At 42.0% G+C, this 288,358-nt stretch overlaps 3 protein-coding genes, 2 long non-coding RNA genes, 1 other non-coding gene and 3 pseudogenes across 7 annotated transcripts; 4 read left to right on the top strand and 5 right to left on the bottom strand.

The window, feature by feature from the left end:
* Positions 1-46,453: 46,453 nt before the first annotated feature.
* LOC105463570 (uncharacterized) lies at positions 46,454-57,600 on the bottom strand. Its single transcript, XR_976405.3, has 4 exons — positions 56,759-57,600; positions 52,469-52,564; positions 47,158-50,617; positions 46,454-46,677 (listed from the first exon to the last, which is right to left on the bottom strand). It is a non-coding gene; the product is annotated as an uncharacterized lncRNA (long non-coding RNA).
* Positions 57,601-71,361: 13,761 nt separating this feature from the next.
* LOC105463569 (uncharacterized) lies at positions 71,362-76,063 on the bottom strand. Its single transcript, XR_976402.2, has 3 exons — positions 75,873-76,063; positions 73,688-73,843; positions 71,362-71,448 (listed from the first exon to the last, which is right to left on the bottom strand). It is a non-coding gene; the product is annotated as an uncharacterized lncRNA (long non-coding RNA).
* Positions 76,064-103,200: 27,137 nt separating this feature from the next.
* LOC112423444 (small nucleolar RNA U3) lies at positions 103,201-103,309 on the top strand (annotated as a pseudogene).
* A 35,436-nt stretch (positions 103,310-138,745) lies between these two features.
* On the top strand, positions 138,746-216,195 carry LOC105463566 (insulin like growth factor binding protein 7). The gene is made up of 5 exons (XM_011710750.3): positions 138,746-139,255; positions 206,314-206,423; positions 213,963-214,079; positions 214,723-214,849; positions 215,937-216,195. Exons 1-5 carry the CDS (start codon positions 138,781-138,783, stop codon positions 215,954-215,956), a joined length of 849 nt encoding a protein of 282 aa, XP_011709052.2. The 5' UTR covers positions 138,746-138,780; the 3' UTR covers positions 215,957-216,195.
* LOC112423463 (small nucleolar RNA U13) lies at positions 143,309-143,411 on the top strand. Its single transcript, XR_003013942.1, has one exon. It is a non-coding gene; the product is annotated as a small nucleolar RNA U13 (small nucleolar RNA).
* LOC105463565 (ubiquitin-conjugating enzyme E2 C pseudogene) lies at positions 176,761-177,273 on the bottom strand (annotated as a pseudogene).
* LOC105463567 (RNA polymerase II subunit B) lies at positions 216,110-265,773 on the bottom strand. Of its 2 annotated transcripts, XM_011710751.3 has the most exons (25): positions 265,629-265,773; positions 257,882-257,954; positions 253,400-253,550; positions 249,764-249,876; positions 249,419-249,638; positions 248,876-249,034; positions 244,436-244,600; positions 241,630-241,826; positions 241,364-241,483; positions 239,992-240,178; positions 236,510-236,653; positions 236,126-236,265; positions 235,912-236,023; positions 231,679-231,833; positions 230,106-230,304; positions 229,617-229,785; positions 226,313-226,409; positions 225,079-225,173; positions 223,737-223,987; positions 223,557-223,646; positions 223,196-223,303; positions 222,286-222,399; positions 221,752-221,912; positions 216,873-217,068; positions 216,110-216,373 (listed from the first exon to the last, which is right to left on the bottom strand). In XM_011710751.3, exons 1-25 carry the CDS (start codon positions 265,645-265,647, stop codon positions 216,284-216,286), a joined length of 3,525 nt encoding a protein of 1,174 aa, XP_011709053.1. In that variant the 5' UTR covers positions 265,648-265,773; the 3' UTR covers positions 216,110-216,283. The 2 variants fall into 2 exon arrangements, with proteins under 2 accessions (XP_011709053.1, XP_070949518.1); XM_071093417.1 differs by lacking the exon at positions 257,882-257,954.
* Positions 250,112-250,205, bottom strand: LOC112423466 (small nucleolar RNA U13; annotated as a pseudogene).
* A 1,260-nt stretch (positions 265,774-267,033) lies between the features above and the next one.
* LOC105463563 (nitric oxide associated 1) lies at positions 267,034-280,839 on the top strand. Its single transcript, XM_011710746.2, has 7 exons — positions 267,034-268,230; positions 270,212-270,376; positions 270,876-271,081; positions 275,696-275,827; positions 277,455-277,571; positions 279,669-279,789; positions 280,528-280,839. Exons 1-7 carry the CDS (start codon positions 267,087-267,089, stop codon positions 280,737-280,739), a joined length of 2,097 nt encoding a protein of 698 aa, XP_011709048.2. The 5' UTR covers positions 267,034-267,086; the 3' UTR covers positions 280,740-280,839.
* The last annotated feature ends 7,519 nt before the right edge of the window (positions 280,840-288,358 follow it).

Raw genomic sequence — 288,358 nt, 5'->3', positions numbered from 1 at the left:
CTCTCAGAAGCCCAAGACCGTGAGCCAAAATAGGCTTTGGAAGGCTCAAAAGAGAGTGGCCAGACCAAGAGAAGGCTCAAATCCATGTGGAAGAAGTGGACAGGCTTGGACTGGAGAGAAGAAGGTTCCAGGGAAACATGTGCTAACAGAGTGTTTTCACAGCTCAGCTGTCTCATTTGAAGAAGTCGCTTCACCCAGAATCTGCAGACTCAGTACAATCAGCAATGCAGATTGATTTTTAAAATACAGAAAGAAACAGAAGGTGATCTGTAGCACAAAGTCAGGTTTTTAAGTTTAAAAAATTTTTTAAATCTATGACAGGCCAGGTGTGGTGTCTCAGGCCTGTAATCCCAGCACTTTGGGAGGCTGTGGCAGGCAGATCACCTGAGATCAAGAGTTTGAGACCAGCCTGGCCAACACGGTGAAACCCTGGCTTTACTAAAAATACCAAAATCAACAAAGCGTTGTGGCACATGTCTATAGTCCCAGCTACTTGGGAGGTTGAGGTAGGACAATCACTTGAACCCAGGAGGTGGAGATTGCAGCGAGCCGAGATTGCACCACTGCACTCCAGACTGGACAACAGAGTGAGACTCCATCTCAAAAAAAAAAGAAAAAAAAATATGTGACAAAAAAGTACATGTTTTACAAGAATTCATACAAATAGAAAAATACACATCATACGCATTAGGATTGTGGCTTATGTGGAACAAGTAAGAGGGCTGGGAAGAGTCAAAAGGAAGAAATAAGTGGCATTTGCCTTATTTTTACCCTGGTCCAATATATGCATGAGGACCACGTGTGTTAAGCCCCAGCAGACAATGCTAGGATCCACAGGTGAAACTCAAAGAGCACTATTCGAAATACATCCCGAGCCCACACACTTTGCACACCAAGACGGCACTGTCTCTGGCCCGAACTTCCACAGCATCCTCTGACTGCTCTCCTAAGCCCAGTCATTTTCCCAAACAGTCTATTTGCAGAGCAAATATTCTATAACTTAAGTCAAATCATACTAGAACCCTCCAATGACTCCTTATCTTATTCAGAGTAAAATGCTATCCTCACAAAGATTCCCAAGGCCCCATGGGTCTGGCTCCTATGGTCTGCCTCCCATTCCCTTTCTAACTTCATATCTCACCATGCTCCCCTTTGCCTTCCCCATTCCAACCACACTGACCTCTTCACTGCTCCATAAACCTGCCTCAGGGCCTTTGCACTCACTGTTTCTGCTTCTGGAATGCTCTTCCCCTTGATACTCACAAGGCTCTTTCAGGACTCCACTTGAAAGCCAGTTGTCCGTGAGGCCTTTCCTGACCACACTAGTTTGCAAGTGTCCGCCCCGGCATTCTCTTTCATTCTTACTGATCCCTGTCGTGCTCTTCATTTTACTTGCCTTTATTCTATCTCCCTTTTGTAGGAAGCAAACTCCAAAAGCACAGAGATTGCTTTCTATTTTGTTCAGTGTTAGATCCTCAGAGCTTAATGCCCGGAGCACAGGATGCACTCAATAAAACCATTTGAATTGATTTTTGTTCAATGTAAAAAAATTCCTATAGAGTTTTTCATAAATGAAATGAGATATTTCATAAGGTAGTGAGCTCCCCATCTCTGGATGTATTCAAGACTGTGAAATCATTCAAGATGTATTCAAAGCTGTGATCTTTTGGTAAAGACACAAAAGGGAGAATTCAAGCACTAGGTATTTGATTGGACTGGATATTAACCCAAGTGCCTGCCAACCCTGAAATGTCACAGTTCTGTGAATCACCACAAAGAAGCTAAGACTCTAAACTGAACCTAGTGAGGTCAGCAAATGCTTAAGAAACCAGGGTCACAGATTCTCCATTCTTCTCTGCCTAGTGAATTGAGCAACAGTAGCTTTTGGTTTAAAGGGACAGGGATTGTTTTTTTCATCTCTAATGTGAGTCTTTTAAGCCCCATGAATCTATTTGGAAACATTTTCTCTTGAATATGAAAAAAGCAGCACACATCTAATTGCAAATGAGAACTATCAAGACAAGCGAGTGTTATCAAATAACTGTATGATCTGAAAAAAAAGTCATCATCTCACGTAATTTAAATTCTTGCCCTTTGCTCCATTGTGTATATTTTTGCATTAAAAAGTCTGTTTAAAATTAGTTCGATTCTTCCCTTTTGGGTAGATTATAAAACAAAAACATGAGAGGATTATAAAGAGGATGGGAATGACTGATAGGTGAGATTTCTCCTAAAGAGCTTCTTGATTTGATGTGTGATAAGAAAGTTCTCTTCCTTTGGAAAGACCAAGAGGATGTATGGTCTAGGGTCTGTACAAATTAGTGATGTCACCCTCCTCCAGAGAAGAAAACACTTTGATTTTATACATATTTTCTTACAGTGATACGAAAATTGCAGGACCCAAGAGACAGAGACCCATGTTTTACATCCTGTAAAATGTGGGCTAAAGTATGATTCAGATATTTTCTGCCTTCCCCTTGTCTCTGCTAGAAAGTGGGATTCTTTAATTGTGTGACAATTCAGGGATCCTATGGGTAAGTGGATGATGGGCAAGAGGAGTGGTCCTGTGTTCTCTGAAGCCACAATTCTGAAGGCAACCTACATGCTATTAACAGCAGAAGAGGTGTTCCCTCCCTGTTACAACTTTCCTCAGCACAGAGAAAGGGGACCCATGGGAGCACCCAATTACATTTTTATTTCATTCAAGGCAGTGAGAGGCAGGTTTCTCCTGCTACTTTTCCAGTCCTTTCTAAACAAAGAAGGGGCTCTGAGTTTGAGATTCCTCAGGCATTACATTCTCCTCCTGTTGCCAATTTGTAGTTTGTTTCTGAAGAGAAGCCCACAGGTACACCATATCTGAGACAAGCAAGCACCAATAATTACTATTTGTTTAGCCCATCCCCTGCCAATGTACGGATACATCAGGGGAATCTTTTAACGGAATTCCCCAACACTGGACTGCATAATGGTCTATAGAGTCACTGTTCCTCTTCCTGAGATTTTCTCTTTTGTGTTCCCCACACCCATTCTCTCCCCTATGATAGAGCAGTTCTTTATTCTACAGAACATTTGCTTTATTATAGAAACTGAGCACACTAAAAGGAAAACTTTCAACAGTTATTCAACAGCAGATCCTGGGCAGCTATCCGTGCCTAGCACTGAAGTCAGTGCCCAGGTAAAGCTGTGGGTTGGTGGTGGGCTGGGGGCAGGCAGGCACTGCAAAGGGAGACACATTTGTACTCAAGTGGAGTTCACAGTCTATTGGGCAGACAGGATTATTTTTATAAAGGAAAATAATTAAAGAATAACATAATACAAAGAATGCATAGTATGAAAAAGCACAGCATATGGTGCTTCATGCCATAAAAACAATGAGTATGGGCTGGGTGTGGTGGCTCACACCTGTAATCCCAGCACTTTGGGAAGCAGAGGCGGGCGGATCACCTGACGTCAAGAGTTCGAGACCAGCCTGGTCAACATGGTGAAACTCCATCTCTACCAAAAATATGAAATTAGTCGAGTGTGGTGGTTGGCACCTGTAATCCCAGCTACTTGGGAGGCTGAGGCAGGATAGTCGCTTGAATCCTGGAGGCAGAGGTTGCAGTTAGCCAAGATTGCAACCTTGCACTCCAGCCTGGGTGACAAGAGCAAAACTCCGTCTCGGAAAGCAAAAAAGAAAAAGAAACAATGAGTATGTTTGGCACTAGAGAAGACAAGATTTCTGTGGTTTAACTCGGACTGGGCCTTGAATGACAGAAGAAAGAAACTGAAAAGCTCGCAAGATCAGTCTCTATATGAGTCCAGCCAAAGTCAGCTAGCCCACTTGCTCTGCCTTTCCTATTAGCTTCCTTTCTATGATGTAACCACAGCTGCAGGGGGCCCACAAATAACTTCCCAGGAATTAAACAGGCCAAATATTTTGGTCCCACTGGATTGTTCAACACTTAGAACCCAATTCTCAGAAAACACAAGATTAAAATGCTGTAACTCAGTCAACAAATTCTCCCTTTGCTACAGAGAGCTGGGTGGACTTCTATGCATACATTTGTGAGTACCTTTTCTCTAAAGGAAAAGTTTTAAGCAGGAAACAATTAGCAAGAAATTTTGGAAGCAGGTACAAGAGCAGAGCAAAAAGGCCCAGTCCCAGAAAAGTACAGAAGGAGTTGGTGCTCACATCCCAAGCAGAAGGAATCAAGTCTCCAAGCATGGGGCAGCTCCGTCCTGGGGATGGCTCTGACAGTGTCTTCTTATTAAAGGCCTTATATCCAGCAAGTGCAACCTTCAGGCCCCGGGGGACAGGCCCTGGCTATATGACCAAGGGTACCTTCTTTAACCTCATATGGAAAGCAGAACAATCCTACCTACCTTGAAGAGTCTAAATTTTGGATATAATAAAACAAAGGTTTAGTACAGAGCCTAGAACAGAAATTACTCTTGGAGTTCATTATTACCATTGTTAATTATAATAATTTTAATATCACCCTTCTCTATCAAAGCTTCTTATTTCTTTGTTTCCTGCCTTTTTTTTTTTCTATACTCCAATAACTAGAAATTGCATACTCAGATACCCATAGGGTTTTCTTCTCCTGTTAGTGCTTTGGGTCATCCTGTTTTAATCAGTCCTTTTAAAGGATCACCAGCCATTCTTCTGGCTGACGTTTTAATCAGGTTTTCCCAAGAATCCCAAAGGAGGGGGAAAATGGAATTGCAATGAAAAAAATCCACTTTCTCTACATGCCAGTAAATTATAACTCTGCAGCCGCCTCAGAAAAAGAACAAAAGACACATCGTGGAACATTTTTCTGGCTGAAAAAATTGACAAAGCCGTGGAACCAAATTCTTTGCGGTATTGATGGGAGTGGAGGGCAGGGACGGGGAACAAGTGCAATTCTGCAGAACCATGTTCTCACAATTACTCTAACTCGATACCTGAAGTGTTCACAGGACACCTTTGGGGAGGGAGGAAAACGTCTGCTTCTCTCCACACAACCTTACAAAGATAGAAAAGAGGAATGCCTTTACGTATCCCCAATAGAAGACAGTATTCAAATAATACACTCAGGGCTTTGTGCTCCAACCCAAAATATTCTGCTGCTCATAGTGTTTCTCCTTGAGGAACTCTTTCCAGCCCTGTGGTCAGGTGTCCCCTTCAAATCGTCCTGAAGATCACTCTAAAATGTCTGTTCTAGAGATGTGAGTCGGTATGACAGCTGCAATGGAGGAAGCGCAAAACAGAAGCTAGGCAGCCTGAGCTTGCATCTTAGCTCACCATTTCTCTGTTCTGTCCTTCGGCAAGTTACTCAACCTCTCCAAATCCACAGTCACCTTGTCTGCAAATCAGAGATACCAACGTTACCTTCTAGTTCAGGCTGTATGGGGGTTAAGCAGAGTAATGCACGCAAAGAGCTCAGCACACTGCCTGGCTCTGGCATGGAAAACATACTTATTCATTAGTGATTGGTGGTGAGGTGCAGAGGCAGAAGTGGGAGGAGGTAGCAATTAAGAAGCAAGACCAAGCATGACATCCTGACAGTGTCTGCCAGCTCCCATCGTCCCTCTACCCCTCCCTATACCACGTTTATTGCACCCCAGATTGGAGATAGTAACAACTAGTAACCAACTAGTAACAATTACCACTTGTATGAGCTTTCTAGAACTTCCATAACATAGTTCCATAGACTGGGTGGCTTCAACAACAGCATATATTGTCTCAGGGTTCTGGAGACTAGAAGTCTGAGATCAAGGTGTGGACAGGGTGGGTTCCTTCTGAGGGCTGTGAGGGAGAATCTGCTCCATGCCTCTCTCCTAGCTGCTGGGGTTCGCTGGCAGTCATCGGTGCCCTGGGCTTGTAGATGCACCACAGTGATCTCTGCCTTCATCTTCACATAGTGTTTTCCGAACGTGTGTGTGCCTGTGTCCAAATTTCCTCTTTTCCTAAGGACAACAGTCATACTGGATCCAGGCCTGCCGAAGTGACCTCATCTTAACTAATTACATCTTCACCAACGCTCCTTTCTAATAAGGTCACATTCCAAGGTGCTAGGGTTAGGTCTTCAACACATAAATTTGCAGAGGAGAGGGAGCCACAATTTAATTCATAGTGCCACTTTTAGCTCTGTGACCCAGAGCAAGTCACTTAGCCTCTGTGCCTCAGATTCCTCAGGGCTAGTGCAAGGATTTCTGCAGAGCTGGGGTCCACTCCTCACATCCTCGTGGGGCTTGTGAGGGTGGTGCTGGCAGCCTGAGTTTCCATGGCCTGAAGGCTTTCTCTGGGCAGCCAAAGTCATTCTCTCCATGTACACCAGGCTGAAAGTTCCAGAGAACTAATATTCATAGGGAAAATAATGTTATTATTATTTTATACATTTATATATTTGTGAGTCATACCGACTCACATCTCTATATATACATCTCAGTTTCCTCAAACTGACTTCAGGTTCCCACCTGCGTGATTGATCACTGGAGAGGCAGCAAAGTGTAGCGTTTAGGATCATGAGCTGTGAACGAAACACACCTGGATTCCCATCGTAGTTCCGCCACTTTCTAGCAGTGTGATCTTGGGCATGTTGCTTGATCTGGCTAAGCCACAGCTTCCACCTCTGGAAAATGGGCATAATGATAGCTGTTCTCTAAGGACTGGATAAGATAAAGCAGGTATAGCCAATACTATTAATAAGAGCTCATTAAAAGTTATTTATGACTCTTATTCACGTATTTATCTTTTTTTATTCTGCAAAGATGGGTCTGGGCATGCCTATGACATCTTTCTCTGCCCCATGGCTTTCTCATTGCTACCTCTACTTCCCTCCAACATGCCTGCCATGCAGTAGGCCCTCAATAAATGCTTCAAAGAGTGAATGAATAAATAAATGATGCAGGAATATTTAGGCTATTACTATTCACATTTTATATTCTGCTGTTTCCAGAAAGGATTTGAGCAGGTTGAGGAGTTATATGAGTCAGAGTTTATATATTCTGACACATAAACCCTGGAAGGTAAAACATACAAGCAAAGATTCCAGAAAGCCGAAGATTGGGAGCATTAATTAATTAATGCTGACTCTCCCTGCCTGAGTGAAAGCCTCAGGCTAATAACATTCTGAAATTGCTTGAAAGCAGTTATAGTCCCAAAACCAAGGTATACCAGGAGTCCACTGGGAGCTGTAATAACATTACACCTGAGCTCTTTATGTCAGGAGTGAGCTCCAGAGACCACTCATGGACTGAAACAAGATGGGGAAAAGCCTCACTCAGCAAATAGCACACCATTAACTTGGTGTGTGTGGACGGTACCCAGGGAGGCAGTAATTGAGTCAATAAAAAAATCAGAGTGGATAAACAGGCCAAAATGGGGGGAGGGGGCATGCAAAACTGCCAGCTCCTGAGGAAACTCAGAGTGAGACAAGCTGGAATATGTGGGTCACTACGGAAGCATTTTTAAGACAATACACATTGAATCAGTGGTAATAGTAGTATTCAAATAATGTGATAGAGTGGTAGTGATCTCATTAAAATAATGGCTGAAGTGCATGGTGTGCTTGCTATGTTCCCCGCGCTGTCTTGGGCACTTTTTTTTTTTTTTTTTTTTAATTATACTTTAAGTTGTAGGGTACATGTGCATAACGTGCAGGTTTGTTACATATGTATACTTGTGCCATGTTGGTGTGCTGCACCCATCAACTCGTCATTTACATCAGGTATAACTCCCAATGCAATCCCTCCCCCCTCCCCCCTCCCCATGATAGGCCCCGGTGTGTGATGTTCCCCTTCCCGAGTCCAAGTGATCTCATTGTTCAGTTCCCACCTATGAGTGAGAACATGCGGTGTTTGGTTTTCTGTTCTTGTGATAGTTTGCTAAGAATGATGGTTTCCAGCTGCATCCATGTCCCTACAAAGGACACAAACGCATCCTTTTTTATGGCTGCATAGTATTCCATGGTGTATATGTGCCACATTTTCTTAATCCAATCTGTCACTGATGGACATTTGGGTTGATTCCAAGTCTTTGCTATTGTGAATAGTGCTGCTATAAACATACATGTGCATGTGTCTTTATAGCAGCATAATTTATAATCCTTTGGGTATATACCCAGTAATGGGATGGCTGGGTCATATGGTACATCTAGTTCTAGATCTTGAGGAATCGCCATACTGTTTTCCATAATGGTTGAACTAGTTTACAATCCCACCAACAGTGTAAAAGTGTTCCTATTTCTCCACATCCTCTCCAGCACCTGTTGTTTCCTGATTTTTTAATGATCGCCATTCTAACTGGTGTGAGATGGTATCTCATTGTGGTTTTGATTTGCATTTCTCTGATGGTGAGTGGTGATGAGCATTTTTTCATGTGTCTGTTGGCTGTATGAATGTCTTCTTTTGAGAAATGTCTGTTCATATCCTTTGCCCACTTTTTGATGGGGTTGTTTGTTTTTTTCTTGTAAATTTGTTTGAGTTCTTTGTAGGTTCTGGATATTAGCCCTTTGTCAGATGAGTAGATTGCAAAAATTTTCTCCCATTCTGTAGGTTGCCTGTTCACTCTGATGGTAGTTTCTTTTGCTGTGCAGAAGCTCTTTAGTTTAATTAGATCCCATTTGTCAATTTTTGCTTTTGCTGCTCTTGCTTTTGGTGTTTTAGACATGAAGTCTTTGCCCATGCCTATGTCCTGAATGGTACTACCTAGGTATTCCTCTAGGATTTTTATGGTATTAGGTCTAACATTTAAGTCTCTAATCCATCTTGAATTAATTTTTGTATAAGGAGTAAGGAAAGGATCCAGTTTCAGGTTTCTACTTATGGCTAGCCAATTTTCCCAGCACCATTTATTAAATAGGGAATCCTTTCCCCATTTCTTGTTTTTGTCAGGTTTGTCAAAGATCAGATGGCTGTAGATGTGTGGTATTATTTCTGAGGACTCTGTTCTGTTCCATTGGTCTATATCTCTGTTTTGGTACCAGTACCATGCTGTTTTGGTTACTGTGGCCTTGTAGTATAGTTTGAAGTCAGGTAGTGTGATGCCTCCAGCTTTGTTCTTTTGACTTAGGATTGTCTTGGAGATGCGGGCTCTTTTTTGGTTCCATATGAACTTTAAAGCAGTTTTTTCCAATTCTGTGAAGAAACTCATTGGTAGCTTGATGGGGATGGCATTGAATCTATAAATTACCTTGGGCAGTATGGCCATTTTCACGATATTGATTCTTCCTATCCATGAGCATGGTATGTTCTTCCATTTGTTTGTGTCCTCTTTTATTTCACTGAGCAGTGGTTTGTAGTTCTCCTTGAAGAGGTCCTTTACATCCCTTGTAAGTTGGATTCCTAGGTATTTTATTCTCTTTGAAGCAATTGTGAATGGAAGTTCATTCCTGATTTGGCTCTCTGTTTGTCTGTTACTGGTGTATAAGAATGCTTGTGATTTTTGCACATTGATTTTGTATCCTGAGACTTTGCTGAAGTTGCTTATCAGCTTAAGGAGATTTTGGGCTGAGACAATGGGGTTTTCTAAATATACAATCATGTCATCTGCAAACAGGGACAGTTTGACTTCTTCTTTTCCTAACTGAATACCCTTGATTTCTTTCTCTTGCCTAATTGCCCTAGCCAGAACTTCCAACACTATGTTGAATAGGAGTGGTGAGAGAGGGCATCCCTGTCTTGTGCCAGTTTTCAAAGGGAATTTTTCCAGTTTTTGCCCATTCAGTATGATATTGGCTGTGGGTTTGTCATAAATAGCTCTTATGATTTTGAGGTACGTTCCATCAATACCGAATTTATTGAGCGTTTTTAGCATGAAGGGCTGTTGAATTTTGTCAAAAGCCTTTTCTGCATCTATTGAGATAATCATGTGGTTCTTGTCTTTTGTTCTGTTTATATGCTGGATTATGTTTATTGATTTGCGAATGTTGAACCAGCCTTGCATCCCAGGGATGAAGCCCACTTGATCATGGTGGATAAGCTTTTTGATGTGTTGCTGAATCCGGTTTGCCAGTATTTTACTGAGGATTTTTGCATCAATGTTCATCAGGGATATTGGTCTAAAATTCTCTTGTTTTGTTGTGTCTCTGCCAGGCTTTGGTATCAGGATGATGCTGGCCTCATAAAATGAGTTAGGGAGGATTCCCTCTTTTTCTATTGATTGAAATAGTTTCAGAAGGAATGGTACCAACTCCTCCTTGTACCTCTGGTAGAATTCAGCTGTGAATCCATCTGGTCCTGGACTTTTTTTGTTTGGTAGGCTATTAATTATTGCCTCAATTTCAGAGCCTGCTATTGGTCTATTCAGGGATTCAACTTCTTCCTGGTTTAGTCTTGGAAGAGTGTAAGTGTCCAGGAAATTATCCATTTCTTCTAGATTTTCCAGTTTATTTGCGTAGAGGTGTTTATAGTATTCTCTGATGGTAGTTTGTATTTCTGTGGGGTCGGTGGTGATATCCCCTTTATCATTTTTAATTGCGTCGATTTGATTCTTCTCTCTTTTCTTCTTTATTAGTCTTGGTAGTGGTCTGTCAATTTTGTTGATCTTTTCAAAAAACCAACTCCTGGATTCATTGATTTTTTGGAGGGTTTTTTGTGTCTCTATCTCCTTCAGTTCTGCTCTGATCTTAGTTATTTCTTGCCTTCTGCTAGCTTTCAAATGTGTTTGCTCTTGCTTCTCTAGTTCTTTTAATTGCGATGTTAGAGTGTCAATTTTAGATCTTTCCTGCTTTCTCTTGTGGGCATTTAGTGCTATAAATTTCCCTCTACACACTGCTTTAAATGTGTCCCAGAGATTCTGGCATGTTGTATCTTTGTTCTCATTGGTTTCAAAGTGTCTTGGGCACTTTAACTGTGTTTAGTGCTCATTTAAATCCCCACAACAGCCCTACAGGGTGGGTTGCATGATTATTCACGATTTACATTTGAGGGAACTGAGGCAGAGAGGTTGTATTTGTCTGTTCTCATGCTGCTAATAAAGACATACCTGAGACTGGATAATTTATTTAAAAAAGGAGGTTGAATGGACTTACAGTTCCACATGTCCAGGGAGGCCTCAGAATCATGGTGGAAGGCAAAGGAGCAGCAGAATCATGTCTTACATGGTGGCAGGCAAGAGAGCATGTGCAGGGGAACTAGCGTTTATAAAACCATCAGATTCATGAGACTTATTCACTGTCATGAGAACAGCAGAGGACAGATCCACCCCCATGATTCAGTTACCTCCCACCAGGCCCCTCCCAAAACATGTGGAAATTATGGGAGCTACAATTCAAGATGAGATTTGGGTGGGGACACAACAAAACCATATCAGAGGCTAAGTGATTTGTTATTCATGTGTCATCTCAGTCCTCACCACAATGCTTTGAAGAAGTTACCATTACTTGTCCTCATTTTATACATATAAAAATCAAAGACCAGGCTGGGCACTGTGGCTCACGCCTGTAATCCCAGCACTTTGGGAGGCCAAGGCAGGTGGATCACTTCAGGCCAAGAGTTCAAGATCATCCTGGCCAACATGAGGAAACCCCATCTCTACTAAAAATAGAAAAATTAGCCAAACATGGTGGCACATGCCTGTGGTTCCAGCTACTTGGGAGGCTGAGACAGGAGGATCACTTAAGCCTGAGAGGCAGAGGTTGCAGTGAGCCAAGATCACACCACTGCACTCCAGCCTGGGTGACAAAATGAAATCCTGTCTAAAAAACAAAAAATAAAAAATCCCTGAAGCACAAAGGTTAATAATTTGGCCAGGGTCACACAGCTAGTAAGTACTAAACGAGGGTTCATAGCCAACCAACTGACCCCAGAGCCAGTTGGTTGTTATGTGAAATATATTTAGAAATATATTTAGATTCACCTCAAAGAATACCTAGCTTGGAATTTTTGTTTTGTACTCAGTAATAATAGCAAACACTTAGACAGAGCTCACTATGGGCCAGGAACCATCTTCAGCACTTTTAATAAGTAATCCTTACAACAGCCCTCTGAGGAGGGTTATATATTATCCCCATTTTTACAGATGAGGAAACTGAGAAAGAGAACTGAAGGGCCTGGCCTAGAGTCACAGTAAATAGTAGAGCCAGAGCTTTTGGATCCAGGCTTCTGGGCCCAGAGTCTGTGTTTTTAACCACTTAGGCACTCTCTTGCCTAAGAATGACATGTTGGTCTATTGTGGACAATGTTGTGATCAGTAATGATGAAAAAGAAATCAGCAACAGCAGTGTTTCCTCAAAGCCTCATCTTATCACAGAGGAGTATTCACATCATCATTATGTTTCAATGCCAAGAATTTATCTTAAAATTGTTAGTCTAATCCAGGAGAAATGTTCTTGTGCCCAAGAAAGAGGAAACATATGAAGGGAAGCACAATGGTGTATTTCAGACCACAACAAGATGCAGAGACAAGGCCATGTTCATCCCGCACACCTGTCATTTCCATCCCAAACCGCAAAGCCCTATGCCGCCTGCAGGCATGTAGCAGCCGTCAGGACTGTTGATACCGCCTGTGAGGAACTGGAACTGCAGTTCCACTCCAGCGTCCCCCCGCCTTTGGAGAGCAGGCCATTGCTTTATTTTTTCTATACCCTGCTGTTTCTTTTCTGTACACGCTATTGTGCAAAGAGGCGCATAAGGAGATAAAGCTGGGCGACGCTGGCCTGTTGAGAATACCTTTTGTAGCTATCCACAAAATGCGAATATGAATATGCTTGCCCCTGCTGACAACTGTGCTGATGGGGGATCCTTCTGAGCGGTAAGCGCTGCCTCCTCTCCCTGCTGCTAAAACATCTCCATCTGCAGCGTGGGGATGGGAAGAGACAGTCACAAAACATCAAACAGAATGGCTGGAAAGGATTTGCCTCTTTTTGTATTAATGTTCAAAATGCCAGGAGTATTGGGTGGGCATAGAGACCTGTGTGCTCCAGTGGTGATATCTGTCCGATAGACAAGGCTTTTGACCCACGAGGTGGCCATACTCTTGAGACCATCCTATTTTCCTCAGTGATCTCCGCCTGCTAAACCTGGTAAGACGAAGTCCTGTATAGAGAGTGCCTCTATCTTCAAATCAAAGGAGGAACACCAGCATCCATGTCTGGGGGGGCCTTGACAGGACGCCCCCTCCTGGCTTCCCATATTATCGCAACACTCATCAGTAACACTGTATTGAAATTCCCACGGAACACAATGGCATGTCTCACCCAATAGGCAGTACTGTCTTCCATCAGAAAATACGTTTTGTTTACTTTTGCTTTTGCAGAACTCCGCTCCTAGCTAATGTAAAGCACTCAGTACATAGCTGATGATTCCGGGCAGTGACTCAGTCTGGAGTGGTAGCAGCAGTACCAACCAATGTTAAAAACAAAACAAATGGGGACTTGTTTTCATCATCATTCATTGAAAACTTGTTTACTGTACTGGACATGTTGACAAGGATTATCTCATTTTATACAAAAGCAATCCTCTTATGTAAGGAGCATAATTCTCCTTATTTTGCCAATGAGGGAATGTAGGATGGGAGAAGTTAAGTAACTTGCCCAAGATCACAGAATTATTTAGTTAGTTGTCTGAGCCAGGATTTGAAACAAGGAAATTTGATTCCAGCTTCTGTGAAATTAAACACACTTTTCTTGTAGCCCCTTAAGATGCAAGTTTCCTTTTGCCACTTTAGGATTTTTTTTCTTCTTTCTCCTACTTCACCCCTCTTTTTCCTTTGGTGTTCTTTTCAGTCAACTTGACCTAAAACTGGTTGGAAGGTGGAGTACAGAGCATCCTTAGTCCTGACCCTAAACCTGGTCCCAGATGCTGTATTCCAGACAAGTCCAGATGGGCCTAGGTTGAAAAATCTTGGTTCTGATTGGAATTCATCTCTGTACTTCAGGGAGCATCCCCCTGATTGAAGCATATGCTTCAGACTCTGAAGAGTGGCCCAGACTCTGCCACCAGCCCACGGTTGACCTTGGGCAAGTTTCTAACCTCTGAGACTTAACCTATATAAAACATGATCATAGGCCAGGCACGGTGGCTCACTCCTGTAATCCCAGCACTTTGGGAGACTGAGGTGGGTGGATCATTTGAGGTCAGAAGTTCAAGACCAGCCTGGCCAACATGAAGAAACTCTGTCTCTACTAAAAATACAAAATTAGCCAGGTGTGGTGGCGCATTCCTGCAATCTCAGATACTAGGGAGGCTGAGGCAGGAAAATTGCTTGAATCCAGAAGGCTTAGGTTGCAGTGAGTTGAGATCACACCACTGCACTCCAGCCTGGGCGACAGAGCAAGACTCCATCTCAAAATAATAAATAAACAAACAAACAAACATGAGAATAATAATTCCTGCCCTACATTTTCTGAATGTTAGTTTCCAGAAGACTGATAAAGGTCAATGCGTACAAGGGTGTTTCAGATGTCGTGAAATACTCTTTGCCAGTGTGAGAAGGTGGTGGTATCCATATTCCAGTGGTTCTTATTTAGATCATTGAGGTAGATTGCTTTTATTCACTTATTTTTATAATCTAATAAAGAGAAGTGAGAAAGAAAATCTCCTTCCTCTGAGAAAGGGAGAGGTACACAGAGGTGGAGAGGAAAAAACAAAGAGGGACTGAGAAACAGAAGAAAGAGGAAGGCAGGGGAGAAATGGGACATAGGCAAAGAGGGAGAGGAAAGACAGACTAAGGAAATCAGAGACAGAAGGTGAGAGGTAGAAACAAGGCTGGAGAGAGAGCCAGAGAGAACCCAAGGCTAAGTTTCACATCTATTTCATTAGATGCAACAAGTAAACTGCCTCCAAGATTAAGCACACACCTAATATTAATAACTTAATTATTTTTTCCTCCAACTGGTTGACCTTTAACTTCCTTCTCCTTAGCTGTTCCTCCCCACCGCACCGCATTAATCACCCACATCAACTAATCACTTAAGTGTGTACCAGACAGGAAGGGCTCTGTTTGCAAGAACCATATTGCCAGTGAAGAAGCCGCTTTAGTTACACACAGGACGTGCCACTTGCACCTAGTTTGTGACTGGCATTTTTCCATGCTAGGTCTACTGGAGTGTCCACCTGCTAAGCGTCTTACCCTCACTGCTACCCTTAACCCCTGGGCTGTCTTGTTGCGCACTGAATAGGCTTGATACTGAACTGGTCCAGGTAAATTGCAATGACAGCCCAAAAGCTCCAGCCAGTCCTCAGGTGTGGGTGAGGTCTAGTAAAAGAAAACTCTTTTTTTATACTTACACGATACTTCTGACACCAAATGTGTTGGTTTTCCACCAGGCAATTCTCTAGTTCTCTGCAGACACCAACTGGTGTCCTACAGTTTAATTCCTACACTAACTACCTACGGTTAATGTAGATCTCACAGGTTAAGGACTCAGTCCCACAAGACTGCCCCTACTTCAGATACCAATCCCCAGCCCAGGCCTCCCATAATTCTGGCCACTCTGCTATAAATCGGGGGTTTCCACGACCCCCTCCTGAGGTTTGATAATTTGCTAGAAAGCTGACAGAACTCAGGAAAACAGTTTACATTCCTTACTCTTACTGGTTTATTATAAAGAATACAACTCAGGAGCAGTGAATGGAAGAGATTAGTAGGGTAAGGTATGGGGAAAGGGTATAGAGTCTCCGTGCCCTCTCTGGATGCAAAACTCTCCCAGCACCTCCACGTGCTCACCATTCCAGAAGCTCTCCAAACCCCATTGTTGAGGCCTTTATGGAGACTTCATTATGTAGGCATGATTAACTAAATCTTTGGTTATAGTTGATTAAGCCAAGTTCCAGCCACTCTCCCCTCTCCCGTTTGGGGGTGAGGCTGTAAGTTTTAACCCTTTAATCATATGGTCAGTTCTCCTGGTTTGTGACTCCTCCCAGAGTCACTGCATTAGCACAAACTTGAGTGTGGTTGAAAGGAGCTTATTATAAATGGATGTTCCTGTCACCCCCAGTCTCCCAAGAAATTCCAAGGGCTTCAGAAGCTCTGTGCCAGAAACCAGGGGTGAAGACCAAACACATATTTCTTACTATATCACAATATCACAAATACCAACCTGCCAAAGGCCCAAGAATGATACACCCAATTCTGACAAATGACAGTGATGTTCCCTTCTGCTTTACAGATAAAGGGCAGGGCCCACATTTGTGGTGGGAACATTAGTCCTTAACCCCTAATTGCCAGATGACTTTTCCAACTGCCCAGCTCCTGCTGTTGTGCAAATCATCTTGAAGACTGCTTATTCAGGGCACCCTCTTCATAGCCTCCACTGATATTGTGAAAAGAAAATAAATCTCAGGACCCCAAAATCACTAAGCCAAGAGAAAAGTCAGGCTGGGAACTGCATCAGGCAAACCTGTCTCCCATTTTATTTCTAAATAAGATAGCTACAAAGATTTAAAAAAAAAAAAAAAAAAAACCGACTACATACCTCCCTCACAATTTGCCAAAAAGGAAATTCCGTGCAGACAAAGGACAGAACTCAGAGTCAACCCTCTGAGGCTCACCTGAGACAAATGCATGTCTGATTGCTTCCTCTGCCCTATTGTTTATGTAAAAATGTAGATTCAGTGAACCAGACTACATTGTGTATTTAGTGGAAGGCTGATCAAGGACTCAAAAGAATGCAACTGTTTGTCTCTTATCTACTTCTAACGGAAGCCCCCACTTCAAGTTGTCCCACCTTACCAAACGGAACCAATGTACATCTTACACATATTCATTGATATCTCATGTCTCCCTAAACTGTATAAAAGCAAGCTGTACCCTGACCACCTTGGGCACCTGTCATCAGGACTTCCTGAGGCTGTGTCACAGGTGCATCCTTAACCTTGGCAAAATAAACCTTCTAAATTGACTGAGACCTATCTCAGATGTTTTGGGTTCACAACATCCCTCTTAATCACTAGGTGGAAGTGAATAGCTACACACCTTATATTTGTCTCTTGCATTGCAGCTTTCCTGTCACACACATCTTGCTCCTCACAGCATTCCTGTCATGCTGATAAGAAAGGTAAGGCTCAGAGGAGTCCATAGGTTGCCAATTAGTACTCATGGAGCAGCTACTCTATGCCAGGTCCTGTCTGAGGCCATCCACAAGCCCCTTATGCAAGCCTCTGATCCCAGTGGCAGGTAGTTATGACTTATGCCCAATTTGCAGGTGTAGACTCTGAGATTCAATGGGTTTAGTGACTCAAGCATGGTCATGTGGTAGCTAGAAAGCCAAGGCTGTGACTGAGACTTTGAGTCTACAGTCAGGCATAGCAGACAGATCTTCCTACATTCATCCCTAAAGGATTTCACATGTAGATTTGTTTGTGAAGGGAAAAAAGCTCATAGTGGGTAAATCAGGTTTGTGCTGGCCAGTAAAAGTTTTAAAAACAAAATTCTAGTGCCCTCTATTTGTCTATGATGAACAATTTTTTTTATTTGCCACATCCCCTCTCTGTGCCTTCAATAAAATGGGAGTGCTGGCTACTTACAGAAGAGGTTTCTAAGAAATCCAAAGCCTACTTGTACCAGTATCCTTACTACAGGCATCCTGAACAATGAAAATTGCTTTCCTAAGTGAAACTAAACTCGAGTGGTTTGTTCTACCCTGTTATAGTCATCCAGACAGTAGAAGTGTTTGCGCAACTTTTTTCAAAGTTCCAAAAACAACCCAAGGAGATAATAAAATACCATCCTCTGTACTGAAGTCTGAGATTCACTAAAGCTGAAGACTGCAGATTGTGGTGTTTGATTGCCCTAAATGAAAATGTTGGAAGATAAAGAATCCCCTTGGCTCTAACCTTTAAGGAGCAAATCATGCCCAGAGGCAAGGAAATGCAGCCAGTCCAATATATTCTCCCTCTGCCAAATTCCACATTCTGCAAAAATTCTCTCTCCTTCCTAACTACATTAGTGAAGAAAACAATCAGTAAGAAAACGCCGGTTCCATCCTAAGGGACTGAGAGTGCAAAATAAAAACTCCACATAGTTCAGTTCCCAAGCTGAAATGACTGACCCCTTATTTTCTGTGTGATATTCATGCATCTTGATGTTCAAAGTAAAAGCTGGTTCTAATGAACCATGAATTGTGTTGTTAGTCTCATATAAGGCAAGGCCTTTCTAACCACTTCCAACTGCAGGGTCTTTGTGTTCGGAATCATCTGGAATATGTTTTTTGCATAAGAGCACCCTTTGATAGGATCACTACCTCCCTCTAACACCTAAATACAACAATGATCCTTCATGTCCTTCTTTCTCTTCTTACTGAATTGAATGACTACCCCATTTGACATCCATTATTTCCCATATGACTTAAACAGAATGATTATAGAGTGTTATTTCTGCAAAACATATGCAAAGGTTTCTTCAGTTTTCTCATGGGTCTCTATTAATCCTTTGATACTCCTATCATGCTCACTTGAGGTATTTTTCCAGTTATTGGAAAATAAATGTGTGACAAATTTCCCCAAAACTTACTGGCTTAGAATAGCACCTATTTTGCTCACAAATGAGCAGTTTGATCAGGGCACAGTGAGAATAGCTCACCTCTTCTCCACTTGTCCCCAGCTGATGAGGTCAGTCTGGGAACTGTGTCATCTGTTGGCTTGTTAACTCACGCATCTGGCATCTGGCCTGGGAAGACTCCAACAGCTGGGGAACAAAACAATAAGCACTCCTTAAGCATCTTTCTCCATTTCTCTCTGATCTCACCACATGGTCTTCCCAGCATGGCAGCTTCACGTGGGTCCCTGAAAGAGAAGGCAGAAGCCATTTCACTTTTATGACTCAACTTGTGAAGTCATACAGCATCACCTCTGCCACACTCTCATCTTTGGAAGCAAACTTCTAAAGTCCACCCATTTTCAACGAAAGATTAGGTTCTACCTTTTGTGGGAAGAATGTCAAAGCATTTGCAGACATGTTTTAAAACTAAAGCATCTATCACATCATGTTATTGATGATCTCTTCTGTTTGTTAACTGGTTCAACCTCATCAGATCCATTTGCCAGTGGTTGTATGGAAGTTTGGCATGTCAGATCCATGAAGGCTGGAATAGTCAACGTTAATCTCTAACACTTAGTACCTAGTAAATGGTACCCAATTTGGATACCCAAGTACGTATCCAATAAATATTTCTTAAATTAATGACTGATTCAACAGTTCCCCAATATCACTTTAACCACCTTCATGAAATCTCGCATCCTTTAAAAAATTTGCAGTTTTCCAAGGACAAACCAAACCCAAAGCTAGCAGAAGAAAAGAAATAACAAAAATAAGAACAGAACAAAATGAAATGAAAACCAAAAAAAAAAAAAAAAATCAGTGAAACAAAAAGTTGGGCAGGGTGTGGTGGCTTATGCCTATAATCCCAGCACTTTAGGAGGCTGAGGTGGATGGATCACTTGAAGTTAGGAGTTCGAAACCAGCCTGGCCAACATGGTGAAACCCCGTCTACACTAAAAATTCAAAAATTAGCTGGGCATGGTGGCACACACCTGTAATCCTAGCTACTCAGGAGGCTGAGGCACTAGAATGGCTTGAACCTGGGAGTCAGAGGTTGCAATGAGCTGAGATCATGCCACTGCATTCCAGCCTGGGCAACAGAGCCAGACTGTGACTCAAAAAAAAAAAAAAAAAAAAAAAAAAAGGCGGTTCTTTGAAAAAGTAAACAGAATCAGTAAATCACTAGCTAGATTAACCAAGAAGGAGAGAAGATTCAAATAAGCTCAATTAGAAATGAAAATAGGGCATTGCAACTGACGCCATGGAAATACAAAAGATCGCTCAAGACTACTATGAACAATTCTACACAAATAAAGTGGAAAAACTAGAGGAAATGGATGAATTACTGGAAATATACAACCCCCCTAGCTTGAATCAGGAAGAAATAAAAATCCTGAAAAGACCAATGACAAGCACTGAGATTGAATCAGTAATTTTAAAAATCTGTCAACAAATGAGAAGCGGACCAAATGGATTCACAGCCAAATTCTACCAGACATTCAAAGAAGAATTGGTATTAATCTTACTCCTTCTCAACAGTTGAAACTATTACAACCTATTCAGAAGGAAGGAATCCTCCTTAACTCATTCTATGAAGCCAGTATCAAAGCCAGGAAAGGACATAACAGAAAAAGGAAACTACAGACCAATATTCCTTATGAACATAGATGCAAAAATCCTCAACAAAATGCCAGCAAAGTGAATCTAACAACATATAAAAAAAATTAACCAGGATCAAGTGGGTTTCATCCCAGGGATGCAGTGATAGTTCAATATATGCAATTCAATAAATGTGATTCATCACATAAACAGAATTAAAAACAAAAGCCATATGATCATCTCAATAGATGCACAAAAAAATCAATAAAATCAACATCCCTTTATAATAAAAAGCCTCAATAAGCTAGGTATAGAAAGAACATACCACAAAATAAGAAAAGTCATATATAACAAACCCATAGCCAATATACTGAATGGGGAAAAGTTGAAAGCATTCCCCCTGAGAACTGGAACAAGACGAAGATGCCAGCTTACTTCTATTCAACATAGTACTGGAAGTTCTAGCTGGAGCAATCAGGCAAGAGACAGAAATAAATGTCATTCAAATTGGAAAAGAGGAAATGTAACCGTCGCTGCTCACTGATATATGATCATTTACATAGAAAACCCTAATGACGCCTTCAAAAGACTCCTAGATTTGATCAATGAATTCAGTAAAGTCTCAGGTTACAAAATCAATGCACACAAATCAGTAGCACTGCTACGCACCAATGAAGAGCAAGCTGAGAATCAAATAAAGGACTCAGTTCCTTTTACAATTGCTACTAAAAAAATTATAAAATACCTAAGAATATTCTTAAGCAAGGAGGTGAAAGATATTTACAAGGAAAACTACAAAACACTGCTGAAAGAAATCATAGATGATACAAACAAATGGAAATACACCTCATTGCTCATAGATTGGAAGAATCAATATTGTGAAAATTACCACACTGTCCAAAGCAATCTATAGATTCAGTGCAATTCCTATTAAAACACCAATATCATTTTTCACAGACTTAGAAAAAAAATCCTAAAATTGATATGAAGCCAAAAAAGAACCCGAATAGCCGAAGCAATCCTAAGCTTGAAAAATAAATCTGGAGGTATCATATTGCCTGATTTCAAATTATACTACAAGGTAATAGTAAGCAAAACAGCAAGGTACTGGTATAAAAGTGTATACATAGACCAGTGATACAGAACAAAGGACCTCAAGATAAAGCCAAATACTTATAACCAACTGACCTTTGACAAAGCATACACAAACATAAACTGGGGAAAGGACACCCTACTGAATAATCGGTGCTAAAAAATTGGCAAGCCACATGTAGAAGAATGAAACTGGATCCCTATCTCTCACCATATTAAAAAAATGAACTCAAGATGGATTAAAGACTTAAATCTAAGACCTGAAACCATCAAAATTATAGATGAAAACCTAGGAAAAACTCTTCTGGACATTGGCTTAGGCAAAAAATTTATGACTAGGACCCCAAAAGCAAATGCAGCAAAATGTTAAATAAATAAGTATATGGGACTTAATTGCACTAAAAAGCTTCTAAACAGCAAAAGAAATAATCATCAGAGTAAACAGACAATCTACGGACTGGGGGAAAATCTTTACATCAAACAAAGGACTGATATCCAAAATCTACAAGGAACTCAAATAAATCAGCAAGAAAAAAAAAATTAACATGGCACAAGTATACATATGTAACAAACCTGCACGTTATGCACATGTACCCTAGAACTTAAAGTATAATAATAATAAAAAAAAATTAACTTCAAAAGTGGGCAAGTGATATGAATAGACATTTCTCAAAAGAAGGTATACAAATGGCCAAAAAATACATGAAAAAAAAAGTTCAACATCATTAATCATCAGGGAAATGCAAATTAAAACCACAATGAGATACCACCTTACCCCAGCCAGAATGGCCATTTAAAAAGTCAAAAAATGATAGGCGTTGGCACAGATGGTTGTGGTAAAAAGGGAATGCTTATACACTGTTGGTGGGAATGTAAACTAGTACAACTTCTATGGAAAGCAGTATAGAGATTTTTTAAAGAACTAAAGGAACTACCATTTGATCCGGCAATCCCACTACTGAATATCTACCCAAAGAAAACAAAAGCCATTATATCAAAAGATACCTGCACATGTGTGTTTATCATAACACGATTCACAATTGCAAAGATATGGAATCAACTTAAGAGCCCAACAAGTAGATAAAGAAAATGTGGTATATATATACATCATGTGATACTACTCAATAGGAAAAAAGGGTTTTTTTAATGCTATGTCTTTTGCAGCAACTTGAATGGAACTGGGGACCATTTTCCTAAGTGACGTACTCAAATGGAAAACCAAATACTGCATGTTCTCACTCATATGTGGAGCTAAGCTATGAGTATCCAAAGGCATACACAGTGGTATAATGGACTTTGAAAACTCATAAGGGAGGAAGTTGGGAGGGAGGTGAGGAATGAAAAACTACCTTTTGGGTACCACGTATACTACTCAGGTGTCAAGTACATTAAAATCCCAGACTTCACCACTATACAATTCAACCATGTATCCAAAAAACACCTGTACCCCTAAAGCTGTTAAAAATAAAAAATAGAAAACATTTTTAAAAATTTTTGCAGTTTTTTTTTTTTGCAACCAGTTTTCTTTGTTTTTATTGCATCATCTGAAGTTAACAACTTTAGGGCAATCAATAAGAGACTAGTCAAAAAAGATGTTGATGAAATGAGCCAAGACAGTACCTAATATTACCCAAAGAGGGATATCGAAGTGGGGACTCATATTGTAAATGGTCACTTCATTTTGAAGCTCTATTCCCCACATGAAAGCTTATAGCTATAGGGTCCAGATCATGAAGACAGATAAAAAGGGCTCACAGAATACCTTTGAGCAAATCAAAATCCCTTCAGCTTCAAGTTTTCTGGCTTTGGAAAGGCATTTCCTCTCAAGTTCTTTTTGGTGATGTTAGAACTTAGAGTTTTAGATCAGGGTAATAGATCTAGATGGGCAGATATTTAGTATCCATGATAACAAACATAATTAATAATGATAATAAATACCAATGATGTTTCAAATAACTGCTGATGGGGCTAGGCATGGTGGCTCATGCCTGCAATCCCAGCACATTGGGAGGCCTAGGTGGGAGGATTTCTTGCAGTCAAGAGTTCAAGACCAGCCTAGGAAATAAAGTGAGATCCTGTCTCTACCAAAAAAAAAAAAAAAAAGTGTTTTGAACGATAAGCCACGTATAGTGGTGTACGCCCTGTAGTCCCAGCTACCTGGGAGGCAGTAGTGGGAGGATCCCTTGAGCCCAGGAGTTGGATGCTGCAGTGAATTATGATCACACCACTACACTCCAGCCTGGATTGCAGTCAAAGATGGTCAGGCACATCTAGTCAACTATTAAGATCTGTTTGAGGAAGTTAGTTTGAAAACTGGTCTAGACCACAGCCAATCACCTCACCTCCAACCTCCCCTCCACCAGCTCCCAGAGCAGGGATAACAGAGCAAATCTGTGCATGTCAAAGTCAGGTTATAATTTTCTTATTTCAGTTTCTCCATGAGCAAAATGGGGAAGATAATGCCAGCAAGACTCTGTCTCCAAAATATTAATAATAATGACAGCTGCTAAAGAACATTTACTATGTATCAGACACTGTACTAAGTGCTGTTCATGTATGATCTCGTAGTCTTTGCAACAAATCTTTGAGATAGGTGTTATTTCCATTTTTAACTAAATTACAGAATGTAATAGAAACAAGACCAAATTCAAGTCCAACAGCGTAGCCCATGCTATTAACGACCATGCCTTCTTAGCTCCTGTGATTGCTCTGCAGGGCAGACTGACTACATAAAGCCTGACTGTGAAACTAGTCATACAGGAACAGGAAACCCATAGTAAGGGCCTGTCTCAGGCCTCAGCAAAGGACATTTAGTTACAGGGAAGACCAGAAGTATCAGGTTATAACCCAGCTTCACAAACAGCTTTCTGTAGATATTGACACACATTCTTTCCTCTCCTCCTGGTCTCCTGACAGGCTTTCTGAATAACTCTAATTTTAAAACCTTTCTTCCCAGTTAATCAGAGCACATTTCTTCCATGATGATGAAGTCATTGCTTCCACCTTATCCCAAGATTAGATAAAATGACTGTTTGACCCATTTTTAAGTAGTGTGTTTAGGATATCATATTTTTAAAGTAAGCTAAAAATTAAAGATAGCAAAGGCCTTTGTCCCTAAAGCTGATCCCTAAAGACTCAAAACAGTTTATAGACATTAGCTAATTCACTGTTACAACAAAGCCGGCATTATCTTCCGCATTTTGCTCATGGAGAAACTGAGATAAGAAAATTATAGCCTGACTTTGACACACACAGGTTTGCTCTGTTAACCCTGCTATGGGAGCTGGTGGAGTGGAGGTTGAAGGTGAGGTGATTGGCTGTGGTCTAGACCAGTTTTCAAAGTAGCTTCCTCAAACAGATCTTAATACCCCAGAGATTAAAAGGTGGCTAGATGTCCCTGACCCTCTTTGACTAGAGGAGTTCAGCTTAATACAGATTTCATCAGCTTTCTAAATACGGATTTTGTGAAAGATTTCCTTTAACAAAGAATCAGCGCCTGAAAACTAAAAATCTGATACAACCACTGGCCTAAATATATTTAGGGCATGCCACCTTTAGAAAGTAAACATTTAGAAATAGTCAACAGCTTTTCTAAAATCCTAACGCAACCGTTAGTAGCAAACCCTGGTTGCTTCTGTGTGCCCAGCACCGTGCTAAGCACATTACAGACATTAGCTTATTTCATCATGATAAACTATCATTTTACTGAAGAGGAAACTGAGGTTCAGAGAGGTTAAGCAACTTGTCCAGGACCACCAAGCTAATAAGCTGTGAAACCAAGATTAACCCAAGCAGCCTGATCTCCAAACCCACACTGTTAACCATTCTGCTACCCTGACTCTAAACCAATTAATGACTTCAATTCAGTCTTGAAGTCTCTGTCAGAGAAAGAGAGAGATTTAACAATTTGCCAGTCATATTTCTTACAAAGGCTACAGAATAGACAAAAGCCAAAAGCAACATGTTATATAATAAAGAATTTGGTTGGTTATTTTCCCTGGTTCCTAGAAGGAAGACTCTCAATCCTTAGAGTTCCCAGAGTGACAGGAGTGTCTTTGTTATTCATGGTAGGCCCTGAGGCTTTGTGCTAACAAGGTGACTTCTGGCCCCTACAGTAGCTTAAGCTAATGAGATTACTCAGGATGGGGGGTTGGTCATGCCAGAAAGACCAACCATGTGATTAGAGAATGGACGCTTTGAGCCATGTGATATCAGCCTGACCTCTAAGGAGGAGGGCTGGAGATTGTGTTCAATATTTCGGCCAATAATTCAATCAATCATGCCTATGTAATGAAGGTCCAGTAAAAACTCTGGACACAGATGTTTAGGTGAGCTCCCTGGTTGGCAGTATCCTATGCGTATTGTTACACTTCCGCATACTAAGAGAGTGATGCACCCTGACTCCATGGATTCGGGTTTGGGTTTGGGACACTCTGTTTTAGGGGCACTCCCTGACCTCACACTATGCATCTCCTCTTTTGGCTAATTCTGACTTACAGCCTTTTGCTCTAATAAAACTGAAATCTGAGTTCTATGGGTCATTCTAGTGAATTATCGAACCTGAAGGGGTAATGAGAACCCCCACATTTGTAGCCAGTTGGCCAGAAATGATCATCTTGCCCTGGGAACCCCCCAGCTTGTGGCTGGTGTCTGCAGTGAGGGCAGTCTCCTGGAGGACTATGTCCTTCACCTGTGAGGTCTGGCCAGAGTCTAGGGAGTGAGCATCAGAAGTCACTGTACAAGGCTATGTGGAAAATCCTATACTCATCTCTATTTGATTAAAAGACATTTTCAGGATTCAGAGCTGATCATCACATGGCTTTATGAACAATAATTCTCTAAGGGCAATCCCCAGTTGGGGCTGCAATGACAGAATACCATCAACTGGTTGGCTTATTAACAACATAAGTTTATTCTTTAGAGTTCTGGTGGCTGGGAGGTTCAAGATCAAGGCACCAAGAGATTTGGAGTCTCGTGAAGGCCTGCTTCCTGGTTAATAGACTAATAGGTAGCTATCTTCTCTCTGTGTCCTCACATGGCAGAAAGAACAAGGGAACTCTCCGGGGTCTCTTATGTAGGGCACTAATCTCATTCATAGGGGCTCCATCTTCATGACCTAATCACTCCCAAAAGCCCTACCTCCAAATACCACCATATTGGAGATTAGATTTTAACATATGAACTTGGGGGGATATAAACATTCAGGCTTTAGCAGGGTTATTGCTTCCCCATCTATGTTTCATTGTTCCATTTAACCACAGAACCTTGCTTTAACCCACCAGACCCAGAGCTCATTCAGTAAAATGATAAACCACTACACCTGCTTTAAGACCCTCACCACGTGGGAATTTTTGTTCTTTGGCTTTGTCACCTTTCCTCCTTTGTATTTTTATTCTTTATTGCACCTCTGCTGTGTAACAATCTAAGATTTTGTTCCTCATTAAATTTTTTTTAAAAGAAGAGGAACAGTAACGAGGTATGCCTCACATTCTTTTGCACTGTTCTTCAGGCCTCTAACTGGCTTCAAGTCTGGACATAAGCTTTACAAACACCAAGAGCATTTATAAAATGAAAAGATAAAGCATAGATGAGATCAGTCCATGATTTAATGTAGGACTTGAATTAAGCAAAGGAAAGGGGATAGACTCAGAATTATAGGATTTATGTTACTCTTATTTAAAAATAAAAGAACTAAGAAGCAAGTTTGGGAGCTATAAAAGGACTCAGCGATTGTCTAGGTCAAAATCTTCATTTTATGAGTGAAGAAACTAAGGCCCAGAAAGATTGAAGTGAAAAATCTTCCCCTAAATTACAAACCAGAGAATATAATGACAGACTTTTCTTTGCATATATTTTATTGTTAGAAGTCAAATACATTAAAATTCCTTTTTTCCAAAGCAGAAAATTTGAACCATCAACATAAAAGCTTATCCACACATAGTTAGAAAATGCCGTCATTAATAGTTGAATGACCTTATGACTATGACGTGACTTAATGCAGGAATCTTCCAGGTTCTAGGAAGGAAGGGTCTCAGTTCATTTCCATGGAAGCTACTCTCTTTCTAGGAGAGTATGGGAGTGATCCTTAGCCCTGAATTACCTTCCTAGATCCACACAAAGTTTCTGTGACTTTTTTCTGAATTATTCTCAGTTCTTCAGTTATAAAATTGGATGACATAAAACATGGCTTGTTTTAAACAGTAGACATGTTTCTGAAAGAGAAATTCAGTCATATTTTAATCAAGTAAGGGACTTTGCTATTTAAAGAAAGCCTACCGTGAACACTTTTGTGAAACCAAAAAAAAACAATCTTTTTTAATATAAATAATCTCTCCACAATTTTTCTGGTTTGTAAATTCAGATTTCTGTATGTAGAAGTTTTTTTTTTTTTAATGAGGTTTCCCTGTATTACATATCTTCAGTTATTCTGGGATAGTGTGAGAAAAAGACAGATGAATGTGGCAAAATGTTTAAATATTCTCAGAAAAAGAGTCTCCTGACTTAGGTAGAGCAGCCAAAACCATAAAAGCATTATTTCTTCTATCCTGAAATAGCAAGGGTGTTTTTCAAGATCCAGTCAGAATATACAGCAGCAAACAGCTTGCAAAATGTTTAATACATGATCAAGTGCAACTCACAGTTTCACCCAAACACCTAATGTATTATTCCAGTAGGCTATGAGAGACAAGCATCAATCAGCATTCAAGTTACCTCATCCTTTCTCAAGGTGAAAGAACTAAAACAACTGTATTATCTGTATGACAATCACTCCTGTTTGATTTGGGGCTGCGTTCCACTCTGACCATCAGAGAAGCAATGACATAGTTTTACTGCTGCTCTTATTAAATATTATTACTGTGGTGCAAGCTTGACGGTCGAGAGAGGAGAAAAAGGAGGCAGCTTCATTGCCCAGAGGAGATCCAGTAATCAGATGGTCTGCAGCCTGAAGAGAACATCAATCTTCTGAATTCAATTCTGACTATAGACTTTAGCAGCAACTCTGTAGTCTCACCATAAAATGTTAACAGTATTAAGGCAATTGCTAACCTAAAAGGTATATATTTTGAGAAGAACAAAAGGGAGGGCCAGATTGAGAATAATGTTAAGCATACTAATTGAGATTTTTTTTTTTAAATACTGAGGAAAATTCATTGAACTAACCATTGCATTTTTTTATGGCAGTTTAGCAGTCAACCTGCCCCCTTTCTTGTTTGTTTGTTTGTTTGTTTGCTTGCTTGCTTGTTTGTTTTGAAATAGGGTCTGGCTCTGTCGCCCAGGCTGAAGGGCAGTGGCACAAGCACAGCTTACTGTGGCCCCGAACTCCCAGGTTCAAGCAATCTTCCACTTTCCCACGTATCTAGGACCACAGGCAAGCACTAATACACCTGACCAATTTTTTTTTTTTTTTTTTTTTTGACAGGGTCTCACTATGTTGCGCAGGCTGGCCTTGAGCTCCTGAACTCAAGTGAGCCAGGAGTTCCGCCTCAGCTTCCCAAAGTGCTGGGATTATAGATGCAAGCCACCACATCCAGCCTGGTTTTGAGGAACACAAACACCCCTGGGCATACAGACTTCCCACAGGCTCCCACAGAGGAAGCCAAAGAGTCTTGATCCGTCCTGTCCTCATGCCCTGATAGGCAAGGCTGACACATATTGAGGCCCACCTATCAGATGTTCTCACTCATCTGAATTTGAAGAAGGTGAAGCAAAGACAAAAGTTTGTTTAAATGCATTCATGGCATCGGCATGACCACAGCAGTGGTGTGGCCAGATTCTTGTGTTTCTTGACTCTCTGGTTCATGTTCATTTTCTAGACATAATCTCCCAGCCTCCACTCTACTGGCTTTAGAGTCAGAGTTGATCTCTGTTACTTGCAACATAAAGTATCATACCTGATACCCATATGTACGAGATGTCCATGAATGTGAGAGGCCCAGAACAGGGAACATCCTGTGGGAAAAAAGTATGTTTCCCCAAAAGCCCATTGTCATTCAAGGTTCTTATTTTATATCTTACAAAATAGGAGAAAGGCATACAGAAAATGAATGTTCTTTCTCTTGTATGTTCACTATTGCCACTGTATGTGTGAGGTATTTTTCTAGAGGTTTCTACTGGAGTAAGTCCCATAGAGTAACTAGGGAGGTGGAATGATTGGTAACAGGGCAGAATTCTTTTAAAACTCTGGTCCTATAAATGAGGACAAGAGATACCTTTTAAGGCTGAAGGAGGAAAGTAGTAAGAAATCTAACAGGCGATGCAAAGGCTCAAAACTAGAAGAAAAGTAGGTTTTTGCTGATCATGGCAGGAAGCTGGATTGGGGTGAGGAATCTCCCAGGATGAATTTGTCAACTGTTGGGACTCCAGAACCTCAAGAGAAAGCAAGCTCAGACACTCCTTATGCCAATGAGTGAAGAAGCTAAGTGTCATTCAGACCTCAAGTAGACCAGATAGCCCATATTCCAGAGAAGAGTCATGGAATGACAGTGATTAATGCTTTGTGCATTAAGGAAGACTTGCCCAGTAACCAGAGTGACTGTAAAGATGGAAGAGGGCCTAACCAGGGCGGAAGGAGGTGATCAGAGGAGCTAGAATTAGAAGCTCAGAAATAAGTCCCAGCAAGGCTAACAGAAACTAATAATCTACCTTGCTTCAAATAATCAATGTGTGCTCTGATAATACACCTCTAGCTATATTGCACATTTTCTTCACGTGCATGTATATGGGTGTTTGGGGATTGGTGTTGATTGTTTTCCCCTTTGTTTTCTTCTAAAACATTCCCTTTGTCTTTGTTGAATTACGAAGGAATCTCTGGGAGAAATACTGTACACAATTTGACCTCCAAATAAATAAAGACTAAGAAGTCTTCCTAAGAGAGATTAAGCAAACCCTGATCATCAGTAATTGCTGACTCTCCAAGCCAGAGAACACAGGCGTGCATACACACACACGCACACACTCACACACATATGCACACACAAACCACGAATTCTAGGGCCAGATCAATACTTACTGAAGCCAAATTGGGCTCATGAAAATTGAACTCACAGAAAACCTGAGACATTACCACCAATCCCTAGTGAGCAAAAACTGTCAGTGCCCATGGCTCTTCAAGGACCTGCCTTCAAGTGGTCCATCTTCAAGAACCAGAAAATACTCCTCTGGGGACAGGGCATAGCTAAACAAAAAGCAGCAGAAACCTCAGCAGAGGTAAATGCCCCTGTCTGACAGCTTTGAAGAGAGCAGTGGATCTACCAGCATGGAGGTTGAGATCTGAGAATGGACAGACTGCCTGCTCAGGTGGGTCCCTCAAGTACCCCTAAGTAGCCTAACTGGGAGACATCCCCCACTAGGTGCAGACCGACACCTCATACCTCACACCTCACACGGCAGGGTACACCCCTGAGACAAAGCTTACAGAGCAAGAATCAGACAGCAACACTCGCTGTTCAGCAATATTCTATCTTCTGCAGCCTCCGCTGCTGATACCCAGGCAAACAGTGTCTGGAGTGGACCTCAAGCAAACTCCAACAGACCTGCAGCTGAGGGTCCTGACTGTTAGAAGGAAAACTAACAAACAGAAAGGACACCCACACCAAAACCCCATCAGAACGTCACCATCATCAAAGACCAAAGGCAGATAAAACCACAAAGATGGGGAAAAAGCAGTGCAGAAAAGCTGGAAATTCAAAAAATCAGAGTGCATCTCCCCCTCCAAAGGAACACAGCTCATCGCCAGCAACAGAACAAAACTGGACGGAGAATTACTTTGACGAGTTGAGAGAAGAAGGCTTCAGTCCATCAAACTTCTCAGAGCTAAAGGAGGAACTATGTCACCAGCACAAAGAAACTAAAAACCTTGAAAAAAGAATGGATGAATGGATAACTAGAATAATCAATGCAGAGAAGACCTTAAAAGAATTGATAGAGATGAAAACCATAACATGAAAACTACGTGACAAACGCACAAGCTTCAGTAACCGACTCAATCAACTCTAGAAGAAAGAGTATCAGCAATTGAAGATCAAATGAATGAAATGAAGCGAGAAAAGAAGTGCAGAGAAAAACGAGTAAAAAGAAATGAACAAAGCCTCCAAGAAATATGAGATTATGTGAAAAGACCAAATCTACATCTGATTGGTGTGCCTGAAAGTGACACGGAAAATGGAACCAAGTTGGAAAACACTCTGCAGGATATCATCCAGGAGAACTTCCCCAACCTAGTAAGGCAGGCCAACATTCAGATTCAGGAAATACAGAGAACACCACAAAGATACTCCTTGAGAAGAGCAACTCCAAGACACATAATTGTCAGATTCACTAAAGTTGAAACGGAGGAAAAAATGTTAAGGGCAGCCAGAGAGAAAGGTCAGGTTACACAAAAAGGGAAGCCCATCAGACTAATAGCAGATCTCTTGGCAGAACTCTCCAAGTCAGAAGAGAGTGGGGGCTAATATTCAACATTCTTAAAGAAAAGAATTTTCAACCCAGAATTTCATATCCAGCCAAACTAAGTTTCGTAAGTGAAGGAGACATAAAATCCTTTATAGACAAGCAAATGCTTAGAGATTTTGTCATCACCAGACCTGCCCTACAAGAGATCCTGAAGGAAGCACTAAACATGGAAAGGAACAACAGGTACCAGCCATTGCAAAAACATGTCAAAATGTAAAGTCCATCAATGCTAGGCAGAAACTGCATCAACTAGCGAGCAAAATAACCAGCTAATACCATAATGACAGGATCAAATTCACACATAACAATATTAACCTTAAATGTAAATGGACTAAATGGTCCAATTAAAAGACACAGACTGGCAAATTGGATAAAGAGTCAAGACCCATCAGTTTGCTGTATTCAGGAGACCCATCTCACACACAGAGACCCACATAGGCTCAAAATAAAGTGATGGAGGAAGATCTACCAAGCAAATGGAAAACAAGAAAAAGCAGGGGTTGCAATCCTAGTCTCTGATAAAACAGACTTTAAACCATCAAATATCAAAAGAGACAAAGAAGGCCATTACATAACAGTAAAGGGATCAATTCAACAGGAAGAGCTAACTATCCTAAATATATATGCACCCAATACAGGAGCACCCAGATTCATAAAGCATGTCCTTAGAGACTTACAAAGAGACTTAGACTCCCATACAATAATAATGGGAGACTTTAACACCCCACTGTCAACATTAGACAGATCAACGAGACAGAAAGTTAACAAGGATATCCAGGAATTGAACCCAACTCTGCACCAAGCAGACCTAATAGACATCTACAGAACTCTCCACCCCAAATCACCAGAATATACAATCTTCTCAGCACCATGTTGCACTTATTCAAAATTGGCCACATAGTTGAAAGTAAAGCACACTTCAGCAAATGCAAAAGAACAGAAATTATAACAAACTGTCTCAGACCACAGTGCAGTCAAACTAGAACTCAGGACTAAGAAATTCAATCAAAACCACTCGACTACATGGAAACTGAACAATCTGCTCCTGAATGACTACTGGGTGCATAACAAAATGAAGGCAGAAATAAAGATGTTCTTTGAAACCAATGACATCAAAGATACAACAAACTAGAATCTCTGGGACACATTTAAAGCAGTATGTAGAGGGAAATTTATAGTACTAAATGCCCACAAGAGAAAGCAGGAAAGATCTAAAATTGACACCCTAAAATTACAATTAAAAGAACTAGAGAAGCAAGAGCAAACACATTCAAAAGCTAGCAGAAGGCAAGAAATAACTAAGATCAGAGCAGAACTGAAGGAGATAGAGATACAAAAAACCCTCCAAAAAATCAACGAATCTGGGAGCTGGTTTTTTGAAAAGATCAACAAAATTGATAGACCGCTAGCAAGACTAATAAAGAAGAAAACAGAGAAAAATCAAATAGATGCAATCAAAAATGATAAAGGGGATATCACCACCAACCCCATAGAAATACAAACTACCATCAGAGAATACTATAAACACCTCTACGCAAATAAACTAGAAAACCTAGAAGAAATGGATAATTTCCTGGACACTTACACTCTCCCAAGACTAAACCAGGAAGAAGTTGAATCCCTGAACAGACCAATAACAGGCTCTTAAATTGAGGCAATAATTAATAGCCTACCAACCAAAAAAGTCCAGGACCAGACAGATTCACAGCCGAATTCTACCAGAGGTACAAGGAGGAGTTGGTACCATTCCTTCTGAAACTATTCCAATCAATAGAAAAAGAGGGAATCCTCTCTAACACATTTTACAAGGCCAACATCATCCTGATACCAAAGCCTGACAGAGACACAACGAAACAAGAGAATTTTAGACCAATATCCCTGATGAACATCGATGCAAAAATCCTCAATAAAATACTGGCAAATCGAATTCAGCAGCACATCAAAAAGCTTATCCACCATGATCAAGTGGGCTTCATCCCTGGGATGCAAGGCTGGTTCAACATATGCAAATCAATAAACGTAATCCAGCATATAAACAGAACCAAAGACAAAAACCACATGATTATCTCAATACATGCAGAAAAGGCCTTTGACAAAATTCAACAGCCCTTCATGCTAAAAATGCTCAATAAATTCAGTATTGATGGAACATATCTCAAAATAATAAGAGCTATTTATGACAAACCCACAGCCAATATCATACTGAATGGGCAAAAACTGGAAAAATTCCCTTTGAAAACTGGCACAAGACAGGGATGCCCTCTCTCACCACTCCTATTCAACATAGTGTTGGAAGTTCTGGCTAGGGCTACCAGGCAAGAGAAAGAAATCAAGGGTATTCAGTTAGGAAAAGAAGAAGTCAAATTGTCCCTGTTTGTAGATGACATGATTGTATATTTAGAAAACCCCATCGTCTCAGACCAAAATCTCCTTAAGCTGATAAACAACCTCAGCAAAGTCTCAGGATACAAAATCAATGTGCAAAAATCACAAGCATTCTTATACACCAGTAACAGACAAACAGAGAGCCAAATCAGGAATGAACTCCCATTCACAATAGCTTCAAAGAGAATAAAATACCTAGGAATCCAACTTACAAGGGATGTAAAGGACCTCTTCAAGGAGAACTACAAACCACTGCTCAGTGAAATAAAAGAGGACACAAACAAATGGAAGAACATACCATGCTCATGGATAGGAAGAATCAATATTGTGAAAATGGTCATACTGCCCAAGGTAATTTATAGATTCAATGCCATCCCCATTAAGCTACCAATGACTTTCTTCACAGAATTGGAAAAAAATTGCTTTAAAGTTCATGTGGAACCAAAAAATATCCTGCATTGCCAAGACAATCCTAAGCCAAAAGAACAAAGCTGGAGGCATCACACTACCTGACTTCAAACTATACTACAAGGCTACAGTAACCAAAACAGCATGGTACTGGTACCAAAACAGAGATATAGACCAATGGAACAGAACAGAGCCCTCAGAAATAATACCACACATCTACAGCCATCTGATCTTTGACAAACCTGACAAAAACAAGAAATGGGGAAAGGATTCCCTATTTAATAAATGGTGCTGGGAAAATTGGCTAGCCATAAGTAGAAAGCTGAAACTGGATCCTTTCCTTACTCCTTATACAAAAATTAATTCAAGATGGATTAGAGACTTAAATGTTAGACCTGAAACCATAAAAACCCTAGAAGAAAACATAGGGAATACCATTCAGGACATAGGCATGGGTAAGGACTTCATGTCTAAAACACCAAAAGCAATGCAACAAAAGCCAAAATTGACAAATGGGATCTAATTAAACTAAAGAGCTTCTGCACAGCAAAGGAAACTACCATCAGAGTGAACAGGCAACCTACAGAATGGGAGAAAATTTTTGCAATCTACTCATCTGACAAAGGGCTAATACCCAGAACCTATAAAGAACTCAATCAATTTTACAAGAAAAAAACAAACAACCCCATCAAAAAGTGGGCAAAGGATATGAACAGACACTTCTCAAAAGAAGACATTCATACAGCCAACAGACACATGAAAAAATGCTCATCATCACTCGCCATCAAAGAAATGCAAATCAAAACCACAATGGGATACCATCTCACACCAGTTAGAATGGCAATCATTAAAAAATCAGGAAACAATAGGTGCTGGAGAGGATGTGGAGAAATAGGAACACTTTTACACTGTTGGTGGGACTGTAAACTAGTTCAACCATTGTGAAAACAGTGTGGCGATTCCTCAAGGATCTAGAACTAGAAATACCATTTGACCTAGCCATCTCATTACTGGGGATATACCCAAAGGATTATAAGTCATACTGCTATAAAGACACATGCGCACGTATGTTTATTGCAGCACTATTCACAATAGCAAAGACTTGGAATCAACCCAAATGTCCATCAGTGACAGACTGGATTAAGAAAATGTGGCACATATACACCATGGAATACTATGCAGCCATGAAAAAGGATGAGTTCGTGTCCTTTGTAGGGACATGGATGCAGCTGGAAACCATCATTCTCAGCAAACTATCGCAAGAACAGAAAACCAAACACCACATGTTCTCACTCATAGGTGGGAATTGAACAATGAGATCACTTGGACACAGGATCATCACACACCAGGTCCTATTGTGGGGAGGTGGAGGGGGAGGGATAGCATTAGGAGATATACCTAATGTAAATGACGAGTTAATGGGTGCAGCACACCAACAGAGCACATGTATACATATGTAACAAACCTGCACGTTGTGCACATGTACCCTAGAACTTAAAGTATAATAAAAAAATAATAATAATAATTGAAAGCAAGGACTCAAACAATTAGATACTTGTATTTCTGTGTTCATAGCAGGATTATTCACAACTCAAATGTCCATCAGCAGAAGAATGGATAAACAAAATGTAGTATGCATATAAATTGAACATTACTCAGTTTTTAAAAAGTGATGAAATTCTGACATACGCTACAACATGGATGAACCTTAAAAACATTATGCTAAGTGAATTGAGCCAGACACAAAAGGACAAATATTGTATGATTCCACTTATATTAAATACCTAGAACAGACAAATGCATAGAGATCGTAAAATAGTGTTTACCACCAACTGGAGAGAGTAGTGTATGGAGGTTATTTTTTAATGTGTACAGAGTTTCAGTTTGGGATGATAAAAATTAGTTCCAGAATTGATTAGTGGTGATAGTTGTACAATGCTGTGAATGTTGTAATGCCACTGAGCTGTATACTTAACAGTGCTTAAAATGGTTTTTTTAAAAAAAAGTATGTTTTATCACAATAAAAGTTACGCAAAAAAAAAAAAAAAAAAAAACCAGAAAATAGGTTTGACTCTGCAAGATCATAGACTATTTAGTGAAGTCCTCAGCTGGGGCCATGGAGTATCCTGGAATATACGTCCTGGAATCAGCCAAAGTAGACTATGACACCCTGCTGGGTGACCTTGATGAGTCACTTAAACCTGGTGTTGCCATATATGGGTGGTAACACCCACTTTGTAAGGCTGATTTGAGATTAAATGAGATATTGTCTGTAAAGCCTTTTGCACAGTACTTGGTGTATAGTAACTGTTCATAAAAATAAGAAAAACATAAATAAAAATGTAGGTAAATGAAAATTAATGAACGAAGCCATTGACTAGGCAAGTCTGGATTTCAATGAGGTTCAGAAAAGATTTCACTTACACTGCTAATCTAATTCCACCAGGAAAACAGCTGGGAAGATGAACTAAGATGGACACACTTTCTAAATATACTTATTTGCAGTTTTTATTTTGAAGAAGCGGAAGTAGCAGCCGCCGCCACCCCCACCACAAGCCAGGCGGTTGACAAGTATTGGCGGAGCCTGCAGAAGGCTCCTGTCAGGGGAACAGTGACTTTCCACGCCAGTTTCATGTGGGAAATCAGTAGGACAGATTTTCTTATGCGATTTTCTCATTCATTCTGGTTTCTGCTTGGCTTGAAAGAGTACATAAGCTGTTTATCTCAGATGAATGCTCCACTAGATAAAACACCAAAAGGGGCTTGGGGAAACATAATAAAGTAAGAATTGCCATACTGGCTTAGACCAACTGTCTGACAATAGTACCAAGAGGCATTTTGTAGGAAATAGTTGCAACTTCCTTCATAATCAAGGCCTCACAAGCTTAGAAACAACTCCTAAATGTCCTTAAGTTCCTATTAAGGTGCAATCAACCACAATTTTACTTAAACTTTCCTTGAGTTCTTTTATACTAGCAATTTCAGCTAAAACTGTTTGGGGCAATGAGTTTCTTTATTTAGCCAACTTTTATTTTTATGTTTTGTTCCTCTTGACTACAACCCAGACTGACTATATATATAGCCTGAAGCAAGTCCCTGAAGTTGGCTCTGCCTTAATATTTCCACTTATAAAATGGAAAAATAGCAGCGTCTTAGTAAGGTCACAAATAAAAGAAAAAGATTCCTGGAGCTACATTTTTCTCTTCCTTGGGCTCTGCAAAGAAAGAAAGAGGCTTAAATCTGGACACTTGAGTTCCATTTTCTGTGCTAATTCATATAAATCCCACAATAATAAAACAATGGAATAACAGAATAGCTAAATGCAGGAGGAGAGATGAATAGCGAAAGTCTTGGGATCGGGGTTGGATTGCAGGCCATTGAAGTAGCAAAAATGGGTGTCCCTATCCATAAGCAAAAGGTATTAGAACCAGATTGCTCACTTGGATTAAAATACTGCACAATCTATGTGACTTCTACCAAACGGTCACTTACACTTATAAATAAAAGCATTTAGTGAGAGTAAGAATAAAAACAACATTTTTTTCTTTTGGAGTTAGAGAAAACCTAAAAATAAGTAATGCTGTATTATCAAAGTAGGGAAAATCAATAACAGGCTGTGTATATGTCTAAACCACCCAGGTGACATTGGAATTTGACAAGAAGTTTTTATTGTTATATATGAAATTAGTTCTAGAGATGAGTTAACTTTAATCACTGTTTTATGTCAGATAAGAGTGATAATTACAGTGAAGATGTGAAGAGGAGATTTGATATTTTCTATTTATGAGGAACTATGGGAAGTACAATTATGAAGAAGTTACATGCTAAGCAGGACGGGATGAGAAGCTAGATGACATAATGGTCTCTCTCTTTCTCCCTTATTAAAGGTAAAAGAAATTTTTAATAAAGTAACATAGTCACTCCCAGAAAGCTGTAATGAGTCCAGTGTGAAACATTTGTATGTAACTAAGTCATCTTAGTTCCTTTTGTATTGAATTTTAGAATTTATTGAGAAAATAATCATTAAAAGTAAATATCATCTAAATAATTTATTATAATCTTATAATGCTCACATTTGTTGGCTGTGTAAAGAGGCAAAATTTTGCTGCAAGAAGAAAATATATTACAGCTAAGGTTGTTCTATTGTTACAATGCTGAAAAATGTTTTTAATTAAGTGATATTAATATGAGTACAAACAATTCTTTGGGGCTGCTTTCTTTTATAAAGAGGTTTTAAATATTAAATGAAGGAAAATGCAAGTTACCTTAGTTTGTCCATCTTAGAGATGAAAGTTATATGACCTTGTAGTGAAAGAATACAGTGCAGATTAACTAGCTAATTTGATCATTGTCATATCCAGTGTTATGAAAGACAAAGTATGCCTATGGTCCTGGCCCAAGTCAACCTTTTTTCCATTTTTTTTTAAATTTTAGATTTCTCTCTTTCTCTCTCTTCTTTTTTCTCTTTCCCTACTTCATTAAAGTATAACTGACAAATAAAAGATGTACGTATTCAAGGCACACAACACCATGTTTTGATATATGTATACACTGTACCACAATCAAGCTAATTAGCATATTCATCACCTCACATACTTACTATCTTTTTTGTAGTGATAATGTTTAAGATCTACTCCCTTAGCAATTTTCAAGGATACAATGCATTATTATTAACTGTAGTCACCATGTTGTACACTAGTCTCTAGAAAAGATTCATTTTCTAACTGCTGAATCTTCGCACCTTTTAACTAACATCTTCCTATTTCCACCCCAGCCCCTCAGCCCAGGCAATGACCATGCTATTCTCTGCTTCTGTGAGGTCGATTTTTTGAGATGTCACATATGAGTGAGGTCATGTAGTGTTTGTCTTTCTGTGCCTGGCTTATTTCATGTAGCATAATGTCCTCCAGATTCGTTCATGTTGTTGCAAATGACAGAACTTTCTTCTTTTTAAGGCTTAATAGTATTCCAGTTTGTGCAAATATCACATTTTCTTTATCCATTCATCCACTGATGGACATTTAGGGTGATCGCATATCTTGGCTATTGTGAATCATGCTGCAACAAACACTGGAGTGCAGATACCTCTTAAACACTGACGTCATTTCCTTCAGGTATAGACCCAGCAGAGAAATTGCTGGATCATACAGCAGTTCTATTTTTAATTTTTTGAGGAAACTCCATATTGTTTCCTATAGTGGCCACACCTTTTACATCTCCACCAACAGTGTGGAGGGGCTCCCTTTTCTCCACATCTTCATCAACATTCATCTCTTGTCTTTTCTCACGACATGCCTGTTAGAATGGCTATGATCAAAAACTTAAGCCAGGCTTTTTATCTGAAATACCAAGACATTCAAGACAACACAAGAGACTGTCACCAGATTGGGGTGAACAAATGAGTGAATCATAATTAAAGGTTGTGTTGGGGCCTGGCAAATCACTGTTGTTGTGGCCTTGTCAAGTCCGTTAACCCCTTTGGGACTCAGTATCCTAATCTGTGAAATGAGGGGGCTTGACTTTTAAAGATATTTCTAGCACTAAAATCCTATGACACACAACTTTTAATAACTAAAAGAAGCAAACACATCACTCTGCATCAGAGAAAGGTGCTGACTACTTGTAGAGACTGGAACCAGATCATGAGGTACACCAGAAAGGTCTAAGGGAGCAGTCCCCAACTTTTTGGCACCAGGGGCTGGTTTCATGGAAGACAATTTTTCCACAGGAAGGAGGTAAGGGGTATGGCAGGTTTGAGATGATTCAAGCACATTACATTTATTGTGCACTTTTTTTCAACTCACTTGCCACTATAAAGCCTGCCACCAGATGCAACTTGTCTTTTGCCACTCATTGATAGGGTTTTGATATGAGTCTGCAAGCAATGGATTTATTGTGGCCTCTGGGCAGTCAAATCTCTCTGCTAATGTTTATCTGTATTTGCAGCCACTCCCCAGTGCTAGCATCACCACCTCAGCCCACCTCAGATCATCAGGCATTAGATTCTCATAGGGAGCATACAACCTAGTTCACAATAGGGTTCATGCTCCTATGAGAATCTAATGCAACCACTGATCTGACAGGAGGCGGAGCTCAGGCAGTAATACAAGTGATGGGGAGTGGCTATAAACACGGATGAAGCTTCACTTGCTCACCCGCCACTCACCTCCTGCTGTGCCGCCCAGTTCCTAACAAGCCACTGACCAGTACCAGTCCACGGCCCAGGTGTTCGGGGACCCCTGGTCTAAGAAAAGGCCAGTGTTCTAGAAGTCCTCCCACCTCTCTCCACCGAACTGTCTTCCCCGGCCCTGGAAAATCCTTAGAGACAATTCCCTAGATCCTCCAGCAAACCAGGTCTCTACGCATAATTCCTTATCAATTCCTTCTTGACTACCTTGACTTCCTTTTCAATCTGTTCTTGAGAATAACTGAGTTGACTGTTTGGTTTAGAATACTCATGCTGCCTTCTCCTTTCTTCACTCACACAAACACCATGTTACTCTCATTCTTCCATTCATTGTTGATTCATTCATTCACTAGTCTAGCATTTATTGAGCACCTACTATGGGCAGCTGTCTTTGCTAGGCCTTGATCTTCTCTGACTAAAATGCTGTGTACTGTGAAGCCAGTGTGTTGGTTTACATTGGCCAGCAGCAGCATCTCTGGAGTTAGACTGAATGTGTTCAAATCCCAGCTTTCCCATTTGCTGTATTATCTTGAGCAAATGTCTTAACTTTTCTGTGTCTCAGTTTTCTCATTTGTAAAACGTGATTCATAGCAGTAACTATTTCGAAGACTTTTTTGGAGAGTCAAATAATTAAATCTTTGTTAAGTGCCTAGAACAGCACTTCATAAGACACAATAAGCTCTTGTTAAAGGTTAGTTCTTATGATTATCTCCAAGAATCTGAATCAGTCTGAGATCAGCAGCTCCAAGGCTGAGTTGCTGGTGGCATTTGACACAGTACCTTCTATTTAAAACATGGTATTTCATGGCTGTGGAATTGTTTGTCCACTTCAAATGGCTGTTGGGGAATAGATTTGAGGAGCATTTGTCACTGACAAGAATTAGTGAAGCAGGCAGAGTTGCTACCTCAGAGAGCTCGGGGCAATGACAGCCACTTTGCCCAAACCTGAGCCGTAGCAGAAGAATACCAACAGCCCAGAGAAAAGAATCAAACTGGGAACTATTGCCAGGCAATCCAGGATAACCTGAGGATGTGCTCTAGCCACCCTTGTTGAAGGTCCGGAAGTCGGTTGGCATATTTATTATAACGGAAGCACTTCCTATGCCTACAGATTGACATTAACAGTAATGGCAATAATTGTCATAGTAACGGTACAGTAGTAGTAATAGCAGCAGCAGTGGTAGCAGTTGAAATAATGTGATGGTAGCAAAGGTAGTCAACGGCAATAGAACGAGTAATTGTGATAGTGGTAGTAATCATGGCAGTGGCGATAATAACAGTGGCGCTGGTAGCAGCAGGAGTAGTTGCAGGGTGGGTGCAGTGGAGTAGAAGCTACACTTCTATAACACCATTCAAAGCACTCTGCATTTATTAACTCCATTGTCACAGCCACCCTATGAAGTAGGGAGCATTATATTTTACAATGGCACTTGTAATATTTTGAATTATTTCAGCTCTGATACCATACTTGTTTATGCTGATTCCAGCAGCATCTCATTAAGATTTTGGTCTTCTCATCTTACATCCTCCTGATCCCACCCACTCAACCCCCTTCTCACTTATGGCAGCTAAAGTAGCCCCACAGCCTCGGCATCCTTGTTGTTTCCGGCAGGAAAGACGCTCATCTTGCAGTGTGCAATTGTGTGCTTTCTTTCAAGAGAAGTGTCACACTTGGCAAGAAAGAGTGGGGAAAAGTGCTGCCTGCTGATGGTGGGTACTTTATAAAGTGGCTGGCTGGCATGGGTAGAAGAGAAAAGACAGAAAGGAGACAGTGTCCCTCACCTCTGTCGTGGCTGAGGCAGAGTCAATATACATCCCCAGTGCCACCGGAGGCCTGTCTCAACTTTCTGTCATCACCTGCTCATGTCCCTGCTTTCACACATGACTTGTTCTTTCCCATCAATGAATTAAGTATACAGTAAAACCATTTCAAGCTGTAGTCAAGAGTCAGATATGCTTGCGTGCAAATGCCAGCTCCACCACTAATCACATGGCTCTCTCAGACTCAATTTCCTCCTCTGTAAAATGAAGAAAATTATCTCATAGAACTGTTTTAGAAAATGAGAGGGAAGGAACATCCACACCCCTACCCAGCACTTGGCACACACAACCTTAATAACTATTACCCATTACTATTAATGTTGTTACCGCCACTGTATTTTTCCTTCAAGCCACTAAACCCATAATTGTTATTAATACATATCCAATTAGTTCTTGAAAAAAATCCTCTAAAATTGTGTTACCCAAATAACTCAAAAAATAAAATTTTAGGTTTGCAGTGCAGCCCCCCACTCCTCAAAGGTGCTGTATGAGTTTCCTGTGGCTGCTATAATGAATTACCACAAACTGAGTGGATTAAAACACCACAAAGTTATGGTCTTGCAGTTATAAGTCAGAAGTCTAAGACGGATTGTCAGGAAACTCTAGAGGAGAAGACGTAACGTTACCCTTTCCAGCTTTAGATGAAGAAGATGTTCCAGTGCCCTTCCCACATTCCTTGGCTCATGGCCCCACATCATTGCAATCCCTGTCCATCATCACATCTCCTTCTCTGACTCTCATGTCTCCCTCTCTCCCTTACATCTTTGTGATTACATTGGGCCAACCCAGATAACCCAGGAGAATTTTCCCCTCTCAGTAGTCTTAACTTATATATCTGCAAAGTCCTTTCCACCGTATTAGATAACATATCCACAGGTTCTATGAGTTAGGACGTGGATGTCTTTGGAGGACCATTATACTACCTACCACAGAAGCCATGAAGAAATAGCCAAAGAAAAGACTGAGTTGTCTCCATAGAGTTCCCCATTCCTTATTCAGTGTTCATACAGTCATCGCTGATCTTCCAGCCTCCCCTGATTCTCTCTGTTTCCTGACATCTCTGAGGGTCAGTGTCCACATGTGTCATACAGTAATGGCCACACTACATCTAGAGTCTTGTTTGGGGAATAACCAATGTACTTGAGTTGTAAAATCTTTAGCAAATTTTAGAATAAAATGCCACATAAAAACGAACGAATAATAATTTAAGTATCTCACAAGTAAATTAATACACTAAAACTGCTCTAAGATCTTTGGATAAAAGGCATTCTTCAGATGCCAAGTGTACGTTGGTGTTTTGCCTTTGTGCTCACTTCCAGTCATCTATCAAAAGCACACTTTAGTTCATTTTTCCTTTTTCAGATAAACTATCTAATTTTCTGCCCCTGTGGCTTTCCTAAATGTCTCCTCCCCTAAGCCTTCCAGTAGGAGAAATGTAACTCATTTTCTTCTCCGGGTTTTCTGTGGGTGGGTAGATATGGCCTCTTTGACTAGTCTTTTTCTTTCCCTTTGTTCTCAAGCTGCAGCTTTTGCTGCCTCTGACTTGGTTTCTGCTGTGTAGCTGTGAGTTTGCCACCTCTCTTTTGAGCTTCATCAAGGGCTGCTGTGGCCTGATATGTAGGTTTCTTTCTAATTTCAGTCTCCAGGGGGAATGAAGTCGATATGGTTGTTCACCTGCTGAGTTAGGAGTTTGCCCTTATACACACATCATAATATTTTATTCTAGTTACAGGGAGCATGCAGCATTTATACTTCCTTGGACTCCCACATGAAAACAGAAGCAGCTGCTGTGTGTCCTTCAGAATCCCTCATGCATTGCCTTTGCTGCCTGTGGGTGGGCAGGGATATACAGCCAAGCACACTAAAGAAAGAAGGTGCTGATGACTCTATCTTTTGAAGTTGACCTTCTCCCAAAAACCAAGACCTACGGAGAGGCAAACATTTATTCACTTGAAAAAAGGTGCATTTCACTTTCTTAAACATCTAAAAAGACATAACTGCATTTAGTATACGGCAATGCTCCCTTTACCTCCCTATCACGAAAAATAGTTGTGTGCATACGTTAGTCACTCTTCTGATATTATGGAGGAATTTAATATAGGAAAATAGTGACAAAGGTTTTGAAAACACAGGTTAAGTGGAAGAAGGCATTACCTAGAAATCGGCAACTGTATGATGCTGCTGCTATTGTCCCATAGCTGTAGAAGCAAAGAGGTGAATGTGGAGTGATACAGAGCCGGCAAGCACAAGCTTGCTACTGCTGTTGGAACAGAGCTCTGCCATCGTATTTGTTATCTATTGCTGTTGTGCAACAAATCATCTCAAACCTGGCTTAAAATAACACATGCTATCTCACAGTTTCTATGCATCAGAAATCTAGGTGTGAGCTAGCTGGGTCCTTCCTCTGCTTCAGGGCCTCTCATAGGCTTCAATTAAGTTGTCACTCAGGCTACACTCATCTGAAGGCTCAAATAGGGAAGGATACACTTTCAAGTTCACGTAGTTATTGGTAGGATTCAGCGCTTTGTAGGCTGTTGGACCTTGGTTTCTCACTGGCTGTGGACAGTCTGCCCTCAATTCCTTGGCATGTGGGTCTCCCGAACATGGCAGTTTGCCTCCTCAGAGCACACAAACCAAAAGGCAAATAGAGAGAGTCTGCCAACAAGACAGAAGTCACAATCGTTTGCAACCTAGTCAGAGAGGTGGCATCTCTCAACATTGCCATATTCTATTGGTTGGCAGCAAGTTACTCAAGCAAAGGGGATTACACAAGGCCATGAATACCAAGAGGTGAGGATCAGAGAAGGCCCTCTCAGAAGCTACTGACCATAGCTGCTGAGCAGGAACCCAGGAGCCCAAGCTCCCACTGATGATGCTGGAGCCACCACCAATGCTGTTGGAGCCCCAGTCACCCACGGTACTGCCCATTGCTGCCACTGTCACAGCCAGATGAATGGCCTTCCCTTTCTACCACTTTCCAATCTCCCATGAGTGCTCACCTTCATTGGCAAATGCTAACTGAAGCCCAGTAACCAAGGGAGCTAGGAATGCATTTCTCATGTTTCCAGCAACTTGCAATTCAGAGGAGAGGAAATAAGGATGGGAAAAGGACTAACCATAGACAATAGCTGGCCCAACAGGAAAGGGATGTTTCTACTCATTTCCACGTCTCTTTTTTAGACCCTTTCCATTCTGCTCATTTAAATCAACTGATGCGCCAATGTTATCTGCTCCATGTGTGAGGCCCCACTCATCACCCCTTCACTGGAACACCCCCCTCCGCCCTGAGCTTGCTTTCTCAGACTGTCCTCCATGGTCCCATCTTTGTTGCCTCTTTTTCTTTTCACTTCCTTCAAAGCTTAGCTAGCCTATGTTTCCTGCCTTTGATTCCTCAGGGCTCTGATCTTTGCCAAGTGATGCTAGGTCTCAAACATAATGCTGGATGCTAGAGTGCAAAACTGGAAAAGAAGCAATTCCTGCCCTTGAAGAGGATGCAGTTATGCCAGGGACACAGATGTCTATAATACCAGCGATAAATGCTACAATTCAGGGTCATTCTGACAGATTGATTGACAAACCATACAGATTTGTCCTTAATTGGCTGCATGTTATCTGCACTTTTGGTTCTTGCTGGGGGAAAAAAATGCAACCTTGAACTCTCAGCTGTACAATCCTTATCAAACATACTTACAATAAATAATTTATGGAGGTTCTAAAAGATAAGCAGCCCATCCACTTCTTTAGATATTCTACAATTTATTCTTCATGTACACAGATGCAAAATTCAGTTTAAAAAATCTAAAAAGAACTAAAACAACATGATCCGCAGCCTTGTTTTTTACAGCCTCTAGTTTTTAAAGGAACCGCTTTCACTCAGCTGTACTTTGGCACCTTATCATCTGTCTACAAGGAGTAACATTTAAAAACTACTGAGTGAAATTAGATCTAAACCCAATATAGGAATGTCGAGGGATTTCTCCCCTGTATCACAGCCTGCTCAAATTCTAAGGATGCCATAGAGAAGTTCCTTTTAGAGCTCAGATTCAGAAAGAGTTTTCTCAAAACAGTTCGTTTGTTTTTATTTTATGGATACACCAAAATTTTATAATTAGTAGTGTTTCTATTTTTGCTTTATCTTCCAGAAACTTAGAACCAAATGTGCAGTCCTCTTCTAGCAACTGTATGAGAGTAGGTGGTAAGGATCTATTTTATTGCCCTTGTTTTCCCTTGACTCCAAATCCTCTTTCATCCTTTTGTGGGTATATTGGTAGGATACTCAAATTCTCTGTAAAATGAGAAATTTTATGTTAATTAAAAATGGATTATACTAATATATATATGGTGTTATTTCTTTTTGGAAGGAAGGATCAAGAAAATCAGAGAAAGATGTGATATTTGATGTCAGCCTTGGAAAATAATATTTATCCAGTTTTAGAAGGCTTTTCCATAATATCAGCACTTAAAGGCATAAAACATTCACATTAGGTTATGGGACTAGATATAAGAGAAGCAGGATATAAGAACTTGTGTGTTAATTTTTCTGTCAATGCACTATTCATCCCAGTTAGAAGAGTACTTAACCTGTTAAAATGCATCCCGATATTGATGGGCACTTAAAGAGTTGCTCTAATAATTGCAGTTTCCACCAGGAGAAAAAATCTTTTTTGATCAAGTAAACTTTTTTCTGTTTATTCACATTATAAAGACTTCCCAATCTGCCATAGGTTGGCTAACCTAGAAACTTAGCCACCAATTATGGCAATACCTGTCAGGGTCCTCTTTCAGAGTGTGGACAGCCAGAATACAACCAGAGATCCTATCTCCCAAAGCCCAGTTTATAGTCTTCTGCTGCTACAAAACCATCTCCTGGCCCGACAAAGCCTGCAAAAAGAGGAATGAATGTGTGTAAGTAACAGTGCAAAATCTTGAGTATGGCAGGGGCAGATGCTGACTCTATTATTTGGTACCCACAAGACATTGAGCAATTCACTTCCCCCTTCTTCGTCTTCATTTTCCTCTTACAATTTGGATGTCTGAGAGCTGATGTCTTTAGCTGATCTCACTATTTTATAATCACACCAGCTATTTTGACAGTCTGTGATATTCATAGTCATTGATTTTTTTTTGGAGTGTACAAAACATCTATATACATCACCATAAACTCTCAGTGGCTAGAGATGACTTTAAAAATGAATAATTTACCACACTTCAGGCAGGAAATTAAGGCTTATAATGTTGAGATATGAATAATTGTAGGCACCTTTCATTACTTTGATTTTTTTCTGGCCAATATTACAATTATTCAGGCAGCTCAAAACATCATGTGAAAATGTCAGTAAATACACTAACAAATCTAGCCTTAAGTGAGTCCCCACCAAGGTGTTATGCAAACAGCAATTTGCTGGAATCACATGTGAAACATATTAGGCAATTTGAGGATTGGGGTGATTTCCAGTCTGCAAAGTGGCCTATTTGAGAAGAAAGAACTATCTCCAGGAAAGAACCGATCAATGGTTTTTTTATTGTTAGTTAATTTCAAGGTTTTTCAGTGTTGCTTTTTATAAATACCAAAGGAGAAAATTTGGGTTAACTCCAATGGCCATTAGCTTTCATGGGGAGCTTTAGGCCAGGATGGAACCCAAAATGAAAGAAAATGCCGTGGGGGGCCCAAACAGAGCACTGGAAAGAAAATTTGCTTCTCATCCCTAAGATAGTCTGGTAGGGCCCAAGCAAGCATCCTCTGAGCACAAGCAAAGCATTGGCCTGGAAAGGCACCGGCATCACAGGGGATTCGCAAGGCACCAAGTGCTCTATGCACGAGCGAGAAGCAGCAAGGCAGCATGGCATTCCTCGAAAGAGAATGAAAATAAATCCTGTCGTGGGCGTTCCAGCCCTCAGATGCCTAAATACACATCACTCTTACTGATCTCACCTAGGACTCAGCCCTGACTTCCTCACCCAGCACACACATCACCCCTCCAACTCCAATCAACATTACCTGTACCCTGGCATTGCATTAAACATGCAATTATTTAGCTCCATATAAGCCTAAGACTTCGTCTTTCTTAATCGATTTGCATGTGCAGGTTAGGTCTTTCCAGACTATCCTCTGTGCCTGAGATTCATGGAACTTTCACTGAGTAAAGAGCCTTTGGCTAGGCCTTCCGCAATTGTGTTTGGCTGAGACTACGAGTAGTTAGAACATGACCCAGTCATTTATTTTTTTTTAAACCAACTTTCAAAAGTTGGTTTAAAAAGTCTAAATTGGGCTGGGCACGGCGGCTCACATCTGTAATCCCAGCACTTTGGGAAGCCGTGGCGGGTAGATCATCTGAGGTCAGGAGTTCAAGACCAGCCTGGACAACATGGTGAAACCCCATCTCTACAAAAATACAAAAATTAGCCAGGCACGATGGTGGGTGCCTGCAATCCCAACTACTCAGGAGGCTGAGGCGGGAGAATTGCTTGAACCCAGGAGACAGGTTGCAGTGAGCCCAGATCGCACCAGTGCATTCCAGCCTGGGCAACAGAGCGAGACTCTGTCTCAAAAACAAAAACAAAAACAAAAGTCTAAATTGCTTAATATATAATGAGCTCTTCAGTCAATCAAAAAAAAATACCAAAAATACTTAGAAATTGAAATCAATAAAGAAACATTTACTGAAAAAAAAAAAAAAAGTTTTGTTTTGTATTGTTTTGTTTTGAGACAGGGTCTCACTCTGTTGTCCAGGCTGGAGTGAAGTGGTGCCATCACAGCTCGCTGCAGCCTCGACTTCCCAGGCTCAAGCAGTCCTCCCATCTTCAGCCTCCTGAGCAGCTAGCACCACAGGCACACACCACCACACCCAGTTAATGTTTTTATTTTTTCACAGAGACGAGGTCTCCCTTGTCTAGGTTGGTGGCCCAGGTTGGTGTCGAACTCCTGGGCTCAAGCAATCCTCTCACTTCCCAAAGTGCTGGAATTACAGGAGTGAGCCACCACACCTGGCCTACAAATGTTTTTGAAACACATGGAGGGGTGTTCAAAGTCTCTCTTTTAATGAAAAAAAAAATTAGAATAATAAAACATGTTCCTCCATATCAGATTGGGAAAGATTAGAAATATTATATAGTAAGGCAGAGTTCATGAATTACTGGTAGAAGTATAAATTGTTGTAATTACATTGTAGGGCAATTGACTACTGAAATTTTAATTCATTTATATTTTGACCCTTCATTTTCACATGAAGGAATTTATTCTTCAAAAATACTCTATATGTAAGCAAAAATAGGTTGCTAGGATATTTATTGCAACATTAGCATAATAACAAAAACAAGAATCACCATAAATGACAACCAATATTTGGAGACCTCTAAATGTCCAAGATTCTGCAGTTATTAAAAGGGATGAGATATACCTCTATGAAAACATGTCCAAGATAGGTGGCTAATTGAAGATGAGGCTTGACCATGTCATGGGCAACACCTTGTTATTTGCTCCCATCACAAAGTAAGCACCTCTAGTTCCCAAAATTCTTCAAACAATCAAAGAAACCCACCTTCAGACAGCAGATCAAGGCAATATAGGTAATATCTGTATATTTGGTAAGGATTAAAGGGAAAATAAAACTCCTCAGGCAAGCATCTGTCTCTCACTGTTCTCAAATTTTCATCTTCTGGTGGTGAAAACATACCAAGGTATAATCTTGCTCAGAAAAAAAAGGGGCTGCCAATGTTTGCCAGGCCCTAGAATAATGCCTTATATTTATAATAAAAAATAAAGTTCAGCTACAATTAATGAAATAAAAATAAAAGCCTTTCTTATTAATTGGTTGATATAAACACACAAAAACAAAACACTGATTACCAATAGCTCTACAATAAATTTAAGATACAATTTAAAACAACCAGTTCTCTTTCTACAAAACTCCAACTGTCTTCTCTCACTGCTTAATACAATCTTCCCCACACAACCCCACTCCCGCCCTGCTTTAAGAAAAAATTTAACTTTCCTTCACTAAAATTCAGGTATCAAATAGCTTGTCCACAGTTCCCTGGATGCTAGCTTAGGGCAGCAGCTATCAGAGTTCATTGATTTGCTGCTAGCAAACTGGAAGATTTAATGGTGTGACTTCCGCATGTTGCTAGTTGATCAGGTCTCACTGGGGTCTCTCCAAATGGGAAAAGAATTGCTTCCTGCTAATCTCAGGCAGCAGCACTGCGTCCACATCCATTTCCACACCGATCTTAAACAGAAAGAAGACAGAGAAAGATTATGTTTCATTCTCCCACTGCGTCTACATAAAACCCAATTGTCGCCCCTTTCTGATCAGCAAGATGTTACCTTGGCAACTACTTTGTACAGCTCTTATTCGTCTCTCTTTTGAAGCTCATCATTTGTGTAAAAGTTATTTTGCCTCCTAATGAGTGAGAGGAGACATTAGCCAGCCTGACTGCTTCCCTGGTACTTCCAGACAAAGGTTGTAAAACTGGCAACCCAGGGGCCAAATTAAACACTCAGGCATGTTCGACCCACACAAAATTTTTGGTTTTGTTTATTGGATTTTTTTAATGCGAGTTAACATTTACAAACCAGAAGATGTAAAATGAAAATGCAAATCTGCAGTTTTCTTTAATAATGTTTAGACCTGAAGTCACTGGTCCCACATTCTTAACAACAAGCTGTTGCTTCACACGGGTAGCTGCCCTCCACTCAGCCCACTCCCCTGGATTAGATTACCTGGGGGGCATCTGGGTTGTGACCCCTGTTCTAGGTAGGATATATGCCCTTTTATAAAAAGTGCTAATGTTTAGAACTGAACAAAAGTTGTTTTTAAGCTCTCTTAAGCTTTTAGGATGTTTCTTTTTCTCAAAATTCAGCAGAACTTCAAACTCACCAAATGTCTTCCCACATGCACAAGATTTTTCAACATTATCCTTAACTTTTGGCACCATTGCTAATGAAGCTCAGAAACTTAAGGCACTTTGAGATTTTAATCAGGAAAAGGCAAAGCTGAGGAGAGAAACAACCCATGTCTACTGATCAGTTAGAGCGGCGATGAAGTTGGTAGGGACGGCACAAGGCAGTGGTCCTCAAACTTGAGTGTGCATTAGGACCATCTGGAGGGCTTGTCAGATACACACATCTCTGGATCCGAGATTCTGATTCAGGAGGTCAAGAGTGGGGCCTGAGAATCTGCATATCTAACAAGTCTCCAGTGAGGCTGATGTTCCTGGTCTGGAAACCACACTTTGAGAATCACTGAGATATTTTTGTATTAAATATATCTGTAAATGCACACTGGCTGATATTGTTTGGATATTTGTCCCTGCCCAAATCTCATGTTGAAATGTAATCCCCAGTGCTAGCGGTGGGGCCTGGTGGGAGGTGTTTGGATCACGGGGGTGGATCCCTTATGGCTTAGTGCTCTCTGCGTGATAGTGAGTTCTCAAGAGACCTGGTTGTTTAAAAGTGTGTGGCATCTTCCCCTGCCTCTCTCTTTCTGGCTTGCTCCTGCTTTCTCTATGTGAAGTGCCTACTCCTGCTTTGCCTTTTGCCACAAGTAAAAGCTTCCTGAGGCCTCCCCAGAAGCAGATGCCAGTGTTATGCTTCCTGTACAGCCTGCAGAACCTTGAGCCAATTAAATCTCTTTTCTTATAAATTACCCAGTCTTGGGTATTCCTTTATGGCAATGGAAGAACAGCCTAATACAGTGGCCAAACACAATAGAACTTTATTTCCCTTTCATGAAATAGTCCAGTCTGGGTGTGACGGCTCATGCCTGTAATCCTAGCACCTTTAGGAGGCCTAGGCAGAAGGATCACTTGAGCCCAGGAGTACGAGGCTGCAGTAAGCTATGGTCACCCCACTTGCATTCCAATCTCGGTGACAGACAAAGACCCTGTCTCTTGAAAAAAAAAAAAATCAAAACAAGTTTTCTCTCATTTAGTGATTCAGGAAGCCAAGCTTCTTCGAGTTTATGCCCCTACTAACCACTAGAAGGACGATGTAGGGATGAAAGGAGGAAATGTACCAGAAAAGTAGGCTACTTTTTAAAAGCCTTGGCATAGAAGTAACATACATCACTTCCACTCACATTTCACTGGTGAGAACAAGTCACATGACCATATCTAGATGCAAAGAGTGTTGAAAATATAGTCCCTGGATGAACAGCCACCTCCCAACAGCAATTCTATAAAAAATGAAAGGGAGAACTCACTTTTATTTATTTATTTATTTATTTATTTATTTATTTATTTTTCGGACAACTAGCCGTCTCCACCTCAGCAGGTATGAATGTGCCTTACTCTCGACTCCACTGATTTTCTTCCCCATTCCCAGAAGGCCCTTCTCTCTTCTCATTGCCCATCCACACCTCAACACCCTCCTGGTTATATTCCACCTCCACCAGAATTCCCAGTAAAAAATTTCCAGTCCTTCAACCATTGTGGAAGACCGTGTGGCGATTCCTCAAAGATCTAGAACTAGAAATACCATTTGACCCAGCCATCCCATTACTGGGGATATACCCAAAGGATTATAAATCATGCTGCTATAAAGACACATGCACATGTATGTTTATTGCGGCACTATTCACAATAGCAAAGACTTGGAACCAACCCAAATGTCCATCAGTGACAGACTGGATTAAGAAAATGTGGCACATATACACCATGGAATACTATGCAGCCATGAAAAAGCATGAGTTCGTGTCCTTTGTAAGGACATGGATGCAGTTGGAAACCATCATTCTCAGCAAACTATCACAAGAACAGAAAACGAAACACCACATGTTCTCACTCATAGGTGGGAATTGAACAATGAGATCACTTGGACACAGGAAGGGGAACATCACACACCGGGGCCTGTTGTGGGGTGGGGAGAAGGGGGAGGAATAGCATTAGAAGATATATTTAATGTAAATGACGAGTTAATGGTTGCAGCACACCAACATGGCACATGTATACATATGTAACGAAGCTGCACGTTGTTCACATGTACCCTAGAACATAAAGTATAATAAAAAAAAAAAAATTTCAAGTCTTTTATGTTGGGATGTAACTAAAATAACTTTCCTCAAGAGTTTGTTGTTTCCTTAAGGATATTTATAATGATCATTATGACTTTAAAGAACAAGAGTTGCTCTTCTCCAGTTAATCAAAACGAAACAATAAAGTGATTGCATTGTTAAAGCTTGATTAAAGACTTACTGTAGTCAAGTACCCCATCAGAATCGTTTAGCCAAAAATAACAAATAAATAGGCAAAATAAATAGGTAATGAAAGGTGCCTAAAATAATAACATTTCAACATTAAAACCTAAGTATCTTCCTGCTATTAATTAACACTTTCTAAAATCATCTCTAGCACCTGGGATCTAACATGAGTAATTGAGGTGATCTGTGGTGATCTAAAATCAATTAAAACTAACAATGTGAAAATAATATAACGACTGATCTATTCACCATTGCAAGCAGTAGGAAACTGACCCAAACTAGCTTAAGCACAAAGGGAACTTATTGTTTCACTTAAGATGAAAAATCCAGGGGTAGAATGAGTTTCAGATGTGACTGAATCCTGAACTCAACCAATGGCATGATGAGCATTTTTCTACGTCTCTTGGCTTCGTATTGCAATGGGATGGCAGCAATGCCTCTAATCCCTACACCCTCCTTTAGGTCCAGCAGATAAAATTAAGAGTTCCTCAGTGAGAAAAACATCACTGTGATTCATTAGATCCGACTGGGCCCTATGTTCATCCTTAAACAAATCTTGTAGCCAAGGGGAACTAATTGTGGGTCTCATGTGTGGAGACAGTTTCGCTTAATTCAAACTTACTATGAGTTGGAGAAGGTGGTTCTCTAGAGGGAATTGAGATATGGGTGCTGTTGGGGTTTGAGGAAGCTCAATGCCCCACCCTAGTTTGGAGCCAGTTGAGAGAAAGACCCAGGAGCCAAGTAGAAAAGTCTTAAAATGTCAGCCTTACTACATGGCTTTAGGTCTGTTAACCAAATGAGCTTGCTAATTCCTAAATTAGATGGGCCTGCCCCCATCACAGACATGCAGTCTCCCATGGGGGCCTGCTCCTGTCATGTATGGCATGGAGGAGCATAGAAAGCTGTTTGTACATTTGTAGGTGACAAAGAGAAAATAGAAATGGGCTAAGAGTCACATGCTCAGCCACTGCACCCAAACTCACCCATCAGGTAGCTCACTCTTCCTCCCTTGAGGGGAAGGGAAGAGGGGGATACAGGGAACCAAGGAGCTAGGAGTGTTTTCTGAAAAAGTCCCTACACACAAAAATGGAAGATTAGGGAATGTATCCTTCCAGCACGTAACAGAATAGTAAATGATAACAACAGATGTCAACTACAAGTAGAAAATGAGACTTAACTTTTAAATACAGAGAGTAAAAAATATACATCCAAATGGTTAGAGTGCTCAACATTTTTAGTGATAAAAAGATATTTCTCTCATCTGCCATGGAGACCCCATAATACCCTTGAGATGCTATAGTTCACAGTGGTTGCCATTATCTGATTTAGCATTTTCCTACAGATAAAAGATAAGTGTCTTAATTCCAGCTGCTATAACAAAGTAGTATAGACTGGGTGACTTATAAATAACAGATTTCCCATAATTCTAGAGGCTAAAGTCAGAGATCAGGGTGCCAGCATGGTCAGGTGCTGGCGAGGACTCTCTTCCAGGTTGCAAACTGCCAACTTCGTGTTGTATCCTCCCAAGGTGGCAAGCACATGAGCTAGCTCTCCTGCCTCTTCCTATAAGGCACTAATCCCATTCATGAGGGTTCTTTCCTCATGACCTAATTACCTCCCAAAGGCCTCACCTCCAAATACCATCACATTAGGGATTCAATTTCAACATATGAATTTGAGAGGGACAAAAACGTTCAGCGCATAATACCAAGTATAAAAGTGGATTCATTTAAGTTTCTGCCCTAGGATGAAGTGGGAATGAGTGACCAGAAGAATATAGTTGAAAGTTTAAGAAAGAGACTAAAACAAAATGAAGAGGAAATTCCTACTGATCTGGATCTGATTCCAGAGTGTAAGCTCCATGAGAACAGGCTCCTTGTCTGCACCATTGTATTTTTCCCCAATGCCTAGAATGGGGCCTCTGGTATGTAGTAGAGGTTCAGTAAAATTTGCAGGATGATTTCAGAGGAGAAGTTTTGAAATCACAAGAAAAATAGCTTTTGGGGGGTTAGTGGTCACAAAAGAACAGTGTCACTTGGAATTTAAGGTTATAATTTGACCCTAACTAAAATGATCCTACTTCATGTTGGTGAAAGAGAATCTAGTGGACCTAGAAGAGCTCAAGAACTAGAGGAAGCTAGGCACAGTGACTCAGGCCTGTAATCCCAACACTTTGGGAGGCTGAGGTGGGAGGATCGCTTAAGCCCAGGAGTTTGAGACTAGCCTGGGCCACACAGGGAGGCCTCACCTCTACTAAAAATAAAAATTAAAAAATTAAAAATTTTAGAAAAACAATTAGGAAACTAAAAAATATCTGAAATGAGAAGAGTCTTCAAGGTGATTTAATGTAGTAATTCCCAACAAAAAACAGCTGCACATTAGAAACACCTGGGGAGTTATTTTTTTAAAGAAAAAACTGGAGTGAATTTTAAAAGAAAAAACTGGAGTTAGGCCCAGGTCTAATCCACTTTGTCTCCTAGGGCGCCTAACACAGGCCATGTTTTCTGACTAGAAGCAAGCAAAGAACAGAGAAAAAAGTTCTCAGATGGCTATCACAGGAGAAGCCACATCCTGGTCACTTGGGTGTCCCCCGAAGCCCTCTTGGGAAAGGGAGTGGAGTGACACCTTCCCGTTAGACCCTACCTATTTTATCACCATGTTCTCGAAAAAGAGTGTACCAGATGAGTGAGTCTGTCCGCCTCAAGCTAGACTCCCTCAAAAATATTCTACAAACCATCACCCAACGAGGATGGTGAAAATTTTTGATTTTGAAATTTCTATCGAACCCAACAGGCCCCCACAGCGTGGTCTTCACGGCGATGCACTCAACTGCACCTTCCCTTGGCAGGGACCGAAACCTCTCCCACTCCGCGCCGCGGCATGGTGGACAGATCCCGCCCAAGGAGCTTCTAACGGGACCTCCCAATGTCGCTGCAAGCAGAGTTGAGGCGGGGAGGGGGACGTCCAAGCAATCGGCCGCCCGGCCAGCTCTCCTAGAACCGTTTGGCCCCACAAGGAGCCATGCAATTCTCAGCAGCTCACTCGCCCGGGTGTTACGGGGCCCCGTGAAATGCCTCCGGAATGGGTCTTTCGCAACTCCCCTTAGGAGCTAACGCCGTGGACTAACAGACACTGCTGTCAGGAAGGCGTTGATGCGGCTGCGCGGCTTACATTTTCTTTTCCGCAGTGTCAGCTCGCGGTCCCCAATTACCTCCCCTTAGGCCGCCGGGCGTGCAGGATCACAGTCCAGCCTGCCTCAGCACCTCTCCGCCAGAGGTTCTTCTTCCAAACGGCCGCTTAAAAGACAGCCCCACGCCACCCGGCCTTCCTGGAACTGGAGCCACACAAGCGGGCCAGCTCCAACCCAGTGACGAGTCCTAGGAGCGCCCCGCTTCCCCACGACCCTCTCTCCGCCTAGCTTGGGTCTCCTACTGGCTGCGCCGGGGAGCTCCCGCAAGTCAAATCACGCCACCAGTTCCTTCCCGCTTCTCTGCCTGCCTGGGCTTTGAAATACCGTACGTGTTCCTGCTGCGTTTGGGGCACTGCTGATGACAGCAGGGCTCTAGCTACCACGCCAAGGAGTCACGACATTAATTATTCTCTCTTCTACGAGGGAAGGTGTGAGGGCTGAGCCCTGCAAAGCACATGGAATTGGAGTAGAGGCAGCTCTAACTCTCCAGGCTGAAAACCAGGGTGGGTAGGAAGGTTCTCATTCAATTCCCTCACTCCTCCTGTGCCTTTTAACTAACTTTGAAATTCCTCTGGTTGCTGCTGGTGCTGTTTCCAAGGGCTGGAGCCCCACACTGAGTTATTTGGTAGCCATCGCAGGAATTTCAGAAAATGAGAACTGGAGGAGGAAGCGAAGCCTGAAGTAATTAAGATGATTTGTTACACACGATTCAGGTAGGCACAAAGGGGTACCTGAACAGAGAGAATATAAGATCAAAGAAACGGCAGTCCGGAAAGTGGGAGCTCTTCGCAAAAGGAAAACAGGCCAGCGGAAGGCGCCCAGATCACTGCCAAATTAAAACACCTCGTATTTTTATCTTCTCCCAGAGATAAAACAGAGGGAGATAAATTTTTTTCACATTTGCTTTCAGCAGTTAGCTTTAAGAATAAAAAAAAAAAAAAGAAAAAAATTCAAATGTGTCTGCCATTAGTACAAGTTCACGAGATCTCCCTACCCGAAATCATTTGTCAGTGGGAAACAGTGTGATATTTAAGCCCCAGGAATGCAGCTGCAAGAGTGAATATTCCTTAGAAAGTACCTGTTCTTTACAAGCTTGTTAGTGACTCTTCAAACTCCTCTCTGTGATGGGATCTCATGCCCACCGGTATCCCACCAGGTCACGGGATGTGGAAGGTGAGGTTGAAGAGGAGAGGGGCAGAGTGAATGTGTATCTCCCGCCAAGGTCCAAAATCACAACGTGGTCTTTTGCTGTGCATTTCTCCTTCCCTGCAATGTTGATCCTCAAGAACCAACTGTCTTATTATTTTCCAACACTATTTATGCCTCAGACCTTCTGATATGTTGCCACAATACACTCATTCATCTGTCTTCCCCATTAACTAACTTTATGGCCCAAGTGACCTACAGCTGTCACGGTCCTACTCGTGGCTGATATTTCATCCAGAATTCCTCCTGGGCTCTGGAAGTTACACTTGTTTAGGACTATGGGGATGCAAAACAGACCTAGAACTGCAATCCACGACTCTGGCAAAATGAAAACAAGCCTTTTTCATCTTCTTTCTCATCCCCTTTCCATAAGGTGACATCAAGATTCCTTATACTCCTGAAATATCATTCTTACCTCCTATAGAGAAGACTTTAAGTATGGGTGATACCATTACAGGGTGTTTTTTTTTTTTTTTGAAACAGAGTCTTGCTGTGTCACCCAGGCTGAAGTGTAATGGTGGCATGGCACAATCATGGCTTACTGCAGCCTTGAGCTCCTGGGCTCAAGTGATTCTCCCACTTCACCCTCCTGAGTAGCTGGGACTACAAGCATGCACCATCACACTCGGCTAACTTTTTTCTATTTTTTGCTGGGAGTGGGTCTCACTATGTTGCCTAGACTGGTCTCAAACTCCTGGGCTCAAGCAGTCCCCTTGCCTGGGCCTCCCAATGTGCCGGCATTACAGGCATGAGCCATCATGAGTGAATATTAAGCTTAGCATTTACAACACACCCAGAGGATCAATACCTTCTGATAACCCATTTTAAAATGGAGAAGCTACTGGTTGGGGAAGGTAAGTAACTTGCCTTGGGTCACACAGCTAGCAAGTCGGGGACAGAGGGGTATCTACTGCCTCACTGAATACATACGAGATTTCCTCCCATGCCTGAGACTGTATTTATCTGTGACCTCAGAGTTGCTGTGGAGACTAAACTGACTAAGCAGTCAAGTACCCACTTGGTACTATTTTCATTGAATGAACTTTTGACAGAATTGATTGACCTGAATGAATGTTGCATTTTCTGGGAGTCCCCTGCACTTTGATAGGGTTTTTTCTTCTAAGAGGCCTCCACCTGGGTGCTGATCTTGCTCCAGGCCTTCTAGAGGCCTACACTGTTGTAGGAAGATGGCAGATGGCAGAGGTACTGACCACAATTATAGAAACAAGCAAAGTAACTTGTGCAGTGCTCTCCAACCCATGATGCGGTCTCATCGCTTTGCTCTGAGCAGAAGGTTCGTTACATTCCTTCTCCCTTCAAACATTCTCAGAAGTTCAAGCATCCCCAACAATTCTGCCATCCTCCAGAAAAACCCCACAGAGCCCATGTTAATTCCTCAGCTCCAAAGGACAGGGACATCACAGGGCTTTTCCTTGAACCAAGCTTTAATGCAGTTGTTTCTTGTGGTGGAGAGAGAGAGTGCATACAAAAGGTTTTCTCTCTGCTCTATCACCATCTCCCAAGCTGCAGCATGCACACAAACTATCTTGGCAGCTCATTAAAATGCAGATTCTGTTTCAGCAGGGCTGAGGGCCTGAGATTCTGCATTTCTATCAGGCCCCCAGGTGATACTTGTGCGGCTGGTCCTGACACCGTGAGCAGCCCGGGATTATGAACCCTTTGATGTTGCATTTTGACAAAGAAGTCCTGTAGAGACTAGAGGCTATGGCCTCACACTGCTGCTGTGGGTAGAAGTAGGGCTTTCCTGTGAGGGGGATAACTTCCCAAAGTCAATCACCAAGGAAAGAGACCTTGAGACCACCCAGGAAGAAAGTGCTTCACCCTCTGCTGAACCAGCACCTCCACAGATGAGGCTTAAGCGGTCTCTTGGCATCAGGAACCCTCCACCTGGCAACATTCCATGAGTCAGACAGGCCGACATATGGGACCATAAATTGAGGAAAAGTAAACTTTGCCTTGTAACCCTACCTGTGTGCAGTTCCTTTTGTGGCCAACCCGCCTCAGCTGTGAATCCAAGGAATTAAAAGAAGGTTCAAGTGTCCCCCACCCTGCTCACCTGCTTAGAACTGGAGAATTAATAATGAATCAGTGCCCTCTGAAGGCAGCTTTGTAGGACCTGCAGAAATTAGCTAGAGACCTCCAAGGGGAAGATAAATCTTGAGGAATAAGAGTTGGATCTTTAAGGTCCAGCTGCTCTTCTTACATGGAGACTTCCCTTCCATTGACACAAATGAAGGATCTAAGTTTGATTATTAAGGAAGAGAGAAGTTTCTTGTTCATGATGAGAGCATGAAGCTTTAAAAAAGAGAGAGATTTAAGTTTCAGAAACTTGGTTCCTCAATGCTGCAGGTGGACCTGAAGTCGTCAATGTCATAGCTAAAGACTGGGAAAACACAACTCAAGAAAGGATGACTGTAGGCAAAGCCAAGCAGCCTGGTTTAGCACCCTCTAGCGGAAGATGGGGGCAATGTTTATGGTCCCTGCTTCTGGTCAGCTAAGGAACTTACCACTGGAGTTCTGTGAAAGGTCATTTCTCTAAGCAGGAATTAACTCAAGCTCTGATCCTCCCTAATAGCATAACTATTTGGCACGTATCTAGCCAACAGTTAGTTAATGCTGCTTCCACAGGGAAAGAGGCCATGGTCAGACCAGCCTTTAATGAGCATCCCAGGGCCTGGCCAGACTTGGAGGGAAGGAGCATATTGAGATATTAGTCGCAGCTCAAAAACAATAGGTGCCTGCGCCCTCTAAGTAGCTCATGTGTTACAGATCTGACAAGTCTCATTGATTTAAATAGCTGGAGCACTGCTTGGATTTTAATCTCCTTCACCCTTATACCAAGGAGGTCACTGTTTAAATGCTTTTACTTAATAATGTAAACACCTGTCACATGCCAGGGGCAAAGCTATTAGGGAGAAGGATTATTTAAAGCAACACTCCTGAATACAACATTGCTATTATTGTCTTATCCTCAATTGCCAGGGTCTGGGCAGTACTTGCTTTTTTAAGACCAGAGACAGCAGCCAAGTCACCTAGTGCTGTCCCCTAACACCCAGACAGAATAGGCATCTGCTCACGTGCTGTCATCTGAATGCCCTCAAATAACTGATCTGCCAAGAGTATTGTACTCAGCGCATGTGTTTATCAAAGTCCCTTGTTAAAATGGAAAGCTGTTTCCATAGGGGGTTGTCTATTAGGTCTAATATCCTGGTAGCTACAAGGCACAGGAACTAAACTCTTTACAATTATTATCTCTTTTATATCTGCAACAACTCTGATTTAGTGCTTTGTTAACCCCATAATATGAAGAACAGAAGAACAGGGTAAGAACTTTCTCAGGGACACACAGTATTTAGCAGAAAAAAGATTCCAACGTAGGATTGGCTTCAGAGTATATGCTTTTAGGCACTATGTCATATTGTGTCTCACTACACACACACACACACACACACACACCAAGGAGATATATATGGATATATAAATTTTTTTTTGAGACAGGGTCTCACTTTGTCACCCAGGTCACGAACATGGCTCACTACAGCCTCGACCTCCTGGACTCAAGCAATCCTCCTGCCTCAGACTCCCAAGTAGCTGGGACTACATGTGAGCACTGCCATGCCTGGCTAATTTTTGTACTTTTTTGTAGAGACAGGGTTCCATCATGTTGCCCAGGCTGGTCTCAAACTCCTGAGCTCAAATAATCCACCCGCCTCGGCCTCACAAAGTGCTGGGATTACAGGTGAGAGCCATCGCACGCAGCCTTATGTATAGGCGTGTGTGTGTGCGTGTGTGTGTGTGCACGTGTGCATGTATGCATGTGTGTGTTTATGTGTGTGTGTGTGGGGGGGGGGGGCAGTCATTGGGACCCATTAGTTTCCTACATAAGCCTGTCACATGGCAAGGTAAAAGCCTAGAGGAATGGCACAGAAGAGAGTAGAAGGGGGAAAACAAACAGAACCTAGAGGGTTAGTGGGTAAGAGAGCCTGAGGGTATGCCCTAAAGCCTGGACTGGGGTCTTTGGAACAGAATATGGGCATCAGGTGGCCTGGAGTTAGGACCTGCCAATACCAGGGATATAAGAGCACTGCCTATAACCTAGCTTGGAGGAAGGATTCTTCCTGCTTGCTCTCTCTCCCTTCCTTTACCCAAGCTGCTTCATCCAAGAGGCACGCTTAAAGCCAAAGCACAAGCCCTTCCCCCACCCCACCTGCCATATATGTCTTCTGAATGCTCATCATAGCTACCAGTCTTGGCAAAACTCATGTCTGCTTGGGGCCTGCCAATAGCACCTAAAGCCCTGATGTCATCTAACCAACTGTTGGTTAATGACATTGACCCTAAGTAGGAAGGTGTGCTAATGGAAAGTGCAGGCCACAGCAGTCACTTGTCTTGATTCAAGTTACTGGTCAGATATTGGTGTGGTTTATTAAATTAAGACAACTCCTCTTCCACAAACGTATCTTAGTGATGAAAGCCAATCTCTATAACTTGGTTCCAGCACCTGAGTTCAACAGTAATTTGGTAAGCAAACCCTTTGTTACAATACAGAACAAAAAAAATAGAAAATGGTTCATTCATTCATTCATCAAATAATCATTAAACTTCGTTTATATAAGGCACTGTTCTTAGTACTGTAGATGAATCAGAGAATAGGAGCATCACTATCTCTGCTCGTGTGGAACTTTCAGCTATAATGGGAGACAGAAAGCAAATCAGCAAAGGGGGGAAGCAGAATGTCAGGTGTTGAAAGAAAACACTCAGAGCAGTGTTTCTCCAAGAGTGATGCCCATCCTGGCAGCATCAGCATCACCTGAGAACTTGTTAAAACACAGACCTTCATGCTGCTTCCGAACTTACTGAATCAAAAACTCTGGCCATGGGCCCCAGCAACCTGTGTTTTAACAAGCCTGCCAGGTGATTCTGATCTGTGCTAAGGCTGAGGAATCACTAGAATAGAAAGTGAGAGTGGAGAAGGGAGCATCTTTAGATAAGATAATCAGGAGAGGCTTTTCTGACATTCAAACTGGGACCTGACGGATGAAAAGAAACATGCCTCGCAAGAGCCAAGAGGAAAAAATATTCGAGGCACAGGGAACAACAGGTGCAAATTTCTTAAGGCAGGGAAAAACTTGTTATGGTTCAGGAACAGAAGGGAGAGAAGTAGGACCAGAGCACAGTTATCGAAAGGGAAGCTGATGGGTGCAGGGGTCAGATCATGCAAGGACTTAGAAACCTCAGTAAGGAGCATGAATTATAAACTCACATAAATGCCCTAATGAAGGAAACATGGTCCTGTATGTAAGAGCTTGTAGCACATGAACCCAACCTAGTTTGTGGGTCAGGGAGAGCTTTCCAGAGGTAAAGATGTTTGAAGATAATTTTTTTTTCTTAACTCTTATAAGTTCTTAGAACAGGCCCCTGTAACAAACAAACAAACAAAAAAAGGTTAATGAGAGAAAAACAAACAGATGTTTGTTCGATGTATGTATATTTCATACATACATGGGAAAAACCCAGAGAATAAAAAACTTTCGAAGAGGTGGCTTTGAGTACCAATTTATATAGTATCTTCAACAAGGAACAGTACGTTTTTAGATTTGTGACACAAAGGTAAAGAACTTTGAGTCTTTAGGGGTAGCAACTTGTGGAAAGGCAAATAATTGGCAGATAAAGGCTAGTTGGTGAAGCTTGTTAATGTAGGTTCCTCTGGTGCTTTCTCCAGGCACGTAAGGATCCAAAGTTGTCTTAAGTGGTTAACCTATGTTTGCCTGGGGAGTAAGAGGAGGTGGGATGTCTTTTGTCTTCATAAATGTATGTCCTGATGTTAGGCAAATAGGGAAAGAGCAGGGAGCTTTCCTGCATGTGTTTCTTCTCATTTGCCATCAGCTCACAATCCTCATGCCAAAGAGGCATATTTTGGGGTGGCATATTCTGATCTCCCACAGTCAAAGGTAAGTACAAGACAACTAAAAAAGTGGAGGAACCATCAAGTGCAAAGGCCCGAGATAGGAGGGAGCATAACATTGTCAAATGTTTCAATTGTAAAAGGCTTTGAAATAGGCAAAAATGATTCCTGGATGTTCTAACACACCCTTCCTGGTTATTCTGTAGTGGTCATTGTCTTTGGCCTATTTTACAACTACTGCAAGTTGTAGAAAACTGAGAATAATGCAAATGATTCTTGTCCATGGAAATGCAAATTAATTTTGCCCAGTGGAATGCAATTGATTATTGCCCTGGGAATTTGGCTACTTCTGCAACTATTAACAAATTCAGTTCAGCCTTTCTTGATTGTGTGTGTGTGTGTGTGTGTTCCGAATTCTTCTAACCAGTTGTGACATCTTACTGATTCACTCATCAATTCGTGAACTAAAAAAATCTTTGACACACGTTCATTTTATATTCATACAAGAGTTATAATTTTACCCTTTCAAAAAAATTATTCTTTAACAATGTATACAAGGAATTACAAAGGGGCAGTATGGTACCAGATTGCCAGACAAAAATATAGGACACTCAGTTTGAATTCAGATAAATAATAATTTTTTTCTATAAATATGTTCCAAAAATCATACATACTAAAAAAGTCTTCAGTGTTCATCAGAAATTCAAACTTCCCTGGGCACCCTGTATTTCTTCTTGCTAAATCTGACAATGCTGCAGCATGGTCACCGTGGTGCTGTGCTCCTTCTGTGGACCCTATTGGCTTCTGGGTTTGGGAACAGAAAGAATCACCTTTTATTGGTCTTTGACTCCTTCTCAGAGGCTACATCAGTGTATCTCCTCCTCAAATTTCAAACCAAATTTCATTTTGTGTTTTAAAAATAAATTAACTTCAATAGTCTCCTTTATAAAGGGGCAGGTGCAGCCAGGTTTTTCCCAATGGTACTCCTTCTACCTTGTGCTACTCCATCACACAGAGCTTGAAGAGTTTCCACCAATCCCACCGACACGGAAACTGGTAACTTAGTGCTGTAAATCAAGGGTCCCCAGCCCCTGGTCCACAGACCAGTATGGGTTAGGAACGGGGCCCCACAGCAGGAAGTGAGCAGCATTACCACCTGAGCTCCGCCTCCTCTCGGATCAGCAGCTGCATTAGATGCTCATAGGGGTGCAAACCCTATTGTGAACTGCGCATGCAAGGGATTTAGGTTGTGTGCTTCTTATGAGAATCTAATGCGCTAATAGCTGATGATCTGAGGTGGAACAGTTTCTTCCCAAAACCATCCCCCGCCCCTCCTGTGGAAAAAAAAATGTCTTCCATGAAACCAGTCCCTGGTGCCAAAAAGTTCAGGGATGGCTGCTTTGAATCAACAGTTTTACTGTACTGTACTGCAGTACTCCATTGCTTCTACAGAACTGATCAGCTGAACTCGATGAACAAGAACAACCAAACTGACCATTTTTTAACTCAACAGACCAGTAGACTTGTTGCATTTCAGTACTCTTGAAAAAACTGCTGTCTTATTTCCTATCTGCCTATGAAAGACTTTCTTTCTGGCCCACAAGAGTGTGTGAGGTACCATTTACCCTGAGGTCTGGGTACAAAGGAAAAAAAGAGAGAGAGAAAAGAAACGCAAGTTCCATGGACGACTCACAGGAAGATGTGAGAATGTCTCTGACCTCACATACGTTCCCCCTTGTCAGCCTCTCATCCCGCACTCTATCCAAAATTGCCTGTTTTTCCCCAGTGAGGCTTTGCAACCTTAGGACGAAGCTTTTCTATATTCAAGCCACCTATTAAAATGCAAATATCTTCCCATGAGAATACCCTAACATCAGCTAACATTTTAGTAGGAATTGACTGACAGGACATAATATACAAACCATGCATGTGAGGAGAGACAGAATAGGAGCATGTAAGGGATGTTGAGGGCAGGCCGGAAGGAAACCCCAAGAGAGAAGGAGGACATTATGAGTATGTAAGAGGACTGAAGACATGCTTTAGGCCTCAGACCAGTCTTGTAAAACAAAGTCTATAAAAATCTACGGAAAGATCATTTTAAATTTGGGGCCAAATGCTTTTGATATTTCCTCTGCCTTTCCCTATAATGTGATATAAGATACCCCAAAAGGAGATTTTCGTGGTAACATATTGCTGACTGGGGAGGCTTCCCCGCAGACTGGCAGTAGAGACATACCTGCAAAATGGAGACTTCCCTCCCCAAAGGCAGTCTGATTGCCAGCAGAAGTTTGATCGCACTCTCCCAAGCCCAGTTGGCTCTCAAAGGAATTATCATCACTTTCCAAATACACAAGACGATGAATGTGCCCAGCTCTTCCTGGGATGTAGGAGTGGGAGCCTGGCAGACAAATTCTCTCCAGATTGAATAAATGCTGGGGGGCCCGGGGGAAGATCATTGTCCCCAGGAAGCATCCATCCCTCTTTAAGCAATGGCTGTGCACACCAACTTTGGCTCCCAACTTCTGTAATATTTCTCTGTTATAAATTGGCAGGCACAGCATGTGGTCAAGGAGCCATTACAAGCCCTCTCAAACAATATTTTTTTCCCAGAGACTTAATTTCTTAAAACGTGAGAGTGATTTTTTCTGCGGAAAGTAGGACAGCGTCTTTTTGAGCCTGCCAGACAAAAACTAAACTAAACAAAACAAAAGGCAAAGTCTCTGAGAGGATAACAGGCGAGCAGGCTTCCTTGTGTGCACCTGGAGGCCCCTCCTTCGGCGCTGTGGCTGCCTTAATGAGAACAGATGGCACCGTCGGGATACGGGCTCGATATTATACGCCTCCCGTGTACTCCTTCTGAAACCAGCTTTGAGCAGATATTTTTTCACTGTGAATTGGCGCCGGTTGTTTAAGAGGTGGCCTAGCCATGTGCCAGAAAGCAGGATGTTCATACAGAAAGCAGGATGCGAATACATTCACGGCTGCCTCTTGCAGAACTCAAAGCCCTTTATAAGGGAGCGAGTGAAGTCTTTGGAAGGTCTGCTTCAAGGATGGAGGAAGAGGCTGCCATGAGCAGCCCGCAGAAGGTGACTCACCTACCCACTGTCAGAGAAGAAACTCACCCCCCAATCCCTACCCTGTGATTCTAGCTGCCCAACGCCGCCTCGTGGCCGCAGCCCGAGACCCTCCCCGTGCAGGGTCCAGAAGGTGGGAAGGCCAAGATTCCGTCTGGAGGTTAGGAAGGTCTGAAGGGGCTGAACCTGAACGTGGTAACCCTGGCTGACCACCCCCCATACCCCAAGAGGTAGAAATCACGGCCTCTGTGCAGAAGCGGTTTCGCATGGCCTCATGCTTGGCCTCCTTGCTGGGGCAGACTCAGACAAGCTCCCACAGCGGTATCCACAGAAGGGAGGCAGAGAGATCTCAACAGTAGGAAACTCTGGCGTTTTAAACTCTGCATTTCAACAAAAGTTGTTTTGTTGTCATCATAATTACCAAATTTAAATTACCTCTATTTTCAGGTCTCAGGAAGCCATAAAGAGAGAAAGGAGAGATTTTCACGGTGAGAAATGAGAAATGATGAGTGGAAGAGGCAGCCTGTGGAGCCGAGACTTAAAAAGGGAAAATGTTTCTGGAGTCAGCTGCAGCCCAGGTGTCTAAAAACGAAAGAGAAAGTGGCACTCGGTGAGTGAACAACGCAAATGGAAAAGGAGTGGAGTTTGGAAAACAATCTTCCAGTTCTACCCGAGGGAAGGCCCAAATGAAGTTATCCAGAGAAATTTTTGTGTGGTGGTCAGGTGCGGGATTCTAAAATGAGCATAGAAACTGGAATCATGTTGTGGGTTTTTTTTGTGTGGGTTTTTTTGTTTTTTGAGATGGAGTCTTGCTCTTGGCAGGCTCGAGTGCAGTGGCATGATCTCAGCTCACTGCAACCTCTGCTTCCCAGGTTCAAGCGATTCTCTTGCCTCAGACTCTCAAGTAGCTGGGACTACAGGTGCCCACCACCATGCCCGGCCCATGTTGTTTTTTGTGCCTGAGAATGGTGTTCACAAAAGATGGGGATAAACACTCAGAACTCAAGATTTCTTCTGCGTCTTTACAAAATAATAAAAGCCAAAACCAGGAGGCATAGGGGAAAAGACAACAATAACCAGTGTGCCCTTGCAAATCATTAATTGACTAACTCGATTATAATATATAACAGAATACCATAATCCATTGCATATCATGTAATACAGGAATATTCAAAGATTTGTGGAACGCTCCTAATGCAGTTTGAGTGACAAAGCAAGTCACGAAGGAGAATATGAAGTATGATTCCTAATTTTGCTTTTAAAATGTACCTACATATAAACGTGATAAAGAAATAAATACACGTACATTCCACAATGGTTGCATCTGGATGAGAGAGTTATAGGTGATCTTTAATTTTCCTTTACATTTTTCTAAATTATATATCCTGCACCTTTTCTAAGCACAGAAAAAGAAATTAACATGTAATTTTACGTTTCTAATATTTGTACAGGAAAGCCTCTCCAGTGAGCATTTCTGTGTGAAGGGACCCCAATAATCCCATGTGTACCCATCCCCCAAGTCTCATCCAGGGTGGAGCTCAGGCCCCACCTGCAGTATTATATCTTCACTCCCATTGTTCTTGAAAAATTAAGTCTCCTCAAGGGTTCTTAAAGTTTCTGTGGAGTTTTCAAAGGTTGAAATTACGCCTTAGTCCATAGTTCTGTACCCCCAGCATCAATAACCGTGTCTGACACAAAATAACTGCTCAATAAATGTTCAAGGATTGGATAAACAACCAACCCCAAATTTCCCAAGTGAGATTATCACATTTATTGCTTAGCCCCTCCTGTGTTAATAAGATCAAGCGAAATGTCATAGTAGCAATTCACAGTGCTGCTTTATTTCACTTCCTGTTTTGGGGGAGGTGCACTCGATCCCTGCGTCGTGTGAATCATCACATCCACACCTACCCTATATCACTCAGCAAAGACATGATCGTCAAGTTAAAAAGTGCCATGTCATGGAGCCCCTAGTGAACCTGCACTGATTCAAGGGTGAAACCATGTTGATTCTCTTGACCACTTATACCATCTCATCCTCAGCCTTATGCTGGGCATGTGGGTCTGATCAAGGTTCTTGGCCCTGGGCATCTCTCCACTGGGCACCATGCTTTATATAAAGTAGCAACTCAGAATCTCAATCAGGATCACCAGGAAGCCAAGCCATCCAGTCTAATGAAGGCTGACGAAGGGCCAGGCCCTGGGAAGACAAAGAGGAATGCTTACTGCCACACAGCTTTGCCAACCACTGGCCATGTGATGGATAGAACACTGGCAGGATGCCCAACAGCTGCTACTGGGTGAGCTGATATGAGTGAACCAAGAAAAGCATGGTCAAGCAGAGCCCACCAACTGATGTTACCCCTGAAAATCCGCACACCCTCAGGCCCACTAATGCTATTCCAAGAAATTTATTCTACAGAAACACTTCCACATGTGCACAAAGGGATATGTAAATGTGTATTGATCACAACAGTGTTTGTTTTAGCAAAAAAAAAAAGGAACCACAAACAACTTAGATGTCAAGTAATAGACTAGATATATTATGAAATAGTATCCAGGTGTGAAAAGAATAGCTAAACCTCATCTAGCACTCATATAGCATATGTTACAGGCTCTGTTCTAAACGTGTTACATGCATTAACTCATTTAGTCCTCCTAGCATCCTATGAGGTAGATTACCGATATTAACCCCACTTTACAGGTGAAGAAACTGAGGCACGGAGCCATTAAGTCAGTTTCCCAGTATCACGCAGCTAGTAAATGATGGATCCAGGAATCAGGATGGAGGTTGATGGGTCCAAAATCATAAAATACCAAATTGAGCAGGATCTGAAGTCAGATTCGTGCCTAGTGCAACACATGTCCACCAGCAATAATGAGATCAGTTTTAATATACTGGTATAGAAAGATAAACACAAGGTATTGTGAAGTGGAAAAAGTGAATTGCAAAACAGCACACACATTCCCATTTTTATTTTTTAAAAATCTTGACAAAAATAAATGCATAGACAAGAAACATCTGAAGGTGCTCCCCAGACTGCTGAAAGTGGGCTCCTCTAGAAAGGGACTGGAAAGGAGTTAGAGAGGCTAGGGAAGCATCCTAACTGATCTCTGACCCTTCTATGTTATTTAAATTTTATGAGCATACATTCCTTCAGTAATTTTAAAAAGAGAAGAAAATTAACAAAGAAAAAAGCATAGCCCAGAGATGGTAGATCAAGCAGAATGTATGGGTAAGGCCAACTTAAGGGATCCAACCTCTGATATAGGGGTTTCCTTCACACACAAAAAGAGTCACAAAGTACACAACCTAAGTACCTGGGCCCCAGGTAGACGTGTTACGGGTCATCCGTGTGACTGGAGACATATCCCATTTTAGTTCCGCCTCGCCCAGCAGTTACTTGGCATATAGAACAGTATGATTTTGTAGAAGGGCTTGCTTGGGGTTCACGGTCAGAAGGTCTAGGTTAGAATTCCAGCCCTACCTCTCACAAGCTATATAACTTTGGGGCGCTCAGCTCTTTGGGCCTCAGTTTTGTCTTCTATAAAATATACATAGTAACATCTACTTCATAATGTTGTTCTGAGATTAAATGAGAAGACATGCCAGTGTCAAGCTCAGCAGCTGTCACTTCACAGGCATGCAATTGATGTGAGCTAAAAATGACTCCATTGGTCATGGAACAAGACCAGAACCCCAATCCAATGTTCTTGGGGTCTCCTTACCCCAATCCAATGTTCTTTCCATTAATCCACATTGTCCTGCTCTCTGCTCATTGTCTGTGCTTGGACTGGAAGAGGCAAAGATGGGTTAACCAGATCACATCCATGTTCAAAATGTCCTTGAGTTTGTGCTCCTCAGACCTCTAACTCATGACTACCAGGAAGCTTTTTCTTGAAAGAAGCTACAAGCACTGGGAACTTCTGCTCCCAGGCTGAGGAATACGCTTTAGAAAACTCAGTGGTTAATACTGTGCCCAACCAGGGCACCTCCTGACCAAGTTTTTGCAGTTGTCCCACTATGCCATGTGGCTTCATTGTATGATATTGACAGAGTCCCTTCATCTTTCCACCTCAATTTTCTCATCTGCAAAAGCGAGGATGGTAAATAATCTGTGTCTGCTTTCTCACAAGGTTGTTGAGAGGATCAAATGATAGAGATAAACATCTATGACAGTTGACTAATTGTTCACCACTATCCATTCTCCCCTTCTTTCCCTTGGCAATAACACCCCAAACTCTAGCTAAAAACACCCTGTTCACATAGAGACTGCAGTTCCCAGCCTTTACTGCAGCTACCTGTGGCCAACCAACCAATTACCTGCCAGTGTGATGCAAAGAGAAGTGATAATCTTCCATTTTCAGGCCATGCCTTCATAAAGGTACTGTTGGTTCAACTTTCCCCTTTCCACTTTCCTTCAAATTGGAGGTTGGACATGGTGGTAGAGAGTCATCTTTGACCCTAGATGGTGGTTGAACAAGATAGAAGGTATCCGGGTCCTGTACAAACTCATAAAGCAGAGCTGCCTACCACCTACCACCTACCACCCTGGGACCACCTACCAGCTCAGACTTCTATGAGAGAAGAAATAATCCTCTTATTTTATTAAATTCGCTATTACTTTGTTTTTTATTGTAATATCTAACCAATATCTCAACTACTGCAACATTCTATGACTATGTAAACTGCCATGCCAAGACTTTATACTGTGCTTATTGTTAATTACATCTGCCAGCTTAATTTAACGAGCCGTGTTGTCACATAGCAGTCACCATCTTATTCAAAGGACCACAATTTCTGCTTCTGTAGGTCCCATAGGTTACAAAACTATTCATTCAGAGGTCTTACATTCATACAAGGCAAACTGTGAGGGTTTCTCCTAGCATCCCTCTGGCACAATCCCTTCTGTTTCTATGCTGAGAGTCCCTGGTAGCTTGCTTTCTTAAAAACTAAAACTTCTTCCAAACATTCGGAAGCTTGGCAAGGACCAGGTCACAGCCCCTGTGATAACTAGCCTCACATGTGATGTTTTCCCCAACCTGACCTACAGCAAGCACTTTACCTTCTAAATAGTTTTCAACCAAGCAAACTAAATATTTGAATTGAAACATTTGCTGAAGTTGTTTTTTAATGCAAACACACACACACATATGCACACACAGATGTACCAGCCATAACTGCTTTGGGGAAGGAGTGCAGGGAAAAATAAGTAAGGGGCAATGTAATCAAGGAAGTTTACCTCTTCTATCTCATTTCTCACCATATCATCTTGCACTGTCTGAGCAGCCAATCTTGAAATATGTGTAGTTTCAAATCTACATGCTGTCCCACGCCTTGGGACTTGTACAGTTTGCCATCCTCTTGCATTCACCTGTTAACTCTTATACATTCTCTGGGTCTCAGTTTGAACATCCACCTTCCAACAAGGCTTTTCTAACCCTCCAATATTGGGTCAAGAAGAAAAGGACTGCGTTTCCCTTGTCATCACTCTTACTGCTCTGTGTCTTGATTTGTCTGTGTCTCCACCTGGATTATAAGCACCTAAAAAGTAGGGACTGGGCCTTATCTCTCTCTGTATCTCTGATATCTAGTGTGGTGTCTGGCACAAAGTAGGTACTCAATAATATTTGCTGGATGATTGAAGACATCATGCCCCCATAAAAGCCCTAGTAGTTCTTGTTCCAGAGAGCAGAGAGCAAGCAGGCCCTGATAAATAAGCTGACCCACTGATAGGCCCACCCTATGTCTTCTAGGATGGCCAAACACAGTGTGTTTCAGGTACCAGTGGAGGTCTGGCTCCAGATCTTGAAGTTTTGGGAACAAAAACTTGCCCTGCTAAATGTGATGCTCAGAATCAGAAAAAATCTGCCCAACTGGATTGCGTGATCCTGGATCCCCATCTGTCTGTGAGCATATTGAGAAAGGAAGGTATCCCTTTAAAGCAAAGTGCATCCCACCTACTCCTCCAGGTGGTAGTGGCCCTGTTAGAGATTTACGCTGACATGTTTAAGCACCATGGAATAGTTCTTCCTGATTGCACTGCAATTGGATGCCAGAAGATCAGACTTTTCCAACAAGAATGGTCCCAGTGGGTAGTGGGTTTGCCAATGTGCTACTTTAATAACTATTCATATTAGCTGTACGCTCAGAGGTCCCAGATTATCTCTATCTACTCCAGTGTTTATTTCAGGCTCAGTGTTAAGATGAGTAATAAGCCCCTTAGCTTTGTGGCAGATTGTTCTTTAAACATGAGACCCATCAGTACTCTGCTCCTGAGCTCCTGCTAAGCAGAGAAGATTCCCAGGGAGTAACTCCTCAGCCCCATGGGAGTTTCTGAAATGTGAAACTGGAGGTCGGTGGCAGTGTAAACAAATCTAAAAACAGCTCTTGTGAAAAATCAGCTCTACCGTGTAGGACCCATTTCTGCTAGAGCTGACTGAGACCTTCCACGGGTCCTAGATCCCTCCTACTGAAGTTAGTGGGAGGTAGAAAGAGATGTGAATTTAGCACTTGCCTCTGACTCAAAAACACCAAATTTGGAAACAAGTAATTCTTCGATTTGGTTTTGTTTGGTTTTTAAATCCTAAGGTACTGCTTTCTCATGGCAGCCTTAAAAATGTTTTTAATTAAAATAAATAACTAAATAAATCCTAGGGTATGTTTTCCTACTCTAAAAGACAAAAAATAGATATACTCTTACCCTTGTATTAGTGGTGGAGAAAGTGAAGCATAGAGAAGTCGACAGCCTGAACTCCGTAGTAGGGGCTACCTGGTAAGTCAGGAACAGCAGTGAGGATTCTGGAGCCCAGAACAGGTCCTGACCACTTGCTGATGCACCTGATAAAGTGCCTGGCACCTAATAAATAGGCATACCATAAATGTTTATTGATGAATGAATGAATTTGTTAATGACAGAATGAAATTGACTAAATTTCTAAACCAATTTAGCTTATTGACTAAACCAATGTCTCTCATATTTGAGTAATATAAAAACCTCTTTTGGAGAAATAATAGTCTTTCAGTACCAGAAATTGTCTGTAAAACCCCTGAATAATATGGTCATAAAAAAAGTAAATTCACCACCCTAGGCAACATGGAAGAACCTCGTCTCTACAAAAATTACAAAAACTAGCTGGGCATGGTGGTGTGCGCCTGTATTCCCAGCTACTGGGGAGGTTGAGGTGGGAGAATCACTTGAGCCTGGGAGGTTGAGGTTGCAGTGAGCAGAGATCATGCCACTGCACTCCAGTCTGGGTGACAGAGCAAAACCCTGTCTCAAAAAAATTAAAATTAAAGTTATATAAATAAATAAATGCCCTCCATAGCAAATTATCATTATAAAAAATAATTTCTGTATTTATAACTGATAAAATGTTTTATTATTATTGACAGATAAACACAATTTTTAAAGTTCTCACAGAATTCATAGACCTCAAGTAACACCAGCAAACCCGTTTGAGAAAGACCAGCCCAGACTGTAAGCCCTCAGCTGAAGGCAGGGTGTAGTACTGGACTTCATCCTCAGCACCTTGATTTGGTCGCCCTTTTCCGACTATTTGAGGTTGATGATAGTGATATGACCATGGCCAGTCTCCCATCCTACACGGGAAAGGACAACCTGCAATGCCAGCCGGGGACCGGTAAGCACCACAGGAGTGCTCAGGCACTCAGGGTGATAGCACTGCTCGAGTCCAGCTGGGTGATGAGAAAAGCTTCCATAGTGGACGTGAAAGGTAAGCTGGGTCCAGGAACATAAAAACAACTTTGTGGCACAAAGAACAAAGAAGAGGGCTTTACCATTAAAAAAGGGAAGTATTTTCCTTTCCTGTTGATTTGCTGCCTCCTCTCAAATTGGATTTACCAACAAAGGCAGGCCCTAAGGACATGCATCAGAAGTCCGTTCAAGCCTCAGAGGACTGGATGGGTTTTGAGTAATGCCCAACCAGGCAGGACACACTAGAAAGATAATTGAAAATCTAAAGAAACTCTCATCCACAACAAAAAAGCATCCCAGGGAGCTAAAAGAAAATTACTCTTTTCTACCACCTTCTGTCTCCTTTCTCTCCACTTCTGAGTATGAAAACTACTTTAGGCCACCCAGATCCTGCTCTCAAAATCTGAAGTTTGTCATTAATGATCTGAAACTCTCCTTTCTATGTTTTCTCAGGTCTTAACCCAAGCCCCTACACTCCTGCATAGCAGGTCCTTGAGGTCCACTATTGTGTCTTTTTCATGTTTTTTTCAATATTATACTGCCGATCACATCTATGCATTCAATAAATATTTGCTTTAAAAGATATTGTTTGGTCAGGCGCGGTGGCCCATGCCTGTAATCCCAGCACTGTGGGAGGCCAAGGTGGGCGGAACACTTGAGCCCAGGAGTTCAAGATCAGCCTAGGCAACTTAATGTAACTCGGTCTCTACAAAAAATTTTAAAATTAGCCTAGCACGGTGACATGCACCTGTAGTCCCAGCCACTCAGGAGGCTGAGGCAGGGAAGATCGCTTGAGCCCAGGAGGTCAAGGCTGCAGTGAACCATGATCACACCACTGCACTCCAGCTTGGGTGACCCTGTCTCAAATATGTATATATATATATATAGTTTTATAGTTAAAGTTATAGTTATAGTTTAGCAAAAAAAAAAAAAAAAAAATTCAGAGTTATGTTGCCCAATCTCTTCTCAGTTGTCAAAATGTACTTCTAAGAAGCTGACAAACTCAGCCACATTAAGATTTAACTAATACCACTTAGTATGTTGCCCTACTCAGTGGCATTTTAAATCCCATGTAAGTAGGATTTTAGGTATATTAGGAAACAGAATTGGGACACAGGTCAAGGCTAAGGAGGAGGTGTTCTTTGTTTCTAAGCAAATAGGTATAACTCACTAAGCTGATGTTGAGGATGGTTCTTATCAAAAAGATGAAGCGAGATTCTGGCATACTCAGAGAAGGGCCGTAATGTTGGTCCTGTGATCACAGATAGGAGTGACAAAGAACAGCCTTTAAAAAAAGTAAAAGGAAAAACTACAATCTATAGCCCAGGAACACTTATTAAGATGAGATTTAACCAAAGACTATAAAATCTTAAATGGTAGATAATAAGGTCAAGGCAAGTTACTATTTTCAGCTTGGAACAGATGACGAGACAGGAGGACATAAATGGAAATTAAAAGAAAAGGGATTCAGAACAGATCAGAAGGTTACCAAAAATAATCAATGGCTGAAATGACTTTCTGGACTCATTCACTTGTGCTGAAAATATTGGGTCATTGAAAAAGGAATGAGATGATATTCTTGGGAAATGGAATAGTTAAAATGAATGAGTCCAGATGGATCTGAAGACTTTAATCATTCTAAAGAGAAATACTGGCTGGGACTCTCTTTCTCCCTAACCAAGTTAAAATTTCATTCTAGGGAGAAAGCTAGGTATAGGATAAGAGACCTTCGTTTTTTACATTCCGTGGGTGTTTGCAGCTCCTTGGAAGTTATAATGGTATTTAATATCAAGGGGTTTTTATGAGTGGTGCCTCCTACAGGATCTTAACAAGAAAAATGAGCAAGACGGCCACTACAGACAAAGGAGCCTTGGAGTTCATTCTCAGCCAGGCTCCCATCCAAAGCCAAAATCTTCCCACTAGTCTCACATCTTCTGATGCATAATTCCAGGAACAGGACAATTCAGAAGCAGCCTAATCTACTACTGGACAGCTCTAATTGTTAGATGGCTAGAATTGTTTCTGGCAGAATCTGGCCTCCTACTTTCCCCATTGAGTCTAATTATGTCCTTTGGAGCTATAACCCATGTGTCTATTTCCACTTCTACAGGGTGACCCAACAAATACTTAAAGGCAGTTCAATCTCAGCTTTCTCTTTTCCAAGCTAAACATTACCATTTCCCTCATATGACATGTTTTTCAGATTTTCTGTCTTTCTGACCACCATCCTTGGAAAGATCTAAATGTTTAATCATACATGCACATACACACACACACACACACACAGAGTGGAGGGCCCCAAATTGAATGTTTCCCCAGATAAAGCTAAGAAGTGTATCAACTACCTTACTTGATCTAAAAAACAGCTACTCTGTTGATACAGCCAAATAATATTAGCAATAACCATTATTTATTACAACCGACTACATGCTAGACACTGGACTAGCCACTTTGTATACATTATTTCCAATCCTAACCATGGCCCATTTTAATATTTCCATGATGCAGATGAAAATATTGAAACTTACAGAGAAAATAACTTGCTCAAGGTCACAGAGCTAGGAAATAGCTAAGCAGGGATTCAAATTCAGCTGTTTTTTTCAATATTATACTGCCAATCACATCTATGCATTCAATAAATATTTGCTTTAAAAGATATTGGACACCAAAGCTGTCACTCTTCCAGTAGACCATACTGTCTAATAGCTTCCTAATGACTACCTCCCTGTGTTTTCCATTTGTACTCATGGTCAACCAAAATCCCCAGACTTCTTTCACCTTTACAGGTATTAAGGATTTGTACCCAGCAGGGGAGAAAGGTACTTTGCAAGGTAGTGGCATTCATCCCAAAGTGTGCCAGTGTGTCCGGTGGGTTTTTGGTCTCACTGACTTGGAGAATGAAGCCGCGGACCCTCACGGTGAGGGTTACAGCTCTTAAAGATGGTGTGTCCAGAGTTTGTTCCTTCAGATGTTCAGATGTGTCCGGAGTTTCTTCCTTCTGGTGGGTTTGTGGTCTCGCTGACTTCAGGAGTGAAGCTGCAGACCCTCCTGGTGAGTGTTATAGCTCATAAAGCTAATGAGGACCCAAAGAGTGAGCAGCAGCAAGATTTATTGTGAAGAGCAAACGAACAAAGCTTCCACAGCGTGGAAGGGGACCTGGGCAGGTTGCCACTGGGGGCTCAGGTTGCCAGCTTTTAGTCCCTTATTTGGCCCTGCCCACATCCTGCTGATGGGTCCATTTTATAGAGTGCTGATTGGTCCATTTTACAGAGTGCTGATTGGTCTGTTTTTACAGACTGCTGATTGGTGCGTTTACAATCCTTTAGCTAGACAGAAAAGTTCTCCAAGTCCGCACTCCACCCAGAAGCCCAGCTGGCTTCACCTCTCACCAAGAGAAAGGGGCTGGGCACAGGCCAGGTGGGGTACAGGTCTGTGACCCCAGGATAGGCCACCCATGCTCCAAACCCTAATCTGAGCAGCCATACAGCCAATGCTGCCCCATCATCAAGGGGTCTCAGGAAGACCTCATAGGGAGAGTGGAGCAGGACCACAGCCTCAGAAGTAGAAAATATTGACTATAAAAATGCCAAGCTAATCCAAGTTTCTCCATAGATGTATTAGTCCATTCTCTTGGGTAATTTATCCAGAAAATAGGTTTAATTAACTCACAGTTCTGCATGGCTGGGGAGGTCTTGGGAAACTTACAATCATGGTGGAAGGAGAAGCAGGCACATCTTCCATGGGAGCGGGCGAAAAGAGCAGTGTGCGTAGAAGGACCTGTCAAACACTTAGGAAACCATCCAATCGCCTGAGAACTCACTCACTATCACGAGAACAGCATAGGGAAAACCACCCCCATGATCCAATCAGCTCCCACCAGGTCCCGCCCTTGACACGTGGGGATTATGGGGATTACAACCGGAGATGAGATTTGGATGAGGACAAACAGCCTAATGATATTAATGGAGTTCTGGCCTCCCGGCTCTACAAGTGTGTAAAGCCAGGAGGAGAATAAAACCAGTCTTTGCTTACCTGGCTGAGATCCTATGATGTAGAAAAGGATGAAAAACAGGAAAACTGTAAGTATGCAAAAGATATGGACAGGCCGGGCATGGTGGCTCACCGCCTGTAATCCCAGCACATTAGGCGGCAGAAGCAGGCAGATCACTGAGGTCAGGAGTTCAAGACCAGCCTGGCCAACATGATGGAACCACATCTCTACTAAAAATACAAAAATTAACTGGGTGTGGTGCCACGAGCCTTTCATCCCAGCTACTCGGGAGGCTGAGACACGAGAACCGCTTGAACCTGGGAAGCAGAGGTTGCAGTGAGCTGAGTTCACACAACTGCACTCCAGCCTGAGTGACACAGCAAGACTCCATCTCAAAAAAAAAAAAAAAGAAAGAAAGAAAGAAAAAGGAAAAGAAATAGAAAAAAATGATATAGACAGAAGGGAGCAAGGCCTGTGCTTGTAAGGCCTGACCTCTGGTGCGGAAAAGGATTAACTCAGGAGGCTTGGAGCGCCCAAACCCTGCACATTCCAAAAAAATGAACTGACCCTTGACCAGCTCCTGGGGGATAACCTGTCAGACTTTGGAATATCCTGCCTGGAAAAAAAAGAGTGTCTTTGTATATCTGGATCCCTAAGCCACAACAGATAGTTTATGCTAACAAGGTGATGTGTGGCAAATCCCTGGTTTGAGTCACCTGACCATGCTCGATGAGTTTGACCTCTGGGGAAGCTGGAGCCTTAGCAGCTAAGGTCAGTCACATGAGTGTTTTTTATCTATGTGACTTACCCCTCATAGAAACCCTGAACATCAAGGCTCAAACTGGCAATACTTTATGCATGTTGCCACACATCAGTGCTGAGGGGATTAAGTGGTATCCATGTGACCCCAGTGGGTGACAACATCTGGAAGCTCCTGCCTAATTTCTCCTTGACTCTACTCTGTATACCTTTTTTCTTTGTTGAATTTAATCTGTATCTTTTGGTCTATAAACCATAACTGTGAGTATAACAGCTTTTCTGAGTTCTCTGAATCCTTCTAGTGAATCATCAAACCTGAGGGTGGACTTGGGGACCCTACACACACTTCCCAATGGCAGCCTTCGGGAAGGGGTGGCTGTGAATGGCAGCCTTGTTGGAGGACTTAGAACTCAGAGAGAGTTACAGCCCAAAATGGAGGTTAACTCCAAACCTCCTTCTGTGTGGCTATACAAAACTCTTGTATTACAGACCCACTGGCCCCTCACTGGTACCATGGGAGAGCCGGATCTGCCTGAGAGGGATGGCATTGTCATTTGAAACAACTAGGATGGATCTAAGTAAACTTATTGGCAGGATCTATAGTTCTAATTGTAAAAGTAATACATGTTTGTTGTCAGAAATCTGAACAATAAAACAAAATAAAAAAGAAAACAGTCCACTGGAATCCCACCACTCAAAGGTAAGCATGGCTAATATTGTAGTATAGTTCTTACTAGTCAATTTTTTTTTCATGAATATGTAGCAGTATCCCCAATGAGACAGAATTTTAAAATTTTTCGTTAGCAAGAAAATCTGCAAGTTAAAAGTTGCCAGCCACTTCCATGTCTAACAAGTCATCCTGGGACACATTTTTTTTGTTCTGGAAACAATCACCCAGGCAGTTTCCTTTAGCTTTGCAAATTTAAGGCAGAGGCGATCATCGACCAAAAGCAGGAATGTTAGGTAATGTTTTTTGTCAGCTCCCCCTTTATTCCCCAGGATACCAAGGCCAAATGTCACTGGGAAATATTAAATACTTGAGCCCACTTGAGAGGGGGCCTAGAAGCCTCCTAGGAGAAAACAACTCAAGACTCCCAACTACTTCTCCTTAGGTTCACTCGTTTTCAAACATCTCTGATGAGCTCAGTGGGTCTTCTGCAGGAGCCTGGATTACTAAATTGTTGGTGTTAGTGGGGAGGTGTTTTAGGTATGTAGCACATTGCCAAGGCTGGAACCTTCTACCACAGCAGCCACTGCAGCCCCATGGGCATAGTTTGAGAATCGTGTGTATGAGGACAAACTAAGAAGCTGAAACACTGAGAACGCAGAGCATTGCTGGCATAGGAGAGTGAGAAGAGGTCCCTTCCCAGCACCACAGGAACTATCCCCTGACCAGCTGTGACAGCACAGACAGTGATAGCTCAAGGCTGTGTGGACAGCTGCCTTCACCAGACGCTGGTGTTAGGGAACAGCAAATGCAGCCCACGGTGGACCCATCATATTTTCCAGTGCTGTCTCTACAAGGGATTTGGGAGTATCACTGATCCTTTAGCCTGAATAAACTGGGACTATGGAACCTTAAATGTATCACAGAAAGGAGCCCACTGGGAAAGAGAGATGAGCACATTAATGCTGATAAATCTCTGCATGCTACCATGGTGCAAACTGGTGAAAGCTGTTGGCTACTCAACCTTGGGCCATTCCTGTCTGCGCTGTCACAGCTGGTCAGGGGATGGTTCTCATGGTGCTGGGAAGAGGAGATCAATGACTCAGTTCAATGGAGACATGTGAACATTTCTTTTTTTTTCTTTTTCTTTTTTTTTTTTTTTTTTTTTTTGAGATGGAGTCTCACTCTGTCACCAGGCTGGAGTGCAGGGGCGCAATCTCGGCTCACTGCAACCTCCGCCTCCCGGGTTCAAGTGATTCTCCTGCCTCAGCCTCCCGAGTAGCTGGGACTACAGGCGCGTGCCGCCATGCCCAGCTAATTTTTTGTATTTTTAGTAAAGACAGAATTTCACCATGTTGGCCAGAATGGCCTCGATCTCTTGACCTCATGATCCACCTGCCTCAGCCTCCCAAAGTGCTGGGGTTACAGGCGTGAGCCGACGCACCCGGCCACATGTGACTGTTTCTTACACCCCAAGTTGAAGCAAAAGACATAAGCAACACAAAAATACAAATACACACAATTTGCAACAAAATGGGATTAAACTGCCTAATGCTATATGGTTTTTCCCCACTTAATATTATCTACCAAGCATTTTCTAATGACATTAAACATATTTGTAAACATAATACTACTAGGTAATGACAATAGCTAAAACTGATGTAGCGGTTATTTAGTATCTACTATGTGAGGCAGTATTACTAACCCCATATGCTAGATAAGAAAACTAAGGCACAAAGAGGTTATGTAACTTGTCCAATGACCCACAGCTAGTAAAAGAAGCTAGCATTTGAACCCAAGTAACCTTCAGTGCTAATGCTCTCATTTTTTTTAACACATAGCATATTTAATCATTTTCCTACAGTTGCATATTTCTTCTTTCCCATGTTTTCACTGCTATAAATATGCAGTGATAAACATCCTTATACACAAAGCTTTGCAAGTCAATTAAAACTTTTAACATAAATGTAGAACTTTACATTTGTTTAATTCCATCACTTTTAATTTAGACCTGCAAGATTGCCTTGAATCTTGATTCTGCAATTCAAATTTTCCAGTTTTCCTCTCAGCTTTGCATCATTCAGATTTAACTGACCTATTCTGCTCAACAAATAGTTTATCTAAAGCTTGACCTGGAAAGGACAAGATCCAATGGCTTGGCTCCTGTCTTTCTCACTAGCTCATCTCAGTCTTTCTTTCGATGCCCCGTCACACAGTCTTCCAGTTCCTCAACCATACTATGCTCTTTCAGGCCACAGGGCCTTTGCACATTCTGCTCCTTCTCCTGCAACCCCCTCCTCTCACCTGGTAAATTCCCTGTAGTACTCTGCATCTTAGCCAAAGCTGAGGCTGCGGGGAGTTCTTTGTTATACACTTTCACAGAACTATATTATTTTCCTTCCAAATGGGAAATGTATGCACTAGGTCATGAAATCGTCTGATTAATAGCTGTCTCTCTCTCCCTCAACAATGGACTCTATGACAGCAGGGGCCATGTCTACTTCCTGCCCATGTTACCCTTAGCACCAGAGCTGTACAGTTGACCCTCCTATCTACCGGTTTTGCATCCATGGATTCAACCGGCTGCTGATAAAGACTCAGTGACACCAAGGGCCAGCTGTACGTACATATTTTCCATTCTTGGTTGGTGAATCTGCCAAATGGCCAACTGTACTATGCCATTTTATGTAAGGGACTTGAGCATTTGTGGATTTGGTATCCTGGGTATGGTGGAACCAATCCCTGATGCTGAAGAGGGTGGAATATACTGGGCCCTTAGAGACATTGAATGAATGTTTGCTGAATGAATGAAGGAAGGAAGGAAGGAAGCAATGAATGAATGCAGCGCCCTGTGGCTCGGCAGTAGAACCATGACCCTTCATGCTGATGGTGAGCATGCACGGATTCATCAGCTCTCCTTGAGGACAGTGATTCAATCAGTTAAAATGTACAGCCTGCCTGTTCTTCTCTTAGCCCCAGGATATTGCTAGAGAGTTTATCAGCTGCAGCTGAGTTCAGACGCTGTGACTGACCTCCTCTGCTCTCTCCTCTTTCCAGGCATCCTCTATTCAGTCTCCAGTTGTCCTTCCAAGGCAGCTAATATAAGACTCCCTGATTAAAAGCTTCTGTGACTTCACAGTGTCCTCAGGATCAAGTCCAAGCTCCTAATCTTGACATTCAAGGTCCTTCACATTCTGGCCCTTGCCTCCTTTTTCCCTGTCATCTGCTGCCACTGACACCCCCAACCCCAACCCCACATGCATACAACAAAAATACTCCGCAGTACTAAAAGTCTTCCCATACATCATGCACTTGCATTCTTTTGACCCTTTGCTCTCTCTCCCTAGAATGCAAATCTCTTTTCTCTGTCTGACAAACTCCTACTCATCCTTCAAGGTCCAGCTCAAAAGTCACCTCCGCTTTTGAAGATCTCCCTGCTCATTCCCACCTTCATCAAAGGCAGAATTAATTTTCCCTTCTCCTGTGTTCATGCAGCATTTTGAACTTAATTCTATGTTAGTGCCTGTGCTATGTTCAAGTGCCTGCGTTCCCTGAGGACGGCAGGCCTTTCCCATAAAATAAGCATTTCATAAATACTTGACGGGGCTTGTGTTTTGGTATTATCCCATGCCACAAGTCTAGTGACACTTGCAAAAAGCATTTGACTTTTGGAGTCATGGCTGACCAACCTGCTAAGATCCAGCAATAGGTGGGATGTGGGGATTTTCAGGAAGGGAAGTGGTAAGTTCCACACGGGAATGTGGGATTTAACCTCTCTGCTTCCCCGACCACCACAACAGTCACTAACCTCTCAACTCTGTCAGCCCAGCAGAGCTGCCTGCTGAACTCTGCTGACCCCGTCAGCGGCTCGTCTTCCCTTTCCTTCCTTTTCACGTCCTCTGCTTCTTCATGAATTAGCTACAGTTCTGCACTGGCTCAAAATGAAGGGGCTATCGACAGAATATAGAAAAACCTTCATAGGCCAAGCACAGTGGCTCACACCTGCAATCCCAGCGCTTTGGGAGGCCGAGGTGGGAGGATCACTTGAGGTCAGGAGTTCAAGATCAGCCTGGACAACACAGCAAGGCTGTCTCTACAAAATAATAATAAGAATAAGAATAAGAATTTAAAACGTTTAAAAAGAAAAACCTTCCAAAACTAAGAACAGTGAGGACTGTTGAGTTTCTTGAGGAATGAAACAGAGCTTTCTGGGGTGCTCTGGCCCTCTCCACTACCTCTGTCTGCTCTGTTCTCCTCCTACCTCAGCCTGCTCCCTCAGGCAACTCATCTTTTACACACTCCTTTGTCTACAGATTCTTCAGTGGAGCTCTCCATATTTTCTTTTCAACGTTCCAGTCCCAAAATCTCAAAAGACTCTGATTGGCCCATTGCCCACGCATTTTTGTTGCCTTAAGGTAGGTCTCCTGCCCAGGTCCAACCAGAGGGAGCTAGCAAAGGAGGTTTTGGTCCCGTGGCCTGGCGTGGTTTCCTCAGCAGAGGAGGAGAATGGGGAGAACGGTTAAGTTTGGTGACTGCATCTCTAGGTAAGCACTAAAGACTTTTTTTTTTTTAACCACCTTGAAGAAGGCTTCAGAGAGAAACACCAGCTGGCTAGAAGCAAAGCACTTGTTATTCAAAGTATTTCTAGACAGAAGACAACCTTGCCTACCATCCTCAATGGAATAGCAGCTCTTAGACTGGCTACTTTCTAAGCATTATTTCCAAGCAGTCCCTATTGGCCTGGAAAAATGAAGAAATGGGTCTGTAGCTCAAAAGATAATCTTAGACTGGAGATTAAAATGTGGTTGTCGTCAAGACAAGGCAGTGAAGAGGGCGGCGGTGGGTTTGCAGGGTGCGCAGAGTGAGTCTTAGAAGAACAAACAATCCTGGGACCAGGGACATTTAAAGGATTGGCAAAGGAAGAAAATTCCTGAAAAACAGAAAGGAACAGCCAGAGAGATAGAAGTCTCAGAACCAGAACCTAGCCAAGGTGGGACAGAGTTTGAAGGGAGAGAGCACCAGTTCTAGAAAGATCAAATAAGAAAAGGGTGAGCTTCAAGAAGTGAGGAGCCAGGCGTGGAAGAGGCCATCGGGAGCACCGTGCAGTGTCCTCCATAGTCGAGAAGAGGCAATGCCCCCGGCGCAGGCAGTTGCGGGTCCCAAGGTCACGCGTAGGACGTGGACCTGGAAGGACGGCCCGCCGCCTTCCCGCTCCGGCTCCAGCGCAGCGCGTGACGACGGTGCCCTCTGCCGGTGACAGTGGGCATCACACTGCAGGCGAAGCCCCTCTGCTCGGGGAACCCGAGTATGAGCCGCGGGCAGGCGCGGGAGTCTCTAAAAATAAAGCTCACTCCACGAAAGGAGTCGGGAAGAGGACACCACGGGTATGAGGACATTTATCCTCCTCTGCACTTCTCCTTGGTCAAGGGAACTGGACCAATTTTATCCAAAGCAACGGTTATGCCTGGAGCCTTAAAAACTCCTGAGTCCCAGTCGGCCCCATGCTGTGGATTCAGACTTGAAGTGACCCGCCAGGTGCGGACCATCTGGAGATGGTACGGCATAGTAGGCATCAAGGCGATGCCGGTACCTAAGCCTCACCGCTGAGCCCAGGAAAGGGGGAGACGGGAAAATGAGACGCAAGCTGGGAGAGGACGCATCGGCTGCACAATGCTGCCATCTACCGGACGCATCCGGGAATGCTCTGCCTGCCGCGCGCTCGCCGGGCTAGCCCCAGCCCTGGAATGCAGGGGCGCCGCGAGCAACTCAACAGCCCAAGGTGCTGTCGTTAGCGGTGGGTTTTCAGGCACAGCCACACTGGGAATCACCGACTCACGCGGCAGCTCAGGAAAATAAGCAGTTGTTTTGTGTTTTGAGGTTCTGGAAATTGGTCATGAATTTTTTCATCTGAAAACAATAAAGCAGCTTCTAGAAAGAGAAACACTACCATGGGCAAATGAAAGAATGTCTCCAATAAGTGTGAAAATAAAAAGCAGACCAGTCTTTGGGGTCTGGAATGGTGTGGGTGGCAGGCTTTGGGTAAAGGTCACTTTGGGTCTTAAATCTGTTGGCTCCTCTGGATTGTTTCCTCATCTGTAACATCACAGTAAAGTGGGCCTCACGGAATGCTTTGAGGATCAGATATGATGATCCTTGAAAAGAGCCTGGAAAAAAGATAAAAGTATATGTCATCACTGGATGTGATCAAATGCAAACTCTTGTTCCAAATTAGGGTTAACTAAGCAAGATCTCCCACATCTAGGAGTTTTTGGTGTTGAGAGAAGTATTAGTGTATGTCAATTCTATTTTCCCAGTTAGTGTTTTCAATAAAACCTGACTTTTTTTTAAGGCTTATCCCATACCACCCCCAACGATGTTGTGAAGAAGAATTAAATCAGTTTCATTAAAAGCTCACCTCTGTGCTTGGAGAACAGCTACTAGAAAATGATTAGGGTATTTGTGTTTTGGAGTTGTATTTGTTGATAAGTTGAAATAAAATGTCAATGTTATTTTTAGAAGCTAAATAAAATATATGCTAGACATTGTTGCAGTGAATACAATTCTTCCAATATTGCTGTTAGCAAAACAATTTTAGACAAATTAACAGTTTATTTGAGCAAAGGACCATTCATGAATTGGGCAGCACTCAGAACCAGAAGTTCAGAGAGCCCTGCCCAGTAGTGTGGGCAGAGAGATTTTAAAGGCTGAACAGGCAAGCAAAGCAGAGAAATCACCTGATTGGCTACAGGTAGGCATCTGCCTTATTTGGACATGGTGTGATGAGTTGGCTGCTGAGATTAGCTGAATCCTATTAATAGTTGCTTGTGATTGGCTGAAACGCAGCTGTTTGTTACACTAGGTATTTCATTTCTGGGTGAGGCAAATGAACCTAGGGTAATCCGGAAGGTGTTAGGCTAGATCAACCCCCAGACATTTCTACACTCCCTCACCACACACCACAACCACACCTCCAAGCAGTAGTTATATAATTATTCAGTATATAAATTGTTTACTTAATGTCTATGTTAGTCAGAGTTCTCAAAAGAAACAACTTATAGGAGATAGATGACAGATACATATGTACATAGATGAGAGGCAGAGAGAGGGGGAGAGATTTATTGTAAGGAGCTGGCTTACACAACTGTATTAGTCCATTCTCACACCACTATAAGGAAATACCGGAGACTGGGTAATTTATAAAGGAAAGAGGTTTAATTGACTCACAATTCCACATGGCTGGGAGGCCTTAGGAAACTTACAATCATGATGGAAGGGGAAGCAAGGACCTTCTTCGCAGGGCAGCAGGAGAGAGAAGTTCCAGCAGGTGAAATGCCAGACACTTGTAGAACCATCAGATCTCATGAGAATTCACTCACTATCACAAGAACAGCATGGGGCAACTGCCCCCCTGTCTAATCACATCCCTCCCTTGACATGTAGGGATTACGATTTGAGATGAGATTTGGGTGGGGACACAGAGCCAAATCATATCAATAACTATAGAGGCTGAGAAATCTCAAGATTTGCAGTTGCCATGTTGAGACCTAGGAGAGCTGCTGGAGTGATTCCAGTCTGAACCCAGTCCAAGGGTAGAAGACTGATGTTGCAACTCAAGCAGTCAGGCCAATGAAGTTCCCTCTTAGTCAGTGTTTTTGTTGTCTTCAGGTCTTCAACCAATTGGACAAGCACCACACACATTTAGGGAGGGGAATCTGCTTTGCTCAGTCTATCAATTCAAATTTTAATCTCAACCAAAATCACCCTCACAGACACACCCAGAAAAATGTTTGACCAAATGCCTGGGCACCCTGTAGCCAGTCAAGTAGACACACAAAATTAACCATCACAATGTCTACTGCCCCTGCCAGATTATAAGCTCCCCAATGCCTGTGACTATTTCTTGTTCCCAGACATAGTCCCAGAACCTGGCATAATCATCCATCATAAAGAAGCTGTTACATAAATATTTGTTGAATGAATGAGGCATCACCCCTAGAAGGCTTCTTCATTGACACTAAACTGCCAAGTCCCCTATGAGCACCCAATTATGACCATGCTCACCTGAGTGTGAAATAGCAGTCATTCTGTGAACTGCCTCTTAATTTCAAGGTCTAAAGCAGATGACCTACCCAGTCGCTACCAGTAACAGTGATGTAGAGTGAAGAAGTAGAAGCTAAAAATAGAGTAAAGACATTTAGGGATGCAGATGAATCTAGAGTAATCCAATAGAAATGTAATGCAAACCACATGGGTATTTTATATTTTCTAGTAGGCACAATTGTTAAAAGTAAGAAGGTAGGTAAAATAAATTTTTTCATATTTTTCATTTTTATAAATATAAGTTGTAGTTTTTAAATAGAAGCATTTCACCCAACATATCAAAAATATTATTTCAACATATAGTCAATACAAAATTATTAATGAGGTATCTACCTCCTTTTTTCTTTTCTTTTTTTTTTTTTTTTAATGTAGAGACAGGGTCCTGCTATGTTGCCCAGCCTGGTCTTAAATGTCTGGGCTCAAGCAATCCTCCCGCCTTGGCTTCCTAAAGTGTTGCGATTACAGGTGTGAGCCACCGCACCCAGCCCTACCTTCTTTTTTGAAGCCTTTGAAGTTCACACACACGTCTCAGTTTAGACTGGCCACATTTCAAGGGCTCACTAGCCAAGTGTGGCTAGTGGCCAATACAGTCTGGCGGGCAGCAGCATAATGCCTGACTACTTGCAAGCGAGGGCTAGTGGCATCCTCTGAAGCCCTGGTTACTTAGTGAGACTGACAAGAGGTTCCATGGGATTAAATGTCTTTGTCCCCTTGTCTTCTCTGATTTGAGAAAAAACAGAACCATGATAACCATGTACCAGAACCCCGTGGAGCCAGAAGAGGCCAGAACTCAGGACCTACCCTGCTCCTTACAATTAGCGAGACCTGGGGAAGTCACTCAATCTCTCCAAGTGCCATTGTCCTCGCAAATGAAACAGCATTGTTGAGAGAATGGAATAAGACAGTAAAACCCTGTGCAACTTTAGGATTTTAGGCTGAACTCCTCAGACATGGAACTAAATTGGGGTCTTGCTATTGGCCTCTTCTGCACAATGACCGAGTCTTGAAGTGGGATATGGAAGACAGTTTCCACTTCCCTAGGACTTCCTGGGCCCCCTGAAGGAAGTTAGTCCACAGTCCACAGGAGGCCACTGGATGGTGGATTTCATGGTTGCCACTCAAAGAGGGAGCTGGTGGTGTTTCCCAGTCCCTTGACGCAGGCTTCTAGGCCAGATATAAGAGATTTCACGTACAGCAAACAAATTGCCAGTACAGTGAATCAGTGGTGCCCTCTATGATGTGGTCAAATGATGCACATGCCCTCGCTCTCTGCCGTTTTGAAATTATCCCAGGAGTTGAGAGAGCTGTGGATGGGGACACCTACCTGGCGTCTGCGTGGAATGATGCCAGGATCCGTCATATGAGGAAGACATTTCCAAACTCATGTGAGGCCCTTACAGCTGCTTCGGATCCTCTGTCCACCGCCTGCTCACCTTCAAATTTTCTTTAAGAGCAGCTTCTAAATGATATTGGCATTTAGAAATCTGCTATGCTCTCCTATTCTGTAGATTGTACATTGGTTTCCATCAACCTCTTTCCAAATGTTATCAAATTCATGTCTCCATTCATGACCCATCAGCCTCTTTATCTCTCAGAAAGGCAACAGAGGAAAAAGAAACAAGCCCAAATGGCTTTTTTGGCTGCCCATAGCGTTCTTGGAAATCTGTTAGTGATGCAGCCAATGCCTCCTCTCCTATTGTTGGTCCCAGCTGGCAGGCATGGGCTGACAGTGCATTCACCAGCATCTGCGTTGTTTTATTCTGCAGAATAAAGCCTGGTTCTTTTCTTCCCTCTACCAAAGTAAAAGAGGAGTCATGGGTAACTTGTACATTATCTGCATGAGACAAAAATGTGTCAGATGCTTCCTGCTGCAGTGGGACTGGCAGAGAGAGTAGCAAAGGCACGCACCACTTCTAGGGCCCCTGCAGAGGAACCACAAGCTCCCTGGACTGTGGAGAGGATGGATGGATGGAAGAAGCAGGTGCAAGAGAAGAGGACAGATGGAGAACAGAAAGAAGGTGGAGAAATGTTAAAAAAAAAAAAAAAAAAAAAAAAAAGGATACTTCTGGCGGCTGGGAGGAGACATGTCTGTTGGATGCCTATGTGGTAAGCATGAAAATGAGCCACCCAGACCATCCTTCAGGAAGCACTTGCTGCGCAACTGCAGGAGGTGGCCAGAGCAGATAGCCTCTGACAGCAGCTCAGGGGCTGCCTCTGCAGCAGGAGCTGCCTCACCCAAGAACACCTCCTTCCCAGGGCAGCCAGGTCTGGTGATGGAGTGAGGCAGGGCTCTAGAGGCTGGCCATCTCAGCCCCTTGTGGGACGATGCAGACGGACAATACTCACTGCAGGGCTCCTCGGGTTGGCCGAGGCACTCCAGGGCCCACATTGCAGCTCAACCTGTCCCTCTGCCCAGTTCTTGCTTCCTCCCCTTTCTAAGCACAAGAGCTGATCCCTAATAAATGTCTTGCACCCCAAACTCCATCTCAGCATCAGCTTCCAAAAACCCACACTGCGATGGCCTAGATTTTATTGTGCCAGATACTTTACGTGTTACCCTCTTAATCTGTACTAATATATTTTATATGTATATGCATATATATGTGTGCATATGTGTGTGTGTACATATATATAAATTAGTCCCCTTTTGCACCTAAGGAAACCAAAGCTCTAAAAGGGTTAATAACTGGCCCTTGGGTCACACGGTGGCAGAACTGAGGTTGAACTGAGCTGATGCAGCACCAGCGTGTGATACGTCCTTTCTACCACATCCTACCACCCGCTTGCACATCAGAAGACCATCCAAATAACTGCTGATGAACCTGGAGGCCACCAGAAAATCAGGGTAGGAGTGAGCCCCATTAAGAGAACAGCAAAGATGGGAGGACACTGCAGTCACCTTTTGATCAGATTTCAGGGTTTCTTGGACGGTCCTTTGCACCAAAAATACTCCCCTCACCTGGCCGATCGCTGACTACAATTCCTTGCCTTCCAAAATTGAGGAGAAAAGCTAACACATAAATCCTGAGAAGTGTCTCACGTGCACTTGCTGTACTCCTGTGGGTGGGTCACAAGCCCCGGGCATCCCTGTCTGTGCTTCTGTCATCCTCTGCCTCACCTTCCTGCTCTCAGCCTGCTCTAGATCCCTCCTATCACCAAGGGAAGAAATCTGATGAACTAACTCCTTCAGAGTGACAATGTGTGTTTACATTTTGCAAGATAATTCAGGGAGCAGCCAGGCTACAGGTTGGGAGGGCATCTTGAGGCAGGAGCATTATGACACTAGCTGTCACTTCATAAATTTGAGTTTGCAAGCCCAGCATGCCCGAAGCCATTTATTTCTTCCTAGTTATGTTGCCTGTAATTGGGATAAAGTAGATAATAATCCCTTACTAATTTTCTAGTGGTAAAAATAACTATCCTTTACACAGGTATGGATAACACAGATATTTTCTAAAAGCCAAAATAGAGTTATTCATTAAGCAACATCACTAAATACTAAACTCTAAAATATAATACACAATTAAGGTACTTTTTTAAATAAAAATCTTTTGAAATTTAATTTTACTAGTCTCTTAAATAAGTCCGTTTAATCTAAGCATAGGTTCCCCTGGGCTGGATGAGCATGGCCCAGACTCCCTCACCCTGTGACACTGGGACGATGCTCTAGCATGCATCTACATTTCACCAGCCCTGATGTTGGCAAGTCTGTGAATCCTCCATCCAGTGAAGGGATCCAGAATATGCTGCTTCAAAACATGCCACTTTGGCATAAGGATTATTTTGAGCTGGAGGCAATTGAGATTCAACAGATGCAGGAAGAGTTCTCTACCCTCCTCTTGTTTGCCTAAAAGCAGGGTATAAATTTCCCTTTGTGAAGGTGTCCCAGCCTTCACCCCAATACCAGGGAGCAAAAGCACTCATCACCAGAGACAGAGGTGACACCAAGAGAAGTTTGCAAAAACAGACCCCGCTAAAATAAGCTTTTATCTTCCATTAGTTCTTCCATGTATTTTCCAGTCACTTCCCTACCATGTGTCATCCCTTGAAGCTTAAATCCCCTTTCGTTTGTTAAAATAGGATATTAGCCCTGGAGCCTAACTAACCACTTTTTTGAGTCTCACTTCTTTTCTGTGAACTCCCATGCACATAAAATATGAATAAAACTGTATGCTTTTCTTTTCCTCCTGTTAATCTGTCTTTTGTTAGTTTCATTTGTAGGCCCCCAGGTACTAAATATAAGAAAGTAGAAGAAATGCTTTTCCTCTCCCACAACAACTACAGGCATCTTTTTTTCCCCAAACCAGACAGCCTCTTTATTACTGCTGACAGCCTCCCTCTGTCATGTGGCTCAGGGACATCCTCCCTAATAATGCGGGCTCTCTTTGTTCTCACCTTCAAAGAAAAACACTTTCAGAATGATCCAGCTACTGAGAGCGAAACTCCATAATCTCCTTGTGCCTTGCTTCTCCAGAAGCAGGAAACTTGAGACATGTGGGGTAAGCACCACCTTGGAAGTCAAGAAGTTTGGGTTCTTTCCTGACTGTACTCTATAACCTTGACATTAACTAGACCAGGGCTCAGTTCCCTTACAGAAGGAAGGAAAGGGAAAGAGAGACAGGAGGGGAGGAAAATGGGGGAGAGAGGAGGAGGCAAGGGAAGGGGTGGGCAGGGAGAGGAAAGAGAAGAGGGGAGAAGGGGAGGGCAGGGAAGCAGCCAGGAGAGGTGATTCTAGCCCCAGCACCTCTGCTTTCTCCCAGAATCACTGTGAGCCAGCCCCTCACCTCTTCGAGTTTCCATTTTCCCATCTATAGACTGAGAGGAGTGGAAGGTGCCTAGATCAGTGCTTCTCAAGGTGTAGTTCCTCCACCAGTAGCATCAGCCACTGTTACCCAAACGCCAAGGGTCAGTCTAGGTCCTGCTGTTCACCACACAGAATGCCAATCACTGAGACAATGACTATTACCAAAGAAGAAGGCTTTCACCTGGCTCAGAGCCAAGGAGAACAGGAGACAAAGTCTCAAATCTGGCTCCCTGGCCAACTAAAATTGGGGGGTTTCTGTACTGGCAGAAGGAATGTAGCTACGGGCAGGGAGGAATTAGGGCAGGATAAGCAAGCAATCATGACAAATGAAGGGTCTGGCTGTCATTACCTGGTTGCAGTGATCTGGTGAGTTTTAATCTCTTGTTTAGTCTCTTCCCTGAGGGTCCATTTCCTGAGAAAGGAACTAAGATGAGGCAAAGTAAATTTCAAGTTTTAAGACCCCAGAGGGTCAACTTCTACGTTTGTTAAACACACACACACACACACACACACACACACACACACCTGTAAATATCAGTTCTATGGGAAAATGTGGCCAGTTTCACCGCCACAATATTGGCTTAAGGATGACTGGGCAATTTATCAGAAATGTAAATATTTGACCCTTTCCCAGACCAACTAAAGAAGAATCTCTAGGATGCACCCCAAAAATCTGTGTTTTAAGAAAATTTCCAGGTGATTCTCACTCAAATTTGAGAACCTAGGCCTAAACAATCTCACAGGTCTCTTCCAGATTAAAAAACCTCAAACTCTTTTTGCCCTAAAAACCTCAAACTCCTTTTGCCCCTAACCTTAAGAGTTTTGCCCCAACTTTAAGTCTTCTTCCTCTCCCTCCTCCTCCTTCTCTCTCTCAAAAAAAAAAAAAAAAAAAAAAAAAAAAATCCTGCTGCAAACTTCTTCTCTCCTCTCAATAGATTGCTAACTTCAAGGGATTTAAAGTGAAATTTGCATTCAGTCATTTCCATAGCAACCTTAACAAAACCATTAAGATGCTTTTGTTCTTTAATACATCTGTTCCTTCTTTTAAAGGGACTGTGTTTCTTTTTCAGCTATAAATCCAATCTTATCTAAGGATAACCCTTAAACACACTTCAGCAGTACATAATTATTGTCCCAATTAGCAGTGTAAGGAACGTCATTAAGTCATATCACCAAATTGATCCTCAGTGACAGCTTTCCCAAAGATCGACTCTCAAGATAAAACTGAATCTACACTCCTAAGTCACAGAAAATAATCTGTCTCTACGGTAGTCCATCCACCTTTATTGACTTCACACTCTACACACTGACCCTGCTTCCAGAATAGTAACAACTTTTATTGGTGAGCCGTCCTGCCCCACTCTCAGCCCATGTAGTTCTGGTGCAGCTGACTCTACACCAAGCTCCAGGCTGAGTCAACAAAAGCCTTCATGGCCCTGGACACTCTAAGTGGTTCGGAGATGGATACATGACCAATCAAAGCCAATGAGACACTGACTGGAGCTTCTGGGAAATAAACCTGTATTCACTGAGCTAAAACCTGAAATGATGAAGCCTAGAGTTCCACAGCTGTTTTATTTTTGCTTTTGTTTTGGTTTGGGTTTTGGAGGTTTTGGGGGTTTTTGTTTTTTGTTTGTTTGTTTATTTTTTGAGACAAGGTTCACTCTGTCTCCTGGGCTGGAATGCAGCGGCATAATCACGGCTCACTGCAGCCTTGAACTCCCAGGCTCAAGTGATCCTCTTGCCTCAACCTCCTGAGAAGCTGGGACTACAGGTAAACACCACCATGCCTGGCTAAATTTTTTTAAATTTTTTATAAAGACGGGGTCTCGCTATGTTGCCCAGGCTAGTCTCAAACTCCTGGGCACAGGCAATCTTCCTGCTTCAGCCTCCCAAAGTTCTGGGATTAGAGGCATGAGCCACAGTACCCAGCCAGAGAGGTTTTAAGACTATGAGGGAAACTTGTCTGAGATGAAGCCACCAAAGAGGAAGAAGAGCTGAGAGGCCAGGAGAGAGAACCTAGAGCCAGGTGACATCATTTCTGAGCCTGTATCTAATCAAGCCGGAAACCAGCTACACTCTGAACCTTTCAGTACAAGGTCCATTAAATTTCCTTTCTCCACGGTTGACTTTCTTATCACTAACACCAAAAACATTTTAAAGTAGAAATTCATACAGCATTTAATAGGCAACTTATCAGTGTCTATAAAAAGAGTTTCTTGTGCATAATTCTTACCCTAACAATTTTACTTCCAGAAATATATTCTTAAGAAATGCTCTCACAATTATCAAAATATATATATATACAACCAAGAAATTCATTAAAGCATTTTAACAAACGATCCTTTGGGAAAGGATTGGAAACAACTAGTGTCACTCAATAGAAAAACTGATTCACAAATTATTTTGCATTATGCCATGAAACATTGTGAAACGAATCAGGTAGATCAATATAACTGAGATGAAAAAGTCAGATTTTTGTTGATAAGTAAAAATAACCAGTTTCAAGCTCTGTTTTAAATACTATTTTTGAAGTGAGAGGAATGAATGCATGTGTTGAAAAGGTCTAAAAAGATCAAACAGTTTACAGTGGTAATTTCTGCACAGTGGGATGAGGGACCGTTCACTTTTAAATCATTTTTATATGGTTAATTTTTTTACCTCAAACATAAATTACTTTGGTGTAAGAATGACACAATGGACTGTAGGAACTCAGGGGAAAGGGTAGGAGGTGGTGAGGGATAAAAGACCACACATTGGGTACAGTGTACATTGCTTGGGTGATGGGTGCATCAGAATCTCAGAAATCACCACTAAAGAACTTATTCATGTAGCCAGACACCACCTGTGCCCCCAAAATCTATTGAAATTTTAAAAAATTAAATATAAATTACTTTGGTAATTAACAACAAAAAAAATGGACAAAAGAAAAAACAGTAAAAAGCAATATATTTGAGTAGTGTTTTGGATGAGCAAGCATGTAATCAACGCATACTGTATGCTAGACTGTATGCCAGGCACTGGGAATTGCAGATGAGCCTCAATGTAAAGACAACACTGGGCAGCCTATCCACACACACCCTAGGATCACTGTGCCCCGCCTCCTATTGTGAAGACTTGGCCATAATAAACCACAAGATGAATTCATCTCTTAAGAGTGAACGCAGCCGGGCGCGGTGACTCATGCCTGTAATCCAAGCACTTTGGGAGGCCAAGGTGGGCAGATCACCTGAGGTCAGGACTTCAAGACTATCCTGGCCAACATGGTAAAACCCTGTCTCTACTAAAAATACAAAAATAAACCGGGTGTGGTGGCATGCGCCTGTAATCCAAGCTACTCAGGAGGCTGAGGCAGGAGAATCGCTTGAACCCTGGAGGCAGAGGTTGCAGTGAGCCGAGATTGCGCCATGGCACTCCAGCCTGGGCGACAGAGTAAGACTCCATCTAAATATATATATATATATATATAGTGAACCCATGGATTTTAGCACAATGTGGGGTAAAGCTAGTGCCACCAAGTTACCATTCAGTGCTGTGAGGAAAAATTCTTAGATGCATTTTATACAACAAACTAGTCTTGCATGGGCTCCTGAAAAATCCAGAGCTGCATGGTTATGAAAGTATTGGGAAAGCCAATTGCTTGGCACAGACTTGAAGCCCAACAGCACCATAAAGAGTATTCGTTTCACTCTGTAAAGCAGGAAAATGGGCTTTTGATTGGAAGGGCATCTCAAACCAAAATCCGTGGGGCCTCGTGTGCTGGGCTGATGTAATCCCCGGAAGTTGACCTGAGATGGCCAACTTACATCCCCAAACCCATTTGCAGAGGAGGAGTGGGCACTGTGTTCCTTCCAGCCATGGGAAGGTTCCAGTATCCCTGTTCTATCACCACTCCTGGACAACCCAGTTTCCATGAAGTCACGAAATTCTCACCACTCTCTAATTTATCCAATCATGTGTTTAATTATGTTCTTGTTACTGCACTGTGAACTCCACAAGAGTAGGACCATGTCTCTCCTGATCTCCTCATCTATAGCACAGGTCTTGACGCTTCATAGAGGCTCAATGAACATTGCTGGATTAATAAACCCATTCTTTGGACAAAACAAAACTTTTTTACAAAACAATGTAAACCAATGTAAAAAATGTAAACAATGTTTTCATTTCCCTTCTCAGCTGCACTACAAGACTGAGAATTACAGATTAAGGAAGAAGCAAAAGAGACAGTGCATTTGAAATCTTCTGCACACTTTAAAGAACTGTACAAATGTTGGTGAATATCATTACCATGATCTGAAAAGTGCGTGGGAAACTAGTTAACTTCTAAGTAATGGCTTCATCATATTCCCAACTTAATAGATGATTTTGAAAATAAAAATCAGCCAGCAGTTGGCACTTCAATAAGTGGATTAAGGCATATTTGTGTTTATATTATTTAGCAACCTCCCTCATTTTATGAAAGTATAATGCTAATGAAGAGTAAAACACAACCCCAATCATAGGGTCAAAGCCTTTCAGAGCTGGAAGGGAACATAAGTCAAGTATTCTGTATTTATCTTCTTACAGATGCAAAAACTGATGCCCAAAGAGGTAAAGCGACTTGGCTAGCTTCGCACAAGTAATTCTTCAAAGAACCAGGACAAGATCCTTTGTCTTCTGGCAGACTTGCCTCCTCTACATCATGCTAGGTCTGAATTTCTGATTGTGTTGGTCATTGTCAGACAATGACTGGTGTCTGGCTTTTCAATGTAAAGTCAATAGCCCCAGTGCAAAAGTTAAATCAACATTGCACTCAGTGTCAATGATAACAAATTATGCTGCTTCAACCTAACAAAACTGGCCTTTACCTGCAGATGGCTTTTTCTTTCCTTCTTCTCCCCCTCTTTCCCTTCCCTTCAAAACCCACACTTGTCCTGGATACCCAATGCAAATGCCAGTCCAGAAAACTTCAGCAGCTAAATGCCAGTCAGAGCAAAGCCCTATTCTCAGCCACAGTAATAAAGCAGTTGAAAATGCTGTGCGTTCAAGTCACAAAAGATATGATTTCTGCCTGAGATTGTCCGATAACAGAAATGAATAATGGTTCTTTGCCTGAAAATACATATTGATTGTTGGCTGTGAATTTCACCGTGGATAATGCTGAAGTCACCATCCTTCAAAGGTGTGTGAACTGAAGTTGCTGTTACCTAATCCTTGCAGAATGATTTGTAGCAAGAGACAAGACAAGGTAGGAGAAATGTCTACGTGTAGGTCAGGCTGGACCTTCTCCAACCAATTTTCCATCTCGGATTATTTGATCTTCACTTCTAAGGTCCCAATTTATTACATGCAAAGGACAGATTGATTGCCTGCATTTGACTAAGATGAAGGCAGCTTCATACTCTTGAATCTTTTGCAGAACTTAATTCTTCAAAATCACCCCATATTCGCAGGCCCAGACACTATTGACCAACTTAAATATCTGCTGGCCCGACCTACCCCAGGCTGTATGTACTTTCCGTTTGCCTGTGAATGGGAACCAAATGGAAACCAGCACATACTCCTGGCTGTCATTAATTCTCCTCAAGCCAAACCAAACTTCATTCTAGTTCCTCAAATGCAGCAATAGTTCTTTGATATTTTTCACTTTCTGGTGCTTAAAAGCATTAAGGATTACTAGCTAATTTGGCTACTAGAATACTTTTAAATCCTGCAGAATGTGGTTGGTTGGTCATAGATAATTAACAGAGGAAGAGAACAGTGTCCGAGTGTCAGCTCCATGTTACTCTAAACTCTGAGCAACTAGGACATCAGGGTCTGGTAAGCTCAGAAATTCTAAGTGTGTGAAGCTTCTTACAGGGTAGAATTCAAAGGGCTCCTAAAGTTTCCTTAATCCAGAACCCTCTTCCAGCAATCTATTATGATACCTAAAATTTTACCATTAAAGATTTGTTTCAGGCCAGGCACAGTGGATTGTGCCTATAAGCCCAGCACTTGGGGAGGCTGAGGCAGGAGGAACACTTGAAGCCAGGAGTTTGAGACCAGGGCCAACATAGCAAGAACCTGTCTCTATAAAAATAAAAATAAAAGAATTAGCTGGACATGGTGATGCATGCCTGTAGTTCCAGCCACTCAGGAGGATAAGGCAGGAGGATCGTTAGAGCCAGGGAGTTTGAGATCATAGTGAGGTATGTTTGCGCCACTGTACTCCAGCCTAGCTGACAAAGTGAGACCCTGGCTCCAAAAAAAAAAAAAAATGTTGTTTCATTCGAGTTCAATCAAAGTGAGGTCTCTTGTAAGAATCCCAGAAGCTCTGAGAGGGCTAGCTATTATCTCCACCTTAGCAGAGGTAACTTCTAAGTTGACAGGCACTCAGCACAAGCATTTATGAGAATATGAAACATCCAGATTGGAGAGAGACATGAAGAGTAGGAAATGAGTCACAGAAAACAAGTGAAGAAGGCACTCAGGTACCACTTCCCAATTTAGTCCAGACTCTGCTCAAGGAAAACACCCATCCAATTTATAAGAGAAACCAGTACCAGTGAAATGTCCAGAGAATAGAAGTGATAAAATTCCACATGACATTCTTGGAACCTTTTTTTCTAGAGACAGAGTCTCACTCTGTTGCCCAGCCTGGAGTGCAGTGGCTGAATCATAGCTCACTGCAGCCTTGAACTCCTGGGCTCAAGTTATCCTCCCATATAGCTGGGACTACACGAGTGCACCACCACACCGGCTAATTTTTTTATTTCTTATAGAGACAAGAGTCTCACTATGTTGCCCAGGCTGGTTTCAAACTCCTGAGCTCAAGCAATCCTCTCACCTCGGCCTCCTAGAGTGCTGGGATTACAGGTGGGAGCCTCCATGCCCAGCCTCCTGGAACTTCAGTAAATCCTAAAGTAGGTTTTTATGCCTTTTCATTCCTGTAACTCACATCATTGGTTGCCACCAGGTGCCTAATCAGGGAAATTGGGACAAGTGGGTAGATACACTTAAGGCAAAGAGAAGTTAAAGAGGAGAAACGTACCGTTCAACATAATCGAGTGTCATTAAAAGATTTTTAAATGCTTTCTATAGTCAGCCAGACAAATCAGTCGACTTCACCTTCTTTTTTTAAAGTATAAAAAATTGCCGCTAGAGTGGGGAAAAAATCTCCTTGGATGCATTAGTGCTTTATCATTGTCGTCAGCTCTTGCTTTGTCTAACTAATGACTTAATCATCTCTCTCCCTCTGATCCAATCATCTTTCTTCTACCCCAGAGTTGGAGGAGAGTCGATTTCCTCATACTCAGCCGGTATTTAGACCCTGGGCATAATCCTGGCCTCTTTATCATCTCTTTTCAGGAAGGCTACTAACTGAAATTCTTCTACTCTAAATGAAATCTATAATGGCCCAGAGCCCATATTCACTAACTCTCCTTCCTGGCTTGTTTTACGTAACTATTATAAAGGTAATACTGAACTGCTGGCATCCCACCTATTTAGTATGTGTCTGTTTTACTGCTTCCCATTTCTACTACTAATAGAAACAGTTTGTCTCTTGTGTTTTATGGCACCAAAACCTTGAAATGATCTAATGTAACTGTCATCATTTGATCCACTGGCTTTGATTTAAAAAAAAAAAAAAAACCTGCTGGGGATAAATTCTCCAAATGCTCTTCTCTCTATCTTTGAAGGTACCTCATTACCCATTGCCCCTTCTTCAATCCTATCTCAGGGAAAATACTATACCCCTTTCTCTCTGAGACATAGTATTTCCACTTCCACTCTTCCTTGGTCTTGTCCGTTTTGCCTCCTGCTGTATCTTGAAATACGAACTTTCTAACCCTAAACCGCCACCCTATAAATGCTTCCTGTCCTCTGCATTCTCACTCACAGCCTCTAAATATGCATCTGAGTCACCTAATTAAAACAGCTCAACCCTCCCTCCATGTAAAAAGTGCAGACACTAATTCAATAACTACTTTGTATCCTTTAAACAATATATCCAGAGTGACAGGCACATAGCAGATGCTCACAATGTGGTCGTTCCTTTTCCCTAACTGTGGTGGATTTGCTTCTCAGCCTTCCAGCCATAGCTGAGGGAGTGCAGCACTGTGAAAGAGGAACAGGCAGATCTTTAGAGTCATGCAGACCAAGGTGTCCTCCCCAGCTCCCCCACCTGCCGTCATGTCTGTAAAATGGTGTGGGTTGTTGATATCTCAGTCGGATTCTGTATAGTGAATTAATGTGGGGTTTTCCTCTCTCCCACCTTCAAGGGCAGGGACCATGATCTCAATTATCTTTGTATCAATCTTCAGTTCCAAGAGACATGCCTGACAAAAAGGAGCTATTCAGCACATGTTCGTGGAACCAACATGCAACAGAGATAACAGAAGATGATATTAAAGGTAATATCAGACACCATGGGGATAAGAAGGGGACGAGGGAAACTAGGTTTTCAGAAGTGCCAAGAAATTCCTGGAAGTCAAGAGCAACTGTCCAGAAATGGACAAAAGAGAAAGGGTAAGGAAGGAGGTACAGTGATCACCAAAACAAAAAGAGTAAGAAACTAAGGATTGCAAGACCAAGGGACTCTGATATTTGATGGCTTCTCTAGGCCTTTTTTAACAGAGATACTTCCATTAAAAATTGAAGTGATTCTACAACATTTATATGAGCATTTTTAGTCATTAGATGCTTTTTATGTCCATTCTCTCTTATCAAAAAGCTGCAAGAATTTTCAACTTATTTCTGTTGGGTGCAGGGAGAAGAGGAGGAATAAATTGGAGGAAGGATTAATTACCTGAAAGAACATCTAGGAAACATATGCAGGCATGGGATTCCAGAAATGATAAGAATCTCACCTGAGGTCCAAACAAAAGAAAAGGCACACACATATATCTTGGCCTGGCACAGTGACTCATGCTTGTAATCCCAGCACTTTTGGAAGGGAGGCAGATGGATCACTTGAGCCCACAATTTCGAGCCCAGCCTGGGCAACATGGTGAAACCCCATCTCTACAAAAAATACAAAAATTAGCCAGGTCCAGTGGCACATGCTTGTAGTCCCAGCTACTCAGGAAGCTGAGGTGGGAGAATCACCTGAGTCCGGAGGTGGAGCTTGCAGTCAGCCGAGATTGCACCACTGCACTCCAGCCTGGGTAACAGAGCAAGACCCTATCTCAAAAAAATAAATAAACATATACATACATACTATCTTTACCATGTTTTAAACCCTAATACATTCTAAAGATGGAATTACGAATTTTTAATGTTTTCTTTTTTGTAACCCAAATAAAACTGGATATTTCATGATTAGTCACAATACAGTTTTGCATTCAAAAGAATCCAAAATCCAAAATAAAACATTAAAAAGCAACATACGGCCGGGCGCGGTGGCTCAAGCCTGTAATCCCAGCACTTTGGGAGGCCGAGACGGGCGGATCACGAGGTCAGGAGTTCGAGACCATCCTGGCTAACACGGTGAAACCCCGTCTCTACTAAAAAATACAAAAAAAACTAGCCGGGCGAGGTGGCGGGCGCCTGTAGTCCCGGCTACTCAGGAGGCTGAGGCAGGAGAATGGCGTAAAAACCCGGGAGGCAGAGCTTGCAGTGAGCTGAGATCCGGCCACTGCACTCCAGCCTGGGCGACACAGCGAGACTCCGTCTCAAAAAAAAAAAAAAAAAAAAAAAGCAACATACATTTTTATGGAATTCTTTTGAAGAGAGTGGCAAGAGTTATTAAATGGCATGACACTTGTGAAAACATCTTTAAATTCATATATATATATATATATATATATTTCTTCTCAGTTTCACAGAACACAGCTAGGCAGATACATACAAAATTTTGTCCTTCTTTCCCTCCCTCCACCCCCAGCTCTCTGCTTTGGTTGTCTGTTCTGTTCTTCCAATTGCACTGGCTCTTTTGACTAAAAATTATTTCAGTCTTTCTGACCTTACAGTTCTGCAACCTCACATTTTCTCAATTAACACAGCAAAACACTAGATCCTGTCTTCCTTCGAAAGCGAAGGGAATGGGAAAAGGTGTGATTACTTATACATTCATACTTAATCAGACTCTATGTTACAGACTCTATCATATCTGTACTTTCTAAATCTTTTTAATGAATATGTATAACATTATAATTAAAAATGCATATTTCCTTTATTTTTTTCAATAAAACACAGAAGGTCTTTAAAATGTACCTTAAAAGACTGTACTTCCAAGGATCATTTCTGTAGTGAATTATTAGAGCACATTCTCTGAAAGGGTAGAGCATCGAAGAAGGACAAAAACAATACGATCATGTCAATCGATGCAGAAAAAGCATTTGATAACATTTAAAATCTCTTCATGATAAAAACTCTCAACAAACTAGGCATGGAAAGAACATACCTCAACATAATAAAGACCAAAAATGACAAATCCACCACTAACATCATGCTGAATGGAGAAAAGCTGGAAGCCTTTCTTCTAGGAACTGCAACAAGACAAGGATGCCCACTGTATTAGTCTGTTCTCACGAAGACTAATATGGGGCTATATTAACTTACCCAGACTTGGGTAATTTACAAAGAAAAAGAGGTTTAATAGACTCACACTTCCTCATAGCTGGGGAGGCCTCACCAGAGGTGAAGGAGGAGCAAAGGTGTATCTTACATGGCAGCAGGCAAGAGAGTGTGTGCAGGGGAACTGTCCTTTATAAAACCATCAGATCTCACGAAACTTACTCACTATCACAAGAACAGCATGGGAAAACTCACCCCCATGGTTCAATTACCTCCCACCAGATCCCGCCCGCAACACACGTGAGGATTATGGGAGCTACAGTTCAAGATGAGATTTAGGTGGGGACACAGCCAAACCATATCACCCACTTTCACCACTCCTATTCACCACAGTACTGGAAGTCCTAGCCAGTGCAGTCCATCAAGAGAAATAAATTAAGGGCATTCAAATTTGAAAAGAGGAACTCAAATTATCCCTCTTTGCAGATGACATGATCAGATATCTAGAAAAACCTAGAGACTCCAACAAAAAACTCTTAGATTTGATAAATAAACTTAGTAAAGTTTCAGGATAAAATATCAATATATAAAAGTTAGTAGCCTTTCTATACACCAATAATGATCTTGCTGAGAAGGAAATCAAAAATCTCATTTACATAGCTACCAAAAGAATACCTAGGAATAAATTTAACCAAGGAGGTGAAAGACCTTTACAAAGAAAACCACAAAACACCGGTGAGATAAATTGAAGAGGATACAAATAGAAAGACACCTGGTGCTCGTGAATTTTAAAAGTTAATATTGTTAAAATAAGCATGCTCCCCAAAGCAATCTACAGATTCAATGCAATCTCTGTGAAAATACCAAAGTCATTTTTCACAGAAATAGAAAACATAATCCTAAAATTTATGTGGAACCGAAAGAAATTTATATGGAGCCCAAATAACCAAAGCAATCCTGAGCAAAAAGAACATAGTTAGAGGCATTACACTACCTGACTTCAAAATATATCACAAGGATATAGAAACCAAAACAGCAAGATATTGGTATAAAAACAGACACACAGAACAATGGACCAAAATAGGGAACCTAGATATAAATCCATGTATTTACAACCAACTGATTCTTAACAAAGGCACCAAGAACATACGTTGGGAGAAGGACAGTATCTTCAATAAATGGTTCTGGGAAAATTGAATATCCACATGCAGAAAAATGAAACTAGACCTCTATCTCTCATCTTATCCAAAAATCATCTCAAGGCCAGGCACAGTGGCTCACGCCTATAATCCCAGCACCTTGGGAGCCTGAGGCAGGAGGATTGCTTGAACCCAGGAGCTTGGGTCTAGCCTGGCAGCATAGCAAGACCCTGTCTCTACCAAAATTTAAAATTAAAAAAAATTTAAAATCAACTCAAGAGAGATTAAAAACTTAAATGTAAGACTCAAAACTACAAAACTACTTGAAGAAAACCAGAGGGAACACTTCAGGACTTTGGTCAAGGCAAAGATTTTATGGCTAAAACATCAAAAGCACAGCAACAGAAACAAAATAGACAAATGGGGCTATATTAAATTTAAAAACTTCTGTGCAGCAAAAGAAACAATCAACAGAGTAAAGGGACAACCTGTTGAACGGGAGAAAATATTTGCAAACTATTCATCTGACAGGGGATTAATATCCAGGATACACAAGGAGCTCAAGAAACTCAACAGTAAAATAATAATAATAATCCCATTAAAAAGTGGGCAAAGAACATGAATACACATTTTGCAAAAGAAGATTTACAACTGGCCAATAGGTATACAAAAAATGCTCAACATCACTAATAATCAGAGAAATGCAAATTGAAATCACAATGAGATGCCATCTCACATCAGTCAGAATGGCTGTTACTAAAAAGACATAGAATAACAGATGCTGGTGAGGCTGTAGAGAAAAGGGAACATTTGTAGATCGTTGGTGGGAATGTAAATTAGTCCCACCACTATGGAAAATAATATGAAGATTTCTCAAAAAACTGAAAATAGAACTACCATATGATCTAGCAATCCCACTATTGGGTATTTATCCAAAGGAAAAGAAATCATCTTATCAAGTGTATACCTGTGCCTGTATGTTTATTTCAGCACTGTTCTCAATAGCAAAGATATGGAATCAATCTAAGAGGATGAATGGATAAAGAAAATGTGGTATAGGCTGCTCTGCCTATGGGGTAGCCATTCTTTTATTAATTTACTTTCTTAATAAACTTGCTTTCATTTTACTCTGTGAACTCACCCAGAATTCTTTCTTGCATGATGTCCAAGAACCCTCTCTTACAGTCTGGATTGGGACCCCTTTCCCATAACATCTTCCTGGAAAACCATGAAGGGACTATAGTGAGAAGACCCCCAACTCAAAGGAAATGGACTGCAGCAAGAATTGGCTGACTTTGGGTAAGAGGGCGGGTACATTTCACCAGGGTAAATATTGGGATTGGGTTAGAGACCCAATTTAGGAGGGTTAGAATCCCTCCTAAGACAAAGAGGGCTAAAGGTCCCTTTTAATAAAAAGCAAGGACACTTGACCAAACTTGGTTTCAAGTCCCAGCTTAGGAAGGTTAGAGTCCTTCCTAAGATTTAGGGGGTTAAAGGCCCCGCTCAGTAAAATCTCTCAGTTAAAAATAGATTTGATATTATGGGATGTTAACCACTATTATCTTTGGATTAATCTGCCTTACACTCTTTGCTGATGGCTATGGGTGACAGAATTAGGATCACAGGACATGAAGAGCTTTTCTCTCCCCTAAGGAAGAGACTTGAGAGCTTATGGGACTGCTGGAAAAGATACCTTTGTGACTGACAAGCAGCTGCCTGAACTTTTGATTCACTGTCATTGCAATGGGCAACAGTGGGTCTTTCTCTGGCCTCCCTGAGCTCCTCACCTTCCTCACCACACTGCAGGCAATGCTTTTCTCTGTCTTTCTCTCCTTTCCTTTTCCTATCTTGTCTGTTACTCAAGGAGACCATCTGCTCTTCCATCTTGCCCAGAGGCTACATTTTGAAACTCCTGGTTAGAGGTCATTCCACCCCACTTTGAATGGATTAAAGATAGCAGGGCCCAACCAGGGGCAAGTTTGAGCCTCACCAGTTCAATATTGGGCACTAAACAGGGTGGCTAGTGTCTGTGTTTTGTCAAATGTATTTTGCTCTGGCCAGAATGGAAAATGTGAATTTGGTTAACCCATGCAACCCCTCAGATGGCATCTTGTAAACTTGATAGGCTTTTGCCTACGGTTCTATGAAACAGAAAAAGATGGCTTTCCTTTGTGTTGTGGCTTGGCACCCAGGGTTATAATGTGGCAAAAAGGGTCACTACAGGTGCTGAGGAAAAGGGAACCCAGAAATCTAGCATGCCAGCAAAAGAGTAAGAATTTCTTACCAGTCAGGCTTCTGGCCTCTCTCTCGGTGCAAACTGGTTGGGTGAATGGTAAATAAATCACTGTTCATCTCCTCTGCAAGGTTTTGAATAATGGGAAAAAATAATCTGTGAGGCTAGTGTTAGGCTGTAACAAATCTGATGGACTTTACGCAATGAATTTGTCTTTCTGTATCATTGTGTCATAAGGAGGGGTACCTTAGGATAGAACACAGGCCTAGGACCCCATAAGTCCCCTGTCCAAGCCAGCCCAGCAAACTAGTCAGTTACCAACTTTTGCTTCCCTGAAACAAACAAACAAAAACTAGATGATATTTCCCTCTCATCTTGTTTTATGTCCTTGGGAACTTGTCCTTGTAACCACATGGCAGTATTTGCTCTTGGTCTCTGCCAAAATTCAGAGACAGGAATTTTGGAACTCATGTCATAGCTCTAAAAATTCTCTTGAGCAGTTAAAAGCCTTTGCAGGCTCAAAATTGGCTGCCTCTAGAGTCCCTTTGGGAAGGGCAGTTGAAACGGCCCAGTGCTGTAGCTTAGGAGCTAAGGCTTTGTCTTTTCACAATGGCATCCCAGGTTCCATTTTCAGACTAGGGAATGAGTACTTTCTGGTTGATATTTGTGTGACCTTTGCCATTTGCTGATTCTCTTGCCCTCCATGTACAACTTCTGACTTCCCATCTTGGGTTTTCCTTTCTCTGAGCACCTGGGAGGTTACCTTTGGTAAAGTTCAAAAACCAGAAATACTTGCTGTTTATTCTGGATAGACTTTGGTAATAAGACATTTGGTTAAAAGTCAGCTAAATTAAAAGCAATATCCATGCTATACATATATTTTAAAGGCCATTATGGTTTTTTCTCTTACTGGATCTTATTTTTCTGTATAAAAAAAAATTTTCTCTTCTCAGCTGACTTAATTGTTTTTCTCTATTTTGTCTTCTTGCCACTGTTGATGCACAAGTGAGAGAAATTATCCTAAGATAATTTCTAACAGCCTGGAACTCCTTGGGAAAAACAGAAGAGGCACCACAGACCCTGCCTGGGGGAAAAAAACACCATTTTCCTCATGAAACCCCAGGAATTGAAAGTGGATAGATCTCTCTCAAAATCTAAGGCTCTGTTCTGCTTTGCATTGCATTATCTGATGTTTTCAGCTTTGGAGCGTATCAGAAATTACTTCATATTATGAGAGAGCTTTGGTGTGTAGTAAGTAGGTAGGAAATATACTTTTGAGGATGGCTGATATTAATAGCAGTTATGGGGGGATACTCAGCTCTTTGCACTTTTTGATCAGAGATACATGCTCTTGGCTACCTGGAAGGTATGGAAACATCACCCCTTTCTCTCTTGAACAAAATTTTCATGTAATATTAAAAGTAATAATAAATTTGTTTGCCTTTTAAATAAACTATAGGAAAAAGAAAGGAAAGAAAAGAGACAGATGTTTGGAAATCTAAGTCTTTTCTCTAATAATAAGTAAAAGTTATTGCCTTTTTTAAATTGTTGAGTTATCATTTTGGCTAAATGAATGACTTATGGTGACCTGAAATTCTATTTTATAGTGCCAAGTCTTCTAAACCTTTGATATTTGACAAACTTTCCAAAATCATATTGTAAATTATGTCTTTTTCTGACCAAATAAATAATATCCAAAATTATGGGAAACTCCTATAATTCTGACTTAGTGTACATTATTTACAATTATAATCGTTATGTAAAGTTGTTGTATGCCAAAGAAGTTACCAAAATTTCTAGTCAATTGTGGCTTTAATAGTGGCTGCCCTAAGACTTTGTCATCTACAGACAATTGTTGTCTTGTTTTGATCCTCTTTAAAGGGCAGTTTTATAATCAGCTGTAGGACTCTGACAGGTGCTCTTGAATGCAGGTTTCTGATAACTTAGTAGATTGTGACATTAGAATACAGAAAAATCTTTCAGGTCTCTCATGGAAAGCTGAAATGTTCATGAATACCAAGCAGAACAGAGGTTAACTGCATGAACTTAACTAATAGAAGACTGAAATAATCCCCTTTGTGATTTTTTGCTTAAAATGTTACTGATCCTTTGTTTTGTTTTTCAGAGTCAAGAAAACTTTTCTTTTGAGCTATTTATAGTTTTTAACAATTGAGTAAAGTATACTTCTACAAACAAAATTTGAAGTGTATTTGTTTCTCTCTACCTGATTTCTCCATAATCTGGAAACTATTTGTAAAGTATTCTTTTATTTTTTTTTTTTCTTGAGACAGAGTCTTGCTCTGTCACCCAGGCTGGAGTGCAGTGGCATGATCTTGGCTCACTCAATCTCCACCTCCCAGGTTCAAGCCATTCTCCTGCCTCAGCCTCCTGAGTAGCTGGAATTGCAGGTGCCTGCCACCACACCAGGCTAATTTTTGCATTTTTAGAAGAGACAGGGTTTCACCATGTTAGCCAGGCTGGTCTCGAACTCCTGATCTCAAGTGATCTGCCTGCCTCATCCTCCCAAAGTGCTGGGATTACAGGCATGAGCCACCATGCCTGGCTTATTTGTAAGTATTCTTAATTTATAGCAATATCATTATTTGCATAGGTGTAAAAAGGATCTGTTTTCTTTTGTAACAGGACATGATTGGAAACCCTGGTTATCTTATTAAGGCTTTTATTGGAATGGCATGCTTTCAGGTACAGACAGACTTCTTTAAAGAATTAAAGTTTACTTATAAAGTCAATAAAAGCCCCTTGGGAAAACTGGTCTCATTCTTTGTCTATACAGTCCTTGTACAGATTTCCTGACCTGTGGTAAGTAAAGAATGTCACTTCCTGACAGGCCTAGTAGCCCCAAGTTGTCTTGAGACCTCAAGAGAGAGGAATGTATCCAACTCATATAGGTATTTAATGGCACAAAGCCATGGCTGGGCTCAAGGCTTTAAAAAAAAAAAAAAAAAAGTCTTATCTGAGATTCCTTATGGAACAGAGTTCCATCAAGGTCAACTTAAAAAGTCTATGTGAATTATTCTTCCTATACTTTATACAAATAATCAGGCCAAGTATAAACTAAAGCTTATTTTGCAAACAGTTCAGTCCTATCATGATTTGTTTTTAATCAAAATGAGAACTGGGGAGAAAAAGATTATGTTTCAAAAACCATGGTACACTTGTTATTAGGTTCTAGCCTCATCCGTTATTTTTAAATTTTTTTCTGCAATTTAGACTAACCCTGATTATTCCTGTGAATCAACCAGTGATCTCTGGCTGCAGCTCAGAAGAAACAAAAAGGATGGGTAATGTAAATATCTAGTTCAGTATTCTAATTCTGGCACATATTGGAAACAACTAGCAACTCCATATCAGCTTGGTTCCAACAATTGCCCAGTTCATGGAAAGCTATTTAGTTTACTTGGGATAATTTTACTTACTTTGCTTTGCTGTTGTGACATATATTGCTGTTGTACCCTTTGTAGGAATGTAGGATAAGCTTACTCAACATTTTCTTAAATTGTACACTTATTAATCTTCCAGATATCACCTTTTGTTGGAACTCAGAGTTATGAATGACCCTCAGCATATTGACACTTTCTGACTGAGTTCTTCTCTGTCCTACATACAAATACCCTAATAGTTAGGCAGGAATAGCATTGCCCCTATTTAGCCTGAAGAAGTTACAGAAGATGAATCTTTATCCCTCTACAACCCTTAGGATTGAGGGTTCCCTTGTAAAAGGTGGAGGTGGGAATATGTTGGAGGCAGTTGAACAAGAGTGACTCCATCTTGAATAGGGGCTGGGTAAAAAAAGGGTAAGATCTGCTCAACTGCATTCCTACGAGGTTAGGCATTCTTAGTCACAGATGAGATAAGAGGTGGACAGGACTAGTATCACAGGATACAGCTTACAAAGCCCCTACTGATAAAATAGGATGTGGTAAAGAAGCTAGCTAAAACCCACCAAAACCAAGATGGCAATGAAAGTGACCTCTAGCCATTCTCACTGCTCATTGTATGCTTTTTTTTTTTTTTTTTTCAGACAGAGTCTCACTGTGTTGTCCAGGCTGGAGTGCAGTGGCATGATCTGAGCTCACTGCAGCCTCCACCTCCTGGGTTCAAGCAATTCTCGTGCCTCAGTCAAGTAGTTGGGAATCCAGGTGCACACCACATGCTTGGCTAATTCTTTGTATTTTTAATAGAGACAGGGTTTCTCCATGTTGGCCAGGCTGGTATTCAACTCCTGGCCTCAAGCAATCTACCTGCCTGGGGTTCCCAATGCGCTGGAATTACAGGTGTGAGCCACCACACCCAGCCATTATATGCTTATTATGAATGCATTAGCATGCTGAAAGACACTCCCTCCAGCACCATGACAGTTTACAAATGCAATAGCAACGTCCAGAAGTTACCCTATATAGTCTTAAAAAAAAAAAAAAAAGGAGGAACCCTCTGTTCCAGGAAATTTCCACCCCTTTCCTTAAAAAATCTTGAATAATCCACCCCTTGTTTAGCATATAATCAAGAAATAACTACAAGTATACTCAGTCGAGCAGCCCATGCTACAGCTCTGCGTATGGGGTAGCCATTCTTTTATTTCTTTACTTTCTTAACAAATTTGCTTTCATTTTTAAAATAAAGAAAGAAAATGTGGTATATACACGATGGAGTTCCATTCAGCTGTAAAAAGAATGAAATCATGTCATTTGCAGCAACATGATGGAACTGGAGGTCATTATGTTAAATGAAATAAGCCAGGCACAGAAAGACAAATATCATATGTTCTCACTCATACCTGGGAGCTAAAAAAGTTGATCTCATGGAAGTAGAGAGTAGAATAATAGATACCAGAGACTGAGATGGTTATGTAGGGGTGGGGAGGGATAAAGAGAGTTTAGTTAATTGGTACAAACTTACAGTTCTATAGAAGTTACAAGTTCTAATAATTGATAGCAAAGTGGGGTGACTATAGTTAGCAACAAGGTGTATTTTTCAAAATAGCTGGAAGAGAGAACTTGAAATATTACCAACACATAGGAATGATAAATACTAGTCAGGAACAGTGGTTCATACCTATAGTCCCAGCACTTTGGGAGGACAAGCTGGTCAGATCACTAGAAGCGAGGAGTTTAAGACCAGCCTGGCCAACAGGCGAAACCCCATCTCTACTAAAAATACAAAAATTAGCTGAGTATGGTGGCACACACCTGTAATCCCAGCTACTTGGGAGGCTGAGGCACAAGAATCACTTGAACCCAGGAGGTAGAGGTTGCAGTGAGCTGAGATGGTGCCACTGCACTCCAGCCTCCATCTCAAAAAAGAAAGAAAGAAAGAAAGAAATGATAAATACTCAATGTGATGGATACACCAAATACCCGGACTTATCATTGCACATTCTATGCATGTAACAAAATATCACCCCATAAATATGTAAAATATTATGTATCCACTAAATTTTTTAAATGTACCTTAACATAATGGTGCCTAGGTTTTAGAATTTAACCCAAAAAGTATGATTTTAATAAAAAAAAAAATCTGGGGACTAACATAGGGCTAGTAATTTTCTATTTTGCCCAAAAAAATGAATTTTTAAAAATCTGCTATTCTCATCATTTCATTAAAAAAGAACATTTTAACAACCAAAAAATAGAGCAGACATTATCTCATAACGAAAAAAGTCTTAAATAGAACAATTTGGCTTTGCAAAAACTCACTAAATCGTGCCTTTCTTCCACCACTCTTCAGATAGTAGTGTGAACTTCATCAGGCACCAGCGCTGCTCTGAGCACTGGCTTTGGGAAACTCCAGCTTAGGGGTGGTGGAAAAGACAAAAATGGAGTGAGGGTAGACTGGTGAAGACACAGAAAGAAATAAAGATTAGGAGTCATCAGACAATGATCCAGTAGAGCCATGGTTTGCAAGTTGCTTCACAGAAGATACTCAAAGGCAGCCGGCAAGGGGCGAAGCTGTGGGTTTCCAGCCTTCCACTTCAGCCAGAGAGGCCTTACTCTTATTTGATGTATATTGGGATGCCACCTAATCAGGCTCACTGAGGCACATGGGTTCTCTGGGTTGGCTAATGGTTTGTGCCAATTCTTCAAATATAGATTCAACACATTTTCAATGAGAGTAGGGAGAAACCAACTAACTTCACTTGAAAAAAACTGTATACCTCCTTCTTTATGTTCAGAACAAGAGACAATTATATACACTTATCATTAACATAATATTTTGACTTATTTGCAATTGTCTTTCATTTCACTGATTTTCCATTATTCCTAGCTACAAAGCACTGTTGCGTTATACCAAGTCCCTCAGAGTCACTGGGAATAGAAGCAGCTTACATGGCTTTTTCAGGGTGATTTTACTGTGTTTTGTTTTGCCTTTCTTGTTAACAAAACATTCTCTTTTCTGAAATATGTGTTATTATTTAGGATGTGTCAGATTTTCCAAACCAGATATATTTTGGGAGGCATTAAGGGATTACAGTGCATATGAGAGAGTAAATCATTTTTTCTCAATAAGTGGGACTAAGTGATATGTTGCTGGGTTTCAGAATTTCAGCTGACTGCAACTGCCAACTTCAGGCCTCTGTCAGCTGTCTTGCCAGGACTTGTTGGGGCCAAATGAACTGCAGGCATGCTGGAGTCATCAAAACATTCAGACCAAATTGGCCACCACCATCAAAGAGTGTTTTGCTTTTGTTTTCATTTTCACATGAGGGGCTCTACTTCATTAGGACCAAAAACGATATACATTTTGATGCTTTTGAAAATAATAGCAGGTGGAAACCTGAGTTTTAAAAGTGCCATATTTCTGATTTATTCCAGCATCCTTTAGCTTCTGCCTAAGAAGCAGCTCAGTTGATCTACTTCTTAATCCAGATCTGTAAAATTCACTTGAATAAAGTGTTTGACTTTTCAGTGAAGTTTTAAAACCACAAAAGAACAGGTATGCACATCAGGGTACACTAGAGGGTTACAATAGGCAGTTGTAAAATGAAAGTATTTTGAAAGTCTCATATAGTTGTTAATTACCAACCTGATTTCTTGATGAGAATATTAACCAGACCAAACTGCTATCATCCAGTGCTTGATATCAATGGTTTGCTGGAGGCGGTTCCAAGATGGCCAAATAGGAACAGCTCCAGGCTACAGCTCCCAGCGTGAGCAACACAGAAGACGGGTGATTTCTGCATTTCCAACTGAGGTGCTGGGTTCATCACACTGGGGCATGTCGGGCAGTGGGTGCAGCCCACTGAGCGAGAGCCGAAGCGGGGCAAGGCATCGCCTCACCAGGGAAGCACAAGGGGTAAGGGAATTCCCTTTCCTAGCCAAGGGACCCCCACAGCACCTGGAAAATCAGGTCACTCCCACCCTAATGCTGTGTCTTTCCAAGAGTCTTAGTGAACAGCACACCAGCAGATTATATCCCGCTCGAGGGTCCCACGCCCACAGAGCCTCCCTCATAGCTAGCACAGCTGTCTGAGATCTAACTGCAAGGCGGCAGGGAGGCTGAGGGAGGGGCGCCTGCCGTTGCTGAGGCTTGAGTAGGTAAACAAAGAGCGGGGCGGGGGAAGCTCGACCTGGGTGGAGCCCACCACAGCTCAAGGAGGCCTGCCTGCCTCTGTAGACTCCACTTCTGGGGACAGGGCATAGCCAAACAAAAGGCAGCAGAAACCTCTGCAGATTTAAATGTCTTTGTCTGACAGTTTTGAAGAGAGTAGTGGTTCTCCCAGCATGGAGTTTGAGATCTGAGAACGGACAGACTGCCCGCTCAAGTGGGTCCCTGACCCTCGAGCAGCCATGGCAGGAGAACTACATGACAAATGCACAAGCTTCAGTAACCTATTTGATCAACTGGAAGAAAGGGTATCAGTGATTGAAGATCAAATGAATGAAATGAAGCGAGAAGAGAAATGTAGAGAAAAAAGAGTAAAAAGAAATGAACAAAGCCTCCAAGAAATATGGGACTATGTGAAAAGACCAAATCTACGTCTGATTGGTGTACCTTAAAGTGACGGGGACAATGGAACCAAGTTAGAAAACACTCTGCAGGATACTGTCCAGGAGAACTTCCCCAACCTAGCAAGGCAGGCCAACATTCAAATTCAGGAAATACAGAGAACGCCACAAAGATACTCCTCGAGAAGAGCAACTCCAAGACACACAATTGTCAGATTCACCAAAGTTGAAATGAAGGTAAAAATATTAAGGGCAGCCAGAGAGAAAGGTCGGGTTACCCACAAAGGGAAGCCCATCAGACTAACAGCACACCTCTCAGCAGAAACTCTACAAGCCAGAAGAGAGTGGGGGCCAATATTCAACATTCTTAAAGAAAAGAATTTTCAACCCAGAATTTCATATCCAGCCAAACTAAGTTACATAAGTGAAAGAGAAATAAAATCTTTTACAGACAAGCAAATGCTGAGAGATTTTGTCACCACCAGGCCTGCCCTACAAGAGCTCCTGAAGGAAGCACTAAACATGGAAAGAAACAACTGGTACCAGCCACTGCAAAAACATGCCAAAATGTAAAGACCATTGATGCTAGGAAGAAATTGCATCAACTAGCGAGCAAAATAACCAGCGAACATCATAATGACAGGATCAAATTCACACATAACAATATTAACCTTAAATGTAAATGGGCTAAATGCTCCAATTAAAAGACACAGACTGGTAAATTGGATAAAGAGTCAGGACCCATCAGTGTGCTGTATTCAGGAGACCCATCTCACATGCAGAGACACACATGGGCTCAAAATAAAGGGATGGAGGAAGATCTACCAAGTAAATGGAAAACAAAAAAAGGCAGGGGTTGCAATCCTAGTCGCTGATAAAACAGACTTTAAACCAACAAAGATCAAAAGAGACAAAGAAGGCCATTACATAATGGTAAAGAGATCAATTCAACAAGAAGAGCTAACTATTCTAAATATGTATGCACCCAATACAGAAGCACCCAGATTCATAAAGCAAGTCCTTAGAGACTTACAAAGAGACTTAGACTCCCACACAATAATAATGGGAGAATTTAACACCCCACTGTCAACATTAGACAGATCAATGAGACAGAAAGTTAACAAGGATATTCAGGAATTGAACTCAGCTCTGCACCAAGCGGATCTAATCGACATCTACAGAACTCTCCACCCCAAATCAAAAGAATATACATTCTTCTCAGCACCACATCACACCTATTCCAAAACTGACAACATGGTTGGAAGTAAAGCTCCCCTCAGCAAATGTAAAAGAACAGAAATTATAACATCAATGGTTTGCTTTGGGCTCCTGCCAATATAGGGGGAAAAGGGGGGCAAATGAAGGGAAGGAAGACACTGACTGATGGCTACCAGTACATCCTTTCTCTATCCCAAGGCAAATGAGATAGATGAGGCTCGCTCACCCACCTTCACATTTTTCCCCTTTTAATGGTCCAAAATGCTCCCTATAGAAAATATGTGCAACAGCAGCAGTCTTCCTCTTCCCTGCCCAAGTCTGCACCCATTTTTTGTGCTGATGCTGACAGTTCATTTAGTATACAGAAAGGACTCCACACAGGCAGAGAGAATCAAGCCCAACTTCCTCTCCAATAACCTGAGAAGCCCAGCCGCATTGGCCCACAAATGGCACATTCATACGGATGGGAGATCTGGTCTGGGAGGACTTGGCACTCCCTGGAGCTGCCCTCTGAAGCTCATCCAATAATCCATCCCATTGAATGCAGGAGGTGTGGAGATAATGACTATTTCCTGAATGTTGTGCTGTTTAAATAGCCCTGCTGTGGTGTTTGGAGAAATTCAGGATGTTTTTGCATCCCAGGTGCTGTTGGAGCTGCCTAGCTAAGCTAAACACCCCACACAGGCACTGAGAACAGGTGGTGTCTGGCCAGACTGCTGGCAGTCAGGATGATGGTTGTTTTTCCTGTTCCAGCAGTTGGCAGAGGAATGCAAGCTTCAGTACAATCAGTAGCTTTCCATCCTCAAAAAAGGAATGTGTTTTCCCTGACACCAGTGCATAAAGACACTCTATAGTGCTCAAAAGCCCTTTCTGAGACAGAACTAAGTCCAAAACCACAGACTACCATTCAGAATCTTCCTCAATTTATCCCTGTTTTTAAGCACTCTGGCATGCAAGATGCAAGATCCACTTAAACTAGCTCAAGAGAGGGTGTGTGTGTGTGTGTGTGTGTGTGTGTAGAGATGTTATTAAAAGAATGCAAGAGAGGAAATGGCTCAAAGGAACCAAAAATTAACCAGGAATCACCTGTGGCACCCTAAATCTCTGAGGGACCACATAGCTACCCCCATCTCTAGTTTTTCCATGAGACACACATGCTCTAGTCAACTCTTTTCCTAATTTTTGCCTTGGCCTCCATATCTATTATCCCCTGTCACCTTCTTTCAAGGGTCTTCTCTGATCTCCCCCCAAGCTCGCCATTTGATGACATCTGTTTCTCCCGATTATACTCTGTCAAAAGACTCTGTTTCATCCATTGCCTTTGTTATGACCTGACATTTTTTTATTTATTTACTTGTTCATTTTCCCATTTAAACCTAATGTCTGTGAAAGAAGGACTTTGCCTTGTACATCCATGTATCGATAGGCCCTAGAAAAGCATGAGGCAGATAATCAGCACTTATTAAATGCATGATGGTTCACACTCAGGACCCTCTACTATGAAATTTGTATATTTGCTGGTTCAAATGCTCATGTGAGACCATCTGATTAGTTCTCTTGCCAGCTAGATGATCTCCCCCGCGCATCTGAATCAACAAATATAGAAATTGAACCAAGACTGAATGCTAAAACTAAAACCACTCTAGATACTTTTAGTTTTTCTAAATATAGAAATTGGGCCAAAGGTGGATGCTAGAACTAAAAACACAGCTAGAACTAGTGTTTTTAGTTCTAGCATTCAGCCTTGGTCCAATCTGCCATGTCAAGGAAGAAGAGTCAGAGGCTACCCTTTCCAAAGGTTATGAGAGGTGGTGAGTCTCCAGGGATCTACAGGTGAAGAAGACACTAAGACATGCCTAAGAGAAGACTCACCAGCCTTTGCAGAGTTATCTCCCACAAGGGCATGTGCAACACATCACTACCCCATTCCTGTGGGCTACTCAAAACCCCTGGCTCTGATAGGCAGTCACATTTTTGTTAAGTCACTCTGTCTTCCCTGCTTCAGATCTTGTCTCAAACTGTTCCCTCCTTTCCAGAAAGTCTCATCCAAAACGGCCAAACCCCACTGTCATGCTATAGATGTTATAGCCTTTTTTCAGAATTCAACTCAGATTTCATCTCATTCCCAGATTCTGTCATTCTAAATTAACCATTCCTTTTCCCAAAGTCAGAAACACCTTGGTTCAACCTCTGCTAAGGACTTGCTCCAGGCTTCTTTGCAAGAGAAAGGTAAGAATCAGATAATAAAATGCCACCCAAAGATCCTTAGCAGGGATAACCCAGAGATTTATTTACAATATGATGGGGCCAGAATCTGACACCCATTCCAGGTACAAGAGGTTACGATGAGCTGTGTGCCTAGTGAGGGCATATGACTTCCTGACAAAGGCCACTGGGCAGCACAGCAACATGGGGAAACACAGCAAGGGTGATGAAGATCAACTTTGCCCTCTTAGCAGCAAGGAGAAGCCCAGTCTTTACCTAAATGCTAGCTGTTTCTAGATTTTACCCCTGAGACCAGTGGTTCTCAAAATTGGCAGCATGTTAACATTCCCTGGGGTGCTTTTTAAAACTCTCCACATCCTGGGAGAAACCTTAAATGCATACTGCTAAGTGAAAGAAGCCAACCTGTAAAAGTACATATGCTATGATTCCAACTCTGTAATATTCAGGAAAAGGAAAAACTACGGAGACAGCAAAACGGATTAGCAGTTGCCAAGGGTTAGTGGGGAAGGAAAGATAAATAAGCAGGCACAGGGCATTTTTAGAGCAGTGGAAAGAGTTTGTATGATACTATAATGGTGAATACATGTCATTATATATTTTCCTAAGCCCATAGAATGTAAAACACCAAGAGCGGACCCTAATGTAAACTATGGACTCTGAGTGATAATGATGCGTCAATGGAGGTTCATCAATTCTAACAAATGTACCACTTTGCTGGGGGATGAAAAATGTAATATATGCCTGGCCCACACTCATGTCATATTCCCATAGTCATAGTGCCTTTGCCACTCATAGCTTTCTATAGTGCGGGGGAGGCTAATGCCTGTGTGGGGGAGAGGGTATATAAGAACTCTCTATACTTTCTGCTCAATCTTGCTGAGAACTTAAAACTGCTCTAAAAAATAAAATCTATAAATATATCTCCACATCCAGATCCTGCCCTGGACATTGTACATAAATTACTCCAGGATGGGGCCCAGGCTTTGAGAACCACTGGCCTTGAGCTGTATCAAAACATATAGCTGTCTGGGCATGATGGCTCACACCTGTAATCCCAGCATTTTGGGAGTCAGAAGCAGGAAGATCACTTGAGGCTCAGAGTTTGAGACCAGCCTGGGCAACATAGCAAGACCCCATCAGGTGGGTGGCACATATCTGCGGTCCTAGCTACACAAGAGGCTGAAACAGAAGGATTGCTTGAGCCCAGGAATTCAAGGATACTATGAGCTATGACTGTGCCACTGCACTCCAGCCTGGACAACAGAGCAAGACCCTATCTCCTAAAAAATAAAAAGTGTCATAAGAGAAAGATAGATAAGAGCTTTGGTTCCAAAGAGGCCTAAGCAGGAATCCCAACTCCATCATTTACCACCTTTGCCATCATTTACCGCCTAAGCCTTCCTTTCTGTGCAAGTAAAGTGCCAATAATTCCTACTGCATGTGATTATTGTAAAGATTAGAGAAAACATGTTCAAAATTCCAGGTACATAATAAACCCTCAATAAAATTATGTATACATATTATTAATTCCTCCCTACAACCTGTTTAAAACAATATGTTTTAAACATGTAAGGCAATGTTGCCTACACAACAAAATGTTAGTGCTTTAAGAAAAAGAGGTCCTTTTTTTTTGTTTTTGTGTAAGCCACTTCAGCCTATTCATATGATGAAAGTTGTTTGGAGGCCAGGTGTACACTCCTCTGAAAATCAACATCTCCAGATTCTTTTTATTGAGGCAATAGCCCCTTAAATAGACCAGGAGGCAGCTATTCTGCTACAAAGCAATTGATGTGGAAGTCAGTAACTGTTCTTGAATACAAATACTGTACCTATAGAAAACTATGGGTGGCAAAGTCACCATGGGAATATGACATGAATGTGGGACAGGCATATATTACATTTTGTATATGTACCATCATGCACAGAAAAAAAAAAAAAAAAAACAAAGAAAAATGTCTTTCCTGCTTATTAGCAAAATCGTAGTATCCAGTTTTCAAAGTCCATTAAAGAAATGCTTCTTGACTTTCTCACTGTATTTATTAGTCTGTTCTCATGCTGCTAATAAAGACATACCCAAGACTTGGTAATTTATAAAGGAAAGAGGTTTATTGGACTCACAGTTCAGCATGGCTGGGAAGGCCTCATGATCATGGCAGAAGACAAAGGAGAAGCAAAGGCACATTTTACATGGTAGCAGGCAAGAGAGCTTGTGCAAGGGAACTCCCATTTATAAAACCATCAGATCTCATGAAACTTATTCACTACCATGAGAACAGTATAAGGGAAACTACTCCCATGATTCAATTATCTCCACCTGGACCTCCTCTTGACAATTCAAGGTAAGATTTTGGGGGGGACACAGAGCCAAACCATATCATTTCGCCCCTGGCCCCTCCAAAATCTCATGTCCTCACATTTCAAAACCAATCATGCCTTCCCAACAGTCCCCCAGAGTCTTAACTCATTTCAGCATTAACTCAGAAGTCCACAGTCCAAAGTCCCATCTGAGATAAGGCAAGTCCCTTCCACCTAGGAGCCTGTAAAATCAAAAGCAAGTAAGGTACTTCCTAGAAACAATTTGGGTACAGGCATTGGATAAATGCACTCATTCCAAATGGGAGAAATTTGCCAAAATTAAGGGGCTACAGGCCCCATGCAAGTCAGAAATCCGGCAGGGCAGTTAAATATTAAGCTCCAAAATTATCACCTTTGACTCCATCTCTCACATACAGGTCACACCAATGCAAAAGGTGGGTTCTCATGGTCTTGAGCAGCTTTTTCCCTGTGGCTTTGTGGGGTACAGCCCCGCTCCTGGCTGCTTTCACAGGCTGGCATTGAGTGTCTCTGGCTTTTTCAGGCACACAGTGCAAACTGTCAATGCATCTACCATTCTGGCCTCTGGAGAATGGTGGCTCTCTTTTTACAGCTCCACTAGGCAGTGCCCCAGTGGGGACTCTGTGTGGGAGCTTGCACCCCATATTTCCTTTCTGCACTGCCCTAGCAGAGGTTCTATATGAGGGCTCTGCCCCTGCAGCACACCTCTGCCTGGACATTCAGGCATTTCCATACATCCTCTGAAATTCAGGCAGAGGTTCCCAAACCTCAATTCTTGACTTCTGTGCACCCACAGGCCCAATACCACATGTAGGCCACCAAAGCTTGGGGCTTGCACCTGCTAAAGCAGCAGACTGACTTTTACGGTGGCCCCTTTTAGCCATGGCTGGGACATAGGGCACCAAGTTCCAAGACTGCACAAAGCAACAAGGCACTGGGCCCAGCCCAAGAAACCATTTTTACCTCCTTAGCCTCTGGGCCTGTGATGGGAGGGGCTGCCATGAATACCTCTGACGTCCCCTGGAGACATTTTCCCCATTGTCTTAGCGATTAACATTTGGCTCTGCATTACTTATGCATACTTCTAGAGCCAGGTTGAATTTCTCCTCAGAAAATGGGTTTTTCTTTTCTACCACATCATTAGGCTGCAAATTTTCTGCTCTTCTTCCCTTTTAAACGTAAGTTCCAATTCCAAACCATATCTTTGTGAATACATAAAGCTGAATGCTTTTAACAGCACCCAAGTCACCTCTTGAACACTTTGCTGCTTAGAAATTTCATCTGCCAGATCCCCTAAATCATCTCTTTCAAATTCAAAGTTCCACAAATCTCTAGGGTAGGGGCAAAATGCCACCAGTTTCTTGTTAAAACATGGCAAGAGTCACCTTTGTTCCAGTTCCCAACAAGTTTGTCATCTCCATCTGAGACCACCTCAACCTGGACTTCATTGTCCATATCACTACCAGCATTTTAGTCAAAACCATTCAATAGTCTCTAGGAAGTTTAAAACTTTCCCACATATTCCTATCCTCTTCTGAGCCCTCCAAATTGTTCCAATCTCTGCCTATTACCCAGTTCCAAAGTCACTTCCACATTTTCAGGTATCTTTACAGCAGCACCCCACTCTACCAGTACCAATTACTGTATTAGTTTGTTCTCATGCTGCTAATAAAGACATACCTGAGACTCGGTAATTTATAAAGAAAAGAGGTTTAGTGAATTCACAGTTCAGTGTGGCTGAGAAGGCCTCACAATCATGGCAGAAGATAAAAGAGAGGCAAAGGCACATCTTAGATGGTGGCAGGCAAGAGAGTTTGTGCAGGGGAACTCCCATTTATAAAACCATCAGATCTCATGAGACTTATTCACTAACATGAGAACAGTATAAGAGAAACCACACCCATGATTCAGTGATCTCCACCTGGCTCCACCCTTGACACGTGGGGATTATTACAATTCAAGGTGACATTTGGGTGGAGACACAGCCAAATCATACCACTGTACTTGACCCTCTTGCCTCCCAAAACGAAAATGATATCTAAAATATAATGGGACCTGGCACTGTAGTTCATACCTGTAATCTTCACACTTTGGGAGGCCAAGGTCACTTGAGGCTAGGAGTTCAAGACCAGCCTGGGCAACATAGAGAGACCCCCATCTCTACAAAAAATTTTGTAAAAATTAGCCAGGTATCATGGTGCATACCTGTAGTCACAGCTACTTGGAAAGATGATGTGGGAGAATCACCTCAGCCCAGGAGTTCAAGGCTGCAGTGAGTGATGATGGCACCACTGCACTCCAGCCTGGGCAACAGAGTGAGACCCTATCTCTCTCTATTAAAACAAAAATTTAGTGGTTATTCCATTTTCATACTGCTATAAAGAACTACCTGAGACTGGGTAATTTATAAAGAAAAGAGGTTTAATTGATTCACAATTCCTCAGGCTTCACAGGAAGCATGAGTGGGAGCCTCAGGAAACTTACAATCAAAGTGGAAGAGGAAGCAAACACCTTCACATGGTGGTAGGAGACAGCAAAAGGGTAAGTGCCACATACTTTTATACCATCAGCTCGTGAGAACTCACTATCACAAGAGCAGCATGGGGGGAATCTGCTCCCATGATCTAATCACTTCCCACAAGACCCCTCCTCCAACACCAAGGATCACAACTTGAGATGAAATTTGGGTGGGGACACAGAGAAAAATCATATCAAATGGTATGAAGCCAAGAGCTTGCAAAGTCTGGCCTGACTTAAGCCAAGTTTGTGTAAGATAAACATGTTACAGTTGTTGCCTGAACCACTGCAGAAGAGAAGATAGCTAATTTTAATCATGGTAATTATTTGATGACTTAATTTAGACTTGTGGAAATGTTGATGAGTGTAGGTCCCTATTTTAAAATACAAGATTGCGGAGGAAATTCCCACATGGGAATCAACAGATTAAATTAAGACAAACTATTGCAAGACAAACAAAAACAAAATACCTATGATAACAAAAGTATATGCAGGACCCTAATTCATGAATTGACCTATTGATTTTTCTCAGCAGTGAACATTAGCTAGCACTTGGTCATTATCATCGATAATAAGGGTCAACCTATTAAACCATAGCCCACAGGTCAAACCTGGCCCACCACCAGTTTTTGTAAATGAAGTTTTATGGAACACAGCTATACTCATTTGTTCACATATTGTCCATGGCTGCATTCATATTGTAACAGCTGGGTTATGTAATTGTGAGATAATATGGCCCACACAAAGTTGAAAATATCTACTATCTGGCCCTTTACAAAAGTTCATCAATCCCTATTCTGTAGAAACATTGCATACTATCATTTCCCTACTATAAATACTTAGGCTAAACCTGATAGCCTGAGTAAAAATATATTAAAATCTGTGCTTGAAGATTTATGCTTGATATGGAGTACATGGAATAGCAATTATGTGTTTATCATTTGTTACGTACCACTTGGGGAAAATTACTAAGTAAAATTAGCTTATACCACTAAATATCTATTTTTATATAGATAAGAGTTACACTAAAGATTTCATTTCAGTCTTTATTAGTAATTATTAGATGGTTAGTTGTTTTCACCTATCATGGCAACTTGGAGAAGAAATATAGTTCATATTATTTCTGCCTTAGTTTTGCCACAGATTAAATGTAAAGAGAAATGGAACTGGTGTGTTTAATTCAACTCAGCACTTTCTATCAGGGATGAAATAGTGTCAATTATATGCACTGCAGTTGTTTTAAAGCAAACTGAAACATAAAATATACTCAATTTAATTAAAGCATAAAAACAAAATGAGGTATCAACAGTAAAAGAGTGAGAACAGCAGTATTGGTATGGTAATCTTATTTATGTATCTCGATTTACTGCATCCAAAATTGTGTGGGTTTTAAACAGTCATTAATGGGAATCCAGTTAAAATAGAGCAACAAAGAAGAGAAAGAAAACAATTTAAATGAATGACATTTTCCTTTTTTGCATTTTGCCATCTTCTAAAGGAGGGACTATTAAAATTTTAAATCAGTTTTTAATCAAAGTTTAGTGGTGTAATATTTAATTGAAAACAACACCAGATGTTCTTTATCAAAACATCTTTCATAATGGCTAAATCAAGGCTTGGGAAGTTATTTAATGAGATAATTGTTGGTCTGTGAATACAGCGGCAATCTCATATGTACTTGTAACACTAAAAGACACAGGTTTGGAGGCTAGCCAGGGTTGTGTTTGCTGCTTTATGCTTCTCATATCTCTCCTTGTGTGGTCCAAGCAAAAATGGTGCTTTGGTGCTTTGGTTAAATTAAAATAATTCCATTCTAAAATAACTATTTTGTAAAAATAATTAAATCATTACTGATCAATAGACTTTGAGTTAATCAAAAGGGAAACTATCCAAGTGAGCCTACTTTAATCACATGAACCCTTTGAAGCACAGTTTTCTCTGGGTAGTGGCAGAAGAGGACGTCAGAGAGATGTGAAGCACTAGAAAGACTCAATATGCCATTGCTGGCTTTGAAGATGGAGGGCCCAAGTGCAAGGAGGACACCAAACCTCAAAATCCAAAACCAATAGATGAACCCCAGGAATACGTGCCCTGGAAAATGGCATCCTGTTTGAGCCAGAGAATAAAATTTCATTGATAAGATATAGGCCAGATGTGGTCGCTCACACCTGTAATCCCAGCACTATGGGAGGTTGAGGTGGGTGAATTCCTTGAGTTCAGGAGTTCAACACCAGCCTGGGCAGCATGGCAAAAACAGGTCTCTACAAAAAATTAGCTGGGCATGGTGGTGCACGCCTGTAGTCCCAGCTCCTTGGGAGGCTGAGGCAGGAGGATCACATGAGCCCAGGAGGTGGGCACTAGAATGAGCCAAGATCATGCCACTACACCCTAGCCTTGGTGACAGAATGAGATTCTTTCTCAAAAAAAAAAAAGATATACAGCATAGATAACAAACTGTATGGTTCACAAGCAAACAAAAACAAGCAAGGGAGATCCTAGAGCTCAGTTTCAGCAAAGAGTTAATTTGAGAAAACAATATTTGACAACTGTGGTGGGCAGAACTCTAAACTGACCACCCAAGATTTCCTGCCCTAATCTCCAAGACTATGAATAGGATGTGATATCATGTCTGTGACTATGTTACATTACCCGGCAAAAGAGATTTTGCAAAAATAATCACATTATTACTGATCAATAGACTTTGAATTCACCAAAAGGGAAATGATCCAAGTAAGTCTACTCTAATCATATGAACCCTTTGAAAGCACAATTTTCTCTGGGTAGCAGCAGAAGAGGAAGTCAGAGAGATCTGAAGCACTAGAAAGACTGAATATGCCATTGCTAGCTTTGAAGATGGAGGGGCCATGTGCAAGGAGGACCAGAGAGCTGTCCAACAACATCCAGCAAGAAAGCAGGGAACTCAGTCCTACAACCACAAGGAACTGAATTCTGCTGAAAATCTGAATGATCTCAGAAATGAATTCTTCCCCAGAGCCACCAAATAAAAGCCCAACCCAGCCCACACTTTCATTTCAACCTAAGCAGAGAACCCAGTCAAGCCTACAAGCTGCAAACTTTGTAGTGATTTGTTAAGCAAGAAAAGAAAACTAATAAAACTGTCATTCCTTCCATTATTATGGCCAGAATGACAAGGAATTTCAAAAGCATCTGTTGGCTTTTCTTATCATGGTTCTGCTTGATCAAATTCCTACAACCTCCCTGACACTCACCATAAAACTAACAATACTTTATTTTCCTGGAAGAAAAATTAGTAAGAATCTATGAATATTAAGCAAGTTACATTGAAATCTGCAGACACTTTCTCCAAAAATACAAATGCTGCAACAGGTAGAACATGAAGTGCTTGTGAGATTCCTAGGAGACACTCATCTCCCAAAAATTCGGGCCAGTCAGCTGTTTAATGTTGTTCCTGTAGAGCAAAGGCAGACTTGCCATAAACCTGCTTCAAAAGGGGTGATTAAATGCAGACTGGATATTGATAACTGCTATCACTTCTGCTCCATGGAATATAATAAAGATGGATAAAACAGCCCTATCCCAGCCCCTTGGAATCAGCCCCTGTCTGTGAGCAGAACCAAAGTGGACATAGGTCCACTTTGCCCTTTAAAGTGAAGGACCAGAACTACTTTTGAAAAACAAAAAAGTATATCTTACCATCAGAGGGCTTGGATTAGTCAGGGTTCTCCAAAGAAATAGAACCAATAGGAGAGATATAGTTGGAGACAAGAGAGAGATGGAGATGGAGATGGAGATAGAGATAGAGATAGATAGAGATAGAGATAGAGATAGAGATAGAGATAGAGATAGAGACAGAGATAGAGATGACAATTGGCTTATTAGGACAATTAGCTCATGTGATTATGGAGGCCAAGAAGTTCCATGATATGCTGTCTGCAAGCAAGAGACCCAGAAAAACTGGTGGCACAATGCAGAGTCCAAAGACCAGAGGACCAGGGGAGGGAGCTGATGGCAAAACTGAAGCAGAAGGTATGAGAACCTGGAGGAGGTTGGACAGCAGGTGGGAAAGGGGTGCAGTAATCAGTTTAAGTCCCAGAGTCCAAAGGTCCAAGAACTAGGCACTCCATTGTCCAAAGGCCAGATGGATATCCCAGCTCAAAGACAGAGAAAAAGAGAATTCACCTTTCCTCTGCCTCTTTGTTCTATTTTATCCCTCAGGGGATTGGATGATGCCCACCCATATTAGCAAGAAAGATCTTCTGTACTCAGTCTACTCATACAAATGCTAATCTCTTCCAGAAATAGCCTTATAGACACCCAGAAATAGTGCTTTACCCGCTATCTGGGCATCTCTTAGCTCAATCAAGTTGACACATAAAATTAACCATCACGGGGCTAAAACTAGTGTGGTTAGTATTCAAATATTATTTACTATTCTTTGAGATAGAGAATTTAAAAAGCAGTCAAGGCTGGGTGCAGTGGCTCACACCCGTAATCCCAGCACTTTGGGAGTCCAGGGTGGGTGGATCATGAGGTCAGGAGTTCAAGACCAGCATAGCCAACATGATGAAACTCCGTTTCTACCAAAAATACAAAAATTAGCCAGACATGGTGGCACGCACCTGTAAACAGCTACTCAGGAGGCTGAGGCAGGAGAAATCCCTTGAACCCCAGGAGGTGGAGGTTGCAGTGAGCTGAGATCGTGCCATTGCACTCCAGCCTGGGTGACATAGCAAGACTCTGTCACATAAAAAAAAAAAAAGCAGTCAAAAAACCCTTTGACTTATTGCTTATTTTAAAAGAACAAGAAAGGAGAATTCCCAAATCTCAATAAGTCCTGAAGCAGCAACCATGAAACTCTTCACGAAGAACCCCATGGGCACCCAGGAGGCTGCACTCTTCAAGAGGTACTATCCTCCCACAGACTCCCCGTTAGCGGATGCACAGAGGTCCAGCTTGAAAGTCTTCGCAAGTTGGGCTGGAAGGACCAGCCCTACACAAACAAGTTTCCACTATGAAAGTTGATGGAATCAAAATTGAGTCACTTGTGTTAAAAACCATAACAAAAGAAGCCAGAGAAGGCCATGAAAAGAAGGTTATCACACACAAACGCCTAATAACAGGAACTATCACAAAAGATTCTGCAAAAACCACAGCCTTGCACAAAGACCATCACAATCTCATAGGAAAACAATACTTCTGCAAGGACATCTGCCCAGCAGATTTGTCCAACCCTGAACTGGCACCACCCTTGTTATTGATCTTTATAACCCAGGATAATTATCTCAAAACAACTATGCAACCCTCTCATTTTCCTTTAAAAGCCATTGTCTTCTTTTACTTTCCTGAATACGCACATAGTTCACATGTATTCCTATTGGCATGTGTATTCCTATTGCAATGCCTGTTCCCAAATAAATATTATTTCTTTTAGATGGCATCTCTCTGTTATTTAAGTTGACACCACTTTTTCTCAGTCATCATTTCAAGTTTATCAGTGTTCACATAGGGTTGTTTTTAAAAAGTTTGTTTTGACCTTATAAAGCTATTGAAAGATTTTCAAACTTAAGTCCAACATTAGGTATCTCTAATATTCCAAGTGTTACCTGCAAAGTAATTCAGCCCTAGGAGGAACCAAGAGAACTACTCACTCTCTCCCCACCCAAAAGCCTGAGTCCGTCCAAAAATATGGGAGAGATCAAGTGGAGGAGCAAAGGAAAAGGAAAATAAAACTATATAATTCTCCTCAACTTAGCAAGTGAGCAAGGGAAGTTGCAATGAGTAATTCTTTTATTCTATTAGTCAATTTTAACAAAATCATTGGTTAATAATCCTGTAAAAACATTCAGGAAAGCACAGGAAATAATTCAATCATCATATTTATTGAGGGTTTATTATGTACCAAGCACTGCTCCATTCAATCTCCCCACAACCTCATGAGATGGGTAATACTATTACTCCATGTTACAGATAAAACTGAGGCACAAGGAGATTAAGTAACTTACCCAAGGTCATATGGCTAATAAGTGCTAGAAACTGGAATAAGAGAAGAAAGGAATAAAAAACAAAGTCTGAAGAATGAATGGTAACTGAGATGTCTTAGGCAACAGAGAGCTAATCAGTGGAAGATGGGCAGAGAAATCATTCATGCATTCATTGACTCATGCACCTATTGAGCTGAGTGCTGGAAATACAGCAATGGCAAACCAGTTTTTAAAGCTAGTCATTGTCCTTGGTTATATATAGTGCAGTAAAGCTAAAATGGAGAATGCACTAAGTGAGGGGATTGAGAGACTTCTGTGAGACCTGAGGGTTGGAAAGGTTGGAAAGACTCTTCCAGCAGAGACCGGTGTCTGCTCTGAGATGTGGAGGATGAGGAAGGATGCTCCAGGGGTCAGAGTAGATGGCCTTAGCCCTTTGGAAAGGGTTTTTGCTTCCCATGGGCACTGGATGCTTTTTAAATAGACCCCAAAAGAAGAGAACATGACTCTGACCGCCAAATTCCAAGTGAATCCAGTCATAGAGTTTATTTTTCCTCCTACCCTAAAAGCCCTCAGGGAAAAACGAAAGGGCTTGGCAAAGGCAGTGGGTGGCCAGATGGACTGGGAAAGGCCTGAAGTTAGGATGCGAGGGGCTCACTGGGAGGAATAAAGCTCTGTGGGACGAGCCGCTACAGCAGTGGGAAAGAGAGCTCAGCCTGGCATGTTGACATGTTTGTGGAGAATATAACAGGGACAAGTGAAAGCAGTCCAAGACAGCAACCAAACCCAGAGCGGCTCAGAGAGAGGGAGCTGCACTTCCTGGGCAGACACTGAGCAGACGTCTACGCAGAGAGGAGTGGCGTCAGACAGGATTGTAGACTTGGCTGGAACTCAATAGCAAGACAACTCCCAGAAGGGAAGTGGGCAGAGGAGGCAAGACTGTAGTCCTAAAGAAAACAGAGGCTTGGGATGAGGTAAAGGCTCAGTCTTTCCAGGGAACTCCAGAAACAAGAAATCACATGTGAGACATCTAAAGAGGACAGCTTTTCTGGGAGACGGAAAGTCATTCAACTTGGCACATCAGGAGGTCAAAGACAGGGGTCAAGTGAGGCACACAGATGGCAGGTTGGTAATGACTTTATGAAGAACCATAAGAAGTCTGGCATTCTTCTCATTAAACGGGGGGTGGTAGGTCAATGATATTTATCTGAGTATAAACCCTTGATTGACCAGAGCTGCTGCAAGAGGCCCAGATTAAGAATTCTGTGTGTTCTAATTGGTTTGGTACATTTATACCTAGGAATGCTTTTTTTTTATTTTTTTGAGACAGAATCTCACTCTGTCTCCCAGGCTGGAGTGCAATGGTGTCATCTCAGCTCGCCGCAACCTCCACCTCCAGGGTTCAAGCGATTCTCCTGCCTCAGCCTCTCATGTAGCTGGGACTACAGGTGTATGCCACCACACCCGGCTAATTTTTGTATTTTTAGTAGAGACAGGGTTTCACCATGTTGGCAAAGCTGGTCTCAAACTCCTGACCTCAGGTGATCCACCTGCCTTGGCCTCCCAAAGTGCTGGGATTACAGGTGTGAGCCACTGCACCCAGCCTTATGCCTGAGAATAGCTTCTATTCAGTCCCCAATTATCCTCTTCTTGCAAACACAACTGGTATAGAATTACATTAAGAATGTGACCCAAAAAGATTTCGCAAGATGAGTTCCGAGAGGCACATAAAGCTAGAAAGTGTTGCTTTCTTGCATTAAGCCAATTTTCCTAGACTTCTGGATGTCCATCTTTTCATTTCAATGACTAAAGAGATAGGAGGTTTTCCTACACAGGCATCATTGCCACCACATAGCCCCTCCTAAACCTCTCAATGAAGATCTACCAGGATAACAGGACTTTCAGTTCGGTCTACTTCTGACCCTTTGAGGCCATGCAAGCCCCCACTACATTCCTCAGCTATGTACTAACCTGCCCCATTCCTTCCTGAAACCAGGAACCACACACAGAATGCTAGAGATTTTACTGCAGGCCAAAGACACTCATTCCTTCCTCTTGCAGTTATATCTTCTCTCCTGTCTCTTGAATATCTCATTCCCAAATCACTTGCCCTGCTGTAAGAAAGTCACAGGGAACCTGCCGTGCTACTGAAGACCTTGACATTCAAGCCGATCACCATCTCTACTGTGTCACATGGGCTTCCAGGCCCCAATTTTATGTAACATGAGGACAAATATTTAACCTTTGAACCTTAGGGAAGACCTAAAAATGCTACTTCTCAATAAGGCATGGGAATATACTCAACAAGAATCAAAAAGAAGAGGGACTTAAAGTTTTCCAGGATTTCCTCTATTGTGACACATCCACATTTCTCTTTTAAAGCAAGCGTTATTAATAAGCAGTGATGTTATGAGAAGACACTACAGAGGAAGTGGGTTAGCGTTAAGGAAGCTGGATCTGAAGCTTGACAGCTATAGACTTTGACAATATTGAAATGCACTTGTTATTCACCTAAGAGGCTGACATCAGCCAGGTAGCTGCACTGCAGAGGCAGATAAAGCAACATCTATGTCATTCATATGATCAGTGACTCTTTCTTAAAAAGGTGAATCTTCAGCATCAGTGAAAGGAATGTTGTTATTCTAACATCTTAGCAAGCTAAAACAAAATTTAAAAACTAGCATCCGTGAAATAAACGTTGTTAACATCTTAACATCCCAGCTGATCATCTGTTCAAAAGGAAAGGAATCAATGCTTTCAGGATAAATATCCTCCTAAACATTCAAAAACATCCAAGAAACTCCTTCCTGGGCACAAAGTTTTATTCATAGTGAAGTCTGTGAAGGAACCACTGAAAATATTTTATTTCCCTGATTTGACTTTCTCCCAAGCTCCTTTCGACGATGAGGAGACATTTTTATTTTTTATTTGTCTACTTTGCCAAGGTGAATTATGAAATTGAGCCACTGGGAGATTAACATGGGACACTGCATCATTTGCCACCAAATGATCATATCATTTCCCCCATAACAAAAGAAGGATGAAGCCTAATTATGGAATAACCCAAAGACATTTTTTCTACTTGTTGTCACCAAAAGAAATGCTCTCTAATTTATTTTACAGGGAAATGTAAATGTAAAAGTCTGTGTTAATGCAAAGTTAACATGTTAAGATAATGAATTTTAAGACAGGAAATGAGGCTCTTATGGGTTTAAAAGCCTCTCTTGATATATGCAGTATAGTCAGGATCATAGTTTAAAATCTAAATTTTTTTACAACTGTGGATATTTGGAAGTTGGCTATTATTCCGTTACCTCAAATCTTCCTGATGTGAAAGGCAGTTAAATGATAGAGCAGAACACAAGACTGACCACACAAAAAATCTTCCTTGATGATTTCTGGGGGTTCTTCAGATATTTCTGTGCCCCCGATGACTTAGCATCAGGGCTAATGGATCCAGAGTCACCTGGATTTAAATGACCTCTAGTGAGTCCTTCAAGTTCTGTGTCTCTAATATTGAATTTTACAGGCTATTAATGCCTTTTCAATTATATCATTAGCTATTTTCCTGCATGGCAGTACCTCTTTTAAGAGATGAGATGCAGAATACTGATAAGAAATCAGTTTCTGTCCTTTATTACACAGTGAGATGTTATCATTGAGGGACTTTACCTCAAGGGCTTACTCTCAGCCAAATGTCCTGCAATGTCTCCAATACAATGTGATATGATCGCTAGGGAGCCCCCACTCCTTCCTCTCCAGAACTGTCCGTAAAGGGCTGACTTGATTTGTAAAGAACGAGTCCAAAATCAAGCTCATCCTCTTCCCCCAACACAAACCTGCTGTGGCAGAGACTGGCACCTAGTCTCTCATGGGAGAAATGTTGGGGTTTCTCTTGACTTTCCTCAAGTCAGTTTCTTTACAAGACCTGTATATTCAACTTCTTTAAAATCTCTTGTCCATCTCTTCGCCTCTATTTTGGGTAACGATATGTCCCTATTGTCCAGGACAGTCTTAATTTATGCCCATTGTCCCAGCATAATCATGAACACTACTCCCTTTCACTCACAAGAGTCCAAGTATAGACAACTGATACTGTCTCTACCTCAACTCCCATTGCCACAGCTGACTTCAGGCCCTTGCTAATTCCTACCCGGATAGTAGTAGTAGTTGGCAGTAGGAGCTGCCAACTGATTTTCCCTTTGGTCTACTTACTTTTAAAATTTTTTAATCGGCTGGGCGCGGTGGCTCCCGCTTGTAATCCCAGCAGGGAGGCTGAGGTGGGTGGATCACCTGAGGTCAGGAGTTCGAGACCAGCTTGGCCAACATGGTGAAATCCCATCCCTACTAAAAATACAAAAATTAGCCAGGCATGGTGGTGGGCACTTGTAATCCCAGCTACTCAGGGGGCTAAGGCAGGAGAATCGCTTGAACCCAGGAGGCAGAAGTTGCAGTGAGACGAGATCACACCACTGCACTCCAGCCTGGGTGACAAGAGCGAAACTCCGTCTCAAAAAAAAAAAAAGAAAGAAAAAAAAAATTTTAATTGATTGCCAATTCTGTACCAGACACACTATTAGCATGAGGCCATGCTCCCCTGTAGGGACATGCAGTTTGCACACTGCACAGGGGCATCCAGCCCAGGGAGCAAGGAAAACTATAATTCAGTTCTCCACCTGCTGGGCCACACATCTTCATGTGGGCTGGGTCTGCCTCATCGGAGGAAGGGACGCCTTTTTCCTCACGCAAAGCAACCACCTGCTTGCCAAGTCTTGAACCCTCAGTGCTGCATCTGCCCAGTGGAGGTGGGTTTTTTTTAATTCCCATAAAGGCACAGCATAGGCTGACAGTAGTAGCCCCTGCATTGTGGAAACTACATTCCTTCTTCAAGTCTGTCCCTATTAATGATCCATTTCCCTCTGACTTCTGTAATGACCGTCCAACACCACAACCTGACCTTGCCTCTCCCCTGCACCCCTCAGCAGCTCACAGTCATCTATAAGATGTAGTCCAAAGCTCTGGGCGTGGTGTGCAAAGCCCTTCATCATCTCTCTTCTGCCCTCTCTCCAGACTCATTTCTCCCCACTTCTCCACATACTCACCTTGCTTCAGCTAAGCTGAACTTCGTGTGGTAGCTGGAATGTGCCAAAGTGGTTTCCACTGGCTTAGCCCCTTTTCATGCACTGTTTATCTGAGTTTGGGTGATCGGATACACCCTACCCCACCACCTGACAATCTCTGACTTATTAATGGTGATGATGATGAAGGAGAGACAGGAGAAAAAAATGAAATAATAAAGATGATAGATAACTATTGTAACAGACTGTTGAATAGAACAACTCTTCCCTTGCCTAAAAATGGCACTAGGATCTACAACCCAAAACTATAGGTGCTATGTGTCCCCACATTCTAAAGCAGAGCCACCAAGAATTGGATCAGCACCAGGTGTGGTGGCTCGTGCCTATAATCCCAGCACTTTGGGGGGCCAAGGCAGGAGGATCACTTGACACCAGGCGTTGGAGACCACCCTGAGCAATATAATGAGACTCTGTCTCTACAAAAGCAAAGAAAAATTATTAATAGCCAGGTATGGTGGTGTGCACCTGTAATCTCAGTTATTTAGGAGGCTGAGGTGGGGGGATTGCTTGGGCCCAGGAATTTGAGGCTACAGTGAGCTATGATTATGTCCCTGCACTCTAGCCTAGGTGATAGAGCAAGACCCTGTCTCAAAAAAAAAAAAAAAAAAAAAAAAATATTGAACCAGAATGCTCCTCAATGCTACATGTCCCTACCACAAGCACCACAAGCCCCACACACCATTCCTCCAGGCCCCCACGCACACATACATATAAACAGGTTTGGGGTGACAGCCTACTGGAGACAGCAGAAGGTTTTTCCTCCCCTTAATCCCTACCCCCCAACTCCTAAGAAGACAAGGGAAATGGAGCCAAGAGATCTGTGATGTTTGCAAGAAAAAGAGACGACCATTCCATTGTCCAATTAGATGTCTCCTGAATAGGCAGGTTGGTGTCTGGCCCTGTGCTGACTGGACACAGAGGGACGTCTCAGGGGCAGGCTGCACAGCACCATGGGTTTCCCACAGATATCAAGAAGCTTGCCAGCCTGAGTAGTCTTAGAGATACTCCACCAAGAAGGGTGCCCACCAGGTACAAGGACCCATCGGCAAAGGGTTTGGGAGTGTCCTGTGGGCTGGGGGAATATTGAGCTGAAGTAGTGTAGAAGAGAGGGGGGCATATATCTCTTGGGTCATTACCCTTCAGCCAAAGATCACAGGCATGCACCTGTAGTTGAGTAAGTTGAGTTTATCACTCATTGTAGCAAGGAGGATAGACACCATATGGAACTATGGGGGTCTCAGTAAGGGGGTGTTAGAAAGATTCTGTTACAGGATTTGGACTTTGGTTGAGTAATTTAGGGGAAGGTCTAAGGAAGCAGGAGATTGCTACAGATTGGGTGCTGTCAGAAAGCAGGAATGATTCTTTTTAAACATTTAAAAACAATTTTAATTGACAAAACATTCTGTATATTTACAGTGTACATGATGTTTTGATATATGCATGTATTGTGGAATGACTAGATTAAGCTAATTAGCATATCCTTTACCTGACATACTTATCATTGTTGAGGCAAGAACTTTTAAAATCTACTCTCTGTCAGGCATAACGGCTCACACCTGTAATCCCAGCACTCTGGGAGGCCAAGGCGGGCGGATCACGACAAAGTCAAGAGTTCGAGACCAACCTGACCAATATGGTGAAACCCAGTCTCTACTAAAAATATAAAAATTAGCTGGGCATGGTGGCATGCGCCTGTAATCCTAGCTACTCAGGAGGCTGAGGCAGGAGAATCGCTTGAACCCGGGAGGTGGAGGTTGCAGTGAGCTGAGATCGCACCACTGCACTCCAGCCTGGGCAACAGAGCGAGACTCCATCTCAAAAAAAAGAAAAGAAAATTCAACACCACTTCATGATAAAAACACTCAATAAGCAGAATAGAAAGGAATTTCCTCAACCTGGTAAGACTGTCTATGAAATGCCCACAGCTAACACCATGCTTAATGGTGAAAAACTAACAACTTTCCCTGTAAGTTGAGCACTGGGACAAGGGTGTCCACTCACCTCTTCTATTCAACATTATACTGGAGGTTCTAACCAGGGCAATTATGTAAGAAAAAGAAACGAAAGGCACCAATTAAACAGGAAGAAGTAAAAGTATCTCCATCTCCACATCCAGCCTCTCCACCTCCTTAAAACTGAAGCTGGACAGGTGACAATATCTGTTATTGGAAGGGTGGAGTTGTCAACTTGCTCTTTAAAGGCTCCATTCACCTGCCTTTTTTCTAACATCTCTTCTTGTTTTCAAGTCCTCCTTAACTGGCGCTGTCACAGAGCTCGGGTTCCCCTTTCAGTGACCAGAAACTTGCTTGTTTTCTTTGCTTGCTGGGCAGTGAGGAGGTTCCTCAAAGGGACTCTGCTGCGGCACATGTTTGCATTCTCACTGTTGGCTCTGATGCAGGACTTTCACACACTGTGGGTGACAGCTCTTAGTGTACAGCTGCTGCCACTGCCCACCCGCATGCCCTACACACACACACACACACACACACACACAAAGAGTTTGTAGAGCCTGAGGGCTTCTTCGGCCTGCAGAGATAAGCACATTTATTGGCTGTCTTCCCTTCCTGCTTGCTCACCTGCCTGCCCCAACCCTCAATCTGTGTGTCCTGATGTGACCTACTTGCACTGGAATCCTTGACTCACAGTAAGCTTCTGGAGAATCCAGAACTATTACAGATCGTCATACTAGATCATGGAACCAATTTAGTGGCTCCTGACCAGTGAATTAAATGAAATCAGGGCCAGGGGTGTTGACTCACACCTGTAATCCCAACACTTTTGGAGGCCGAGGCAGGTGGATCACTTGAGGCCAGGAGTTCGAGACCAGCCTGGGCAACATGTTGAAACCCTGTCTCTAGTAAAAATACAAAAATTAGCTGGGCATAATGGTGCATGCCTGTAATCCCAGCTACTTGGAAGGTTGAGGCAGAAGGACTGTTTGAAGCCAGGAGGCAGAGGTTGCAGTGAGCCAAAAGCTCACCACTGCACTCCAGACTAGGCGACACAGACAGACTTCATCAAAAAAGCAAGAAAATAAGAGAAAGAAAGAAATTAAATACAACAGGAAATAGAGTGCACTCTGCATTTGTTTCCTTTTCAGGAAAACAAATGGGTCATGTAAACTGCATCTCTTAGGATGGAACAAAGACAAAAATATTTGGGAAAATTCTGCTCTAAAGATTTTTCATTGTTTTTTAAACAACTGTCAGGTCAACATATGACCTTTGAGGGAAAAAAGATGCTCCACTTGTCTATAATACACTAAGGAGAGGCCAAAAAGCAGTGCTAGGTTTTTCTGGATTGGAGGACGTTTCTCCACTCTCCACCCCCCGATTTTGTGGTCACTTAATTTTCCAAAAGTTTGCAATAATTATCCTTGTAAGAGTCTGTTGAGAATGAGTTCTTTGCATTGCTGATGGGATTATGAACTGAACTGCTGGCTTTCAGTCAGCAACCCTGTAAATCCCTGGATTTATGCTAAGAAAAAAGAACACAAAAGAACCACAATGTGACATGCAGAATATTGCACGCTGTAGTGTTACACATTCAGTTAAAAAGTGAAAGCAACTTCCATGTCTGCATTGGAGAGGCCAATGTTCCTGGGAAGAGAGGCTTTCAAGTTGAGTTTGCAGAGCACTTCGCAGAAAGACTGAGTGTCCATCGTTTATATCAAAAACCTCCGGGAATGCTGGTGAAGACTGGGGGCGCTTTAGGTACCTCCTTGGCAGCCCCAACGAGGAAGGAGCTGGGGACCCCTGCTCCTCTCAGCTGCGCTCTGTTCTCCCCAGAGGCTTGCTGGAGGGCGAGCAGTTCAGCAAGAACTCAAAACAAGGGCACAGTTCTCACGGATTCCAGTACTCACTGAAAACGGCTCAGCACAAAAAAAGCACAGTTTTGTTGAATGCCACTGGGAGGCGAAGCGGGGAGGGAGGCGCAGGCAGTTAGGAGGTTCCAGAAAGGGAAGTGGTTGGCAACGATTTGTCCTTTTAGTGCCCGACACCCAAAACCACAGCGGGCCTGTGGCCAACGGGGACAAAAAATCCACAGGTGGGGTTTTTTAACAGCTTGTTCTTAAGAGAGCTTCCCAAACCACAGCGTAATGAGCACTCAGGTGTCTCAGGCCCACGGAGAGTTTAATAGATGAAACCCTGGATCGTCTCGAAGCGGTGGTTGTTAAGAAGTTTAAATATATTGACCGGAAACGGGGAAAAATCAGAGAGTGGAGGAGCCGCTCGCACTGCGGGGCAATCCCTGAGGGCTCGGGGCAGAGGACTGGGGACCAAGCAGGAGCTGGCGGGGTGAGCTCTGCGAAGCGGCCGTGAGACCGAGCGCCCATGGGCCGGTCACGCCGGGTGACCGCTCACCCCCCAACTCCAGCAGGAGCGCGCGCGCAGGCCCCGCGGGCCCGGGAGGGCGGCACGGGCGGGGCCCCAGCGCTCTCACCGCCCGGGGGTGTGGTTCCCGCTGCTGGGCCGGGCGGGGCGGCGGGTTTAAGGCGCGGGCCGGCCCGACCCGGCTCACTTGCGCCTTTGCAGCTGCCACCGCACCACGCCATGGAGCGGCCGTCGCTACATGCCCTGCTCCTCGGCGCCGCCGGGCTGCTGCTCCTGCTCCTGCCCCTCTCCTCTTCCTCCTCTTCGGACACCTGCGGCCCCTGCGAGCCGGCCGCCTGCCCGCCCCTGCCCCCGCTGGGCTGCCTGCTGGGCGAGACCCGCGACGCGTGCGGCTGCTGCCCGATGTGCGCACGCGGTGAGGGCGAGCCGTGCGGGGGCGGCGGCGCCGGCAGGGGGTACTGCGCGCCGGGCATGGAGTGCGTGAAGAGCCGCAAGAGGCGGAAGGGTAAAGCCGGGGCAGCAGCCGGCGGCCCGGGGGTAAGCGGCGTGTGCGTGTGCAAGAGCCGCTACCCGGTGTGTGGCAGCGATGGCACCACCTACCCAAGCGGCTGCCAGCTGCGCGCCGCCAGCCAGAGGGCCGAGAGCCGCGGGGAGAAGGCCATCACCCAGGTCAGCAAGGGCACCTGCGAGCAAGGTGGGCACGAGCGCTTCCCTCTCCAACCCTGACCCTCTCGGCCCAGCGAAGGGCACATCCGACGGGGCGTCCGCGGCGGCCTCGCCCGGCGCTATTCACCTCGATTCCCCCGCGGGCATCCGAGGAGCCAGATGAGAGGGAAAGAGTTGGCAGCCGCGGAATGCCAGGAGGGGTGGGCGACGCCCCCCCTTCTCCTTTTTGGTGGTTTTGAGAGTTTCGTGCGTGCGTCAAGAAAGTGAGAACTCACAAGGCTGGGTGTATATGTAGAAAAGATTTTCCGAGACCTCAGACTTCCCCATCCCCAAAGCGCACCCAACTCGTGCTAACATCTGTCCATTTCTTGTCATTTTCTTTCTTGGCTTGGGGATGTAGAGAGAGGTGAAGTCATGAGATGGGGGAAAGCAGTTTGACAATGAAATATAAAGTAAGGACTTCCAGACAGATTTTTTTTTTTTTAAGATAGGATCTTGCTCTGTCGCCCAGGGTAGAGTGCAGTGGCATGATCTCGGCCCACTGCAACTTCCACCTCCTGGACTCAAGCGATCCTCCTGCCTCAGCCTCCCAAGTAGCTGGGACTACAAACCTGTGCCACCACGCCTGGTTAATTTTTGTATTTTTTTGTAGAGACGGAGTTTCACTATGTTGCCAAGGCTGGTCTCGAACTCCTGAGCTCAAGTAATCCTGGCCTGCTGGGATTACAGGCATAAACCACCGTGCTCAGCCCTGATTTCTTAGTATTGAAGAAAATAGTCCACTTTCTAAAAATTAAAGGTTCTCAGACAGTAATCTAGCTAATTATTTGTGGGCAAAAATAAAATACAAACTCTTTGAAGAATGTTTTTGTGATGCACTTTGTTGTCAACCTTCTGATCATTTTGTTTTCCCTTCCTGTTTCTTTGATTTGTATTGTTTTGCATAATTTGTCCCCAGGATGCACTGTTCAGAAATGTCTTTGAGATTGTTTGATTGTTTATTTTATTCCAAGCAAGTCCAAGCTTGCTGTAAATGAAATAAGAAAATAGGCCGGGTGTGGTGACTGATGCCTGTAATCCCAGCACTTTGGGAGGCCAAGGTGGGCAGATCACGAGGTCAGGAGTTCGAGACCAGCCTGACCAACATGGCGAAACCCCATCTCTACTAAAAAACAAACATATAAAAATTAGCCAATTCTGGCTAACACGGTGAAACCCCGTCTCCCTACTAAAAAAAAAAAAAAAAAAAAAAAAAATACTCGCTGGGCAAGGTGGCAGGCGCCCGTAGTCCCAGCTGCTCGGGAGGCTGAGGCAGGAGAATGGCGTAAACCCGGGAGGCGGAGCTTGCAGTGAGCTGAGATCCGGCCACTACACTCCAGCCTGGGCACAGAGCCAGACTCTGTCTCAAAAAAAAAAAAAAATTAGCCAGGTGTGGTGGTGCACACCTGTAATCCCAGCTACTCAGGAGGCTGAGGCAGAAGAATGCTTGAATCTGGGAGGCGGAGGTTGCAGTGAGCCGAGATCATACCACAGTACTCCAGCCTGGGCAACAGAGAGAGACTCCATCTCAAAAATAAAGAAAGAAGCCGGGCACGGTGGCTCAAGCCTGTAATCCCAGCACTTTGGGAGGCCGAGACGGGCGGATCACTAGGTCAGGAGATCGAGACCATCCTGGCTAACACGGTGAAACACCGTCTCTACTAAAAAAAAAAAAATACAAAAAACTAGCCGGGCGAGGTGGCAGGCGCCTGTAGTCCCAGCTACTCAGGAGGCTGAGACAGGAGAATGGCCCGAACCCGGGAGGCGGAGCTTGCAGTGAGCTGAGATCCCGCCACTGCACTCCAGCCTGGGCGACAGAGCGAGACTCCGTCTCAAAAAAAAAAAAAAAAGAAAATAAAGTCTGGACTTGTAAACACACACACACACACACACAGAAATTTTAACTCTAATGCCTGAAATAACATTTTCCATTGGCAGTATTTTCAAGGGAAAGTCAGACATTCAATGTTGGCAGCTCCTAATCTTAGCTAAGGTAGAAAAGGGAGAGGAGGCAGTTCTGAGATTACAGAAGCTATTGCTTCTTTAACACAGTTCAGACTTTCTCCAGAATTTCCAAATTCTTTCTTTAGAGCTTTTCCCCGAAGTCCACAAACTAATAGATTGTATGTCATCAATTTCCGAGTTCACTACTGAAAGCCTTAAATTGTGTAACTCACTATTAAATATTTATAGTATCATCACCTTAAACTTTGAAAATTGCAATCCAAAATAATCTGCATATGTTTCCAATAGAAACAGTTATGTGTTACTTTGGACCTCACTTGTCAGTCACGTAATGAAAAGATAAATGTGCATTATTTAAGAATTTATTCCAAATATTGAGATTTTCCTATAAACATTACAGTGGGGAACTTTCTCTATAGGTTTTTCAAAATGACAGATACTTGCTTTATCCGAGCAGAAGGTTAGCTTGGTGATTGTTCAAGTGTTGTCAATTTCTAGTTTATACTTAATATTCCTTTTTCTCATCTGCTACTTACATCTCCAAACACTCACACAGTCTGATTATAAAATATTGAGACCGTCATATAGAACCAGTTTCATAACCTCATTACCACGTCCACCCAGCTCAGTGCGTCTCCAGACTGCAAACCCTTTGAGGGTTCCAGCGTGGCTTTTCTTTATATTTGGGGAAATGTTCGAGAAAACAGCATCTAAAACTGGAAACCTTGACTTAAATTAGCCATTTCTTCTCATCCTAAATTGAGAGAGATGAGGTCTAAATGGCAGAGACAATTTGTAGGAGAATGCCAAAGACAGCAGAAGAGAATGGGAAGCCTTTCCCAGAGCAGAACCTTTCCACTGCAGAGACAATAGAGGGATCCCTATCACGTCCCCTAAATATTTCTTCTGACACCTGAATGGGTTTTGACAATCATAGAAGCAAACTGGACAGAGTGCCATTTACTTCTGTGCCATTTCATACTGGGGCTTTGCACAGAATAGGAAATGAGTTGTCTAGGTTCCTCTAGACCTCTAGGTTCCTTTCTATTCTCAGAAGAAACTTGAGTTTTGCTTGAGTATAACTTGAGTGGGGGCCAGGTAGGGGCAGCATTGTGGGATTCAGCCACAATGGTGTGATTCAATCTGCCTTCTGGTCTTTTGGTTCCATTTAACATGCATTTACTGAGCAGCTAACTTGAGTCAGCACTGTACTAGGTGCTATATACCAGGGATGTACAAAACAGATTTGATGTTGCTGATTAAGAAAGTATCTGTACAAGTTACAAACTCACCTCCCAGAGCACTTGCCCTGGAGCCCTGGAGCTTGCCCCAGTCTTCCTCCTTTTGTAAGATCACCACTTACCCACCTGGGAAGAGATCTTGATCTGCTTGTTTTCCATACCTCTCTGGTAGAAGGCAAAGCGATCTGCTTGAAAATATGTCTGAAAGATAATCACCAAATAATTTCGAATCTTGGAACTGTCATTATGAATTTACTGCCATTAGATTGTATTGAGGTCCCTGAAGTCATAGGTAACCAGATGGGGGAATTTGAAGATTCCATTTAATTAAAAGAAGTTGATACAAAGAAACTAAGTATATAATAAAATTTCATAGTTGGAAGAGAACATGATGCTTCTCTATTCCAATTACTGGTTATACCTGTTGTTCACAGTCTTTTAAATCTGAGCTCTTTGGCAATCCCATTTCAGCCGCTTTGGTCTCGTTAGGTACCATCCTTTCTCCCTCAGAATTAATTTTCACTCCTGTAATCAGAATGTTACTCTTAAGGGTCTCCCTTCTTAGTACCTTTAGGACCAAGTTCAAACTACCTAGCAGGATATAAGAGGCCCTTCATGATATAACTCCATTCTATTATTTTGACCTCTTCTCTCTAACCTCTTTTATGCACTAGCCACAGTAAATATCTGCTATTCACACTTCAGCACATATGTCTCTATGCTTGCATGTCTCTGTAGATGCTGTGCCTTTTCTGCCTGCAACACCTCCCACCTCCACACAGACCACAATCGCACCCTCCTTCACTTCCTTTCCATCCTTTGAACTCTTACCTATGATCCTTTTGTAGTTCATAAGCATGATGATTGAGCGTTCATACACATGTGTGAGGTATGTCACCCCCAAACCTTTTATGACATTGGCACATTACCTGTCTGACACGAAAGAAAAAAAATTTTGCAAAATGAGCTCTTACCTAGCCTTCAAGGATCAGCTCTGTCACTTTCTCTGTGAAGTATTCTGACTTTCCCCCACCCCAAAATGATGTATCTGTTCTTCTAGGACTATGCATCCAGCCATGGTTTCAACTAATATTTATTCCACGTGTACTGTGTGTCATATATAAGAGGCAGTATAGCAGAGAAGTTAAGATGAGGAGCTCTCAAGCCAGACTCCCTTGGTGTGAATCTTGACCACTTACTAACTATAGCCTTGAGTAAGTTATTTGACCTGTCTGCCCAAGGTCTTGCTCTCTTGTAAGACAGGGATTATAAGCATTATCTGTCTCATAGGGTTGTCATGAAGATTAAATGTCATGAATATTATCCATAGAAAGCATTCGATGAACGTTAATTGTTGTCATTATTCAACATGAAATTAAGCTCCGGGTGGGAAGGGAGATTTTGCTCCCTCATATAGACAGACCCAAGGACCTAGATAAGTGCATGGTATGTAGCATGTGCTCTAAACACATGTCTAATGCATGAATCAATGAATGAATCAACCTGTGAATTGGCTAGGCACTCTCCTAATCTCAGGGTAAGTAACCTTGAAGAAGATACACAGAAACAAAAATATATTTTCACACAATGTGTATATGCTGTGAAGGGTGTACATCAGAGAAATAGGATAGAGACTCCAGATGAATGAGCAGTATTAAGTGAGATGAGTAGAGCCATGCTAAGAACACTTGGGAGGATTTCAGCAAAGGGAACAGCAGGGCCTCGGGCCCCGAGTGGAGAACAAGTTAGCTAGTATAGACCTTCGCCAACTGCCACAGAAGGACTCTTTGAATGTCTGTCTTCCCCACTAGACTGTAAGCATTGTAAGAGAGGGATTTCATCTTATAACTCCTTATAAACACAGTGTCTGGCTAATAGTTGGGCATATCATAAATATTTGTTGATTAACAAAGGAATTCTCTTAAGAAAGCACCTTCCTGTTTGGAAATGCAGGAAAGCCCCTCTCCCGCCTGTCTGCTCTCTTTCCTCCTGGCATCTTCTGCCTTCCTCAAGTCTAGGCCAGGAAATTCATCTGACATTGACTTGCCTTCCCTTCTGTCATCAACAATCCTGAACCCTAACATTGGACGGTAACTTTTCCCCCCAAATCCCAACACTTCCACGTCCCCTTGCTGAGTAGAATTAGGTCCAGAGCTATAGAAACTGTTCTGTAAATGGAAAACACTTCAGTATAGATTTTGATTTTTCAGGAACTCATTTTATTTGATGAGTTTTAAACCTCCATTCTTTGAGATGCTCATTTTAGATTCATTAGACACATTTTTTATGTTGATAATATATCATTTAAATGCCCACGTTCTACTACTATCCTTCAGTAAATTTATGAACTTCATTGAAAGTTGAAACAAAGGGGTTTCAAATTAAATGGAGTATTTAATTGTCTGGTTTATCTTGGGGGAGTACAAGTCAGTGTAATATCATTAAACTAACACAGTAGTACCATGAGGACTGTCAGCCAGAGGAGGGGACCCAGGTTCGTGGAGGAAAAGCCAGGAATCACTTAGTGGAAGAATGATGTCCTGACTGAGACAGGGATAAGAAGGAACTGGCTGGAGAAGAGCTAGTATAGAGGTTGTGGTAGAGTTAGAAGGGAGATGAGAAGAAAACACTATATATATATATATATACACACAAACACACACACACACACACACACAAAATAGAATACTAATTCAGCCTTTAAAAAGAAGGAAATTTTGTCATTTGCCACAACATGAGGGGACCTGGAAGACATTATATTAAGTGAAAAAAGTCAGGCACAGAAAGATAAATGCTATGTGATCTCACTTATATGTGGAATCTAAAAAAAGTCAAACCCATAGAAGCAGAAAATAGAACAGCAGTTACCCGACATGGGGTTGGGAGGAGGGGACAGCATTGGCAAGATGTTGGTCAAAGGACACACAATTTTGGTTAGAGAGGAGACATAAGCTCAAGAGACCTATTGTCCCTCATGGTGATTATAATGAATAACAATATATTATATACCTGAAAATTGCCAGCCTGGGCAATATAGTGAGACCTCGTCTCCATAAAAAAAACGAAAAATTAGCTGGTCGTGGTGGTGCACACCTGTAGTCCCAAATACTTGGGAGGCTGAGGCGGGAGGATTACTTGAGCCCAGGAGGTCAAATCTGCAGTGGGCCATGATCATACCACCGCACTCCAGCCTGGGTAACAGAGCAAGACCCAGCCAAAAAAAAAAAAGAATTTCTAAGATAGTAGACTTTAAATGTTGTTACCACATACACAAAAAAAGTATGTGAGGTAATGCATATGTTAAATAGCCTGATTTAGCCATTCCAAAATGTCTACATATATCAGAACATCGTGTTGTATACCATATATATACAATTTTCAGTTATCAGTTAAAACAATTTTTTAAGAGAAAGGAGATAACCAGAGCATAGCCAGCAGAAGGACTCACATGTGGTTTGGTGGGATTGCCTGCGGAGAAAGAGGCAGCTGGCCGCATGAAAGAGCCCAGTGATAGGGGAGGGCCTGTGACCCCTTAAGGAGCTGAGACGCTGTCACAGAGCAGTGGGAGCCGCTGAGTGATGGAGCTGGATTTGTGCTTTTAGAAAAGCTTTGTTGGCTACTGTTGGGAGTGTGGATTGGAAGGGGACGAGACTACAGTCAGAGACGCCCATAAGGAAGCTGTTTCTGTAATCACAACAACAGATGCCTGCACTCCTTCCCAAGACCTGTTTCCCTCTTAGATCTTAGAAGCGCTGTCAAATCCAGGTTCCCAGCCTGCCATGGCAAGCTGCTTGCTACTTGGGAGTGAAAAGCCCTTGAGGAGCTTTTCATTATTCAGTGACTGCTCATTAACTTCCCTCACCTCACTTGCCTTATTAGCCAGTCCTGCCTCCAAATTACCACCACTTGCTCCTTTCAGGAGTCTCTTCCCCCTAAAGTCCCTATTACTCTTTCTCTCCGCTTTCAGATCAGAAACAGAAAAAGTCACATTCCCTAAGAGCCTGCCCCAGTCCAATAGAAATGCTTTAAATTTTTTTCTGACCTCAGCTGCCCTTCTTGAGCACAGAAATTTCTAGAATATTGAATGAATCACTGGTTCTTCATGATCACTTTGTCCAGTTTCAATCTCTGCATTTTAGGAAAGATTTGAAAAACTGAAGGACAGAAAGTGGGGTCTTAGAGGACTTAGGATTCTTTCAGAGGAAAGTAAAGAACAAGTTAATGTGTCTTCATCGTTTGGGAATTAGTTATTAAATCGAAGGTGCCTGACAAATTACTCTCTTAAATCAGTTCTTCAGGAGGACGGCACTAAAAGGCCTGGAATTAAATAGCCACAAGGCACGTTTAGATGACACAATGGAAGAACTTTCCAGTAAAAACTGTTGAATAGGATACTGTGTTCAGGCAGAAGTCAGGAGACTCTCTTTAGGAGAGCTGAGAAATAACTTGAGGGGGAGGGGGCCACATCTGGGGGAGGATTTTATAATTTTTAAATCTCTTAAACTATACAGCTTTAATATGGAATGATTAAAATGATTAAGCTGAGCAGGCATTTGTTAACATCCTGAAATATGATTTCCATCCTGTCCCTAGAGCCTGTCCTCGGGGTCCACTGTACACTGGACTTCTAGAAGAAACTGCCTTATAAGGCTCTCTTGGATAGTTCAGTGACAGAACACCCTTGGATGGAGTCCAAGGCCAGCTAGCCTTCACTGATTCAAAATTCCTCCCCACAGTGGATGAGATTATGATGCTTCCTTTACCTCAAGCCACCCATGCCCCACAAACAATCTGACCTCATCTGTGTTTTTCATTGTTAGGCAAATAACATCTTGTTTTTAGCAGCTGGGGAACCCTGAATTATCATCAAAAGAATTTTTAAGCCAGGGAATATAAGTATAACCTTTTTTTGAAATGTAAGAGTGGCACAATTAGAAAGCTTTGAAATGGAAGGAGACTTAGGTATATATGAATTAATAAGCCCACTTATTTAAAGCAATTTCAAAGATTTCCCAGTGAGTCTTTTACTCTTATGTGGGGGTAGCGGTGGAGGACTAGAAACGTCCAAGGGAAGCTTCCCCCAGCTTGTCATATATCACTTTTCCAGGTCAATCAAGACCCTCTCCTCCACCGGGCCCTCTGAGAGAAAATGAGATCAGAAGAAAAAAGCCAGGATGATAATGAGGGGGAAAAAAAGTTTATTTGTTTATTTTTTTTAACTTAAAATTGATTGTGTTAAATAGTTGATCTCTGTTTTATCCCAAGTTGGATTAATGGCAAAATGATTTGGCCTTTTTGAAAAAGCTAATGTGTTGAATTGCCTTTACTGTTTTACAAAGGAGAGCGGGTCAAGGTTAATTAGAAACAGCTGGAGCTAACAATAAGCCTCACCCCCATCAGTGTCCCTACCAGGAGAGGGTTACCAGGGAGAGGAGCAGTCCAGGGTATCCAGGGAGGAGCTGCTGGTTCCAAAAGCAGGCCAGAGTTGCAGAGAAGTTTTGTGTCTGAAAAATAAGAAAGGTTCATTTCAGGTGAAACAGACCTAGGACCCCTGTGTTGACAAAGCCCCATTCATATGGTATGAAGTTCCCACAGTAAAGAGCACTGACTAGGCCAAGGCCAACCCAACAGGTTCAAAGTAGGCTTGGCCACTGTGAAAAAACAACCCCCTCAGAACTTCAGGAGAATGTATATAATAAATGGAGGTACAATTTCATACCTTCACAGGATTATTGAGAAGGTCAAATTACATAACAGATATGAAAGCACTGTGTAAACTATGCAGACTGTGTGGCACCAAATAACTGTAAAGAATTATTAACTAGACTGTAAAGGCCTTAGGGGCAAGGAATACATCTGCATCATGCCTCCTAGTGAGTGATAATGACAACAGGTATTTGTGAAGTACTTGACAGTTTGCTAAGGGCTTCTGTGGATTTTCCTCATTTGCTACTCATAACAATCCTGGAAGGTAAGGGGACACTACAGGTCAGACATCACACAGGTGGTAAATAGCAATTCTGGTACTTACTTTAGGTATTCTACTATAGCCTTGCAATCCAAAGTGTGGTACGTAGACAAGCAGCATCGACTCTCTGTGCTATCTTTCTTTTTTATAAACTCAGAATTATTTAAAAATAGGTTTCTAACAAAAGAGATTCAGAAGAGTCAAACCCGTGGGTGTGAAAAAGTTTTAGGAAGACTTTCTGAATTTATTTTGCCTGTATTTTGTTTTTGATGAATGAGCAAGGGGGATATATGATATATTTGTGTCTAAATAGATCTAAAAGAGCTCTTTCATTAGCATAAAATAAACATTCTGTATGATAACAAAGTTTATGTCAGAGTTGAGATGGCTTTTTATGGTACATATGGTGTGCCTTCTAAAAAATGTCATATTCAGTGAAAGACGGTATTTCTTAAAATGAATGAATGTCTCTGAGGTAGCTAACATTAGTCCTTCTATGGCCAGATTAAAAGTCTTAGAGTGGCACAGTGGCTCTTGTTTGTAATCCCAGTACTTTGGGAGGCCAAGGTGGGAGGATCTCTTGAGCTCAGGAGTTCAAGACCAGCCTGGGCAACATAGTGAGATCTCATCTCTACTAAAAATAAAAATAAATTGTTAATTAGCCAGGTATGGTGGGAAGCACCTGTAGTCACAGCTACTCAGGAGGTTAAAGTGAGAGAGTCGCTCTAGCGCAGACATCAAAGCTGCAGGAAGCTATGATGGTGCCACTGCACTCCAGCCTAGATGACATGGTGAGACACTGTCTCAAAAAAAAAACAAAAAAGAAATAAGAAATCTTAGAGCCTGGCAGGGCACCGTGGCTCATGCCTGTAATCCCATTGCTTTGGGAGGCTGATGCAGAGGATCCCTTGAGACCAGGAGTTCAAGACCAACCCTGGCAGCATAGCATGAGACCCTGTCTCTACCAAAAAAAGAATTAAAATATTAGCTGGGCTTGGTGGTGTGCCTGTAGTCCTAGCTACCTGGGAGGCTGAGGTGTGAGGATCACTTTCACCCCAGGAGGTCAAGGCTGCAGTCAGCTATGATTGTGCCACTGCACTCCAGCCTGGATGACAGAAGGAGACCCTGTCTCATAAAATAGAAAAACCTTGGAGCCCAACCCTTCAGTTGCAATCCAGAGGCTCTTGAAGGATCAGCGAGTGTGCTAGGGCTGCTGGCACGAATATTAGTCCAAGAAAGACCTCTGGGAGCATAATGTTTGCATGTGCTGTTTGATCATTTTCCAGGCCTTTCTAGTAACTCTGAGTAGGGTAGAGGAAAAGAATCACTAAGGTAACTGTCAACATGCTCAAGTATTCACTTTCACCTGAGGTTTAACCCTGAATGTTGACCTTGACCTCTGACCCCAGCACTGTCCCACCATCAATTTTCCCAGTTTGAGTAATAATATTTAGTCCACATCTAAGCTGTGGTCTAAGGAATTTGCATTTTTTTGAATTGAAGCATATTTTTGTCAGCTAGGTGACAGCTTGCAGAAGGAAAATTCATGCAGGGGTTTGAGAATTCAATTAAGCATAATCCATTTAGACTTTTTGAGGGAGAAGAAAAAAAGAAGGCTTTCATATTCTTACAGGCAGAAAGGCAGCTGACTCCAATCATCCTGTTCTTTCATGTTGTTTTTCTTGAAGGGAAGTCTCCAGCTTCTACAGAGGTTTGTCTTTTTCTCTGAGTGAGAAATGCTCAAAGGCATTTTCATTTACATCACCGCAGATTAGTGGGCCAGTGGTCAAGTGGTTGAATTGGGAAAGCTTTAGATCTGACATCTGTTCTGCTGTCTTCTGGCCTGACCCCAAGCAAGGGAGAAAATTTATCAAGAAATAGATCTCCTGGAACATTCAGAAGGTTTTGAAAGAGACCACACAGAAATGAGGCTTCAAGAATATTTTAGGGTAGCCCAAGCCTGCAGGATTCAGAGCCTGCTCCTTCTCCATGGGAGCTTTCAGAACTTTCTGCTCTGGGAATAGAAATCCAAAAGTGAATTTCAATAGCAGATGCAGCAATTACACTGCACCCCTGGCTTCCAAAGGACCCCCCTCAGGAAGCCATAGAGCGTTTGATGGAGAATGAAAGGCTTGTGTAGCAGTGCTCTCTGAGTGAGAGAGGGGAGATGAGAGACCCACGCAGTGTGGCTGCTTAGTAGAAATGCTCAGCTCAGTGGGAAAGGGCAGGCTGGGGCAGAGATCAAGATGCCGCCAGATATTCGACAGTCCAGGGCTTCGGAGCCAGAGGTCCCTCTCTGCTCTGTTGTGTCTCAGATCAGAGCCTCACAGCAGGACGAAACAGTTGATCTGACTTGGCTGTTTCTGCCCTGCTGGGCCTTTGGTTCACTAGAAAATAACTGGAAGGGCAGGGCAGGCCTGTTCTGGACCCAGTTGCAATGTGGCAAAGTGAGCAGCTCATGCCCCTTCCCCACCTCCCCATGTCCTCTCATCTGAAGCCTCTTTCTTTTCACCCATTCGGCCTGGCGTGTTACTGCATGCTGCCCCTTTTTCTTGTCTGACTGAACTCAACCAAGTGGGATTTTCTTTTCTCCACCCACCAACCCTTTCTTAGTTACAGTTACAGAGCTTGGCCAGTAACCTTATAAATGGTGAGTCCTGCTCAGTCCACTCCTCCTAACTCCATCCCCAGACTTACGAGCCACCTGACATTCCCCCATGAGAGAGCAAATAAGCAAAAACTTGGCATGCCACCTCTGAAAGGCAGCTCGCTCAGTCCATGTCATCCAGGAGAGATGGTCAGCCCTTTTTTTCTTGATGCTCCATTGGAATGAAGTTTTTCACATGCCTTAGGATCATAATCCACCCCATATATCAGCCCCAAACCTATCTCCTTTTTTAGGACAAGCCCAAGGGGTAGGAGAGATAGCTGTAACCCCATGGTGTGACTGTGGATTTGACAGGTCTGCAATGCTCACCCCAGGGCTGTCCCTACCAGTTACTTTCAACTCTTTGTGCCAGGTCACTCAGAAGCCAAGATTGGCTGGTATACACAAGGAAATATAGCAGAGTGGTTAAGGAGATGAACTTTGGAGTCAGACCACCTGAGTCAAATCCCCACTCTGCCACTTAACTATTTGTGTGACCCTACCTCCTTCATTCATGATTTTTTTTACCTGCAAGACAGGTATAATAACAATGTTATTATACTTAGAGTTTGGGGAAGTTAAGTGAGGCAATACATGAAAAACATTGGTACCTGTTTCATTTCCATTTTTATTGTTATTAGCATTATAGAACTGAGTATGAATTAATATATTAGTGGCTTGCTGATGTCCTACTTTGACCAGTCCAAACACAATACTGCCTCATGTGTTCCCAGGTTAGATCTGAAACCTATGTTCAGACCTGCGTAAACAAAATGACTGGATAGTGTTCTTAAAAAGAAAATTCCTGGGAACTTCTATCTTGCTCTGCAGAGATTCTAGAACAGGGAGTTCTGCCCATCTTTTGAGAGATCTCCGAGTCCAAATGCAGGCAGTCTAATGGGAACCACCCAGGATGCTAGCCAGAGGACATGCTTTGCTTTACAGCATAGAATATTTCCATCTTCAAGCTCATTGTCACTCCCATTATTTTTAATAACACCTTTTAGATATAGAATAATTTTGGATTCAGATGTCACTCACATTTAGTAATCATTGGACTCTCTCCTCCCTGGGTATTCTACCAGTATTTTATACATAGGAAATACTCAGTAATTTTTGTTGGATGGTTCATGGGGGAAAAAAATGAAGTACTGGCTCCAAAGAGGAATGTGAACCAAAATCACAGAGTTTGGCAGAAAAAGAGCACAATTAGTGCCCATTAGGTACACATTGAGTATTATCTTTGGCTTTTAGAGTCTTATTGGTGGAAATAATAAAGTTCTTGCTGCAATTCATGTGTCTCTTCTTTGGCTTATACATGTAGCCTCAGCTTAGCAGGAACTCATTCTTTTAAAACCATTTAAAAATCAAAACTTTCAACTATAAACAGATGTATTTAGACTCAGAAAGTGCCCACTTAGGTTGGTTCATTGCATCTGTCTGAGAGGTGATAATGTCCACCTTCCAGTGTGGGTTGACGAGTAAAGAAATGAAGGTATGGAGAAGAGGTTTAAGAAACTGGATAACTTTTGAGATCCACCAGCGCCAGCAATTTTGAGTGAAATTGGCAGAACATTGGGACTACTGACTCTCCATGTACTGTGCACTCTGTCACCTTCTAAAGCAGTGGTTCTTCAGCTTGGCTGTACATCAGAATCACCTGGGGAGCTTTACAGAATGCTGATGCCTGAGTTCCACTCCGAGATTCTGATTTAATTGGTTTGGATGTGACCTGGGCAGCAGGACTTTTTAAAACTTTCCAGATGACTTAATGTCCAGCCCCAGTTCGGAACTATTGTTCTAAAAAGACTTCAGGTCACTTTTTGGGATGCCTCATTCCCTTGGGATAATCATAATAATAATAGGCCAGTTTTCGCTCAGTTTATCCAGCATCTAGTGTTTCGCAACAGGGGACTTTCGAGAAGATCTAGGATGCCACAGGAAGTGTAAGCCCTAGAAAACATGATCACCCAATATAGTGCAGGCAGCATAAATGATTTGGCTACTTACCTTTTTGGCTATTTCAGAGCTCTTATTTGAATCAGACAGAATGGAAATATGTCAGTATTGTTGGTATTTAAAAAATAGTATCCCAATACATTCAGAAAAGTATTCACCTAAAGCCACATGATCCAATCTTTCTATTATTTCGCTAGAATATATGCTCCATGAGCCCAGTGCTTTTTATCTATTTATTCACTATTGAATCTCCAATATCTAAACCGTCCTTGGGATATGGTAGGCACTCAATAGATTCTTGTTGCGTAAATGAATGCATAATTAAGAGTAGATTTATTATGTGCCGTGTTGGAAAGGGGAACCTTCACACTGATGGAAGCCCACCTCTGTCATCTATCTGGAGTCTCTGATAGGGAGAGGCGGCTCTGCTCAGCTTCTTGGTCCCTCAGCTTAGAGGAGTATCTCTTGTCACTTGGCTGAGGCCTTTCCGATTGGCATCTTCTCAAATTACCCTTTATACTTACTCTCTATTGTCACAAAATCTCTAAGACTGACAGCAGTGTTCCGTTCCATTTTATCTCTCCTCAAATCATTTCCCAGGCAATGGGTATGGGGATTGTGCAGCCTTGGGAAATGTATTTAACCTCTCTGAGCATCAGTTTTCTCATCTGTAAAGTGAAGATACTACCGACCTCACAAGGCAGTTAGAAATGATCAGAGAAGTGAAATGGAATGGAACACTACTGTCAGCCTCAGAGATTCTGTGACAATAGAGAGTAAGTATAAGGGGTAATTTGAGAAGATGCCAATCGGAAAGGCCTCAGTCAAGTGACAAGAGATACTCCTCTAAGCTGAGGGACCAATGACTTAATGTATTTTAAATGCTTAGCACAGTGTTTGACCCACAATTGGCCTTTAATAAAGGTTAATCTTAGTCTACCTTGCCCTTCAGTTAAACAGTAGCAGAGGAAGGCGTAAGTACAATGCATTCTCATTATTTACTGAAGTTTTGTTCTACTAAGTCACCACAAGCGCTAAATTTGTAAATACTGAACCACTGCTCCTAGGAGCAATTCAGTTAGGTTCCTGCAAGCCTCCAATCACAACATTTTTATCAACTAATCAATATATAATTTTGTTTCATGTGTGATTCTATTTAAAGACACATTACTTAATATGCATTATGATTCATTAATGTTGAACTCATGGCCAACAGCAAGCACTGCAGCTCATGCCAGAATGAAGCTTATCTAACACGTATTTTCCATCAGGAACGACTAGACAACACTTCAGCACAAAGTTTGGGGCCATTTTAGACATCTGAGTCACCATCAGAAAGCACAAAAATACAAAAAGAAGTGGCATTACACAGACTGTAAGAGGGGTGCTTGTTGATAGTGTGACAGCTGAAACTAGAAGCCAGAGTGGTGCCTTGTTCCACCTCAGTGGGGACCCTGCGCATCCAATGACTGAAATGTTTGCTGCTCTATGCATGTCTGCAAATAATTTGATTTGGGGGAGGTAATTACATTTTAGCAAGTAGGTGAATTTGCAAATATGGCATCCACAAATAATGAGAATTGACCGTATTTGGAAATGGTCAAGGCTTCAACAACAAGCATTAGAGAACTACCAAGGATTTTGAGGGCAGAACCCAAGTGTGGGTGATGCTTCCTTTATATGCCTCAAAGCATAAAATATCATTTGAGGCACAGAGCAGGAATTTAGGAAATCATTCTTGGATGACTCTTGATGCAATTTAACAAATGCGTAAACTAACCTTGTTTTGACTATCCCATGATGAGCCTGTTTTTGCCCTTCACCCACCTACAAGATGTTAGTGAGAAGTGTAGAGTTCATTAAGTTTTCATAGGAGTGGCAGGAAGGTTTTGTGGGAGGCTTCTCCTCCCATTTCTCTGCGCAGCCTTCCCACCAGCTACAGAGCATCCCACGTGGCCCTGACTTCACATGGAGCCACCCTCAAAGGCACCGTCCCATCCACGCTTTCCTCACAACCACGCCTGTCATCTCTCTCCCAGTTTCCACTTGGCAAGTAGGCTCTGTCCCTGGCTCTGCAGAGTGCACCCATCTTTTAGCTCAGGACACAAGGTTACTTGGATCCTTACTATCACTGGAAGTGGAAAATTATAATAATTCCCTGTCACTCACATCCAGTGCCTGCTTTTTATAAATGATGTGCTGGGTGCCAGATGGAAATTTGCCCCATGAGAAAGACTGCCCCTGCTCTAAGGAGCTTAGAAACCTGCAGTCCATCCTGGTGGTTTGTAAAGTATGGGAAGAGAGAAGAGGCAGTTAGACTCAAAATAAGAGAGTCCCTGTGTAAGCCAAGCCAATAAAAATGCACAAGAACAAAGAATGCACACACACTCCCTCAACCCTTCATTTTTTAATTATTGGAAGCATATTTTCTGGGCAATTTCTACTGGAAGGGGAAAAATGAACAAAGGTAACATTTACATCTGTGGCCTGTGAATACATTATACTTTGACTGCAGACTCTATGAGCTTATACATAATGTAACTATGGCTAGAGGTGTAGTAGTACATAAATGAAATAGTTATTATTTTGCCCAAAGTGACATTCTAGAGTGGAGATGAGTGAATCTTATGTTTGCTCAGAATTCAGCTAAGGAGAGAATATTGATCCAAAAGCATCTTAAAGATTGTATTTAAATAACTTAGTAAATGCTAAGGAAACAAATATGCAGTAAATTCACTTCACTCTACCTAGTTCCCTGGCAAATGTGTTAAAAAAAAAAAAAAAAAAATAGGTGCAATGACCTATTGAGATGATAAGAACACTATTTGGCAGTTAGTCTCCAACAATTCATTGTCAGAAGTTTCACTTTTTGGACAAATTACAATGGATTTTAAGTTTTGTTTGTTTGTTTGTTTGTTTGTTTTGAGACAGAGTCTTGTTCTGTTGCCCAGGCTGGAGTGCAGAAGTGTGATCTCCACTCACTGCAACCTGTACCTCCCGGGTTCAAGCGATTCTCCTGCCTCAGCCTCCTGAGTAGCTGGGACTACAGTTGCCCGCCACCATGCCCAGCTAATTTTGTATTTTTACTAGAGACAGGGTTTTACCATGTTGGCCAGGCTGATCTTAAACTCCTGACCTCAAGTGATCCGCCTGCCTCAGTATCCCAAAGTGCTGGGATTACAGGCATGAGCCACCATGCCCAGCCTGGATTTTAAATTCTAGACTTACATATCCTTGTTAATTAAACTTTAGCTGCTGTGCAGCTTCAGTGTGTCCTGGGAATGTAAGCTAATTTCATTTTATTTTCACTAAAGATCTTTTTTGTTATTAAAAACTAACAGTGGAAATTTGTAGAATTCATTGAAATCAAAGACAGTCATTGTTAATATTTTTATTGTATTCCATTCTAGTTTTTTTCTAGGCTCATATGACATTATTTTGGTCATACTATGGTCCATATGTATTTACATCTTGTTTTTAATTTAGCAAGTAGGTGAATTTGCAAATATGGAGTCCATATATTTGCAAATTTTAAATTTATAACTAATATTTTCCATGTATTTAAAATGTTTTATAAATTTTATTTATAAATCTATATTTATTTGTAGTAATTCGAATGAACCATAGTTTACTCCAGTTTTTTTGTCATAAATAACCTTTTAATTCACATCTTTAGACATAAAGATCTTCCTTCTGCATTATTTCTTTATAATAGATCCCAAATTGGAATTACCAATTAAATGATATGGAGATTTATATATATGTATAAATTTTTATATATTGACATTAGTGATTCCAGCTTAAAAATTAGCCTCTTCTAAACAATTCAGACACATTATCTCCTTAAAACAATAGGCTAAAAGCAAAACATTTCAATAATACAATAGAAATTACTTGTTAATTATCATTAGGTTTGTATTGTAACTGCGTATCTTCAATGGCATAGAGACCATTGAGAGTTGTACCTGCATCCTAGTTTCTATTTATAAAATTTGCAGTTACTAGCCATAAAACCAGGGACCCTGCCTGTTGTCTAGTTTGCATCTAATATTACCAGGAATCATGGTTTCTATCTCAGATCATGAAGAGTTATTCCAGCAAGAACAGAAAGAAAGGATATGTGTACTATAATAGTTTTCTTTTTTTAAGTCCAATTTGGTCAGTCAAATATTTCAAAATAACAGGGAGAAGAAAAGAATATTCCTTTGTACATAATTGAATTGAGGTTCACAAAAAGTATCCACATTCCTACTAGAGCAGCTTGAAAATGTTTGTTGTAAGCGCAGCCACCCATCTGAGATGTAAACAGGAAACACTGTGAAATTTGGAGGTTTTGTCTTTAAGATTTTTTTCACAGAAGGAAAGAAAATGGTCTTTACTATTCTATTTGACTACAATCAGTGGCATACCTCCAAGTTGAATCTCAGCATCTCTTTAAATGCAGCTTCCCTGCATAATACTGAGAGCATGCTTTGACGGCTTGTTTCACCTCAGTTTCTGCTACATACTGTTATTCTCCACCTCTTAGGGAGAGCCTGTTTCCTGCTCCACTTATTAAAACTAGAAAAGAATTTACTTACAATATTTTTACCACACATGTCCTTGGAGCTCTCCTTGGGTCCTTAAGGAGGCTGGCAAAGCCTTGTTTCCCTTTTTCTCAAGCCCTTTAATCTCCAGCACACTAAGCAACAATCGTCCTTTGTAAGGTGGGTATTCCTGTTAATATGGTAAACAGTGCTGAGAATACATTTACAAAACGGAGAAGCTGCGTGTGATTTTCAGGCAGAATTATTCCCGTATTTGACTGGGAGATAGGAATAATAACAGCACAGTGCATTTTCTAAGAATTTTCACATACGTTCATATGCATATCGCCTTTTTAATCCTCACAATAACCGTGTGGTAAAGTATTATCCTCACGTTGTATTAATAAATTAGGCAACCAAGATTCAGTGTGTTTGAGTGCCCAAGCAGAGCCACTGTTAATGGGAATTGAATGAAGCTGGAACAAGGGATCCAGGTGAATTGTGTACACGGACACACACACGTACCCACATTTCAATCCAAAGAAATCTAAAATTGAGTGTCAGAACCTGTTAAACATAAATATGCTTCACTCATTCATTCATAGTTCTTTCATTCCTAATCTTATATATCCTACATTACACTGCATTTCCACAATCTCCAGATACTATCGTCATTATCAGTATGTGGAAGTACATATGCTTTTGCTTGTTTTGTTAAACCATGTATGTGTTTTTGAAGAAACACATCCAGAGACTCTAAGGCTGTTGTTTTGGCAAATTAAAGCAACTTAAATTCCAGGTGTTGGCAATGGCAGTTGTCTAACATAGCATGATAAAATTATCCCCCAGGTTCCCGTCATCAGCGTGGTTAATTACAAGTGATCCAACTCCCAAAGAATACACACTGCCTGGATCTGTCAGCTCTGCTGCATTAAATAACCAATGTATCATTTCATTTTCTGTGAAAAATGTTAACTAGAAAAGGTAATCAAATAAACTGTTGCTTTCACATGTTTGGTTCTGTTTTTTTTTTTTTTTTTTGAGATGGAGTCTTGCTCTGTCACCCAGGCTGGAGTGTGCAGTGGCGCAATCTCAGCTCACTGCAACCTCTGCCACCCAGGTTCAAGCAATCCTCCCATCTCAGCCTCCCAAGTAGTTAGCATTACAGGCGTACACCACCACACCTGGGTATTTGTGTGTGTGTATGTGTGTGTGTGTGTGTTTTTAGTAGAGACGGGGTTTCACCACATAGTCCAGGCTGGTCTCAAACTCCTGACTTCAAGTGATCTGCCTGCCTCGGCCTCCCAAAGTGCTAGGATTACAAGCATAAGCCATCATGCCCAGCCTTCTCACATGTTTTCTAAAAATAAAGCCTCTATCACTGAAGAGTGTTAAGAACTTTGTGGGGAACAAATTAAATGTTCAATCAATTTGAATAAAATTGAGTGCTCTGGGGAGATTTTATTGTGTTGTGTGTGTGTGTGTATTTCAACACTACAGAATAAGAATGTGACTGTGACCCACTAAGTCCTTAAAAATAAGGTATATCATAAGAACTAGAAAGCCTAACTTCAGACACTGACAAGAAAGCAGGAAATAGTACCTTTCTCAAGGTAGCACAACTCAGGAAATTCTTACACAAACAAAGAGTGAAGGAACAGTTCACAGCAGTTTTCTGAATCAATTGTATAATTATGACATTTTCATTCGTAAATACTTTTAGGTACCTAAGTCTGTACCTGATGTGAAGATCCTAGTCTGTACCAGCTCCCTCAACATATAAGGAGATGGTGGGATTTGGGGAAGAGGAAGAGAAGAATGATGACCAAAAAGGAGAGTAGCTGGTCTATTGGTAAGGAATGTGTTCAGCTGCAAGTAACAGAAAACCGGGCTCTAGTGGCTTGACCAAAATGGGGTTTATTTGCTTGTAGAACAGGGAGTTTAGGTGTAGATGGTTGCTGGTGCAGGTTTAACCACTCAGCAGTGCTGTCAAGGACCAGGGTTCTTTCGTTCTTTCTGCTCTATCATCCTTTGTATGTTGACTTTTGTCTTCATGCTTAATAATAGCAAGAAGTCTGCTGCACCTCGGATCATCGTCATCATTAAAAACATTTAGAAGGAATAAATGTTTCTGCCTAATCTCATTGGCCAGAAATGATCACTGGGCCGCCCTAGTGTCAAAAGAGACAGAGAAGAGGGTGGTGGACACTGGGGCTGAGTCAGCCAGCTACAATGTCTGCCATAGCTGGGCAGTAGTTCTTCTTTTCAGCTTTTCATTTCAGACACAGTTGCTGAAGGTGAATTCAAAGGGTGACTAGAAGTTTAGTGTTTTAGAGACCACAGACCCCATCAGACTTCACTGAAATGTGAAAACAGATGATAAAATAGGTTATAGCTTGCGGGGGGGGGCGGGAAGTGGAAAGCTTTGTGGCAAATATGTCATTCTCAAAGTTCAGTGGAAAGAAGTCGTATCTGAAAGATGTCAGAGATCCACATAGAGTCCATTTTTAAGGAAATGACATTTCACTCTTTCCTTCACAGAAATAATGGCTACCAGAATTGAGAGTTCCTGCCTGATTTAGTTTAATATGTGGAAGGGGCTAATTTTAAAATGAGCTCAAAAGTAGGAAAAAGTTATTATAATTACATATGGATAGATACAGTAAAACTGCTTATACTTTCATTATTATAAATTGTATAAACTTCAATTCATCCTCAGATCTAAGTATGGTGAATTTCTAATTATTATAACATTTTTATGCTTATTTAAGTCATACATGTAACAGAGATTAATGTTTTGGAGAGTGTGGGGTTCAGATCCCTACTCCCCCACTTACTAAACGTGTGATTATTAAATGGCAAGTTGCTTCTCTTTTTTTTGAGACAGAGTCTCACTCTGTTGCCCAGGCTGGAGTGCAGTGGTGTGATCTCCACTCACTGCCACCTCTGCCTCTTGGGTTCAAGCGATTCTCCTGCTTCAGCCTCCCAAGTAGCTAGGATTACAGGTGCCCACCACCATACCCAGCTAATTTTTGTATTTTTTTGGTAGAGATGGAGTTTCAGCATGTTGGCCAGGCTGCCTCGAACTCCTGACCTCCAGGTGATCTACCTGCCTTAAACCTCCCAAACTGCTGGGATTACAGACGTGAGCCACTGTGCCTGGCCAGCAAGTTGCTTCTCTTAACCTCAATTTTGTCATCTTTAAATTGGGGACAATATTGCTTACCCAAAGGGTAGGTGAGAGTATTAACTTCATATGAGATTCTAAGCATACTACTTGCCACACAATAGGGTCTCAATCTGGCCATTGCCAGATTGAGTAGTGGCTAATGCTTCAGAAACAGCCCTCAAATGCTTCAGAAACAGCCCTCAAATGTCATACTATGGTACTTTTACCTTCATTCTTCCCTCTTTTTCTGGAGGGATGCCTAGAGACGGGATGAAGGGTAGAGGCAGAAACTGAAAGTGGCAGGAATGATTGGATGGTATTATATGGAGAGAATGAGGGCTGTTCTTGCCCAGACTGGTCAGAACCTCAATATTTTTATATACTTACAATTTATAGCCTACGTTCTTTTAACATTAGATTCGTGGCAATTTACATCACCATGCTTTTCAGATACAACAATAGTGCTATAAAAAGCACTAAACTGTCTGGGCACGGTGGCTCACACCTCTAATTCCAACACTTTGGGAGGCTGAGGCAGGAAGATCACTTGAGACTAGGAGTTCAAGACCAGTCTGGGCAACATAGTGAGACCCTGTCTCCACAAAAAAATAAAATAAAAATAAAAATAAAAAAATTAGCCAAGCATGGTAGTGCATATCTGTAGTCCTAGCTACTCAGGAGGCTGAGGTAGGAGGATCACTTGAACCTAGGAATTTGAGGCTGCAGTGAGCCATGACTGCGCCACTGCACTCCAGCCTGGGGGACAAAGCAAAGCCCTATCTCAAAATAAAAACACAGTATAAACTTAGAAGAAAAGAGTCTGAATCCTCCTGCCTCAGCCTCCCAAAATGCTGTGATTAGAGGTATAAGCCACTGCACCTGGCCAAGCATCTGAATCCTGACTATACATTGACTAACTGTGATCATGGACACATTACTTAATCTCTTGGTCCCTCTATTTTCTCACCTGTAAAATGGAGCAAGCAGGACCTGTATTAAAGGATTAGCGTTATGGAAATAAATGAAGTCACAGATTTGAAAGCCTTTGTAACTGTTAGGCCTTTATGAATCTAAGATTGTATTCCCTCTGACTTTACCAACTATTGTAGCAATAACTCTCAAATATGCCCAATCAGTTAACTGCTATAACCTTTTGTATAGCTGTGTCAGTTATTTACTTTTTTTACCTATGTACCTCTGGTCCACCGCTCCCCTTCAAATCACTATTAGCAAGTAGTACCCAGGGACTCCTGTGTTATAATGTTAGCATGAACCAAATAGTAAGGAATCTGCTACAACAAATTTATACAGAGCAAAATATAAAGTATTTTAAAATCGGCATCCTTTTAAGATAGTCTGTTCCTCTCCTGTCCTTCATTAGTTGGGTACTCAAGAGTTGACAGTGTTCTCCCATCTAGAAGCTCATGTTGCATATTTACCTGCAAAGGTATTAGTCCAGGTACTGATGGCAACTTTTATGTTATTCATCAATCACTTTAATGAGTACAAGAAAGCATCCTATCACCCTGCCAAAAGACAGAGGAATTAAGAAGGACTCATTTATCACTTAAATGTGTGAGTGTTTTCTGTGTGTCAGGTGCCATCCTGGTGCTGTGGGGGCACAGAACACAGACTCCAGTTTCCAGGGGGTTACCGTTAAATGGGGCTGAGGCAGCAGCAGTGTGTCGGTCTCCTGTATTCAATCCCTTCATAATAACTGAGCCACTAGGCCAGGAGCAGTGGCTCACGCCTGTGGTCCCAGCACTTTGGGAGGCCAAGTCAGGTGGATCACCTGAGGTCAGGAGTTCGAGACCAGCTTGGCCAAAATGGTGGAACCCCATCTCTACTAAAAGTACAAAAGCCAGGCATGGTGACGCATGTCTGTAATCCCAGCTACTCGGAAGGCTGAGGCAGGAGAATCGCTTGAACCTGGGAGGTGGAGGTTGCAGTGAGCCAAGATCGTGCCACTACACTCCCGCCTGGGCAACAAGAGTGAAACTCTGTCTCAAAAATAAAAATAAATAAAAGCTAAGATGGTAAAATTTGTATGTGTATTTTACCACGATTTTTTTAAAATTAGAAAACAAAAACATAAATCCTCTAGATACCAAAACCCAAGCCCCATGGACAACATTTACCACAAAAATGTCACAAGCTATCCCTACAAATGCCAAAATATAAGTGGATTGGAACAAACCACCTATGCCACCAAGCCTGCAGGCTGTCAGAAGCTAGGTGGAAGGAAGCAGAGGGCAGTAGTGAGGTGATGGCAGATCCAATAATAGGTCAATCCAAACATAGCCAGCAGGTTTTCACTGGAAAGTCCATTAGTGGGTGAGTGCAAGGGACCCAAGGGGTGGAGGGGGCTTGAGCAGCCTGGGACCCATGAACTCTCAGAACCCCCAGCCAGGGCTCCTGATTGGTTTGACTGTGTTCCCACCCAAATCGCACGTTGAATTTAACTCCATAAACACCATGTGTCATGGGAGGGACCTGGTGGAAGGTCATTGAATCATGGAGGCAGGTTTTTCCCATGCTGTTCTCATGATAGTGAATAAGTGAATAACCAAGATCTGATGGTTTTACAAAGGGCAGTTCCCCTGTGCATGCTCTCTTGCCTGACACCATGTAAGATGTACCTTTGCTTCTGCTTTGCCTTCCACCATGATTGTGAGGCCTCCCGAGCCATGGAGAACTGTGAGTCCATTAAACCTCTTTCCCTTATAAATTACCCAGCCTCGGGTATGTCTTCATAGCCATGTGAAAATGGACTAATACAGCTCCCTTCCAGGACAGGGCCCTTCACCAAAGAAAAACTACTAGGAATAGAATCAAAATTGAGCAGGACAGAAACAATAGAGATGAAGAAAAGAAAAGGCCAAATACAAGTGAAGGAGAAAACCCAGAAAATCACAGAAAGCAAGTTACTGTTTTTAACACTAAATGAAAACAACACAAAATGGAGTTCTGAGGAGTTGCAAAAAGGCATTTTGGACAATGTCTCCATGAAAGGCTTTGGAAAACCAATTTTACATTTTAAAAAAGCACAGAGAAGGATTAAGGTCAAACCCCATACTAGAAAGAAATTTTATATAAGAAAAGAGTGAGAGAGAGAAAGAGAATAACATCCTACGGTGAAAGCATGTCCACAAACAGGTGAAAACTATAACCGACTATTTGAATAACATGAGCTAAAAGACATTTTTTAAATAATACAAATAAAGAGTAACAACTTAAGCCAAAATTAGAATAACTCGAAAATGTGGTGAAGACCTCAGTTGTTATTTCAGAAATGAAACCAAAACAAACACAATAGCAAATAAGAACAACAGAGAATCCCTTAAAAGACTAGAAGGTTAAAAGGAGGAAAATTATTAAATTAAAAAGAAAGGAAGAAAGATAAAAAGAAGCAACCACTGAAGATATGCAGAGCAGATCTAGCATATGGATAATAGGAATCACTTAAGAAGGAAACCAAAGCAAGAAGGCAAGCCAACACTAAAAACTATAACTCCAAAAAACTTCACTGAAATACAAGAACTACCTTTTGAAAGACCAGACAGCATATCTGAGAATATGGATCTAGAATGACAAATACCTATTGATATTCTAGTGAAAAAATCACTGCACTTTAAAGAAAAAGAAAAAAGGATCTGGGCCAGGTGCAGTGGCTCACATCTATAATCCCAGCACTTTGGGAATCCAAGGTGGGTGAATCGCTTGATCCCAGGAGTTTGAAACCAGCCTGAACAACATAGTGAGACCATGTATCCATTTGAAAAAAAAAAAAAAAATTATCCAGGCATGATGTTACACTACATGATGAACCTGTAGTTCCAGCTACTTGGGAGGCTGAGGTGGTAGGACAACCAGAGCCCAGGAGTCTGAGGCTGCAGTGAGCTGTGATCACACAACTGCAACCCAGCCTGAACAACCCAGTGAAAAAAAACTTTTTTTAAACATCTGAGTAAAAAGAGTAAATGACTTATAAGGGAAAAGATTACATTATCATCAAACCATTTGACAGCCCCTCATCTTGCCAGAGAAAATACAGTAGCCATTGAATAATAGAGGCAATTCAGTTTCCTTGCAAGCCATTTTGTGGGCAGTGCCTTATGAGTGGTGGAAACAAGAATTGCTGCACATGTCCAGAAGCAGCAGCCATGACTTCCAACTAGGAGGGCTTCATGGAGGAGGTGGAGTGATTGAATCTTAAAGAAATCTTGGAAAATGTTTAAACTGCTAACATCAGAATAATATAATGCATAAACATGTGACTTACCCTCAAAATGTTCAACTCTGTATAATGTTGAATTCATTGCATACCATTTCATGTCCATGTTTTTTCTTCATGATTTTTAGAAAAGGCACATCATTTCTGGCTAAAGGGATTTTTTTAATACTGAAATTTGAGTAATTGATTCTGTTAAACCAGCATATGCTGCTATTAAATAAATTGTATACAATTTAGTGACTTCATTACAGATGATAAGCCACATACTTAAATTTTGTGTTGATATTCCCTGATAATCTGCATTCATTGATAATTGAGACAAAAGTAATCGTATATAATCAAACAAAAATGTGAACAAAATTAGCTTTCAGAAAAGCATTATCCAATCTTTATTTTTTAGTTAATTTTAGATATTTTAACAACATATGAGTGGTAGGGCCTATTTGTATTTTACTGTATAGGACACCTTCAGATAAATTCTAAAAAGAATTTGCATTTCATGTAATGCTTTTCACACAAAGTAATGGCCAAACTTTAGGGTCAATTTGTCCTGCTTCATACCACATGCAGAACAAATTTAAGATGAATTAGGACTCCAAATAGAAAAAAAAATTCTTAATAAAAAACTATTCAAGATGGATTAAAGGATTAATTGCAAGAAAAGTAAAACTAATAAAATAGAACTATTCTGATAACCCAGAAACCATAAGAGAAAGGATTAACAGATTAGCTGCATTAAAATTTCAAGTTTATTACTTATTCATTCACCCATTCATGAGATAATTGTTTTTACTGAGAACATACTATGTGCTAGGCACTATTCCTGCTGCTGAGGGCACAGCAACGTACTAAACAGCCAGCATCACTGCCCTCGTGGCATGCTGTATGGCAGCCAAAACCATAAACAAAACAGGAAGACAGTGACAGCCTGGAGAAATTATTTGCAAAATATATGATAAGCAAAGTAAATATCTATAGTAAACAAGAGCTCATGTAAGTTGATCAATAAAGCGATAGGAAAAAGAAAAAAGTAATAAATAGTGAATTAAAACAGGACCAACTGCAAGTGGCCAATAAACATGTGAAGAGTTGCTTAACTTCACAATGAGTCCTGAAATGCAATTAGAACAATAATAACCTCTAATGTTTCCCTGTTCAACTTGGCCAAATTTTTGGAAATTTCTCACTCCCACTGCTGGGAAATGTGTGGGGAAATGGGGACCTTCCTGCACTATTGCCAAGACCAGAATTCCTAACAAGCTTTTCAAAAGTAATCTAGGAGTATTTATTAAAATTAAACATTCTCATACCCTTTGACCTAGCACTCTTATTTCTGGAAACCTCTCCTACAGAAACAAAAGTGCTAATGCATAGGGACATAAGTATTAAGAATATTTATTGTATTATAGTTCGTATATAGAAGAATTTGGAACATCTGGAATATTCTTAAAGAAGTATGCCCATGTTTGGGGACATTTTTCAGCTATTGGAAAAATGAATTTGACTTATGTGTATTGACCTAATAAAGTTAATATATAATACATGGATTGTTCACTGAAAAAAGGCAGTGTAAGCCAGGCGTGGTGGTGCACACCTGTAGACCCAGCTACTCAGGAAGCTTGAGGCCAGGAGTTCAAGATAAGGCTAGGCAACATAGAGAAACCCTGTCTCTTAAAATAAAACTTTAAAAAAAATTTTAAAGCAGCTTGCATGTTATTTTTAATGAAATTTTCATTAAAAAATAAAACCACATGTATAAACAGTTTATATAGGTTGTTGGGGGGTTAGAATTATCATGAGGTAAAAGTGGACACTTTGCTGCTGCTTTATATACTTGTATGTTTGAATTGTTTTGTTTTGTTTTGTTTTGTTTTGTTTTTTGACGGAGTGTCGCTCTGTCGCCCAGGCTGGAGTGCAGTGGCCGGATCTCAGCTCACTGCAAGCTCCGCCTCCCGGGTTTACGCCATTCTCCTGCCTCAGCCTCCCGAGTAGCTGGGACTACAGGCGCCCGCCACCTCGCCCGGCTGGTTTTTTGTATTTTTTAGTAGAGACCAGGTTTCACCACGTTAGCCAAGATGGTCTCGATCTCCTGACCTCGTGATCCGCCCGTCTCAGCCTCCCAAAATGCTGGGATTACAGGCGTAAGCCACCGCGCCCAGCCTATGTTTGAATTGTTACAGTGAGCATGCACTTTTGCAGTTTTTAAAATAGCAACAAAATATTTTAAAAGAATACTGAACCACTACATCATTGATATGCCTCATAACCAAATTTTGAAGGTTATTTTCTTTCTTTCTTTTAATTACCAAAAACTTGTTTCAAATTTAAAACTATATACTCATAGATCTAGAATGATTCTGGGGTGAGATTTCAGTTCACCATTAACCCTTTCCCTACCCACTTCCCTGTATCATCTTAGTCTAAGAGATTTCAAACACGGCAACTCCAAAGATGCAGGTCTCAGAAGAGCTTTCTGACACCACGATTTGGGTCCCACACTGGTCAAAAGAGGAAAATCACAGAGCATCCTTTGTAAACTCAGCCTTCTCTCAGGAAAGTCTTTCTTGTTATAACTGATATTCCTTGAGCTGTTATTCACACCTGTTCCTCCACTTCTGATGTAAAGACAAAGAGAGAAGATTCTTGACCCCAAAGGACCTCCTAGATCATTGCTTCAACCTTTCAATTTTCCAGATGAAAAAAAACTGAGGACTAACTAAAATGTGGGGAGAACAGGTACCAAAACCCACTTCCCCTGCTTGCCAGTCAGTGCATTTTCTGTTGCTCTAGTAGTACCTTTCTTTCTCACACACCAGCATCCCCTAGTCAGTTCTACAACAGTGCCTTTCACCAGTAAGCCGAAGTCTGTTGGATGCAAACTGTTTACACAGAATCCCAAGCAGAAGCTAAGTTATCAACGTCAAAGGACCAGGAAGGCAGGGTGATTCGATTGCAAACCGAAAGCAGCAGCACTTCAGAGCCAGAATAGAACTCTGAATAGTCCTTTATTTTGTGCTGAGGACCTAGAACCTCCACTTGTCCTTCTCTGGAGCCAGACTTCATGCTGGGGCTTTGTTTTAAAATCAAGGCCCCGCCGGACTCAGAACTAAGGAATTTTTTTTCACACATATTCAAAACGGAAGCCCTGCCGCCATGGAGAAGCTCAAGGTCCTTGCTCAACTTCTGCTTGTATTTGGGCTACATGAAAATCCCTGGGTGGTAGTTTCCCGCACCAAATGATTTCTGCACAAGGCCCAGCATTCCCCCTGCCCTGATAGGAGGGTCACACCACACACCAAGAAGGATGTGACTAATAAAGAATGTGACTTCAGAGACTTTACAAGTCCAGACAACCTCTGATAAACATTTAAACAGAGGCCAGGAATGTTTTCCTTTCTGGAGGGAAAATATGTGGTCTATGGTATGAGTGGGAGGGGCTGGTGGGGGGTAAATCTAAGCATTAGCTTCCTCCCTTCATAATTCTTAAGCGTTTTAACAGCAGTCATTTTTAATGCCCTAACAGGCTTTCATACTTAGAACCCATAGCTGAGTATGGGCCAGAAAACTCTGTGGAAAAAAATGGACAATTCCAAAGTGATTACCAAGCAAGTTTAAAACTAACATTAGGATCGTTAGAGGCACTTTCCCTGGGCCCCACCCTGAAGCTAAGAATGTTCCAGAAAGTATCACTCAAGGCCCATTTTAAGTACCCAGGTTGGGATCTTCACTTCCCCTGCTGACAAAAGGGGGAAGCTCCATAGAGGAATGGGTGTTGACTTCCAGGAAAGGAAAGGTGAGAAGGACCAGATGGCATCTGTCAGCATCCTCAGCCTACCGGAGAGATTTCTGGGAACACTGGCCAGGGACCAGGAGGAGGGATTGATGAGCGGAAGCCAACAGAGATATCCCCTTGGCAGTGGAAAGGAAAGCTGCAGGTCGTTTTTGTGACCCAACACACTTTCATTGGCAGTGCTGATCCAGCTAATGTCTTTTAGCATTTTCCTTTTCATTGGCTGTTTGGTTTGTCTCCTGAATCGGTGAGCACGGTAGGCATAGGGAGGGTGAGTAAGCCTAGTATTCTCTCTGGTCGGTTCTAAATAAAAAGTAAGAAAAGAAAATGTCAGCCAGGTGTGGTTGTGCACACCTGTAGTCTCAGCCACTTAGGAGGCTGGAGTGGGAGGATCACTTGAGCCTAGGAGTTAGAGGCTGCAGTGAGCCATGATCGTGCTACTGCACCCCACCCTGGGTGACAAAGTGAGACCCTGTCTCAAAAAATAAAATAAATTTCACTCAGAAATCTTCCTCTAAATGTGAAGATGGGGGCTCAGTATTGGAAGAAAGGTTCTGATAACAACTTTAATAAAACCCTTCATGTATCTGCAATCAATGTTCTTTTGAATATGTCAGCTTCTGTTGTTTCAGCTGTAACCCCTGTAGGCTGGAGCACTCGGGCAATGTGAGTAGAATGCAGCAGTGTCAATTTCCCTCCTTTGAATCTTAGGCAGATAGAGAAATTATCTCATTTTAAATTCCTAACTATTCCCATACTCAGTTTTAGACATTTCCTGCTTTTCTTACTGAGATAAAGTATGTTATTTTGAAAACCTAGTCTTCAGAAATCACAATCACTTTTTCTTCGTTTTGTTCATTCTTGTAGTCATTCATTCATTCGGGTACCCACCAAGCCCTGTGGGAGACCCTGTGTTGGGAGAAAGGGCCATGTCAATGGGCCATCACTCAGAAACTGTGGGAATCGTGGTCAGGATGGAAGTTCTGGAGTCAAACCTACCCTGAATCCTGGCTCTGCTTCCCATGTGCTCTGTGATTCTGGGCAACTTATTTAAGCTCTCAAAGCTTCCAATTCCTCATCCGTACAATGGGGTAATAAGCATAGCCACTTCACTAGATTCCTATGAGGGTTGCCTGAGATAATATGTGAATGAGCCTGCACTGTGCCTGGCATACAGTAAACTCAGTAAATGGTAATAGAGGCAGTGGTAAGGATAGTAGTAACTTTTATTATTAACAATTATTAATGAGACAAATAGCATGAGAGTGATAGGAAAAGCTGTTAGATGTCAGTGGAGGGGAGATTGTTGGACAGAAGATAACTGGGAAGATTTCATGTAGAATTTGACTTACTAGACTTTTTTCACTTGAGGTTTAAAAAACAAAAATCTTAGTGGAGAAATTGGGAAATTCCCTTCCCTTTGCATTTCATTTTCCATTACTTTCCTAAAGACTGAAACTTCGGTGTAGAATTTTGCTGAAGGCTACATCCTAGCATCTGCATTGGCCTCTCAGTGCCAGGGTAATTATTCTGTCAGTTATTTGACTTTTTAAAGTCTGTCTACCTTGAAGAACCTCTGCAAAGAAGGACCGTGTTAATGTGTAACACAGAGATAAGCAAGGCTCTGCTCTTTTTTTTTTTCCCTATGGCTGTTCAACTGGAAAACTGAAATGGTTCTATTTGTGTCTCATCCAGCAGTGTTGAAAGGTGGGGGATAAACAGCTTTTACTAATAAAGTACAGTGGGATGTGAATTTTAGCCACACAAAATGCCATGTATCACCTGCAATTTGTTTTTTTTAAACACACACACACATACACACACACACACACACACACACACACACACACACACACACGCCAAAAAAGGGAAATCACAAGACAATATAAACCTCGCTTGAAGAAACGATGGTGTTTAACAAGAAGACAGCAAAGAGAAATACTCTGAGTTGAGCCGAGTACATGTGTGCTGCTTTTGTAGACGGAATAAATGATCCTCACTTGCATAGACAGCAAGGTCATTTTTCTCACCCTAAATGGAAGGCATTAATCATCAGCTCTGAAAAACAACATTCAGGACAAGAAGAAACAAGCCACCGCAGCAGGAGGTATTGAATTGAGCCAGAGGATTGGGGGCCCTGTGGACGGGAGCCAGCTCAGCCCAGGTAGTAGCCCCCAGATCAGCAGGGGTGGGTGGTGGAGCTGGTCCTCTTGAGCCATAGCAGCTTTGTTGGGAACTTTCCATTGTTCAAGAAATCTCCTAGTTACCATCCAAGTGCATTTCTGAAATGCCTGACCGTGCTCAGGGCTCTGTAGGCTCTGGATTAGCTGGTTCTCCATGGATCCCATCTGCATTGAAAGCAAAGATCAAAGAAACATGGTAGAGCTCTTTTTAAAAAACATCCTAAACTCACAAGTGAATGGGAAATGCATATTTTTATCACTGGCCCATCAAGGGTAAGGGTGTTCTGTGAGAGGGAAAGAAGATAAATCGATAAGTAGGAATGAAACTCTTCAAATTCAGAGCTGGAAGAACTGCATTGAAAACTGTGAAGAGGAGATTGAAGGCAAACACTGGATCTTTTACCACTTTTCTTTTTTTTTTTTTTTTTAAGACAAATTTGAAATTGAGTTTTACCACTTTCCCATCAGCTACACCAAGTAGTTTACTTGTGCAGCGGCTAATTGATTTGTTGAGGCAGAATTTTAGGTTACCTATGAGGTAATATGGGATAGTGGTTAGGAGGTATCTAGCTTTTTAATCCCAGCTCTACCATTTATGAGCCTTGTAGCTCTGAGCAAGTTACTCAACCTTTCTGTGTCTCCGTTTCCTCCTCTGTAAAATAGGAGACAGTACCAGCCTCACAAGGCTGTCACAAGGGTTAAATTATTTACCCATATGAATGCCCATAGTGAGCAGTCAGTGAACAGGTGTTGCTGTTTATTTTGTTACTGTGGCCACAGTTGAGTGGGGTGGGTGGTGGGTGGCAGGAGTGAGTTGAGGGGGGAAAAGAATAACATGAAACAGGATAATAGAATGTGGTCGTTGACAGGAACCATGAAAGTCATCCGGTCCAGCTTGCCCTTAACCAGGGAAACAAATCCTCTGGCATTTTAAAATAATTGTTTTGAAATTGTAAGTAACAGGGCCGATTTATTGATTGAGTGCTCTGTGTGCCAGACAGCATGGGAAGCTCTGCGCCTGCATCACAACATTCCACGAGGGCTGAGCGCTGTTATTACCCCATTCTGTAGATGAGAAAACTGAGGCTCAAACTGTTAAGTCATTTAGCCAACATCACCTGGATCTGAATGCAGACCTGTGTGAATGCAGAGATTCTGTGAGTGACTCGGCAGTGACGCGGCAGTTCTGTTCCCTTTGCATTTCATTTCCTGTTACATTCCTGAAGACTGATGGTGCTCCAGTATAAGATTCACCTGAAGGCTGCATTCCAGCATTTGCATTGGCCTTGGAGTGCCAGAGTAAATTGTTCTGTCAATTATTTGACCTTTTAAACTATGCCTTTTTTTGGTCAGCCATTGGTGGCTCATGCCTGTAACCCTAGCACTTTGGGATGCTGAGGCAGGCAGATCACTTGAAGTCAGGAGTTTGAGACCAGCCTGGCCAACATGGTCAAACCCCGTTTCTACTAAAAATACAAAAATTAGCTGGGTGTGGTGGCATGTGCCTGTAATCCCAGCTACTCAGGAGGCTGAGGCAGAGGAATCGCTTGAACCTGGGAGGTGGAGGTTGCAGTGAGCCGAGATCACATCACTACACCCCAGCCTGGGCGACAGAGTGAGACTCTGTCTCAATAAATAAATAAATAAATATGCCTTTTTTGAAGAACTGCTATAAAAGGAGGACTCTTTGGATGTGTCCTGTGGTCTCATAGAAGTGAATATATAACATCCATGAATGTGTGCCTTATTCTGCTTTGTCTCTTTTGTATAAACCCAGAGCACCATATTTTGTTTTTGTTTTTCTATTTCCACACCATACTGACATACAGAGTACTGTATTTTGAAAAATACTTTAATACTATTAGTTTTGAAGAAATCTTTTCTCAGTACTCGTGAGGTTAGCTGTTTAAAATAATATTTATTCATAAAAAATGTCCCTTTGGAATCAAGCCATCATTTGATTGGATATGATTGAAATTGTGAGTAAGATGAAGGATACATCCCTGACAACTTTCAACTATTGCTCAGATACACATGACTGCGTTTTTAGGAAGTCTGTTTATTGTTGGACATCCTTAACTGCTGACAGATCTTTGTTACCTTGACCTTAAATAGGTAATGATTCTTTGATCTTAGTGCTTCCCTCTGAAGTAACTAAAATCAAGGGTGCTCATTCTCTGACATGGCTTCCCTTCAAATGTAGAGCATATTTCACAGGTGTGTCCCCACCCCAGGCTTCTCTTCCTTAAGCTAAACACCCACATCACCTTCCAAGCTGGTTTTCAGACCCCACATGATCCTTTAATCTGTCGGTTCTACTCTTTACCTCTTGGAAGGGACCCAGTGCTGCAAGACTGTCAGATCTGTACAGAACATGCTGGAGCCATATGCTTACATGAAGGTGACCAAAATGGCTGGCTTCTTAGCTTCCTGGCTTCATTGATGTCAGGGAGGTTGCATGGTTAAATAATGAAGGAGGAGTGACAAGCAAAAGCCAAGGGAAGGAAGTCCAAGGACTGTTTCCGAGTGATCCATTGTAGAGGCTTCATGGCATTCCTATTGTTTGTGCTTTGAGCAAGAATTCCTCGGTACGTTGGTTCTAGTAAAGAGATCAGCTATGGTCTGAATGTTGGTGGTGTCCCCCCGAAAATTTCTCTGTGGAAGCTTTAACCCCCACTATGATGGTATTCACAGGCAGGGCCTTTGAGAGGTGAATGGGATTAGTGCACTATAAAAAGAGACAAAGAAGATGATCTTTCTTTCCACCATGTGAGGCTACAGCAAGAAGGCAGCCATCTACAAGCCAAGAAGCGGGCCTCCCAGAACCCTACCATGCTCGCACCCTGATCTTGGACTTCCCATCCAATACACTTCAGATGCTTAAGCCACCAAGTCCACGGTATTTGTTATAGCAGCCCAGGCTGACTGAGACAAGAGCTTTGGTATTCAAGATTTTTATATCGTATTCCTAAATTCTTGAAAGTTCTGAAAATAAAGAGATGTTCATAGGGCCATATGTAGTTATGTATAACAGATCCATGTTCCAAGTGGACGAGGATGAGTGGAAAGGCGGATACTTCAGCCATACACAGATATTCAGGTAACTCCTTAATGACCTATCTACCCACCACATTCCTCTGCCTTGTGTCCACCTTTTTTTTCAAACGCGAAAATTATCTGGACTTTATTTTTCTACTTGTCAAATTCTCTTTAGCTTTTTTTAGCTGTTGTGTTGACCTCTTCTATCTCTAAAAGGCATTTGGTTATTTTTTTTTTAATGTTTTTGCTTCACTGAAGCTTAGTGTGCTTTTTATGATTTTATGGTTACCTTGCAGAAATCTCATTAGAAAAGCACTTTAATATATTACTTGGCAATGAGACATCTGACAATGTTCTAGCTCATTAGTTAAGAAACCTCCCCAAGCTTGGAGGAATAGACATTCCTCTGTGAATGGTAGAGCTTTGATCACTCCTGCAGGGGCCAGGATTTATTTTAATGCATTTTAGGGAAGGAGGAGAAGATATCCTAAGCCTGGCAAAATAAAAATAACACAGATTAAAGAAACAATGAAACGTTATTTAAGAAGAAATGCACTTCAGTTAATATTATTCTATGGTATCTCCTGAGTCCTTTGAAGGCAGAGCTTATCTTAGAAAATATGCCTCCTTTAGCGGGCAGGAGGTTAGTTAAGCAACCTCACACCAGATCACAGATTATACTGAAATGATCCTAATAAGGATAGGCTCTCCAAAACTATATTCATTTTAGCATGAATAAATGGATTCAAGTCTTATTTGTGGGATTTTAATTTCCAACTTTGAATTTGCAAACTATCAAATTCCTTCAAAGACATGGTGTGCAGAGAAGGCTCTGAGTAATAGGATTGCTTATTTTTAAAGGAAGATGCCCTTTAGCAAAGTGCTAGGCTTTGAAATGTGATCAGTCAAGGGTCCATTCGGCACGGATTTCCCCACATGGCACTGTTTCTTGTTGAGTTCCAACCAGATTTAATAACTCATATAAAATGCAACTCCACCCTGAGGGTGCCTAGTGCATTCAAAGCAGATAATGCTATATTGTTTTAACACAGATTATGCCAAATGAAGTACAATTTAAATTCCTGAGGCATGACAGTCCTTGGGTGCTGGTGGCTGTGTTTTAGTTGGGAGCTGTATCTTTTTTTTCTTTCTTTCTTTCTTTTAATTGAAAGACTTAAAAGAAGCAAGCTGTCTGAAAAAGTGTTTAAAAGAGCTTGGTTTTCAAATGGTATAAATAGGACAGAGGCACAGGATGCTATGAAAGAAGGGCCTTCCTCCAACTTTAAGAGATAGAGGAAAGAAATGGGAGAGTCTGGGCAAAAGTGACGTAAGCCCCTGAAGTCAGGCTGGAGACTCTTTTGTGTCTCATGTGAGGAGAGAAATGGGTGAAGCCTATAGTACTTTCACATTCGTCTGAATGGGAAGTAGAGGCCAGATGCCAGTTGCAGTTTCTTTTTAACTTGTTAACACCTTCAGAGGCAGGAGACAATGGTGGGTGAGGGGAATGTTTTTATTTGGGATTAGAGGTAAATTTTCCAGGCCGGGCGCAGTGGCTCACACCTGTAATCCCAGCACTTTGGGAGGCTGAGGCAGGCAGATCACTTGAGGCCAGGAGTTCAAGACAAGCCTGGCAAACATGGCAAAACCCCGCCTCCACTAAAAATACCAAAATTAGCCAGGCGTGGTGGCGCGCACCTGTAATCCCAGCAACTCGGGAGGCTGACACAGGAGAATCGCTTGAACCCAGGAGGCGGAGGTTGCAGTGAGCTGGGATTGCTCCACTGCACTCCAGCCCGGGCGACAGAGCGTAACTCTGTCTCAAAAGCAAAAAAAAGAGAGAGAAGGATCCATTTTCCAAAGAGGAAAGTACGATGGGCAGAGTTTAGAAGCTCACTTGCTTGTGCCAGGACCACAGCTGGGTGAGCTGCTGCCCTTGGGAAAGTCACTAGGTCCTCCCATCTTCCCTCTTCCCTTTTCCTCACCTTTGTGCAATAGAGATTATGATCACTCCCAATCAATTCCACAGGACTGTGCTGAGAATCAGATAAAGAGAACATGCTTTAGAAAGCTCACCATAAATGGGCTGTGGCCATGGAGGTGGTGGTGGTGACAGTGGTATTGGCATCTGGGCTGGCTTGTAGCCTGGCCAGTAACTGTAGTCATGGAAGCTTAGGGAGCTGTTTGAAGAGACCCATCCTAGTCTGACCTCATGAGCCAGAGACACCAGTAATCTTGGGCAGTTCTGGAGCATTTTGCATTTTGTTGTTAGTTATTTATTTATTTTTAATTTTTTTTTTTTTTTTTTTTTTTGAGACAGGGTCATTCTGTCACCCATGCTGAGTGCAGTGGCAGGAATCTCAGCTCACTGCAACTTCAACTTCTCTAGCTTGAGCAATCCTCCCACCCCAGTCTCCCGAGTAGCTGGAACTACAGGCACACACCACCATGCCCAGCTAATTTTTGCATTTTTTGTAGAGACAAGGTTTTGCTGTGTTGTCTGGGCTGGTCTTGAGCTCCTGAACTCAAGCAATCCTCCCCTTTCAGCCTCCCAAAGTGCTGGGATTACAGAGATGCACCACCCTGCCCAACCCAAAATACATTTATTTAATATACATCACAAGCTCTCAACTGGAGGCTTAAAAGACAAATAATAATAATAACAATAATAATACCACAGCTCAAGATACAGAGTGCTGTACAAAAATCACAGAAAGGACAGACCATCTAAGGAAAACTCTAAAAGGCAGCACAAGGACAGGCTGGGCCGCCTGGGTCAGGGCTCCTGGCTGGTGACCTGCTTTAAGTAGGTTTCTTGCAGATACTTCTTAAAAGCTGTGAGGGTTTTCTGGAGCTCGGCAGTATGCCTGTTCAAAGGGCTATCAACGCTGGGTTCTCCTTGAAGGCTGTGGATGGAGAGCAGGATGGTCCTGACACCATACAGGGCAGACCACTTGTCCTTCAGGATGTCCAGGCAGATGTTATGTTGGGGTGGTAGCCAGGCGTGAGGAACTTCACCATGGGCACATTGTAAGGGTAGCCCCTGGGGAGCTCTAGGGAGGTCTTCATATGCTGTGCCAGCTGCTCCATGGATGGTCCCCACCCATTTGAAAAGGTTGCCTGATTCAGGGAAGGCAGAAATCCCTGTGTCACCAGGCATTGTGAAGGTCATCGACTCCTGCTGTAGCCTTTTGCCCACAGGGTCCGAGGCGGCACCCCTGCTGGGGGTGGCACCTTTATAGGCAGCAGCAATGCTGGTGGCGGCTGGGTCAAGGTTTTGAGAGGCCATCTAGGTGGCACTGGCAGAAAGATAGGAACATAGAGAACACAACTGCAACTGCCTATTTAATTTTTTTGAGACAGGATCTCCCTCTGTCGCCCAGACTGGCGTGCAGTGGCGTGAACACAGCTGGTTGTATCATCAACCTCCTGGGCTCAAGCAATTCTTCTGCCACAGCCTCCCAAGTAGCTGGGACCACAGGGGCACCCCCCAACACATACACTCAGCTAATTTGTTATTGTTTTGTAGAGATAGGATATCTGCAGCCATAAAAAAGAATGAGATCATGTGTTTTGCGGGAACATGAATGGAGCTGGAGGCCATTATCCTTAGCAAACCAACGCAGATACAGAAAACCAAATACCATGTGTTCTCACTTATAAGTGGGAGCTAAATGATGAGAACTCATGAACCCAAAAAAAAGAAACAACAGCCACTGGGGTCTACCTGACAGCAGAGGGTGGGAGGAGGGAGAGGAGCAGGAAAGATAACTATTGAGTACTGAGCTTAATACGTGGGTGATGACATAATCTGTACAACAGACCCCGTGACACGAATTTACCTATGTAACAAACCTTCACGTGTACCCCCAAACCTAAAATAAAAGTTTTTTTTAATTTAAATTTAAATTTTAAAAAAGAGATAGGGGTCTCACGATGTTGTCCAGGCTGGTCTCGAACTTCTGGCCTCAAGCAATCTTTCCATCTCAGCCTCCCAAAGTGCTGGGATTACAGGCATGAGCCACCGCACCAAGCCTAGGACATTTTTAATAATCACCTCCCTTACCCCAGCCAAGGTTCCCAATCCTCAGGAAAAAAGCTATTCAAGACAAACCTTCCTAAGCAGACCCAAAGTTTTGAAAGCTCACATGAAACCTGCCTTCCTGAGTACCCCACTAGCCTCCATGACCAAATATGCCACATCAAGGCTGATGTGGCTCCCTTAGACCTATTCTGATATCAACTGAGATCAGTCCCTTATTCTGGGAGGAGAGCCTGATAGCCGTGTGTGTGCTGTTAGAGGACACTGCCCACACAGTGACCACCCGGGGAAAAAGAAAGACACAATTTCCTTGTGTGTGTTGCAACATGGCCAGTGTCAGAGATCCAGGATTGCTTAATCTAACCCCAAGTGATTAAGACCCAGCTGTGACACCAGACTGAGTGCAAACTTAGTTGTCAGCACAGATGAAGGAAGAAAATAGGCACACCAGATGTAAAAACCCCAAATAGGCCTCCTACTGACAGATCCTGCTCTGCTAACCCATGCAGACCTCTTCTGACTTGCTGAGACATATGTATACTCAATGACAGCATGGAATTGAATGGTTGACTAGAAGTGGCTTTCCAGAGGCTGCAGCAGGAGGAACAGGCTGAAAGTCTAAGACAACACAAGCCAGCTAACAAACTGGTCGCAGCGGTAATGAGCACTGGATACAAGGGATGCTCAGTGTATTTTTCAATTTGATTAAGATCGATTAAACACCAAGTATTTTCTTCCCCCCCCAGTATATCAAAAACAGTGTCTTCAGTAGGACCTGGAGTACTGCATTGATGGGTATCACTTTTGACCAACATATGCTCCTGCCTTACCTTATATAGATTCACACACTTCTTCCAGATTTACCACTGCCTTGTGCACATGGACCCTCGGGACTTCAGTAATTTGCAGGGCCAGGTGTGTTCAGAGCAGAAGAAATAGGAAGTAGTGCACAATGAATAGGTGCAGGGAGAACCCATCTTCAAATGAACTGGCCTTTTTAATTAGCAATTATATGTCAATAAATTATTTAATACATTGAGATGTGTGTGTTACAGCATTCAACACTGATCCACAAGCTTGAATACATTTGTGTTTTAGAATTAATCGATCTTAATCAAATAGAAAAATACATTGAGCATCCCTGGTATCCAGTGCTTATTACCCCTGAGGCCAGTTTGTGAGCTGGCTTATGTTGTCTTAGACTTTCAGAAGAGAAAACAAAGGTTTTCTTATTGAACCTTTTGGTTGTACATTGCATGTTTGATTTGAGAACAATTATGGTTCAGTCCTGCAGTAAGAGATTGAGAGCCTTACATCATTATAAATGTGGCCTGGGGCGTCCACCTCATTTAACTAGAGGATAATGCAGAGGAGTGATTTGCAACTGACTTCTTCCTCCCACAAACTAATCTTTCTAAATGGTTTGCACTTTTTCTGTCCTCAAAGGGATTTGTTAAATGTGATTTTCAGCAGGAAATGTACTTTTTTTATTTGTTATCCTTAATGGAAATGCATAGATAACTGAATCCGTGTTAACATAATAAGACAATCACATTTTTTGTTTAGTTGTGGGGGAAGGGATGGGATAGAGGAAATAGAAAAAGTTCCTTCCAACATAAGCGGAATATTTATTTGGTTTTTGTTTTTATTTAAATCACCCTCTTTAGAAAATTACTTTCTTAATAACACATTATACAATGAATTTTTCCAGTCATTTTGAGGGAAAAATATGGTACTCTGGGAGAACTTCTAGAAGAAAGAGGGAAAGACTCACTTAAGATTCCCAGGACCTACAGAGGGCTGGTGCTGACCTAGTTCCCACTGAGGACCTTCCATTTTGGTGTTTTTCGTCTTTTGTTTTTTTGAGACAGGATCTCACTTTGTCACCCAGGCTGGAGTGCAGTGGCACGATTCTGGCTCACTGTAACCTCTGCCTCCAGGGTTCAAGCAATTCTCCTGCCTCAGCCTCCCAAGCAGCTGGGATTACGGGCATACACCACCATGCCCAGCTGTTTTGTATTTTTAGTAGAGACAGGGTTTTGTCATGTTGGCCAGGCTGGTCTGAAACTGCTGACCTCAAGTGATTCACCTGCCTCGGCCTCCCAAAGTGCTGGGATTGCAGGAGTGAGCCGCCACACCTGACCCCATTTTGTTTTGTTGTGAGAGACCATAAACAGCCTAGAAAGATAGAAATCTCAATAATGAGAAGTTTCTGTAATGTGTGGCTCCCGTCCACCTTCTCTCTGCTTATTTGCTTTTTTTTTTTTTTTTTTTTTTTTTTTTTTTAAGAGAAAGGGCCTTCTCTGTCACCCAGGCTGGAGTGCAGTGGTGACATCATGTTTCACTGCAACCCCAAACTCCTGGGGTCAAGCAATGCTTCTACCTGCGCCTCCCGAGCAGCTGTGACTACAGGCAGGTGTCACCACAGAAGGAAAGACTATCTAAGGAAAACTTAAAAAGACAGCACAGGCCGGGCGCGGTGGCTCAAGCCTGTAATCCCAGCACTTTGGGAGGCCGAGATGGGCAGATCACGAGGTCAGGAGATCGAGACCATCCTGGCTAACACGGTGAAACCCCATCTCTACTAAAAAAAAATACAAAAATCTAGCCGGGCGAGGTGGCGGGCACCTGTAGTCCCAGCTACTCGGGAGGCTGAGGCAGGAGAATGGCGTAAACCCGGGAGGCGGAGCTTGCAGTGGGCTGAGATCTGGCCACTGCACTCCAGCCTAGGTGACAGAGCGAGACTCCGTCTCAAAAAAAAAAAAAAAAAAAAAAAGACAGCACAAGGACAGGCTGGACAGCCACCACACCTGGCTAATTTTTTATTTCTTTTATTTTTTATTTTATTTTTTGTAGAGACCAGACCTCACTATGTTGCCCAGGCTGGTCTCGAACATCTGGCCCCAACAATTCTCTCACCTTGGCCTCCCAAAGCACTCAGATTATAGGCATAAGCCATCATCCCAGGCCTATTTGCTGTCTTGATTCTCTTTTCTGCTCCCTCCAGCCCCACAAATGGCCCAAGACCCCAAATGGGCAGTCAAGCTTCCCCACTAAGTTGAGTTTCTTTACTAGGCAAGTCAAGATGTCTTGGTGAGATCCTGTCTTGAAACAATGCCAGGGAAGGACATGAGGTCTCCTTCCTCCTAAAAACACCCGTAGAAGGAGGCCTGGGAGGGGCAAGCCTGGTTGGTTCAACTTGGTGATTCAACCATCCACATTAGACCTCTAGGCCTGATGGCTGGGTGAGGGGCTCAGAGAATTTCTCCAATCTTGGCCAGAAAGGCTTCCTTGCAGCTTTCACATTTCTCTCATGTCCTTCAGAAGGGGCCTGCATCCAAAAGTGGCCATGGAAAGCTTCACAGAATTAGCTTTTATTGTAAAAAAGTAGCGAATGGAGGAATGACTGAAGAGAAAGCATGCTCCAGCTATCAGTCAACTTTGAAGGCATGAGCCCATGTTCTAAATTTAAACACAATCTGTCCCTTTCTCCTTGTATATCCAGTTTCCTTTCACTTCCCTCGGTGCCGTCGACCAATCCCATTCTTGGTTTACTGCTTGGCATTGATAATTATATACGTGCGCTGTGACAGTTCAACCTTTCATGTGCCAGTTCCCATCTTCTGATATTTTCTTTTCTTTTTTCTGTGGAAAATGATATGACAAAATCCTGCCATTTGTATGTTCTTCATTTTTGACTCCAGTCATGCACTACTGAATAGAAAGTATCTCAGCCTCCTTTATTTTTCTCTGCCATTACTGATGTCTTGCTAGGCCCATCTTATCTGTGCATTAGCTCATTGCTTTTCGTCGTCACTTGTCACTGGCTGCCATTTCCCCACCCCCCCCCCTTGGTTGTTGTGTCTACACGTCTTTGCTATAGGGGAAATTAGATAGTAAACTGGTGATGTCAGTCCTTTGACTGGAGGTTAGCATTTCAAATGCGCACATATTTTTTGTTAAACTTACTTTTTTTTTTTTTTTTTGAGACAGAGTCTCTGTCACCCAGGCTAGAGTACAGTGGCATGATTTTGGCTCACTGCAACCTCCACCTCCCAGGCTCAAGCGATTCTCCCACCTCGGCCTCCTAAGTACCTAGGACTATAGGCATGCACCTCCACACAGGGCTGTTTCCCAGTCTGATCTTGAACTCCTGGGCTCAAGAGATCTGCCCCCCTCGGCCTCCCAAAGTGCTGTGACTACGGCATGAGCCACCACTCCCAGCCTAAAGCCCGCTTCTTTTGAAACTTCAACCTGTTTCCAGATCAGTGATTCCCAAATTTCTTGTAACCACAACCTCTTCTCCTTATGTTTGGTTTAGATATTTTATGATATCCATCTTTTTCCCTACCCTATCAATTATTCTCCAGGGAGAAGAGTACAATATTTTTTGTTTTGTATGAAAAACAAGTAAAACTTTTTTTTTTTTTTTTCAGTTTTGAGGAATTTTTGAGACCGTGCAATACTCGGTGGTCTATTGGAGATGTCCTGAAGGGTTGCAAAAAAGCAATCACTGCTTTGAATCTTGGAATAAGGTCATTTTAATCTCACTCACTATGTTTTTTCTTTATGTGTTTTGTGATAGAAAACACATAATATGAAATCTGCCCTCTTCACAAAGTTTTAAGTGTGCAGTACAGTGTTTCTTAATAAGACATTAACTATAAGCACATTGTTGTACAGCAGATCTCTAGAACTTTGTACTCATTGAACAGCAACTCCTCATTTCTCACTTACCCTAGCCCCTGGATGCCACCATTCTGTTTCTGCTTCTATAAGTTTAAATACTTTAGATACCTCATACAAATGGAATCATGTCATATTTGCCCTCCTGGGACTGGCTTATTTCTTTTAGCATAATGTCCTACAGGTACATCTGTGTTATGGCATATGACAAGTTAATCTCACTTATTATTTCTTAAAGTGTAAATACAAGAGTAACAACAAAAAAAATCCCTTGTGTCTTCCATGGACTGCTTAAGGTTACAGATGCTCACAGTTAAGGCTTATGTTTTGGGGTCCCTGGGAGGATATAAGTTCCAGTTCTTTTTTGTATAATGATGAAAGTAACATAAAAGATTCTAGGACGGCAGGTACAAAGAGCATGTTAAGAACAGCCCTTGAAAATATATATTATCATTGCAGACATCTTCTTGGGGTCAAGTCATAATGTTCCCAAATAAATAACTGTCCATCCATGAGGACTTTGTTTATGTTATTGATACTTTGTTTTGGTTTTGTTTTTTTGCCCTAATTCTTGGAGAGAGGACTTTATGACTAAAAACAAACCAAAAAAAAAAAAAAACCTTCCAAAAAGAGATTATGATTATTAATTAAGAAAGAACTCTAGCTGATGATGGAGAAAGTTCAAAGATGTTGTATTATTCTTTTTTTCTTCTTCTTCTTTTAAAACAATTAAGGCCAAGCACAGTGACTCACATCTGTAATCCCAGCATTTTGGGAGGCTTGAGGCAGGTGAATCACCTCAGGTCAGGAGTTCAAAACCAGCCCTACCAACATGGTGAAACCCCGTCTCTACTAAAAATACAAAAATTCACTGGGTATGGTGGCACATGCCTGTAATCCCAGCTACTCGGGAGGCTGAGGCAAGAGAATCACTTGAACCCAAGAGGCGGAGGTTGCAGTGAGCTGAGAGCATACCATTGCACTCCAGCCTGGGCAACAGAGCAAGACTCCATCTCAAAAAAAAAAAAAACACTTAAAACTAAAGGAAAATATTAGTTGTTTGCTGTTACATAATAAATTAGTCCAAAACTTAGCAGCCTAAAACAATAATAAATATTTACTATCTCACACAGTTTCTGCGGATCAAAAACTTGAGAGTAGCTTAGTTTTGTGGTTCTGGGCTGGAGTGTCCCATGAGGCTGCAGTCAGTGTGTCAGCAGGGACTTTGTTCTGGCTTTGGATTGACTCACTCACATGGCTGTTGTCAGGAGGACCCAGTTCCTCATCACATGGACCTCTCCTTTGTGCTCTTTGAGCATCCTAACAGCATGGCACTGGCTTCACCCAGAGCAAGTGATCCCACAGAAAGCAAGAAAGAAGCTTCAGGCATGCACTGTCCCTCCCACTATATTTTATTCAAATATGTCACGAGAGTAAGTCACTGAGTACAGACCACACTCCAGGGGAGCAGAATTAGCTCCACCTAAAAAGCAGAGGTGTGGGTTTGATAAAGGGATGGGAGACCCATGCCACCAGAAGGGTGGACGGGACCTTAGCCAGATACTCTAGTGATGCTCAGGGACAAAGAAAGAGAGAGTGCACGGAGTCTGAGCACAAACTCACAGCTATGGTCCGTGCTGGGGCTGGAGATGGGGGGAAGGAGCAAAGGAACACCTGGCCAGACCACCCTGAGAGTCCTCTGGGAGCCAGGACTGTGGAGCAGAGAGAGATAATGGAAACAAAGATGTGTTAGAGATTTCCTGAGGATGAGGCCAGGAGGCCACCAGAGAAGTGAATGCAGGTAAAGACAGTGGTTTTGATCAGGGAGCAAGGGTGGATGCCCCAGGCCAGCCCAAGAGCTTGGCGCCACTGGAGGAAGTGTGTTATACCAATCAGAGCTTCTTTTGCTGCTGCTGAAATGGAACAGTGCCATCCAGCCGCCTTCTCCACTGGAGATGCTCCTTCAGCTCAGCAGGACGCTAGCTTGGAACTCAGAGTGCACGTTTTTGTGGATTGAGAGGAGGGCCGACACCTTGGCAGGATAGCCTCTGGAGCTGCCTTTTGAGGATGTTTGCCTATTGGCATTTGCAGTACTCCACGCTTCAAGAGTGAGCCGCTTTCTCTTCTCGTCATGGAGTTAAATTCCCAGGATGTCATCTTCCTTTTCTTTAGAGCCCGTTTCCAAAACTCAACTTTAGTTTGCTTCCCAAATTGCGCTCCTAACCTCCATAGACCGAGTTTATTTGTCTTGATGGTTGAATCAGAGTCTCAAACTCATCTCTTTTGCTCCAGCTCTCTTGGCAGAGAACACAGGAAGATGAGTTTTGCTTATGTGTGTGTTTGGGGAGGACTTTTTTTCCTTTGTTTTTCTGTCTCAGCCATAGTTTGTGGGCGAGCCAGCACCTGGGACCTTGACTGCCTCTAAGCGTGGGCTGAGGCCACATGAGGAGTTCTACCCAGTACCGTTTGTGATGCTCCCTAATTCCAGGATGGACTGCAGTTTTCCAAATCCAAGGCTCATGGGAACTGGGGAAATTACTTTCCTGGAGCCAGCCTTATCTTATTTGTCCATGTTTCATTCATACAAATTGGAAATACTCCCACAGCTAAACTGCCTGCTGACCATCTACCTAGGCAGTGGAGCTGTGGATGCTCAATGGCTTTCCTCAGCACTTTCCTAATCTCTTAGCTTCGCACTGTTTACGTGGTAGCCAACCGATTGAGAACAGATCATGTTTTTGCTGTGTTATTAATAAAGTGCAAGAAGTTGAATTCCTGTAATTCTAGTTCCTTTTCTGCCGTTATCTAGGAAGGAGCTTAGGCAAATATTTAGCCCCTGGGGCCTCTTATATAAGAGATTTGGTCAAGATGGATCTCAGGGCCCTTCTAAGTCTCAAGTTCATTGACTATACCATAATTTAGGAATGTGAAAATATTAGTAGGAAAGGATTTATTTACCTCAAGAGGAGAATCTCTATACTTTCTCCTGTCACCCAGCTCACTAGAAAGGATCTGTACCTTAACAAGAGATTTCCCTCTGCAGCAGTTTCTTCATGTTGGGTAATAGAATCTAAGTTCATGTTTTTCTCTTAAAACCATACAAATGTTCTTAACATCTTTGTATACCTGAAGCTTATGCTTTGCTGATTGTTTCTTTTAAATCCATTTTCCCAATATAAAAATATTGCTTGTCAACACAGACTTGCACTTCTGCAGTTTTATTTGTTTGTTTGTTTTTCAGTCACTCAGGCTGGAGTGCAGTGGTGCAATGTCAGCTCACTGCAACCTCCTGAGGTGGGAAGATCACTGGGCTCAAGGGATCCTCCTACCTTAGCCCCCCAGGTAGCTGGGATCACAGGCACATGCCATCACACCCAGCAAAATTTTATTTTTTTGCTGTTTTTTTGGGAGGGGTAGAGATGGGGTTTCACCATGTTGCCCAGGCTGCTCTGAAACTCCTAGGCTCAAGGGATCTGCCCATCTTGGCCTCCCAAAGTGCTGGGATCACAAGTGTGAGGCATCATGCCAGCCTGCAGTTTTCAATAGTTACTCTAAACGTCACTTGGGTTTCTCCCACTAAAAAATCTGACCACTTAACATCCAATTTTTAAATTTTATAAATTGACTAATAAAGGAATATTTTGCTATAGCATTAATCTTTATCTTTTATCTCCTGGGTTTTATCTAAGTTTTTAAATGAAATTGCTACTGTTTTATAGATATTTAACTTATGATCTATGTTAGCATAAGGGTAAAAATTGAGAATCAGCAATTCTGGTCATTTTATTGCTCTAGTTGAGTGGCTGAGTCAGAAACATAAAAAGGACATACCCAAACATTGACCTATTTGTACCTACGAACAGCTGAGTTCCGATTTTTAAATAGGTCACAGTTAATCAAAATCTCTGCACTTTAATCTTTTCCAAATGCTAAACCATGCCCTTCTACAAACTGTGGAATAAAAGCAGTCATAGCTAGCTATGTCTAGCATAGTCCAGAGTCCCCTGAAAATCTTTTCAGTGATCCACAACAACAAAAGCCAGTTTCTTGGAATGGTTCATACACTCTTGTTATTTAAACCTTCATAGGAAAATACTAAACAGTGTGTATTTTGGTAGTGACATTGGTTCACTCAACTACTCAGCAGTTTGTTGATTACCTGCTCAACACCAGGCGTTGGATCACAGGAAAGAACTAGAGAGAATAAATTGACTGGTCCTTAGCAGCACTGAGCCCATGATCTAATAGGGTATGCAGCAATTTCAATGCATTGTGAAAATGGGATGATAAGGGAGAGTCATGTAAGAACCAGGCCCGCATTCTAAGTTGGAGGGGTTGGATTCAGGAGTGAAGAGAGGTGAGGAAAGGTCAAGGGAGGCTTGTCAAACAAAAAGGAAACTAACCTGAGACACAAAGGAGATCTAGGAGTTAACCAAGCAAAGGTATGGAGGGGTGGGAAATGGGGGAATATTCTAAAAAAAGCAATGGCACGTGCAAAGGCTAGGGGCTAGGGAGAGCAAGACATGCTTGAGGAGCCAGAGGAAGTTCGTTATGGCTGGAGCTCAGGGTTCAGGAGGGATGTGGCAAGAAATGAGGCTGGGAAAAGCTACTCAGAGTCAGATCTTATCTATTCTGGATTTTACAGTTTAGTAAATGTATTCATTCAGGACCATTATCTTCTTTCTGGCAGTTAGAAAGTTTTTCTCAAGAGGAAGATGTAAATCTAAAACATTTCAAATCCCAGAGAGAAAACATTTTCTCTAATATAAGGATTGCTGGACTCTACCCAGGAGTGTTTACCAAGTGTTAACATTGACTTTTAAAATCTTCCTAGGATTCCTGCCATACAAGGTAATTCTATGCATATGGCATCTTTTTAATGATTTGCAAGACAAAACACAAAGCATATTTTCAAATACTGATTTGCACATTAAACACTAATTGAAAACATTAAAGTCCAATAAAAAGGGCTGGGGTTCCCAGATCACTTTATTCTAAGATGTGGGTAGGACTTTAGCCATTTGACCACGATGGGGTTATCATCCACTGATTCTCACCTATTTGGGGTTGCAAGTCTACGCTACTTATCCAGAACCACTCAGATAACACCTCAGAAACATTTCAGACCAGGTGCAAATAGTAAGCCATGAAACCTGTTTATGATTCCAGCAATATGTGACCTTTTCTTCAAAATATATTAATGCTTTTACTTTCTTGTTTTTCTTTCTGTCTTGGTAGCTTGTAGACATAACTAATCTCCTTGGCTTGACATTGAAAACCTCTGTAATCTAGTCTGGCCTACAGTTCTTAAGATTCTGTTTTCTTCTCCACAAACACCTCATTCTCCAACAAAGCAAAATGAGACAGAACACTCCAGCAATACAGATTATGTAAAGAGGCACCATGGTAGCATAGGGGAGGCTTTGGGTTTGGACTCAGAAAACCTAAATTCATGTCCTGCCCACTCCATTTCCAGTCTGTGTGACCTCCACAAGACACTTAGCCTCACTGAACCTCAATTTCTTTATCAGCAAAATGACTGGCTTCTCTCACAAGATGGCCGGGAAAATAAAAATGAAGTAATGGAGGTAAAAACTTGCTGTGAGGCCAGGTGCTGTGGCTCACAGCTGTAATCTCAGCACTTTGGGAGGCCGAGGCGGGAGGATCAGTTTAGCCCAGAAGTTTGACACCAGCCTGGCAACATAGCAAGACCCTATCTCATTATTTTTAAAATAAGTAAAAATAAAAATAAAATTTCTCTGGGAGGTGTAAAGCCCATTATTAATGTAAAGTACAGCAGTCCACCCTCATCCATGGTTTTGCTTTCCAGTTTCAGTTATCTGCAGTCAGCCTTGGTCTGAAAATATTACATGGGAAATTCCAAAAACAAACACTTTCTGGTTTTAAATTCCATGCAGTCCTGAGTAGCGTGAAGAAATCTCACCCCATCCAGCTCTGTCCATGCGAATTTTTTCGTTTGTGTAGGGTGTCCACACTGTCGACGCCACCCACTCATTACTCAGTCAGCAGCTGTCTCAGCTGTCAGATTGACTGTCATGGTATCACAGTGCTTGTGTTCCAAGAAACCCTGATTTTACTTAATAATGGCCCCAAAGCACAAAAATAATGAATGTGGTTTATTGTTGTAGTTGTTCTATTTTATTATTCGTTGCTGTTAATCTCTTACTGTGCCTAATGTACAAAATAGATTTTATCAGAGGTATGTATATATGGGAAAACACAGGGAAAAACATAATATTAATATATACTATTAATACATATTGTATAAAGTTCAGTACTATCCACAGTTTCAGGCATCCACTGGGGGTTGTAGAAAGTATCCTCTGCAGGGATAAAGGTGGAGAACATACCCAAAAAGCAAGGATGAGGGAGGCATAAACAGCAGCTCCAAGGCCAATTTCGGGAGTACTGAGAACATTTTCTTCCTTGTGCCTATAAATAATGAGCTTCCTATTTTTATGTATGGTTGCTCTGAAGAGGCGCCAAATCTGAAATCCCCTGTTTTATGAGGAAATTATTTTCATTTACATAAACAAAAGAATAAAGTCTCCAAGGCCAGAACTGATGGTTGCTCTAGAAGGAATGCCTTTGGAAGTTCTACAGTAAGCTCCAGGTTCACCTCACCCTTAGGATACTTTGCATCTAGTTTCTCCCAGTCCTTGTAAAGGCATTATGTCCTCACCTTTAAAATCCAGTCTACGGATGGGTGCACTGGCTCACACATGTAATCCCAACACTTTGGGAGGCCAATGCAGGGGAATCACTTGAGCCCAGGAGTTCGAGACCAGCCTGGGCAACACAGGGAGAGCCTGTCTCTATGGAAACAAATTTTTAAACTTAGCCAGGCATGGTGGTATGTGCCTGTAGTCCCAGCTACTTGGAAGGCTGAGTTGGGAGGATCTCTTGAGCCCTAAAGGACGAAGCTGCAGTGAGCCATGATTGTACTACTGCCCTCCATCCTGGATAACAGAGTGTGAGAGCCTGGCTCAAAAAAAGAAGAGAAATCTACCTTAGAAACCATGAAAAACTCCTTTCTGTGTCTCCCTGCACTGTTAGGGAACTAATAATTCAAGTAAAATAAAAAACAAAACTCAAAAAAAGAAAGCACCATTAATTAAAGAAAAATAATGACTGCCTAAAATTAGCCAAAGTGCCAGTGCAGAGATTTCTGATTTGAAAAATGCCAATAAGAGCAGAAAAGAGTATTTCCATGCCCCTGCGATCTCCTTCTGTGGGGTAACACGTCCCACATGCATTGGCATAGCTTTGCTTCACCTTGTTCCCATTTCTTACAGCTCACACCCAGCCGGATAAGAGCAAGTGTGACTTGCCTTGCTAAACGGTCAATTCCTTATGCAAAGCCTTCCAGTTCTCACCAGGCAGGTCCTCCTCTCCTGTGATCAGAGAGGCATATCCATTTCCCTGATTTCAGAGCTGTGCTATTTGGCACTTCTGAGCCTCACTGAACAGTCTGGCTCTTCCTGGCCCAGATTGTTTACTGCACCCACATCTAGCACCTTCTCAGTTCCTCTCAGCACTCGGGAAAATTGTCTTGTAGCTGAACTCAAACACACAGTAATACATATCCTAAGTACCCAAGACACACACACGAGAAGAACTAGCCCACACGGGGGTAAGAGAAGCATTCTGTTCCAGGTTCAGCCTTAGGGACGACACTAGAGAAAATACCAAAAATGGGAGAAGAAACACGAAGTCTTGCTAGGAAGCTGAGAGAAAATCTGAGAACACAGGGCCGGGCGCGGTGGCTCACGCCTGTAATCCCAGCACTTTGGGAGGCCGAGGCGGGTGGATCACGAGGTCAGGAGATCGAGAACATCCTGGCTAACACGGTGAAACCCCGTCTCTATCAAAAATAAAAACTAGCCGGGCGAGGTGGCGGGCGCCTGTAGTCCCAGCTACTCTGGAGGCTGAGGCAGGAGAAAGGCGTGAACCTGGGAGGCGGAGCTTGCAGTGAGCCGAGATCTCGCCACTGCACTCCAGCCTGGGCGACAGAGCGAGACTCCGTCTCAAAAAAAAAAAAAAGAAAGAAAATCTGAGAACTCTCAGCAAGGAGTGCATGAGCAAAGGATGGGGTAGATAACGGAGAACTTTTCAGTCTCCGGACATCACAAAAGGACTCAGAAAATGACCAGAGAGACCAAGCTGGAGAAGAGGAAAACACTGAGAAAGAGCAGGAGGAGCTCAGTTATGCGCGGCTGGCTAATGTCTGGGGCTGTCTGCCAGGGAGTCGCGGCGGCTGGGCTGTGACAATGGGAGTCCGGGGCCTGGAGGGTAAAAACATACACAAGTACAAACGCCAGATGCCCGCCAAGCAGCCATTACGCCCTGCGCTCTGCTCCACGGAATCCTGAAGGGGGCTATTCGCACACAGAGATCCCTTTCTTCATCCTCCGCCTTGCCCTCTTAAACCAAACCGAATGTCTTAACAGAGAGGCAGTTGGATCAGCAATGAGCAAAAGGCGGCTCCCAAATTCGAGGGATTTTGAATAAGACCCACGCACTCCAGACACAGAGCCCCATCTCCGTACAGCACAGTCAAGGGTAGGAATGAGGAAGGTAGAAGAGGGGCAGGATGCACATGGAAGACGACTGCCCTGTTTTATGGAAATGGAAAGCAGTCCAGAAGGAGAACTGCGATACCCTGTCAAAGGAAGGGAAGTTAGACACTGCCCTCTGTCCACCCCCGCGCGATCGAAGTGATGGTGATGCTGGTGTTATCAGGTGTCTGTACCCTTCATGCAGAACCCGCCCACTGCATTTTCTCAATTCTCCATGAATACTGGCACCTCCCAAGTAGCACTTGGTCTCTCACTCCCCAAAAAGACCTAGGAACATAATTTCTTCTAATCTGTTCCCCTCTCCTCCTTTCTAACTTTCCACCTTCCTGTTTTCCTAATCATCTGAGTATCTCCTGCTTTAAAACCATGTTTTAATTAAGTGCTTCTACCTAGGGAGTTTTTTTTTTTTTTTTTTTTTTTTTTAGATAGCTGTGCCAGACTCCACGCCCAAACCAATGAGAAATTAGGAGTGCAGCCCAGGAATGGACATTTTTTTCGGCACACCCAGATGAGTCCAGTGTGCAGCCAGGATTGGCAACCACTGGATAAGATCCTGAAGGACAGAATCCTTCCTAGAGGCCAGTACCCGGTGGCTGAGGCTCTGCGTGTCTGCTGCCTATTTCTGCAGATGCCCCGCTATGTAATCTTTTCCAACCTGCATAGCCTTCTGGAGACTGAACAAACCTCTGTTTGGTAGCTCCTGGTCTAAGAAGGTCACCCTATACTGCACTGTCGGACCCCACAGGCACTTTCCAGTGCTATCAGCCTGGCCTGAAGGATTTGCTGGGATTTCTAAAGTGTATATCTCTTTCTTGGGCAGAGTGGTGCTAAACACTTGCCTGGTTCTCAGGGAGCTGAAGAACTTTAGTCTTCTACTAAAGACCCAAGATGTTAAGCTTCCTGGTCCTCCTTGGTTGTCAGAGTGTACAGGGAACAGCAGAATTGACCCCACTGTAGCGTCCTCCCAGGGAGTTCACGCCTCAGCCTTCAGCTTCGCAAAATGTTCTCAGGAGGAGGTTTAGCAAGTCCAACTCTCCTAAAGTAGAAGATCACTTGGGAATCTCTTACATTCTCTTCCCCAGAGGCACATCTATTTCATTTTGTTTATTTATTTATTTATTTATTTATTTATTCTTGAGACAGCCTTGCTCTGTCGCCAGGCTGGAGTGCTGTGGTGTGATCTCGGTGCACTGCAACCTCCGCCTCCCAGGTTCAAGCAATTCTTCTGCCTCAGCCTTCCAAGTAGCTGGGACTACAGGCATATGCCACCAAAATTAGCCTGGCTAATTTTTTGTATTTTTAGTAGAGACAGGTTTTCACCATGTTAGCCAGGATGGTCTCGATCTTCTGATCTTGTGATCTGCCCGCCTCCGCCTCCCAAAGTGCTGGGATTACGGGCTTGACACACCCTGTGCCCAGCCAAGCACATCTATTTCTAAGCAGACTGTAATTCTCGTTAGCACAGGGCCTATGGATAGAGACTAAGCTTTGAAGATGGGTGAGCCTCCCCTTACAGGTAGTTCAAGAAACCCTTCCTGATGTCTGAGGATACCAGGCACTGGGTTAGTATGTAGGAGACTGAGAGTGGACAGGGACTCCAAGATGAAGTGTCCTAGCCAGGCTTGGTGGCTCTCACCTGTAGTCTCAGTCACTCAGGAGGCTGAGGCAGGAAGATGGCATGAGCTTCGACTTCTGGGAGTCCAAGACCAGCCTGGGCAACGTAACAGGATCCCATCCCAAAAAAAGAAGGAGAAATTTCCTAGGGAAACTCACCATCTAGGCTTCTAGGAATCCCAGAATCAGGTGTGACCATCCACATGGTTAGCAATAAGTTTCCTATGGAAACTTCCCAATCCAATTCAGTGCTTTCAGAATAGGAAATTGCTAGCAAAAACATTTAATACTTGTATTTAAGGTGAGTCATAGTCCAGACAGAACAGGCCCATGAGATGTGGAAAAAATGTGTTTCCAAGACTCTGTTAACATCACTAGGGAGTTTCCTCTCAGGAAGGCACTCTCTATAAAGTCAGTTCTTGCAGGTCCTCAAACCAATTCGAAACCTAGCCTGCTGATTCAATTTGTGTGGACCTCAGCCAGTCTGGTATTAGGATGATAGTGTAGGTATTCCAACTTCCTAGAGGAGCTCTGCTGAATAAGTTAGCTCATGCCCAGGCAATGTTGTTGACACAGCCCGTGTTACCTCATCCATCACATGGTTACCAGAGCGAGTTCACCATCTTGCACACCTGATCACGGTTTTAAGTCCTTCATGGATTTACTTCATGGCAGTAGCAGGGTCCCTTCAAGAATGACACCAGATCACATGTACCAGAACCACCATGGGCAAAAACCACAGCCTGGAGTCAGACTCTTTGTCAGTACCCCACTTTTTTTTAGTGCTAGACCCATACAAGGAAGGGGACAAGAATAAGAAAACATCATCAAGGGCCAAGTGCGGTAGCTCACGCCTGTAATCCCAGCACTCTGGGAGTCCGAAGCGGGCAGATCACCTGAGGTCAGGAGTTCGAGATCAGCCTGGCCAATGGGGTGAAACCCCATTGCTGCTAAAATTACAAAAATTAGCCAGGTGTGGTGGCATGTGCCTGTAGTCTCAGCTACTCGGGAGGCTGAGGCAGGAGAACTGCTTGAACCTGGGAGGTGGAGGCTGCTGTGAGCCGAGATTGCACCACTGCACTCCAGCCTGGGCGACAGAGTAATACTTCATTTCAAAAACAAAAAGAAAACATCATTAAATAAGAGATTTGTTTGCAAGCAACCAACACATTGCAAGAAGCAACTTTCTGTGCATGTTCCATGGTCAGTTCAAACTTACAGTGTTAATTGTGAGATATCACAAGATTGACAGTGATTGTAGTGAGACATCTGAGTACTGCGTCCACTTGAGAAAAATAGACTTAATGCTCCCTACAAAGATTCTCAGCGTCAAAGATTGGAGCCAAAATGAGGTGTCTTATTAATCCAGAGGTAACTAGCAATCAGCCAGGAAACTCAGCTCACAAGATCTGGGCACGCGGTCACCAGAGCTGCACAGTATTGAATGGTCTGCTCTTAGACAGACTGGGCCTGCAAATGCATGCCTGGAAGCTAAGCAAGGCCTTGCTATTCACTTACCTGCTTTACCTGGGGTGGGGTGGGGACGGGCCAGGTAGTCAGCAGCAAGCTGATGGAACTGCCTCTGGAGAAACTAGTGAGAGGGAGTGCCAAATCTGTCTTCCTTTCACCCAAAGGACCATACATAGCCTTCCCAGGGCTAAAATGTCGGCTAGATAGTGCTTGCCCTGGTACTACTGGTCTCCCCACTGTGGTTCAGTGCCTCCTTATAGCCCAGGTGATACCTGAAATTCAGCAAATTTAAACCCAAGTCCACCCCTTCCCCTTCCTCAATCCAGCACCTTCCTCAGACCGACACCCCTGCTTCTGTTCATGATGCAGCAGCCTCCTGTAATGTTTGAGGCTCACAGCCTTTAAGTCATGCCCCTCTTCCCCACATCCAGTCACTTATTGGGTAGTGTTAGTTCCTCCTGAATAATCCCCCAAGTCTTCCCCTTTTCTCTCTCTTATTGCTGCGATCTTGAGTTAGAGCCTTAATCCCCACCATGTCCCATCCTGCTGCAGAGACCTCCAAAATCATCTTGGGAAATGCCACTTGAATCATGACACTCCCACTTTCAGAGACACATTGGAGGGTAAGGCCACCTCATCTGCCTTCTGCTATGCCCTTCACCACACACGAATCCTCTTCCCAGGCTGGCCTGCACGCTCACTGTTCCGAGGCGGCCAGTGTTTTCCTGCCTCTCCTCAGGCAGGCCGCTGTCTTTCACCTTCCTTGATTAAAGTCTAATTTCTGCAATGAAAAGTAACAGCTCATACTTATTGAATGTTTACCCCATGCCAGGTAAACCTTCCTTTTGATGGTCTAGTGACTGAGATCCTACCATTCCATTTCACAGATGAACAAAGCGGGGGAAGTGAAGTAACTCGTGCAATGTTGCATCACTCAGGAGTGGTACAGCAGAATTCCTGATTCCAAGTCCACGTCCAAACTCACTATAGTCTATTACCTCCCAGCATTTTGTTCTTACTCTAACTGCGCTAAACCTCCCCAACACCTCCCCAGTAGATTATATTTAGAGAAGAGGAAGCAATTCTTACACACTTTTGCCCTAGACGTGTTTGGCAGGGTCCCATTATTATAAACTATGGGTTCTTCATTCACACTAAAGTGGAAATGACTAACAGTAGGTTCCATAACCAGATGAATTTGCCTTAATCTAAAAGCTTGAGATTAAATCTGGCCTACGCTGCTCAAAGTGTTGTACTTTCTTCTCCTCCCCTGCTGTCCTCAGCCAGTACTCCTGAGACCATGTGCTAGATTCCCATACCAGGGTTCAGCTGCTACATCATCCCGCCTCTGGAAGTTCCCTAAATGACGTGCCTTGGCAGATGGCTCTGCTCTTTAATTAGCCATACAGTTACTGCTTCCCCTTATTTAATATCCGGAAGCTTCCACTTGTTTCATCCCCTTCCCCCTCTTGGCCATAGTGCCTTCCTACTATTCTTTCCCGTTTTGTACTTTTGTATGGTCCTGTTCCCTTCAATGTGTTATCAGAATCTCATCTCAATCTAGGGATTTTTGCCAAGCTGTCTGAACTCTCTATCTCCATATGTGGTATCTGAGATCCTTCCTAAACCCTGATTTTCCCCTTATTTGGTATTAATGCACACACTATTTTCAGGACCCAGCATAAAGAGTCAAGATGAGTGTTGTTTGCAAATCTGTCATAACTTGGAGAAGTCCCCATACTCAAATGTCTTAGCCATGTTAGTATGTACTCAGTAAGAGGCCAAGCACAGTGGCTTACGCCTGTAATCCCAGCACTTTCAGAGGCCGAGGAGGGAGGATCACTTGAAGCCAAGGGTTCGAGACCAGCCTGGGCAACAAAGCAAGACCCCGTCTCTACAAAAAAAAAAAAAAAATTATTTTTTAATTAGCCGGGCATGGTTGCACTTGCCTGTAGTCCTAGCTCCTTGGGAGGCTGAGGCAGAAGGATCTGTGAGACTAGGAGTTTGAAGTCTGCAGTGAGCTATGATCGTAGCACTATTGCACTCCTGCCTCAGTGACAGAGCAAGACTCTGTCTATAAAAACTTTTAAAAAGTCAGGCACGGTGGCTTATGCCTTTAATCCTAGCTTTTTGGGAGGCTGAGGCGGGTGGATCACCCGAGGTCAGGAGTTCGAGACCAGCCTGGCCAACATGGTGAAACCCCATCTCTACTAAAAGGCCGAGGTGGGCAGATCACGACGTCAGGAGATCGAGACCACCCTGACTAACACGGTGAAACCCTGTCTCTACTAAAAATACAAAAAAAAAAAAAAAAAATTAGCTAGGCGTGGTGGCAGGCGCCTGTAGTCCCAGCTACTCCGGAGGCTGAGGCAGGAGAATGGCCTGAACCCGGGAGGCCGAGCTTGCAGTGAGCCAAGATCACGCCACTGCACTGCAGCCTGAGTGACAGAGCGAGACTCCATCAAAAAAAATATATATACACATATATATATAAATCAGCCGGGTGTGGTGATGGGTGCCTGTAATCCCAGCTACTCAGGAGAACCCACGGGGCAGAGGTTGCAGTGAGCCGAGATCACAGCACTTTACTCCAGCCTGGGCAAAAGGGCAAAACTCCATCTCAAAAAAATAAAACTTAAATAAATAATAATTAATAATAAAATAAATGCTCAGTGAGAACCATAATGTGAATAGTATAACCCAGCATGATTTGGTGTGAGGATGATTGATAATCCTTTTCTTCCAGCAGACCTACCCATCTCAGTGGGATTTGCTTCAAGTGATGTATATTCAAATTAATTTGCATCTCCTGGTCATATACTAATTGGTTGGTGAGTGGTTAGTAGCCAAGAAACATTGCTTATGGCAAGAGAAAGTCAAGTGGAAGATTAAAGAAAATCATGATGAATAATCTGCCAACTGATAAATAAGATAGCTATAACACCACTTTGGTGAGGTGTACGCTTTTGGCCATGTGTACACTGGTGCATTTTCAAGACAGTGGCTATCTTTTCGCTTCTGTTTGGCTAATCGTGTTATGTTGTTCTGAAGTTACTGCTGCCCTATACCCACTTCATACAACCTGAGTTCTGTCTCCTTCCAATGAACATGAAGAACATTTGATTCCGTGGTTCCTGGTTCAGTTCTGATTCCAACAGGATGCTGGCATCCTCAATTAGGCCAGCTGAGGATAGCATTAGAGAACAGTGATGCACTACGCCCTGTGGAACTTACTGAACCCAACAGGATTTTAGAGAAGAAATAAGGGGGAGCCTGAAGCTGTTAGGCTTCAAAAAATGTGAAAGAGAAATGAAACTTCAGCCTTAGAATGTCCAATAAAGTGTGATAAGAAATAAGAGGAGGGAAGATATTCCAAGTAGGCAAGACCATCAGCATAAGCAAAGGTGCTGAAAGGGGTAGTGAATATGTAATGGTAGGTGAGCAGGACTGCTGGGAGCAGAGAGAGAGTTTGGGTAGAAATGACGTAGAAGAGTGAATTGGTAAAAATAGAAGAGATGATGGGGAAATGAGGAAAGCAAAGAAGCAACAAATATATAGTTCAATATGATATTGGAGGACAGAAATTGATTATTGGGGGAAATCTGACTTTTGACTATTTCCCAGGCTTAATTCAAGTATATTTAGCTTTCAAACATGACTGCTTCTAGCATCTTCTACACAGCTCTTTCAGATGAAAAAAATTGGCTAACTAGGTAAAGGGTGATACCTTTATAAGCTCTATTTTTTTAATCCCTGAGGAAGTGAACCATATTATGAGTCACATACATTGTGTTTAGGGTAGATGAGGAAATGTGTTGAACTGATCTGCAGAGAATGAGAGCTCCAGACCCAGGCAGTGGGACTTCAGAACTTCATAGATGCCAACGATGCCATATGACCCAGCTCTAGGACACATTCTTGATAGGTTCACTTACTTCCAAACCCAAAGAGGATATTCTTAGACACTTCCTAGTTTCTTCATCTTGTAAAAGTGGTTAAGTGGCTTCTCCAAGGTATTTTGGCTATAAATTGTAGACAAGGATTCAGAGCCAAGTGTTCTGTCCCCAAGAATGCTTTTGCCTTTTTTTTTAAAAATAGTAACATCATGAGGACATCTCAGGTCATGGCTGGGGAGTGCTTTGTGCTCTGTAAGAGACTAGGAAATTGTTCACATACTTCTTTAATATTGTTCCTGCTGTGCTTTTTATAGGATAACACATTTTAACTCTGTCCTCACTACTAAGACTTTATATAAAATCAGCTGGAATGAATTGCTGGTCAAATTCAAAATTAATTTCATGTCAAAGTCTTTTCCTCATGATACTTGTGTGTTTTGTGAAAACTGCCCTTCTTAAACTCTTCTGAACAATCTCATAATACTCCAAATTTAAATCCATCCATCTATAAAACTACCTTTTCTATATCAGTAGTACTTTTTCAGAACATACCTATTTCTAGATTATAATCAAATATTCTTAATATAATCTGGTAGTCTGTGAGTCTTTTGTCTAGAACTTAATTTAAAGTGGCAAAGGAGGACACATGCGTTGGCTCACACCTGCAATCCCAGTACTTTGGGAGGCCAAGGCGGGTGGATCACGTGGTCAGGAGACCGAGACCATCCTGGCTAACATGGTCACCCCGTCTCTAATAAAAATACAAGAAGTTAGCCGGACATGGTGGTGGGTGCCTGTAGTCCCAGCTACTTGGGAGGCTGAGGCAGGAGAATGGCGCGAACCTGGGAGGCGGAGCTTGCAGTGAGCCAAGATTGCACTACTGCACTCCAGCCTGGGTGACAGAGCAAGACTCCGTCTCAAAAAAAAAGAAGGTGAGAGGACAAAGGAGAAGCCATGCATGGTGGCTCACACCTGTAATCCCAGCACTTTGAGAGGTCGAGGCAGGTGGATTGCCTGAGCTCAGAAGTTCAAGACCAGCCTGGCCAACATGGCAAGACCCCATACTACAAAAAATACAAAAATTAGCCAGGTGTGGTGGTACACACCTGCAGTCCTAGCTACTTGGGAGGCTGAGGTTGGAGGATTGTTTGGGTCCAGGAGATTGAGGCTGCAGTGAGCCATGTCCATGCCACTATGCTCCAGTCTGAGTGAAAGAGAAGACCCTGTCTCTAAAAAGAAAATATATGGCAAAGGAGGAGTATGCAGACTTAAGTGGAGATTCTGCAGGAGACTTCTAAGTACTTTTAAGGTGATCTGATTCATTAAATTGAATTTTAGTTTATTTTTAATGTTTATTTTTTATTTGCATAAATTTATGGAGTACAAATGTAATTTTATTCCAAGGATATATTTCATAGTAGTGAATTTTTGTTTTGTTCCAAACTTAGAACTTTTGTCTTCCTTGCTATAACTTCCTTTAGGATCTGGCTATCTTTCTTTTTCTTTCTTCTCCTTCTCCTTCACCTCCTCTGTATTAATCTGTTCTCATGCTGCTAATAAATACATACCCGAGACTGAGTAACTTATAAGAAAAAGAGGTTTAATGGACTCACAGCTCCACGTGGCTGGGGAGGCCTCACAATCATGGTGGAAGGCAGAGGAGGAGTAAAGTCACATCTTACATGGCAGCAAGCAAGAGAGCATGTGCAGGGGAATTGCCCTTTATAAAACCATCAGATCTCATGAGACTTAGTCACTATTACGAGAACAGCACAGGAAAAACCTGTCCTCATGATTCAATTACCTTCCACCAGGTCCCATCCCCCACCCCCATGACACGTGGGAATTATGGGAGCTACACTTCAAGATTTGGGTGGGGACACAGTCAAACCATATCATCCTCCCCCCCTTCTTTCTTCTTCTTCTTTCCCTTCATGGAATGATCAAAAAGAAGAGACCCTCTAAGGAATGATCAAAAAGAAGAGACGCTCTAAGGTTACTGAGCAATAGTTATAAAAAATAGGCAAGGCAAGAAAATGAATTTAGAGGGTTGAGAAGGATCTAAAGAGATTGAATGAGAATTAATTGAGTGTGTAAGGTAAAAGGAAAATGGGGTAGCCTGGTTTGGGTACAGTCATCTGGATAGAAAAATGTGGGTAGTCCACCTTGGGTGGATATCTCTTTACATCAGCCAACACTGAAGACAGCTTGGTTGCTTTCTGGAGTTGCCGAGGGTGGGTACAGGGCAGAGGGAGGCAGTGCACAGTCCTTTATTCTATGAACAGGTTGTTTGCTACACAGATGTTTGAGCAGCCGGAAGCTCTTAATGGAACAAGGGCAAGGATAAGTAAATAATTGGACCTATCCTGATGTTTGTCCCTATACATTTCAGAAATCTGTGACCTGTTTTAAATGGAATCCAAACACTGAGTATGAGTTAGATGATAGTGTTGTTATTACCCTTCACCTGGCCTTGAGGAGTGATTTTGAGCTTTCTGTATGAGAAAATTAGCTCAGAGTGACCTGAAAATTTCTTTATTCTTAAAAACATAAATAAATTCTGGATCTGCCTTGACCTTCTTGGAAGAAAGGCAGAGTGGAAAGAGTTAGAAGTTATTTGGTACAGAGTCATTGAGAAGAGTGCTCTCCTGAGATAGAACAGAACTGTCAGGAATTGTAATTCAAGATGATTGTTGGCAGTGAAATTGCTTCTCAATGGAAAATGTGGGATGATGGTTCTTGAGAGTCGGGGAAGAGAGTGCAGCATTGTTGAGGCTGCCATCGTATCCACCGAAAACATTTTCAGCATCTATTCTCTTCTCTTCTATACAAGACTTGTCCTCTTGGTGTCCCTGTGGGTCATTATTAAGTCGCTTGCTTATTCTTTCTCACTATGTGTCTTCATTTACGTTTCGCTAAAACTTCTGTAATTTGCTTTTATCAAGAGTTTTTCAGCCAGGTGCAGTGGCTCACACCTGTAATCCGAGCACTTTAGGAGACCGAGGTGGGCGGATCACCTGAGGTCAGGGGTTCAAGACCAGCCTGGCCAACATGGCAAAACCCCATCTCTACTAAAAATACAAAAATTAGCCAGGCATGGTGGCGGGCACCTGTAATTACCACTACTCGGGAGGCTGAGGCAGGAGGATCACTTGAACCCAGGAGGCGGAGGTTGCAGTGAGCCAAGATCACACCATTGCACCCTGGGCAACAAGAGCAAAACTCCATCTCAAAAAAAAAAAAGAATGTTTCCATTCCCTATGCATATTCTGGGGGAATTTCCAGACCAGGTAAGTGGTAAAGAACCAATCACAGCTTAGTAAATAGGAATCCTACTGGGTATCAGCTCTGAACAAAGTACCGGGAAGAATGTTGAATCCCTACAGATTTTTGCAACACAGGAAGTCAGGTGGAGGCCAACCTGCCTCCACCTACTCTAAGAGGTCTGTTGATCACTTGAATATTACACTAATAATTTATTGACGTGACTTTCTTTTGCAAGAGATTGTATCTCAAACCAAAAGGCGGTTCTTGTAGGTTAGTACTTTCCAGTTTACATATTGTTTTGTTAGTAAACCCAGCATTTGTTCAAGGATATTTGAAATAGCCAAGGGTTTTTGTAAGTGTTGTGCAGCAAACTAATCCTAACAGCCCCTCCTCTGCCCTTCCACTCCATCACCCCAACAGGAGTCAGTGAATATTACAGATTTTTGTAGTATGGAAGTCTTGTAGAATTCTAGGCATAGCCTGGTGGCAGGATTGACAAAATCATTTACATTCTTAGAATAATCCAAATGTTGACTCAACCCATTTACCTAAGGTATTCCAAGCACTGGGAGAGGAGAAAGAGGAACCCATGCTAAGAGTTGTCCTAATATTGAATCCCCTGAAGATGGCTGTCATTCAAAGTATTCCTGGGTTCAGGTATTTTTAAAGAATTCATGGCTGGGCACTGTTGCTAACATTTGTAATCCCAGCACTTTGGGAGGCCGAAGTAAGAGGATTGCTTGAGCTCAGGAGTTTGAGACCAGCCTGGTCAACATAGCAAGACTCTGTCTCTACAAAAATAAAAATTAAAAAAGAATCCTTGCTTGTCCTAGAGTGTTTTGCTTCTTGGAATAGTAAGAGGATTGGGGGAAAACAGATATATCATATCTGCCCTCTATTTAGTGCTTCAATTTTAGTACAAATAATTTCTAAATTATGCCATAGTTATTGGTGCAGAGATAGACACATAGACCAGTGGGAAAAAATACAGAGTCCAGAAATAGACCCACACATATGCAGTGGGTCTTATAGATTTCCACAAAGGCATTATTATGATTCATTGGGAAAAAGAAGGTCTTTTCAACAAATGGTGCTGAAGTAATTGGATGTCCTTTTAGGGGAGGAAAAATGAACCTTGACCTCTGCCTCATAGCACACACAAAAATTAATTCAAGATGGAGCAAAAACTTAAATGTGAAAGGTAAAACCATAAAGCTTGTAGAAAAAAACAGGAGATCTTCATAGCCTTGGGCTAGGCAAAAATTTTCTTAAACAGGACACAGAAAGCACTAACCATAGAAAAGAAAACTTGATAAATTGGACTATACTAAAACTAAGAACATCTGTTTTTAAATCCCATGGGAAAAATCCATAGCATGTCTTCAAGATCTCTGGCAGAAAATCAGTCTGGAACCTGTCCGTTAGCCCTCTAGAATCTGCCCCCTGCCCAAGACTGATGACCCTGCTACCTGTACTGGCAATAGGGAGATGAACACGGTTCAAGTAAGTAGGTTTTGGCAGGGCTGAGGCCCTCAGATCCTCACAATAAAATTGTCTTGCATTCCTTGTGTGATTTGGATCTGTGAGAAGCAGCTTTGTTCCCGAGCTCCCCCCAGATCTCTGAACACTGGTATGTTCTTCTCAGAACAATCCTTTGAGATCCCCTGAGCTTTGAAGTCCTCCTGCCAAGTCTGTGTGTGGGAAGGAGAACAGAGCAGCGTGAGGGCCGTTCGAGAGGTGGGCGAAGGCAGTTCAAAGCACAGCCAGATCCGGCTCTGTGGTGTCCAAGCTCTTGGGGTCCCAGAGCCCTAGAGGAAGCCTGGGATAGGGTGAGGCCCAGCCCTTTGCAGGGTGCTGTATTGCTGCATCCAGACTAGGAAATGTCTGAGACAGAGCCAGAAACATAAATACTGCACCACTGTGCTCACCACATTCATGTTAGCAGCAGAAGAGCCAAGCCCCCTGGCCAGGATATATGCTTCCTATTCAGACCTATGGTTTGGAGGGAAGGAAGCACGAAATGTATTTAGAGCTTTCCAAACTTTGATTGTTTGGCACATTCCTACAAAGGGAAAAAATAAAAATATCCCATGAGATTAAAAAAAAAATCAGCTTCTAATGCTTTAGATGAGTGGGAAAATCTTGCACACTGGGGTCATTTCCTTTCTGTTTCAAGAAATTAATATTGTGCTGGAAATAGCCTGTTGCAAAAGGAGAGACTTCATGTCCTTTGAATGCTGATTATGCCAGAAAACTTTCCAGCCCTAAAGGGGAGGTTGTCCCTTTCCCAGGACTCTGATGCAAGATGACCCTGCAGTTTGCTATTTTGCTAGGATAGGAGACCCAAGTCAACAGAGATTTAAAATTCGGAAGGGGTCATAAATTTATTCATTCAAGAAACCATGCTGAGCATGGAATAGGGGCCAGGTTCGGTTCTGGAGTCTCACACTGCCCCACATGAGGAACCCAGGCTGCCAGCTCCGTGACCGTCCTCTGCAGACAGTCCCGAGTCTCTCTGAAGCCCCCTGGTGGCTGAACCCTGGCATTTAGAATTAGCAGAAGTGACATACTAATTACCAGTAAATAAAAAGTAGGTGTGCACCTCTCTCCTGCAGATGCCTGGAAACCAGGCCATCAGCGGACAGGCGCAGTCAGCAGCACCCGCTCTCTCGGTATCTGTTAGCTTCCACAGTGTTGTGTTTCAGAGTCGAACCAGAAATCACCCAGGGGGGTTACTTGCATCAGCTCCGGAAAATGTGTAAAGGATTGAAGTCCTGAGGCTTTCCCATAATGTCTTATTTAGGCATCAGTCTCCCTCAGTTGATTAGAGCAGGAATCAGCAAATTTCTTAATAAAAGGCCAGTGACAGTGAATACTTTCAGGCCATGCAGTCTCAGCCACAACTGCTCTGGCAGCCAGAGACAGCAGGAAACAAATAAGTGTGGCTGTGTTCCAACAGAACTTTATTTTATGGACATTTCCTTACAATTTTCACACTTTGTGAAATATCCATCTTTTAATTTTTTTTTTTCAACCATTTAAAAATGCAGGCCGGGCACAGTGGCTCAGGCCTGTAATCCCAACGCTTTGGGAGGCCGAGACGGGAGGATCGCTTGAGTTCAGGGGTTCAAGACCAGCCTGGCCAACATGGCAAAACTCTTTCTACTGAAAATACAAAAATTAGCTGGGCATGCACATGTAGTCCCAGCTACTTGGGAGGCTGAGGCATGGGAATCGCTTGAGCTTGAACCCAGGAGGTGGAGATTGCCGTGAGCCAAGATCATGCCACTGTACTCCAGCCTGAGCAACAGACTGAGATCCTGTCTCAAAAAAATAAAATTTTTCTTAATTTAAAAAAATAAAAATGCAAACACCATTCTTAGCTCACAGGCCATGCAAAAACAGATGGCAGGCCAGATTTGGCCCGCAGGCCATAGTTAGCTAGCCTAGGACCAGAGAGTCCCACCACTTTCACAGCAAAAAGGATGCACATGGTTTGTGTTGACTCTGAGTAGGGACCTTCTCCAAAGGGTGCCATGATACAGAAGGTGGGGGGTGTGTTCCCTAATTGTGGGAATGGAAGAGCATCACTCTGGCGTCTCTCAGTGGTCCCATACCTGCTGACTCTATTTAGGCGGTGGCTTGAGGGTGCCCCCCACTTGCCAATGCCTCCTGCTAGGGACCTGCACACTGAGAACCCTGGGAAAGGGCCCTCTCCTTGGGGACCCTGGTCACACCCAGTAGATCAGTCACTCGTCTTCCTTCTTACCAGCTGCCTCACCTGACCACACTGGGAGAAGGACCCTTGTACCACCTTCCTCGACACCCGGGCCCCTTCTGTTCAAAGGTGCCTTCCGGCAAGGCATGGTGGCTCACACCTATAATCCCAGCATTTGGGGAGGCTGAGGCAGGAGAATTACTTGAAGCCAGGAATTCAGGACCAGCCCGAGCAACATAGCAAGACCCTGTCTCTACAAAAGAAAATTAAAAATGAACTGGCACGGTAGTGCATGCGTATAGTCCCAGCTACTCGGGAGGTTGAGGTGGGAGGATCGTTGGAGACCAGGAGTTTGAGGCTGCAGTGAACTGTGAACAAGCCACTGCACTCCAGCCTGGGTGGAAGAACGAGATTTTGTGGCAAAAAATAATAATAATAAAATTAAATTAAAAATAAAGATGTCCCTTGCGATCCCCTAAGGCACACAGCACTCCTTTTCTTCCCTGTCTCATCACCCGTTTCAACCTTAGATCCCGAGCTTCTTGAGGCAGAGGCTTCCATCTTGTCTGGGTGCTCAGCACATTTTCAAATATTCTCTTAGGTGTTTTTCTCCATTACCCACGGAGCGGTTGCTTGTTGCCTTTCCAACCAAAATAGAAATAGCAGTAAACAAAAGAAGAAAAACACTGAACATTTTGGAACTAAAATTTTATTATTACTGGAAAAGTCCCAGATAATAAAAAAAAAAACAGCTGGTAAATTAGCACTCATTTAAGCATGGTCTGGGGAAGAAGAAAATTTTCATAACAAATTTTTCTTCCTAATTGTTTTTGTTTGTTTAGATTTATGCATTCCCAAAGTGGACCTTAAAATCATGCTGGTGGCAGGAGGAAGCCAGTGTAGTCTTTGAAATTTGCTTCAGATAATCCACGAAGGGGACGGCTTCATAAACACAATTATTATTTTCTCCCTAAGATGCTGACTCATGTGAAGGGCTATTTAAAAGATGACTTTGGCTTTGTGCCCTCTCCTGCAGGTCCTTCCATAGTGACGCCCCCCAAGGACATCTGGAATGTCACTGGTGCCCAGGTGTACTTGAGCTGTGAGGTCATCGGAATCCCGACACCTGTCCTCATCTGGAACAAGGTCAGTGGCACAGACTTCAAGAAGACGTCCTAGGCTGACAAGCTTCTCTTGCACTGCACAATGATGGTAAAACGTTAAAGCCTTAGCATGCTTTGTTGACTGCAGATGCTCCAAGGTGAAACCTTAGGGCAGTCATACAGGCACCTCCTCTGGATTCATGGGACAAAAACCAGTCCCTGCCATGCTTTAATTAGCAGCATCCTAGAAACTGAGAAACTGGAAGAACAATAATGCTGAACACCTGAACCCACCTTCGGGGTGTGTGTGCACCTGTGGTGTGTGTATGTGTGTGCATATGTGGGTGTGAGTGAAGTGTGTGTGTCTGTGTGTGCACCCTCAGTGGAGACAATATAGCATAGGGGTTAAAAGTGTATGTTTCTCTCTTTCTGTCCCAAAATACCACCTCCAAGCCCCCACCAAGCTGTTTGTGATGTCATCAGTCTCCTCATTTAAGGCTGAACATTTAGCTGATACTTTAGATCCTGTCTGCTTGGAGGCATTATTATTATTTTACTGGGAGGCTCGGCTAAGAAGGTAAAAGGACATAAAGCCCTGTAGCCTTCTCCTGTGAGCATGGATTATTTTTTTCAGATTCCCTAAGTGCGGGAGATGGATGAGTACATTTTAAGAGCACTTGGAAGCAGGGTAGAAGGAGTGAGGTGGGATCTATTCTTCTAAGTACCGAGGCTGTAGAACCACAAGTTACGGACAAAGGAGACCACTCCAGAACAGAGCATTAAAAAGGAACAAGAGGAGGAATAGCAAAGAAAAAAATTTCTCCTTTCTGAATTTTGCTAAATGCTGGCCCCAAGTGGAAAAAGCATGATATTCTTTTAATAAATCAGTTTTGAAATGACTTCCCAAATGGAAAAAAAGAAAAAAAAAAGTGTGAGGCTGAGTGCAGTAGCACATGCCTGTAATCCCAGCACTTTGGGAGGCTGAAGCAGGAGGATCACTCGAGTCCCGGAGTTTGAGACCAGCCTGACCAACACAGTGAGACTTCGTTCTTACAAATAATTTTTTTTAATTAGCTGGGCATGGTGAGGCATGCCTGTGGTCCCAGCTACTCAGGACACTATGGTGGAAAAACCCCTTGCGCCAGGAGATCGAGGCTGCAGTGAGCTGTGATTGCCCCACTACACTCTAGCCTGTCTCAAAAGAAACGAAAGAAAAGGAAAAGAAAAAGGAAAGAGTGTGAATTCCTTAGCCAGGTTGGCTAGGTTCTCTGCAAGCCAGGGTTTCTCAGCCTCAGCACTATTGACATTTGGGGCCGGATAATTCTTTGTTGTGAGGGCTGCCCGTGCTTTGGAAGATGTTTAGCAGCACCCCCACCTCTAACCACTATATAATGGTAGCATCTCCCATCCCCCTGTCGTGAGAATTAAAAGCATCTTCAGACATTGCCACACGTCCCCTAAGGGTGTGGGGCTGGGGAATTGCCCTGTACTGAAAACCACTGCTGTTAGCCTCAGCTCCCTTCTCTACATTATTAAAGTGGCATGTAATTATCATAAAGACTAAATAAAGTAATGCAGGTAAAAATCACTTGATACCTAGTTAGCACTCAGTAGACATTAGCTACTGTTCCTGGAAATTTTTCCCTTCGAGTGGCATTGTCTTGTATAATTATCTTCATATTTGAAGAACAACATCTTCTCAGCATGTGTGGTATGGAGGAGGGAAAAGAAAACACTTACTTGCCATTAACTAATACTTCACAATTATACCATACACTTAGGTTTTTGTCTTTTTTTTTTTTTTTTTTTTTTTTTTGAGATGGAGTTTCACTCTTGTTGCCTGGGCTGGAGTGCAATGGCATGATCTCGGCTCACTGCAACCTCCACCTTCCGGGTTCAAGTGATTCTCCTGCCTCAGCCTCCCAAATAGTTGGGATTACAGGAGCCCGCCACCATGCCTAACTTTGTATTTTTAGTACAGACAGGGTTTCTCCATGTTGGTCAGGCTGGTCTCAAACTCCCGACTTCAGGTAATCCGCCTGCCTCGGCCTCCCAAAGTGCTAGGATTACAGGCGTGAGCCACCACACCTAGTCGTTTTTGTCCTTTTTATACATTTTGAATTGCTTAGCCTCACAACTGTCCTACGAAGAATTAAAAAAAAATTATCAAACTCATGCTACCAAAAAAGAAACTTCGTTTAAGTAAAAGGGCATAACCAGACATCCCTTTTTAGCTACCCTACTTCTCCAGCAAGCTCTAAGGTGGATGATGGTCTCCCTTGACTATTTCGTTTGCTCATTGTGTGACCGGAGGAGCAACTTCTCGTACTCCAGGAGGACTGTGGCTCCCGCAGTCGGAGCTCTTTCTGTTGCAAGTTCTACCAGCCCATCTGAAACTAACCTAGGCAAAACAAAAAACGGGAGCGGGGTCCAGCCTCAAGGGCCCCTGCATCCGGGTACACACGCCATGAGAACTCTAACTCTTGACTCTTTGCTCTCAATATACTAGTCTCATTTTCTTCTGCTTCAGAAAGCTTCCTGTGCAGTGGGAGATGTCAACTCCACTCACATTTTTATCACAGCTTAAAGACCCCAGAGGAAAGAAAGGGTTTCCCTTCTCCCTGCTGCGTTGTGAAAATCCCACTGAAGGGCTCAAGCCCAGGTTGGGTCACCTGCTAACCTCTGGCTCCCCCGTGCGGCCAGAGGGATGCGGCCACTGACATTGGCACCAGCGTGAATCCCCCTGGTTTGTGTAAAATCTGGCAACAGATACCAGAAAATGCCTGAGGTGGGGGTGATGGCAGAGTCAACACTACTATACCATCCTTTACAGTGAAGCTTCTCTTAAAGGAGCAATAAGATTTCACCCCAATCAATTATGTTTTTAAGAGGAAGGCGGAGCAAGAGCAATTAAGAGCAGAAATGCAGTCCGTGGATGATTTCCCCTCCATCCTTACTGCAAGAACTGCAGGCGTTCCTCACTGCTAATTTGGAGATTGCCGGTTTGCTCAGGGTGTGGGGAGGTGGAGAAATAATGTTCCAAGGAATACTCGTGAAAAATTCCATTGCAGTTCTCTACAGTTTCCTAGGGATACTTACACAATGAGAAGCGAGGGTCACCCAAGTGTCCTGGGGCATGTGACCTTATTGGCAAATCTTGGCAAAAAATAATTTCTTCAGTCCTTGCTCTACCCAATCCCAGCTAAAGTATTCACATACCAGAGGAATACGTTTGCCTCGGGAATCTTTTCCCTTTTAGGACTGTACAGGGCAGATCCCAATAGGCCTCACTGAGGGCTTGTCCTCAGGGCTATTCAAAAACACCACAGCAGTTGAGGCCCGTGTGGTGGCTCACACCTGCAGTCCCTAGCTACTTGGGAGGCTGAGGTGGGAAGATCGCTTGAGCCCAGTAGGTGGGGCTGCAGTGAGCTATGATGGCACCACTGCGCTCCAACCTGGGTGACAGAGCAAGATCCCGTAACAAAACCCACTATGTCAGTCAATGAGTTGGGTGCTGAAGAAAAGAAGTGAAGAGGAAGTAGGAGAGAAACAATTTTTTCTGCAGACTTTCCAGAACAAGCAAAACCCAACTATGATGCTCTGCCAGTTGTCCTCTACCTTCATAATGTAATTTGCCACATGCATGACCCAAAGCAGTGTTTCTTACACTGCAGACTGTGACTCATCAGCGAGTCCTGGAACTAACGTAGCGATCACAACCAGCATGTTCTTATAAAAAATAAAAAATAGAACAGAACCTATGTTAAGGCATCACACTTACCACTTAAAAAGGTGTCATTTCCTGAAACTTTTGTATATTCCAGATTACAATGTAAAATGTATTTCTTAGTTTGGGCCATGTCAAAACTAAGGAAACTTGGGAAGTCACTGTCCTAAATAATTAAACAGGGTATTTGTTTTCTCATCGCTGTCCTTGTAACCAGACTGTTAAGAATACAGACATATTTACTAGCACATGTGTTTCAAATCCAATTTAAGAGTAGAACACCTTTTTGGATAGAATATTAGAATCCACGCTTGTTAAACAAGAGAAACTGAGGCTTAAATAAAGACAGCATGTCTTTCTAGCTCAAGGATTCTTAGCAACAGCAGAATTAATGGCACAAGCCTTCTCTCCATGACACTTGAGACTGCAGTGGCAATTCTTACGGTTGGCACAGCCTGGTGAGTGGTCTTTACTTTCCTTACTGGCAGTTATTATCCTGCTGGCTTTAACAAGCCTTTCAGCAAACCCCTAGCCTAGAAAGATTCGAAGGGCAATATTTTGAAATGGGAACATGAACTGAAATAGCCATGTTTGACTTAACCCTTTTAAATCAGAGATGATGCTCACAGCGAAAGCAAAACACCTTCCCAATACTTGTCTCTGAGACCGAGAGACTCTCTATTTAATTCTTTTCTTGCCTGAATATTTCTTCAGATTAGGGCTTCCATGAACTCTAAGAATATTTTTAATCAAAAATAGTGACCTCTAAGGTAATGGTAATAAGCGGAAATTATCCAAAGACGTATAAAGAAAGAGTTGATAATGTCCCCCCACCACCTCTTCCTCCTGCCTGAGATAACCAATGTGAACTGCCGTGGTTTGTATCTTTCCACATTCTTTTTCATATCCAAGCTTATTCAAACATATATCCCTATGGTGAAATGAGAATATAGTGTGCCAATAAACTATTCTGAAACTCGCTTTTCTCAACAAATACTTCATGGACATCCGTCCAAGTCTGCTTCTCAACAGCTACGTAATATTCCAAGTATGAATACCATAATGTATTAAATCAGTTCTGTATTTTTTCTGTTGTTTCCAAATTTTTGTCAACTTAAACAATCCTACTTTAAGCATCAAAGTACACATATCATACGGTGCTTTTATTGCTATAAGATAGATTCCCAACAGTTACCTGAATAAGTCAAAATATTTGTTTTAGTATTAATAGACATTGTCCGATTACTTTTTAAATAGACTGTACTAATTCACACTCCCACCAGCAATGGAGAAGTGCCATTTCTCTGCATCTTTACAAGCACTGAATATTAACCTCTCTTTTTTAGTTTTAGTTCCTATTTTAACGAGAAAACACATATTTATTGGCCGGGCACAGTGGCTTATGCCTGTAATCCCAGCACTTTGGGAGGCCAAAGCGAGTGGATCACTTAAGGTCAGGAGTTTGAGACCACCCTGGCCAACATGGCAAAACCCTGTCTCTACTAAAACTACAAAAATTAGCCAGGCGTGGTGGCATGTGCCTGTAATCCCAGCTACTCAGGAGGCTGAGGCAGGAGAATCACTGGAATCCAGGAGGCAGAGGTAGAGGTTGCAGTGAGCCAAGATCACACCAACTGCACTCCAGCCTGGGTGACAGAGCGAGACTCTGTCTCAAAAAAACAAACAAACAAACAAACAAACAAACAAACAAACCAGAAAACACATGCTTATCAACACTTAGAATCCCTTTACATGAATAAGGGAGAGCTTGACATATAAAAATGTTTCATATGAAAATTCTTGGCAGTTTTTTCTATGTTTTCTACATGATGTATAACCTTTTATAATTATGTAACATTAATTAAAATACACCATGCCAACACCTGTGAAAAGAAGGGAAAAACAAAGTATATATATACAGTGATTTCTGTTAAATATTATATTTAACAAGATACATTTCCCTTTCCATTGTGGATCAAGTTAATTAACATAAAATGCTCTTTACCAAGAGCTATGGGATTTGAGGCTCAGTTGCTGAGATTCAGTATTTCAGTGCTGCAGTGTTTCTTATTTTCATGCTTTGGTCACACATAAAACTCTTATATGATTCTGAAATTCAGTGAATAAAGGTCAGAGACATATTACTTTAGACATTGAATCAAATTAATACTTCTACCAAAATATTCTTAAAACCCATTTTTAAGTAACTATTGCAAAAGCTGTATTAGCATAAACCATTTCTTCCAGCTACTTGGGAAACTAAGGGGAAAGGTACCTATTGAGTACATGTTTGTCTTCACAGCATTAGTAGCAATGTGGGAAAATTCCAGAAAAAAAAATGCAAAAAGCCAGGCTTTCCAAATCCGTCAATCAAGGTATTTTTTCAAGAGCAGGAGTTGGCCTAGATCACATGTGGTTTGCTGAGTCCCGGTCCTGGCATCATAAAGCTGAGAAAATACAGTGTAGGTTTGAAGCCGAGACAACAGCAGAGTAACAAAAAACACATGGTAGGAGTGGGATCCACATGGGAAAAGCAACACTGAGATGGAAGTTAACAAAGTGTATATATAGATTTACTTATATATGTATTTATTGTATTTACACATACAGTGTGTCTATATATACACACTATTATCTGGTCTTTATTAAGATTTGCTTTATTATAGAAGAAAATGAAAAGGAAATTACCTGAGGTTGTAAATCCTTTCTAATTACAAAGGTAGTATCAATAAATGTCAAGTATCAATAAATGTCAGCCTCTTAAAGGAGGTCTGGGATGGAATGAACAAACAATTCGTATATCCTTTTTTTTTTTTTAACTCACCATTATCACAAGGCTTAAAATATTTGTACTCTGTAACTCAGCTGCTAAATGTATATATATCGAGGAGCTACAAGTGAATTTCATTCTTTTGTATATTTTCCAGAGTTTATACAATAAACATTTTGCCTTTTAAAATGAGAGCAAAAAGGATACATTAGTATTGGCCTTGAATCAAAGAAATTTCTTCTGAATCTCAACATGACATACACAGAAACAGTCAACAAGTTTTGTCATAAAAGAACAATGACAGCACATGTATTTGACAGCTGTTTTTCTTTTTTTTTTTTCTTTTTTTGAGATGGAGTCTCACTCTGTTGCCCAGGCTGGAGTGCAGTGGCGCTATCTCGGCTCACTGCAACCTCCGCCTCCCAGGTTCAAGCAATTCTCCCACCTTAGCCTCCTGAGTAGCTGGGACTACAGGCGCTCGCCAACACACTAGGCTGATTTTTGTGTTTTGTAGAGACAGGGTTTCGTCATGTTGGTCAGTCTGGTCTCGAACTCCTTTGATAGGTGTTTTTTATCTTAGGTGTTCAGTAAATCATTTGAGTAATTCTTAGCCCTCAGAACAAAGTAATGGTATTGGCTTTGGTCTCAGCCTACTATTGTCCATTGATGAAGCTGTTGCAGGAAGAGCCCCAAGGTCCCAAGCATCACACCTAGTACTGGGTGACAGTTCATCAGTCGAACATGGCATGACAGGGAAAAGGCCTGGCACCGAGAAGCAGAATTTCCAAGAGTATGAGTGAATGAATGATGGTGGCCAGTGGAAGGAAATTATGAACATGTGTATTCCCCAAGCATGCAGAAAAACACATTAGTTTAAAACACGTAAGCTTAGCAGAAAACTGGCAGGAAGAAATAAAAGGATCTCTATTTTAAAAGTAGTAAAGGGAAATAGTTGAGAAAAGTGCTGGGTTTTCTCTATTAGAAAGTCTGACATACACCATGTGAAATTGTAGGGATGTGGCCACTTCCAAGTAGATGATCTGGTGTACAAAACTCAGTATTACTCTCTCCTTTTGTTTTTGCAGGTAAAAAGGGGTCACTATGGAGTTCAAAGGACAGAACTCCTACCTGGTGACCGGGACAACCTGGCCATTCAGACCCGGGGTGGCCCAGAAAAGCATGAAGTTACTGGCTGGGTGCTGGTGAGTACCAGAACCAAGAGCTGGCAAGAGTTTCATTCTTAGCATTAGACATAAGCGGACCTGGCAAAGGTGCCTGATGTACTGCCAGCCTGAAGGTGCTTGCTCTTCCACATCTCTTTGGAATAGCTTTACCGTGGAGTCGCTGCTTCTCTTTCAGAGAAACTAAAGGAAAAGTGCTTTATTTGCATGTTTTGAAAACAACCAATGAATTAACAAGAACTACTATTTTCCTAAGAGTTCAAAGCAAAATCCTTACACAGAGCTGCATGGTCCAAGCATCGTTTTAACTCATTATTGATTAATAAATACCTTATTTTACTTGACCCTTGATATTCATGGAGAATACTTTGATCATATACCCTTATCAAGGTTGCCCTCAAACCGATAATGTGTACCTATCTAGTTTTTAACCTGTGCAGTATGATCAAAAGTTGTCCATTACATTTCCTGAGATGACTCCTCAGCAAACCAAATGTAGTAGCTATCGAAGTCTCCTAGCACAGGACTTGCACTACTTCTGGCAGCACCTTTGCTATGAATCCCCTGGTCATCTTAGGAAACTTATGATATAATGACCTCATTGGAACCACTGACAAAAGAGAAGACCACCACAGAGGAATACTAGATCCTTTTTCTTTCACAGGTATCTCCTCTAAGTAAGGACGATGCTGGAGAATATGAGTGCCATGCATCCAATTCCCAAGGACAGGCTTCAGCATCGGCAAAAATTACAGTGGTTGATGCCTTACATGAAATACCAGTGAAAAAAGGTACAAAATAAATCTCACAGCCATTTAAAAATGACTAGTACATTTGCTTAAAAAAGAACAGAACTAATTATGAAAGTATCAGACATAGCTATTAATGAAATTCTGTAGTTAGGAATCCATAAGGGCATTAAGTATGCCATTAAAATGTAGAGCACGAGACTCCAAAAGATTATCTGGATGGGTGACTCAACGTCGTTATTATGACTTAGATGCTTTTACCTTATCTAACATGTAAGACTCAAAACTCAAACTTGCCTGGAATGGCTTCTATTTCCCATAGCTTTCTACCTATCTACTTGGCATTTTCCCTTTGTGTCGTGACTATTATATTAAATTCCCATTTAAAAGAAAACGATTGTGGGCAATTCTCACCCTTCACTTTTGCTTTTAAAAGAAAAAGCCAGAAAGAGAGTATACTGGCAAATGCCCACTTCTGTTCTGTCCCCCCTTCCTTCACTGCCAAAAAACTTCCTCTGAAGAACCCATCCTGAGTGTCATAGCAGTGCTACTTTACATTTATATAGTTCTATGAAACTGATGTCTGAATTGGCTTTCCCTTAGACAAAAGAACAAAATTTACCATCAGCATGTCAAACCATTCCACTGTGCAGATCACTCAGCTGTGATATGAAAATAAAGTAAAGAAGTATGTGGTCAGATTCTCTTCAGCCATAATGTGTAATGCCAGGCAATGAAACAGAGCAGTAGCTAAGAGTCAAGCCATGCGTTAGAGTCTCAGCTCTGCTACTAATTTTTCCTCCACTTTACCTTTTGAAGATCTGGACTACAAAGGAAAGGTCTTTAACCTCTCTGAATCTCATTTGTGAAATGTGCTCTTCCCGTTCTATAATAAGATGTACCTTTGATGCATCAACCAATACAGCAAAATTGCCTTTCACGGCTAAAATCATGTAACTCGAGTTCCACAGAGCACTCCAGCATATTATTTATACAATTACTCATATATCCTTTATCCCCACATTTTAACATCTTCATTTATTTGGAAACACTCAACTACCTGACAGTTCAAAAGTCAACCACATCCCTATATGTAACTAATTTTTATCTTTTTCTTTTTTTTAAACAGGTGAAGGTGCTAAGCTATAAACCTCCAGAATACATTAGTCTGCATGGTTAAAAGTAGTCATGGATAACTACATTACCTGTTCTTGCCTAATAAGTTTCTTTTAATCCAATCCACTAACACTTTAGTTATATTCACTGGTTTTATACAGAGAAATACAAAATAAAGATCACACATCGAGACTATCTACAAAACTTTATTATATATTTACAGAAGAAAAGCATGCATATCATTAAACAAATAAACTACTTTTTTATCACAACACAGTACATTATTTGTCATTTTTTAAAAGCCACACAATAGAAACAAGACACCAAGATATTTTTATCTTGTTGAGTCTTCTAAAATAGCTAAACACTCATCATTCGCGGTGCAATACTCATAGACATAAGTTCCTGAAACAATAGTTTGCATGCATAAGGCATTCGCACCAAAGAAATCTGAAAAGAAAAAACAAATAGTAATTAGCAGAATTGTACTGAAGTGACTCCACTTCTCTACCCCAGAAAAAGGCAAAGATCTGGTACTGCAGATAACGAATAAATGAGCGGAGCTGAGAACACGCACTCTGCTACCTCAGCTTATGGTGGTTCTTTCTCCTAGCAGGCTTTGGTATTTTACCCTTTCTGCCAGACATAATTTATATTCACCCACCTCAACTAAAAGGTTTTTAAAAACTCATTGTTTAAAATCCCTTGTACAAAGTCTTATTATTTCCAAAAGATGAATAGCTTAGAGAAATTACCACACTAAAACCTAAACTGGTTTTTAGAAAAATCAAATTATCTTTTTCATATTTAGAACTAGGAATCTTATAGAAGCATGCTATCAAAATTGTAAAAATGCCAATCTGTTCCACCACACTAAATCTGCCTGGATAATCAGACCAACATAGTTTCCTCTAAACAAACATCAACTGCCAGTAAAGTCTATACACACCTGGGTTTTATTGCGGCAGCCCCTGCATTCATATGTATGGGTCCTGGTGTTGGCAATCGCCATTATTCCACAAAGATTGCAAACATGAACCTGATATGGATCTGATGCCTCAAACAATCTTTCCCTTAAAAACTGGGCTGCTCCGTGGGCAATCTGACAATCTCGTTCCATTTCTCCAAAACGCAGGCCACCGTCACTGTTAAGAGAAAAAAATTATTACTTTGTACTTTTTTTTTATTATAAATACTGCCTTGAATAATGGCAAAGGTGGAGAATAATATTTGCAAAGAAGGAGAACTAGGCTAATTTTTATACCCTAGCATTCTCTCTACTGGTGGGGAGAGGAGAAGTCTACCAACTATTTGATGTGCATTAGAAAGTCCCCAAATGGGCTAAGCAAAATGGCTCACCCCTGTAATCCCAGCACTTTGGGAAGCGGACTGGGTGGATCTCTTGAGCTCAGGAGCCTGGGCAACATGGCGAGACCCCATCTCTATTTTTTAACAAATAAAAGTAAAAAAAGAAGGTCCCCAAATGGAGTAGATACATTAGATTCTTAAGTATAGCATTTAATTTTCCTCATAAGATACAATAACGCATAGAGTGGAGGTTCATCATGCTATCATTTAACTTTCTAGAATTCAACTCTAAACTAAAAAAATGAATAATGAAAAAGACAATCTAAATAAGGCAGCTTGTCAATGGAATGACTGTCCCAGGCAATCAACCTTGAAATCATAAACACATGTTGGCTGAAGTAATGGAAAGAACAGGTAAATGATAATAGGTTTCCACAACATAAGAAGTGAAATGCATTATTCAGATGGCCAGGCAAATAGATGGTGATGGCTTCCTTAACATACTTAATATCCAAAATACACAAAATAAAACCAATGGGTTTATAATGATACTCCCCCAAAACAAAAAAATCATTGGTCGACTTTGGACCACTGATCTGGATCATTAGAAAACCAACTCGCTATTTTGAAAACTGGTAAATAAAAGAAGAGAATCAAGCATTTATTCCTGCCCTTACTATAGGAACTACGTCACTAGGTAACCAAACAGTTGAGGAAACAAAGTTTTAGAAGTAGTCTGGCTAAAAAACTGAAGAAGAAATGAGAAAAAAATAGAATGGTATCAGTTTGAAATCTCTATTTAATTAAGGTCTTTAGGTAGTGATCATTAATAGCTGCTAAAAATCATAAAAAGAAAGGCAACCAGATACTGGAAGTATAGAATACCACCTATGAAGGATTACTGCCAAAAAACTCAAACCCTAAATCTCAAGCCTCAAGATCTAATTATTTACAAAACAAAACAAAACGAAAAAAGCAGGAATGCACAGCATTTGGGATGCAAGCAGCAAAATTCAGTCTCAAGCCCTGGACAAACAGTCCAGATTCTTCAACAAATAAATTACAAGGGAAAAAAAAGGTTGGAAGGCAACCAATAAATTCAAAAAAGGACTTACGGGTCACTATCAATCAATTGCAAAGCATGGACCTTATTTGTATACTGATTGAAACCAACAAACCATTAAAACACTTATGCGATATTCAGGGAAATGTAAACCTGGATATTTAATATTAAGGAGGTACTGTGGTTAGGTTTAACATCCTAATCTTCTAGAGCAGAGGTTCTCAGAGTGTGGTTTATGGACCTCCTGAGAGTCAAAGTTATTTTTAATAGTAATACTAACAACATACATTTGCTTCTTTCACTGTGTTTACATTTGCACTGATGGTGGAAACATGAATAAAACTGCTGGCACCTTAGCAGAACTCAGGGTAGTAGAACCAAACATTACTAGCAGTCATATTCTCCATTCAACTGAAGGGGAGAAAAACCAGTTTTACTGAAAAATGTCCTTAATGAAGCAGTGAAAATAAATAGTTTTATTAAACTTTGACCGTTGAGTACACATCTCTTTCATATCCTGTAACTTTTAAAAAATGAAAGTCCTCAAACAGGCACGATGGCCCACACTTATAATCCCAGCACTTTGGGAGGCCAAGGTGAGAGGCTGGATTGAGCCCAGGAGTTTGAGACCAGCCTGAGCAACATAGTAAGACCCAGTCTCTATGTAAAAAATAAAGTAAAATAAAATGGAACATTTCATAAGCACTTCTACTGTATAGTGAAGCCGACTGTCTTGAACAAAAGCACTTGCATGATTCTGAACTAGTCCCTTTTATCATGGAATATCTTTTTTACTCGACTAGCCAGCTGACATCAACTAGGTTAACTCATCAACATGTTAACACCCATTATGTTAATTCAGACTTAGAATTAAGTTGACGATGCTGTAGATATTTGGCAGACAAAGAAATAAACAAGAAGAAATGAAAGCAAACAAAAAAAGTAAGTCTTTTACTCTGAGGAAAATAATTTTAAGTATTTGCTGAAAATGATTAAAATTGTGAGCTTCAAGCAAAAATCAGAATTTTAGGAAACTTCTATGCACCACTATGGGCTTGATAGCTCCCTGACATATTTAAAGGCTTTTCTAATGACATCAGTAGTCATATTAACAAATGCAATTTTTTTATTATAATGAAATATGTCAACATTTGAAAATCTGCGTAACTCAGCAAACCAATTATTTTCCAAATGACCAATTAGGATGCTACAAAATATGCATGTGTAAAAGATACATTTGAAGTACAAGACAAACCAATGAACTTTAAACATAAAAAATGCAGAAGGTTCATTCATATGGTTTCAGTTTCTACATCAAAACCAATCTTTGAGAAACTACAACTTATCGTTTTGGTGTAGCATCAAAAAAATATCCATAGACCATGCGCCTTGGCTCATGCCTATAATCCCAGCACTTTGGGAGGCCAAGGCAGACAAGTGGATCACTTGAGCTCCAGAGTCTGAGACCAGCTGGGAGACATGGCGAAATCCTGTCTCTACTAAAAAATATGACAAATTAGCTGGGCATGGTGGCGCATGCCTGTAGTCCCAGCTACTTGAGGCTGAGGCGGGAGGATCACCTGAGCCTGGAACGTAGAGGCTGCAGTGAGCTGTGATTGTGCCACCACACTCCAGCCTAGGGAACAGGGGTGAACCTGTCTCAAAAAAAAAGGGGGGGGCGGGGGCAGGGGCTGGGCGCAGTGGCTCTTGCCTGTAATCCCAGCAATTTGGGAGGCCAAGGCAGGCGGATCACTTGAGGCCAAGAGTTTGAGACCAGCCTGGGCAACATGGTGAAACCCTGGCTCTACAAAAAATACAAAAATTAGCTGGACTTGGTGGCGCACACCTGTAATCCCAGCTACTCGGGAGGCTAAGGCACGAGAATCGCTTGAACCCAGGAGGTGAAGGTTGCTGTGCGCCAAGATCGCACCACTGCACTCCAGCCTGGGCGAGAGTGAGACTGTCTCAGAAAAAAAAAAAAAAAAAAAATCAAAATATTCCTCTCTTTCCAACCACTTATCTGCATGAAATCAGAGTTTCCTCATATACTTAAATATAAAAAATAAAATACTACAATGGAATGAATGCAGAAGTAGATGTAAGAATCCAGCTGTTTCTATTAAGCCAAGTCATTAGAGAGATTCACAAAAATGTAAACCAATGTTATTCTTGTTACTAAATTCATCTGGAAAATAGATATATTTTTAATTAAACATGGTTTTTTGTTTTGTTTTGTTATCGAGACAGTCTCACTCTGTCTCCCAGGCTGGAGTGCAGTGGCGTAATCTTGGCTCACTGCAACGTCTACCTCCTGGGTTCAAGCAATTCTTCCCTCAGGCTCCTGAGTAGCTGGGATTACAGGCAGGAGCCCCGCGCCCAGCCAAAACATGTTATTTATGTTAACATGTAATGAGCTTATTAGCATTTTTTAAATAATAAATTTAAAATCTCAGCTTTAACTTCTAATATGATAAATATCAATAAATACAACTCACATAAAACAAAAGCATTGTGGGTTCCTGGGATCAAGAGATTTGAGAACCATTCTTTTAAAGATATACACTGAAACATTTATAGGAGAAATTATATGATGTCTGGACTTTGCTTAAAAATAATCAAGAGGGCTGGGCGCAGTGGTTTACGCCTGTAATTCCAATACTTTGGGAGGCTGAGGCTAGAGGATTGTGGCCATGAGTTCAAGTTCAGCCTGGGCAACATAGTGAGACCCCATTTCTAGAAAATTTTTTTTGTTTTTTGTTTTGAGACGAAGTCTTACTCTGTTACCCAGGCTGGAGTGCAGTGGTATGATCTCGGTTCACGGCAACCTCCGCCTCCCAGGTTCAAGCGATTCTTAGGCCTCAGCCTCCCGAGTAGCTGGGATTACAGGTGTGTGCCCAACTAATTTTTTGTATTTTTAGTAGAGACGGTGTTTCACCATGTTGACCAAACTGGTCTTGGACTTCTGACCTCAGGTGATCTACCTGCCTTGGCCTCCCAAAGTGCTGGGATTGCAGACATGAGCCACTGCCTGGCCTCTACAAAAAAAAATTTTTTTTTTTTAAAAAGGTGTAGTGGCATAGGCCTGTAGTAAAAAAAAAGGTTGGAGGGCAACCAATAAATTCAAAAAAGGACTTAAGAAACAATATCAATTTAGTTACTTGAGAGGCTAAGGTAGGAGGATTGCTTGTGCCCAGTTCAAGGCTGCAGAGAGCCATGGTCATGCCACTGCACTCCAGCCTGGGTGACAGAGTGAGACTCCGCCTTTAAAACATGATGATAATATCAAAGGTTAGAAGGATAGAGATGAATGCAACAAGACTGGCCATCAGTCGATAATTGTTGAAATGGGGGTAACAGGCACACAGGCATTCATTATACCACTATCTCCATTTTGGTGTGTTGACATTTTTCATAATATAAGGTTAATTAATAATAACGATGATGATACAGTTCTTACCGAGATCTACCCTCCATGGGCTGTCTATTGAGGATCTGAATAGGTCCCCTAGCACGAGAGTGAATCTTATCATCCACCATATGCTTCAATCGCTGGTAATAAGTGGGGCCAATAAATATTTGTGATGTGATTTTTCGACCAGTGAACCCATTGTATAGGACCTGCAACAAACACAGATTTTGAAGTGTAGACCTAAAAATTAAACAACGTCAAAGAAGATATGTGCATATATTGTGTAACTCCATTTATATAAAAAAGCACAGAACTAATCTAAAATGTTAGCAATTAAGAGAGTAGTTAGCTTGGGGTGGGAGTGGAAAGGTAGCGACTGAAAAAGGTTCAGTCGCTGCCTTCACATTTTTAGATCTTGGTGCTAGTCATGCAGCTGTGCTTACTTTGTGAAAATTCATCAAGCTGTACATCTCTATATGTGCACATATTATACTTCAATAAAAGGTTATATTGTTTCAGAATAAAACTACACACATACAAAAAAACACAAATGACAAAATACTACTATAAGAGCAAATATACCTCATTTCCTCTGAGATGATAGCCATAATCAGATAAAAGATTAGAAATCTTCTGCACGTTAACAGCATCATTAAATGGAGTGGCATCACCAATTTCACCCTTGTTAGCCGATACCTTTTTTTTAAAAAAAAAAAGTACTCTTTAAAATGTTGCTTCAGTCTGTCTCCACCTAAAAGTCATATCAATAAAAATGCATTCAAAAAAATTTTAAATACTTTTAAAATTTGAAAGTATTTATTTTAAGTATTTTTAAATTAAAAGACTTTGAACTCGAAATCTATGTTATGGAAAGCTGTGATATATTAAGGTTCATTTTATAATCTTACACAAAATATTTAGAACAAATGAACCTGCTTAAAAAAGAAAAACTCAATTATAAGTATTCCAACAGAAGTCGATCCATGGGATCAAGTACAAAAAGACTGAGACTCATAAGTATTTCAGATGGCTCAAGGAAATGACATTTTAATGCCCTAAAACCAAGCCATCCACATGTTAGACTATTGCCACTTTACCTTAAAAGAATACTTAAAAATAGAAAACCTCCACCAAAAGATGCATATAGAGCTGATAATAGAACTATAAAATTATTAAGTTCACATTGAACTCTCCATCAATAAATTAACTCTTCATCTATAGAAAAGAACCAGTCAAAAGGAAAACCACATATGTAAGTATTAGTTGAATGTAGTATATCTCACAAAAATCCTGACTTGTGTATAACTGCAAATTGCCAAAAAAAAAAAAAAAAAAAAAAAATGGCAGAATCATAATCAATTTGAAAGCAGAAAAGTAAATCTCACACTAGCTTTTTACAAAATACTCTGGCTCAAATTTGAGAGCAATCACCTATCAGAGTTTTAGAAGAAGTATCAGCTTAGAATCTATATTTTTGAAGAACATCTCTTACCTTCCCTTGAAGGCATTCAATTAAGTGACCAATAGTCATACGAGAGGGGATGGCATGGGGATTGATGATGATATCAGGGGTGATACCTTCACAGGTGAAAGGCATATCCTATAAAGAAAAATTTTAAAAGGGACTTAAAGATACATATACTAAACTAGAACTGACACCCCCTCCCAAATGAATTACTGTATGTCCCATATTCTGTTTCAACATGGTATGTTCATATACTTATTCAACAATAAAATAAAAAAGTTCAATCTGTATCATCTTCGAGCTCTTAAGTTAAAGCAAATTTTGATTAAAAAAAAAAAATGTTTAACAAAACTGTGATTTGGGTGTGAGGGAGATCAAAGATACCTACCTCTTGTCTATACTGAATACCACAAGTACCCTTTTGGCCATGTCGACTAGCAAATTTGTCTCCAATCTGTGGAATCCTAACAGAGCGTACCTAAATTCATATAAAAATAAGTTAAGTGGATCTGGTTTACTTTCTAAGACTAGCTACATGAACAAAGTTCATACAAAGTTCAATACTCACCCTTATTTTACAAAATTTATATCCTTCCTGGTTGAGAGTTACCATAACCTGATCCACAATGCCTGTCTCGCTAGTTCTGAGAAAAGTGCTACAGTCTCTCTTGGTATAGCGTCTATTAGTGCTCTCCAATTCATCTTCATTTTCAGGCAAGGTGACTGTTTTGCCTATAATAACATCATCTCCTGATACACGAACCCCTGGAGCTATCAAACCATCATCATCCAGTTTGTCATAAATGGCATGCCTCATGCCTGTGAGGAAATAGACATGGAATGTCACATAATCCCCAACAAAGATTAAAAACCACATACATGAATCAGTTCCAAGTCAGAGAGAAGGCCACAGGAATTTCTATACCATGAATCATACCCTTATTCCAAATATTACAAACTATTCTGAATTCTATAATACCACAGTCCACACAGGAAAAAAAGGAAAAAAAAAAAGTCTATGAAGAAAAAGAACATTGGAATCAGCATTGGGAAAGCAGATTCTTCCATGACAGACATTTATCAAGTGACTCTGGATATGTTTTTTGCCATCTTCTGATTTCTATATTATAAGAGAAAGAATATCTCTGCTATCAGTGGGTACAGGAGAAAAAATTTTTTAATTAAAAAGAGAGTATCTATGGATTCCCTCTGCACACATCCTCCCACAGAAATTGTGGATTTCATCTTAACTCAATCTTAACTCCAATGGACATCAATTCACTACTACACAGAACCACCCAATGGAAGGTGAGTAACAGGAAGATGGCAAAGGAAACAAAATACATTTTACTTCATGCAATGCTATTCAGAGTCAAAACTGTAGCAGAAATGTTGCATTTTCCTGGAACAACCCAACCATCCCACTGCATAAGCAGTTTTTAAGTGTCTGTCAAAATAAATAACTAGAAAGTAAGTTTGAGTTTTCTACAAGAAACAACAAATGCTAGGTATCCTCTTTTCACTGGTTATTTTTTAAATGTTTACAAATAATGTGGCTGAACAAATATTATGATCACACCATAATTTGGAAAGGAAGAGGGGACAGGCGTGAAGTGTGTCCCCAGAAATTACATGACCTCTCTGATTTCCTAAACTGCCTCCTCAATGCAGGACCTACCAGGAAGGAAGGTCTGTAGCAAGCTCACTCGTAGGTGCAAAGACTTTTATGAAATACACATATTTTCTTAGATGTGAACTCTAAGAATAACATGAAAACACAGTTTCATTGCACAAAAAAAAGGGGAGGGGGATGGGGGCAGGCGCAGGCTGACACAACCCATCAAAATCACTTAGGAAAACCACAGTAAGTTAACTTTGGATTCCATCATTTAAATGTTAGCGTCACTTACCTTGGCATGTTTCACGTGTAGGCTTCTCAAAAACTTCTTCTTGATCAAATCCTTTTTTAGACTCCTGTTCTTTGTATGAGCGATAGAAAACAGACCTAAAACCACATGGTTCTAAAGGTAAAGTCTATTTTTTAACAAAAGGGCTGAGACTATACCAACAATTTCTCATTTACTTGAAATTTGGGAGACAATTTAAACTATGAATCTGGGACAAGAATAACTGCATTAAGGGTCGGAGTTAAACTCCAAATGTTATCACAAGTTATACATATGTAGCATCTGACCCATAACCTTAACCACCTAGAATTATATGTCAAAATAGAAAAGACCCAGGGTCAATGAGTCCAACCTCCTACACAATTTAAGAATCCATTACAAAATAACCCTGAAAGATGGTCACCTAGGTTCTACTCAAACACTTCCAGTGAGAAGTTTTTACATTGGCCGAGCATGGTGGCTCACGCCTGTAATCCTAGCACTTTGGGAGGCCAAGGTGGGTGGATCATCTGAAGTCAGGAGTTCGAGACCAGCCTGGCCAACATGGTCTGTGCTAAAAATACCAAAAAAAAAAAAAAAAAGTTGGGTGTGGTGGTGCAAGCCTGTAATCCCAGGTACCTGGGAAAATGAGGCAGGAGAATCTCTTGAAACCTGGGAGGCAGAGATTGCAGTGAGCCAAGATTGCACCACTGCATTCCAGCCTTGGCAACAGCGAGTTCTGTCTCAAAAAAAAAAGAAGTTTTTACATTAAGCCATAATATGTATCCTCTGAGTTCTAGTGCTATCCTTTGAAACTACACAGAAAAAGGAAAATCCATTCCCCTCTACTAAATTCCCAGTTTTTAAAACAATCTTTATATGCCTTGAATTTGAGGTCTATTTGTCAATAGGACAATCAAGCTGAAGCATAATGGAAAAAAAGAGTGAAAAGAAAACACACCATAATTTTAACAGTAGTTATCTATGGATTCTAAGTTATTTTTATTTCTTCTTTAGACATTTCTATATTATCTAAATGTAAATGTATATTTCCTTACCAAAAGAAAGGCTCAAAATACTAGCATTTGAAATTCCTAAGAGATATAAGAAGTAGTATCTTCAGTTGTTTGTGACCATCAGCCAGGCCTTCTGCTTTCTGGAGTAGTGCGTAGCTAAACTATATTTTAAGAACTTTTTCTGAATAAAATATTAGTGTTTCCACTGTATCTGTGTTGTGACAAATTTACAAAATACAAACCTGAAGAAGCCACGGTCTACAGCTGAACGATTCATGATAACAGAGTCTTCCTGATTATATCCAGTGTATGATGCAATGGCCACAATTGAGTTGATGCCTGCAGTGAATTTAAAAAGCACATATTTAAAAAAAAAAAAAAAAAGCATACATTAAAACATCACCCGGAAAACAGGAAAACTGCCCTTTCTTTAAATCAACTTTAATTAAATCATATTTGCCATAAATGCTTGGGTGTTTGTTGTCACGGTAACTGCCAAAGTCTATTCCTCCTAGAATAGCAATCTGTGAGGCAACTACTCTGATGGCTAAATATCTCACACAAGCAAATCCTAAGACTAGTCACTCCCAATGTATCCATTCTCATAATAAGTGATTATACATGTGAGTCACCTCCTACTTAGAAAGTGCCTCCCCAAACCAAGTTTCATGATCCTCACAGCAACTCTGTGCCATAAACAAAATAAGCATTATTATTCTCATGAATCAGAAGAGTGAATTAACAATCTACCCATGATCTCAAAATTAATAAGCAATAGGCTCAAGCCCCAGCTCCTTGTCTCCCGATTTCTGGTTTTAGGTTTGAAACTGGTACTACCCTATTTCCCTCTCCTTGTACCACCAAAAAATTATCATATCTTTCCCGCCACAATGAAATTCTTACTTGCTGCTGCCAAAACACTGTTTGATGAGCCCATAAAATAACTGGATATTCAACTCTCGCCTGTAATCCCAGCACTTTGGGAGGCCACGGCAGGTGGATCACAAGGTCAAGAGATCAAGACCATCCTGGCCAACATGGTGAAACCCCATCTCAACTAAAAATACAGAAATTAGCTGGGCATGGTGGCGTGTGCCTGTAGTCCCAGCTACTCGGGAGGCTCACACAGGAGAATCCCTTAAACCCGGGAGGTGGAGGATGCAGTGAGCTGAGATCACACCACTGTACTCCAGCCTGGTAGCAGAGTGAGAATCTGTCTCGAAAATAAAATAAATAACATAACATAACATAACATATAAAATAACTTGATATTCTTAACCTGGATATCATCATGAGGAAAGAATAGTCAAACCTAAATTGAGACACAATGCAAAATAACTTTCCTGAACTCTTCACAAATGTCAAGGTCATGAAAGACAAGGAAAGACTAAGAAACTGTTCTAGATTAAGGAAACTAAAGAAACATGTAATTAAATGCAATCCACAATCCTAGATTAGCTCCTAGACCCACTAAAGACATCGTTAGGTTTGAATACAATAAAAACTGCTTTCTTTAAAAAAAAAAAAAAAAAACCATCATTAGGACAACTGGCAAAATTTGAATTGAGGACTGCTGACTATATGGATAGCAATGTTATCCTGATTTGATGGCTGCACTACAGAGAATGTCCTTGTTCTTAGGAAACACATACTGAAGAAGGAAACACATGCTTCACGCCTGCAACTTACTCTCATGTGGTTCAGGAGAAGTAATAAAAAGGGAGAGAATAATAGAGCAAATGTGGTAAAATGTTAAAAGTTTTTTTAAAGATGGTATGATGGATCGGCTGTAGTGGCTTACATCTGTAATCCTGGCACTTTGGGATGCTGAGGTGGGAAAATCACTTGAGCCCAGAAGTTTGAGACCAGCCTGGGCAACAAAGCAGACCCTATCTCTACAAAAAAAAAGAACTTCAAAATAAAGATGCCATGATGAAGTCAGGAATAACAGAACTGCAGTCCTGCCAGCCATGACTCTCCACTTACGCCAGTACCAAAGGAACATTTGCTTTCCAACCTAGTCCTTCAGTATATGTATTTTCTTCTCTAGCCATAAAGAAACTGTATTATCTAAATGTTGGAGAAAACACAGCACTGCAAGCACAGCCCAAAGATACGTGCATACTGTGTAGACAACCTAACAGATTTTGCTTTTCTAGACAAGAGGAACCCCTTGTGGAGGATTTTGAAAGTAAGTAATTTTAACCTATGAGAATTTCCTATCAAAATGTTAGAGCCCCATTACAGTACACTAAAGATGAACTTTACTAACAAATAACAAATGTTACTCACATTCAAAGCCAAAAGTCTGTTAATACAAAAGATAACAACAGTGCCAAAGAACTCTACCATCTCCTTTAATAGTCAACACTCATACCCTTCAGATTTCTCTTCGCCATTTTACCTACCATCCAGTCTCCCTGAGATTCCCCTCCTTACCAGCTAATTCTCAAATCTTCTCTCCTGATTTCTCTTCCTGGTGTCTAAAATTGTCTGCCTCTGGCCGTTTTCTCAATCTAAATTCTCCTTAGGCAATTTCATAGTAATCTGTAATTATCATTAATAAATAAAAAATTTTACATCTCTAGACTTGACTTTCTTTCAAATCATGTTTGCAACTCACTGTTGTTGGAAGTTCACGTCTTAGTGTTCTGACACTAAGACACTAAATCAAAATCAACATATCCAAAACAGAATTACTATCTTACCTCTAAAACCTCTTCCCCCTTCTAACATGTTCCCAATCTTATTTTTCCCCCAACCTATTCATAGCACCTCTCTTTAATCACTCAAGCCAGAAACAGCAACAATATTTCCAATTCCTCTCTTCATTGTTCCATACTCAGCCATTCATCAAGCCCTATCAAGTGTATTTCAAAAGGTATCTTACCCATCATTCTTTTTCATTTATTTAGGACCCTGCCATTTCACATTTAGACTACTGCAAAAACCCCTAAATTATCACCCTGCTAATACAGTACCTCACTGTAATCTACTCTTTATGCCGCTGTCAGAATGGTATTCCTAAAACAAATTTCTAATTGTATTACTTCCCTGATCCAAAAGGTTGGATGTGTCTCCATTTTCAAAATAAAAGTCAACCTGTTCAGGCTCTCTCCACACTGAGACCAAGCTTTCACTCCCATATATTTACACTCCACCCACACTAAGCTGACATGACTCCTAACTGTACCCATTTTTCATGACTTCATCCATCTGTGCCCTTGCTTAAACCACCTCTCAAATGCAAACACCCCTTCATCAATTTTGCTCCAATCTAAAATGCCACCTTCTCCATGAAATTGAATCTAGACTTCCAACAGGAATTAATTGCTTCCATCAGTCTGTGCTTCTAAAGGACTTTGTACCTCCACCATAAGACTTTCCACATAACTACCTTTTTATTATGTTCACGTTTCCCACCATATTATAAATTCCGTGAGAACAGACACTATGTCATATTTATTTTTTAATCCTGCCAAGCACCCAGAAAAGTGCCTTAAACATGGCAGGATCTTAAATAACGTAGAGCAAAACTGACCATACCTGCTGGCAGCTCTCTAAATCGTAGATACTCCATAGACCGTGTAGTTACAAGTGGTTTTTGAGGATAGTAGAGAACATGGGCCAATGTGTCCATGCGAACATGGAAGTTGGTGATGTAAACTCCCATAGCCTGCTTACCCATAGCAGACTGGTATGTGTTTCTAGGGGACTAAACGTAAAAATGAAAAGCAGAATCAACGAAAAGTTACTATTGCTAATGGAAAAGACTCTGACAATAAATCAGAAGAAATATGATTGGTAAATTTTTTCAAAATTTTTTTCAAAAACAGTAAGTAATAACCATTCGAAATAATCAATTACGGCTCTTAACCATGAAACACAACAGCAAGTATATCAAATGCTGATTCTGTAGGAATTCAGAGCCTTTCATTTAAAGGCTTTTTCCCTCTAGATACGATTACAGAGTTACTTCCAATTTTTATTACTTCTCCCAATTCCTCACACCAGAAGACGAAAAGTGATACCAACCTGGTTATGATCAGGAAAGGGAATAATAGATGCACAGACACCAAGGATCATTGAGGGATGAATCTCACAATGTGTATATGTGGAACAATAAGCTACTTCCTTCTCCTGTAAATCATCTGGAGTCATTGCAAGCATCACTGTTTCTTCTTCCAGTGTATCAATATATTCCACTACCCCACTGGCCACAAGATCCTGCCAACTAAAAAAGAATTCACTCAATTTTATATTTCCTGAAATATTTTAACTAACTATTCCTCCTACTTAAAAGTATTCCTATATGTATATTTAAATATAGTTTATTATATATTAAATATACATATAATATATATTTATATATATAGTTTAATATTATATATAACTGACCAACATAGTTACATGATTGTTGACAGTGAAAAAGGTAAGCTGCTGGAGAATAAGGCCTGGTAGAATACACACCTAACTGTTACCAGTATTTACTTGTGAAGAAGAGTATAAATTGGAGGGCAATTTTTTAAATTTATTACACATATTATTTGAATGATTTTTACATTAGTATACATAACTATACATTCATTTGCTAAAAAAAATTTAAATCAGCTTCATCTTTTCACTAAATTTCTTATATTATTCATATTATATCATATTATATGTAATATATTATATTTAGATTATATAGGTTATTTCTCCTTATTACTATTAATAGATTTTAACATATCACAAAAAATTTTTTTTTGAGACAGAGTCTCTGTTGCCCAGGCTGGTACAATCAAAGCTCACTACTCCTGTACTCAAGTGATCCTCCTGCCTCAGGCCTCCTGAGTAGCTAGACTGCAGGTGCATTCCACCACACTTGACTAATTTTTTATTTTTTGGAGAGATGGGAGTCTCCCTATATTGCCCAGACTGGTCTTGAACTCCTGGTCTCAAGCAATCCTCCCACCTTGACCTCCCAAAGTGCTGAGATTACAAGCATGAGCCACTACACCTGGGCAATCAAAAGACTTTTAAGCTTAAACAAAATCCTATTAATTATCTTGCTTCATAATAAAAGTTAAGAAAAACAAATGTGACTCCTAAAGGTACAGAGTTTTTTGGGGGCAATGAAAGTATTCTAAAATTAGATGATGGGTGCACAACCTTGCAAACATACTAAAAACCACTATTGTATACTTTTTAAAAATCATTAACTTGCCAGACGCGGTGGCTCATGCCTGTAATCCCAGCACTCTGGGAGGCTGAGGCAGGCAGATCACTTGAGACCAGGAGTTCAAGACCAGCCTGGCCAACATGACGAAACCCTGTCTCTACCAAAAATACAAAAATTAGCTCGGTGTGGTGGCGCATGCCTGTAATCCCGGCTACTAGGGTGGTTGAGGCAGGAGAATTGCTTGAATCCAGGAGGCGGAGGTTACAGTGAGCCAAGATCGCATCACTGCACTCCAGCATGGGCGACAGAGTTGAGATTGTGTAAAACAAAACAAAACAAAAAAAAATTAAAATTAAATAAAATTAAATTTAAAAATGGTTAATTTTATGGTATGTAAATTCTATCTCAATTTTTAATACACACATTTTTCTCACTGCATGTTTTTACCTGTAGTTGTTATATTCTCTCTCTTTCAATTGGTCAATATGCCTCTTCTTCAAAAGTAGCTTTTGTTTTTCCACAATCAGAAGTGGTCTGCAAATACGGCCTGCATCTGTATAGATCCGAATCTCCCTCTCTCGAATATCTCTGATCATAGAAACCTATATATAGAAAGAAAAAAGTTCCATGAATTTTTATTTTCTCTTAGTTAAAAATACAATACAAATCCTACTAAATTTCTGGAGCAACCAATTTCTCAAGTAAAATGTGCAAATCTTAGTTTACCATTGTTTAACATATTATAAACTTAGGTAAAAATTTTATGAATCAAAAAATCTAACCTTGGCAATTATAAAGCTGAACAATAATATCTGGTAATAATGTCATGCAAGTTAATGTAGGAAATATTTTTTCAATACCACAAACACTAGTACATGACAATTTCTTATTTTGGCTCTTTGCTGATGACATATATCTCACCCTACAACCTTTCAAAAACCAGCCCTATGTCACTATGCTTTGACCATACTTTCCCAGTCATTAGCCTGACTTCTCACACACACCTATCAGATGTAAGCCTGACTACTCACACCCACCATCAGATAAATGGCTTACAGTCTAGCTATCTAACACAGTGGATAGCCACATGTGACTACTGAGCACTTGAAATGTCACCATTCTGAACTGAGATGTGCTGTTAAGTATAAACCATATAATGGATTTGAAAGACAGCACCAAAACAGGAAAAAAAGAATGTAAAATGGTTTATTAATAATTTTTATATTAATAGAATGTTGATGTAATACTTTGGGATGTATCAAGTCAAATAAAATATGCTATTAGAGACCAGGCGCAATGGCTCATGCCTGTAATCCCAACACTTTGGGAGGCCAATGTGGGCAGATCACCTGAGGTCAGGAGTTTGAGACCAGCCTGGCAAACTTGGTGAAATCCTGTCTCTACTAAAAATACAAAAATTATCTGGGTGTGGTGGCACGCGCTTGTAATCCCAGCTCCTCAGGAGGCTGAGGTAGAAGAATCACTTTAACCTGGGAGGCAGAGGTTGCAGTGAGCTGATATCATGCCACTGCACTCCAACCTGAGTAACAGAGTAAGACCCTGTCTCAAAAAACAAAATAAAACAACAAAACATCAAGTTTTTCTCCAAAATGAAAGAGTCAAAAGACAAGAAAGAGAAAAATGCTCCATGTTCCTAGTCTACTGCCTGTCCTTAGAAAGTAATTTAAGGAGAAAACACTGTGAGCAAAAATATCATGAGTAGTATTCTAAAGTCCAAGAAAGATTCTGCTTTCAAATGCACTGCCTTAAGTTCTTAGAAAACTAACGTTCCTGACAGAATATAGCTCTATGGTCTTTTTTTTTTAAATAAAAACAGGGTCTTGATACGTTGCCCCAGGCTGGTTGGTCCTAAATTCCTAGCTTTAAGCGATCCTCCCACCTCAGCCAGCCAAAGTTACGGGATTACAGGCATGAGCAAGCACACCCGACCACTCTACCTCACCCACCAGGTGTTTTTGTAAACACACTTTTATTAGTTTATGTATTACCTATGGCTGGTTCTCACTACAACAGCAGAGTTAAATACATAACACATACTGTATGATGAACAAAACCGGGGTGTGGTGGCACACACCTTGTGGTCTCAGCCACTTAGGAGACTGAGGTGGGAGGATCGCTGGGGCCCAGAAGGTAGAGGCTGCAATGAACCATGATTGTGCTACTGCATTCCAGCCTGGGTGACAGAGGGACATCCTCTCCAAAAAAAAAAAAAAAAATACAGCCAACCTACTGTATAGCTCCCAACACTTTGGGAAGCCAAGGCAGGAAGGACTGCTTGAGCCCAGGAGTTCAAGACCAGCCGGGCAACATAGTGAGACCCCACCTCTATTAAAAAATACAGAGATAGAGAGAGAAAGAAAGAGACATTTTTTTGAGCTTTCTCTTAGCCTTGCCTGCCCTCAAGTGAATCACTCTCTTCCTGCCTTCAAGCTGTAAATAAGCCTGGGTCAAAATCCAGGGCCAGGCTGGGCTCAGTGGCTCACATCTGTTATCCCAGCACTTTGGGAGGCCAAGGCAGGCAGACGGCTTGAGCCCAGGAGTTCAAGACCAGCCTGGCCACCTATGGCAAAACCCCATCTCTACCAAAAATACAAAAATTGGCTGGGCGCGGTGGCTCATGTCTGTAATCCCAGCACTTTGGGAGGCTGAGGCAGGCGGATCACCTGGGGTCAGGAGTTCGAGACTAGGCTGGCCAACATGGAGAAACCCAGCCTCTACTAAAAATACAAAATTAGCTAGGCATGGTGGCAGGCACCTATAATCCTAGCTACTCAGGAGGCTGAGGCAGGAATTGCCTGAACCTGGGAGGCAGAGGCTGCAGTGAGCTGAGATCATGCCAGTGCACTCCAGCCTGAGCGAAAGAGCGAGACTCTCTCTCAAAAAAATAAAAATAGAAATACAAAAATTAGCCGGGCATGGTGGTACACGTCTGTAATCCCAGCTATTCAGGAGGCTGAGGCATGAGAATTTCTTGAACCTGGGAGACAGAGGTTGCAGTGAGCTAAGATCGCAACACTGCACTCCAGCCTGGGCAACAGAGCCAGACTCTGTCCCCACCCCCGCCCCCCGCCCCAGAAAAAACACTCAGGGCCTGCTGCTGGAAAAGGCCCAGAACCACCAAATTCTCTTCTCTGCTTTGTTAGGTACAAAGAGTAGTTACTGGCTAAGTGTGTTCAGTTTCTCTCCAAAACCACTTTCACCCAAGGTATATAGATTTGGGAAAATTAAAAGCCTGAGCTACATTCCTCAAACAGTATACTAAAACCCTTATTTGGGAGAGTAATAAAGTCCACAATATATTGTAATGATTTTTTTTTAATTATTATTTTATTTTTATTTTTGGAGACAGAGTCTTGCTCTGTCACCCAGGCTGGAGTGTAACAGAGCAATCTCTGCTCATTGCAGCCTCTGCCTCCCAGGTTCAAGCAATTCTCATGCCTCAGCTTCCCGAGTAGCTGGGACTACAGGTGCATGCCACCATGCCTGGTTGATTTTTTTATTTTTAGCAGAGACATGGTTTCACCATGTTGGCCAGGCTGGTCTTGAACTCCTGACCTCAAGTAATCCGCCTGCCTCGGCCTCCCAAAGTGCTGGGATTACAGGCATGAGCTACTAGGCCCGGCCTTATTATAATGATTTTTTAAAAACCCATCCTAATCCCAAAGCACTTCAATATCCTCCAAAATCCTCCAAAATATAAAAGAATCTATTAGCGGTATATCACATTTTATTAATGAATCTCTGAATTCAAAGGATAAATCCCAGATGCTTATTCCCTTTTTAAAAGTATTCTCAGCTTTATAAAAAGATCCCCAAAAGAATTTTTACTTTAAAATATAATTTGAGTTCTAAAATATAATTTAATAATTTAAAATGTGTCAAAATTTTTGGAAGCATGTATCCAAAGATTAAGGCAAGCAATGTTTTTTTTTTTTTGAGACAGAGTCTCGCTCTGTGGCCAGGCTGGAGTGCAGTGGCGTGACCTTGGCTCACTGCAACCTCCGCCTCCTGGGTTCAAGCAATTCTTCTGCTTCAGCTTCCTGAGTAGCTGGGACTATAGGTGCGCATGACCACGCCCAGCTAATTTTTGTATTTTCAGTAGAGACGGGGTTTCACCATGTTGGCCAGAATGGTCTCAATCTCTTGACCTTGTGATCCGCCCTCCTCAGCCTCCCAAAGTGCTGGGATTACAGGCATAAGCCACCATGCCCAGGCTTTTTTTTATTTTTTGAGACAGAGTCCCACTCTGTCACCCAGGCTGGAGTACAGTGGCGCGATCTCACCTCACTGTAACCCCCACCTCCTGGGTTCAAGTGATTCTCCTGTCTCAGCCTCCCCAGTAGCTGCGATTACAGGCCCGTGCCACCATGCCTGACTAATTGTTGTATTTTTAGTAGAGATGAGGTTTCACCATATTGGCCAGGCTGTGCTTGAACTCCTGACCTCAGGTGATCTACCTGCCTCAGCCTCCCAAAGTGCTGGGATTACAGGCATGAGCCACTGTGCCCGGCCTAGCAATAACTTATAATTAAATTTACACTTTACAGTTCAAGGAAATAAAGTTCAAAGAAAAGATGCCAATGCAAAGATAACTTTCACTAGTCGTATGCCTTGTTTAAAAATCTCACAGACCACACCCTCTTAACTAAAGATTCTTACTTCAGACACAATGATGTCCATCTGACGTCGCAATTTCCTTAGGGTGTTCATAAGTTGTTCAGGATCTTTATGTATTCCAACCCAGCAGCCATTAACAAAAATCTTGGTTGCACTACAAAAGAAAAAGCAAAAGCATTTTATGCTTAACAATTCTATACCAAGCAACAACTAAAGATTAACCACAGTTTAAAAAGCTAATTCCATCTATACACACTCAGCAATAGCTGCAGGAGAAATTTCTTCTAAGTTTTCCATACTCCATTCTTCTAAAAATTCCAGAATTGGAGATGGTTGAGATCCAACTGAAATATATGCCATCAACGCTAAATTCTTCACAAGTCCTACAGCATGGCCCTAAAAAATAAACCAAGTATTAGTCATTCTGATTTTGCATGCCTATCAGACTTCTTTTCCATAAACATTTTTCCTTCAATGTGATTTCAAGATTTATTCTTACTTTCTAAGAATACAATTATTAAAAAAATCTTATTTCTAAACCACTCTGCATAATTTTTTAAACATCTACTTCTAAAAGCAATTATGCCCTACATAATTACTCACTGACTTTTTGTCCTGAATATAAATTCTAATGTATTACCTCTGGGGTCTCGGCAGGACACACCATCCCCCACAACGTATTATGCAACTGTCTTGGTTTTGCTAGCTTGCCATCTCTACCAATAGGAGAATTTAAACGACGCAGGTGAGAAAGAGTAGATGCAAAAGTCAGGCGGTTTAATACCTAGAAAAAAATAGCCAATCTTTAAAGTCTGGACATTTCTGTGATTCATAGTATTACACTGAGGCAAAGTCAAGTTTTACACATAATCTACTGAGTATCAAACTGTTCCCCATTTCTCTATTCTTTCCCTGAATAATGTTGTTTAACACCTTAACTCACCTGCCACTTGCAGCAGGGATGGCAAATACATTCTAACATACCACATAAACATTCTGTGTATGGTCTCCAAACAAACACTAGGACATTAGTTTCATGAAGGCAGGGAATTTTTTAAAATTGTTTTATTCTCTGTTGTATCCCAGCACCTAAAACAGTACTTGGCATTCATTAGATATTCAATAAGTGTTAAGTTAAATTCTACCAACTCACACTCCTTTGATCATAGCAGACATCACTAATTCATCTCATTACTTTTTCCAGACTGAGGCCTCTGAATCTAATAGAAAAATGCAAACATCCATTACCAATACTTACAGGATACTAACCAAGATGTTATTTATAAATAAGATAATATTTAGGGCAACATAAAGCAGACAACTCAAGCTCTGTATTATTAATTATTTATAAATCTCCATCTTCCCCTAGTCCTTAAATAACTCAAACCTCCTTCCTCTTTCCTAAGTCTTCTGTCATGGATAAGCAGCATCACCTTTCTCTCAATCTGGAAGTCTCAAAATCATTTTTGTCTACAAGTTCCTCCTTCCACACATCTATAAACATACCCTGTCAATTCTATTTTCAAATTTTCTAAAAAACCTAGCCCCTCCCTTCCCAATGTCACAGTAATAGACCAGCCCATTTCCCCTCATCTATACTACGTCCATCAGCTCTGCCTGGTTCCCTCCAATCCCTGCCTGGTTCCCTCTAATCTACCTTCCTCACTTGCCAGAATTATTAAACACTTACCCACTTAAAAATTAAACAGCCACTGGCTACTGAAGAGCACAACACTGAAGTCCTCCTCAATGAAGCCCCAAAAACGACCTTCCCTTTAGTCTCCTTACACTCCTGTACTCAACTGACATCACCACACACCCTCACCTCCATGCCTTTGACCATGCTATTGCCACAGAATGAAATGCCCTTCTCCACTCTGCTCTGCCTGGTAAAATGATACCACCTCTACAAAGCCATCTGACCCACCTCCAGGAAGAACTATTCTCTTTTCTGTACTCATTGGAGTTTTCAACCATTCAACGAAATCAATCACAAAGTCTTATGAAACTTACTTCCTAAATATTTCTAAAATTTACTCTCCATCTCTATAAAACTGCTCTAGTCCAGTCCCTAATTATTTCTCACCCCAGGCTGTTGCAACAATCTTCCTGCCACCAACCTTGCCCTTCTCAAGTCTTTTCTCCACACTGCCAATTACTGTGAATCTGTCCGAAAGAACAAAAATGACCACGTCACTCCTCTTCATGAGCTGGTTCCCATCCTCCTAAGCCTCCACTTTGATTTGAAAACCCAGAACTGCTCTAGCTCCCACGACAGACACACATTCCTTCCTCCCTCTATCTCTTAACTCAGAATATTAAGAAGTTCTCTAAGCTCTCTTATGAGCTGCTGGTTCTACCTACCTGGCAACTTGGGGCGTTTTCCAATTACTCTTCAAGATTCAGTTCAGGTGTTACCTCCCAAACAAGGACTTCTTTTCACCTTCTGAGGCTGTGCTAAGTACCTTTCTCCAGCATTCCCACAGAGCAGTAGTGCACATCTCTTATCAAAATAGTTACCATGCCATGTTATAATTATCTGTTTACATCTATCTACAAGCATAGGCTGTGAACTACTGAAGATCAGGATCACTGCATCTCCAGCATGTGGCAGAGTGCCTGGCACATCACAGGTCCCAATAACAATTCCTTGAACTTGGCCAGGCGCAGTGGCTCACGCCTGTAATCCCAGCACTTTAGGAGGCCGAGGTGGGCGGATCACAAGGTCAGGAGATCGAGACCATCCTGGCTAACACGGTGAAACCCCGTCTCTACTAAAAATACAAAAAATTAGCCAGGCGTGGTGGCACGCACCTGTAGTCCCAGCTACTCGGGAGGCTGAGGCAGGAAAATGTCATAAACCCGAGAGGTAGAGTTTGCAGTAAGCGGAGATCGCCACTGCACTCCAGCCTGGGTGAGAGAGCAAGATTCTGTCTCAAAAAAAAAAAAATTCTTTGCACTGAATTTGCAATGTGGCATTTGTCATAACACAGCACAGGGCATAGTGAGCTACACATGAATGAATCTGTTTCCTCTGCTAGATGCTGATGAGCTCCCTGAGGCTGAGATAGCATCTCATTCACGTATGTGAACTCAGTATCACAAATATCAAATATACCCAATAAATCCTTACTGAATTAAAAGGAATTTAAATATTAACTTTGCTATCAGCAGCCCCTCAAAATTTCTTAGAGCATCCAGATTTCTAGGAAAAAGGAGCTTGAAATTGGTGTCCGAATGCCAAATCAATCAGGTGATACTGGTATAGGCTAGTTTAAACAAGGAAAGGAAGGGGAGATACCCCTAAAAATGGCATAAAGTACATTATAGATTTTCAATCATCTATGAAAAGCAAATACAAAAAATTAAAATGCCTAGTGAGACACTCTTGGAAAAGCTTTTCTCCATTACTCCATCTGAGAATAGCTACTGTAGTCACTATATATGCAACAGACCAACATATAGAAACCAGTGTCAGAAGTACTGTATTTTCCAACAAAGGAGGGCGATGACCATTTATTCTCTGGGTTAGCTTCTAACATGGAGCTTTTAAGACATAACAATTTCACGAACATGGACGGTCTCACCCACTAAGTAGCTACTCTAATTTCTTAATTATTTTAAAACTGCAAGCCAAAAATCTATCTTAGTAATGCTAATAGTTAATTTAAGAAAATTTCATGTTCATAATTCAAAAGTCTCCTTAAGTTTTTTGTTGTCTCACTCTTTTCGCCCAGGCTGGAGTGCAGTGGCACGATTTCAGCTCACTGCAACCTCCGCCTCCTGGGTACAAGCGATTCTCCTGCCTCAGTTTCTCAAACAGAGTAGTTGGGATTACAGTCACCCACCACCAAGCCCAGCTAATTTTTGTATATTTAGTAGAGACAGGGTCTCGCCATGTTGGCCAGGTTGGTCTCAAACTCCTGACCTCAGGTGATCCAGGCCGCCTTGGCCTCCCAAAGTGCTGGAATTACAGGCGTGAGCCACCGCCCCCGGCACCCAGTAGTTTTACATTTGATCAAGTAAGAAAAGCAAAATAATTTACATTCAACAAACAAAAGAATCTACCAGTCCTATAAACATGTTTCCTATTGAACCTGTAGTCATAGTTGGCACACTTACCTGAGATACTCCAGCTCTGGCTTGATGAGCTTTCTTTTGATCACCCCAGTTTCCAGTAGCTAAAGAGTATTTTAGGCCATCAGATATGATCCGTGTTTTAATTGCCAACTCCAAGTTAAAATCCTTTCCTCGATCAATGAATTTCTGTGCATAGATCCGCACTTCTTTAAGCAAATTCTTAAACATACTGCCAAATAAAATGATATTATTTTAAACATGTAGAGGTCTACAACATATATTCTCAACAGGAGCAATATTGCAAAAAAAAAAAAAAATGTGAGTATTTTGCAATATTGCAAAAAAAAATGTGAGTAAAAAAATATGTGAGTAGAAAAAAAGTATGGGGAAGGTGAGCAAAAATTGTTTGGGCAGAGTGAAAGTTCTTGCTCTTTTATGTTGCTCTTTTATGTCTCAAGCACAGATATACGCATAGTACATGAACATACATGGCAGGGGAGCAATTACACAAAAATGTCAAAGAGGCGGGGCGTGGTGGCTCACATCTGTAATCCCAGCACTTTGGGAAGCTGAGGCAGGTAGATCACCTGAGGTCAGGAGTTTGAGGCCAGCCTGGCCAATATGGAGAAACACCGTCTCTACTAAAAATACAAAAATTAGCCGGGTTTGATGGCACATGCCTGTAGTCTCAGCTACTCGGGAGGCTGAGACAGGAGAATCGCTTGAACCTAGGAGGCAGAGGTTGCAGTGAGTCCAGATCGTGCCACTGCACTCCAACCTGGACAACACAAGCGAAATTCCATCTCAAAAAACAGAAATGTTAAAAGAGGCTCCTTAGTGGAGTAATAACAAAAAAAGGTTGAAAAACACTAACCTATAACATACTAAATAACAAAACACGTGCAAAACACTGCTAATGTTATCCTTTTTGTACTGTCTACATATTTCATTTTTAAAAATAACTTTTTTCCAATTATAGAAAATATGGGAAATATAAAAACATCAAGAATAGAATTAAAAACTGCACATAATATCAATACCGTGAGACAATCACTGATAGTATTTTTATATATTTCTCTCCAGCTTTTGTATATATGTGTACAAAGCGGGACAAAATCCAATATTAGCCCTTAGGGAAACCAAGGCAATCATTCAGCTTTCTCAAACATCTTACAAAGCTACCAGAGGAATAAAGAAAATATAAACATGTAATATATTGTCCTCATAAACCTGGCTTTCCTAGACATGAACCAAAACTAAATCTGAGCAAGTAGCAATAAGAATGTAGCTAACTTCATAAGTACCCAACGTGGGTGCCAACACAGTTTAGCCTGGCCATGTGCAATGATTGACCTAAAGTGAAATAAATCTCCCTACTTTAACGACTTCATTCTGTCATTCTATAATTCCTTACCCTCTAAATAAGAATGCCAGCAGCGGCCCAGCAAGATCCAATCTCTTGTTTCCATAGTGATCTCTGTCATCTAGTTCTCTTCTACCCAAAGCTGCCAGAAGTAACCTATGCACCATATATCTTAGAAAAAGAAAAGAAAAAAGAAAGGAAAACAGTGTTAGGCTTTTCTTGATTTATATGTTAAAAACATCATTTTTGACTTTAAGAAAAACCTTTATCTCAACTATATCTTGATAAAGAACTTAAAACAATGAAACTTAACATACCCCAAGAAATAGGCTTTTTTGGTCTCACAAAAATCACTGACACCAACATGAGGGAGCATTTCTTTTTGTAAAACTTCCTTGGCATATTTAATTCTTTTCTCTTTAGTAACACCAGGCTTTGCCCCTCTCGAACCAATGAAATTTAGTGCAACATTCTGTTCTTGGATGACAAAAGCTTCATCGAGAGAAGGTTTAACCTATCAGACAATTTAAATAAAGGTTATTTTCAAATTCATGTTGTTACCTTAAAATGAGTAAACTGTCACTTAGTTTATAACATACCAAGTGTCCCTACGAACCTAATAAAATGTGAATATTTTTAGAAAATCAAGGAATCACAAATTCTTAGCAGACCCCTCAGAGATCTAGAGATCTCTGACAAAATCCACTCATCAGCACAGGCATTACACTTTCTAGAAAAATACAAATAATTCCATTATAAAAAGAGTAGTACATGGCCGGGAGCAGTGGCTCATGCCTGTAATCCCAGCACTTTAAGAGGCTGAGGTGGGCAGATAGCTTAAGTCCAGGAGTTTGCGACTAGTCTGGGCAACGTGGTGAAACCCCATCTCAGCTAAAAATACAAAAATCAGCCGCCGCAGTGGCACAGGCCTGTAGTCCCAGCTACACAGGAGGCTAAAGTGAGAGAATCGTTTGAACCCTGGAGGCAGAGGTTTCAATGAGCCGAGATAGTACCACTGTACTCCAGCCTGGGTGACAGAGTGAGACACTGTCTCAAAAGGAAAAAAAAAGAGTGGTGCATTTCTTTTTTACGTTTTACCAATGGCAAAATAAAGTTCCAGATATCTAAAACCAATTTACAGAAGTTTCATAGTCAAATTAAAGTTTACTGAACTACAAATGCTTAATGTGCCAGACTGTTTTCAGTTTTGGTATTTAAAAATGTTTGGCCCGGGTCGGGTGGGGCTCACTCCTATAATCCTAGCACTTTGGAAGGCCAAAACAGGAGGATGGCTTGAGCCCAGGAGTTCGAGACCATCCTGGGAAAGAAAATGAGAACCTAAATCTACAAAAGAAAACTAAATTTTTATCCAGTATGTACTTCGGATGTAAAAAAAAAAAAAAAAAAAAAAAAAAAAAGATTTGCCGGGCCTGGAGGCTCACGCCTATAATCTATCCCAGCACTTTGGGAGGCCGAGGCGGGCAGATCACAAGGTCAGGAGTTCAAGACCAGCCTGGCCAACACAGTGAAACCCTGTCTCTACTAAAAATACAAAAATTAGCCAGGCATGGTGGCACGTGCCTGTAGTCCCAACTACTTGGGAGGCTGAGGCAGGAGAATCGCTTGAACCCGGGAGGTGGAAGTTGCAGTGAGCTGAGATTACACCAATGCACTCCAGCCTAGGCGACAAAGTAAGATCTTGTCTCCAATAAAAAAAGGCCAAGGAAGGATTATAAAAGACTAAAAAGACACACAATCAAAATGTGACATATGATTCTGAATTGGACTCTGAACTATATAAGATATTGAACTTAAATTACTATATACTATTAATGTATAGACCTTATTACTTAATAGTTTTCAATATTATCAGGACAACTGACAAAAATCTGAGTAAGATCTGTACATTACCAGTATTGTTGTAATCCCATCACTTTGGGAGGCCAAGGTGGGCAGATCACCTGAGGTCAGGAGTTTGAGACCAGCCTGGCCAACACAGTGAAACCCCATCTCTACTAAAAATACAAAAATTAGCTGGGAGTGGTGGCGCATGCCTATAGTCCCAGTCACTTGGGAGGCTGAGGCAGGAGAATCGTTTGAATCCGGGAGGCGGAGGTTGTGGTGAGCCAAGATCACACCACTGCACTCCAGGCTGGGCAACAGACTGAGACTCCATCTCAAAAAAAACAAAACAAACAACAACAACAACAAAAACAGTACTGTATCTAAGTAAAATTTTCTCATTTAAATAATTATACTATGATTATGTAAGTGAATGTATTGATTATTAGGAAATATACACTGAAGTCTTTAGGAGTAAGAGGCTATTGCCTATAACTTACTCTCCAATGGTCCAGAAAAAAAAATGTGTTATATATAGAAAGAATGAATGATAAAGCAAATGTGACAAAAGTAACAACTGGTGAATCTGAGTGAAGAGCATATAAGAATTCTCTATATAATTCTTGCAACTTTTATTTTTTATTTTGAGACAAGGTCTTACCCTGTTGCCCAGGCTGGAGTGGGGAGGCATGATTAGGGCTCACTGCAGCCTCCACCTCCTGGGCTCAAGCAATCTTCCCACCTCAGCCTCCCCAGTAGCTGGGACTACAGGTACATGCCACCATGACAGGTTAACCTTTTGTATTTTTTGTAGAGACAGGTCTCCCTATGTTGCCCAGGCTGGTCTCGAACTCCTGGACTCAAGTGATCCTCCCACCTTGGCCTCCCAAAGGCTGGGATTATGCTTGGCCTTTTCGTAACTTTTCTGTAAGTCTGAAATTATTTCAAAATGAAAAGTTAAACAACACGTATCAACTACTCATTTTCCCTTTTTACTAAATTGCACCAAGCTGGTGTGCTTCTGCAAGCTTCCTTACCACTGTTTCTTCTTGCTGTTGTCATTAACTCCAGCTGCCTCTGGTTTTCATGTCTATTTTACACCAAACTGTCAGAAAAGAGGCCCAGGCAGGGCTGAAAGCTTTTACCACACAGTAAATGGCATGAGATTTGTGACAGCTAAATTACTCTTCAGAACAGCTTTCTACTATTTTAAGGTTAGCAACAATCAGTAACTCTAAATCTCTTATAAAGCTCTGTGAATACATTTTGCTTTCACATTACCATTTCCATCATCTCTGGATCTTCAAAATCATAAATAATATGTTCTAAAATATCTCTGTCAGACACAAAACCTAATGCTCTGAACACAATAATGATGGGAACTTCTTGCTTGATATATGGTAGAGTTGCCACAATGCGCTGACCAATAGCACTCTTTTTTGCACCCTAGAAAAATAAACTATCATTAGAACATGAATACACAAAAGCTCACAGCAATAGAAAAACATCAAGAGAACTATTTAATATATATATGTATTCTTTGTGCATATTTCAAAAGAAGTATGCCTCCCAATACTGTGAGGAACCTGCTATGAATGCATTTCAAAACCACTGAAACAAGTGTACTAATTTTTTTACACACAGGCTGGTCACAGACCTGGAGAACTTCCGTTCTCTCCTATCTGCCTGCCAAGATTCTCTCAGAATTACTCAATACTGTATTTGGAAATCACTTCTGGCTGCAAAAAAATATGAATACTGATTCCTCACCCTCCCCAACCTATCCCCCCTCCAAAAAAAATTAAACCTGTGGAAGAAAGAAATATATAAGAGGTAAAAAAAGGGACAATATGGATAGACAAATATGGAAAAAAAGCTAAGCACACAATGAAAAATAAACATTAAATCAGAGCTGGTCTGTGAGGCATTTCCTTGTTTCAATGTTTCAAAACTAATAGCCCTTTCACACAGCTTCTTTTTTCCAATTTCTCCCTCTTTAATTGTACACACCTAAAAAACCAATTAGAAGTTACTAACCTATGACACACCTGATTTCTCAGTTTTAATCATATTTGTTTGCTTCAATATCAATTTCACTCTATCTTCCCTTGGCCTCACAACCCTACATTATTATAATCCCTCTAATAACTTCCGTCATCTTCCTCCTCCCACCTCAGGCCTCCTTCAGAACTCCTCTCATGGGCATGTTCAGTAACAGCTTTTCATAAATGACACCCAAATCTTCATCTTGATCTTTTTCCTGTACCCTCAGCCCCCATATCTCCAATTGCCAATTCGTTGTTTCTATGTGGACATCAATTATTCCATTTAGTCTATTATTTGTTTCATCATGGATCTTATTTCAGAACAAGCAGAACATTAAAAAATAATATAGCTGGGCATAGTGGCTCATGCATGTAATCCCGGCACTTTGGGAGGCCAAGGTGGGAGGATTGCCTGAGCCCAGCATTTCAAGACCAGCCTGGGCAACATAGTGGGACCTCATCTCTATAAATATTTTTAAAATTTTAGGCCGGGCACGATGGCTCACAGGCTGGGTGCAGTGGCTCACACCTGTAATCCCAGCACTTTGGAAGGCCAAGGCGGGCAGATCACCAGAGGCTGGGAGTTCGAGATCAGCCTGGCTAACATGGTGAAACCCCGTCTCTACTAAATATACAAAATTAGCTGGGCATGGTGGCACACACCTGTAATCCCAGCTACTCAGCAGGCTGAGGCAGGAGAATCGCTTGAACCTGGGAGGCGGAGGTTTCAGTGAGCTGGGATCGAGCCACTGCACTCCAGACTTGGTCTCCAAAAAAAAAATTTTTTTTAAAGAAAAAAATCATAATGTCTACAACATGCACTCCCCAAAAATCTTATCTAAAACTGAACTTATTATATTCTCTCCTAAATCAATTACTCGAAGTTCACCACTCTCCTGGAACCTCAGAATACAAACCATAGTATCTTAACTGACTCATCCTTTTATCTTATCAAACTCACCATCAAATCCAGATCATTTTCCATTCTCTGCCTCCAATTAATTCATTTTGTTCAGAGTTGCCATGATAGTCTCCCTAATATACTGTTTGTGTCTTGGCCCTCCATCATCCAGGCCGATGCCTCTCAACAAAGAATGCACATCACAATCACCTGGGGACCTCTTTCAAATACTTGTACCTGGGCCCCATTCCAGCCCCATTCCCACCATTGAACTTGGAAGAGTCGTAGGTTATTGATGTGAACCTTTAGTTAAGATCCACTAATCCAGATCCACCCTAATCACCTACTTGTCATTCACTATTCAACATACTCCATTCAGCTCAATCAGAGTTATCTTCCAGTGATTCTCCAAACACTCATCCCCACTCTCCTCTAATAAGAAAGTCCTTCCAGTTTCTCTCTGCTTATATAACTCCACACCATCTTTCAAAGTGTAAGTCAAGTCCACTCTTCTCTATTAAGTTTCATGAACAGGTCAGGGGCAGTGGCTCATGCCAGCACTTTGGAAGGCCAAGACAGGCGCGTCACTTGAGCTCAGGAGTTCGAGACCAACCTAAGCAACATAGTGAAACCCTGTCTCTACTAAAAATACAAAAATTAGCCAGGTGTGGTGGGACAGGCCTATAATCTAACTACTTGGGAGGCTGAGGCACGAGAATCACTTGAGCCAGGAGGTGGAGGTTGCACTGAGCCAAGATCGTGCCACTGCACTCCAGCCTAGGCAACAGAGTGAGACTCTGTCTCAAAACAAACAAACAAAACAAAAAAAAAAGTTGCATGGACCACACCATACTAGTATCTCATTCTCCTCCAAATTTCTATAAAACTAATATATGTAATAGGTGTCATTTGGCCTCTGCACTGTGTTACTATCATTTAATGCCTAAAGCTTGTATTCCCAAAAAACCATTACTTTCTGTTTTTTCTTTCTTTTTTTTTTTTTTTTTTTGAGACAGGGTCTGGCTCTGTCACCCATGCTGGAGTGCAGTGGCGCCAATCTGGGCTCACTGCAACCTCAGCACTCAAGCTATCTTCCCACCTCAGTTTCTTGAATAACTGGGACTACAGGCGCCTGCCACCACATCCAGCTAATTTTGGGGTTTTTGTTGTTGTTTGGCTAGAGAAAGTGTTTTGCCATGTTGCCCAAGCTGGTCTCACATCCCGGGCTCAAGCAATCCACCCACCTCAGCCTCCCAAAGTGCTGGGATTACAGGCATGAGCCACCACACCTGGCCACCTTCTCAATAAGGATTGTGTGTTTTGATGATCTCTTACAATACCCAGCAATGTTGTGCACAGGGGAAGAATGCTTACCTTACAAATTTTATTTTTTACAAATAAAATATTATTAAAAACATGCTAAGTACCCTAATTTCATTAAGTACCCTAGTATCATTATACATTGTATACATGTATCAAAACATCACACTGCATCCCACACATGCATAATTATTAAATTAAATTGAAAATAAAGCTTTTTAAAAAAATTACAAAAAACAAATGGAAACACCAGTTACCAAAAACCATTCACAAATAAAAACCATTTTAATTATTTAAAACTCCTGGCCAGGCACGGTAGCTCATGCTTGTAATCCCAGGACTTTGGGAGGCCAAGGAGGGCAGATCACAAGGTCAGGAGATCGAGACCATCCTGAACCAACATGGTGAAACCCTATCTCTTCTAAAAAACACGAAAAATTAGCCGGGTGTGGTGGTGTGCGCCTGTAGTCACAGCTACTCAGGAGGCTGAGGCAGGGGAATGACTTGAACTAGGGAGGCGTAGGTTGCAGTGAGCTAAGCTCATGTCACTGCACTGCAGCCTGGCGACAGGGCAAGACTGTCTCAAAGAAAAAAGAAAACAGATATGTATACGTATACATACACACATACACACACACACACACACACACGAACTGAAATAGAGGTTTTCCAAGATAGCTGTAAAGATTACATCAAGCAATCTGAGTAACAGAATTGGCATACAGCAAATATTTAAGAACTGCTAGCTACTACTAGATTCCATTATTATAAGCAACCTATGCTTATAACTATACCAGTGGTCTGCAACTTCTAAGCTGGTACCCAGTGATTCCTGCCTCCTACTATTGCCCTTGTAATATCCTCCTCACAGTGTGAGCTGGACATACTGACTTGCAACTAACAAAAAGAACATGGCAAAAATGACAGAATGTTGCTACAACTTTAAAGTTATAAAAGACTGATTTCTACCTTGCTCGTTCTCTCTCTCTCTATAGCTCTTTTTGCTTACTCTCTCTAAAGAAGCAAGCTGCTCTGCTGCTGTCAGCTGCTATACGCAGAGGTCCACATGGCAAGGAACTAAGAAAGGCTTCCAGCCGACAGCGCGCAAAAACCTGAGACTCAGTCCAATAGTCAATCAAGAACTAAATCCTGCAGACAACCATGTGAATGGCTCTTGAGATGACGGCAGCCCAGGGAAACATCTGATTGCAGCCTTGTGAGAGATGCTTGGCCAAAAGACTCAGCTAAGCAGCACCCAGATTCCTGACTCACAGAAGCCGTGAGATGATAAATGTTGCTGGAAGAGTAATTTGTCACACAGCGATAGGTAAACGATACAATACATAACAACAATATTGCTCCAGAAAAGCTTTTTTGGACCGAGAATGCAGTCTAGTGAATTTTAAAACAAGGCACAAAGGAATAAACCCAAATAACATCATATCCAGTCCATACCTGTCCTCCTCTTGCCAGCATGCTAACCCATATAGTACTGGTGGGTCGCGAAGAATTCTCCAGACATGACCTACACTCTCCTGTGTAGGCATATTTAGAGTCCTTTTTGGCAAACACATAAACTGTGTTTGTTGCCATTTTCTCTTGGGCAATCAGAACCTATTTGGACAATAAGAAGGTTATAGCCATAAAATCCAAAAGGTCACTGAAGAGAAAAGAGAGTAAAATCTGCATCTTAATTTAATCTGATCATATAGGCTCACTGAAATATTTAATTCTTCAACTTTAAAAACTCCATTTTGCATAAACACTTCATAGAAATACATAAGCTCCAAAACCGACTGAAACTGACCAAATTTCCAGTGCATATTATATACAACTAAATAAAGTTTTGCTTTATATAAGTTTAGCTGTCATACCCTAAATAAGCCAACTGTCACTGCCAGGTTATCCTGCATGAAAATCTTTTTTTTTTTTTTTATTTCAACTTTAAACTAAATTTTAACTACGATTTTGTCATTTTTTAAAATAATGTTACTATACCTTTTCTGATCCATTAATAATGAAATAGCCACCAGGATCCAAAGGGCATTCATTTAACTCACAAAGATCACGATCTGTCAAGCCATTCAAAAGGCAGTAAGTTGACCGCAACATAATTGGAATTTTTCCTATAAAAGTTTTCTGATGCTGAGTCTGAAGTTGTTCTTCACCTTCTTTAATGACTGTTTTTGTTATATCAACATAAAGCGGAGCAGAATACCTTTGAAGATAAAAGTAGATCACACTTAAGCAATAGGTTATCTGTTAAACCCTCAAGTGGTTAAAATTACATTTTCAGAATTCTATTTCAGTATCTGCTGCTGACAAGGAAAACTTTTTTCTTACGTGAGATTTCTTAATCTAGCTTCATTGGGCATCATTGGTGAAGGAGCACCATCTCTTTCCCAGTGGGTAGGCTTGGAAAGATAAATTTGTTCAAACTTCAGCAAATATCTTGGCTGAAATTAAACAAAAAAACATGAAAAGAGTAAATAATTTTTTCCATAAAAGTTTTAATGATTCCATTTTAATTGACATTAACATTTTAAGTAGAAGCAGCTCTACAAACTGGCAAAATTAATCCATTTTACTGAAATGGGGACTTCTCAAAGTCAATATCCATACCGCACAGATGTCAAGTTTTAAACCATATCACTTTCTCTTTTTTCCTCTTTTCTTAAAAATTTATTTTCACATTAGACAGGTAATGTGCTAACAAGGTTTGTAACAAGGTTTAAGGAAGGCACATCTCACACCTAATCATCACACTTATCAACTACAAAAGGATCTGCTAATTGCTTTCTTAAGGCAGAAGACAAAAAGAGACTTAATATACTAAAAGTAAACAAAGACTGTACACATCATGTGCTGAGTTTATATCAGTTAAAATGGATTTACATTAATGATCTACATAGTTTCTTGTGCCCTCTCCTTGGTAAGCGTCATCAAAAATACAAAGTGACCAGAGAACAAAGATAGCAAATCCAGACAACTAGAACTGTGCTCTAATCTAATCAATAGAACATTTTTAAAAATAAACCTAACTGTTCAATTAAACATACAAATTAATCTGTCAAACAAGTAAACAAAAGAAAAAAATTTTATTTTAAAAAACACAAAAAATATCCTAAACATTCTATATAAAGGGCTGAGAACTTCCAACCCCGGCTGGAATATAGCTTAGTCCATAGCAAAAAAAGAAATTTTTCAATTAAACATTCACTTGCTGCCTAATAAAACAAGATCCATGAGGACAACTTTCTACACATAAATGGATAGTGTACTTTTCTCTAAATCAAGTCTCAGAGAAGAAAATAGAACTGAGCAGATGTTTTACTAATGATTAATTATTGATACTCAAGTCTCCCAAGCTGGGGTAGACAAAGGGCAAAGAGAGCAGTGGTGATAATGAACCAAAGGGAAGCCAACCCTCTACTCCTTATCTGTGCCATCATCTAGTCTAGGTTATCTTAATCATAGGCTATTCTGATTTTTATCTCCTCCAGCCTCTTTTGTTTTGTTTTGTTTGAGATAGGGTCTCACTCTGTCACCCAGGCTGGAGTGCAGTGGTGTGATCTAGGGTCACTGCAGCCTCCGCCTCCTGGGTTCAAGTGATTCCCCTGCCTCAGCCTCCCGAGTAGCTGGGACTACAGGCGCGCGCCACCAGACCCAGTTAATTTTTGTATTTTTTTGGTAGAGATGGGGTTTCACCATGCTGGCCAGGACGGTCTCGAACTCCTGGCCTCAAGAGATCTTCCTGCCTAGGCCTCCCAAAGTGCTGGGATTACAGGCGTGAGCCACTGCACCAGGCCTCCTCTAGCCTCTTTCTATTCCAAGTAAGCATCGCTTTCGAAAGTAACTTTTCTAAAATAATGCTTTATGTATATTCTTTGACAGTCTCTCAGTAATTCCTCATAACATCCAATGACATTCAAAGCTTTCGACAACCGGGTTCCATCTTATCTTCCTAATGCCTAGTAAAAATGGATAAGCCCTGTAATTCCAGCACTTTGGGAGGCGGAGGCAGGCAGATCATGAGGTCGGGAGATCGAGACCATCCTGGCTAACACCGCGAAACCCTGTCTCTACTAAAAATACAAAAAAATTAGCCGGGCGTGGTGGCAGGCGCCTGCAGTCCCAGCTACTCGGAAAGTTGAGGCAGGAGAATGGCGTGAACCCGTAAGGTGGAGCTTGCAGTGAGCCAAGATCGCGGCACTGCACTCTAGTCTGGGCAATACGGCCAGACTCCGCCTCAAAAAAAAAAAAAAAATAGATAAGCCAAAATCACATACTGATCATTGTGGTCCCCATCCCATCCCCAGCCTAAATATACCAGGTATTTTCTTTTTCTTTCTTTCTTTTTTTTTTTTTTTTTTTTTTTGAGACAGCGTCTCGCCCTGTCACCCAAGCTGGAGTGCAGTGGCTGCGATCTCAACTCGCTGCAACCTCCGTCTCCCACGTTCAAGCAATTCTCCTGTCTCAGCCTCCCGAGTAGCTGGGACTACAGGTGCCGACCACCACGCCTGGCTAATTTTTGTACTTTATTAGTAGAAAGCGGGTTTCACCATATTGGCCAGGCTGGTCTCAAACTCCTGACCTCGGGTCATCTGCCGACCTCGGGTGATCTGCCCGCCTCGGCCTCCCAAAGAGCTGAAATTCTAGGTATGAGCCACCACGCCGGCGACGCCAAATATTTCCTTGCTGAAATGACTAAGCACCTTTTCTCTTCTAAGAGAACTCCTATCTGTTATTCGCAGTAAATTTAAGTCTCTTCCATCTTTTCTACTAAGCTCTGATAACTAAGCCTCAGAGATCTCCTCCTCCTTTAGTACTTCCATTACTGGCACATTGCATTTGCTACGTTCTATTGTTATTTCGCTTGTTATACAAAGATCATGAAGAAAAAATGACCCAACAAGCCAAGTGCAGCGGCTCATGCCTGTAATCCCAGCACTCTGGGAGGCTGAAGGGGGTGGATCACTTGAGGTCAGGAGTTGGAGATCAGCCTGGCCAACATGTGAAACCCTGTCTCTACTAAAAATACAAAAAAATTAGCCAAGCATGGTGGTGGGCGCCTGTCATCCCTGTAAAAAAGAAAATATGACCCAAGAATAAAAAAGAAACTTAATGTCCCCCTTTCCAGTAGAGCCCTAGAAGAGCCAATCGCTTTCGTTCTTAATAGCAAAATTCCGTACAGCATGTCCAACTAAAATGGAAATAACAGACCAGCCCTTAGGAGATCAGCTACACAGAAGAGAAACTGATCAGGCTAGAAACAATGGACTCTCCCTGTGTCTAACTCTTTTTGGGGGGCTTTCCCTACCTCACTTTGTTTTTCAGTTTTCCCTGTCTCTCAAAGCTCAATATGTTCCAACAACTGCCTCTCAACTTCTCTAAAACTAGGACAGTCATTATTTTGGACTACATATTTATTTATAATCACTCATATAAAACCAAATTATAAAATTATACCCTTGGTATGATTTTAACAATGCTAAAAAACATGCATATATGTGAGCAAAAGCTGTAAGAAGCTTAATAAAGATAGCTGATATGTTTGGGTGATTTACCTTTCTTACCTCATATGGTTATAATAGTGTACTTCATGCAATATATAAGATCAGACGAAAATTCCTTCAAACATTTTTTATCATTTTTATAATGTGAGAGAAAAAAGTAGGGTTATCTATCTAAAGCAACGTGACTATCTCTGGCTCACTTCTCTTATTTGTTCATATTTCAGAGTCCTCTCTTCCCAACTATTCAATACCTACTATGTGAATAAGGATGGGATTACTTGAAAAAAAAAATACACCTCCTCATTAGAGAGAATAAATCAGAAAGTGACTGACGGTGCTATAAGTACTTTGCTAAAAGCTCCAACTGACTTTTTTTAACCTTTAAGTCAGTTAACAGAAGGGCTGAAATTTCAAACCAATACTCTTCTTGTACCGGTGTAACTATTAGAACTAACCATCTTACCGGTTCTTCAACTTCTCCACTAGCATGCTGAGCTTCAGCTTGTAGGTCTATAGGAGGAGCGTCTTCCACAATTCTTTGAACAGACATCTGAATAAACTCATCAAAAGAATCCAGCTGTTGTCTGACCAAGCCTTTCTCGTCAAAATAGGAACTGGGAAAATATTTGAGTTCAGTCAGTTGCAACTCAGTGATAATTTCTAGCATAATTCCCCATTTTCATTATAATCAATTCAACAGTCATTAAATACCAACCATTATATGTCAACCACTAAACAAGATACTGTGATCTATCTTAAAAAGGATGAAACCAGGCATATTTTCTTTGTAGAACTTATTATTTGGGGAAAAGCAGCTTATATTTGTGGGTAAAATACTTAAAGCACGATATAAGAACTATAAGGATCCCAGCTCCTGGAAGGCCAAGGCAGGAGCATTGCTTGAGTTCAGCCTGGGCAACGTAATGAGACCTCATTTCTACAAATAAAAAAATTAGCCAGGTATGGTGGCATGTGCCTACAGGCCCACATACTCAAGAGGCTGAGGTTGGGGGATCATGTGAGCCCAGAGTTTGAGGCTGCATTGAGTCATGATGGCATCATTACACTCTAGCCTGGGAGACAGCGAGACCCCATCTCAAAGAAAAAAAAAACTGTATGTCCTCTATGGACAAATTTTATTCTACCTCTTTGAAATATTTCTTGAAAAATGAGTCAGGAGATAAAACTAAAGAAAAATCAATAGCCAAAGATAATAAGAACTTTGATTTGAATAGGAGGGGGGGTAGTGATATCAATGACTAAAATAATGCGTGAGAATACCAACTTTAGGTTACCAATCATTAGTTCTATTTTGAATTGTTAAAGGTGGGATAAGAAGAGTAAGTCTTTACATAAAAATACTCAGCAAAAGACTGGTGATAAAAATGTAGCATGGCTGAGACATCTATAATCTAAAGAGTAGACATTATTTTTATAAGGAACAGATACTTTTCAGGTGAGGGGTGTGGAAAGACATAAAGATACAAGTAGATACAAGTGCAAGAGGATCTCAACAGATCACTCCCTATTACCATCCAGGAATAGCCACAAAGCTGGGCTTCACAGAGGCTGGAGGATCTAGCACAACCCTCAAGATTATCCCATCACCCCTCAGCAGTAGGAAGTGCCCCACCACACCTCCACATCTCCACTCCTGTATCTTGTGACCTCTGTCATCTTGTATCTGTGAGACTTTCTTAGCTTCTGCTCCCCAACTACTGACTCCCCCATCTTCACATCAATTTTCTGAGACAATATGCAGAGTCCAACTAATCATCAGCCTCCCATTTTGGCTTCATCAGGTCACCTCACACATCAGTGACAGGCCAACAAATCGGGCCCACCCTGATCCAGTCAAGTATGGCCACCACTATTAGAAGTTAGGTTCTATGGTAGAAAACACAGCAGACAACCATACATGTGTAAGGTATGAACTAAATAATAGTTGAGGCAATTTATTTCAGTAGAGACTGTCACATATTAGGAAAGAAATTTCTCAAAACCATGTGGATTAGTCATTGATGTGTAAGAAAAACATGGCATTGCCTGTAATATAAATAGCAATGGTTTTTTATAGGCAATTTAAGAGGAAATAGCTTCTAAACTATAGATAAGTTTCATTACCCCAGGAAGCTGAACTATACCTACTTTCCCCAAAATCATTAGATTGGTGCTTAAACATCTAAACTATATAAATATTTCATATTTATATCTACTCTAGTGCTTATTTTACCTGAAGTCATCGTATACAGTTACTTGTGATATTAACTAATATCACATTCACATTGCTAGGTAAAGATCACTTGATATTGAAAAGTAAAAAAAAAATCAAAATTCATTTCTCAGTAACCAAAGTATCTACAGTCAATTTAAACTTAAAAATCAAATAACTTATTTTGTAACAAATGATAAATGCTATGACAGTTCACAATAGAGTACTTTATCCTTGAGCAATCTACCACATATGTTGAAAACAACTTCTTCTTCTAAGATAAAATATTTTTTCTATTAGAAGAATGTAGAATATAGGCACACTCCACAGAACATCTACCTGATTATTGTTTCCTAATAAAATACCTCTTGGTGTTTAACACCCAAACATCACAGAAGATGTAACTGTCTCAATAAAGTTTTGTCTTCTACAGCCAATTTGTTTTATTTTTTGTATTTATAAAAGGCTCCAAGACAATGCTTCATTCTAGCTATAGGTGGCAAAAGATAGTACGGCAGAAAATACAGATGTTTAAATACAAATGGAGTCAAAGGTTACCATCACCTCAGGCACAAAGAAAAGCTGACTTTTTGCCAGATTTCTTTTATTCTTTGTTTTAAAAAAAAAAAAAAAGAGAGAGAGAGAGATAGGGTCTGGCTATGTTGCACAGGCTGGTCTCAAACTCCTGAGCTCAAGTGATCCACCCGCCTCAGCCTCCCAAAGTGTTGGGATTACGGGCAGGCGTGAGCCACCTCGTCAAGCCTTTTTGCCAAATGTCTTAATTCCACCTGTGGCCAGGGGCCCTTTCCCCACAGCCTTCAATTTTAAAGCTTTTTCTGCTCCTCTTTTTGCTTCTGCTGGAAAGCTGTGTCTTCCTCATCCATCTCCTTGGCCTGCTTCTTCGGCTGTTTCACGGGCTTCTTGCCACCTCTGCAACCAAACGTGGCAACTGCTGCCCCTGCCCCTTCTCCAAACCCTGCCACCAGAAACAGAGCTCCCATTCTCACCCCCACTCCTTATGGAAAAATATATACTTATATCCCAAAAACTCAATTTTTTTTATTTTTATTTATTTTTAGAGACAAGGTCTCACTATGTTACCCAGGCAACACTCAAACTCGTGAGCTCAAGTGATCCTTCTGCCTCAGCCTCCCAGGTAGCTGGGACTATACAGGCACACACCACAGCACCTAGCTTTCAATACTTTCTTTTGTAAGATTCTGGACAAACACACTGACTCATATCTTTTTTGTTTTTTGAGACGGAGTCTCGCTCTGCCGCCCAGGCTGGAGTGTAGTGACGTCATGTCACCTAACTGCAAACTCTGCCTCCCAGGTTCAGGTGATTCTCCTGCCTCAGCTTCCCAAGTAGTTGGGATTACAGGCGTGCACCACTACACTCATCTAATTTTTTTATTTTTTAGTAAAGACAGAGCTTCACCATGTTGGCTAGGCTGGTTCCAACTCCTGACCTTAAGTGATCTGCCTGCCTCAGCATCCCAAAGTGCTGGGATTACAGGCAAAACAATATCTTTCTAACAAAACAACATTCAAGAAAGGTATCCAGTTAGACTCCAAATACAACTGGCAGAATGTCGGAAGCATGTGTTCTTTGAAAAGAGAGAAAGTTGACCAAGGGGTCATGCACCTTGGAGCTGATGGGGCTCAGAGAGGCATCCATCGTCATGTTGTTGTATATAAAGCAGCGGTCAGGGGATGAGAGAAGAGTTATAAGCCTTTAACATCCTAACATAACAGGATGTTACTTTATCACTTATAAGTTACTTTTCTTACCTATACAAGGCTTCTCAGAATTTTATCACATTTAGTTACACTTAGAATTGGATAGGAATTTGCAGTGAATTTTAACAAATTTGTTTTTAACAAAGTTAAAAACCAATTTTAACTTTGTCTATTTAAAATAATGAGAAAACCAAGCAATCAAATTAACATTACTAGTAACGAAACAAACGTGCCTCCCGATATGATGCACTGAGACTATGTCACTTCTGCCAAAAGTAAAGCATCTGAATCCAATTATGAGAACTATTAGACAAACCTAACTGAAAGGCATCCTAAAAAGTAACTGGCATGTATTCTTCAAAAATGTCAAGGTACAAAAAAAAGAACAGACACACTGAGGAACTGTTCCAGATTAAAGGAAATGGAAGAATATGCCATGACAACTAAATCCAGTATGTCATCCTAGGCTGGATCCAGGGTCAGAAAAATTTTTATTTTGCTATAAACATGAGTGGAACAACTGGCAAAATGTGGGTAGGGTCTACAGATTAAATAAGATCACCATAATTGTGATGATGTAAAAGAATGTCCTTATGTCTGCAAGTTACTCTTTTTTTTGTTTTTTGGAAACAGGGTCTCACTCTGTCATCAAGGCTGGAGTACGGCAGTGCAATCTTGGCTCACTGTAGCCTCAACCTCCCAGGATCAAGTGATCTGCAAGTTATTCTCACATGTTTCAGAAAAAAAATATGTACCAAAAGAAGAAAAGACAAAGAAATGTAGTATGGGGTAACATTTTCGGAATCTGGGTGAAGTGATTAAATGAATTCTTTGTGTTAATTTTTAGGTCTGAATTACTTAAAATGTTAAATATATAAATAAAGTAACTACTGTCACGTAGCACATTTATATAGAACAGCTATTTATCAAGAAGACTAAGCAGGAAATCTACAGTGCCTTTTCAAGCTAATTCAGTTTGGTCCAAAGTTACCTAATTACAATCCAGCATGCTTCTTGCCACAAATCCGGGGTGATTTCATCATCATCCTCATCATATTGCATATCTGTAAAAACAAAATATTGTACTCATTTGCAATGAGATGCCACTTAGTTAACATCTTGCTCCTGTAACTTTAAGTAGCAGAAACATATTTACTTTCTGCTGAATAAGTAATGCTTTCACCCCAGGTTCTCTAAAATTTCAATTACATTAATAAAATAATTTATGTCTATGTCACACAGGTATTCTTCCAATATACGAAGAGGTTTATTAGAGAGTTGTAATGTAAGTTGTATGAATTTTAAGTTTCCCATTTTATTGATCAGTAAGATTTTCAGAGACTAGAGTAAGAGACAGAATGAGGGGGCAGAGCCATGGAAGGATTCCAACAGCTGGGCAATACCCTGAGGTGGGGCGATCTATTACAGCAACATTTCATACATGTACAGGTATGAAAGATTACATTTTCCAGGCCGGGCGCGGTGGCTCAAGCCTGTAATCCCAGCACTTTGGGAGGCCGAGGCGGGCGGATCACAAGGTCAGGAGATCGAGACCACAGTGAAACCCCGTCTCTACTAAAAATACAAAAAATTAGCCGGGCGCGGTGGCGGGCGCCTGTAGTCCCAGCTACTCAGGAGGCTGAGGCAGGAGAATGGCGGGAACCCGGGAGGCGGAGCTTGCAGTGAGCCGAGATCGCGCCACTGCACTCCAGCCTGGGCAACAGCGTGAGACTCCGTCTCAAAAAAAAAAAAAAAAGAAAGATTACATTTTCCAAAGATGGCCACTAGCCTATCTCCCATCCCACATGGCCTTCTATAATGTGATCTTGACACTCCCATCATAAGATATAGTGGTCTATGCACCCTCTCCTTGAATCAGGTAGATTCTGACTCTCCTGTAACTTAAGAGAATGCCGCTGAAGCAATGCTGCATGACTTCAGAAGCCAGGTCAGAAAAGGCAATGAAGTTTCTGTCATGTTTGCTAAAACACTTTCTGGAGCCCTAAGCTGTCATTAAAAAGTAGTGATGGCTCAGGCCTATAATAATCCTAGCACTTTGGGAGGCCAAGGTGGGTGGATCACCTGAGGTCAGGAGTTCGAGACTAGCCAGGCCAATATGGCAAAACTCCGTTTCTACTAAAAAATACAAAAATTAGCCGGGCATGGTGGCACATGCCTGTAATCCCAGCCACTCAGCAGGCTGAGGCAAGAGAATTGCTTGAACCCAGGAGATAGAGGTTGCAGTGAGCTGAGACTGCACCACTGCACTCCAGCCTGGGCAACAGAGTCTCTGTCTCAAAAATTTAAATTAAAAAAAAAAAATTTTTTTTTTTTAAGTCATACACTATTCTGAGGCTGCTACATTCTGAGAAAGCCCAAACCATAAGGAGAGGTCACTTACAGATGCTCCATTGGCAATTTTAGTCCTTGAGTCCTCCCAAGCTACGTCTCATGTCAGACATGAGAGTCAACACTACAGATCATCTCTCACCCCTCTGTCAACACTCGGCCTTAATGTCTTCCCAAATGAACCAGAGTCACGGTGGAAGGCAGGCAAGTCCTGTCCAAATTCCTGACCCACAGTATCCATGAACATAACAAAATAATTTTTTAAGTAGCTAAATTTTCGGGTAGTTATGCAACAGTAATTTAAATATGCATTCAAAAAAATCAGTATGCACTGGTCCTCTAATATTAATCCCATCATCTTATGTGAAAGAATAAGTGTGCTGTATTTTTGGTTTTTATTCTAATGTACACATACATAGCCTGTAAAACTTTGGGTTCAAAATTTGATACATATACAAAATAAATTTTTAATGAACCCTTCTTAAATGGACTGGAATTATTAATCCCTGTACCTGGGGGAAGGGTAAGAAAGACAAAGTTATCTATAATAGCTCAGAGATTTCCAGCTTTGATGAGAGATTAAAAGTTAGTATCACTGCCATACCAGAGAAGCAAGTAAGATGGTGGAAAAAGGAGAGGTAATGAGATCGGCTTTAGAGATATCTACAGATCACATATCCCTTCAAATACTTCTAGTAGGCACATATATACGAATATAAACTTAAATGAAGAGTCTAAATTATAGACAACATGTAACACACAATAGATACACATTGGCATATAACACATGTGTATCTGTGTCAATAAAATAAACATTTTAAAATTTGAAAAAAAAAGTACAGAGTTGGAATCATTAACAAATGCATGGGAGAAAAATGAGATTGTACATAGAGAAGGAAGACTGAAGGCAGGATATCTGGGAACAACTTTGAGAGTCATATGAAGGAAAATGAACCCATGAAAGAGACTCATTTATTCATCCACTCATCAAATTTTTTTTGAGGCTAGGTGCACTGGCTCATGCCTATAATCCCAACACTGTGGGAGGCCAAGGCAGGCAGATCACTTGAGACCAGGAGTTCAAGACCAGCCTGGCTAACATGGAGAAAACCCATCTCTACTAAAAATACAAAAATTAGCCAGGCATGGTGGCACCCGCCTATAGTCCCAGCTACTAGGGAGGCTGAGGCAGGAGAATCGCTTGAACCCAGAAGGTAGAGGTTGCAGTGAGCCAAGATCATGCCACCGCACTCCAGCCTGGGTGACAAGAGTGTGACTCTGTCTCAAAAAAAAAAAAAAAAAAAAGTGATATGAATATTCCTGACAAAGACCTGAAGAGGTTAGGGAAGACTTCCCAAAAGCTGCGCAGAGGCCAGGTGCAGTAGCTCATGTCAGTAATCCCACCACTGGAAGGCCAAGATGGCAGGCACACTTGAAACCAGGAGTTCGAGACCAGCCTGAGCCACAAAGCGAGACCCCCGTCTCTAAATTTGTCTTTAAAAAGCTGGTCAGGCACAGTGACTCACGCCTGTAATCCCAGCACTTTGGGAATCTGAGGCAGATGGATCACGAGGTCAGGAGTTTGAGACCAGCCTGGCCAGCACGGTGAAACCCGTCTCTACTAAAAATACAAAAATTAGATAGGCATGGTGGAGTACGCCTGTAATCCCTGCTACTCAGGAGGCTGAAGCAAAGAATCACTTGAACCTGGGAGGCGGAGGTTGCAGTGAGCCAAGATCGCACCACTGCACTCCAGCCTGGGCCGACAAAGGGAAACTCCATCTCAAAAAAAAAAAAAAAAAAAAAAAAAGCTGAGCAGAGACCTCATGTTATAAACAGGAGTAATCAGGCAAAAAGGAAGGGAAAAAGGTAGGAGGAGTCAAGAAAGAACCCTACCGAATAGAAAAAACCAAACTGTGCAAAAGACCCCATAATGCAAGATAGGATGGCATATTCAAAGAATGACAGAAGGTCAATGTAGCGGAAGCGCAGAGTGTGAAGTTGGAAGTGGAATAAGAAGAGTTTGGCCTTTATCAAGAGATTTGAGTTTAGCAGGGTTGTGGCTAGGTCACATTTTCGTTTCTGAAAGATCCCTATGGCCAGTGTGGAGAATGGATTGGAAGTACACAAATCAGTTAGGAGTAATCTAGGCAAGGGATGGCAGCAACATGAACTAGAATGATGGTGAAGGGGATAGAGAAGTGACCAGATTTGACGTATTTAGGAGACAGAACCAACAGGGCTTGGTGACTGATTAGATATGGAGGTGAAAGAGAGGAGTCAAAAATGATGGCCAGGTTTTTTATTTCAACAACAGAGGGTAAAACAGTTGTACCTCAGTGTCCATTGGAGACTGGTTTCAGGACCTCCCATAGATACCAAAACACAGATGCTTAAGTCCCTGACATGAAATGGCACTGTTATATACCCTAGGCACATCCTCCTGTATCCTTTAAATTATCTCTAGATTACTTATAATACCTAATACAATGTAAATGCTATGTAAAGAATTGTTTACTTGTAATGTTTATGGAATAATGACAAGAAAAAAAGTCTGTACATTTTTACAAGGACACAATTTTTTTCTAATATTCTCTTTTTTGTTGAGACAGGGCCTTACTGTTACCCAGGCTGAAGTGCAGTGGTGTGATCACAGCTCACTGTAGCCTCAAACTCTTAGGGCTCAAGCAATCCTCCCACCTCAGTATCCCAAGTAGCTGGGATCACAGGTACACGCCACCATGCCCAGCTAATTTTTAAATTTTTTTGTAGAGATGAGGTCTCCCTATGTTGCCCAGGCTGGTCTCAAACTCCTGGCCTCAAGCTTTTTAATATTTTCAATCCAAGATTAATTGAATATACAGATGTGAAACCTACAGATACAGAGGGCCAACAGTGCCCTTCACCGAGACAGAGAACACAGGAGGCAGTGACTTTGGGAGGGGAATAGCAAAAGAAAATAATTAGCTCAGTTTGGGCAGTGACAAGGTTAAGTAGCCTGGGAGATATCCTAGTTGGCCAGTGGCAGTTAGATACCAGGGCTTTTAAACTAGAAGTATACATTCAGAAGTCATCCACATACAAATGGTAACTAAACAATGTAAAATGGATGAGATCACCCAAAGAGAATGTGAACAGGAAAGAAAATGAGAACAAAAGTCAGATAAGAAGAATCAAGTGGAAGTGATGTGGCTAGAAAGCTGAGTGAGTTTCCAGGAAGATGTCATCAACAGTTTTGAAGACCACAGGGTTTAGATAAGATTTTTTAAATATCCATCTCATTTATCAATTGAGAAGTCACTGTCAATCTTAGAGCTATCTTAATGCAGTAGCATGAGTAGAAACATATTGTAATCAGTTGAAAAGGACATGAAAGATGAAAATTAGAAACAAGGACAGCTTATTATTTTTATGTTTGGCTGTGAATGAAAGGAGAAAGGTAAAATACTAGAAGAAAAAGGAAAAAATGAAAAGTTTAACTTGTTTCCATGTGGATGACAGAAATCTGACATTTTCACATAGTGGCTGAAAACTGATGAGGACATTATCTAATAAACATTTCAGAGGACATGGGCAAGAATAAAATGTAGGCTCACTGCTAAAGCAACTATGATAAACTCTTTTTTCCACGGGATCATTATACATTGCAAAACTAGTACAAATCACCACTATGGTGGTCACTTGGCATCATCTAGCAAAATGTTAAAAGTGTGTATCATTTGACGTGACAATTTTATATGTAGAAATGCATCCCACAGACATACTTGGGCAAATTATATGTACAAGATTATTCATTTACAGCACTGAACCAGAAAATGACTAGAAATAAATCAAATATCCATCAAGAGACTACTTAAGTTATGGTACATCCACACAAACTAAGTAACTGGGGGAGTGGGCGAAGGGGCGGGGGCGATGCTTTCTGTGTACTGATACAAAAATCTAGATACATTAAGCAAAATCTAAAAGTGGAGAAAAGTGTGAATATTACTTTCTGTCTTTAAAAAAGGAGAAAAATCCCATTTATATTTGCTCAAATATGCATAAAGAAACTGTGGAGGCTGGGTGCAGTAGCTCACACCTGCAGTCCCAGCACTTTGGGAGGCTGAGGCAGGTGAATAACCTGAGGTCAGGAGCTTGAGATCAGCCTGGCCAACGTGGAGAAACCCTGTCTCTACTAAAAATACTACTATTAGCTGGGCATGTTGGTGCACGCCTGTAATCCCAGCTACTAGGGAGGCTGAGGCAGGAGAACTGCTTGAACCTGGGAGACAGAGGTTACAGTGAGCCAAGATTGCACCACTGCACTCAAGCCTGGGCAACAGAGCAAGACTGTCAAAAAAAAAAAAAGAAAAAAGAAACTGCGGAGTGATTATAATCTATTGTAACAGTAGTTACCCACTGTGGAGAGTTCAAACTGGGCAGATGGTGGGTAAGAAGGAGACCTGACACTTTAATTTTTTTTTTTTGAGACAGGGTCTCACTTTGTTCTTGGCTCACAGCAGTGTCAACTTCCAAGGCTCAAGCGATCCTCCTGCCTCAGCTCCCCAAGTAGCTGGGACTATAGGTGAGCACCACCACACCCAGCTAATGTTTCCATTTCTTATAGAGAGGGGGTCTCCCCTGTTGCCCAGGCTGGTCTTGAACTGCTGAGCTCAAGCGATCCACCCACCTCAAGCTCCCAAAATGCAGGGATAACATGCCTGAGACACTGTACCAGCCACCCCACTTTAACGTTTTTAAACTTTCTGGCTTGTGAGCTGAGAATGTATTACCTAGCCAAAAATTATGCTTTAAAAAATCTTTTTTTCGAATTTTTCTTCTACTGAGATAACAGTTAAAAAGAACAAGTACTATAATGATGCTAATAAATTTCTAGAACACAAGATATAAATGAGACAAGTTTAAACAGCTTTAAAAGTTTAAGTTTTTGGCTGGGCACAGTGGCTTACGCCTGTAATCCCAGCACTTTGGGAGGCTGAGACAGGCAGATGGCTTGAGCTCAGGAGTTTGAGAACAGCCTGGGCAACATGGCCAGACCCTATCTCTCAAAAAAAATTTTTTAAAAAGTTTAAGCTTTTGCTTCAATTTTTTCCATCTCATTTATCAGAAGTAGCTGAGGGAATAAAGAGAGGAGATGTAAGGGGTGGCCAAGGAATTGAGAGCTAGAAGAAAATAAGATTTGCATTAGTAGATATGGAGAATAGAAAAGGCAGCTACGAAAATACACTAGATTCAACTAAGAATTCTGTTTTTTTTTTTTTTTTCAAGACAAGAGTCTTACTCTGTCATTCAGGCTGTGGTGCAGAGGCGCAATCTCAGCTCACTGCAACCTCTGCCTCCTGGGCTCAAGCGATGTGGCCTCAGCCTCCCGAATAACTGGGATTACAGGCGCGCGCCATCACACTCGGCTAATTTTTGTATTTTTAGTAGATGCGGGATTTCCCCCATGTTGCATATAGCATAAGAATTCTATATGCGCAAAGAAACAGATTTTTTTTTTTTTTTTTGAGTCGGAGTCTCGCTCTGTCGCCCAGGCTGGAGTGCAGTGGCGCGATCTCGGCTCACTGCAAGCTCCGCCTCCCGGGTTCACGCCATTCTCCTGCCTCAGCCTCCCGAGTAGCTGGGACTACAGGCGCCCGCCACCTCGCCCGGCTAATTTTTTGTATTTTTAGTAGAGACGGGGTTTCACCGTGGTCTCGATCTCCTGACCTTGTGATCCGCCCGCCTCGGCCTCCCAAAGTGCTGGGATTACAGGCGTGAGCCACCGCGCCCGGCCGAAACAGATATTATACATTGGTCCAGTGTAGCAGAATACATATCATCTGAGAACTGTGACATTGTGAGAACTGTGACACTGTGAGAAGAGGAAATTTAAACGCCATCCTTTAAGACAATTTACTTTGACTTACAAACAGCATGAAGAAATGTCAGACTAAACCGAGTCCCCCCACCCTCCCCCCGATATTCTCTGTCCCGATATATTTCCAGGGCCTTCCACACTGCCTGACACAGGCTGACACTCAACACTTCAGCTATTCAGTAAGTCGACTGTGGCTTTAAGGAAAAATTTTAAAGGGTGCTCTTTGCTTCAAATTCAAAACCACGGAATTTATCTTACGGTTCTGCACGCTACTTCACTACAGGAAGCGAGGATCAGATCTAAGGGAACGAGAAAGTGCAGAGAGCAGCAGTGAACCTAACCGGGAACATTAACGCTGTGTTCCCTGCACCCTCTGCCTCTCCCTACCCCAGTTTCGTTCCCGGCCTGAAAGGTGTGGGAACAAGGCTAGGGACTGTCCGGCCGGCGGGAGGGAAGGCCCCAATCATCAATCCAATCAGTTCCCCAAGCTTCCCTGCTGGACCGCCGTGGCATGTGTTTCACCTACCCTCATCCGCGTCGTACATATTGCCAAACGGTTCCCGAGCTCCTAACTCGAAATCAAAGACAAAAAGCGCGCAGAAGCCACCAGCGCCGGGAGCTAAAGACCAAGTAACTTCCGTCTCCGACGTTCCCAGAATACTGTGCGTCTCACACAAGAGGCCGCCCACAGGGACGCCAAAGTTAGGATCTGCGCCTGCGCAAATTGTAGGGCAAGCTTGGGCGGGAGTTGGGTTGCACACGCGCAAATTGTGGGCCGCGGCTGCCGGTGGCTGATTGAGAGGACAGCTCCCGCAATCTGCTGTCGCATCCGTCCCGTTAATGTTTTATTTCTGCTTGTTTTTCAATGTCGTTGCACAAATAACGACACCTGAAAACAAAGCCAAGTATACTTATTAATAAAAAGTGCTCGTTCTGTGAATCCGCGACATTGGGATGCTCAATTGATTTGCCTTTATAAAGACCAAAACACGAAGCAATTTTTATTTTTATTTGTTTATTATTTTTTGAAATGGAGTCTCGTTCTGTTGCCCAGGCTGGAGTGCAGTGGAGCGATCTCGGCTCACTGCAACCTCCGTCTCCCGGGTTCAAGCGATTCTCCTGCCTCGGCCTCCCAAATAGCTGGGATTACAGGCGCGCGCCACCACGCCCGGCTAATTTTTGTATTTTTAGTAGAGACGGGGTTTCACCACATTTGCCAGGCTGGTCTCGATCTCAGGTGATCCGCCCGCCTCGGCCTCCCAAGGTGCTGGGATTAGAGGCGAGCTGCCCGCTCGCCTACCGTTCCAGCCACGCGCCCGGCCAGAAGCTCCGTTTTGTTTTGTTTTGTTTTGTTTTGTTTTGTTTTGTTTGAGACGGAGTTTCGCTCTGTCGCCCAAGCTTGAGTGCAGTGGCGCGACCTCGGCTCACTGCAAGCTCCGCCTCCCGGGTTCACGCCATTCTCCTGCCTCAGCCTCCTGAGTAGCTGGGACTACAGGCGCCCGCCACCACGCCCGGTTTATTTTTTGTATTTTTAGTAGAGACAGGGTTTCACCGTCTTAGCCAGGATGGTTTCGATCTCCTAACCTCATGATCCGCCCGCCTCGGCCTCCCAAAGTGCTGGGATCACAGGCGTGAGCCACCGCGCCCGGCCCGGAAGCTCCTTTTTAAATGTGATTTATTACGGGCGGCTTGGGCTAGCAGTGAGGCGTTAAGCCTGAAAGTGAAAAAACTCAAAACGCTCATCGCTCTCTTCTGCCCATCTAGCTCAATCCTCCAGTGCCTCCAATGCCTTTGCTATAGCTTTAAGTAGGTTCTCAGTCTCGGCGCTTAAATCGCGAGAACTCACGAGATTAGACGCAAAACTAACCAGGACAGCTCCCAAGTACCCACTCGCTTTCGTCTCGGTTCTAACACGCGCGTCGCCTCGGGCCCTAGTACGCGTGCGCGCTTGTGACTCCGCCCCTTTGCCTGGAGCTACTTCCTCATGCTGCCCGCTCGCCTGCAGTTCAGGCTGCTGAGCCTTTTCTTTCGTGGATTCGCTCCCACGGCAGCGCGCCATGGCCTCCGGGAGCCGCTCTTGGGGAGGAGGCGCGCTGCCGCCTCCTCCTTCCAGCACTCATCGAGTCTGGGACGCGAGCTTCCTTATGACCCCGTGGACACGGAGGGCTTTGGAGAAGGTGCTGACATGCAGGAGCGTTTTCTGTTCCCGGAGTACATCCCGGAGCCGGAGCTGGAGCCCACCCGCGAAGAGCAGCTGCAGGAGCTCCAGCAACAGCAGGAGGAGGAGGAGCGACAGAGGCAGCAGCGGCGGGAGGAGCGGCGACAGCAAAACCTACGGACCAGGCCCCGGGAGCACCCGGTCGTGGGGCACCCGGACGCGGCAGTGCCGCCCAGCGGCGTGAACTGCTCGGGCTGCGGGGCAGAGCTGCACTGCCAGGACCCCGGCGTGCCCGGCTACCTGCCCTGCGACAAGTTCCTCCGCACGGCGGAGGCAGACGGCGGGCTGGCGCGGACCGTGTGCCAGCGATGCTGGCTGCTGGTGCACCACCGGCGCGCTCTACGCCTGCAGGTGAGCCGCGAGCAGTACCTGGAGCTGGTGAGCGCCGCGTTGCGGCGGCCCGGGCCTTCCCTGGTTCTCTACATGGTGGACCTGCTCGACCTGCCCGACGCCCTGCTGCCCGACTTGCCCGCGCTGGTGGGCCCCAAGCAGCTGATCGTGCTGGGAAACAAAGTGGACCTCCTGCCCCAGGATGCTCCTGGCTACCGGCAGAGGCTGCGGGAGCGACTGTGGGACGACTGTGCCCGGGCCGGGCTCCTGCTGGCCCCTGGCCACCAAGGGCCACAGATCCCCGTCAAGAACGAGCCACAGGACGGGGAGAATTCGAATCCGCCGAACTGGTCCCGCACGGTGGTCAGAGACGTGCGACTGATCAGCGCCAAGACCGGCTATGGAGTGGAAGAGTTGATCTCTGCCCTTCAGCGCTCCTGGCGCTACCGTGGGGACGTCTACTTAGTGGGCGCCACCAACGCCGGCAAATCCACTCTCTTTAACACGCTCCTGGAGTCCGATTACTGCACCGCCAAGGGCTCCGAGGCCATCGACAGAGCCACCATCTCCCCTTGGCCAGGTGAGTTTTAGGAGGCTCTCTCCCTCTTCGTTTTCTGACAAGGTGGACGTCTGGTCCTAGCTGAGGCACCGACTACATCCTCCCTTAATGTCCACTACGGGCTGCCGGTACCCTTCCCTTTACAAATTCTCTCCCCACTCTGGTCATACCTCTCTTCTGTGTCAGCTTACTGCTAGGAAAAATTCAGGATGTGTTGTTGTAATTTTCTAATTACAGTGTTTATGGAGCACTTCTCTGTTCCCAGTCACTAGGCACTGGAGATAGACCAGGGAACAAAACAAAGTTCCTGTTCTGGAGATCTGCTTTGTAACTTCTTTGTATATTGTTTCAGAAAGTGTGCGCCCTTTTTACTGTCTGAACCTAATGAAATTTGTGTTTTTTTTGTTTGTTTGTTTTGTTTTTGAGACAGAGCCTCACTCTGTCGCCTAGGCTGGAGTTCAGTGGCGTGAGATCTCAGCTCACTGCAACCTCCTCCTCCGGAGTTCAAGAGATTCTCCTCCCTCAGCCTCCTGAGTAACGGGGATTACAGGCACACGCCACTATGCCCAGCTAATTTTTGTAATTTTAGTAGAGACGGGGTTTCACCATGTTGGTTAGGCTGGTCTCGAACTCCTGACCTCGTGATCCGCCCGCCTCGGCATCCCACAGTGCTGGGATTACAGGCGTGAGCCGCCGCACTCGGCCTAATTTTTGTATTTTTAGTAGAGATGGGGTTTCACCATGTCGGTCAGGCTGGTCTCGAACTCCTGGCCTCACGTGATCTGCCCACCTTGGCCTCCCAAAGCGCCGAGATTACGGGTAAGCACCACCATGCCCAGCTAATTTTTGTATCTTTGGTAAAAACAGGTTTTACCACGTTGGCCAGGCAGGTCTCCAACTCCTGACCTCAAGTGATCTACCCACCTCATCCTCCCAAAGTGCTGGGATTACAGGTGTGAGCCACCACTCCTGGCTCATTAGTGCAATTTGATGTGTGGCTTCGCTGGGCTCAGTGGCTCACATCTGTAATTCTAGCTTTTTTTTTTTTTTTTTTTTTTTTTTGAGAGGGAGTCTGGCTCTGTCGCCCATGCTGGAGTGCAGTGGCCGGATCTCAGCTCACTGCAAGCTCCGCCTCCCGGGTTTACGCCATTCTCCTGCCTCAGCCTCCCGAGTAGCTGGGACTACAGGCGGCCGCCACCTTGCCCGGCTAGTTTTTTTTTTGTATTTTTTAGTAGAGATGGGGTTTCACCGTGTTAGCCAGGATGGTCTTGATCTCCTGACCTCGTGATCCGCCTGTCTCGGCCTCCCAAAGTGCTGGGATTACAGGCTTGAGCCACCGCGCCCGGCCGCTTTTTTTTTTTTTTTTTTTTTTGAGACAGAGTCTCACTCTGTCGCCCAGGTTGGAGTGCAGTGGTGTGATCTCACCTCACCGCAACCCTTGCCTCCCGGGTTCAAGCAATTCTCCTGCCTCAACCTCCCGAGTAGCTGGACTACAGGCACACACCACCACACCCAGCTAATTTTTTGTATTTTTAGTAGAGAGGGGGGTTTCACCATGTTGGCCAGGCTGGTCTGGAACTCCTGACCTCAAGTGATCCACCCGCTTGGGACTCCCGAAGTGCTGGGATTACAGATGTGAGCCACCACGCCCAGCCAGGTTTAAATTTAAGTTTACAAAACTGACTGCCCTATTTGTTCCCTTGAAACCAGAGTTTCATTTAGTAAGCTGCTCTTCTCTGTCTTGCACTTTGAATTTTACACAAATATTACTTTTATACTGAATGGTAATGTGATGAAAATTGAAAGAAATCGGGCCTATAGATTTTGGATTCAAATTCTGGTTTCCCCTGTGAGCTAATCTCTTAACCTATTTCCTCATTTGTAAAGTGTCAGTAATTTTATGTTTTATTACAGTAACCGACACAGTGTAGATCCTCAAAAATGTTCATTTTCTTCCCCCTTATTCCCTTTTCTAAAGATGTATTTATTCTGTGTATTTCAGGTACTACATTAAACCTTCTAAAGTTTCCTATTTGCAACCCAACTCCTTACAGAAGGTTTAAAAGACATCAAAGACTTAAAAAAGATTCAACTCAAGCTGAAGAAGATCTTAGTGAGCAAGAACAAAATCAGCTTAATGTCCTGAAAAAGCATGGTTATGTCGTAGGTAAGCATCCTCTATGGGAAAACCCTGGTTGGTATTATGCTAAAATTCTTTGTTAAGCAACATGAAATACGGTTGTCCAAGGCTAGCCAGTTTTTGTGGGGAGAGACTGCCTTCCTCGTTCTGCAACAAAGAGGCCTTTTAGCACTCAGGCTACTATTTGGAAACCCAGAGCGGTACAGGTAGTAAAAGTTTTTACTCCATGCAGCAGCTTTAGATTAGATTGTCTGTCTTTCCTTGGTATATCTTTTCAGGCTTTCTTTAAAACAGTTTGATTTCCACACACACTCACCCCTGCCACTCCATGTACACCGCCAGCCACACACTTGATGATTGCAAGAGTTTGACTCCCATTGCTTTTTGGAAGAAAAAACAAGTATCATTGTTGTCTCACTTCCCTACACTGTAATCTTAGTAACTTGTTTGAGGGAAACATAAAAATTATGTCTGGAGTCAAAAGTATTAAAGGAGTGACTGATAACCTTACTATAACTTGTTCTAGGAAGGGTTGGAAGGACATTCTTGTATTCAGAAGAACAGAAGGATACAGTTCCCTTTGAGTTTGATGCTGATTCACTTGCCTTTGACATGGAAAATGAACCTGTTATGGGTACGCACAAATCCACCAAACAAGTAGAATTGACTGCACAAGATGTGAAAGATGCCCACTGGTTTTATGACACCCCTGGAATTACAAAAGAAAACTGTGTATGTATTTGGTTTCCTTTAGAAACATTTACTTTCTTTTTCTTTTTTAATGGGTTTATATTGCTTGCTGCTCATATATAGCCAATTTATCAAGACAGGGGAATTGCAATAGAGAAAGAGTGTAATGCATGCAGAGCCAGCTAAATGGGAAACTGGAGTTTTATTACTAGTCATATCAGCCTCTGAAACATTTACTTTCAATTGTACAAGTACCGCTGTCTTAATTGGCAGAAAACAGGAAAAGAAGTATACTTCCATTTTAGACTCAGTTCTGATTCATTCATAAAAGCTGTTTAAGGGTGAATCTGTATGCCCTCAAGTTCTCTGTTCCATTTGATAGACTTCATTGCTGACAACCAACTTATTTCTTATCATTGTGATTGTTACCTTAGTTAGGGAAACATTTACAGAAGCCTAGGTTTTGAGATTGGAAAAAAACATAAATATCACTGAAGTCCACCTCCCTAGTTCCTGCTTGAATTACCCCTATAACATATCCATCAAGGGGTCCTCCATCTTGAACTGACAGGAGTGACTCACCATTAACTGAAACTGTGCCCCGTCACCTTCCAAGGTAACTCATTTGGGTCTTTGACCTTCTCTTTATATTGAGTGTACTGAGCTGAACAGTCTCCCTGTAACATGCACCCATTGTTCCCTAAAGCCATATGGGACTAACGTAATACCTATTTCCCTTGCCAGACTTTGAAATATTTTAAAGTGTAACATCCCATCTCTTCTTCACCTATCCCTCCCTTTTCTTCTCTTTCATTAGTTCATCCAGCAAACATTGAGCATTTACTGTGCTGACAATCTGGATTATTTGTCTTCATTTCCTACAGTTGTGCTCCCTGAGAAACAGGCTTTTCATTGACCCAGGCCTCTTCAGAATGTTTTCTATGTTTGTTCTTAAAGTTTGACACTGAGAACGCAGTGCTCTCAGGTGAGCATGATTTAGAATAGCATTAACTCCAGCTGGGCACAGTGGCTCACGCCTGTAATCCCAGCACTTTGGGAGGCACAGGCGGGCAGATCACAAGGGCAGGAGATCAAGACCATCCTGGCTAACACGGCGAAACCCCGTCTCTACTAAAAATAGCCAGGCATGGTGGCAGGCGCCTGTAATCCCATCTACTGGGGAGGCTGAGGCAGGAGAATGGCATGAACCCAGGAGGCAGAGCTTGCAGTGAGCTAAGATTGCGCCACTGCACTCCAGTCTGGGTGACATAGCGAGGCTCCTTCTCAAAAAAAAAAAAGAATAGCATTAACTCTACCTGTCTTGTTCCTATGCCTCTCTTTAATCCAACTGTTCATGGACAACTTTGGGACTCATAGGTAACTTTGACTTTGTCTTGTTAAATTCAGCCTATATCTTACTCTGTTAAATATTCATTAAATCTCATTACTTTCCCTTGCCTTGCCTTTGCGTTGCAGTTTGGATCTTCATTCAGATCATTGATTGACTCAAATGTGCATCCAGGATACAGCCTCACAAGAGATTCATTAATCACTTCCTTTGAATCTGGTTACTGACCAGTTTCTGATTATTCTAATTATCTCTGTGTCTCCCTACAAAACCACATTGGTTTCTTAGGTACTTTTCTTGGCCTTGTCAGTAACACTTACAGTTACATTCTCAGAATTGTATTCTATTTGGTGTCCCCTGTCATTGAATCATACAGACCTTTTAACTTTTATTGCCCTCCTAGAATAATTGCTAATGCCATCTTTTCTTCCTTAGCAGTCCAAAAGTTCAGAACTGCTTTCTAATAATATTCTATCACTTTAGCTTAATGAACTAATTCTTCCTCCCCACAACTTTTTTTTTGAGACGGTCTCCCCCAGGCTAGAGTGCAGTGGCGCAATGATCTTGGCTTACTGCAACTTCTGCCTCCTGGGTTCAAGCAATTCTCCTGCCTCAGCCTCCCAAGTAGGTGGTTTTAGAGGCATGTGCCACCACACCCGTCTACTTTTTGTATTTTTACTAGAGATGGTTTCACCAGGCTGGTCTTGAACCCCTCACCTCAGGTAATCCACCCACCTCGGCCTCCCAAAGTGCTAGGATTACAGATGTGAGCCACCACGCCCAGACTAATTCTTCCCTCTCAGATGCTGTTAGATCAGGCATAGCAGTTACTTAAGTCATATACCCTCTATGAAAGAGTTGTGTCAGAAAGGCAAGAATTTGCAAAATATTCTAGACAGCAGAATGAGAACCCCAAATTTTTAGATATAAATGTCTGTCAGCACTGGTAGTTTTCTTCTCTGTTAGTTTACAGATACACTTATTTGCTGTCTTAAACCAGGGTTTCCCAAACTGAACCAAGTATCTCTGTTGTGAAATGGAAGTATTAAGACTCAGTCTGCGCACCGTGCCTTACGCCTGTAGTCCCAGCACTTTGGGAGGCGGAGGTGGGAGGATTGCTTGAGCCCAGGAGTTTGAGACCAGCCTGGGCAACATGCCAAAACTGTATCTCTACTAAAAATACAAAAAATTAGCTGGGCATGGTGGTGCATGCCTGTAATCCCAGCTACTCAGGAGGCTGAGGCACAAGAATCACTTGATACACTTATTGGGAGGCAGAGGTTGCAGTGAGCTGAGATCTTGCCACTGCAGCCCAGCCTGGGCAACAGAGGGAAACCCTGTCTCACCAAAAAAAAATAAACAGAGAGACAAGGTTTTCCCTGTTGCCCAGGCTGGAATGCAGTGGCATGATCAAGTAACTACAAAGTCCTGGGCTCAACCAATCCTCCCACTTCAGCCTCTCAAGTAGCTAGGGCCACAAGTACACACCACCATGTCCAACTAATTGTTTAGTTTTTGTAGCGACAGGACCTTGCTATGTTGCCCAGTCTGGTCTAGGCTGGAGTGCAGTGGTGGAATCTTGGCCCACTGTAACTTCTGCCTTCCTGGCTTAAGCGATCCTCCACCTCAGCCTCTAGGGTAGCTAGAAACTACAGACACACACAACCCCGGCTAATTTTTGTATTTTTCATAGAGGTGGGGTTTTGCCATGTTACCCAAGCTGGTCTCAAACTCCTGAGCTCAGCTGGGCGTGATGGCGCATACCTCTAATCACAGCACTTCAGGAAACCAAGGCAGGTGGATCACTTGAGGTCAGGAGTTCGAGACCAGCCTGGCCAATGTGACAAAACCCCATCTTTACTAAAAATACCAAAAAAAATTAGCCAAGCATGCTGGCGCATGTCTGTAATCTCAGCTACTTGGGAGACTGAGAAAGGAGAATTGCTTGAACCTGGGAGGCAGAGGTTGCAGTGAGCCAAGATCGTGCCACTGCACTCCAGCCTGGGTGACACAGTGAGACTCCATCTCAAAAAAAGAAAAAACTCCTGAGCTCAAGGGATCTGCCTGTTGCTGCCTCTGGAAGTCCTGGGATTACAGGCATGAGCCACTATCGACTGACCTGCAAACGGCTTTTAATGTGCCTTTTCAAACACAAATAATGAAGAAAACTATTTGTAGCTCCCTTATTGTTTTCTTGTGATGTATCATTTCTATTTTTTATTTTCTTGTTATTCTTTTTTTTTTTATTTGAGACGGAGTCTTGCTCTGTCGCCCAGGCTAGAGGGCAATGGTGCGATCTCGGCTCACCACAACCTCCGCCTCCCGGATTCAAGTGATTCTCCTGCCTCAGCCTCCCGAGTAGCTGGGATTACAGGTGTGCACCACCATGCCCGGCTAATTTTGTATTTTTAGTAGAGACAGGCTTTCTCCATGTTGGTCAGGATGGTCTCTTGAACTCCCGACCTCAGGTGGTCCACCCGCCTCAGCCTCCCAAAGTGCTAGGATTACAGGCGTGAGCCACTGTGCCCAGCCTCTTGTTATTCTTAAAAAGGAAGTTTACAAGTTTTGTGTCCAATTTGTACCTTCTTTATTCTTTTTTAACCAGAATTTGATTCCTTAAATCTTTCCAGAATCTTGTACTTCTGTCTTTCCTTTTCTATTTTTCTCTAGTCTCTCTAGGAACTTGTCATCCTTAGAAGGGATTTATGATAAATTATAGGGATAAATTATAAATCCTCTATGTTATAAGCATAGGGGATTTATAACTTTTTCTCATTCTCTGCTGAATATTTGGGATAAATAAGGAAATTGAAGACCAGAATTTAGAAAGAGGTTATTCAGCCAATTTACTTGCTCCTAGAATGGGGTGACCATTTTGCATTTAATGCATGCAACTTACCACTAGGACATGAGGTCACATATACCATTACTTTAAGCTGAAATTGCTCCTCCCCACAAGCCTTGATAAGGAGAACATATATTTTCTATCTTGGTATTGAATCAACATGTTTTCAGGTTCACATTAATTTTGACATTTAGGGAATGCTGCTGACATAGGAAAGTCTCATACACCTATAAAGTTATTTTGCCATTACTGTAGATTAAGTTGTAAAACAAAGGTAGAGCCATCAGATTGAGATTAATTTTGACAGGAAGAATCTATATAAATTTGATGTGTAGCAAACTGACATAATTTAGTTTATTTTGAAGTCTGGCATATTTTTCTTCACTTTTTATTTTACAGGTAAATCGTAATATATTTTCAATAAAAGTATTTTTCTTAAAAAAATCTGCCATTTGCTTCACAGATTTTAAATCTTCTAACAGAAAAAGAAGTAAATATTGTTTTGCCAACACAGTCCATTGTTCCAAGAACTTTTGTGCTTAAACCAGGAATGGTTCTGTTTTTGGGTGCTATAGGCCGCATAGATTTCCTGCAGGTAAGTAAAGTCTGTACCATTAAAAACTGATTTTAAAATATTGGGATTCACTTTAAGGAAGCAGATATATGAACAAAACTGACAAAATGTTGATAAGTAAGCCATGATTGTATAGGGTTTAATTTGTTTTTATGTTTAAAAATTTCTGTAATAAAAACTTGGGGATGGCTGGGCATGGTGGCTCACGCCTGTAATTCCAGCACTGTGGGAGACTGAGGCAGGCTGATCACTTGAGGCCAGGAGATCAAGACCAGCTTGGTCAACGTGGTGAAAACCCATCTCTACTAAAAATACAAAAATCAGCTGGGCGTGGTGGCGCACTTGTAATCCCAGCTACTAGAGAGGCTGAGGCAGGAAGATCACTCGAACCTGGGAGGCAGAGGCTGCAGTGAACTGAAATCGCACCACTGCACTCTAGCCTGGGTGATGGGGTGAGACTCCATCTCAAAAAAAAAAAAAAACTTGGAGAAAATAAATGCCCTACTCCCTCATCCCCCCCAAAAAGTGCTAGGTCTTAAAAACTATGTTTTCAATTGAGTACCCCACACAGCTTGGCATTTAAAACAAGATACTATCCCTATTCTGTGGGACAGAGTCAAATCTATGGGATAAAGTCAAACCTTTAGGTACAGGGTTACAGGCATTAAATTAATTCCACACTTTGTTTCCCATGATATGTGTGTTTTTATGCATATCCTTTTTTGTTTGGTATTCATTTATTTAGCATCTAGAGATTTTGGAGTGTCTATGGAATTGTTCTCCCTTTGCTAAAGTGAAGAGAAAAAAGGAAAATGAAACATGGATATGTCCAACAACACAATACAACTTACAGGCCATCACTATAGCACATTTCTTGGGTTTTGTGTTTGCTCATACTTTGTTAGAAATTTTGCTTTACATACTTAGAACCCTTATATATTTCGTTTTGGGAGGTTGTTGGTTTTTTGTTTTTGGGGGAGTTGGTTGTTTTTGTTTGTTTGTTTGTTTTTGAAACTCTGTTGCCCAGACTGGAGTGCAGTGATAGTTATGGCTCACTGCAGCCTCAACCTCCTGGGCTCCAGTGATCCTCCCACCCCAGCCCCGCAAGTAGCCGGGACTACAGGCACACATCACCACACCCAGCTAATTTTTGTATTTTTTATAGAGATGGGGTTTTGCCATGTTGCCCAGGCTGGTCTCAAACTTGAGCTCAAGGGATTCACCCACCTCAGTCTTCCAAAGTGCTGGGATTACAGGCATGAGCCACTACACCAGGCTTGCACCCTTATATATTTCATTAGAGCACATAAAATGTTAATATTTTAAACCTACCTTTACACAGGGACAATTGAAGCAGATAGTATTTCCTTTTAATTTTTAATAATAGACACATTTTTTCAAAAATAGTATTGAGTCTGTCAAAGAAGTCATAGTTTCACATGAATTGCTGAAATGCACTGCTTCAGTATTGTGCCCCTGTTCTTAGTATAATTTGATTTACAGCTACTGCCATACCAATACTTATAAAGGGAGTCTGATTGGGTTTTTGGTTTTTGTTTTTTGGGTTTTTTTTGATAGTTGATTGTACCTTGAATATGCAGGTTTTCCAAGTTTTTCACCAGGTCAAATGACTTCTTCCTTTCTTAAGGGAAATCAGTCAGCTTGGTTTACAGTCGTGGCTTCCAACACCCTCCCTGTGCATATCACCTCCTTGGACAGGGCAGACACTCTGTATCAGAAGCATGCAGGTCATACGTTACTCCAGGTAAGGCAACACACCTTAATGATTGCATGGTTATGGTTAGTATACACTGGAATGGTCCAATAGCTCTGTTAGGAAGGCCTTTGTTGGACAGAACTGTTATACAATATCTTGAGCTAGCTTTCCCTCACCTCATTCTCTTTGAGAATTCTGGCTATAAAGCACATTTGCGCTATATAGACTGATCCTAGAATAGCCACACAGCTGTTGTTTCTCTAGACTACACTGTCCAATTTGGTAGCCATTAGCCACATGTGGGTATCTAAATTTAAATATATTAGTGACAATTAAAATTTGCTCACGTTGGGCCAGGCGTGGTGGCTCACCCCTGTAATCCCAGCACTTTGGGAGGCCAAGGCAGATGGATGACAAGGTCAGGAGTTCAAGACCAGCCTGGCCAAGATGGTGAAACCCCATCTCTACTAAAAATACAAAAATTAGCCAGGTGTGGTGGTGGGTGCGTATAATCCCAGCCACTCAGGAGGCTGAGGCAGGAGAATTGCTTGAACCAGGGCGGCAGAGGTTGCAGTGAGCCAAGATCACGCCACTACACTCCAGCCTGGGTGACAGAGAGAGACTCCATCTCAAAAAAAATTTTTGCTCAAGTTAGCCAGGTATGGTGGCATGCACCTATAGTCCATGTAGTCCCAGCTCCTCGAGAGGTTGAGGCAGGAGCACCACTTGAGCCCAGGAGTATGAGGCTGTGGTGAGCCATGATTATGCCACTGCACTGTAGCCTGGGTGACAGGGTGAAACCCTGTCTGTAAAAAAAAAAAAGAAAAGAAAAGAAAATTTAAAATATGGCTGCTTAGTGTCACCAGCCACATTTTGAGTGCCCAATAGTGACATTGTTGCAAAAAGTTGTATAAACTGATAGCCTCATCACTAATACACACACATACACACACACACATACACACACACACCATACTTTGGACAGTGAAGCTACAGTTCCCTGAACTCATCATCCTTTTTCCAGTTTTTATCTGTACCTGTGCTGACCGAGAATATCTTTCCACCGAATAACTTTGACTCATTTCTCAAAATATTGCTCATAATTGCTTATTTTTGTTGTTGTTTGTTTTATATATATATTGCTTCTTTGCTAATGTTTTCCTTGACTGAACGCATTCATTACTCCTTCCTTCACAACCATAGTACTTATAGACGCCTCACATTACATTTCTGACCTTGTATTTGCTTACATATTATTTACCCCTTTGATCTCCTTGGGGGCAGAAACCATACTGCAAAATCTATCTTTGTGTCCTTAGTGCTAAACACAGGAGAGATTTGCTAATGAATAGATGAATAAATTATCAGTTACGGCCAGGCACAGTGGCCCACTCCTGTAATCCCAGCACTTTGGGAGGCCGAGGCGGGCAGATCACCTGAGGTCAGGAGTTCAAGACCAGCCTGGCTAACATGGTGAAACCCTGTTTCTACTAAAAATACAAAAAATTAGCCTGGCATGGTGGCGCACACCTGTAATCCCAGTTACTCGGGAGGCTGAGGCAAGAGAATCACTTGAGCCCTGGAGGCGGAGGTTGCAGTGAGCTGATACCGTGCCATTGCACTCCAACTTGGGCAGCAAGAGCAAAACTCCGTCTCAAAAAAAAAAAAAAAACTCAATTACTTCTCATCATGGAAACACCTGTAAACATAAAACTAAATCTTATCCATTATATATGGACCCTTAACTCATAAAGACCAGGCATTAATCTTGATGGCCACACTTGTAAGAACTGAGGTACTTGGAAGGACCGTGCCTTAATTGCCCAACATTAATCTATGTGAAGCCCTGTGGAAGATTCTAAAAACAGTGTCAGTGAAGCACAATTCTCCTGTCCAGAGGCTGTTGCCAGGTGCTTGCCCAATGTGTGGCGCAGGGCCCTGAGATTTGTAGGCTTCATCCCATCACAGAGTTCCCTTCCTTTTCATTTGACCCCAGAAGTGATTGTACGTTCTTTTCAACAGTTGAATATTTGAAAGGATTTTATTATTGATCCCTGTACAGAATTATCTTATCAGTGATTTACTTAATGTTAGAGTTCCAAGAAATTTAATTTGAACTTGTAAATATCTTTATTTCATTGGAAGGTTCCAATGGGTGGAAAAGAACGAATGGCAGGATTTCCTCCTCTTGTTGCTGAAGATATTATGTTAAAAGAAGGACGGGGGGGATCTGAAGCAGTGGCAGACATCAAGTTTTCCTCTGCAGGTAATTTTATGCCAAGCACTTTTAAAAAAGTGAATAAAAGGACGGGTGCAGTGGCTCACACGTGTAATCCCAGCACGTGGGAGGCCAAGGCAGGCGGATCACCTGAGGTCAGGAGTTTGAGACCAGCCTGACCAACATGGAGAAACTCAGTCTCCACTAAAAATACAAAATTAGCCGGGCGTGGTGGCGCATGCTTGTAATCCCAGCTACTCGGGAGACTGAGGCAGGAGAATCGCTTGAACCTGGCAGGTGGAGGTTGCGTTGAGCCGAGATCACGCCATCGCACTCCAGCCTGGACAACAAGAGCCAAACTCCATCTCAAAAAAAAAAAACAAAAAGTGAATAAAGCAGCCTTACTGACAATTTTTTTAATAGAAAAGTGCCTTAACTGATGAGAGCTGATTATTTTAAGGTATACATACTAGTTTATTCATAAAATACAGCCTATTCTGAAAATAAGTTTGTACTTTTCATAAAAACGCATTGTATGCTAAAAATAAGGTGTGCCTACCTGTTCCCCTGGCTTCTCAGGAGGCTGAGGCAGGAGGATCGATTGAGCCCAGGAACTTGAGTTCAGCCTGGGTAACATAGCAAGATAGTTTCTTTAAAAATAATAAAATAATAAGAGAGTGAAAGAGAGTGACAGCCTTCTCTGATACTCCATTTTCAGCTTTGGTTTGGTATTTTTAATAAGATGACTGCTAACAGCCTTTTGTGTTGTGTCACGTGCCTGCATAGGTTGGGTTTCAGTAACACCTAATGTTAAGGGCAGACTGCATCTCCGAGGCTATACACCTGAAGGAACAGTTTTGACCGTCCGGCCCCCTCTCTTGCCATATATTGTTAACATCAAAGGAGAGCGCATCAAGAAAAGTGTGGCCTATAAAACCAAGAAGCCTGTTTCCCTTGTATTCAACGTGCGGAAGAAGAAAGGACAGATAGATGTATGAGACCGACCTTGTTCACTCCAGATATTAACTGTATTGAACACAAGAATATACACTGAAATTGTATTAAACATATTAAACATAAATAAAGCTCCCACTCTCACCCTTTTTTTTCTCATTTTTTTTCTTTTTTGAAACTGAGTCTCGCTCTGTTTCCCAGGCTGGAGTGCAGTGGCACGATCTCAGCTCACTGCAACCTCTGCCTCCCAGGTTCAAGCAGTCCTCCTGCCTCAGCCCCCCTAGTAGCTGGGATTACAGGCATGCACCACCATGCCCAGCTAAGTTTTGTATTTTTAGTAGAGATGGGGTTTCACCATGTTGGCCAGGCTGGTCTTAAACTCCTGACGTCAGGTGATCCACCCGCCTCAGCCTCCCAAAGTGCTGGGAATACAAGCGTGAGCCACTGCGGCCAGCCTCACCCTTTTCAAAGCTCTTAATAGTTAACTCTTTTTTTTTTTTTTTTTTTTTTTTTTTTTTTTTTTTTTTTTTTAGTAGAGATGGGGTTTCACTGTGTTAGCCAGGATGGTCTCAATCTGACCTCATGATCCGCCCATCTCGGCCTCCCGAAGTGCTGGGATTACAGGTGTGAGCCACCGCGCCCGGCCAGTTAACTTTTTTAAACTGTTCAAGATTGTGCCTGTTCATAATGTATTCAGCTTATAAAAACAAGTTTATTTTTTTGTACAGTATGTATACGGTCTGTATCTGTGACCCACATATATATAAAATTGGAGGCCTGCTACATTCAAGTTTCTCCCACTACTGTTGTTTCTTTTTTTTTTGAGACAGGGTCTTGCTCTGTCACCCAGCCTGAAGTACAGTGGTGCAGTCTCGGCTCACTGCAACCTCCACCTCCTGGATTCAAGCGACTCTCATGCCTCAGCTTCTTGAGTAGCTGGGATAACAGGTATGTGTCACCACCCCTGGCTAATTTTTGTATTAGTAGAGACAAGGTCTCACCAGGTTGTCCAGGCTGGTCTTTAACTCCTGGCCTCAAGTGATCCACCCACCGGCCTCCCAAAGTGCTGAGATTACAGGCATGAGCCACCATGCCCCACCTCATTACTGTTTTTTTATGTTGAGACCAGATGTCATTTCTCTTATTTGGAGTTAGCAGCCAGCATATGAAAAAAATGGCAGGAAAATTAATTTCTCCAAAATACGTTGGCTTAAATAAGATAAAAGTGAGTAGGTGGCTCTGCTCCAAGGATCCGGCTGGTGGAACATTCCATGGCCATCTGTAGGTCTAAGGTGGCTGCCCAAGTTGTCATCCTTTCCCAGTAAGGGTGAAAAGGGAGAAAGCATGGAGAGCAAGCGGCTTCCCTATTTAAAAGAAGGGAGGAAAAGCTGGATGTTGCACACATCAGTTTACATAGTCCATAGGTCAAGTCACGTGGCCATACCCACCCATAAGGAAGCTGGGAAATGGAGGAGGAAATGGGAACCATTTGGGGTTTTTATTAAGGAAAAATGGGGAGAATGGATTCTAGAGAACAAGTAGAAATTTACCTTACACAATTTGACAATGTCGGAAAATCTTAGATAAAAAAGGATTCAAGGCCGGATGTAGTTGCTCACACCTGTAATCCCAGCACTTTGGGAAGCCAAGGCAGGAGAATCGTTTGAGGCCAGGAGTTCAAGATCAGCCTGGGCAACATAGTGAGACCCCCATCTTTATTATTATTATTATTATTATTTTTAATAAAAATGAATTGTAGGCCAGGCACAGTGGCTCACGCCTGTAATCCCAGCACTCGTGGGAGGCCAAGGCAAGTGGATCACCTTAGGTCAGGAGTTAGAGAGTAGCCTGGACAACATGGTAAAACCTCATCTCTACTAAAAACACAAAAATTAGCTGGGTGTGGTGGTGGGTGCCTGTAATCCCAGCTACTCAGGAGGCTGAGGCAGGAGAATTGCATGAACCCAGGAGGTGGAAGTTGCAGTGAGCTGAGATCACACCACTGCACTCCAGCCTGGGCAACAAGAGCAAAACTTCATCCCAAAAAACTAAACAAGATTTTTAAAAAGCTATGTCTTTCTAGCAACTGAGGTCTATTCTGCAACTGAGAGGACACTTTAACCATTTTATTTACATTTTGTCTTTATATGACTGAATAATATTACATCAGTCAAAAGTCTTTATTGGCCAGGCACAGTGGCTCATGCCTGTAATCCCAACATTTTGGGATGCCAAGGTGAGAAGATTGCTTGAGCTCACGAGTTCAAGACCAGCCTGGGCAATACAGCAAGACCTCATCTCTACTAAAACCCAAAAAAATTAGCCAGTCATGGTGCTATGTGCCTGTAGTCTCAGCTACTGGGGAGGCTGAGTCAGGAGGATCACTTGAGCCTGGGAGATGGAGGCTACAGTGAGCTATGATCACATTACTGCACTCCAGCCTGGGCAATAGAGTGAGACCTTGTCTAAAAACAGGAAAAAAGAGAAAGTCTACACCTTTTGTTATTCCTAGCTGAGTAAGTAGTACTACAACTGTGTCACGAACAACTGCCAAGTGAAGTCCCAGATCCTAATGTTGAAATAAGTGCTGGTAAGATAAGCTAGGCTGAAACGCAGTTAGAGCCATGAAATTCCTGAGAGGGCCATGTTCTCTGCCAACATATGGGAGTCCCCATGTATTTCACACTCTCCTGCCTTCTCCCCACTCTTCAGCCCTCTTCTAAGTCCTCTTAAACTAAATATAATGGAGAATTTTTTTAAGATGCAACTTGTAATGTTGTAGACCTTTTATAGTGTTTCAAAGTAAGTACTATTGGTATCTTGGGCAAGGTGGTTCTTTATGTATAAAACTGCATTTCAGGGAGGCTGAGACGGGCGGATCACGAGGTCAGGAGATCGAGACCATCCTGGCTAACACGGTGAAACCCCGTCTCTACTAAAAAATACAAAAAACTAGCCGGGCGAGGTGGCGGGCGCCTGTAGTCCCAGCTACTTGGGAGGCTGAGGCAGGAGAATGGCGTAAACCCGGGAGGCGGAGCTTGCAGTGAGCTGAGATCCGGCCACTGCACTCCAGCTCGGGTGACAGAGCGAGACTCCGTCTCAAAAAAAAAAAAAAAAAAAAAACTGCATTTCAGCCGAGTGTGGTGGCTCACGCCTGTAATCCCTGCACTTTGGAAGGCTGAGGCGGGTGGATCACGAGATGAGGAGATTTGAGACCATCCTGGCTAACATGGTGAAACCCCATCTCTACTAAAAATACAAAAATTAGCTGACTGCGGTGGCGTGTACCTGTAGTCCCAGCTATTCGGGAAGCTGAGGCACGAGAATCGCTTAAACCTGGGAGTCAGGTTGCAGTGAGCCGAGATGGCACCATCGCACTCCAGCCTGGCGACAGAGAGAGACTCCGCCTCAAAAAAAAATCAGCCAGACATGGTGGCAGGTGCCTGTAATCCCAGCTACTCCAGAGACTGGGGCAGGAAAATCGCTTGAACCTGGGAGGCGGAAGCTGCAGTGAGGCAAGATCTCACACTGCACTCCAGCCTGGGCAACAGAGCAAGATTCCGTCTCAAAAAAAAAAAAAAAGAAAGGAAAAGAAAGAGGGAGGGAGGGAAGGAAAAGAAAAAAGGAAAAGAAAAGAAAAAAGAAAAACTGCATTTCGGTATGTCTGGTATCTCTCATCTCAGACACTGAATGCAGTAGCAACTCCCTCTGCCATCAGTCCTGGTGACAACTGGAAAGAGCCACCAACATCATATTACCTCTAGAGGGCGACAGCTTCCCAAATGGAGAAAATTGATTGGCAGTTGATTTCTAGTTTTTATTTTGGAGGGAATGAAATACCATTTATTTGTAAGTTAAAATTGTGGCTGGCCACGGTGGCTCACACCTGTAATCTCAACACTTTGGGAGGCCAAGGCGGGTGGATCACCCGAGGTCGGGAGTTCGAGACCAGCCTGACCAACATGGTGAAACCACATGTCTACTAAAAAAATACAAAATTAGCCAGGTGTGGTGGCACATACCTGTGATCCCAGCTACTCGGGAGGCTGAGGCAGGAGAATGGCATGAACCCGGGAGGCAGAGGTTGCAGTGAGCTGAGATCGTGCCGTTGCACTCCAGCCTGGGCAACAAGAGTGAAACTCCATCTCAAAAAAAAAAAAAAATTGTGGTCATTATATTTCTACCTACAGTTGAAAACAGGAGTTCACAGTTCAGAACTTAGGCTAGGATATTTAGGTACAATTAAAATGAAAAACAGGCAGGAAAAAAGTCAGCAAAGGGTGAACTGGGCCTTTGTGGAGAAACAATCTAAAAACTGACTACTAATCCCCTGACAACTTAGGAAAATGTACTTCAGAAAACAGGGCCAGGCACAGGGCTCACACCCATAATCCAAACACTTTGGGAGGCCAAGGCGGGAGGATCCCTTGAAGCCAGGCATTCAAGACCAGCCCTGGCAACATAGTTAAGACCCTGTCTCTACAAAAAAAAAAAATTTAGTTGCGCATGGTGACACATACCTGTAGTCTCAGCTATTCAGGGGGCTGAGGTGGGAAGATCCCCTGATTGAGCCTGGGAGGTTGAGGCTGCAGTAAGCCATGATTGCACCACTGCACTCCAGCCTGGGCGACACAGCAAGACTCCATCTCAAAGAAAAAAAAGCAGGAAAGAAAGCCAGCAAACGGTGAGAAAGATGCTCTATGCCTAGAATTAGTTGAGGACTTCTGCTGGGATCTGGTATTAATTTGTTCCATATTATACCTCCAGTCCAGTGCAGCCTAGGATCACTGCTAGGCTCAAGTACGTCCTAGTAGATTTTGCTTTAAGAAAGTTCCATTACTATATTAGTCTCTGAGGACACAGTAGTGCATTGCTTAGCAATAGGGATGTATTCTAAGAAATGCATCATTAGGCGATTTCGTCTTTGTGCAAACATCATAAAGTGTATTTACACAAACCTAGATGGTATAGCCTACTCCACACCTAGGCTGTATGGTATAGCCTGTGGCTCCTAGGCTAGAAACCTGTACAACATGTTGCTGTACTGAATTCTGTAGGCAACTGTAACACAAATCATTAGGCAATAGGTATTTTCCGACTCCATTATAATTTTACCAGACTACAGCTGTATATGTGGCCCATTGCTGACCAAGAAGTCATTATGCGATACATGACTGTACTTCTTTATCCATTAATCTGAGTATAAAGACATCTCTTGAATCAGCAGTCGCTTACACTATGACAGGGTACAAGAATTAGTAGGCTCTTCTGGCCAGGAATGGGAGGAGAAATTAATGGCAAAGTACCAACTCCTGACTTCCGCAGATCAAAGAGGTGGTTAGGGGTTGCTAGAAAACAATGAAGCAAGTTTATTCTAGATTGTTTACCTGGCTCTGCAGCCTTGTGGTGTTGAGCATGTCACCTCTTTTGTATTCATGACACCCAAAAGAAGTAAAATAAATTCCATCAAAGTACTTTTTGACTTTTATGTAATATTAGGTTCAAAGTTTTATTTTAAAAAGTTACACGTAATCTCTCTGCTTTTACCCCCTCTAATTAAACTAAAATAACAGCATCTTCTTCAAAGTTACTGAGACAAAATGAAGTTGTAATATGTTTGTATCTTTAATCACCATAAATGCCAAGCTGTGCCGATCACTAAGTCTTTACTGTATAGTTCCCCAGAGTCTAGTTTATTTAACTTGAGACACTCACTTCCCATAACAACCAAGGAGAAGTGGAGTAGAGACACAGTCTTGTATGCCTGTGTCTCTAGTGTTCAGACCCCTTGCACAATGGACATAGGCTGGTATCCTGCAGCTGACTGACGTGGAGGAGCTCCAGCTGTGTCAGCCACGACAGAGTTGTTATTGCTTCACTGAGTAAGCACCCAGTGCGCAAGCTGAGGCGGGCTGTTTCGTAGACGGGCTCGGATCATTTACCCTGGCTTCCCTCCCACTTGGCTCTGTGTCGTGGAGCATTAGAATCATTTCCATTCTTTCTCAGCTGTTCCATTTTCTCTTGGCCGCTTTCCTCTTCCCGGGGGATTGTTTTCTCTCAACTGTTAAAGAGTAATGCTTAAACATTAAAAACAAGATTTCAGACCCATGTGAATCAAATAAATGACACCTCTGCCTGCTCTGAATGTCCCTCTGTCATATTATCTGCCCCCATGAAGACCTCGTAGTGAGAGGACAATGGTTCAAGATTGCTTTTCTTTTTTTTTTTTTTTGTTTGAGAGGGTCTCACTCTGTCACCCAGGCTGGAGTGTAGTGGTATAATCACAGCTCAATGCAGCCTCGACCTCCTGGGCTCAAGCAATGCTCCCACCTCAGTCACCCGAGTAGCTGGAACTATAGGCAAGTGCCACCACACCCAGCTAATTTTTTAATTTTTGTAGAGACAGGGTCTCACTTTGTTGCCCAGGCTGGTCTCAAACTCCTAGTTTCACCAGTCCTCCCACCTCAGCCTCCCAAAGTGCTGGGATTACAAGTGTGAGCCACCACACCAGGTCAAGATTACTATTTTAACATCATATTGCAATGATGCCTCACCTTTTCCCTTCATGTCATGGAGTTTCAGGATCTGAATACTCCTAAGTGTATCTGGATCATCCTCAAAACACCCACTGCTTGGATTCCCAGGTTCCTGTTTTCAAAAGCTTCTTTTTGCTTCGCAAATAATTCTCAGAATTTACCTCCTGTGTAATCAATCTAGTGGGAGAATTCATTTGGTCTTAATACTCTCATTGGTAGATGCTGTAATAGGTATGATGCTTAATCACAGACACCGTCAGTACCTCTACCCGGCAGCTGTGGTAAATCGGAAAAAACTGAGGTCACACATACACAAAAAAAAGCAGACGCATTAGAGAATACATCATCACGTGTCAGGTGATATTGGAAGTGAAATATATGGAAGTGAAAGACTGCCAAGATCCTTTCTAACCTTTCAGTAAGCCCTAGAAAATAGCAGGCATAGCTGGGGACGGTGGCTCACTCCTGCAATTCCAGCACTTTGGGCGGGTGGATCATGAGATCAAGAGTTTGAGACCAGCCTGGCCAACATAGTGAAACCCCGTCTCAACCAAAAATACAAAGGTGGCACATGCCTGTAATCCTAGCTACTTGGGAGGCTGAGGCAGGAGAATCGCTTGAACCTGGGAGGTGGAGGTTGCAGCAAGCCAAGATCATGCCACTGCACACCAACCCCAGGCGACAGTGTGAGACTCTGTCTTAAAAAAAAAAAAAAAAAAAAAAAAAAAAAAAGAACAAAAGAAAAGAAAATAGCAGACATTCAACGCATGAATCAATAGAGTGAAAGGATTTTTTTGTTTGGTTGATTTTTGCCTTCCCTGGAAAACAGGGAAAGAGCAAACTTAAATTTGCTTAGTAGCATTTACACTAACCTCTTACAGAGTTTCTTCTTTTCCTGCATAAAGCCAGTACCTCATGGTAGTTGTATTTCAGACTTCAGATTACTCATAGTTACTATAATCATATAATAGCCCATATATCTTTTTACTCCTTTATACTCATATAATAATAATAATAGTAGCTATCGCTTATATAGTACATAAAATGAGCCAGGCACTCTTTCAAGTGCTTTACATATATTAACTGAATCCTTACAGCAACCCCATGCAGAAGATACTATTATTACC

This window comes from Macaca nemestrina, chromosome 3 (genome assembly GCF_043159975.1).
Source record: "Macaca nemestrina isolate mMacNem1 chromosome 3, mMacNem.hap1, whole genome shotgun sequence".
In the NCBI taxonomy this organism is placed as follows: Eukaryota; Metazoa; Chordata; class Mammalia; order Primates; family Cercopithecidae; genus Macaca; species Macaca nemestrina.
This window is presented reverse-complemented; position numbering and strand designations above follow the sequence as displayed.

Coding starts and splice junctions, on each gene's coding strand:
- LOC105463566 (XM_011710750.3), top strand. CDS start 138,781: ATGGAGCGGCCGTCGCTACATGCCCTGCTCCTCGGCGCCGCCGGGCTG. Junction 139,256..206,313: donor CAAGGGCACCTGCGAGCAAG/GTGGGCACGAGC, acceptor CCTCTCCTGCAG/GTCCTTCCATAGTGACGCCC. Junction 214,850..215,936: donor TGAAATACCAGTGAAAAAAG/GTACAAAATAAA, acceptor TTTTTTAAACAG/GTGAAGGTGCTAAGCTATAA.
- LOC105463567 (XM_011710751.3), bottom strand. Junction 244,601..248,875: donor TGCTGGCAAGAGGAGGACAG/GTATGGACTGGA, acceptor TTATTTTTCTAG/GGTGCAAAAAAGAGTGCTAT. Junction 241,827..244,435: donor ATCCAGAGATGATGGAAATG/GTAATGTGAAAG, acceptor ATTGTCTGATAG/GTTAAACCTTCTCTCGATGA.
- LOC105463563 (XM_011710746.2), top strand. CDS start 267,087: ATGCTGCCCGCTCGCCTGCAGTTCAGGCTGCTGAGCCTTTTCTTTCGT. Junction 268,231..270,211: donor CACCATCTCCCCTTGGCCAG/GTGAGTTTTAGG, acceptor TGTGTATTTCAG/GTACTACATTAAACCTTCTA. Junction 275,828..277,454: donor GCCGCATAGATTTCCTGCAG/GTAAGTAAAGTC, acceptor TCCTTTCTTAAG/GGAAATCAGTCAGCTTGGTT.